The sequence below is a fragment of the Amphiprion ocellaris genome, chromosome 21 (assembly GCF_022539595.1).
Source record: "Amphiprion ocellaris isolate individual 3 ecotype Okinawa chromosome 21, ASM2253959v1, whole genome shotgun sequence".
NCBI classification, from domain to species: Eukaryota; Metazoa; Chordata; class Actinopteri; family Pomacentridae; genus Amphiprion; species Amphiprion ocellaris.
This window is the reverse complement of record NC_072786.1, coordinates 16,482,966-16,771,323: the sequence shown is the minus strand read 5'-3', so window position 1 is coordinate 16,771,323 and position 288,358 is coordinate 16,482,966. Positions and strand designations below refer to the sequence as shown.

Here is a 288,358-nt window from a genome sequence, read left to right as displayed (position 1 = left end):
GCATTTCGACAACAGCTTCAAATGCAGGTTTGTAGTTGTGTGTTTGTGCGTTAAAAGTAGTCATAAACACCTGGTTCTCCTCTGATGTCAGTCAAGGTGCATGACAGTATTGCGCAAGACACTGACGTATTTCGCTTTCTGTTATAGGATCATCTGGAATGCTAACACCCTTGAAGACATGTGTGCCAGATGTGTGTGTGTGTGTGTGTGTGTGTGTGCCAGGAGTGTATGGGTATATAGCACATGCCAGAAGTTGTGTATTCTCAAACACACTACATGCTGCCATGGCTACACCGCAAACACAATACATAAACAGAAATGTCTCTAAACTGCTTTCTGCGAAGTGAAGTTCAGTGTTGAAGAGCAGGAATGGCAGGTATGTTGAGGTGGAGGTACCTCAGCGCTGCACAACAAGGAAACCTCTTTGAGGTGAAACTAGAACACCTCCGATGGGTTTGACTGACAAAAGAACTGTGCAAAGAGCTCCAGTCTATGAACTTCCACTGCAACTTTGCACACCTACAAATGATTTCTACACTGCAAAAAAAAGTAATTTTATGGTATTTTTACTTTTTACAGATCATTTTCAGCATATTGAAACAGAAAAATATAGCAATAAAATTACAAAAACAGACTGCGAACCTACATGGTTAATATAAAATAGCATAAAAACCAATATAGTGAATAGGCATTACATTTCAGTAGTTTTAAACTTTGATTAAAACTGATTTTATTAAAAAAGAAAGACTGTAAAAAGGCAAATTCATCATAATTTCACAATATTAGCATTTATTTAATCAACAAAACAATTCAATTTTAATTTAATGTGTTAAATATATTTCTAAGATTATTTTAAAAGGAAAATATCCATTGGTTCTGTAATTTTACACAGATCAGTTGCACTTTTACACATGTACAAATAACAAAATATATATTTCAAAATATTGAAATATAGAAGAATACCAGCAAAATTATGAAAAAGGCTGTTAGCACACATGATTCATTTAAAATAACATTAAATACCCATAACAGTCATTATTAAGCATTACATTTCAGTTGTTTTTAACAGAAAAAAACTGTAATTTTAAAAATAAAAAGACTGTTGAAAGTCAAATTTATTTTAAGTTCGCAAATATTATAATTTTTCTTTAATCAATGAACTGTTAAGTTTATTGTGTTAAATATATTTCGAAGATTATTTTAAAAGGAAAATATCCATTGGTTCTGTAATTTTAGACATATTTCTTGCACTTTTAGACACGTACAAGTTCTACATTGTAAAAAAAGCATGTAAAAATACATGTAATTGTACATGTAATTTTACTTTTTACAGATTATTTTCAGCATATTACAGAAAAATACCATGAAAATTAAGACAAAAGTCTGTGAACTTACATGGTGAATTTAAAATAACATTAAATGTGTGGGTAACAATCACACAGAAACTCTCCAATATTTTGGACTGCGGGATTCCACATTCCCCGACCGTTTGCCTAATTGGTGATCTAACGCAAACAGCCCTTCCAGACATTCATATCCAACCCACACTTGCAGCTATCGCCATTGCCAAAAAAACTATTTTAGTTAACTGGAAAGATAAGAAAGCCCTCAACATCATCCATTGGCTGAACCTCCTCACAGAACACATTTCACTTGAGAGAATATCTGCTATCAGAAAAAACCAATTGGATTCCTTCAAAGAAAAATGGTCTCCATTTATTAAATCAATAAATATTAACCTATAGCCTCCGCTTGTATGTGGGCGTATGCCACTTCCCTCATAAAATTGTAATTATTATTCTGTCTGTGTGTATGGTCTGACTTCTGTCTGCTTTATTTCAGTTTATTAACCCTCTACCTTTTTAAGTAGGATGGCACCATGGACTTCAAGGCTGTGTGCATGCACTGGTGGTGTCCCTTCCCTATTGCTCTTGGGGTCGCTCTCTGGCTCTGCGGGGCCAGCGTGGCTCGGGCCCCTCTGCCTGGGGGTGGGTGTCCCCGGTGTCTCTCCCTTCGAGCCCTGGGTCTGCTGGGTTTGTGCGCTCTCCCGGGGCCTTGGGGGTGGCGGCGGCTGGTCTCTTCTGGGGCGCCCTGGCTGGCCCTGGGGTTTGGGGTGGGTCGGCCCTCCGGTCGCTCCCCTGTCCCTTCCTGCTCTGCTTCCCTCCTCCTCCCTCCTCTCCTGCCTGGCCGCTCGTCCTCGTCCCTCTCCCTCCCCTGGGGGGGCTGGGGGCCCTCCGCTGCCTGGGGGTCTGGCATGGGGGCCGGGTGGTCTCTCTGGGGGGGTGGCTCTGGCTCATCCGGGCACAGGCCTTGGTACTTGCCTGTGTGCCGCCACTGGAGATAAGTTTCTGCTGGCTGGGGGCTTCTGTCCGGGCCCGGTGCTGTCCTTGGGTGTGGTGGGGTGGGTGGGGTCTCGGTGGTGCTGCGGGGTGGGTGCCCTGCATCCTGGACGTGCCGGCTCCGGGGTGGGCGTGGGGGCTCGTGGCCCTCGCTCCCTGGTGGTGCGGCCTGGTCCTCCCTCCGGGGCAGGGTGCTGCATGCGGCTGGCCCGTGGTGGGGCTACGGCGTCTGCCGGGGCGCTGCTCCAGCGCTGCGACTTCTGGGGGTTTCGGTGCTGGCCGGGCCGGTCGGGTTCGTGTGGGCCCACCTCGGCCTCTTGCCTCCGGGCTCTGGGGGCCCTCTGCATCAGTACCGGTGGTCTTACTACCTGTCTCCCCCGCTGCTCTCTCCTCATGGGCCGGATCCACACCAGACTGCCTCTTACTGTGCACTTCACATACTTCACACATCACTGTATATAGTTACTCTTAGGCACATATAGGGACACAACAGCTAGGGCCCCGAGAGCAGGTGGGGGCAGGAACGATGGGCTCTGTGGTGGGGCGGATGGCAGGGCTCTACGGCCTTGTCTCTTCCCCATCACCCTCTTGCTTGCCTCCCCTGCTCTCTAACTTCTTTTTAATGCACCACACACACTCACACCTTGGGGGTAGGTCTGGGACGGCTCGGGGAACTTGGGCCAGGGTAGGCTGCAGAGTAGCCATCCTCTGTGGTCCTCTGGCCTGCCCCCTGGACGCCTCGCCCAGCCTCCCCACTTTTAATGCACCACATGACACTCAGGGTTACACTATCACGGTGCAGGGATAATGTCTCCAGTCTGGGATCGGGAGACATATTAATAGGGAGTAATTGGGGGATTTCACTAATATGGCCTCGCTGGTGGGACCCGGCCCCCTTATGGCTATGGGGTGGCGGGGGTGGACCATCATCCATGTTGCTGTGGCTGGGGGGTCCCCGGGACCTGGGGGCTGTGGTCGGGGGGGGTTCTCCTGCGTGCCCGACGGGTCCGGGCAGGTGCGATGGCTCTTGGTGGGCTGCGGGGGCTGGATTGGCCGTCTTGGTGGGCGCTGTGGCTGTGCTGCGGGCTGGTGGCGTGTGGTGGCTCTGTCCCGGTGGGTTGTCAGGGCGCATTGCGGGGGGTGGGGGCCCTGGGTGTACTGCGCTCGCCTGGGGCCTGGTGCGGGGGGTATGCGGGGTGCCTCCCTGTCGGCGTCGCCGGGCCCCACCACACTGTCCATTTTTACTCTCTGGACTCGCATCGGGTCCCGGCTCCGATTTCCTCTGGCCGGCTCCCGGTGGTGGCCTGCCTTGTGATGGGCTGGTTGCCGCCCCTTCGGTGGGCCGCTCGGCCCCTGTGTCTGGCTTCCTGGCTGTGTGGGGCCGTTGGCCCCCTCGGGGGAGGGAGAGGGGATGGGGGTGGGCGGGTCGGGTGGTGGGGTGGGGGGTTCGGTGGGGGCTGGGGTGGGCGGGGTTGGGGTTTGGGTGGCGGGTGGGTCCTCGTGCCCCGGGCCGCCTGGGTTGGTCTGGGCGCGCTGGGGGTGTCGGTAGCTGCTCCCTCTTGTTCTCTGGGTCCTCGTCGTTCACGGTGGCCCCGGTGGCTCTCTGGGGGTGCCACCCTGTGGCTCCTACTGCCTGGGGGGGGGGGTGCCCTGTTGGCTTGGCCCTGCCTTGCCGTGATTGCTGTTCTGGGCTTCGGGGTTCTTCACACTTGCATGTTTGATCAGGTCTCGCCAGCTACTGCCGAGTCCCATTTCAGCAAATGATGGGTCCCGCCAGAATGTGCTGAGAATCTCTCCAGTCTCTACCCTAAACTCATTCTCTCTCGCACTAGCATCCTCTTCTGGCCTATTCTATTCTATTCTATTCTATACTATCAAGACACACACAATTATGGTGCTCAGTACCGTTTGTTCATTTATTATTGAATCTCTTTTTCTTTTGTGTTGGTTTGGTTTTCTTTTCTTTTTTCAAATTTTTATTTTTTTTTTTTCTATTGATGGACAGTTAGTAGTTGGGCATAACACACCACCTTACAATCTTTAATTGCAATAGCAACGCCTGTTATTTTCTATCCCTGTTCATCCTGTTCGTCCTGTTCGTCCTGTCCAGTCTTTGTTTCCCCCACACATCACTGAGGTGTAGCACTGCCCTCCCTGGCTTATAATAGGGAATTCTAATAAAGAAGGTCTGCTTAGCTTTCAGGGAGGGCCGGTGATGGTCACACACATGCACTAAATATTAAAATATTTGGTTGCAAGACTAAAATATGCATCAATCTCATATAATGTTGACTCCCCTTTTGTGGAGTTAAACAATGAGAACAAATGCAGACAAAAAAAAAAAAAAAAAAAAAAAAAAAAAAAAAAAAAAAAAAAAAAAAAAATAACATTAAATACCCAAAACAGTGAATAAGCATTAAATTTCAACAGTTTTTAACAAAAACAATTTTTTAAATTTCATATTATATTTTTTATTTAATCAATGAACTGTTAAATTGTAATTTAATGTGTTAAATGTATTTCTGAGATTAGACTAACAAAAAATTGGTTCTGTAATTTTTCATAGATTTATTGCACCTTTACAAACACACACAAACCATTTCTACATTATAAAAACAAGGGGAACACCCCCCCCAAAAAAAAATTTATTTTTACTTTTAGATTATTTTCAGCTCATTGAAATATAGAACAATACCAAATATAATTATCAAAACCAGACTGTGAACTTGGATAATATAAGAGTAAATACCTAAAACAGTGAATAAACCATTGGATTTCAATTGTTTTTAACAGAATTTCTTTCAAATAAAAAGACTGTTGAAACTTTCACAGTGTTAAATTCAAGTTTAATGTATAAAGTATATTTCTAAAATTAGATTAACAAAAAATCTAATTTGCTTGGTAAATTTCACATTTGTTTGTTAAATGAGAGATATTTAGCACAATTAAATATTCTAAATAAGAATGTTGAATAAATGTGGTTTTATCACTATATAACACAGTTATACCATTATATCTATACATTGATATATTGTTTGTATTTTTTATGTCATTAACATGTCTTGGAGGTAATTTTATTGTTTGTTTTTTTTTTACACAAATTAATATCCTTTGTTAAACATTAAAAATAACAAAATGCACATGATCACGTAAAATTAGGAGTAGACAATGCATTTTAAATAAATGAAAGAAATTGCTATATCTTTATGAGATTGCTATTTTCCATTATTTATTATTCAGTTTATTATAGTTGATGTATTAACAGACCAAGCAGCACTAGTTTAACACATGCAATAAAGGTCATATGTGATAAAGTATCACATTCTGTCATGTTCTGCTTCTTTTTTTTATTATTATTATTTTCTCCAAATTTAAAAATGGATTTCAAATTTGATTTAATGAAGAGCAACAGGAGGCACTTTTCTTTCTCTGTGTTGTTTTCAAGAACTGAGTCAAGTCAGAGAGAGTATTTCCTCATTGTTTATTGTTTTTTTTTTTTTTTTATTACCTGAGAGGGAGTCGTGTTTCCACAGCTAAAATCTGATGATTTACATGACGGGGATTTTCTTCTTGTCCCCAAAAGGAATTCAGATCCCCACAATGTAACTGTGTAAACAGAGTTTGGTCCCTGCAACACGAGTAACGCCCCCCCCCCCCCCCCCCCCCCCCCCGAAGGAAATACACACTTTACACAATGGCATGTTAAAAGACCTCTATCTACTCCAACATGATTTGTGGAGCTGTAAAAATATACTGCTCATTGTTGAATGTTTGCTTGAAGTTATTATTAGTCCACAGGGAAGGCATGTTTGAAAAATGGACCATCTGATGTCAAAGAGTCTTTGTGAGAACGAAGACAGCAGCAATCACTGGAATTCCTTGTCTATCTCTGCAGTGTTTAACCTGTCATAAAAGGTACAGAAACTTACGTACACACGCTGTGACCCAGAATGTCACAAATACTGAAAATAACTTCTGTTTTCCTTTAAAAATTGTCATTTTGCAGTGATAAAAGAGATGTAATTATATCAAAATGTTGCTATGGAACTGGTAAATTGTTGTATTACTTCCCAGCACCTTTCAGGCAGTCAGAGGTCAACAAAACCTTCAGAGAGCAGATGTTTGCTCATTTGGTAGCTGGTTTCAGAGCTTCTGTTTGAGGGAATGTTGTCTCTACGCTGTGTCACCCTGCTGCGCAGCACACCGCTCATTTAACAGTGAAATGCTCCATGAAACAATGTTTAGACTGTGTGAAGTTTTCCTGAAAAACATTCAAAGAATCTGCTAAAAACAGCCTTCATTTATTGTGAAACTGAATTTTGACAGATGTTTACACAGCAATGCTGCCGTACTGGATTCTACCGTAATGACAAAGAGGTTACGTGAAAATGCAAAGAACTGTGAGGTCAAAGGTGCAGCAGGTGCATTTTCAAAGAACAGGGTTTGTATTTACCCAGAATTTAAAGAATAAAGGTGCAATTATGTGATGTCTCCTTCCCATTCAGTGCTATTTAAGCTTGTCCTACACACAAAACGTTTGTCTCCTGTTTTGGTGCGATGTCCAGCTGGTTCCAGCAGATTCACAGGTCAAATGCCACCTTTGTTCAATTCTGACATCATATTTCGATTGTGATTGCTCTGGTCAATATTTATTATTTCTGGTCAATATTTATGGCGTCATTTTAACAATTTAAACATGCAATAGTGCTCTGACAAAAACAGCACAAAGACAATACTACCAACTAAAGGATGAGTGTAACAAATCCATAATGGTAATCTGTCTGTTTAATTTAACAATTAATGAACCAAAACTAATGTAATGGAATTTTCCTAAGTATCTACATACACAGCAAAATGAATAAACCTTCCCAACCAGTGCAAGCACTGAAAAATAAAAAGTGATAAAACATTTAGATAAATAAAATCAGTCACAACTAAAATGATGTAGTGGATGTCTAAAAAAATAGCCACAGGTTAAAATTGAACAGGTAAGAAGATAAAAAAAATAAATAAATGCATGTGCTGTACATGAAAAAATATATATAATCTAAAGAAAATAACTAAATCCCTTCATCTAGAAACCTCACTAATTGCCCTCATATTGTGTCCAGCGTTGACTGCCTACTTCCTGTATTTAGCAGCTCTACTTTCAAGATTGCATCTGCTACTCAGGCTTGACCTGGGATGCTTTTCATTATTCTGACCTTAACCTTCCTTCTCCAGCCATCCTTCCATCTAGTTTCTTCTCCTTATTAGGAAACAGGTCATGATGGCAGCAGGCTAAAGCAGGACATTGCAGACAGCACTTTCCCCAACTTCACAGCTCCTCATTCTGGCTCCCAGGCCAGATGAGATACATAATCCCTGCAGTGTGCTCTGGGTCTACCTCAAGGTCTCATCCCAGTTAGATATGTCTGGAAAATTTCCAAAGGAAGACGCCCAGGAGGAATCCTAATTAGATGTCCCAACCACCTCAGCCAACTCCTTTCAACATGAAGAAACAACAATTCTATTCCAACTTCCCTCTGGATGTCAGAGCTCCTCACCCCGTTTTTGAGGCTACAGAGGAAATCCATTTTGATCACTGGTATCCACAAACTCATGCTTGCAACCACCACCCAGAACTCATGATCATAGGTGAGGGCTGGAATGTTGATTGAATGGTAAATCAAGAACCTTGCCTTCAGCTCTTCTTTACCACAACAGTCCAGTAAAACACTTTAATTATCACTGATGCTGCACCAATCTGTGTTCCTAATGCCCCATTTCCACATCATTTGAGAACAAGATCCCAAGATACTTAAGCTTCCTTTCTTTATGTCAGACGAGGTTGCACAATGGTTTAGGTCTATCAATGCCAGGTAAATCTCTGTATTTTGCAGTATAACTGACTCTTAAATCTGGTTTCTGTGGTGACATTTTGGAGCTGGGTAGTGATGCATATGCATATCCAACAATGGCTGGTTTGCTAGAGCAAAACAAGGGAGCAACCGTGGTGGTGGAGAAGGAGTAGGCTACAGCAGCTAGTAGTATAGTGACAGAAAGACCAAGGAAGCATTCAAGAAAAGTATCCGAAAGTTGGTCGTCTGAGGCAGGATTATAGCCTTAAAATGGAAGACACCGATGTCAAGACTTTATCCTAATGTCAACAATGTCTACGTTATTAAAGGGGAGGAAAGAGTTCTGCACTACAGATTTAACTAGAGAGTCCAGTGTCCAAATTTTCATTTTTAAGCACCAACCTGCATAATTTGCAAATAGGGAAGAGGACAAAGAAAGTTCTATAGATGCTGATTCACACAAGACTATAACTACCCCAGGTCCAGGCAAAATATATAGAAGGTAGTTTGACAACTTCACATGGGATTGAAATGACAATTTACTAGAGATTTCCAGGTAACACTAGTCCCATGTGAATAGGGCTAAAGATGTATTTCCTCTCATTTAGCTGCAAAAACTAAATGAGGCCTTACAAAACTAGCAGCAGGAAATCAGATTGCCATTACTTGCATGCATGGAGAAGAAAACATAGCTCCATCCTGCAGTTAACACCTTCAAGGACAGACTGCTCCGGATATTAAATAACTAGTAGAGAATGCAATCGCTTCCCTCCAAAATCCACAGTGCGCTCATGTCTGCGTGTGTGGCATAGTATGGGCACGAGTACAAAAATCATTAAAGTATCAAAAACAGCAACAAACTTGTTAAATAGCTCAAACCTATGAGTCATCCAAGCCTCTGAGAAGAGCAACAAAACTGAGATTACACAACGAGTCTGAGCAGTTTGTGGTTTTTGAGGAATTATAATTCATCAACCCAAAAAAGGCACTTTGCCATCATTTGATCTTGACGTACAGTTAAACTCGAGTGCTTGTATCCAAAACAAACAAGACAAAAAGAGTGTGGGAGGAGCGCACTAATGCAGGACGTGCACATGAGTGTATAAAGTCTGTAAATAGCCGTACAATACTTGTGGATGTGTTTTGGAATTGTGCCTCAGGGGATAAGGTGTGGTGCAACAGGTGTAATGAAAAGAATGGAAAGCTCTGGATGGAAGAGCGACACGGCACAGTATTTTCTTTTCTCATGTCACTCTTTCTAAGAAGCTGTGTTTGAAGTTTAAACTTCCCTCAGGCTGACAAGATTTCAGGCCTCAGCCATGTGTGACATCGCAGGACATTCCTCCCAGCAACTTCCTGACTTTTATGACTCAGACTTCATCACCGTCCACGAAGCTCACTTCCTTCCTCGGTGTTTGTGTATATGTGGGTATTCCCACTTCCTGATTTCCATGAATGCTGCTGTTTTGTACTAAGGCTGCTTCCCAGTACATTTAAAGAGACAGATGTAGACAATGCCTAGAGCTGGAAATATCTATGAAAAATACCCTGAATCCAAAACACAGAACAGACACTCTGCAAATCTGTGCATCTTTAAAGTCCTTTTATAAACCAAGAAGGGACAGTGCAGCAGTAGCCATGAAGAAACTGTGTTTGCAAGGAAAAATACTGTGATCTTATCCTGTTTTCACTTTAGTGAAAGTAGCACTTTGTTAATGTCAATGTAATCATGAGAGCACTAAAATCAGTTGTGTAAAACCTTCTTTGGCTCTAGAGGAGTCACATAAAATTACTCACACTGAGAGAAATCTCAGCTGGGGTTTGGAGGCTAAAAACAGAAAAAAAAACAAAAAAAAAACAGCACCACAAACTGGGAGTGTGAAGAATGATGAGCAGGATGATAAACGAATAAGAATTGAAGACATTATTGAGTCACATTTTCAAGATTAGGATATGTGGAAATGTAAGGATACATTTCTGTTACTGAAAGTCATCATATTTCATACTGACATTTTATTAAAAGACCTGGCGAAGCAGTGGTTAGCATCGTTTGAAGTCGGCTCAGTTTTTCCTGGTGGAGTCTGCATGTTCTCTCTTTGCGTACGTAGGTTTTCTCCTTTTGCAGTTCAAAGACATGCATGGTGGGTTACTTAGAGATTGAACTGACTGTAGGTGTGAGTGGATGTGACTGGTTACCTGTTTCATTTGTGTCAGCCGTGTGATGGATTGATGACCTGAAGACACTTTACCATGTTTCTCAGTGGGCATAGGCTCCTGCACATTGCGACCCTCTAAAGGATGACGTGGGTATAGTTAAAGGATGGATGGTTGTTTCTAACAAGTGCCTTTATAAAAAATGAAATGCTACTTGACTGAAAACTGAGTCTCACTTCCATGTGTACTTTCATTTTCTTTCACTTATCCACAATCAGGTCACAGTGATGGCAGGCTAAGAAGTGAAATTTCCCACTTCCCTGTCAAGCAGCATTTTCCAACTCTTCCTGGTGGATCCCAAAGGGTTCTTAGGCCAGATGAGATATTTAATTCCATCAGCAAGTTATGGGTCTAGACTAGGGTCACCAGCCAGTTGGATGTGTCCAGAGAACCTCCATGGAAGACACTCAGGGGACATCCTAGCCAGGTGTTTGAATCACCGCAGCTCCATCTTGATCTCCTCACCATATCTCTTAGGCCCATGAAGGAAACCCTTTTCGGCTGCTTGGATCCACCATCTCATTTCTTGACACTACCGTAGTTTAGAGGTAGAATGAACACCGATTTGTAACTCGAGACTTTCACCTTTTCTGGGCTCTATTTTCACCACAATAGTCCAGAACTACAATTGGTCATGTCTGTCCATCTCAGGCTTCATTTTCCCGTCACTCATGAACAAGATCCAGAGATACTTAAACTCCTTAGCTTGGGGCGGCAAATCAGCCTCAACATAGAGGTAGCAATTTACCAGTTTCTGGCAGAGAACCAGGGTCTTAGACTTAGAGATGACAATTGTCATCCCATCCATCCATCCATCCATCCATCCATTATCTGCACACTGCCTATCCCAGCTGACTGAATGTGATGGCAGGGGACACTCTGGATAGGTCACCAGTCTATAGCAGGGCTACATATAGAGACAAACAATCACACCTGCATTCACACCTACGGACAATTTTGAATTATCAATTAACCTCGGCATGTTTTTGGACTGTGGGAGGAAACCGTTGTACCTTGAGAAAACCACAGGGAGAACATGCAAACTCTATGCAGAAAGATCACGGGAAGTCGGGGACACGAACCAGGGATCTTCTAGCTGCAAAGTGAAAGTGCTAACCACCAAGCCACTGTGCAGCCCAGTTGTCATCCTGGCTGGTCAAAGTCACAGCTCAGCGAAACCAACAGAAACACATCACCTGCAAACGGCAAAGATGTGACTCTAAAGTTGCCAAACCAGACATCAACCTCCCCCTTCATTTTCTGCCAATGAAAACCACAAACTTGCTGTCATCAATCCTCAGTCAAGTCTCTGTGTTACTGTTGTGTTGAACTTTACCCCTCTAGTCACCCTGTTACTGACCATCATTTAACCTCTCACCTTATTTCCTCTCAGCATTTCATGGTATGACACGGGCAGATTCATTAAAACGTATGCTACATTTGTGCATAGAAAGTCTCAAATGCAGCAGAACTTTCCCTTGAAGTTGGCAGTTTAATTTCCATCCCTGCCAAGATTTTATTTGCTCAAGATGTGACAGGTGGAAATCTACTCAAGCCAAAAGTTTTACAAGTTTTGCCAGCAACCGAACGCCTGCTGAACCAGTCAGACACGATGTACAAAAGGATGTATTAGGCTCGAACGTTTGCACATGCACACATGTAAACACAAGTATACATTGCAAAACACACAAACACATGCACACAGTCAATTTAGATATGATCCTATAACTTAATGACTGACTATTACCTCTTTTTATACACATCAAGTAAAACACTCCTCGGGGAAACACTGAGACGTCGCAATAAAAGCCCTGATTATATTCTTCAGTGTAATAACTTGTAGTGACAGCAGCCAAATCAGAGTAAAGAACTCCCTCCACACATTTTATACATCACTTATCAGCACTTGCAGGCCCAAAGAAACAGAAGCAAAGAGAGGAAATCACAGTCTAGCTCCTTGGTTACAGTTTGCTGTGGGAACATGGATCTAAGAAGTCTGTGATCAAAGCTACTTCAACAAGCCCTCATTTCATACAACCACAAGTCTGTGATGTACCACCGCTGCTGGAAATTAAAGTGTTTAATCATCATGATGGCAATTTTCCACTGAGAGAAACCTCCATGTCCTCTACTTTTACAGTCTTACATGCATATCTTCCACTTATCAGTTTAAACCAACTGACTTAAATCAGTTTCTACTCAATTTTTATGCTTCTTTACTGCAAGGCAGTAAGCACAGCAGGCAAAAAGAAGAATGTGTCAAATACTTGTCTGTCCATCAACGTTTTGTTCCAATATTGGAACGGATTCAGACATCATAGGCTGATATCCATTGCAAACCACAAGTAAAAAGCATTAGATTATCACACATTCTTTCTAGAATTTACATAAATAACTGGCTGTTTTGTTTCAGGTAAGGCCACAATGGGATGAGAAACAGGATTCCATAAGCAGCAATGTGTTTTTTTTCATCAAATATTTTTACATTTGTGTGACTCAAGATCTTTTGTTTAATGCTTCCATCGGTTAAACTATTAGTTAAGCTTTGGTTTATATCTAAAAAAACAATCTACAAAACTAGACTGGCTGGAATCAAACACAGAGACTGAACTACATGTGTCTTTGCATATTGCTATTTATCATAGACACTAGTTGTAGTTGTGTTATTCTTTGTTGATGTATCGTTCAAACTCATTATATTGCTAGAAAACTGCATGGACTTTGGTTGGTAGGGTTGTTATACATCATACAGCAATTGTCCATATACTTTTGAAGTTTTGATCTATTTTAATTTACTGACCACATACTTTTGGCTACAGAATATGTCAATCAGGTGTCAACAACATTTTGCCAACATAGTGTTTTTAATTTAGTGTCCACATACTTTTGGCCAAATTGAGCAATTGGTAATGGTGTTTGCACTTCTGTACAATGGCATGGCCAAAAGTATGTGGACACATGAATAAAGGACAAAACACTGGTTAGATGGATACCATTAGAAGTGTTACAAAATCTGTGAGTGTGTGTGGGTGTGTGTGTGTGTGTGTGTGTGTGTGTGTGTGTGTGTGTGTGTGTGTGTGTGTGTGTGTGTGTGTGTGCGTGCGTGTGTGGCTCAGAGAAGAAGGGGATTTATGATTATTTGTCCAAGAGAAGTTATGGGTGTTTATTTTCCCGAAGAGGTCAAAGTTTCAGCTTTCAGATTTTGAAGGATATTCCTGAATACACACACACACACACACACACACACACACACACACACACACACACACACACACACACACACACACACACACACACACACACACACGATGGTGACTAAACACATATATTTAGGTCCTTGATGGCACATAAACATGATCTATATGTTTGCTTTGCACTTGATCCAGACAGAAAACTGGGTGAAAATCCTGTGAAATCATGTGTTTGGTTATACGGGGGGTTCAAAATACAGCATATGAGAGCAAAGCTACATGCTTGTTAAAGTGGTTTACAGAGAAAGCAGCTGCCTTCGTTGCATACAGTTGTTATGTTGACAGTAAAACTGCTCATTCTAGCCTACATCCTTTTTTTTTTTTTTTTTTTAGCAATTTCACGGGTCAGTATTTTTTAAAGCACATCCAATTATCTCTTCAAAGCTGATACTTTCCCCTTGTCTTATTGCATTTTTAAAAAAACTATGCAAGGTGGAATATTTTAGTTTAAAAGAAATGAAACAAAAGGGTTGTATTTACATTAAATGCATTGTGAGCATTAATTAAATAGAGTTTGTGTCCCCTTAAAACACCATCAATGCTATCATAGGTTTGCACAGAGAACAATTAATAACAGAGAGCCTTTGTTTCTCATTTAATATGATGTCATTGTGTGTAATCAACAATAGTCCCATGAGCACCACAGGCACCGAGGGGGCATCAGCGACCAAGACTGGATGAGGTAAGACTGAGCCTCACCCGCCTCCCACATTTTTCTCTGAATCACTCCTGTCCTGCTCCCACTATTTTCCTTTAAACACACTGAAAACCACACATGATCTCACATCGCTACATCATTCGATTGCACTAATTCAGTGTTTCTCAAATAGTGGGGCGCGCCCCCCTGGGGGGGCGCAGAGGCATGTCAGGGGGGGGGGGGCGCGGGCGACTGGGAGGAAAAGGTCCTTCAACACAGAACTAATTAGCTGAACTATTGTTTTAACGTCGGCCTGTTTTTCGCGGCGTACAACAATACTGAAATTGTGCTGGCCCCATAGACTGTATATGCCATAGATATAAAAAATATTAATAATAATGATCTTCTGTATATATCTATGGTATATACACTGGCCGTTCAGACTCCGAAGTACAGACTCCTGAGAACGGGAGAACGCATCGTTAATGTGCAGTCGGAACACCAGCGTACTCGATCACGTCACATACTCGGCTCATCTCCTCCGATTATTTTTACCAGCAATGTCAAACATACGGCCTGTGGGCCAAAACCGGCCCACCAGACGGTCCATTTCGGCCCGCGGGACGACTTTACAACTGATAAAAATTACAACAACATTAACTGTAAATTTGTAAAGCTGTAAATTTAAAATAATTTCTAGAACTTGACAAGTTGTTCTGATCATGAAGTAAAATACTAGATTGTTCAGTTCCAGATACCTGTGACTGAATGTTTTGTGTTTTTGTAGATAAACTGTTATCTGGCAGTTACAGTGCATGTGTAAATGATGAACTGAGGCATAATAGGCTACTGTTGAAATTGAACTTGTTTTCCTTAAGAAATTTCAGGTTCATAATATTTTGTAAAAAGATAGTTCATTAAATGTGAATATTTTCAGAATGTACTTTTTTGAACTAAAACAAAGGGGAAAAGTTGGAGCTGTGGTTATTTATAGGTTATTATGCTGTGATTTTACTGGTGGGGCCCACTGGAGATCAGATTGGATTTATGTGGTCCCTGGACTAAAATGAGTTTGACACCCCTGATCTTTAATAATTATATATTAATATAATATATTATAATTGATGATTAGAAAACCCTTGTGCAGTTATGTTAGCACATGAATAAAAGTGTGAGTTTTCATGGAAAACATGAAATTGCCTGGGTGACCCCAAACTTTTAGGGCCACTAAAAACATCCACCTGTATCAATGAGCTCACAAATATACAAACCATTTAAATTTAGGATGGTTTAGGCATCTTTTAAGCCCCACTGTTTAAAAAAAAAGAATACAAATCTGTAATTTTGCAATTTTTATTTTTTGTGTAAACAATTTTTCCATTATTCATGTGCTAACATTTTTGCTCAAGGGTTTTCTAATCATCAATTAGCGTTTCAACACCATTAGATAAAACAATGTAGCATTAGAACACAGGAGTGATGGTTGCTGGAAATGTTCCTCTGTACCTCTATGTAGATATTCCATTAAAAATCAGCCGTTTCCAGCTAGAATAGTCATTTACCACATTAACAATGTCTAAACTGTATTTCTGATTCATTTAATGTTATCTTCAATGAAAAAACTGCCTTCGTTTCAAAAATAAGGACATTTCTAAGTGACCCCTAACTTTTGAACAGTAGTGTATGCACTTCATTATTTTTTAATATCAATATATTAACAAGAGCAGCTTTAAAGTTAGATTTTTTCTTCATTTCAATTTACAAAAGTCAATAAACCACCCAAAGAGGATGCTATGATAGCTGCATCTAAGACATTTATCTCAATGCGACTCAGGCACACACACACAGCAGTGACCAGAAAGATTAAGTCTGGCTTCTTTCCCATACACACTTATCCAGTGACCTAAGACTCTTGCTGGAGGGAAGGAAAATACAGATAATGACAGATCTGTATTTACCTTCAGACAAACCCTCAATTAGCATAAACACACACATACACACATGCTGCAGGCTGGTCCAACATGGTCCAACAGGCCATAGCAACATGTTTTATCAACAAACACAAGGCCAGATTCTGTTTGCAGCCTAATTATACATCTTTTTTTTGCTTTCTATCACTTGTCACTCTTTGTGCTGCTCTTAAGGAAATAATTAAGCATTTTGAGGAATATGTTTCTTCACTTTCTCTCAACAGAGTGAGCTGTGAGGGTCGGGATCATTCTCACATCAATCACCACCACACAGCCTCTTAACTCACCATTGTACATGTTTATGTCTATTTTTATGCTTTTCCACAGACGTGTTTCTGCGTCCCTGCATGAGTTTGGCTGTAATCCAATCACAGCATACAGCTTTAAACGAACTGTACGACTCCTCAAACCGCTGCAGTCACATATAGAGCTGGATTATACGTGCAGCTGACAAGTAAATAAATACATCTTTATGAAAAACCATTATGTTTTTTAAAATTTTTTTATGAGAAGGGTGTGAGCACAAGGCTACATGGAATGTCTGTGACAAAATTGACATTGAGAGAAGCTGGATTTATAAGTCTGATGTGTATTTGAGATTTATGTGCATCCTTGTGTGTAGATGTGAGTGAGAGTGTTGTGAGTTATAGAGTCCCAGTGAGCCTTAGAGAGGGGGTTTCCTGCTCTTTCTTGGCAGATCCGAGTGGAACAAGTGGATGAGGAAGAAAAGTGTGACACTAACGGTCTCCGCTGCTGATTTATTACTTTCGAAATAATAAGCTCAAGGTTTTAAGAATGCTCGGTAGTTAATTCGATTGTGTTTTCATCAGATAAATCCAAATAAGTCACAACATCAGGCCAATATTTTAAATCCTGCTCAAGTGAAAGTAAATGAGTAGATCCTGATTAGAATACTTGTGCCTTATATCTGCCTTGTTTCACCGTGACACTATAATTGTGGGTTTATATCAGAGAAAGAACAGGAGACATTGAGGCTGCTCTGTCTGAGCGAGTGATAATTTAATTGTTTATATCTGGTCAGATCTAAAGTTTCATCTGGTATCACTCATCCTGGCTATTTTTCCCCTCTAAACCTCTTGAAAATCTTCTATGAATGTACACACACACACACACACGCACGCACACACGCACACACACACACACACACACACGAGATTTGGACACAACTCTGATGAAGCTGTTTTAGATTCAAACGGAGTCGGCTGTCATTTCCCCCAACAAAATGAAAAGAAAACACAAAATCCCCCCTGCCTGGTCGGAGTAGAGGGGAGGAAGAAGAACAGAAAGCAAGAAAGAAAGAAAGAAAGAAAGAAAGAAAGAAAGAGCAAACTACAAGCTACGACAGAACGATTGCACAGGTTAACTGAACATGCTACTGCTGAGTTAGCATCACAGTAGAGAAGTCAAAACACTAACCTGAGGTAATACATAATTGGTTGTTTTGTAAAATAATTTAAAAAAAACTAAATTAATAAGCTAAAAATTTATTAAGAAAGAACTGAAATATATAGCTAAATAGTGGGTGGTAATGACAACAATGTTTAGCTTCTTAGCTAGCACATTAGAAAGGTATTTTAGTGATTTTAGCTCGCAGATTAAACTGTTAGCTAAAAATAAACAATAAAAAATTTAAATGAAGAAAAATCTGGAGTTATATTAGCTAGAAATGTCAATATAGTTTGCTAAAAAAATATTGGATAACACTTAAAATGTATTGCTAAAAGTATAAACAAACTTCATAATAAATTAAAATTTAAATAAGCCAGAAGTACTGGATAAACAATTGAACTACAAAACTTTATCTCACGCAAATAACATTCCTAGACAGTGGAATTCTTTACATTCTTTAACTTCTCTCTGGTGCCAGGCTCCACCTAATTATCAGCAAATCCAAAGATTAACAAAAGAATGGAACATTAGTGGAGCTGAGGTGAGTAATGTAAACATCTCTGGGTCATGGACCAGAAAGAAAGAAATATCCAACTTAAATATCTATTATAGTCATACCCTTGATCCACAAAAACATGAAAGCTTCCCAATTTATCCTCAATTGTATGTCAAAATCTATCTTTCCAAGATTGGTAGATTGTAAAAATAAATGAAAAAAATCGACTGATATAGCTTGCCAACTTCAGAAACATGGTTGAAGTACTTGATGGTACATAATTCCATGTCAGTGTTACCAAACAATAAATTATTTTGAGAATAAGGGTGTGTTTTTCATAACTTTATCCATTTAACCACATCTCTTTATTTTCATACTTTTTTTTGATGATTGAACTGTCTATGTATGGACAAATATTGAGAAAATGAAGTGAAGTTAATTGGTTTAGACAATAAAGCCCCGTTTTATTGTGCCTCTGTGGCAGCATTATGGTTTTGGGTGGTCCGTTTGTGAATGCAATATCTCTTGAACGCCTAGAGGGAGTTACTTCAGATTTGGCACAAACATTCACTTGGAGTCAAAGATGAACTGATTGTCATAGTGACTTTGCAAAATAAAACACTTTGTTAACATAACGACTGAAAAACAAAGTTTGGCATGGTGGTTCACTTAGACATGAGAGTGAACTACTTAGAATCCAAGTGTCTTAAAGGATAAGTTGTTAAAAAAAAAAAGGCTGACAATTAATAACCAAATGCTGTGTCATCATAAGGTTCTGTAGAAACTAGTGGTGGATGCGATTAGACAAATGAATGAACTTAATTAGAGTCTTTGTAATTAATTAATTTTGATTAATTGCATTTTTGTCAGATAGCAGTATTTGACACAATAAGCAAAGTTTTTCAGTTCAAATAAATTTTGGTTGACAACTAAATCGATGAATAGTTATATATGTGTGCTTAAACAGCAAAAATGTTTGTTTCATCGATATTTTTCTGCATTTTTCATCTGTCCACTACATTCACAGATTACTGCAAACTCAATTACAGCACTTATATTCAACATTTTAAGACCTTTTGTGAATTCAAGCACTTTCAATGTCTTGAAAAGTGGTCGATTATGTCTACACCATTTGTAGCTGTTTTACATCGAGGTGATACCGTCTGCTTGAAGTGCTGCGGTGATCAGAAAACACTTTGTTGCACAATTTGCACACATCCACACTTTTATCCAAGTTGCCATGGGGAAGATTTTTCAAAGAAAACTTTCCGCCTAACAAGCCAAGCAATGTGCTCTCATCTTCCTTCACTGTTCACCAAACTTTCCTGTGCGCTGACATCACTCAGTGCATCCTGTGTATCTTCTTTGTGACTGGTAAAAAGACTTTAGGTTCATTTCTGCCACCTACTGGGCTGGAGTGTGCATCAGTGTTACTGGTGTGCCAAAAATTAGGGAACTGAGAAAGGTAGGATTAAATGCGTATTTTTTTTAATGCGTTATTACTCCGCCAAGGAACGTGGCAGTTATGTGACGATAGGCATATGTTTGTCCGTCTGTTTGTCTGTCTCTCTGTAACATTACTCAAAAACGGACGGACAGATTTGGATGAAATTTTCAGGGAATGTCAGAAATGACACAAGGACCAAGTGATTAGATTTTGGCAGTGATGCGGCTTATAGTCTGGATCCACAGATTTGTTAAAGATTTCTGTATCACTGCAAGATAGCGGCACGGCATCACTGTAACTATGACAACAAGTTAAAACTACGTCAGCTGCCTGCTGACGATCACATGATTGCGATCCTACTACAAATACACCGCTGTGGACTTATCGGGACTTATCTGTCGGAAACGATACAAGGAACAATTGATTAAACTGTGGGGTGTTTCTGAGTCCCATCCATTCCCACCACCTGCTACATATTTAGGTCACATGATTCAGTATCCGTACATAACGTACACATGCATAACACACGCCTGTGCTCAGTGCAAGGTCATTTTTTATCAAACATTCATCTGTCGGAAATGATATAACGGCTGAGCAGCCTTGGCGGAGTACTGCGCTCTCTGAGTGCTTTTCTTGTTTTTTTCTGTTATTAACCAATTGAATTAATGCGTTTAAGTCCCAGCCCGAGTAGGAACCTTTTTCTGGCCCTTATTCCACACCATAACTCAGGAACAGAAGGGGAGATTATGGCCACGTTTCAAATTTAATGTATTTTAAGTGTTCACCTGTTAAATTCCTTTCAAAGTTTTCACAACCTTCAGTATATCATATGTGTCTGGACAGTCATGGACATAAACTGCAACTTCACTGGTTGGTGATTAACTGCCCGACTGTCTGCATGACAGAACATCGCATGGTGCTGTTCATACTACATGACAGAGAAACATGCTGGTGAATAGAAAGGTCAAGGGTCAGATTCTCAGACCAGCAGCATAAATGTGAGCTGGGAAATGAAAGGCCAGCACTTCTCTCTTCCTCACTCCTCGTTTCTGTTTCCCACCAGTGAGACGCCCTAAAGCAAAGGTCCTTCCAGGTGTGTGTGCAGGATGCAGCTATGTTAAAGTGTTAGCCACTAAATTTCTCTTTTTACGTTCTTACACTTTTATTGCACTTAAAGACCTTCCTGGTCAGTTTTGTGGCACAGCACAGGGAGACAAATGTCCCAAACACAGCTGAAAGGTGAATTACGAAGGTTCGTGTGGAATGCGTAGCCTAAAGAGTTTTTAAACGTTGTGAAGGTGGTTTTCTTTTTTAAATCATTTTCTAGATCATGATGTTAACACCTATCTAACATACTCCAGAGGAGCAGAAACTGTTTTAATGTTTTAAATGATTTGCTATTATTGCAGCTAATGAAACACTAATAGAAAATCTCTGAGTCTATTGGTATTTATTGGAGGGAATATTGAATCAGTAACATTAAATTCACTACGATTTGGCCAAAACCTAAAGTAATTTCCGCGTATACTTCCTTATGGGATAGTGTCTGGCCTGAATGCACTTCTTGAGAATCATGTTAATTTTAAGTGCTCTGATGCACTGCTGTCATGTTAAAAAGAAGCAGCAGGTAATAATGAAAACTTAAAAATTAGCACATGCAATTAAAATTTTTCTATGAGCATTACTCTCTTGCATCATTTGCAGTGATAGCGTTGCTTCTCGTAATAATTTGCTTTATGTTCTTTGTAGCTCTTGTTATGGCCACTGGTGATTGTGTGCCGTCTTGTTTCTGTGGTGGATTTTTTTGGGGGGGGCCTTTGTATAGGGAGATGGCCTCTCCAGAACTCCAGCTGCCAGTCATCTCAGCTAATAAGTCTGGAGCTGAAGACCTGTAATCAAGCCTTTGTTCTCCCCGCTTCCCAACCTGTCTGATTGGGCCATCACCCAGTTCCCTCCACCTTCATCCAACCGGCCGCAGCCATCATCACACCTGGAGAGGATAAATCCACAACCAAACTCTCAGTCAGGGTGGCTGGGATTGAACATGACCAGTTTGTCCTGGTCCCTCTTGAGTCGTCGTGTTTTGCGTGGGTTCTGCAGGTTCTGTAGCCACTGAGGGGTGGCTACCCAGAATACAGCTTCTGTTAGCAGCTGCTAATTTGGTGAAGAGTTACCAGTCTTGGTGAAGACTGTAGCTTCTGTTAGCAGCTGCCTAAATTAGTGAGAAGCTACTTGTGTTTTGTGTGTGTCCTGTAGTCACTGAAGGGTGGTGATGTGTGTGTTATATCTTGTTAGGAAATGTGTGTTTTGAGGCACCAGTTTTATTTAGTTAATTATGCGCATTTGGCAGTCATTTGTATTAGTTTCTGTTGTTTGTGGTGGGTGTTGCTATTGTGTTTAGGTTTGGCTAAGACGTTTAGTTGTATAGTTTTTGTTTAGCTAGTTTAAGAAATCTGTTAGTCTTTGGTTTATTTTGTTCTTTGATTTAGCCCTGTTTTCCTTTGTTTGATCATTTTTGTGTCACGTCTGTCACTGAGCAATAAATTGCTTTACCAAACCAGTGGCAACTGGTTGTTTTTGTTACACCCAGCTGACCCTAGCGGTTGGGTCGTAACATAACAACCTGTTCCTCTTGGCTGGAGTAGGAGGCCTGTGATTGGTCCATTTCATGTGCAAAAAAAGTCAAATGATGCGTCAGGGGCATCCAATAATGGGAGGACACACAGATTGTGATAAAATTAATAAATAAAGCTGATAACTATGGTGACACCCATTGGTGCTGATTGGGGTTTCAGGTTTTGTTGAGCCAGCTAACACAAACTTACATTTTATGCTCATAAAATAGTGCTTTTACTGGGTCTTGCAGGGCTTTCAAATGCTCTGTTAAAAGAGCACCCTAAGTTAGATTGGATTGTTTTATGAAATTACTACTTCTAAGATCAAATCAAGTTATAAGGTGTTTGGAAACTTTATTGTTCTTGAAATGCTTGTGGTCAATAAACCCACATGAAGGAGAAGTCCAACAAATTCTAGAGCAGGAAGCTCAGCTTGTACGTCAAAAGCTGTCTGTCTCCATGACAACTGAAGAATGACGGCTGATGTGTGATACGGTTGAAGCAAGTTGCTTTGACAGGCTTGACACCTTCTCTGATGTGAGGTGCAAACTGTGCTCTAATAAAGCCAGACACAAACTCCTCACAACATCCAGTATTAGATATCAAAACACATGAAGACTGGGATTTACACAAAAACACATGTTCTATAGTTGGACATAGAAAGCAGCTGTTCCATTGCACGCCTATTACACAACCGTGCAAGTCATTACACAACAGCGGTTATTTTAATATTCTCTTGTCATTTAAAGATGAGGTCTCAGATGAAAGTTCCCGGAATCACACACACACTTTCTCGTACTTCACACCAACGCTCAGAATGTGGCATTTGCCATTTAGAGGCCAACAGAGGGTTACACACACACAGAGATGCATGCAGACGCACACACACACATGCAATGCAGCAAAGTATTTTGGCAGTGAGAGAAGTAGAAAGGACATGAGAGACGGCAGTCATGGAGAGACACGTAGATCCAGAAAATAAACCAGATCAACAAAGGATAAACAAGAAAAAGATGGGGGGGAAAATACCAGAGAATACACTTAAATACAGTCATTGCCTTTATTATGACATATGTAGACCTCTATTATTATTTTGATCATAGGTTTTAATGTAGCTAGTACTGTTCCTTGTATAATTTGCTTCTGTTTAAGTTATTCGATGACCAGTTCAGGCTTGTTCCTAGTTTAAGAAATGACTTCTCTGAGATGTAACCGTCATGCTTGTAGGGTTGCCATGATTTCAGCTTATATTTTTTTGTTTATCTACAACAGTGTGTATAACAGCACATCAGATGTGCTGCTGCAAACTGTCTTTACTGCTGCTGCTAAGCACTACAGTTTCAGAAAAATATTTAGCCACATTTTTAAAAATACAGAGTAACTGATTGTCCTTATACAGATTTTCCCTGTTCTATTGAATTAAAGCTAATAACTAGTAAAATCACGTCTTTTTAAAAAACACTATTTCTTTTTTTATCATTTAAATCAGCATTAAATATCATTATTCTAAACATATTGATGTCATCTTTAATTCTTTAACTAATTTTTTTATTTTCAATTTCTAACTTTTAACCTTCAGTCTTTTTCTTTCATTTTTAAACTGCCTAACTGCCTTTAAAGCTGCCTAGTTTGTTTGATATGCATACTAATCTAGCTAATTATTCATTTAACTTGTCATTTTTACTATTTGTTTTATTTGATTGCTTTGATTGCCTTGTCTCCTTGTGTATTGCTTGGTTGTCTCTGTGTTTGCATGTTTTGACTGTCAAAGCACCTTGTGAACGGTGCTATATAAATAAAGCATAATTGTTATTATTGTTATTATTATCTGCCATTATTTGAAAGAAAAACTCTGTACATTGAGAATTGAAATTCCATTTTTTTGGAAGTTTCCCTGATTTTTAAGATGTAGATAATATTGAGTAAAATTATAGAAGAAGTACTAATTTGAACGTTGACAGTACAAAAGCCACTAGTCAAAAGCTATACATAATGTCTACATCAAAAATGTGTATTTTTCTAAATGATAATTTATTCCTTTGCAATATTTGACCACATGATTATAATATTTTTTCTGTCCTTAAATCAGACAAAAAATATTTAAGAGTCATTTGCCATTGTTTGAAAGGAAAATTATGTATATTAAGGACTGACAAATGGTAGATTATTTTTCAACTGTTATCTCATCAAAACCTTCCTGTTTGTTTTCTAGATAAGTGTTAATTTGCTGATGGTACAACACAGATATTGTCAGTACAGATTAGAAATATTTTCTGTTATTTTCCCAGTTTTTGAAGATTACACTATTCCACTTTTTATTGAACATATGTTTTGTGTAGAAATAAACAGGCTTTGGTCTGAGAGTTTCACATATAGACATAGCAAAGTTTATTTGATGCATCAACAGTAGATTAGATTGTGTCATATTTTAAGCGGTCCACATTAAACGGTGACCACTGATGCCTGATGATGGTCTATATTGTCTGCTTTCACTTGACTGATTAATTCAACTCTCTCCACTGTGTCGTCTACAAACCTATATTAAGGATAAGGGCTCTTCTTCTATTGTAAAGCAACATTTAGCTTCTAACATTCGTAACCTCCCTCCTTTGAGATGTTCTCTGTCTTTGAAGCATGGCTGTCATGCTTGGAGAGGCCGTGTGATTCTGGTTCTGTATCAGAACTCCACACCCTGCTGCTGTGCTCTATACATAGAGACTGACTCGGAGGTGTAAAGCTTTCGCACCATAGAAATAGATTCATCATAACAGCTTCACACAGACGCTGCATGAATCCAATTCCAGCAAATTACACGCTCCCCCTTGGACTTGATTTGAAGCTTTGCTGATGTCTGGATGTTGAGAAAATGTCATGATCTCAGAGACTGTGAAACTAAATAATGGGTGGAAATCCACAGTCGCCAAACAGTACTTAAAGTCTGGTGTGGCTGATTTACATACAAGAGTTTCACCACACAGTAGCTCATATTAATCCCAGAAGAATCTAAAGGGTAGGTTCAGACTGTTCAGGTCAAGTTCATTTTTAGAAAGATGTGACAAACACGTGTCATGATGCTGATGATTAATAGATTATCTGCCAACTATTAAATTAGCCATCCGTTTTCTTTTGCTTATCTGAAGGCAGCAACAGGCTTAAAAGGGCATCCAAGACATCCTTCTCTCTAGCAGCGTTTTCCAGCTCATCCTAGGGGATCCCAAGAAGTTCCCAGGGCAGATGAGATACATAATCCCTCCAGTGAGTTCTGGGTCTACCTCGGGGTTTCCTCCCAGCTGGACAAGCCCATAAAACCTTCAAAGGATTCACCCAGGAGGCATAATAATCAGATGCCCGAATCACCTCAGCTGCCTTCTTTTCAAAGAGAAGGAGCAGCAACTTTACTCTTAGCTGCTTTCCGATGTATGAGCTCCTCATTTTATCTTGAAAGCTGAGTCCAGTTATCCTACAGAGGAAACTCATTTAGACCATTTGTATAAGATACGTAAACTACTCCATAATGATAACGAGAGGCAAACAAAACATGTTGAATAAATAAAATCAATGTAGCATGGCTCAAAAACAGTACACAGAGGGTCAGATTGTTGGAAGATACATTCATCATGGTGAAACATGTTTCTGTGAAAAATGAGAAGTTTCTAGAGGTTGTAAAAATGTAAATAGTTAAATATATAGAGAACGTAAATCATGACCATGAGGGTTGGGACAAACACTGACTGGTAAATCAAGAATTTCACCTTGTAACTCAGCTCAGCTTAAACATGATGATCCCATACAATTCCAACATTATTGCGTCCATTTCACGCTACATTTTCCTGTTACTTTTTGTGCAAGATTGCAAAAATTCACCATCTTATTGTCGTGGAAGGAGTTGTGTGTCTCAGTAAACTTAAGCACTATGTTGTCAGGGCAATAACACCTGGTAGGATCTCCCAAGTTAAATTTGTGCTTGGGGAAGATGAAACTTTGATACCTTACCAGGAATAGGAAGCTAACCTGAAGAAGCAGCGTGGGGTCACCACTTCCTTGGATACATGTAGAGGTCAAGTGATGCAAACCAATTGACAGGGTCAGGCAAATAGATGCAAACATATTCTAGGAATGTGGAACATTTAAAAACAATTGTCAGCCATTTTCATACTCAATAAATTGCTTTGAGTAACTTATTAAGAAAACTAGAAAAGCACTCAGACAGTGCAGTACTCCACCAAGGCTGGTCATTCCCTCATATGGCATCGTCAGAAATGCAGCATTTTTTTTTCAGAAATGCAGCATTTGTTCATTAGTTACAGATGATCAGAAATTACAGCACTATAAAATATCACCATTTAATATAGATGTACCCATAAACAAAATGACCTAGTGCTGAGCAAAGGTGCGTGTTGTACATGTGTATGTTTTGTACGGATACCAAATCACATGACCTAAATATGTAGCAGGTGGTGGGAATTGATGGGACTTGGTAACACCCCCACGGTTGTTTCTTTGTATCATTTCAAACGCATGAATCCCGATAATTTGGCAGCGGTGGATTTGTTGTAGGATCGCAATCATGTGATCATCAGCAGGCAGCTGACGTAGCGTTCTCTTGTTACAGTGATGCTGTGACGCTATCTCGCAATGATACAGAAATCTTTAACAAATTTGTTGATCCACACTAGAAGCAGCATCACTGCCAAAATCTAATCACTTGGTCTTTGTCTCATTTCTGACCTTCCCTGAAAATTTCATCCAAATCCATTGTTCCATTTTTGAGTCATGTTGCGAATAGACAAATAGACAGACAAACCAACACCAATCGTCACATAACTCCTTTGCGCTCCTTGGCATAGTAAAAAGTCAAAATGATATGGCTCCAGCTTCTTAAATTTGAATATCTTCTGGATTCTTTACTCCTCTATGGCAGTAAACTGAATATATTTGAGATGTGGGCAAAACAAGACATTTGAAGACATCATCTTGGGTTGGAGATCAATATTTTTGTCACCATTTTCTGACATTTTACAGACCAACTGACTAATCAAGAAAATAATCAACAAATTCTTCAACAATGGAAATAATTGTTAGTAGCAGGCCTGCGTGAGAAAAAGCACTGGCTCAGCTACAGTGACAGAGCTATTTTTATCTACTAACATAGTTGTTTCTGTCATTAAAAAAACAATATGATGGCGACATTATGCCAACAAGCCTTAAATCTAGCTTTTGCAATTAAGCTGTTCCATATACATATACGAATGAACCATATACATAAACTGTGGCTATAGTTAGCAATTATTGTGCAATAAAAGCGGCGGTTTAAAACTCTAAGTCCATCTAATTATACAGCTGGGTATAGAATATTCTTCTCATAATTTATTTTACATCGTTACAGGCGCTTACTGTAACAACAGCAGCAACCAGACATCCATCCATCAGGCTGTTTAAACAACATATGAGATACATAATAATGATATGCATCAATCATACAAACCACTGGTGTGAGCTGGCATTCTTTACACACACATACGCCTCCTTAAACACACACACATGCGCACATACAAACTCATTTCTGGCGATCATACGTTTCGTTCTTTGCATCTGTCAACGTATAATTAAGCCACCAGGCTTGAATGAATGTTTGCGGTGAGGACTTGGCATCTGTGGATATAAACATTTACATTCTGAGCCACATGATAGGGTCATTACTGCCATAGCTGGTAGGAGATTGTGGCCAAATGGTGCTATATGTTGTCAGCTTATCTGTGCTTAAGAGTCAGCACTCAGAGCATCATTCACAATCTAAGTCGGTCACTGTAATTCTTTTTAATCGCTGTGAAAATATGCATCAGGCCTCAGCTTCAGCTACTGCAACAGCTAGGGGCTCTCAACAGATATTTTTTTATATTATACTTAATGGTACATATGTACTGTAGACTACATTGCATAATGTTTGAATAAATGGTTTTACTTTTCATAGTTTTCCTGACGTCCAACTGTGACTCATGAAAACATGACGGAGGAATTTAGAGAGCGAAAGTGTGTGCGATCATTTGAGTTAACTGAGTTCAGTTAAATGAATGAACAGAACCAGCATTCATGGCCGGTAAATTTGGAGGTGGTCAGCAGACAGGTTTTTCCTACAACATACAATCATTAGCTTTAACTGCAAGTGGCACACTGCTTACAGGACCTGAAACTACAAATTTCCGTACTATTTTTACTTGATTGAGGCTCTTCATTGCACAGGTAGAATACCGCAATTTCTGTACTGAAAGATTTTCTACTGATGACAGAAAACTGCTGTATCTGTCTTTTTGCATGTACAGCTATGTGAATGTGGAGAAAGTATGAGAAAAAGCACACAAAAGAAAGCAAAATGCACAAATCTCAAATGCAAGACGCAAAGTTTAGGTGAATTTTCCCCTTAGCATTTAAGGTACCACAGTTATAGAAATACAGTAGATATATGTGTATGTAGCGTGGGCATTAACATGTATTTCTTCACATCTACTTCATCTTCTTCCACATCTGTCACTGTCTCACTCAAACACACACACACACACACACACACACACACACAAACACACACACACACACACACACACACACGCACACACACACACACACACAGCTTGTCTTGAGTAATAGCACTTTGTTCACTGGAGACCGTGCAGCTAAATATACCAGTAACTGATAGCCCTGCTGGTTGATGGGCAGGAACACTGTTGCTCCTGACACTGATACAGATGATGAATAGCAACAGTCACTGGTGTGTGTCCATGTGTGTGTGTGTGTGTGTGTGTGTCTGTGCATATCTTTAACTGCAGCGAGTAAGAGTCAGGCTGAGAATTATTTGAGAAGTGTGGAAAAATCATTTAAAATCAAACAAAATCCACCTTCAAAGTGATTATAAGAACACTTCTGCTCATGAAAACTTCCTCCAAGAACTACTACATCAGGTCTCCAACCCTACACTGACCCTTCCTCCTCGGCATTACTGAGTACCTGTTCCTTTGACCCCTAACTACATTAGGAGACTTTATTAGCCTTTGCACCAAGGCCCTAATTGATATTTGATGGATGTCGCGATCGTATCTTGGTCTCAGAATAGAGTACAGACACTTAACCTAACCCAGAGAGCCACACAGCAGCCCTCTGATCCTCAGCTCTCACGTAGGAAGGACATACCACATCTCTGTGGGGAAGCCAAGACAGGAGCAGTGATTCAGGGGAACCGACTGACCAGGACTCATAGAAAAAGGAAGATGAAAGAGGGAAGGGAAAGAGGGGAAAAGTAGGTAGAAAGAGAGGAATCTGTTGTCCTTCAGCATGCAAAACTTTACCATTCCTTCTGTCGCTTGTTTTCTTTCTGCCTGTCCTTATCTGACTCTGTCTGCTGTGGTCTCCCTCTCTTTTTCACACAGTTCTCTCTGTGTTTTTTGGGGTGCACTAACCTGCAGAGGGCCGCTGGCCGGCATGGTGGATCTCAGCGATGTCAGGTCGATGTCTCGGCCCTGCTCTCCTCTCTCAGTCTTGCCCAGTCCCTGCATAATAAGGCCGGTAGTGAGCTGGCGAACAACCACACACACACACTTGAATGTTGCCCTTGCAGCAGTGAAAATGCTAATGCAAGGATGGCAGTGGTGGTTATGAAAGGAAATTACTCTGGATGCCAGGCACCAAGCACCAGGCAAGGACAGGGAGGACAACGGAGGGACAAACAAACGGCTTATTCACACCATCCTGGTCTGCCCCTTTTCCCTCACTTTGCACTCTTTCAGTCCATCTTTTTCTCCCAGTATTCTCTCCCTGTGCTAAATCTAAGTTGCAAAAACCCCGAATCATCACACTCAGTCAAATATTGTCAAATGGTGATTATACGATTATACCCCAAGTTAGTCTTGTGTCTATCTGTGGCTGCATTTGAGTGACTGACCGCTGCTGACCATCACCAGCCAACGCACACCGAGTTGTGTCTATTTGTGCCTGTTTGCTCAACAAAAACATTTGGCTGTATTTCCGTCAAGTTAACTGAGGTCAGCTGTGTTCCCATTAAAGCACTGAGGCTCCACTGTTGGGAGTTTACTGCTCTCTAAACCTGGGGACCCCGAGCTCTGGAACAAGGACCCGGACACTGTGTGCAGGAGACAGTCAAAGTAATATCAGGGATGTTAGAAACACATGAAAACTCAAAACTAAAACTATCTGCTTGGCTACATACCACTATAGGTGAACTAATATTTCATATTTTCATGTGGCACCAATAACACCAACAGCATGACAAAGCGACATGATAAACCTATGGCCAAAATCTGCTCCTTCTTTTGGATTCATGAGTATTACTTCATTGTATAGCTGTCCAGTCCGAATCACTGAATTACTTTTTTCCTTCACTGACACTGCTCTCGAAGCATTTTTTCTCCAGAGGCAGCTGTTTCCAGCAAAAAAAAATAAATTCTAAAACCTTGCAGTACCCTGCCTGCTCAGCACCACGAAGACAGATAGTTAGCAAGGTGAACATTGGAGAACATTCAGCAGGCGAAGAGTCAGATATCTCCCCAAGGAACCAAAAGAGACCAAATAGAGGTAAAGCAGAGCGAATATTGAACTTTGTAAGTATGTTGAAAATGTCTAGTAGAAAATACATATAGATGGCAGTTTAAGACTAGAAGGAAAAATGTTATTAAACAAAAATGAGGGTTTATTAGATTATATGGTTGAATGGCCTTTTGTAAAACTGAGGAAACTCAGGAATGTGGTGCTGTTGACTTTAAGTTTCCCTCCTTAGGAGACACAGACAGGAAAGAAGGAAAATAGAAGTAGTAGAGAGTATTCAGATCTTTTCCTGAAGTGAAACTATCAATGCAAAACTGTCAAAATACTCAATTATAAAGAGAAACCCTGCATTTAATATCTTACTTCAGTAAGATCGCATACATGTCAGTAGCAAATGTAGTTAAAGTAAAGTCAAAGTGTTGGTTTGGTCCCTCTGACTGATGTATTGTGTGTGTCAGCAGCATGTTATTGTTGTAGCTGCTGGAAATGGAATACTTTGAACTTCTTTATATCCAGTTTTATATATAACAACATCAGATAAATCCAAGGGCTTGTCAGATGATTATTGTGAGAAGAAACAAGAAAATAACTAATTTCTGATATACAGAGATCAAGTGAGTAAAATGTTCATCTAAAAAGTAACTACGTGGACTAGAAAGCACAATATTTCTTTCTGCAATGTAGTGGAGTGGAAAGTAGCATACAGCTAAGACAGTTAAATACAAATACCTCAAAAAATGTACTTCACACAGTACTCAAGAAAATGCACTCAGGACGTTCCAGCACTGGAAAACAGACAGAAATTCTTTGAAACCCGGAAGTCACTAACCATTCATCCATTTTCCTCTACTTATCTGGTTATCTGGTTCAAGGTGGCAACAGACTAAGTGTTACATTCCCAATGTCCCATCAACGTTTCCAGTTCCTCCTGGAAGCTCTTAAGGTGTTCCCAGGCCAGATGAGATATGCAATGCCTTGAGCAAGTTTTGGGTCTACCCTGGGGTTTCCTTCCAGTTTGGAGATGCCCAGAATTCTTCCACAGGAAGGTACCCAGGAGACCTCCTAATCAGTTGCCTGAACCCCCTCAGTCGGTTTCTTTTGCCCCGAAGAAGTCCTGATTCCAGTCAAAGTACCAACGGATGTCTAAGACCCTCACTCTGTCTCTGAGACTGAGCCCAGCCACCCTACAAAGAATCTCTGTTAGGCTGCTTGTATCCTAAATCTTATTCCTTCATTCACTTCCTAGAACACATGACCACAATTGAAGACTGGATGGAAGACTAACTAAAATATCTAAATCAAATATCAAATTGTCACCTTCTGGTTGAGCTCCCTCTACAACAAACTTGTGATACACCATGAATCAGAGCACATCCTTTGGTCAGTCCTTTTTTGAAAATGGCAACCACCAGCCCAGTCCGCTAGTCCACAGGCACCATCCCCGACCTAGATCTACGACAATGCAGCAACATATCAGCCATGAAGGCCATAATAGCCCAGCGGTGTCCAATGTCTTCAGAGTTTCAGGGTGAATCTCGTCCACCTCTGACGCCTTCGAGAAGCTTCCTGACAACCTCAAAAATGTCTGCTAAGGATATAGGTGAGGCTTCCCCTGACTCCTCAAACTCTGCCTCCTCCACAGTGGACATGTTGGTTGGATTTAGGGGCTCAAATTTATGATTTCTTTCTCTTTCTTTGTCATACAGCACACATGTAGATATTTTCTTCTGTTCTGTTCAAACGCTCCAACATGTAGAGCGTCTTGTGGGAAAGGTTGTTGTGAAAAGTGACTAAGCACAAATCCTAAAAAATAATCACATTGCTTGAAGAAATTTCTTAGAACACCACACACATAGTGTCGACAGCAAACCTTTGTCCCATCTTATATGGTAGGTAACTTGAGGTATTACTTTTCCTATTCAATCAAATGTAAGCATTTTCAAATGATTATAAAAGTCATGAATGACTAATTATTTTAGGCGTTTGTCATTCTGTAGCTCTCCTTGCCCACATCTATCTCATTTAACAATCCAGGCCTGCAGCTCTCTGCAATCATTAGCTGTTGACAGAATTGAAAAGCGCTGTAATTAATTTCCTGAGATAAGTATCACATAGCTCAATATTCATCAATCCTGAAGTCCCTTTGAAGCCCACCTCACACCAATAAGCTCTAAAATAGTAGAAAAAGCACTGACATATGCTGTTAACACTCTTAGTACAGTCTTATCTATAATAAGCATGAGCGCAATGTACAGAAAAAACAGTAAATGGTAGTCTTACGTAAAGTTAAAAACTAATAACATACTTGGCTAAGTCATGTTTTTTTTTCTTCAATGGAAGCTCTTGTGCGATTTTGGCAGCGTGCTTTGAGTCATTATCATTCTGGAATATTTCTCTTCTGCAAAGTCATCCTGTCAGCCAGGATTCTGGTGTATCCACAGGCATTAATGGTACCGTCTATAAATGTCATCTGCCAACACCTTTTGCACTCATGCAGCCACATATCATCACACTCCCCCCTCTGTGCTTCACTGTTGGGATTGTGCGTTCACTGTGGTAGTCCTGGCCAAGTTCATGTCAAACATGCTCGACCCAGTCGGAGATGAACAAATTTATCTTGGTCTCAAGAGACCAAAGAATGTACTCCCAAAATTCATCTGGCTTCTTTTTGTGTTCTTCTGCAAAGTTAATTACAGTTTTGTATTGAAGAACAAGCAAGCTTTGTTTTTTTTTTCATGGATGCCATCGACATAGTCACATTATAAACTGTCCTTCATTCTAATTGAGTTGTCCCAGTAAAGTACATTTTGTGCTAATTCTGAAGCACATGCTCATCTGTGTTTCAGAGATAGATTTTGCACTGAGCACATTGTAGGTGGCGTCAGTTTTAGAGGACAGCCACTGTAGCACTGATTAGTGGTACTATGACCCTGTCTTTACCTCAGCTGTGCTTCCACTGATTTTTAGTCAGTCACTGATCTTCCTGCATCCTTTTCCATTTTTATGAAGCCTCACAATCAAATTTGTCAGGTTCTGGCAGTTGGTTTCCATGTGGAGTCATGATGCAGACATGCAGATAGACACAGCATATAAGCCCAAGTTCTGGTGTTTACAGGTAATTTTATGATCATTTTCATGTTGGTAGGTTGATTGGAAATTACAGATTTACTCAATTTAATTATGACTTTTGTGTCAGTGATCACAGCTGCATTTGCTTTCATTCCATAGAATTCCTATCTTGGCATCATACATGTTCAATACAGTCTTTCAAAAGCATTTGTGTTTGATTGTTTATAACAGGAAATGCACTACCTTTCAAAAGTTTGGGGTCACTTAGAAATGTCCTTATTTTCTAAAGAAAAGCATTTTTTTCAATGAAGATGATATTAAATGAATCAGAAATCCAGTCTAAACATTGTTAATATGGTAAATGACTATTCTAGCTGGAAACGGCTGATTTTTAATGGAATATCTACATGGGGTACAGAGGAACATTTCCAGCAACCATCACTCCTGTGTTCTAATGCTACATTGTGGTGTTGAAAGACTGATTGATGCTTAGAAAACCCTTGTGCAATTATGTTAGCACATGAATCAAAGTGTGAGTTTTCATGGAAAACATGAAATTGTCTGGGTCACCCCAAACTTTTGAACAGTAGTGTATCTATTTGTCAACTTAGAAATAATTTAGCTATTGAGAGATAATAAACATTTGACATGATTTTACATTTAAGTGATATTGCACAAGGGTGGACTCACTCCTGTTGTATTCTTTAAGTTTGACCGTGGGTAAAAACAGAAGCATCTGCCATTTCACTTCTTTTTAGTTCATGATGAATTTGCATTTACATGCTTCCAGGAAATCTCCGATCTGACCTGACACTGTCAGAGTAATTATTTTGTTTTTGTGGTTTGCCAGAATTACCCTTCGGTCTTCTTTCAGGGCCCTTAGGTTGTATTTTAACTATTCAGCAGCTCATTTTGGACTATTTGCCTTGTGTGTAGTTTATTTGACTATTTGAGCAAGAAATTCCAAGTTAATCCCTAAATGACGGGTTAAAAACAATCTGGCCAGCCTACAGATTGCTTTCATGTAATTGTTCCTAGAAACCAAGAGTTTACATGAGACGCTTCATTATTCAGCCAAACCTCCACATTCTTGGGTTCCTAGAAACAGAAAGTCTCCAGAAATTACACTATACAAACATGCTTTCCAGTTCTTAGAAAGAATAACTGCTGTGTAGATAAAATAGTTGAGTTGGAGGGTAAACATTTTTACTTACTCCCTTGGTTTACAGAGGCTTACAGTGTGAGGCTTTTGACACCAGGCTATACGTGTAATCCTCCTTTAGAAAAGGTCATTTTGGTTTGAACAGTTTTCAGTTAACATGAAAGGTATTTTAGGGTGAAGGTTGCGGTTTCAAAAGAAGTGCCTCGGGGGGATTCTTGACTGTTTCATGCATGTTTCTTTGCAAACGGAAGCTAAAGAGAAGCCCATATGTGTATTTTTATTTAATCCACAGCATTTTTTTTTTGAAATCTTCAGAGGTTTTTGTGTGCGTCAGCTCTTGATGTATCAAGTTTGCTTGACTGTAAACAAACTTGTGAGAAGGTGCTGCTTGTACACACAACTTTTATTGAACGCCTGTCTGTCTTGGAGAACGGAACCGACCTCATTTGCTCTCCCTGAGGTTTCCACACAGACACTGTTGTATGTGATACACAGTGCAAAGCCACTTGAAGCAAATTTATCATTTGTGGTAGTGGGCTACAGGGATAAAACCGACTTGTTGTGAAACACTAACAAAACATGCAGCACCCTGAATGGGAATAAAAACCTGCAACGCCCTGCATGGGAACTGCAATCATTTGTTAAGAAGTTGTTTATTACAAGCTTTCAGTTGTGATTCGCCTGCAGTCATTTGAATCCATTAAAAGAATGATTCATGCTGTTTGTGAAGATGAAAGTGATGCACGCTCCACATCTTGCACAAAGCTGCTGAGGAGGACTAAAGCGAAACAGTGTCCTCACTCTGTGGGTTAAAGTTTCATGTGCAGTTTTACATTTTCTTAAACAACAATTGCAGGCTGCACTGTTAATGAGGTGCTAATTATAAGCTGCCTGCATGAGAGCTTTGCTGGGAAAGACGTGGCATTTTACAGAACACCATAGACATTATTCCTGAACATATAGTGTCTGTAAACAACCACAAAGAAACAGTATGGACGTTTTTAACATTGTCTGGCAGGTAAGAGATGACTTCTTGAATAATTTGCTTTTAAAACTTTGATGCATAAAGGTACCATGTGGAGCTTCTGATCTCTAATAGAGCAGCTTTTCAATGAGTGGTTTCCAGTTTTATTCAGCTTGTGCACATGTATAGCAAATCTGTCTCCCAGAAATTACATCCCAAAACTGGATTCTCACAGGAAGAAACATATTTTCTTCCTGAAGTGTATGTAAATTTGAAAGAGTCACAATATCTGAGTCTAGAGGTTGGATGCAGAAATATGCGGCAGGACTTTCAACCAGGAGACAGGCCTCCCTTCTCATTTCTCAATTTGCACATCCTTGATTCCTCTCGTCGCTTCTTAGTTTCTTAGTTTCTCCCACCTGATGTGAGAAGAGGAGACGAGGAGGAGAAATCAGGAGAAAGGAGTCAAGTCACATTTAACAAAATGAGACATCCTTTTCCTCGGAGGATTTGTTTCAAAGCGACGTCAATTAAAAATGACGTGTAGCACAGCTGCATCATCTGTTCATTGTTTGGTTACCGACTATCGCTGTAGTTTATGAACTGTCAGATGAGTGGAACAGTGTTTTTGATGTTTTTGTTGATGTTTTTTGTTTTTACTTTTAATTTAACTCACCATGCAGCAGAATATGACAAGAACATACGAATGTCACACATTTTTAAAAAAAACTTTAACGCTCAGTCTTAGTTAGTCTCAGTCACAGTATTACAACTGTGTGTTGCCTCGCATAGCTCCTCCGGCAGTTCACTTCTCTCCTCACTTCAATCTCTTCAAGATGCATTTCAGGAACTGAGATATCCGTCAAGATGTTGCCTGAAGATCTCTGTCAGGTTACAGGCAGGAAGACAAAAAACAGAGAAGCCAAGGAAGCTCAAAGTAGAGAAATGAGATGAGCCTCAGGGTTCACATCCTGTGTAGGGCTATTATTAATAGAATTAAGTTTTGTTTTCACTCACAGTTCGGTCAAATGTAGACACTAAAGCTACTTGGTCAGGTTTAAGAAATGATCAAATTTAAATCTATCCCTTTTACAATGTTTTTGAAACTTCTCCTCCTACTTTTCCTGAGTTTCCAGTGTGACGAGTCCTGCCCCATCTAATATGAGTAAATTCAGCCACAATAAATCTTTAAAATATATGTCAAAAGAAGGCAATGTGGTTGTATAGTAATGTAGTTTTTAGGACACATGGCTGTGTACATGCGCATGCAGCTGACTTAATAAGAAGTCCAACCAAAGGTATCACACTATTCTGATTCACAGGTGGTAGTGATGAACCAAGAAATCCTGAAATGTGACATCAGAGGCAAGAAAGAAAAGGAAGAAAATCGGCTTTGTATGTGTTTTAATAGGATAGGAGTGTATTGAGCTAAAACTCAAGAATACACAGACTACAGATAAAAGCTAGGTGTAGTCTCCAGAGGTAATGCCAGTGCAGAAATGCTTTAAACCTACATTCTTACTAACAGCCAACAGGAGGCGACTCCATTGGTTGAAAAAAGAAGCTGGACTGTATAGAAGTATATAAGAAAATGGTCAACTTCTTCCTTGAGCTGTTGCCTCAGTAAACACTTTTTCCAATTAGTTTATGGTCTCAACTGCAATTTTCAAGACGTTTTCAATACACCATAGTGTTTATTTTTTAAATTATGGCCCCATTTAGAGCAAAATTAACGATATAGTTGGGTGTGTATATATATATATATATATATATATATATATATATATATATATATATATATATATATATATATATATAGGGCCATAAAATCTCTTAGCAACAGTTTTCATTTTAGTTGGAAACACCAACAAGTCCCAGCATGAAATGAGAAGCTGCTTTTGTTTGCCTCGTTAATGACCTTTTGTTGCGCAAATTACTGAGAATTTTGGTGGCAAATCAACCACTGTATAATTATAAACTGCATGTGGTGTGTGTGGGAATGAAAATCTTGACAGACATTGCAACAGTAACCAGACAGGCCATTGCTTGAGACTTGATTTTCAAACTCGCCTTGGACTCGTCTCAAATGACTTGAGACTCGGTTTGGAGTCCCGAGGACAGCTGTGGCGACGTGTCCACAGCACGCTCTGTCTTTGTCAGTCTGCTTCGGTTTTTGTATTCATCTTTGTGTCACTCATTTGTTCTCCCATTCTCGCTGGTTATTTCGCTCTGCCTCTCTCTCACACACAGACACACACAAAGATCGGGCTTCAGCGGTTGAGTACCAGGCAGTGCTGACCTCTCGCTTTCTACCTCGCTGTCATGCACACATGCACATGCAAACACACACTAACCAGACAGTGCCAGTCTCTCATCCGAACAATGATAAAAGGGCCTTTATGCTCAAAGAATTTTCATCACTGTGATGCAAACACACTCGCACACACTATTGGGTTACCATCCCTTCAGAGGACATTACATTCATTTACATTCATTTAATCCATTTTCTGTTCCTCCAAAATGCTTTAAACTAATCTTAAACTAAACCCAACCTTATCCTAACATGTTAAAATTTGATAAATTGCATTATCTGGACTTATCTTGTCCCCAAGAGGAAAGCAGGTCTCCCAATGTGACTATGCGTCCCCACAACATGAGTAATTCAAGTACACAAACAGGCTGCACAGGTAAACCACTTCAGAGTTAACAGTGCAAATTTGCACATCTAAACTCCAACTGATAACAGTGCGTGAACGCTATCACACCACACACACGATCACACCCACGTTCACGTGCAAACATAAACATGCGACGCAGCAGGTTACTTTGGGATGAGGGTGCAACAGATCAAAGTGCTGGTTTGTGTCACTGACAGACAAACAGCTGCACATGTGCTTTCATGTTCCACCTGCTCGAAGTGTGTTTAGCTGCTCAGTATTTTTACCTCCCAAAAATGTCTCTAGGAACTGAACATATTGCTCATTAGACTGCCAGGCGCTGGTGTTTAGTTGAGTATTATGCTCCTTTAAGTTCACACAATCAGTAGCCTACATATGCTATTCAGAGACATACACTACCATTCAAAAGTTTGGGGTCACTTAGAAATGTCCTTGATTTTGACATGAAAGCAGTTTCTTTTCAACGAAGATAACATTAAATTCATCAGAAATACAGTCTAGACATTGTTTATGTGGTGAATGACTATTCTAGCTGGAAACAGCTGATTTTAAATGGAATATCTCCATAGGGGTCCAGAGAAACATTTCCAGCAACCATCACTCCTGTGTTCTAATGCTACATTGTGTTAGCTAATGGTGTTGAAAGGCTAATTGATGATTAGAAAACCCCTGTGCAATTATGTCAGCACATAAATTATAAATAAACACATAAACACATAAAGTGTGAGTTTTCATGGAAAACATGAAATTGCCTGGGTAACCTCACACTTACAGATAGCTGGAACATTAAAGGAAAAACCTGACCCTTCTATGATGACCTGTTGTAAATGCTGTGGAGGTATTTTACTGGTATGGTTTGAGTCCATTTGTCCCCTTCAGCAGGAAAGGTCACTGCAAATCAGTACAAAAGTTGTTCTGAATGATCACCTTTATCCTATGATAAACCATTTCTATTCTGGTGGGAGTGATCTCTTCCAAGATGACGATGGAACCATCCATAGAGCATAAGGGGTCACTGAATGGTTTGATGAAAATTATGTGAGTCATATGCTTTGTCCTTCATGATCACCAGACCCAACCCACCTGAACATATATGAGAGATTTTGTACTAAGCAGTGCTCCCAACTACCAACATCAAAGTATCAAATGTGGGAAACAAGGTCAAAGTACGGTGAAGATTGTTTTGGCAGTACATGATGGCCCAACACCTTGCTGCAGTACATAGGTTTTTCCTTTAATTTGTTACCAGTCCATGTGTTAATATTTTGTGTTTGATAGGGCAAAACCTGTTGCAAACCTGCTGTAATGTGACACAGAACTAGTTTATGAACCAGTTGTATAGTATATGTGCAAAAATCTTCCCTTTCTATCCATTTCCTTTCATTTATCTGAGGTCAACCCACAGGGGCAGCAAGCTAAGCGGGGCATTCCTGATGTCCCTTTCCCCAGCAACGCTTTCCAGCTCGTCCGGGCAGATCCCAAGATGTTCCCAGGCCAGATGACACATGTAAACCCTTCAGAGAGTTCTTGTTTTACCTCTCAGGTGGTCATGTCCAGAAAACCCGTAAAGGAAGGCCCGAACCGCTTGAGTTGGCTCAATCTGACAGGAACAGTGACTCTACACCAAACTCCCTCCGGACGTCTGGATGACTAACCTTGAGTCCTGCAACATACAGAGGAAGCCCATTATGGCTGCCTGTATCCATGACATCCTTCTTTCAATCAGTATCCAGCACTCATGACCACAAGAGAGGGTTGGAACATAGATCGACTGGTAAATCCAGAGCTTCGCCTTCTAGCTCAGTTCCCTTTTTCCCACAATGGTCTAGCACAATGCCCATCTGTCCATCTCACACTTCACTTGGGAACAACATCTTGATATATTTAAATTCCTTTGCTTTGAGCAACAACTTATTCCCAACTTAGAGGATGCAGTTTACCAGTTCCCAGCCAAGAACCATGGCCTCAGTCTTGGAGTTGCTGATTTCCTGTCCCAGCTGAAGGTTTCAGTCTGATGAAACGCATAGAACAGCATCATCTGCAAAAAAGCAGAAATACAATTCTGAGCTTTCCAGACTGGACACCCATCTCACTCCGGCTGCACTTTGAAATCCAATCCAGGAAAATCACAAAAAGAATGAGACAAACTAAAATAAATCCAAAGACGATGAGAAATTATCTTTGATAATAAAGATAGCAACAGATCTGGAAAACTTTGACATCTTCCACTTTCATCTATCTGTAATATGAAGGTACCACAAACAGCTAGTTAGCTTAGGTTAAAATAAGGTTTCAAAACCTTAAAAGGCTAGCTTTAATAAATCTTTGAAGCTAACTAATTAGCATGTTACATATTGTTTGTTTGTCAGTACAGCAAATGATACGAATAAATAAAGTTGAGAAACATGGGGCTGTGTGTATTCATTGGAGTATTTTTTACTGTTTGGACAAAGCTTGACCAGATGTTTCCCCTGCTTCCAGTACGCTAGCCTAAGCTAAGCTATGCTAAGCTAAGCTAAGTTGAACTTTTCATTTCCTGAGTACAGCTTCATATTTGACAGGTGTAAAAGTGGGATAAATTTAGTCATCTGGCTCTCATTGAGAAGAGAAAAGAATCAGCATATTCCCAAAAATTTTCAATTTAAAAAAAAAAAAAAAACCTCAATTTGAGGTGTTTGAAGTAGCCTAAAAACTAAAAATGGATAGGTCATTGTTTTAGTTTTTAGTTTTTAACCAACTTTGCAAAGGCCTGGTGTACAACTCAGAAACTTTGTTCATTACTTTTCACATCAAGACTAAAGTGCCTTTTATTAAAGGAAAACATCAAAGCACTAAAAATGTCCTGACACACAGCTTGAGAAACTGGAACTATTATGAGGTAAAATGGGTCAGCAGTTGATTATTACCAATTTAACTGTGTCTCTATCCTGAATGTCTGCTGCATCTTTTCTGCTCTTTTATAGGATGGGGACTGCAGTCGCTCCAATTTATGGAAATTGGATGTTTTCAAAGATGCTGTAAAAAAAGGAATTTGAATTATACAGTTACAGCAGGGGGGCTTTGATAAAACAGGGTGATAAAACACTGCCACTTGAAAGACAGTATTGGAGACTGCAAATGAAATGAATCACATACTTGCTGACACATTTCCCCAAAAATTGTACTGAAAATCACTCCGGCTTTGACATCAAATGAAAACTGACCTACTTTTGCAAACACCGAGTACACATGCATGCATGCACTGAAGCTGAAAGTTAATTTTCCTGTATCACTTTCCCCTGTTTGTAAAAAGGAACTGAAATTGTTAAACAGAACTGCACATAATTAGAAAATGCTGCGTACTGAACTGAATTATACGGTTGCATTTTCCTCTTACTTTGCACTCTGATGATACAGATGTTGTGATGGAGACTTGCGTGTCGGATTGAACCAGTTGTTGGGCCACATTTTATCCGGCATTTGCAGCTAAAAAACTGTTATTGCACATGTATTCTGGCAGAATTTAGCTTCACAGGGTCAATTTAGCTGGAAAAAACTGCTTCAAGCTAAATTTATTACCTTAATAACAACATTTCAAGGCCAAACTTCAGTAGTTACTACAATTGTGATTTTTGCAATCTAACTTTAGTATACATTTTCACTAAAGGCTGACAGTTTTTTGGGTGGATTTTCTCGAGAAAGCCCACTACATTCCAGGACTGAAACCACTTAACCACAATGTATTTGCAAACACTTCTCTTCGACATGAATTATTAGCAGTTTTAACTCCCTCACACCATTTGAGCTGTCATAACTACCTTCCTTCCTACCTTGCTACCTTCTGGGAGGCATGTGAGGCCATCCCAGATGATAAAAACAAGCCATTATAAATATGTACCTTTTGTCCCACAGGCAATCTGTTTTATTAAAACGCTGTAAAAACAAGTCAGAAACACGGTCAAACAAATCCATTTCTAAATTATCTACATCAAAGTGTGTAATTATCTGCTTTGTTTTTTTTCTAATTGCTCTTCATTTTTAATCTCTCTCCGCTCAGGAATTCCCTTTTCTCATACAGTTACAGTTCAGGACAAACCACCGTGTCATATTTAAACCTACCCTTGTGCCTGCAGGGAGAGAGACCTCATTCACGTTAATTGCCTGCAATTTGGACCGTTACCAGGGCAAGTGAGAACATGTGTAGATGGGTTTTGTTTGGCCTCAGCAGAATAGTCGGTTTCTAACAGGCCTGCAGGGAGACGTATGGATCCACAGAATGTGGAGAATGAGCGTTTACAGTAAAGGTCAGGTACATTCTGTCAAACTGGACTTTAATGGAGAATGACAGACTGGACTCTTTAGTGTCACTGTCTGGTAGAAGATTGTACTGCACAATGATTTTAGTGCTGAATTTCATTTATCTGGCAGCACACGCCTCAATCTGCCAGACTTAATTATTAAAATATTGCATAAGTGTACAGTAAACCCAAACACGGAGGCTTAAATCTCCTTAATGCTGGATTTTAAGTGTCTGTGAGGCTTTCTATCTAACTGTATCCAAGAGAAGCATAGAAAGAGAAAGTGAGAGAGCCGCTTGCTGCATCACTGAGAAGGGAAGTGACAGGTTCGCTGTTGCAACATCAGAACTTTTAGCACACTTACCACACGCTTAAATAGTGAACATACTGACTTACTGTCAAGGAAATCAAAACTCAAGTGAGTTTGCACTTCAGTGAAGTTGTAAAATGTAACACAGAAAGACAAAACCACCGTTTAAAAAAAAAAATTGCTGCAAGTGTTTTTGTATTTGCCAAAAAAATTAGTGTCCAGAAATTTGTTAAATATTTGCCTCTAAGCAAGTGCAAAGAAGTTTTTTATTGTGTATCCACAGAAGCAGGTTGATTGAATGATTAATTAACTGCTGCTTTTGCTTTTTAAAAAATGAAAAACATCATCTGGTGTCAATATATTGAATATTTGAGCTTTTATTTCTGTGCCGTTTTTTTTTTTAACTTGTAGCGTTAAGTTCACCTCAGACATAAAACTGATGTATTATGCAAGACTGGCAGAGGAACATAAAAATAGATGACTTCCATGGAAGACAGGAGGTAAACAGGAATGCGTGTTGCAAGATGAGTTATACGCACAACAGTGTGGGTTTTGATTTTCTGGTAGATTACATATCCGACATCTGTAGCGAAAATTCCTCAGACTCAGTGCAAAAAATATCGCACAGGATGTCTCATGATGTCGAAAAATGCTCATTTAAAATCATAAAGTTGAAGGAAGTGCCTCTGTGCAAATGAAAGACACACACTCACACACTCACACACACATTCAGCGAGGTCTAATTTGACTACCTGAGCAAAGCGTTGACAACTTTAAAACCTGTCGTAACTTGTTAGGAAGGACGAATTCTCACAGCCTGCGGTGAACAAGGTCAACACACAGGTCTGTCCCGCAACAAAGGAGACAACCTGTCAATGCATTAACCTACAATAACACACTAATGCACACAGATGCAACTGCAGAAATGCAGGGACAAAGAAGAAACCACACAATGTTTAACAAGCAATGACAAGTTGTAACTTTTTTTGCAGCAGCAGCAGCAGCGAAATTCACCCACCTAGAACTAATTGACAGCAGCTGAAGTGCAGAAGAAGAGTTTGTATAACTGCATGATACAGGAGGCAGAGCAGCACACAGATACACAAACCTACACACATTTACACACACATATGTAGACAGCACATTGCAGTGTCAGCAGCCTTTCTTTGCATATTTCCCTTCCACATATTCAAGCAAACTTCCTCTTTTGCTTCCTCGCTGGTGTGTCTTTGTGTAGGTGAGTTGCAAGATCAGAACCAGACATATGCATGCATTTCCTCAGTGCAACCCAATTTTAGCACATAAGCTGCTGCTGCTATCTTAAAGTGGTGTAAGAAGAGCTTATACATTGTGATACGAAGTGTGCTGCAGCCTCCCTCAAAAATGCAAATGAATAAGTTGTATTTTGAACAGATGTGGGACAGCGTGGCTTCACCAGAAAGATCAAACAGCAGCAGATATTGAAAGAAGATGTCAAACGTCTCACTTCTAGCAGCGATGCGTGAAATTTTGAAAGATGTTGGTCGTTGGCGTGAGCAAATATGCAAACGAGAATTTCTGAAGTTTGCATATTGTGTTTAAAAAACGTTATATAATGTTTCAAAAAAAGAAGCAAGGGTACTTTTGCTACATCCTATTTTGTGTGAGAATGAGTTGTTAATGTAATCATAATTGTTAAGGCTTGACATGCAAAGCTTTGGCATGACTTCAATCATCAATTGCATTGAGCAGCTGATTACGATCTCTTTGAATTCTATTCTGTGTGCACTGGAAGTTCTTTATCTTAAAAGGGAATCTGGGTTTCATGCCAACTCATTTACCTTTAAATCATAAAACTTACAACATAATTGAGCTGAATACAGAAAAACAAGTGGTAGAAGTTTAGATAACAGTGTGTTTAAAGGGGAAAAGATGACACAGGGTTACTGGGGCATAGAGAGAAAAAGAGGAAGAGGTGAAAAGGCGACTTTATGTTAATCATGAAAAGTCAGTGAAAGTGTTTGTTGTTAAAAATCTCTCAACAAATAGATTAGTTTGAGCTGTCAGTCAAGCAACTGCAACCTGTTTGAACGTACACATCCTACTCGATGAACAGCCTTTATGGAATTTCAAAAGACTCAAATTCTTTACATAACGTTTGTATTTCAAGCATAACGCCGACAACCAAAGTGATTTACTGAGATGTCTGAATAAGCCTCAGCTCTTAGACTGTTAGCATAAATCAACGTTAGCACCTGAGTCAGCCAGAGAGAAGAGTTCTTTTAAGCGATGAGTGATTCACACTGATGAGTTCTGTCCTGCTGGGGACATGGACATTTACATATGAACAGAACAGTCAGCATTAGAAAAAAAATTTTCAATGTTTGAAATGCATAAACAACTATTGTGGAACTTATGATAGTCATAAGTCAAAAGAACAGTTTTGGGAAATATTTTCATTTATTTACTAGCTCAAGGTTGAAAGAGAAACTTTAGACCAGATTTTTTTTTTTAAAGCTTTAATTTAATCTATTTTTCTTTTTGATTTTATAGATTTTTTTCCCAGTAATTTTGAAATACATAAAATATTTAAAAAGTACAGAAATCACATCCAATGTAAACTAATATTAAAAAATTAACTTAGAATAACATAAATAAAAAAATACAAAATATTAAAATATATATAAATATAAAAGATTATGACCACTCTGCACTGTTAAAAAAGCTGCAATTTCATGTATTTTTTCTTTATTTTTAAAATGTATTTTTTCAGATATTTAGAACTACATAAAAATATTCATAAAATTACAGAAATACATGCCCAATGTAAACTGATATTTAAAAAATGTAACTCAAAATGGCCATAAATAATAAGTTACATTTATTGATTTATTTTTAAGACTGTTTTGACATTGAAAAAACCTGTTAAAATACACTGGCAAATGTATCCTAATTTCACAAATATCTCCGTTTTATCATGTGGATGAAATCATAACAAAACACATTTTCTCTTCCTGTCATTTGCACAAATTTGACTGCTAGACTGCTCATTTCTACTGACCCTGATCAGCCAGTATTCTGTGCCAACTGTACAGATGTGAGTAAGCTGGTCAGTAAAGGATTCTACTGAGTCTGTAATGGGTGTATGCATTACAGCTCATTCTCTGGCTATTTCAGAATTTAGCAATTGTTTTTGGTAGTTTTTTTTTTTGTTGTCAGTAAAAAAGGAGCTTCTGTAAAATGGTGAATACATTTTTCTGAGCGTTACGAACTTGCAAAATCACTTATGGACTCCTGGGAGCTATGTTATCTGGGCTTTCAGGTAAGGGGCCACATAAAGAGAGGTTCAAGTACCACAAAGAGTCACAAATCAAGTAGTGGCACAACCTTGTTCAGAACGGGGAGCCCGGTGGCCCCTTCTGGACCCAGACGTGGGAGTGGCTGGTGGCCGAGGTTTGACTGATGTGGCTCAGCAGGACTCAACCTGAAGAAGCTACATGTAGGTGTCACCCAGTGGGCCCAGCTCCTGCAGCGAGAGACGCTGGAGTATGGTGTATTGCAAGACAAATGACAAGAAAAACATGTTCAGGCTGGATGTTGGGACAGACAATTGTTGTAGTTCATAAACTCAAAACAGACAGCATGGCTCTGTCCAGAGGAACCAAAATATTCCTACAGATTTTGCACAGATTTCTGCCAATATGCAGATTTTATTACCTTTAGATAGAACCATGTAGGTGTTAACTATCTCTGCCCCGCTTCTGTTTTTTATGCTAAGCTAATAAGTTGCGACTGCCTGCATCCTGCTACAAAGTGGTGTCCATCGTCTTTTCTGACTCTCAAGAAAAACTATTCATTTTGAAATCTTCTCTTTACTTTTTCAATAAAGGGAACTCAGCTGCAAAGCAGATCGAGGTCAGTATCCTTTAACTGAGCTGACAGAAATGTAGATTTATCACTAAACAACTCAGGTTTCTTGTCACATCACTAAAACCTCAAGTTTTGCAGCTACATCAATGCTAGTCGCCCTCGGGTGCACTGTGATATTTCTGCAACTTTTCAGAGGCCAAAGTGTGTTGTTCTAGTATGCAGGCTAATACAGCCCTCCGGTTCAGGTCAGAGAATAGAGAAATAAAGAAAGAGGAGAATAAATCATCCATTCTGACAGAGTAATTTTCCTTGAGGAGCAGTTTTACAGCTCAGCGAGGGAAGAAGCGAAGGTGTGTTGAGGTGTGGATGTGTACTGAAGGAATGCTGAGGCTGAACTCTTGTTGTCAGCTGAAGAGGTCAACATGCTGCGATGTTAACCTTTCACACACTCACTTGCTTCTCTCTAGGATTTTTGCTTTGAGCTGCTCGATCAACAAATTCCAAACAAAACGTTCAGATTCACACAATTTACCGGCAACAAGACAAAGAAAAGAAACTAAATCTCAAATTTAGGAGCCTTGACACAGAACATGCTTCAGAAGTTTGCTTAAAGTTTCTTATTTAGTTCCTGTAGGTCAGCATTGAAGGAGTCAGGAAAAACAAACTTCTTCTGCAAAATGGTATTTACATTGAAGGGTTGAAGTGTTGCAGGAGCTCTGGGGGCAGAGCATCACTGCGCAGACACTTAGATACATTTAAATCAGGTGTTTCTGAAGTTAAAGCTTAATTATTCCAGTTAATATCCAAATAAATGTAACTTTAAAACGCAATTTAACTTAAAGAGATGTATTGTTATCCACAATATTTCCTTGTCTATATGCCAACATAGTGCTACACTGCTGTTCAAAAGTTTGGGGTCACTTAGAAATGTCCTTATTTTTGAAAGAAAAGCAGCTTTATTTCAATGAAGGTAACATTAAATGAATCAGAAATACAGTCTAGACATTGTTAATGTGGTAAATGACTATTCTAGCTGGAAACATCCATCCATCCATCCATCCATCCATCCATCCACCCATCCATCCGTTCATCCACCCATCCATCCATTCATCCATCCATCCATCCATCCACCCATCCATCCATCCATCCCCCCAGCAATGCTTTCCAGCTCTTCCTGGGGGATCTCAAAGTGTTCCCAGGTCAGATGAGATATATAATCCCTCCAGCGAGTTCTGGGTCTCCTCCCAGGCGGACGTGTTCAGAAAACCTCCAAAGGAAGTCTCCCCGGAGGCATCCGAATTAGATGTCCAAACCACCTCAACTGGCTCCTTTCGACGTGAAGGAGCAGCGGCTCTACTCCGAGCTTCCTCCGGATGTCCGAGCTTCTCACCCTATCTCTAAGGCTGAGCCCAACCACCCTACAAAGGAACCTCATTTCGACCGCTTGTATCCGCGATCTTGTTCTTTTGGTCACTACCCAGGGCTCATGACCATAGGTGAGGGTTGGAACATCGATGGACTGGTAAATTGAGGATTTGCCCTCTTCACCACGACGGCTCATTACAACGCCCACATTACTGCTGACGCTGCACCAATCCGCCTGTCCATCTCTCGCTCCATTTTCCCATCACTCATGAACAAGATCCCGAGATACTTGAACTCCTTCACTTGGGGAAGCAGCTCCTCCCCAACCTGGAGGGCGCAATCCACCGACAACCATGGCCTCGAACTTGTAGGTGCTGATCCGCACCTGGAAACTGGAAACATCCGATTTTTAATAGAATATCTACATAGGGATACAGAGGAACATTTCCAGCAACCATCACTCCTGTGTTCTAATGCTACACTGTGTTAGCTAATGGTGTTGAAAGGTTAATTGATGACTAGAAAACCCTTGTACAATTATGTTAGCACATGAATCAAAGCGTGAGTTTTCATGGAAAACATGAAATTGCCTGGGTGACCCCAAACTTTTGAACGAAAGTGTATATTTGGGATATATGCATTGACAATAAGGCCCAAAAGAACACAGATTGCACTAGTTGAACACATTGTTTGCATTTATATGCATTTTGTGTCCATTTCCTGCATTCAGAGGTATATTTGTATACTTTCCAAAACTTTAGATTCACTCCTAACTTGCTGTCTTCTTATTTAGCAGCCTCATATAGTTTCACTGCCTTCAGCAAAGTGCAGGATAAACATGTACAGCATATGCGCACACCGGCCCAACCTGCATCACAGTTTCCAGGTTGCAAAACACAAACTGAATGATTTGTTCTGTACCAACACACACAGGCTCATCGCCGGAATATTAAACTCCCAGCGGTCATGTGAAGAACCAAAAGTTCAGACTGTGCCTTCGCCTCAGCAAACACCGAAGTGGAGTCACAGGTATAAAAACATCCTTTATCAAACCATCAGTGTTATAAACAGTAGAAGCTCAGAGAGCAGCCATACTTGATAAGATATGGTAATGGCTCTATAAAAAGTAGTCAGCACATTTTACAGCCCACAGGCCAGCTCGGATTTTTTCTTTTCTTTCTTCTCTTTTTTTTGTGATGTTTTCAGAGTTTTGTAAAAGAACATTTGCATGATTATCTGGAGGAAGCAGCAAGTGTGAACGTGTGTTTTTAATGAATAAAGATAAGAAGTTATGTTAAATAAATGGAACACAAAGGCACAGAGGCTACTGTGTGAGTTACAGTGGAAAAGATTTTTATTTCAGGGTAGGGGTTTTAGTCATTATGCTAAAATAAAATAAAATAAAATGCTTACATCTTAATTAATAAATCTCAGGTTCTGTGCTAAAATATAATATTTCATATTTTTTCCAATTAGAAAAGCATGTAACTTTCGTTGTTTAGCAATGTTTAAGTTTCAGGCTGATAGTTTTCTGTTTGAGTTAGATTAGATTAGTAAGATAAGAGAACATTATTCATCTTAAAGCAAATTCTTGTGCCAGATATTTCAATAACAGAAAAAATAAATGCACCGCCTAATAGAATTTCAATATAAGTATGATGCATTAGTAGGAATAAATATAGCAATCATAAAAGTATATTTTATGGATTTCAATAATGTATTAATATATTAAAGTTATATTCACATTCTAATCAGGGGATTGTGCACATTTGAGAGACCATGGTGTTCATATTTTACAGTCTTTCATTGAGAACATGTCTAGCTATAGCTATACATAGGTTTTGCAACTTCTGTAGGAACTTTCCCTCCTTCTTCTTTACTGATGAGCAAGTTAAACTCATCCTGTTCTGATTATTATTTCCAGATGTGCAGCAGTTCAATATTAGAGTGTGTAAATGTGACGGACAGAAAAATGTGAGATTCTTAAATCTCACATTTTGAGATTACTAAGTGCATAAAGAAGAAAAACATCATAGCCTACAACACACACACACACACACACACACACACACACACAGAGAGAGAGAGAGACAGAGAGACAGAGAGAGATGAAGGATACATAAAATAACAGCTTGATGAATGCTATGTTGGTTCCAGCTGCAGCAGTTTAGTAGCTCAACACTGGAGTTTGCCTCTGGCTGCTGCTGTTAATACGCTCAACTAAACACTACAACTCCGGTTTGACCTGCCAAAATAAAATCCTCGTTCGTAGATGCCGTTCTTTTTTCAGGAGTCTCATCTCACTTCCTTTAGGCTCCCTGCTAATTTAATGGAAAATCTACCGCGTTTCATTCATTGTGACAGTGATATTTGTTTCAAAGTGCAGTTAGTTAGAATTCATCACAACTACACTCAACTGATTCCTAGTAAATGATTATTCCAATATGTAGTTATTTATATTTATAGAAAATGTTACATATAAATATATTAAAAAATCTACCTAGTTTCCATTTCTTTGCTTATTTTATGAAAGAATTCCTTCTCATAGCTTCCTTTAAACAAATGACAAACAATTTCTATAGTAAAAGTTGTAAAATGTCCTGTTCCTAATGTATTTTTACCTAAGATAGGCCTAATACAATATTATTTTTACTTCACAATATCATTTACTCAACTGCTATGTTGGAAATGTATATCTAAAAAAATTGACCTACCAATATTATTAGGAAGTATGAAGCTGCGATTAAACAGAAGTGCTCATGCACATGACTTTCTCATCACCTTCTGCAACCTATGTATTACCATTTTCAAAATCCCCTTACAAAATCCCCACTGCTGTGGCAATCAACAACAACAACCTACACACTCAAACTTTTGAATGAATGAATTCACCGTTTTAAAGACAGCCCTTGCCTCCCTGCATGCAAATGTTGCACCAAAACAATCCGTCTGTTAACATTTTGTGGGGTCACCATTGCTGCTTCTTGGACTTAGCAACACCTGTGAAATCTGATTGGTTTAAAGAAGTACACACAAGCAATAGCTTTTATTTCCCCCTATAGTAAAATGATAATGAAGTGTGAGCAGATCATTCTGTGCCAGTGCAAGAGAATAGTCTGACTATGCAGACTGGTCTTGGGCAATGTCCATGGCACTGATTGGTTGATTAGTCAAGTAACAGCCAATCAAAGCTGAACGATAAACCTCAAAAAGTTCTCTTTTAATCAAACATTTCTAAAATCCAAATAAAAGTTTGTGACATTCTGAATTTTGACGATAGGATATGAATTTTTACTGCAAATATCTTTCAGTTTTAAATAGTAGTCTAGTCTGTAATTACTAATATGAGGTACTGACCCTGAAAAAAAACAATATTGAGACAGACTACAATTCTCTAATTTCATTTAGCAGACCCCTTTATCCAAAGCGACATACACCTGAGAGTAGAAACAACACAAGTAAGGATCTACTCAGGAGAAAACAGCCTGGATGAGATCCATAGAAAAAGAACATCGACCAGTACCTTTTTTTGGCTTCCTATAGAGGCAGTCAGGTCTTTCTTTCTCTTGACTCCCAACGGAATAAAACCAGCCTTCCATTCAGAATTCCAGTTAGGAAAATCAGGATATCAAGCTAGGAAGATGAGGATGCTTTTCCAAACACTATGTTGTTTGCAACAGATCAACTTACACTGTGGAAAAGGACATGATTTGTGGGTCACAAAGGAGATATACAGTAATTTACAATAATTGGATAATAAACATTATCCAATTATTATATTTATTGGCTACTCCTTATCTCAAATAACTAGAAGAAACCGAAAATGCAAGCCCAACCAAAGCTCGGGTCTTAGGATAGTATTCAAAAGTAGCCCTGCTCACTAGGATAAACGTCTTATCACTCTGCCAAGGAGGCAGAACCTTGGCGGAGTTATGTGACAACTGGTGTATGTTTGTCTGTCTGTGTTTTAGCAATATTACTCAACAACGGAATAATAGATTTGGATGAAATTTTCAAGAAAGGTCAGAAATGACACAAGGACCAAGCGATTAGATTTTGGCAGTGATGCGGCTTATAGTCTGGATTGATGGATTTGTTAAAGATTTCTGTATTATTGTGGCAGGGCGGCACTGTAACTATGACAATAGGTGAACACTAAGTCAGCTGCTTGCTGACGATCACATGATTGCGATCCTACTACAAATCGACTGTTGCGGACTTATTGGGATTTCCTATCCATTGGAAATGATGCAAGGCAAAATTGATGAAATTGTATTTCTGAGTCCCATCAATTCCCACCATCTGCTACATGCTAAGGGCACGCGATTCGGTATCTGTACATAATGTACACATGCATAACACACGACTGTGCTCAGCGCAAGGTCATTTTGTTTGTGGGTACATTTATATTAACTGGTCACATTATATGTTGCCGTGATTTCTGATCATCAATAACTAATAAACAAATGCTGCACGAACAGCCTTAGAGGAGTACTATGCGCACTGAGTGCTTTCTTGTATGAGTCGCATGAGTGACCTTATTTTGAAAGAGCTCCAGTTTCCGGTGTGACCCGGGTTACCGGCGGCTGCTTGACGCGGCTCGGTTGTGTGAAAGCTCCTCCGTCGCCTTGACGAGTCATCGCCAGAGAAGAGACCGGAGCAGACGGAGCCGCTGTGTGATGGCTTGAAAACGGGGAATAACTGCGGACCACAGCGGATTTATTGCATTGAACGAGCCCGGAGCGCCGGCGACAGAGGCGGAGCGGACGGCTTTTGACGGAGCATCTTTGAGTGAAACCGTCTCCGGATCCAGACAACACGGACACAGACAGAAAGTAGCACCGCGACACCAGCGAGCGAACTTGGCATCTTCTGTCCGGTGGGAGGTGTCTGTTTGTCGGCTTCGGCTAGCCGCACGCACCGCTCCGCTCGCTGCTTCTTGTGTTTATTTAAAGAGGGCTGCCGCTAAGTTATGTTTCTTGTAATTTGCTCATTTCTGCGTGTTTTTCGGCAACCAACTGTGGCTTTAACGTGACGCACCAGACTGACATTAGTGCTGTGTGTCGGAGAGGACCCCCACTGCAGAGCGCTCTCAGGCTTCTTCATCAAGTTTCTGCCTTCTCATTTCTACGATACCGACACGAATCACACCGATGTGAGAGGTAAAGCTGCATTTTGGCTGCATTTTTCCCCTTTTATCCGAGTCGTGACTGCTTGTTGCTCCTGTCTAGTTCTTGCCTGTAAGCAAAGTTAGCAGCATAGCCTGGTTTTGTGGAGAGTTCCTCAACAGGCAGCGGTGAACCCCCCAACAAAACTGCACATTTATCATCCACTTTAACTTATTTCAACCAATGCATTATTAATGATCTCACCCGACTTGCAGATATGACAAGTTAACCCGTATTAATAAGGCTCGTATAGACTTTTATGCTATTTCCCTGACTTTTATTTGCTTCTTGGCGCATTTTAACAGGATGAACATCTTGTTTTCATTAGGTTTTAATGAGCCGGCTTTAGCAAATGGAGTTAATTTAATTGCTTTGGTTTCTGATGAATTGATAGCAATTTTTTGCTCTTCTTTTTCTTTCTTTCTAGGTTTTTAATAGTAATTTTGCTTCTCAACCCTACATCTTTACTGCATTTATTTTTTGTAATGTTAGCCAATTAGCCACTAGCAAGAATCAAGTTTAGCCTAAACTTTTCTACTTAAATTATCAACATTTATATATACATACAAAAACCCTACAAAAAAATACACCCAACGCGGAAAAGTATAATTTTTGCTAGTATTTCGTTTGAATGTAAAAAAAAAAAAACTTTAACAATTACATATTTTTGTCCTGATATTTGAAATTAGCTAGTTTATGCCAGCTGAGCTAATTTCAGGCATTTAAATGGACAACTCTATTTGGTCCTAGCTGGACATAAGTGACAAAATAATGTAAACAAAATAATAATAAAAAGCAGGCTGACATTACTCAAAGTTTTTTTTTTAATGATTGTAGCTAATTGTGCTGTACAGCACCCCCTAGCTGCTGTGAAATTGCCTTCTTGTAATGGCTAATTTGATAAGCTTCCTGTCGGAATAACCAGTTTTTCACCAGAAATAATAAAGATTGATGTCATCACAGTATCCATATAAATGTCTGATATTACCCTCAGTTATACAGTAAGATAAATGTATATTCTGTAGACCTTTTCGGACATGTTTCAGATCTAATACACAGATAGATCAGGTACTGGAGCACTGCTGTCCACTCAGATTATTAGACTGGACAGTGTTTTGTGATTTATACAAAAATCTTAGCAATAGACGTCACTGAGAGTAGCTTTCTCATACTTAAGTCATCAGTTTATGTCTGTTCAGTTGATGTCATCTTATTCACAGCCTGATGAATTACTTCATTGATCACCGTTGCCACAGCTGCCAATCACTGCTGCATAAACCTGGAACATCTGGTTGAATAAATCACTTGTCTTAACCTGTAGGGCAGCCATCAAATGCAAAATAGGTAAAAGGTGCCATTATCTGTTTGTTTAAAACCTGTTCATACCATATTAATATACAGATAATGCAAAAGCACACATAGATGCACAGGACTAGATGTGAGGTTTTTTTTTTTTTTTTTTTAAGACAAGCAGTCAGAAAGTAGCTTGTTGAATTCCAAACTGAATGTGAAATGTAAAGGTCTCTTTTGAACAAAAGACTGTTTTGTGTTTTGCTGGCACAGAGAAAATTTGAGTTGTCAACATGAGATGCTTTAGGCTTTCTCGCACTCTTCATAGCTTTCATGTGAAGTGGTTACACACCATCTGGGCTGACTGATGCGAGAGTGGTCCATGCAGGTGTACATTTACTGACAGACTTTGCACACAGATGCCTAGTGTTTGTTTAAATCTCCATTTATGTGAGACTGATTTAACCGAAGGAACTCCATAGATGACTAAATGAAAGTGTGACAGTTACTCTGTGCGTTTCTTTGTGCGTCAGTGTTGATAGAACTTGTGAGAGCTTATGGGTTGCTTTAAACATGAATCATTTTTATGTGAATGATTTCTAGCATCACGCACAAAAGCGGCTGCTGTTGCTCAGTGCCAGTGCTGCTCTTATAACTGAGTAGAAGTTATATGTGGGATGTTATGTAAGACAACTTGCCAATTCAGTGAGTCTATTTCTTACTACTTGCATTTTCAGTATATTAATATGCAGCGTACACTGACTGCTGTACGCTATTGTACACTGTCCTCAGATCTGCTTTTGGTTTCTGTGCAGCAGTTCTATCTGTGTCACTCTGAGCGCCGCCTCCTCTCTCATGTTAAGCTGCTGAATTGCCACAGAGTAGCCTAACCTCGGGGTCAGCCGGGCTGTGGTGACTTTGGGCTAAATTTGGAACGTGGAGCAATTAGGCACACACTCTGCTACATCACTCCACTGCATTAACTACACAGGGGCAACTGGGAAGGGAAGGCAGTGGCGGGATGCAGCTCTCTGTCTTTATAACAAGCTTGAGTTGGAGATTGTACTGAGATCAACTTAAGTGAAATTTTCACTGATAAATCCCAAACCAAAAGTTCAGCACTAAATAAATATTTTAAAAGCCTATTCTGAAATAATGAATTACTTATGATGGCGCTGTAATGAATGTGAATATTCACTTTTTTGGTACAAGACACCCAACTTTTATCGCATCTGATCTCCTTTGACTGTTTTACCAGCCAAATTGTAGATGTAAAGAACATCCAGATAAGAGACCGATCAATGCTGAGTGGTCACAGATTTGTTAACTGTGGCAGCAGCGTATGTCTGGTGTTCATTTCCTCCGCTGCTTGTGTCAATCACACCACTGATCACTGGCCAAATGTCGGTAAAATGTGAGGGAATCTGACAGCTTGTATGTTCTACTAGCCAGTTTGACAGGAAGCAAAGCGTCTTCGAGTTTCCTTGAAGTTCACTGGATCAGTTATAGTATCATCAAGGGAATACAGGTGGTGAATTGTATATGTATGAAGGAGTTTAACAGTTTTCCATTTCTTTTTCTTATTTCTAGTGACAAGGACAGACGCAGACGGTGCCAGGCCAGGCTAGGCCAGGCTCTGCCTACCTAGCCCTCTGTCTGGCCTCACCACACAGGCCAGCAGCCTCTCCAGGGATTCCTAGCAGGCAGGGGAAGCTTCAGTCTGCTCTGGCAGAAACTTCCCAGAACCTGCAAGTCAAGCTGTAACAGATTTGACTCCAGTCATATTTTGTTGTTTCAGCTTTTGGGAGGCAGGACTGGTCTGTTAGATCATTACTCCTTCCATGTTTTGGATGTTCCTCTCTGGATGTTGGCAGCAGGATGGATTCGGGTGTTGATTTGACGGTTATCACCTCATTGCAGTGCTTGCACCCCTCCTCCTTTGACAGCCTTTCGTCCCTTCCCTCCTTAAAGCCCCTTCCTCTCACCTGGGGCTTCCCTGAGCCCTGTGCGGAAGGGCCTTGTAGGAACTGTAGGTTGTCTTGTTAAAACAATTGCTTTTGCAAAGAAGACGCCGAGTTAAGAAGACCTTGCAAAAAAAACAAACTGCAAAACACAAGGATTGCTGCATTCAATTGATTAATTTTTTGTAACCCATCACTTTTGCTTTTGTTTGAGTTTGAGAGAGTTTTATGTTTTTTCTAAAATGAGCTTGCTGGTTTAGATGTGACCACATCCAGAGTTTACACAAAGAGATTGTCTGATTACACACATAAAGAAAAAAATCCTTATTTATACATACAGAATTTCTTATTTTTTGTGGTCTCAGCCTCGTGGAAGAATGTCTGATAGCAAAAGCAGCAGCAAAGCAGTGAAATTCATTGCTCCACTCCCTCCTGTTTCTTCTGCTTCCCCCTGTCCATCACCCCAGACCCCCCACAAGAATGTGAATGGCTCTGCCAGTTCAGACTCGCACGTCGTGGAGAAGCTCGGCGGACAGCCTGAGGTCCAACGTCGGCGCCACACCATGGATAGAGACTCCAAAACAGCCGAGCACCGTTTCTTTCGCCGGAGTGTAATTTGTGACTCAAATGCCACAGCTTTGGACCTGCCCAGTAAAGCAGCTGTGATACTCACCTCACCACCAGACTGTGAAGGGCCTCCCACCTTCTTCTCTCCACAGCTGTCAGAGCCTGGGCCAGGAGATTGTGATTCTGAAGGTGAAGAGTCCTCAAGAGGTTCTTATTTGCAAAGCACCGCTCTTCAGCCTTGTCTTGGCCCTGGAGGGGCAGTTGCAGAGGACGTACAAAATGCTAAGCAAGATTTAAGTGTGAGCATCACCGCCGCTGCTGCTCCCAGCAGTAGCAGCGCTGAACAAAGTGCAGATGGGGCAGTAAAAGGGCCCAGCCCGACAGTATTGGATGTTACCAACAAAACAGTAAGCAAACAGCCTGACGTTGTATTGCGTCCCAGAGGGCTCGAGGAAGCTCAGCCGGTGGTGCAAGTCGGAAAAGTGGATGAGGGAATCGTTAGCAGTCCGACAGAAGAGAAAGACAGAGAGACAGAGGAGGAGAAAGAGTTAGCAAAAGCACGAGCAGAGCAGAGAGAAGCTGAGAAACGAGTGCAGGAGGATATAGAGGAGGCCGAGACAAAAGCTGTGGGAACTTCACCAGATGGACGCTTCCTGAAATTTGACATTGAGATTGGAAGAGGCTCTTTTAAGACTGTGTACAAAGGACTGGATACAGAAACGACAGTGGAGGTGGCGTGGTGTGAGCTTCAGGTAAGTCCAGACTCAGAAATCCGTTTCCTCTCTTCTCTCTATTCTCTGTATGTGGCCCAGCTGCTGGATGTTACCTCTTCTATCTTGCTTGTCCTATTTTTATCCTGACATCGTGAGGTTGCAGATATACTGATACAGTTTGTCAGAACTTCCTGCTCACTCAGATACTTTTCTGAATAAATATTTCTGAAGTGAGATCTGTCTTGTTGAGATTACGATACAGGTGCAGATTACATCTTTGGCAAAGGCTGCATGCATTTAATGTTTTGATTTTGGCAGCATTTCACAGTAAGCATGACAGATCTAGAAGAGCCATAGTCTTACTGACAGTAATTCAGATATCAGGATGATGTTTGTGTGTTATTTAAGGCACCAACATTGAGGTAGGTTAGAACTTCTTTTAGGATGAATTTTGGTTTGGATTAGTCCAGTTTGCAAATGGTGGTTTTTAGTAGGTTTCTCTGTATGTGACTCTTGGATGTGTTGTATTTGTTATCTGTCCAGCAGAAGTTGACTTAAAGATGCTTAAATTGTTGTCTTCTACATGAACAATATGTTCCATGTGCATGTCAGTCATTTAAAAAAAATACTGCTTCTCAGACTGGTTGACACAAGGGACTGCACTGCTTAAAAGTATTTGACTGATTGGTTATTAAGCTTTTAGTAACAGGTTCTGCACATGTAGCAGCTCTTTGGGCCGAATTAGTGTTTCCATAATGTTTCTCGTCATTTATGATGTGCAGAATTTCTCAAAGTTTTTTCACAATCCTTTCTGGTTTTTGAGGAGCTGCATCACTTACAGAAACAACTGACACACTGAGGAGGCAACTTTTTGCTCATTGCTGTAACTCAGGTGCTTCTTTTTCTCTGACTCATGGTTTTGTGTTTTCGTCACGGATGTGTGCTGAGTCTCTGGTATTAACGGTTGAGTTTTAAATGTGTGTGAACGGATGCTGCGGCGCATTATATTACCTCCGCCACACATTGCACAAGTGAGTACTGAATGCGGAAGAGGATGCCAAAGAATGGAGGGCCTAAATGTGAGTGGGTTTGATCTCCTGATGACTGTCGGTTTGATGTGCCGGAAATCAAACCTCATAAAACCGCCTCCTTGATAGCTGTAGAATGTAGGGTGAAGATTTGGAACAGCAGTGTCCTAAAGGTTTGAGAAGCTGGGATTTCCTCAGTGAAATCCCCAGACTGTCTGGAAAATTCAAGGCACTGAAAGTAGATGAGTGACACTGTTGCACTTGTCACCCATTTGTTCGAGTTGTGCTGCCCTTGAGTAAAACGGAAATCATCTGTGCTGCTCTGGTATGGTTTCTCTATGACTAGAAGACGACTGGCTGCTCTCAATCAGCTCTCGTTCTCAGTGTAGAAACATAAAGGTCAACAAAAAGCCAACATCTTGCACACAGTGTGGAACATAAGACAGGATGGCACACCGGTTACCACAGGATGCTGTTGCTTCATTGTGCTGCACTGATGCAACTTCTGCACTGTGTGAGCGAGACGTAAAGTGCGAACAAGAGGAATATGTGTCGGTGGGTAGAGGTGAGACAGACACAAATTGAAGGGAACAGAGAAAGTCTTTCAGCTTTCAGGTCTTGTTGACGAATAGACACAGAGACAAAGGTGCGTTCAGCAGTCAGAGATGTAGAATAACAGTCTCAGCCGGTCATATGACATTCAGGGCACTGACTGAGCTGAGGTTTTAGCGGAGGAAGAAAACAGTGACATGGACTCACGTGGAACTGCTTGCCCTGATGAAAAACTGGTTACTGTGCCAGAGAAACAACTTTAAAAAAAAAAAAAAACAACTGTAGCTTGTATTAGTTATTTTGCAGTTTTTCTGCAGATTGAAAGGCATTCTTTGCAATATAAGATGGAAGTAAAGCATCAGAAATGAGACCAGAAGGTTTTTTTATGAATAGAAAGGCATGTTTAGAATTTCTGGTGTGCTCCATCTTTTCACCATGCTGTACCCCTCTGTGCTCTGACTAACTGTTAAATCAATCAGAAGCAGAAAAAGTCAGAAGAGATCAGACTGTATAATTAAATTTTTTCTCTTGAAATCTGCACATGTTTAGAGAGTATTTCTCAGTGTAGGATTATTTCCCGTGGGAGCGTGCGGTTGTTTTTCCTGTCATCTCCCATCACAAGATGCTCCTCGAGTCTTCCTGAATCCCAGGAGCTAAAATCAGCTTTGCCTGATGCCCTGCGTCAAGGAAACGGCGGTTTGTTTATCAGAAAACAAGCGTCGAGCCTCTGTTGAGCTTTCTCTGTCTGTCACACATCCCTCTTTTTCTTCTCCCGATGCCCACACTACTCATCAAAATGGGGAAATCTGGTGATTCCCGACAGCGTTATGAGTCAAGGAGGTCTCTTGTCTCTTATTTTGATTGGGCTTTCAAATATATAGAACATGTGAGAATCAAAATAATCTTCCTGACACAGTTAATACTAGTATTTTATTTAATACACCCTGGATTATTACACATAAATGCTGGTCAGAGTTATATAACAGTATTGAAATCCTGTGGTGACTCGACTATATGCATGCAGAGACCAGTACTTTTCTATAGACCCTGGCTGTAATCCTCTGAGTGTGTGTGTCAAAGATGACTGAGCAACTGCTGACATGTGGCAGAATGGTGGGAGTAAAGTTACATGCACATATGCACGAACACACACACACACACACTACAACCAATCACATTCACTCACTGGGTGGGCATGGCAACTGGAGATCTGTGGGAGTCGGGATCATCTGGAACTTGTTGGTTTTTCTGTATGTGCAAATGTGCGTTTGTATGACAGTGTGCATGCGCTGACAGTGTGTTTCCATCCCTGAGTCAGGGCAATATGCAAATGTAAATGAGCTTGCAGATGTGTAGGACTCTTAATGTGTGTGTGTGTGTGTTTTAGAGGTAGAGATGGGGGATGGATTGCGTCTTCACATTCCACGACATCTGATCCAAAACAGGTTAACTTCTGCTTCTAGAGAAATCCCAAGATGGATGGAAACAGAGCTGGAGAGGAGGAGGGTGATAGAGCAGATGTTAGTGAAGAGATTGATGAATAGATTGCGGGAGTGGAGAGCAAGAGGAGGAAGGTCACCCAGTAGCTTATCTTCAGGTGTCTCAGACTGGAGAGTAGTTGATTTATAGGAAAGAAAAGGTTGATGCAGATAACGTGGAATGAAAGGAATGCTCAGTATAATCATGAGTTACGAACCTAGAATAGATTTGAATGACATGAGTGGTAATTGTAGTGTTTCCATTTACCTCAATCAGGCAGGAAACTGCAGAGTCTCAACCCTGAGTATTTGACTATGCTCTGGTATCTTGAGGCTCATGACCTAAAAAGTAACAGAGGAGAGAAGTGGGAAGGAGAATGACAGAAAAAAGGCTGAAAGAAGACAGAGATTAAGAGGAGAGGGAGGGTTAAAGGTCAAAGGTCAACCTGTTGTTTCACATGGGATCAGTAGGATTGTTTCCAGCATTCAAACACAAGAGCACACAGGTGGTTTACACTGAATAAAACTGGGCAAAAAGATTCATATGTAGAGTTGTTGGAGACAGATATTGAAAGATTGAGGAAGAAGGGAGGTAAATGTGCAGGGAGAGGACAGAGAAATGGTAAAACATGGGGGAGGAGGGTGGGAGGAACAGTGGGAGAGAAAAGACAAAGGAAATGAAAAGGGAGGATAACGGAGAAGGGGGGAGAGGAGAAACTAAAAGAAAAGGTACCCCATGTCTGTGTGTGTGTGTGTGTGTGTGTGTGACCTTAGGCTCCCAGCTCCATTGGCTCTCAAAGACCTTGAAATTTCTTCAACAGCAACACAAGGCGGATTAGCCCCCTCCCCACACACTCATACACAAGCACACACACATGCTTTGGGGGCTTCCAGGCTGTCCTTCAATGATGGTTATTCAATCAGTGCCATAAGAGGGGAAACTGGCCTCTGAGCCCAGACAGCTTTGTTTACACGTGCGAGCATTGCAGCAGTGCTGAATATTTGTCAGCATTTGTCACGTCACGTGCATTTTGTATCACATACTTTCAAAATTTTATCAGCAGTGGTGTCATGACACTGGCAAAGTGAATCACATGTAAGAAGGCCAACAAATACGGCTCACAGTTTCCAGTTTTAGCCTTGTTGTTAGCGATGACCCATTTCAACCTGGCCTGAAATCTTTCCATTGTGTTTGTAAAAAGACAGAAGGAGGAAGAAGAGATCATATTGGAAGTAAGAAGGCACAAAATGAGGCAGAGCAGGAAGCAGGAGCAGGATATTTGTCAAGATTGTTTATCAGGCTATTAAAAGTATAATATCCCAAAGGCAGTTTCATTGAACAATGAGTTCTTTGTTGCGCTTTATCTTTGTGCAGATTGCAGGGCTTCGCCTTAACAAGCAAGCATCTGTGTAAATATTTATTAAATTTTAAAAAATTAAAAAAACTTCCGAAAATGATACTAGATGTATTTCAGGCTTGAGCCAAACAGCTGCCAGGTCTCAAAGGTCAAATTACACCGTTGGAACTGGTGAAATATTACGTGTAAATATTTGGAACTGTAGATGATAAAAGTGAGTACATGTGTATAAAAGAGAGTAAAAGTATTTTATTGAAAGATAAATATCCTCATATTACTCCAGAGCAACAGAGCTGAGATATAACGGTTAAGTTTTCCACAGGTTCAGATTTCACTGACAAAACAGCAGACTGCAGCAGTGTCAGGCAAAGGTTGGTTCTCCTGCTGATTGATTCTGAAGTTGCTGTAAAGCAGTACTGGCCACCCCCAAAACACACATTCACATTTTAAAGGAATGGAAACTGTATTTAAACGTCTTGTAAATGTTTTAAATGGCAGCTACAAATATTTAACTCAGTTCTTTTTCCTTATTACCAATTAAGATAATGCCTGTGTGCATGTAAAGGTGGGCTTGTGCAGTTCATATGTCTGCATGCAGTGGGGGTGTGGTTGTGTGTGCTTGTACTTCAGCGAGCTTTTGGGGATTGTTAACTTATTCATTTGGCTTGGCTTCGTTGCAGATGAGCTCAACTGTTCAATTATAAAAAAAATTAAAGTGGAAACTTGGTGGATATTTCCTGTGTTTTTACCACGATAGACAGACAGCCGGTTTTGTTGACAAAGTAATTTAAGAACCACACTAAAAACGGATTTATAGCAGGAATGAGAAGTTTCTCAGGGTGGAAAATGACCAGCAGCCACTCCACAGTAGTTGGGTTGTGGATCTGTATAGATCAGCTGCTAATGATCGTGATAACACCACCCATAAAGCTGTTGTTCTTCTCCACTAAATCTGGCTGTAAAACAGGTGAATGTTGTGTTTCAATTTAGGAATCTAACAGCCACAATGGCCAAGCAAGTTTGTTTCCTGCCTCGTAAACTGCGGGAACAAAGGGCAGAATTTTTAGGACTTTGTGCAGTAACTTGTAATAGCGGAGCATTTTATGCAGACCAGGACTTGAAAATAATGATTATTTTCACTGTCGACTAATCTGTTGGATTATTTTCTCAGTTAACTGATGAGTTGTTTGCTACATAAAATGGTGAAAAATGTCTATCAGTGTTTCCCAGAGCCCAAGATGATGTCCTCCATTGTCTTATGTTCACAAAGTATTTTCAATTTATTGTCTTAGAGGAAGAAAGAAATCAGAAAATAATGTGAATTCAACCCTCTGAATCCCAAGTAGTTTCTCTATATGTGTCTCAATGGAAAAGGCTTAACCATGGATAGAATTAGAGACAACTCAAAAATGTCTTCTGTGCAGTATGATGCAGTTATAATGTCATAACTTATAACAAAGCTGAAACAATAGTTGAATTTCTTTGATACTTTATTTTGCAAAGGTGTTAAGAAACCTGGTATCAACATGTACAACATTTTTCTAAGTGACCACAGGTGTTACCAATACTGGAAATAAGGCGACTCTACATGCTTTATTTTACCACTTATATTTTTAATCTGTTTTTCTTTTTGACTTGTTTCTGCTCAGTGTAAGCACAGCCTGCAGTTCAGCTGAAAAATGTTGTCACATCAAAGTTAGCCATGCTTTTTTTGGTTGCGTTAAGGAGTGCATAATTTTGTGTTGTTTACAGAAGCTGGTCAGAACAAATGATCAACTTTCTGTACATTTTTGAATCAGACATGTAGATAAAGTGATTTTGATGAAATAACATTTTAAGTTTAGATTTGATTCATTTTCCTGACAAAACTGAAAGCTGTACATAAAAATTTTATGTAAGAACTAACTAAATTACATGATTTTGACAAAATAACCCTAACCCCCAATGGATTGTCACCAAGAAGTGGTTCGAGGAGTGTTGAAAAGTTGAAAATCTAATTTGTTTTTGCAGTTTTTACATATTATTAAAAAAAACATTACCTACTGGTGGGATTTGGTGTTCAGGGGCTTAAGAAGCAGAAAATTTTACTTATTTTTCTTAAAAACTACTCAAACCACCATTGATTATCAAAATAGCTGGCAATTATATGGTAGTTGACAATACTGAGCACATTCAGATTCCAACAAATCAAAATCTGACGCTCACTTGCGCATTAAAACACTCATTGTAAGATGTTCTGTTGAGATATGCAAAGGCCACAAAGCTCAGCCAGCTGGATTTACTGTGAGTGATAAAGCAGGAAAACGCTGTTGGCTGAGGTCATTGTTCAGCTCTTATGTCGGACTATCTGAAGATGAGAGAGGATAAGAAAAAGACACAAAGGAAATCTCAGTTTCATTAATTTCATTAGTTTATTCTCCATGCGTTGCTGTGTCTTTCTTTTTCTTTGTCCTAACTCACTTCTTACTCTCTGCCTCTAACTCTGTCATATGTCAGCAACCAGCTGTGAGCAACAAAGGAAGGGAGACAGAGAAGCTGACACTTCCTCATATGTAAACCGGCCATGTCCCCGTCCGCACACACATTACTTTCCGTTTAATATGTGTACACCAGAGTTTCCCCCAGTGTTGGACAGTGAGGTCAGGCCATCCTGCCTTTAAGAATTTCATTAGTGTCGATTTCAGTGGGGGATTGAAGTGTCACATGGCCCGAACTTTCAGGTCATGTTGTGTTATTAGCGAGTGTTTGCACCGAGTCACTTGAACACAGTTAAAAATACTGCACATAGCGTAGACCTTCCACCCATGGGAGGGAAGCTTTTTATCTCACACACACACACACACACACACACACACACACACACACACACACACACACACACACACACACACATAAATCTCCCTTGATAGCTTTGAAGCCTTGGATTTGTGTGCTAACAGATCAGTTATGTGTGTGCTCAGAGTGAACAAACGGCTGACCTTTCTCCCTCCCACTCTGTGTTTATTTAGAAAAAAAAGAAACCACAAGAAGCAAGTGTATTCCTGCGCCCAGACATTTCGAGTGTGTGCGTAAATGTGTGTGTTTGTGCAAGTTGGAGCGACGAAGAAGCGTTTTGGCACCCTCCTTCTAAATAAAGTCACCCTGCGAGTGAAAAAGAGCTGAGAAGGAGATGCTTTAGAAAACTGCTGAGGGTGTGTGTCTGAGGTTACATCATGCTGAATTTCACCGTGCATGTGTTGACTGTGCATTATAATGATTGTGACTCGGTTTAATTAGAAACAGGGTGTGTGTATGCGTGTGTTGTTGACTCATGGATAGGCTATGTGCGCTTACAGTTGATGTAAGGGATTGTGTATGTATTATGGGGTTAACTGGGGCCAGTAAATGCAGCAGGCAGATGTTAGATGACTTGCACAGCGAGGGATGGTTTTTCTATTTTGTCTCACACGTTCTCGCCGCTTTCTTCCCGCCCTGGCTTTGCTCTTTATGATCAAATCACTCCTCCCTCCTTTTTTATCTCCATCTATTCCTGCTGTTCTCGTTATTTTCCTTCTCTTGCCATCTCAATCCCTCCCTCGCTGCCTGATATCAATCTACCCCTCCTTGAATTTACACATTAAAAGGGAGGAGTAACTTTTTGTCTGACTCTGCCCTTCTCATCTTCCTTCATCACTGCTGCTTACTCATTCATTCCATCGTAGATCTTTGTGTCGTCTCCACTTTGAAGATTATTTTCAGGCCATTTTTGATGTGGTAGATACATTTCTGAGAGGAAGAGAGCTCCAAAAATGTTGCATATTGTGAGCGTGGAGAAATAAGACCTGCATTTGAACCCAGAACGCCACTGCCTCACTGTCACTTCATTATTTTCTGCATTGTCCTCAAGAAAACCTGAATCTCTATTGTAATTTGGACATTTCAACTGCAGCCCACACTCAGCTCAACACACAAACTCACAGTAGCCAGACTAAATGCAAGTTTGTGCCTGATTAGTGAAAAGAGGGTTATGGATTTCCCCCGTTTTTTTCAAAATATATTTTATTTTGCCAGGAAGCTGCTAAACAATACTGACATTGTAGGAATAATAATTTCCTGAAAATCCAGAGCCGGGATTGGCTGATAGCTGCAGATCAGAGGCACGGGATCTGGTCACGTTGTTTTGAGCCTAAAATGAGAAATCTGGGATCAGATGGGCAGCTTCTGAAACTGCAGAAAGAAAAACTTGTGACCCCACACCACAACCTAAAAATAGACTCAACCTGTTATTGAGCATAATTTACACAAGCACAAGGATGATTAAGATTTTTGCAGTTTATAAATTTCACTGTCAGGCCAATGTACCCAGAAAAAAATGTGAGGGAATTGTCTGTATTCTCTGGAATGAAGGAAAATTACACATTTATACACTAAACTTGTTTCAATTTATCAATAAATCAATTATTTGACAACTGTTAAATTAACTGTCAACTATTTTGATTAATTAATCACTTTGAATGAGTTTTTAAGTCGAAAAAAGTCTAAATTCTCTGTTTCTAGCTTCTTAAATTTGAATATTTATGGTTTCTGTCGTCCTCTGTGAGAGTAAACTGAATATCTTTGGACTGTGGACAAAACAAAATATTTGACGACGTCATCTTGGGCTTTGGGAAACATTAATCAACATTTTTTTGCTATTTTCTGACATATCGTGGAACAAACGGCTCATCAGTTTGTGGATAAAATTATCAAAAGATGAATCAAGAATGGATATGTTTGATACTTGCAGTGCTACATGAGATACAACCTCCATCGCAGCTTCTGTAGTGAAACAGTTTTCATCAAGTCAATAAACCAAATATAGTTGTTCCTGTCATAAAAACAGCATAATGACAACATTGTGCCAACAAGCTTAAAGTCTGGCTTTGTGCCATACAAATATATGAATGAACCATGTGTGTAAAGTACAACTTTATTGCTTGACATTTTATATACCATCAGCTGATTAAAAAATCAAGATAGAAAATCAACAATAAAAATAATTGTTAGCTGCAGCAATGTTGTACACTTAAATTGAATAAAACTGTGCATACACTAAATAGTGAGAGGAAGTAAGGATGTGGTGATGCGTGCAGCGGCATAACCACACAACTGCGAACATCTGGGCAGGGATGATTCATGAGTAAAGAGAACGAGTGCAACCTGTCGATTGTATTTCCAGTTATCATATACAGAAACCATTTTGAGATATGCTGTCATCGGTCGGTCAATATCCCTGAATTATGGAGAATCCTCTGAAAATACGCCTCCATTTCACTCTCAGCTCCCTGCTGTTACATCACTTACTCTCTTTTCACTCCAATGTTTTCTGCCTGCTGAGTACATTCATCATTTATTACAGTTCAGTTCATAGTTGAAGAGGGATCTGCTCCTGCAAGTCCTTTTTCATTTTTTAACCAGTGGTTATTTTGAGGAGGAATTTTCCTGACAGGAATTAACAACCTCAGGTTACAGGATGCTGGTAAATGTAAAGATATACACTACCGTTGAAAAGTTTGGGGTCACCCAGACAATTTCACATTTTCCGTGAACACTCTCACTTTTATTCATGTGCTAACATAATTACACAAAGGTTTTCTAGTCCTCAATTAGCCTTTCAACACCATTAGGTAACACAATGTAGCATTAGAACACAGGAGTGATGGTTGCTGGAAATGTTCCTCTGTACCTCTATGTAGATATTCCATTAAAAATCAGCCGTTTCCAGCTACAATAGTCATTTACCACATTAAAAATGTCTAGACTGTATTTCTGATTCATTTAATGTTATCTTCATTCAAAAAAACTGCTTTCCTTTCAAAAATAAGGACATTTTTAAGTGGCCCCAAACTTTTGATTGGTAGTGTATGTGTGATTTAAGGTATTTGTTTTTGAAAATAAAAGTGACCAGACTGAAATTGAAATAACTACAAGTGCTTTCACATCTAAACACTGAGTTAATGGGGAAAGGTTGGCATTTTACCTGGCTTCACAATACTGGCTATATACAACAGATCTGCTCAATTTGAATAAATATTAATGTTTAACTTATATTCCAAAAAGTGTAAAATCTGCAGCTGCACAGAACTATCTGATAACCAGCGACAGCATGGTAGAGTGCTTGTTAAATCGACCTGTAAGTCTCTTGAGGAAAGTGGTATAGGTGACTATGCAAGTGTGTGTGTGTGAGACCTCGGCCTGAAATAGATCAAGTCTGTAAACTGCCTGTCGTCTGCATCAGCGTAAAGTGACCTGGGCTGCACATCTTTGCTGCCAGCTCTACAACAGTGTGTGTGTGAGCCTGTTTATGTGAATCTTTCCTTGATATTTGTGTTTAGTCTGCTTGTGCTTTTGTCTGTGCTGTGACTCTGCACACACTGTTCTGCTGCCGCAAGTGTGTGTGTTGAGTCTGTCTATAGTGTGTGCGTGTGTGTGTGTGTGTGTGTGTGTGTTGAGTCTGTCTATCGTGTGTGCGTGTGTGTGTGTGTGTGTGTGTGTGTGCGTGTGTGTGTGTGTATGTGTGTGTGTGTGAGCTCCTGTTTCTGTCTTTGTGTTCACTGCTTGTTTTGTGTGTTTGAGGAGGGGGCAGCTCCCTGGTTTCATTGTGTCCCTCCCAGATTCCCCACATTCCGATGATAAGATGTCATTCTTTGGTGAGTTGTGGTGGGGGGTGTTTATTAAAATGTGACCGTCCCCCACCCCATAATAAATGTATGTGTGATGGAGTGTGTGTGTTGGAAGGTCTTACAGTCCAGGTTGTCCCCCTTCATCCAGTGGTGTTACTTAACTTTTGTTGCATTTTCTTCGTTGTACTTTCCAACCAGGAGTCACGTATCAAACAAGCATTAAAATATTGTAAAATATATTTTAATAGTATATTTTTGGGATGTCTTACCAACTATCTGTGCTGTAAAAGATTTTTTTTTTACAGTTTACTGTTTTTAACTGTAGTTATTAAAACAATTTACTGTTATTTTACAAATTGTCCCAGTTTAGTTAAATTATACATAACATCTAGAAAAATCGCCAGCATAAAGGAATAATAACACATTGACTCTACAAAACAAAACAACCCAACCAAAAAACTGATCAAAATGATAAATGTCACATCAAAAATGATATTTTTACAAGTGGTAATTTTCTAAAATGAGTTTGACCTTAAAATTCCGCTTTTTTTTGTACTGTATTGAAATAAGAAAAATAATAGAAAAAATCTAATTATTGTGCATATGTTTTCATATTTTGAGGCATTTTCCTCACTTGAAAACTTAGGCTATTTCTTGCTGTGTTAAAATCAGCAAAAATATAATTATTTGACTGGCTTTTACTCTTATTTAAAAGACATTATATATATTAATAATTTTAAAATGCTAGAATTTTTTTAACTGTTATTTTACAGATTTTTAAAATCTGTATTTTTGCAAATAGTAATTCATGTAACTTTAAAAATAAACTGTGTAACTGTGTTTAAATTAGCTAAAAGTATAATTATTTTACAGTTATTTGCCATTATTCTCACAGTTTTAGACATCACAGATAACTTTTTAATGTTTTTCCATATATTAATGTTTTTTCCACAGTCTAGACTTTTTTTGTTGTTAATTTGTCTGTGATGTGTGATAAGTCTATATTAAGAGAGTTCAAGAAAAACCCCTTGATGCCCAAGATAAATCAGTACACAGAGCAGGATCTGTTTTGGGTTGAACAAGTTCATTTGCTTCTAGAAATAGAACTGAAGACCAGCGAGACGCAAAGAACCAAGTGTCATATCAATGCACACTGTCTGTCTTTCTGTTTTTTCTTTCTCTGCCACTGTCCCTCTCTTTTGTTTGTCTCTGGCATCCTCTTTCTCGGCGTCTCTCTCTTCTCTCCATCCTCCATGACCTTAGCTGAAGCCTGTGGGGACGAGAGGAGAGAGAGTTGGAGACGGAGAGAGGGAGGAGATGGGATTTTTCCCTCTCATTTTTTTCTCTTTCTCTTCTATAAATAGCAGCAGGGCAGCCGAGTGTCATCTGCTGAGCCATAACTAGAGCAGAATGAGTGTGAGGACTGTGTGTAACTACTAGTGTCAGAGTGGATATATGTATGTCAGAGTCTACCTTCTGCACTTTCCTTACAAAAAAAAAAGATATTCGATTTAGAAGTGAAGGTTGTTGAAATGCTGTTCACAAAAACTTCTGGAGGATCACTGACAAAAAGGATATAAGCGCTTTCATCTGCCTGATGAAGTCGTGCATGACTAGTTTTCATAAACTCTGATAGTGTAGCATCATGTATTTACTATCATGTACAATTTGCTTGATTTAGGTATCAAGGAAAAATTAAGTTTTTGTGGCAAAACTTGTCCTGCCTGCTCAATCAGTTAAATAAAAATAGCTTTTTTTTCATTTTTGTGACCACATATTTCAAATTAAAGAGTATTGTATATGTTTAATTTTGTATTATCCAGTGCCCTGACAGCTCAGCTGGCTGAATGGACGACCTATAAAAGGGGGCTATAGTCCAGGTCATTGGTCATGGGTTCGAATCCAGCTCATGGTCATTTACTACTTGTCATTCCACTGTCCTATATAATATTAAAGACAAAACAAATAACTTAAAAAGAAAAAAATAGATATTATTATGACATGCAACCACATATAGTTCAGACAATATCACTAGGTGACTTTCATATCATCATTTTTTTGTTTATCTATGTACAAAGATGTCGCTTTTTGTGACAGCTTCAGTGTTTTCCCCCGTATTTCAACTCACCCATTATAATATTAGTTATCTGCTACTGCAGATTCTGAATCAATAACACTGTGAGAAATACAAGTGATAATTTCACGGTTTTATTTTTAGTAGTTCCTGAAATGTTGTCGTTCAAACACAGCTTCAAATTTCGATGTGTGAAAATACACCCTGAAAATTAAATTCAAATTAATTAAAAAGAATAATTATCTCAGAAAGTATTTGATATATGGCAAATCAGAGATTGTTTTTGTATGAAGTACCGTGTTTGGTATCTGAGCTGTATTTGGAATATTTAGGTGATTGTATGAGAGTATACAAATGAGAGTAATGAATCAGAAGGCTGCAACTCATCTTTATGCTAATTAAAAATCAATTGTGGATTATTTTCTTGATTAATGTTTTGCCTATGAAATATTTGAAAATAATTAAAATGCATGCTATAATGTACAATTCCCTTCTAAATTTGCGTCCGATTGAACGCCTTGCTTTTGCATTACAAAAACCCACTTTAACCATCTTTTCACCTTTATTTGTAGACTCCATCCTTCTTATTATCGGTAAATCCTGGGACCTGCAGTTTATTTTAGACTGCACAGTCTTGCCTACAGCAAAGTTGAAACAGTGATATTATTGAATATTCTGCTCATTTTCTTTTGATAAAACCAATAAGATAATCAACGAACTGTTGCAGCTCTAGTAGACAGTGCAGGTCTAGTGGTTTGAGAGGCTTTTTATCTACACTCGTGTGTTTTGGGTGGATTACTACAACTTTTCTATGATAACAAAAAGGCCGAGTGGTTATGGCACATACCACATATGCACACATGCCCAGAGCAGCAGATTCCTGTGTTGAATCTTGGCCAAGGAACATTTTTTGCATGTTATTCCCCACTATCTCTACTGCATTTCCACTGCTTTTCCTCCAGCAAAAAATCCTGGAAAATAAATCTTTAAAAGCAAAAAACAAAAGCACAGTATTTGTAGTGAAACTTTAATGTCCTGTATAATGTCCCCATGGGGGCAATTTGCTTTATAGACTGTAGTCCAACACAAATACATGCAATACATCATACTGTGCACAAACACAGTGAAAAATCCATCTCTCTCACTGTTTCATGAGGGGAAAAAAAGAGAGACGTGATGACAAAAACCAATAGCAGATGGGACAAAGGACAATCTGTATCTATTAGAGCTACCCACGGGGAGAAACCTGATGTTAACATCTGGAGCTCAACATTTAAAGGATGTTTAAGGCTCCAAACAGAAGTCTGTGCCTCTGAGATGATCTTCACTTCATGCTGAGGCTCACTGAGGGTAGCAGCAGTGAATTCTTTCCGGTTTGTTCATATTTTATTACTTGATATTTTTGAGATTAAGATTGCCAAACCAGCAAATCAGCAAAAGAAATGACAGACTCCACATTTAAACTTTAGAACAACCCATGGTTTGCCGTTTTGCGTTAATATTCAGCCTCTCTTCTAGGACAGCACCCAAATACTTCCATAGCTACTGTTGGCTCACCCTTAATCACATACAGTGCAGGGAGAAGGGGCCTCCATCGAAAAATCAATAAGCTTCTCCTGCTTGCTACTAGTCCAGCACCCTATAATGTGATTTCAACATCGATTTCAGTGCTTTATTGAGATTATTTGGATTTAAAATGTTCCCTGTGAAGGAGAGCTTGTTGTTTCTGCACCACAGTGAGATTTGACTGATATATACCTTTCTAGGGGTATATGTTTGCCTCCTCTGCTCGTGCAAGCATTGGTCAATACGAATTGCAAGTTTCGAATCTTGATTGTCACTTTTATGGTCAGAGAGTCTGCCAATGCTGAGTCAATGGGAGCTGTATAAAAACACACACGCCAAATCGTAGACAGTGTGGTCATTGAGGCAGGAAGTTCTCCCCACCAGATTAGGAGTCAATCCCTCATAAGCCACAGTTGCATGATGTAATCACCACAGAGCAATATCACATGGATGGTATGCGGCGCTCCGTGCTGTTTGAATTGAACGGGAAAACCCCTTCTGTCTTTTTAATGTCATGGTCGGGTGCAAGGGTGAACAGCTGCATGATTTGCAACCGTCATCTGCCACAAATCATTTGAACTGTGATACTGAAAGACTCTGTAGTGCTCCAGAAACACTTCTCTGTGTTACTTTTTGCTTGTCAGTCGCCACATGCTCAGAAAAACAGTGAAAAAGCTTTAGATCTACTTGTCTGTTTGTCAGTGTGAATCCTTATTGCATGTGTAGATAGTTGTAGATAAAATTGCTTTTGATATTTGCCACAGTTGTCTTTAATCCTGAGCTCACTGTCCAGACTTGTGGTCATTAAACCAGATAGTTTAAGGCTGAAATCACCACGTTTACTCAGATGATGAGATTCTGGACATAGGAAATGTTTGGCTGATAGAAGATTTTATATTCTGCCCGCAGTGCTGCTGCGTTTATCTGTGAAATTAGTTTCTGCAGTGAGATAAGACAGGTTGTGAGGCTATTGTCTTGTGGTCTTATCTTAGAATCAACAGGTCAGATGTTGGATCCTGGCAGCAGACTGCGTCCTGTCAGTGTCCTTTTAAGGTAAATTTCTTTCTGAGCAAACTTGGTCTCAAGTAAAATCAAGGCAGAACATCCAAATCCGTCCTTTTAATCAGAATGTAGATCTGCCAAATATGCAGTTAACAGCTGATTGAATAACTTTAATGTTAGCTTTGCTTCTTGTTGCCATATTCGTAGTTTAGATAATATGGTTCAAGTGGGCGCAAGTTACACCCACACGTTTTTTCACTCAGCGTGGCAACGTGACAACAAGCCAAATGTCTTCTTTTACCCTTTGTGTTTGTGCTTTTTGAATATAAAATCTCATTAAAAAGGAACAGCCCAAACCCTCTGTTGTTAATGTACTAAAATCCCAAACTAAACACATTATAAGTCTTTTTAATAGAAGAATTCTGAACATGCTACAGTAGGAAAATCACTGCTGTAAATGATAAAGTTATTCTTTTATTTTATTGTCAAATGACCCCTGTTTAGCTGCTTTGGTTTGAGGGTATTGGCATTGTGCATGCTCACTGTGTATAGAATGGAGCCATTGTTAATGTTATTAGTAACATATGTGTTTTTCCTACCATGACAAGTCAGAATGTGTGCAGTGAAAAAGGCCCGTCACCATTCTTTTCTCCAACAATTATGGACTGATTAGCACCATGTGTGGAGCACCACTTAATATACACATAGAAACCCAACTCTGATGGGCGCAGCTCGATGTATACAACTCCACAAATCAAAAGGAACAAAAGAAAACAAAAGACACCCCCACAAGTAATCGTACATAAACCAGACGTCACAAGTGACATTTTATTTGACACAAGCTAAACCGTTCGTCCTCACAAACATACACAGAAATTATAGGAAAGTTATTTGCCGTTAGTTTAGCTGATTGTGTTTGGACTGTATGGACGTGTACAGACCTGCTGAGTGCTTTTCCAAAAGGGCTAAGTAAATAAAGGTAATATTATTACTGATTGATGTGACATGAGAATTTTATTATGAAATGATTAGTTTCCTTATGGCTGAGAAATGTTGCTAGTTGTTTCGTTTCAGGTTTGGGCTAATACTTGAATGAACTGGCCAGTTTAGGCACCAGGCGGCACCAGTAGTGGGATGTGGATAAGTACATTTACATTCACAAGGACATACTTGAGGTACTTGCACTCAACTCGGGTATTTCCATCTCATGCATCTTCATACTTTTTACTCAGCCAGATATTTCGCTTTTTGCTCCACTACATTTGTCTAAGAACTTTAGTGACTAGTTAACTTTCAGATTGCAGTTTTTCATCGTCTTTCTTTCCAGAATAAAACATATACCTCTAAATGTGATTGTTTAATGTTTGTGATTTGTGATGTTTAAAGATGAATCAGTTCTTCAAATGTCCTGGAAAAAAAATCTCCTTTAGCTAGATAAACTATTTAAAAATGGTCTTGGATTATATTTGTTTTTAAATGCACTTTTCCATTGCTATTTTTCTAAACGAATGAAAAGCTGCCTTTTCACAGATACATAAATCCCACAGGAGAGCAATGCTATAAACGATGATTATCCTGTTGAATGTCACCTGGTTCCTATAATGTATTTTTTTTGTGTGGATATTAAAGTAGCACAGACATGAGAAAAATGTTTATGAAAATAGGAGTATTTTCAAAAAAGCATCCTTAATTTTGTAAAAAAAATCTTCTGAAATGGTTTTAGATTTTTTTCAAGAAATCATTAATGTGCAAAAATGTTGATGGAAATACTGTTTTACTTCCTGATTAGACGAAGCATCCAAGTTTGTTCACTCCAGAGCACTTACTGGAAACAAGCCTACTTTGCATTTTCTCTTTGTTTCATTTTTTAAAAGACATTTCAAAAGCCCCCATTATTATTGTTTGACCGTGAAACATAGAAACATGGCTTCAGATGCATTATTGCGGATTAAGCTACCTAAAAGTGTATAGAATAGCTAAAATTAACTCAGCCTTGAACATCTAAAGCAATAAAATGCAACGTACATATTAATACAGCAGTAATATTTATTTTTAAAAAAATAAATAAAACTTGTGCTTAAGTTTTTTTGGATGCAGGGCTTGTTGTGTAGTATTTTATTAAGGTGGTATTGTACTTTTACTTAAGGAAGGGTCAGAATACGTGTTCCACTACTGGGCAGCACCCACTGGCAGTACTGTTTGTTAAAACCGAGACACAGAATAAGATTTTATTAAGAGATCTTGTTCCTGAGGGTTCTACAGCTGAGCGTTATATAAACATTTTAACTGTCAAAGCTCTAATGGTCATAAAAACACACCGTCCCACCCGTCTTTCCTGCACGTGTTGAAACACACACACGTGCTTAAGTTCTAACAAAGCAGGGTTGACGCAGAGGTCAGGTCTGGTCAGGTCTGTTTATTTACTGTTGTCCTCCCTTTGTGTTTGTGAATGCGTGTGGGTTGCGTTACGTTGTCTATTCATTGTGTTTTGGGTGATGAACAGCTCACCTCTGTCACCCTGTTGTTGACTGGGGCTCGGTTAAGCTGCGAAGAGGGCGGCGTTGAGCAAGCTGGAGGAACAGAGATGCAGCAAATAGAGAGATGGAGAAAATGCAAAAGAGAGAGGAACATGCAGACAGAAAAGAAGAGAGCGGCGAAGAGTTGTGTTGCTCCTTGTGCGATGTGAATGGGCGGGACTGGGTTTTTTTAATAGGGTTACATCTGTTTTAGGGGTGTCTTGTGCCTGTACTGTGTCTCCCTGGGCTCATCTGAAAGCCTCTATCCATTCTCACTGCATCAATATTTGATTTAAAATATCTCTTCCTCTAGTGCTGAGTGCGCATGTCTCTTCGCTTTTGTGGTTGCATGTGTGCAGCCTAATGTCGTTAGCTAATGTAGTTACATGTAGTAAAGATGCAGTCATGCAGTAAAACATGCATGTGTGCCTGTGTGGGTACAAGGATCTGTTAAGACTGCTGTTTTGTTTTTTCTGTCTCTTGACAATTTTTTTTAAGGGACGTAACAAAGACAGAGGGGCCAAATATAGACACAAAGGCAAAATGTAGCAAAATATTAATGACCATAGTGAGAAGCAAATATTAAAATAGTCAGAGAGAAATGTCACGAGCAAAAACAACACATGAGAGAGCTGAAGGCAGAACAGAGCCAGACAATTCAGAGAGACAGTAAGGGCTGATGACAAACAAACCGGAATGAGAGTGTGATATTTGCAGAGATAAATGGAAACAGACAGAGAGAGGGAGATGAAAAATAAAAAGGGGAGATGCAGTCAAAGTCAGAGAGAGAGACAAATGCGGCTGCAGATAGAGAAAGCGAGGTGAGCGAGAGTGACACAGACGGGGGAGAGTGAGACAGAAAGTTAATGGGCAGCTTTGGAAGGTAATGGACTGTAGATCCCCTGTGGTCTGAGGGCAGTCCCATTCAACCTGTGTACTTTAGGCATTGTCTGCTCCATTGTATATTCAATACCCAGATGCTCCCTTGCCCTGGGGCTTCTGCACAAGAGCACAGAGCAGCTTTCACAACCGTCCGTGGCAGAGCTGCAGTTTAGTTTCTACTTGGAGGGGAATTATTCGGCATGTTGGTCTGAATTATTTGGGAAAAATTGGACATGTCAAGCAATATATGAGAATTACTCTACTATAAACTCACGCAGTCATGTGTATTATACCTGTGCTACATGTCGCGATGCTTCACTGAGCATGTGTTTGATGTGTGGGAGGCCATGCGAACATGCGTAGCCATCTGGCTTTGTTTGCAAATGAACAGGTTTGGGTGTTTATGTAAGTTCAGATGCTAATCAAGAACAGCTTCTGCTTCCTAATATAATTTCCTGATCATTAAAGCCGCACAAGGTGTAATGAATTATCTGCAGCAATCTCTAAAAGGACAGTGTTCTAGAGTGTTTGCAGTTGAAGGAGGAGAGAAGAGGTGACAAAAAGAGAATTACACTGTGCAGAAGAAGAGAAAAAAACATTTAGAGGCGTCCAGATATTGTAAGTTGCAGGTAGCACTTAAACCACACCACAGTCTGCAACGCATCCGCACTCTGTGGTTACTGCTTGTGCACACAGACACTTTGCAAAATGCTATTTCTGGGTACGTAAACAAACATATTTCTGACATTGTGGTCAGCCATCAGCTGTCTGTTACCTGTGATTACCCATTACATAGATTTGATAAACTGTATTTCCCTCTGATAGATTGAATAATGCAAAAGTGTGATAATTTTTTATTTACTTTCTCTGCCATGTATTTCCTTTGTCAAAATGATTTTAATTGAATTTTACAGTACTTTGACAATGTATAACCAAGTGGAAAATTTGTCATATGTGATCAATTTTCAGCCTGGAAGCCTTTTTCAGCAGAAGAAAAAGACTGTTTGCTTTCTAGAGTTCAGCATGAACTTAAATAACGACAAGTAAAGACCATTGGGTGTTTAGTTTCATTATACTTGCAACAGAGCAAGGCTTTGTTATGTGGGTGGGATTTGAGCTGGCATTTGTAGTGTCTTCCAGCACATTGTAGGGAAGATTTACCTCTTAACTCTTCAGAAAGCTTCCTTTTTTTTGAAACAGCAAATCTGCACTTACTGCAGTGGTGGGGAATGTCCTTAATTAGCCCAAACATTAGCTCGGTTTCAGCTCACTAGCTTGAAGTGGGCAAAATTGATAAAGGGGGGTGAAGAAAGGGGCGGCAGGGGGAAAGTAGAGAGAGGGGAAGATGAAAGGCTACGATGAACTTGATTTTTATGCACCATACTGATATTATAACATGAGTGTGTATATATATATATATACATCCCATGTGATTAGCACCTGCTAATATGTCTTCAACACATTTTTCCCTGTTAAAAGGGTGTTTTCCTTGCCACTGTCGCCTTTTGGCTTGCTCTGGGGGTCAGGCATATGGGTTCTGTAAAGCGTCTCGAGACAATTTGACTGTAATTGGCGCTATATAAACAAAAATTGAATTTAATTGAACATCTGAAGGACTGGTTTTTCTGTGGAACAAGTGTGTGGACACTTGCACGTCATCAACAAGGTTCATCTTTCTTTCTTCGTGAATTACTGAGAAATTCATCTGCGTGTTTTGGTTTAATATTAAGCAATAGCCAAATGCGTCCATCTGTTAGCGAGTGGGAATGAGCACGTATCAGTTCAGCATGGGAATGGCCATCACCCAACACAAACAGTATGACAGTAAATTCTGTTGTCACACCACCTTGTCTCAACATGTGTGTCATTATCTGAATTTTTCGTCTACCAGAGTCACTTTTGGTTTGAGGTTTGCTTGATGTCCATCTTTGGCTCATAAAACTATTTGTGGCCTGTGTTCCTTTTTGTCCTGATCAGAAATATGTCTTTTGTTATTTAGGGATTTATTTTCATTAACCTAAACAGGTCGTGCCAGTTTGTTTGCCATCAGGGAGCCAACTGTGAAGTGTGCGCTACTTTTAAAAGACAGGTGCAGCATTTTTGTGATGCATGAATGGGTGTGTGAATTGTCATTCAGGGTGCGGGTTCATGAATGTAAACTGAACATATGAGCTGCATGGCTTATTGTATTGGGCTTATTTTTGTCAGCTATCGAATGATTTAATGTACTGCCCCACCAGTGCTGGGTTGTGTAATATATTTATTTGATAGTTGAGTCATTTTTCAAGTGAAATGCCAAAACCACCGGCTCCAGCTCCTTAAATGTGACTTTTCTGCCACATGTGATAGTGAATTCACTGTTTCAATGCTATTTCAATATGTCAATTTAACTATAAGGAGTTGTGTTGGATGTATTTTTTTTTCAAAGTTTATTTTTTTTTTGCCTTTTGTTGGCTTTAATAGACAAGTTAGTACAGAGGCAGACAGGACAGTAAGGAGAAGAATGGGGGTAAGACCTGCAGCAAAAGGCCATGAGCTGGAATCTAACCCAGGCCGCTGTCTCGGGGACTATTGCCACTGTTCATGGGTCCCCCACTCAACCAGTTGAGCTATCTAGGGGTCCCATGGTGGATATTAATGTTAATAGTATTTGACCTTCACAGACTAAACTGGATCATATGAAAAAATAACCTGAATATTAACCGGTAACAGGGGATACTACTCTAAAGTAGGGATACCTTGATCCTGGATCCTTTGGGTGATGTTGAGCTTGTCTTAAACACATGAGCTGTTTCTGGAGGTCATTAAGTGTCACAGAAGTCTTTGTCATGGTGGCCTTTTGGTAGCTAAACCTGCACAACACTCTCTGCTTGCCAACGCAGAACTGCCTGTAGTCAGTGATGAACTCCTCTGGTCTCTACGCCATTAAACAATAAAAGGCTCTACTTCAAGTAATCTGCAGACATTCTCTGTAGAGCCAACACGGTGCCCGCGGGCGCCTGGTTGCCCGCAGAGACCATGTGAGTTGCCCGCCACACATGTTCTAAAACTAACAATAGTCACCATGAAATTCCTTATAAAAAATTATAGTTGCTGTTCTTTTTAAATCAAAAATACTTACATTAATGCCGATTTTAAATTACAATATTTATTATAATTTATTTAAAAAACAAAAATGTCTTCAGTGTAAATGAACTTTGACGTTGTCCGAGTCAGAGTTCACTGCGCATGTCAAACCACCAGGTCACTCTGCTGAAGCGTCCGGGCGCAGACTCTTTGGGAAGCTAGATGTGGTTTTTACCCCCGAAACATGACAGAGAAGTGAAAGAGAAAACACTATTTTCACGATGACTGGGAGGAAGGGTTCTTTTTCACTACAGTGAAAGATAAATGTATGTGTCCTATTTGCGGGGCAACTATTACGTCGGCAAAGCGGCACAATGTGGAGAGAGACTACTTTAGCCGCCACAAAGCTTCCATGCTAACTACCCACTTGGTAGCGAACATAGACTGTATGCGCACTACGGACAGGAAAAGCCCGGGACTTAAAGGCAGCTTTGGCATCTACTACGCGGCGAAAAGTTTCTTTGTGGAGAAAAATGCACCATTAGAAAAGCTTGTTTCAGTGACGACAGATGGGGCTCCTCCATGACGGGTCGCCATGCAGGCTTCATTGTATGATGCAGAGGTGATCCAGACTTCCCAAAATTCCTACATTACCACTGCAGCATTCACCAGCAGGACATATGTATGTACAAAAGTGGCCGGATCTGATCATGTGATGACTCCTGTCGTGAAGATCATAAATGGCTCCAAAGCCAAACAACCAGGACATTGAAGGTGCTGCTGGAGGAGCTGTCAGCTGAACATGGTGACCTGTTACTACACACAGAAACCCCATGGATCAGCAGGGGAACAGTTTTACAGCGTTTTTTGTCACTGTTGGCCGAAATCAAAGAGTTGATGCAATCCAAAGGGGAAGACACATTGCTGCTTGAGGAGACTGAGTGGATTCTTGCCCTTGCATTTTTAACGGACATCACTGGGAAACTGAACCATCTGAACTGTGAGCTGCAAGGTAAAGGTAAGACATGATAAGCTCTGCAATGCCAGGCTTCCCACTAACACACATTTACAGACAAAGAAAGAGTTAACATGTTGTCATTCAAAACACCGTGCCATTACACAAAAATGTGAAAAATAATTTGTTGAAAACATGTAGTGATTTGTTGATATGATATGTTAAAAATGTTGCAATGCTGGTGAAAAATGCTGGTGATTAGTACTAATGTGATAGGATTCATTTCAAAATGTGAAAGAGTATATTTTTTTTCTTACATAACTGATAATTTGTACAAATATGTGACAGAGTTCATGAATTGTTCAAAAGTGTTACAAAGGTAGTGGTTTGCACAAATGAAGCATGATTTGATGACAGTTAATGATTTCCTAAAAATGTTAGAAGTGACAATTTGCACAGAAATGTAACTGGTGTGATTTTGAACAAAATGCTGCAAATATGCTGATTCATACAAAACTGCCAAGAAAGATATTTACCAAAGTTTCAGAGATGGGATACCTCTGACTTTTAAATATTGGAACAGATTCCCATATATGTGTGTGTGTGTGTGTGTGTGTGTGTGTGTGTGTGTGTGTGTGTGTGTGTGTGTGTGTGTGTGTGTGTGTGTGTGTGTGTGTGTGTGTGTGTGTGTGTGTGTGTTTCCTACCGTCATTGTTGTGGAAATCGTTGTTAACAATTATTGTAAGGAATAATTAACATAAATGTGATCAGACAGTGTTTTTACATATTATTTTCAATATTATTATTATTGTTTAAAGATGATGTCACAAGTTTGCTATTGAGGACGTTTGTATCAAACAAGGTGCCCTTCGTACTACTCAGTACCCTTGAAGTTGCTCTCAGGTTCAAAAAGGTTGGTGACCCCTGCTGTAGAGAATACTGGTTTTCACCATCTTTCAGAGCTTGTGGAGTCTCGTTAGACCTTACCCTCTCCACATTGCATCTCAGGCAGTTGCCTACCAAAGCTTTACAATATTCATGACCACCTATGTAATGCTAAGGGAAAACTTTAAGTTTTTTCTTAATACAGTGCAGAGTTATCCATTTGCGAAGTTTATAAATTGAATGGATTTTAATAATCTTAATGTGCTTGCAGCATGGATCTAGGAAAATGGCTTTGGATTGAAATATGAAACAACTTGGACTGGGGGCAAAAAACTTGATAAGAACATCTCTACTCTAAAGCAGAAATATTCAAAGTAGAAGGGACAGGTTGAATCTTGACTGATCCAAACACACCGCTCTATGTTGGCAGATTTTCTTTTCCCACACACTCGACCCTGAGTACATTCACCTGTCTGAAGAGAAAATTACTTGCAGTTTCTCAGAAACAGCAAAGCGTTAAGATGTTTTCCATCATGCCTTGTGCCTCTTTTGCTCTCTCCATAATTCTTCTGTTTTTTATTTTTGGTTTGTCATTCCATCCATCCTCCACACGACCACAGTTTGACCCTGGCATTTTCTCAGTCTGGTGCACAATCATTCATCCATCTCGCCTCTCTTTCTGTCCAGCTCTTCTCACTCTGTCTGCCTTTCTCCACTTTAACTCGTTCTCTCTCACTCCACACCCCTTGCTTTCTCTTTGTACTTTTTTTAACAGCTCACAGCTTTCCTTTTTTGTCTCTGTTTTGCCCTCACTCTTTCACTCTTCCTCCAGCTGTCTACCTTCAGTGTTATGCTGTTTGTCTCTGAACTTGTCTTCCTCGTTGCTATCTTTTTGCTCTCCCTTTCTCTCTCTCACTCTTTCTTTCCGACTCTGACTATAAATAGCAGTCTCGTGGGCTGGAGGTGTTAGCAGCAGCAACAGCAGCGCATGATTCATATTTTCAGCTGTGTCTTTTTATTTACCTTCACTAGTGTCCTCTCTTACCTCCTCTCTTCTATTCCTCACTTTGCTTTTCTACACATCAAGGCATTTAGATCATTTTCTAATTACTTTCACACCAGTAAACTGTGCGTTTAAGTGTCCTCACTGAATAGAGAGAGGCCATGAACAATCAGGGCCTCTATTTAACAAGCAATCTCCCCTTTAAACTCCAACATAACCTCCACCTGTTCTTGAGCACCTGCCAAAGCCCCAAACCTGCTGTTAATTTTGTCATATGTTCTAATTCTGATGAGTTTTTTGTGAATATAGATATCGTATTAAAACTGTTCATCACACAGTTTCACTGCTCAACACATTTTCTCAGTAAGAGACAGTTAAAGCATATTCAATATAGGTTCTATATACTATGAAATACTGTGAACTGTGCTTATCTTTGACCTGTTAAACTCTATTATTGCTTGCACTATATGTCCACCATATAAAACCTGATGGCAGAAGTGTCGTCCCAGATCCATAAGAGAAGTATTATTATACATTCAGAATTACAGTTATCAGTTTTGAAGCATGTAAAGAGGAGATCTTGAATTAAAATCCGACCACAGTTGTTTTAACAGTTTGTTTCTACAGTTTTGAAAGAATTGGAAAAAAATATATATTCAAAAATTTCGACATTATTGGCAGATATGGCGATTGTAAATTGATTTGCGATGTACTTTTTGAAGTACAGCTTCAGTTCAGTATTTACTGTAGAAGATATAACAAAACACGGGATGGGGCATTATCACATAAGATAGCACCAAAAACAAGTTTGCCACACAAAAAGGACATATTGTGCATTTTAGGTTGCAGTCACTACAATTTTCTAATTGCATTATTTTATTATTTTTATTTTAAGTTCTTTAATCGAGGGACTGTATGAAATGCAAGCATACCGACTGTGCATGTGCCAGAAAAACAAAATGAAGGCTTGTTTAGAGGAGAGGTGGTGTGAGGAAATTCATCGTCATCAACACCTTTATAATTCATCATTGAAAGAGTTGTATTGGAAATAGTGGCTGCAGGACTTTGGAGGTACTTCACTTTATACATGCTTTCCATCTGTGGTGCCCAAACTCAGTGGGAAGTTCTGAATTCTCCAGAAGTCCTGTGCTGTGTCTCCCAGCACTGTTAGTGGGACAAGAAGGCTGCAGGCTGTTCTGTAGTGCCTGGCACACTTCAGAAATAATTACTGGCACAATGCTGCAGCATAAGTTATTATATTCTTTCAAAAGTCACAGCCATCCTTTCAGAAACATTGACAGGAATCCTGTGTGCTTCACTGTGTTAGATGTGAAGAGCAATGTTGCATCTATGCAGCAGATCAATTAATTCCTGTTGTAGTATGAACAGAACTACATACATGTTCTCTGTGTACGAAGTGTGCACAGCTCAGCCCACATGGTTGTGCTAACCATGAATTGGCTTCAGTGGTCAAATAGTGTATGTAGGTAACTGGCTCTGTATGCATATTTTGTAGGGAGACAAAGAAGCTTTTGTCAGCTCTGAGTAAAGTTTATTTTTCTCAACCTATTGACTAGGAACACAAATAGAGGGATATAGCAGAGCAGTATGTCACACAAAACTGGTTCAAAAGAGGAAGATCTCTGTTACAGAGTTATGGTCAGGTTCATTGGTATCAGCTGTAGCAACAGGAAGGTTCAGTGGTAAACCACAGGAACCTGTATGCCATATTGCTGAGAAGATGGCTACCTCAGAAACATCAACTCTATGAAAGTCTCAAATAATTCTGATAATAATAATAGTAATAATAATAATACATTTTATTTATAATTGCCTTTCGAAACACCCAACGACACTGTACAAAGTAAATAAAGTTAAAACACATTCCCATTAACAACGTAGAACTTGAGGATGTAAAAAGTTTAAAAGAAGGGCATTTAAGAGTTTTAAAAACAGAAGAATAATTTGCAGAGGAATGGAAGTGGGAGTGAATATCCTTGTTTGAACAGATGAGTTCCGCGGCCGGGATTGAAAATGTCCAATGTGTCGATGTTTGGGATGTCAGGTGGGAGGGAGTTCCAGAGGCGGGGGGCAGAGCGGCTGAAGGCTCTGGAGCCCATGGTGGTCGTACGGGCAGGAGGGATGGTGAGGTTGAGGGAGGAAGATGATCTGAGAGTCCAGCTGGGTGTGTTTATGTGGAGGAGTTCAGTGAGGTTATGAAGGGCCTTGAAGGTTAGCAGCATGGTTTTATAGATCATGCGGTGTGTGATTGGGAGCCAGTGAAGTTGTTGGAGAACAGGGGTGATGTGGTGGAGAGAAGGTGTTCTAGTGATGATCCGGGCTGCAGCTTTCTGAACTAGTTGGAGTGTATGGAAGGACTTGAGGGGGAGACCAGAGAGAAGGGAGTTGCAGTAATCCAGGTGGGAGGTGACCAGAGAGTGGACCAGGATGGTGGTGCTGACAGGGGTGAGGGAGGGACGGAGGCGGTTGATGTTACGAAGATGGAAGTATGGAGACTGAAGGATGTTATTGATGTGGATTTGGAATGACAGAGTGCCATCAAGACTCTTGACCTGTGGGAAGGGGGAGAAAGAGGAGTTGTAGATAGTAATGGTGAAACTGTTAGTTCTTGTGAGAGTGGATTTAGAGCCAAAGAGGAGAACCTATATATCAATATAGGTATAAATCTAAAAAAAAAAAATAAATAAATTCTACACAGCTTTACTGTAGCATTAGTTTTAAATATGCACTTTATTGTTTTATGTTTAATGGCTTGAATATATTAAGTTAAATGATCAAAGAGTAAGGAAGGTTAACGGTAACAATGCTGGATTGACTGAGCAGTAAGTCGTTTTTTTCATTAAAATGCGCATTTAAATATGTAAACCAAAGAGCATCTATGACAAACTGCAAAAAAATTGCTTTTTTAGTTGACAATTGAGGGCTACAACCAACAATTATCTCACAATTAATACAGCTTTTATGACATCAATTAAGTACTTTGAGTACCTAATTAGTCATGTTGTCAATGAATGTCAAATTAAAAGTCAAAATACCATCACAGGAAAACAAGCATTTGTTGAACTGTAGGTGTGTGGTAGAAAGGTTTCGGTTTTTAAATTATGATAAAGATTTTTGTAGTTTTATTTTAATTTACATATTTTAAGATTTTTTGGGGTATTTTGACTACAGACTGTCGACTTTATCAGTGAGCCTTAGTAAATATTCATTATAGAAGACAAATGCGGCTTTCAAACTAGCTGCGGATACTAAGGAATAAACACACACATGTTCCCAGCAAGCCTTGTGCATACGTTTTGTGTAAACATATATATATATATATATATATATATATATATATATATATATATATATATATATATATATATATATATATATATATATATATATATATATATATATATGCTGTTAAATACATGTGCAAACAGGAAGCATAATAACTCGCATTCACACTGCCATCAACATGAGCATTCACATGCTGACATGTTTGGAAACACACACATACACCTACTCAGGGAGGGGGATTGAGGGTTCCATTGAGTGTAGGGGTCTGAGGTCAGATTTGGGGTCAGCACTGGGGTCATTTAGGGGGTCCGTTGGTGGAGACCTTCAGGATGATGATAGATTAGTCGAGACAGATAGATGAAGAGGAAGAAAACGAGAAGAAGGAAAAAAGCGAACTCACACAGCACATGAATCATATCTGATGTTCTGCGCTGACTTCAGAAGAATCTTGTAGTGATTTCTGGTGTGTGTGTGTGTGTGTGTGCATGCCGATCCCTCATCACTCTTCTTTATCATTATCTGACCCCAGGGTCAACTGATGAGCCAAATGGATTTTAGGAACAGAACATAAAAGCATTGGTTAGTTTAGGTTTTGCCCTGAAACAATCCTTGCTAGCTTCCATCACGACTGTTAAATCAACTATTGTTTAGATTTAGTGTAAAAATAGGGAGTTCTGTCTTTTAATATGCCCTTTTATGCTTAGCTTTTTTTTGAAAATCTTATTTTATATCTGATCTATTTTGCAATGTCTCCTCTGTCTTTGGAGAGATTACACACAAAGAACAAACTAAAACCTGTTTGCATAGCAGATACTGTACATTGTAAACTTTCATTTGTGAAGGTGTTTATTTCTATTATCTAACTCTTGTTGTCATAGTGAGATCAACACTTCAAAGACTCCTGGTTTAAAAACAGACACGGGGAATCAAACCGGAAATTCTGGCATTCTGCAACGTTTGAAGAAGTGTTTTTATGATGGTGCTGTCAATTGATATAAATCTAGATAATAACAGTGTACCATACAATTGCAATGGCACCTGTCACTGAGCTATGTAAATATTCAGTAGCAGCAATTTGGCTGGTACATCGTAAAAGATTTATGAAGTATAGTACCACGCCTCTGCATTGTCCGTCTATCAAGTGTGAATCAACAAGTCACGGTATTGCAGCACGATATCATCCAACTGGGGTTTTATAGATCAGGAAGTTGAACTTGGCACCAACACCTTGGTTTAGGAGCTTGATTCCCTCATGCAGTTACATAAATAGGACTCAGGAAGTAAAAACAGCATAGAAACGGGCTTAAATCTTGTACATTTTCTATGCGTGTAACATTTGTCACTCCTCATCTGTGGGACAGCGTAGCTAGAAATGGAAAGGACATGCTACTGGGTCAGGTTTTGCATTCCCTGCTCAGTGGGGGAACCATGTTAGTAATGGTTTCAGAGGTTTTCAGAGGGTGGGGGTTCAGACAGCAAAGCAGGCCTAGCTTGAAGTTGAGCTTGATACAGTAAGTGCCTTTTGAAGAAAGCCTCACTTGTATGTGAGCTGCAATAACAGCTCCTGCTTTGACACAGTATTTTCATAACTGTCAGTAAAGTGTTTCATACAGTAACCCATGTTTCTATCAGAGAAATTAATGATTTACCACAGACTTCCAACCACAACATTCATAAATTCTGATGCTGCTGTATGTGCTGGCACGGCTCTTCTTTTGGGCAGGTGTGGGAATCTTTAGAAGTTATGATTCTGATGGATCATATCATAGAACACACACTTCTCTCCTGGGATTAGCACCTAAATGAGTCTGAACCACTGCCGGTCGTCACATAAAGTCACATGTGCCCCCCAGAGGCTGTTTGGACAGACATCTAGTCATTGTGAAGCTGTCTTATCAAAAAAACAAATGTGTTCATCAATACAAACATTGAACAACAGGTCCTTCGTGATCCCAAACATGTGACGCTGTAACTTGAACTGTACGGGGCTTGTTGACCACTCGCTGTTTGTGCCCGACTCTGGAACTTTCTTACCCACTTTTTTCTCCTTCCCTCTGGCTTCAGCCCTGTTTTTCTGACCTCGATTAAACCTCCAGCAGCTGATGGAACGTGCGTTTGTGTATGTGTACTCGTGCTTTTGTGTGTTTTTATCTCAGCCAGAAAGTCTAGTAGAGGCATTTCTGTTGACATTGCCCCCTCTTTTTTTCTGTTCCTGCCCCCCTCACACCACAGTGGGCAGGCTTTCCAGACTTTTCTTTATGTACTTTTTGCCATCGATGTTTGAGTGTGCGCTTTGTGTATATATCTGTGTATCTGAACCATTTTGACCTCTTGTATGTGATGTAATTTACATATGTTAATGTTTTACTTATATATCTTTTACAGGGAAAGTTGTCATAGTAACATTTTGCACACACATTTGCTTAGGAAATCAGATTTTAGTGATATATTTCTTAAATTCTAAAGTCTGTTCTGCAGTTTAGAGGCACTTTTATTGGTTTAAAGTTCATATTGCAGTTGTGTAACTTAATAACAGCCTGTTTTTACATTTCAGACCTCTTAGAGTTGTTGAAAGGAGCAGGAAATGTTACACCCATGCATGCTGCTAGCAGCTGAGGTTATGGATGGCCTTCGTGAAGCTCCACTGTAACAGTTGATCACTTACATCATCTCATCTACTAGAAATTCATACCAGCCATTCTTTTTCAAATTCCTACCAGCATAGTTTTCTCAGTTTACCTTCAGGCGATTGTTGAATCTGAAGCATGAGGAGGATAGAGAAGAGCAGCATCAGTAGCCGTGTTTCCATACAAGTGTCAAATGAATTTGAAGTGAACTTTTGAAATGTCTGGGGAAAAAAAACTGCATTTGGCTTGTTTTGGAGGAAAAATGGTAGGCTGTGTTGTGTCATCAGAAGGTGGAACTATATTAGAAATGTTACAACATGACTGATAAACAGAGTAGAAGAGATCAGAAAAAACTGTTGTCCTAAGTGCTGAAAAACTCAACACAAGACTGGCAATTTACAAGAGACAAATGGATAGAAGTCTTTAGAAATTCTTGTCAGTTCGACAAGTTGTATTTATTCTTTTAGGTTTGCTGGTACTTGCCATGTTCCATGATGTTGGGAGGCAAAGACAATGAAAGAAGTAGAAATAGCTTAGAAATTATAATCAGAGAATGTGTTTTCATCAAATGCATGTCAACTGTATTTTAAAGTGCAAGTTAGAAGTTCATTTCCATGAACTTTTTCTAAGGCACTGCATAAAAATGTGCATAGAAATAGATTTAGAAGATTTAGAATTCTAAAATTCTAAATCTTCTAAATTTTGCTAAGGCAGCTAGGGTCTAATTAGTGTCTCTTTCTTACTTGCCCTTACCCTGACGTCATTTTTTTATGGATATTTTAGCAAAAATTAATTCAGGCTCCAAAATCATATTGTCATACCTTATTGTTTAGAAAGAAAGGAGGTTGGATATCTATGACACTGCACAATATTCAGGTGTTAAGTAGCTAATAGGCACATTAAAAATTTGCTACAGTTACAGGACTTGCCTTCAGCACTGATAAGAGCTCCGCTATTGTAGGTCTTTGTAGAGTTAATTGTAGCCAGATGCACTTTGTGATTAATTGTAGAGTTTCCTTTCAGAGGCAGCAGAGCTGTACATTATTGTAATTATCCAGCTTCTCTTCACATAACAGTCTGTCAACCATTACATGAAAAAAGAGGCAGCTGAAATAACAAGCTCACTTGTTCCTGAAGCTTTGGGTTGGGACCCAAAATGATTCACAGGTTGAACTCTACTGGGACCTGGAGTAATAAAAGTAGTGTTTGCTGTGGTAAATTTAAAGCATGTAGTCCTAAAGTGTAATGTTTCATGCATGGTTAGTGATACCTCCAGGTTACATGTCCACTATTGGTTGTAGTTCTCAGAAAAACATGGAAAGAACAAATTTTATGACATTTTTTTCACTTTCTTAAATAGAATTTAACAGTAGGTCGGTTAGTTTTCTGAGTTGTGCTGGTGAGAGAAATAAGAACAAACCTTATCAACTTTAAGAACAGAAGCTATTTTGTGCCTCATTACATTACACAATGTTAGCTAGGCTTAAACGGAACAGAGCTAAGAACAACTGACTTTAGCTGTCACTTCGAATAAACCTTTTACATTTCTCCTTTATAAAAGTGCCTTTGTGAAAAGTTTTAATCGGCGTTATCTTGGTGCAATAGTTGGCTTGGGAAAAGTTTTTGTCATTGTATTTGAATTGGTGTAGTAGTCTCATTAGGGAGGCCTCGTTGCCATTATTACACTTATCTTCTCTGAGAATGAGACTCGTTATGAAGTAATACAATTCGGCTTTTGTCTCAATTGACATCTCATTATCTACGCTGACTCCCCTCCCCCCTTTCAGCCCCTCTATATACTCCTCAAATCCCATCTTCCAACGTGCACTCTCCCACCTCTATTTTTAATCTTTCCTTCCCCCCAACTTGTGCTCTTGTTCCTCTCCTGGTCAGCTATTAGCGTTTGTCACTCGCCTACTTTACTCCCATCGTCCTTTCCTCACCTCTTCTTCGTCTCAGCCTTCTTCTCCTAATCTCCTCTATGTTTACATTTCTCATAAATTTCTCTCACTAGCATGCTTTTTTAATGCTGCCTTTAAATGCAACTTTTCACCTATATCTTTACAGTTTTAAATTCCGTCCTGCTACTTTCTTCTCTCATCTACTCTTAAATGCAGCACAAGGAAACTTAAACTAGGATAACTGGGTTTTCATCATTCAGCAGCTTGGTGCTGATTTTCTTTGACAAAGACAGTGTGTGTTTCTAGTTGATGTAAGTGTTAGACTCAGTCCTTGTGACATTGACATCTCTGTCTCTCAGTGAGGGTTTGCTGAGACAGACAGGCACCTCTGCAGTAACCCAACACCCTCAGCGTATGTGTGTGTCGGTGTGTGCATGATGTTCTCACAGTTATTGCATCATAGTGTCATACAATCCACCCTCCATTTCTGCCTCTCTCATCTATTCTCTTCTCATCTATTCTCCTCTTCTCTTCTCTTTCCTCTGCTCTGCTGTAATTGGCCAGACTTTAGCTGTCAAGGAAACTGTTGCTGTTATTAAAACCAGGCTTTTTGGGGCTGCACAGTCTTGTCTAGTTTCCATATAATTGTCTGTTGAAGGTTTGCAAGGTATTTCTTACTTTTGCAGCTGGCACCGTATGGAAACATTTCTGCATTGTGTGTCATCCCAACAGGAAAGACTTGAGAGGAGAAATGTGCCCATTTCCTCTTCCTGCAACCTCATTTCTGTCCTCACTTCTGCTCTCACGCCTCCTCCTCTTGCTTTTTGTTTGGTCAGCGTCAGCATGCATGCATCGATTAAAAACTACACAATGATTTCGACAAATATCCCATCTTTGTAAAAGTAAAGCAAGAAAAAAGTGCACTTAAAAATGATAACCAAATCAATGTAGACAACTTCTGAAATATTGACCTATAATTTTATTTAGATATTTCGAATTTCTGTATGTAAGAGAGAAAAACCGCACAAAAAAGTAGGCTAATGTCAGTTTGGCAGTAACAGACCCTCATCTGGAGCAAATTAACCCTAAAACCTACATGTAACAAAACCACAGTCACTCATTAGACAGACCCACACATGCATGCACGTAGAATCACACAGCATCTCATGCACATCAACACACATGCTTGGCTGCTGGTTCGACTGGAGCCTGTCCAGTTGTCAGTCACAGATTACTTCAGTTTCTATTGCGCAGCTCTATCAGTAGCCTGTATCTGTTTAACTTCTCTGGTTACTCTGTCAGAGCTGGAGCCTAAATCAGTTCCTCTCCCTCGTTTCAACTAACCAGCTGCAGAAGGAAGTATAGGCCGCTGCGAGGGGAGGAAAAGACCAGACAGAAACGACAGACGGGAGCATATAGATGGTTAAATTCTCCCTCTTTGTCACATTCACCTCCTTTTCCAATCATTTTATTCCCTCTTGTCTCATTTCCTCTCATCTCTTTTCCCACTCTCTTTCTGTGTTGACATGAGCTAATCCCCCTTTTATGTTAATTGTATAGATGGGAGTTGTGGAGCTGTGTGTGTGTGTGTGTGTGTGTGTGTGTGTGTGTGTGTGTGCGTGCGTGCGTGCGTGTGCGTGCATGCGGTCTGTACAGTTTATGTATTCGCTTTTTCTACATTTGTGTTTATATCCCTCCAGTGTTTTTGTTAATCTGTTGACAGCCTTGTGGGCTTGTGGAGGAGGTACCATAGAAACGGCACCAGCACACAAATGCATCATTGACATAGTGTGTAGTATTCTTAGATTCAGTGTGCCGAAGCCACACTTCACAGTTGCTTACTCTCGCTAAAGTGGTTGTTGGACTGAGAGAGCATAAATATTGAGAGCTTTAAATATTAAACATACAGTTTTAATTGCTTGCTGATGCTCCCCACTCTCTCTTAGGGGCTTTCGACCAAAGAGCACCAGGTGCTAGGTTGGTTCAAAGTTGAGAGCCAGTGCTTTTTTGGTTCAAATCTCGTGCAGCCCCAGAACGGGTTTGTGTTTCCATTCAGAAGGAGCAAAGTTGGAGCTGCGTCATTGCGCCACCACAAAACGTGTGTACGTCACTGCGTACGTAGCCGTTCAACAGCGTTCGCGCCGTACGGAAACCCACACAACAACAATGGAGGACTTCATTGGAGTGGTGTTCATGGCTTTGCTAGTGTGTCTCGCCATTGCTGAACAGCAAAACCTTCTGTTAGGGGTTACCCATCTGCGTCGCCGTTCCAATGCCCGGCGATCACGTTTGAGAAGAAAGGTAATTATCAAAGACGTTTGGATAATTAACAGTAAACGTGCTAGCGTTAGCTTAGCTACTTAGCTTCGACTACGCTTGCATTGATTACTTAGCGGTTAAACACGCGCAATAAGTTGATGATCATATCTACGTTTATCTTTTTAGATGTTTTTAGATGTCACCCCGCCCTCTGCCCGTGACGTGCTCGGCTCTCAACTCTGGCCAACTCTGGCCCAGCAACGAGTTGGTGCCCGAAACGGCCCCAGTTTCTGGAGCCCGGAGCCGCAGCTCCGGTGGTCGAAACACAAAAAACCGGCGCCAAGTCGGGCGCCGGCTCCAACTCCGAACGGGCTCCACCCTGGTCGAAAAGAGGGTTCTGTGACCTAAAACTCTGTGTTGTATGTAAAATCTGGTTTGTGTTTAAAAAATATCCAGAAAGTAAAAAGAAGAAAAGTTTTGGGACATCCTTGTGGTCTAGTAATGCATGGGACATACCATATAGTAATGATTTCTGGCTAGAAAAGTTAAAAACTTCCAAACAGTGCTTTTCTTTAAAGCATTTACAAAGCTACTTGTGTTAAAGTCCTTGTCTTCTCCACCCTTCCTGATGTTTTGCTACATTTCTTGGCACATTAGGACCACCAGTTGTCAATTAGCTGAACAGCATGAAGCTGAACGGCAGAAATGTGATTTGTGTCACCTGGTCACTCACATGGACACATGAAACTGGTGATCCATGCCTCAAAACATCATTTCATAGAGACACTCGAGGTCAAAGACTCCACAGGGTGCCTCTAAAATATGTTTCATTTTTAGTACGTATGCAGCTGTCCTTTACAAAGTACATACTGTTGCATATGATTGGGACATACTACGTCGTCATTGTGCCTTGAACTTTGACACACTTTCTCATATCCGTTGCAGTCTGTAGCATGAAAATAGAAAGTAAAAGAGAAAACTCTCGTTATTTCTTTATGAGAGCGGTAAACCCGAGTTTTCTCACGCCAAAACTGAAACTAATTAATCAACATAAGCCAGCTCAGGGCACTTCACATAGTTAAGACCTTAGAATATTATCGACAGAAACCCAATGATTCCATTTTAGCAAACACTTGTGACCTGTGACAGTTGGGAGAAATAACTTTGTTTTAATATGAAGAAACCTTCAGCAGAACCCGGTTCAGGTTGGACAGCTATCAGCCTTAACTGGTTAAGGTGAGTGGAGAACAGAGAGACAAAAATGATAGAAAATAGAACAAAAAGATAGAGAAACAACAGTAATATCAACACTAAACAGGTGGGTGAAGCAGATGACCATAATCATACAGCTCAGGAAGCGAGGATACCTGCAGAAAATTACAGGTAGAGGCAGCACAGAGAGGAAGAACTACAAAGAAATGGCACGAAGTTAATGATAAGCAGCAGTTGTATAAATCCATGTAGAGAGGATGAGATCTGAGTGTATAAGAGGTGCTCCATGCATCATGGCCAACCCAGTCTCCATACAATAACATTCCTATACAGCTAACATTTTAAGGGAACTATATTTTCTGCTAGATTTAGTTTGTTTGTGATGTCACATTTATCTTTCTAATCTACTTATCTTTGCCATTGATTTTACAGCTTCAGTGCTGATCTTTTGCAGCTAATCAATCATGTATTAAATGTGGCGAGATTCTGTCAACTGTCTGACCCTGTTAACCCAGAAAATGGAAGAAACACTTCAAGCATATAGTGATGAAGTTGTATTTTAACACAAACCAGAGAATTTTGTTTCCTGTTGTTAATCAAGCTTCCAGCATGTAAAAGTGTCAAACAAAGTGTGATATTTTCCTTAAACCTAACCGTGTAGTTTTAGTGCCTAAACGTAACTAGGGAGCAACTGAAAATTGAAAGTAAACAATGACAGAAAATGAAAGTTTATTCTAAAATTGATATCTAACATCCTTCCTAGAATGCAATCCCTGGTCTTCTGGGTGAAGGTTGTGTTGCTGCTTTATGTTGTCTCACTAGGATTTTCTCAGGCTTGGAAACTGGCTGGTTTTCCCCACATGTCACAGCTAACAAACTACATTTCTATCAAAGCAAAAACCTTCAAAATGTATTTGAGAATACAGTTTAGTTGACTAAGAATGTAATTTTGTGGAGACAGGGTTGTCATGTTGCATCCTTGGCCTATAGTAGGGTAGCAATGGTTCAGGGTCGCTTAAATATATACTTTCTAAAAAATTAAAGGTTTAAGCCTAATCTTAAAATTAGAGAGGGTGTCTGTCTCCCAAAGCCAAACTGGGAGTTGGTTCCAGTTACATCTGAGCTAGAATCTTTAGAGCTGTCTTCCCATAGACATTCATTAGGTTCGATAAAACCCCACTGCCTGTTTAATACTTCCTCTCTTTCCAAGTAAAGGACAACAAACACCAAAGCTGACTGGACTGCTTAATATCTAAGCTGTTTTTCCTGCACTTGGTGTCCTCCAGCTTCTGCCTCATTAGAGCATCCTTATTGTTTACTGCAACAGAAAGTGCTGATTGGACGCCACTGGCTGGTAATGCTCTTTAAAGGGAAACCTGAGGAGCGCAGAAGTTCGGCTTGGGTGTTAATAGTGGAGGCCTAGATTTAATGGAGTGTAAAGGGATAGTCCTCCCAGATTATGTAATAGTTTTATCTGGGACAGCCCCTGTCCTTTCTGTAACACTGGGCCTAGCCCTCTGTTAGATCATCAGCTACTGTAACAGTGTGAGCACCTCAGTGTAAGACGTCATTTACACCCTGTGGAATCCAGCCGTGCACACAAACACACAAAAACACACACATGGATATATGGTTTCTTTGTAATGAACTCCAGCCGTGAGCATCTGTTGGTATTTTAGTAGGCTTTAGTAGGGATTTCATCCGTGCTCCTCCTACAGTCTATGGGTTGTTTCTTCTTGCTCAACAGTTGGACATAGAACTCATTCAGCCGAATTGATAGTGAAAAAAGAATTAAAGGTCTGAGCAGTAGACTCTTTTGGAATGGATCATGTCCATCAACATATCTGGATCTGGTCTGTTTGTTTATGATGTGTTAACAGCGAGGCAGGTGGATGTGAGCTATATTAAGACCACAGCCTTTCGCACACAAAAATACTCAACAGACAAATACGGTGCGCACACACACACACACACACACACACACACACACACACACACACACACACACACACACATATAGTAACAAAAAAACATAAAAACATGTACACTACCGTTCAAAAGTTTAGGTTCGCTTAGAAATGCCCTTATAAATGCCCTTTAAAGAAAAGCATTTTTTTTCAGTGAAGATAACATTAAATTAATCAGAAATATAGTCTAGACATTGTTAATGTGGTAAATGACTATTCTAGCTGGAAACGATGAATATCTCCATAGGGGTACAGAGGAACATTTCCAGCAACCATCACTCCTGTGTTCTAATGCTACATTGTGTTAGCTAATGGTGTTGAAAGGCTAATTGATGATTAGAAAACCCTTATGCAGTTATGTTAGCACATGAATCAAAGTGTGAGTTTTCATGGAAAACATGAAATTATCTGGGTGACCCCAAACTTTTGAACAGTAGTGTGTGCCCTCAAAAAAGTCCGAAGCTCACATATCCTGTTGCAGACGGGAACACAACTGCTTTACGTGGAACTCCACACACATGCTGCAGCAGCACAGTGTGGCCTCCTTCTTTGCAAAAGGGGTCAAATCCTTGAAAGTTCAAAGACTTCTGGGTGCCTTTCGAGGCAAACAAGTGTGTTGATATAAGACAACTCTTATGTTCGAGTGTCTGAGGTTTCAAATTAATCTTTGTTACAGTTCAAAGAACGTTTTATTGCCTAATCAATAAAATAAGACCTCAAAAAATAAATACCAAGCAGTTTAACTAAGTGGCACTTGTTTTTTTTATAGAGGCTTTTTTTATAGAGGCTATAGGGCTTGTCTCTAGTGCAGTTTATGATGAAAATGACTATGTAGTTTCTTTCTCATATAGAAAATTACATTTTGTCTCCCTTTCTGTCTCAGTATAGTGTATATTCTTACAAGCATTCAGCATGTAGTTTTTCCACTTTTGTTTCTTCCTAAATTCCTCTATTAATCCTGATAATCTTTCTGTTGCACTAATGTGATAATGAAGCTCACACAAATAATAAAAAAAGCCGTCTAATGTGGCCTCCCTTTCACTGTTAAAGTTTTCTCCACGTGCCCTCACTGGATCTGTGTTTCTTGCAAGTGACAAAGGAGGCCTTTGTTGATCTCTAATTTCTTTTCAATCAAACCTATAATCAATGAATAGAGCTTTATTAGAGTCCTGGATATTGGAATAGGTCGGCTCAGCTGATTTAGGATTTGGGAATTAGTTTGGTATTAGACTGTTGGCTTCAGAATGAGGGATGTTTGCACTAAGGTGCTAAATTATTACCTCCTCTGTGTTTTTAGGGTGATTTAAATGTAAAATTTCACCATTTGAAGCCTGTTAGAAAGCTGGCATGTCACCATTTTACTCATTAGCTCCTGGGAGAGGGATCATTCCAGGTATAATGCGATTCTTTGTGCACGGCATGCTGTTAAGGATTAACACTTTAGAGGGAAGAACTTAACACCAGAAGTTCCACTCATTATCCTCAGATTTCCCCTTCTCACCCTTGGATCTAGACGACTGGATCAAGAGGCCGAATCATAGAGGCTAATGTGGTAGAAAGAGAGGTTGTATTTGAAATCCATCCTGCTGGTGTTGTGGAAGAATGTCATGAATGCAGAGGGATGGAAATAAAAAGATATTAAGGTAAAAGGAAGATGAGAGAATAGGAGTGAAGAGATGGGAGTGGAGATGAAGCGTGACCAGCAGAGCAGAGGGCAATGACTGTACTGGCTCACAGTGTCTGTTTGTGTGTGTGTGTGTGTGTGTGTGTGTGTGTGTGTGTGTGTGTGTGTGTGTGTGTGTGTGTGTGTGTGTGTGTGTGTGTGTGTGTGTGTGTGTGTGTGTGTGTGTGTGTGTGTGTGTGTGTGTGTGTGTGTGTGTGTGTGTGTGTGTGTTGTGCAGCAGAGAGTTTAGACAATAGAGTGCACAGTGAGTGGCAGGCTGAGATGGCACCTATTGTTAACGCACATGAGTATACAACATGTGCGCCCACGCTCGTAGCGCTTGTTATTGAATCCGTCCTGATGAATGGGTTTGTTTGTGGTGCCTGCTGCAAATGAGACAAAGGGTAAAAAAAACATCAATATGTTGCTCTCCGTATTGGAAAAAAAAAATCAACAAAACATCACAAATTGTATCAGAATAGGTCCAAAAAGCAAACATAGCTCATTTTGCTGCAGAAACAACTGCATCCAGGTCAGATTACAGTACACACACACATATGCACACTGACACATGGCGCTGGTTACTGCAATATGTAGAGCGGTGATTGATGGGAAACCAAAAACCACCTAAATAGGAGGAAAGAGAGAGGGAAGGAGGAAAGGGGGTGACAGAAACAAAGGGTGAGTGAGTCAGTCGGAAAGACAAGCAAGAAAGCAAAGATGGTATAAAGCAAACACATGGGGGACTATAGGAGGGACAAGTGCTCTTAGTGTTTCCTTCCTCTTTTGGCGTGATGAGATCAGCCTTTATCACTTTCTCTGCCTGCCGCCTGACGTTTACTGGAACCTCTTCCTCGTCTTTTCGGTCATTGTTGTTCACAGCAGACGCTCTCTCTCTCCATCTCTAACCATAACAAGCTGCGGTAAAGGGTCTTGGAGAGGTTTTTGGTTTGCAAGTGAAGCAGCTACATATGTGGGCCTTTCTGCATGCATGTTTGTTAGGTGTGTAGGTACGGTGCACTGTAGGGTTTGTGGTTCTTTGCAGGAGAGCGTTTCCAGAGTGGGGGGGGGTCTGAGGGGCTACATACTAGTGGAGCACACTTTTTCATACACACACATGTACACATATCACCCCACCATGAGGCCTATACAGTATATAGAAACAAACCAGCTCATTCACTCAGCCAAAATGTAATTAAGATTTACGGGTCCTGATTTTTCTCTCCAGTTACAGACCAGCATTCTTCAAAATTTGGGTCAGGACTCTAAGGTTGATCAAACTGGGTCAACGCATTCTGGAGGAACTGGGATAACAATTTCTAGTTCAGTTAGACTGCCCAAAAGGGTGCTAAGATGATGGCAATAAAAGGATGTTACCAGTGGTCTTGCTGCAGTAAGTGTTTACATTCTAATACTCCTAATTGCATTCCTCATCTAAGAAGTTTATTTTAGGTTGCAGCTGCACACTTTGGACAGTCTTTTTTTCACCATCTGGTTTCAAACCAAATAATCTCTAAATACTTTCAGCAGTAGGAGTTTTTCATAAACAGGCTCTAGGAAATGATTTTTCCCTCTTTTACCCAGACAGACAGTAATTAGCCACTTTTGCTCCTCACTGGGATTTTTTTGAGGATGAGCTACACAAAGTTTTCTTAACCCTGTGCACCACAAAAACCCACCGGGAGGTTTGAAAGGCATGTTATCTTTAAAATATGCCAAAATTGCACAATTTATCAGAGTCACAACTATGAAAACAGGAAGACAAGTCATATTTTCCTTGAACTTTGTATGTGTGACTTTAGGTTTTGTTGGGAAATAAACCAAATCAAAGCTTAAACTTGTGATATTTCATCAAAATCGCTTTATTCTACATACCTGATTTTAATATTCACCATGAACAAAGTGTTTCTTTTAACCAGCTTCTTTGAAAAAGAGAAAATTCTGCACTCGTCAGTGTAACCAGAAGTCAATGACTGAGTCAGCTGCATCCAGCAGTGACGTGACAAATAATTCGGGGACTTTCCAGCTAAACTGGGCTGAACTGCAGCCTGTGTTTACACAGAACAGATAGGAGATAAAGATAGAAACGATAAAATCATGTAAGTAGTAAAATATCTATACTGTATAGAGCCATGTTTTTTTTTCCAGTAATGTTAACGCCTGCGGATCAAATATGCAAACAAACATTTTAAACTTTCTTGTTTTCTTTTAATATGATTTGTGGCATTATAGCTATACTGCACAAAATACATTTTTGAGTTTCCTCTACTTCTAGTCACAGTTGTTCTGTTTCCATAGAGGTGCAGGACTTTATACTGCTTTAAAAATGAACCCCACAGTGGGTAAAAGTGTGACACGGGCAAAAATGCTTAGGGTTTAGAAGATTAACTTAGTTTTCATTTTAGTCGCATTTTGCACATTTATATAGATATAATGTTTGATATTTACTCTGAGACATTCAGAATAGACTGACCCATCAGTATAACTCATCACAATGTACAATATTATCCTGTCGCTTTCATTTTGGACCTCCATTGTCGTAATTGTATTCTGAAACACTATTGTTTTCCTGTGATTTTAGAATGATTGCTTCTCAGGATCAAATCCGTCATTGGTGAGATTCCCCTTATTTCTTGCCTAACATTAAGTTTAAAATGTAAAAACAGAACCTAAGGAAATGTAACATACAGCAGTTATTTTGTATTTGTTTGTTAGTATTAGATTTGTTAGATTAGCAGAATGTTTGATGTAGAAAGCCCCCCAAAAAAGAAGAATATTTAAATCATTTCATTTATTATCTTTTAAATCGGTGTTTGGAGCGTCACTATTTTTATAGAGCTGACCAGAGCTTCGTACCACCACATTATCATTCAAGGAAAATCATTTCATGCATGAGTGCCTTTTTGGTGGTTTAAAGACCCTTAGTATTGTTCAGAAAAGATAAAGTTGCAGACTTCTGTTGTATTTATTGAATACAGCAATTCCAGTAGTACTCTAATTTAATGGAGGTCTGTATATCTGGACTGGTTTAATCCTTTACATAATTTGTTTGTGGAGTTTTGTCTCCACACTCATCCATTTAATTGAAGAAATAATTTGCCACTCAGCTGAACTGTCAACTGCAATTTTAGTACTTGAAGAGTACCAGGAACAAACTGCCGCATGCATCAGGTCGATGCAATCGTATCAATCTTCAGTTTAAGGTTGACTTCTTGGTTAACAGTTCTGTGGAAGTTTCAGTGATGCTTTTTGAATCTCATTTTCAGACACACAAGCAAACGCATGCTAAAAATTCTGAGAACCAGCAGTTTTTCCAAGGAACCAGGAACAGAATTTGGTTTCTGAAGAATGGCAATTCGACCAGTTCATTCCTGGTATTGAGTCATAACTCTAACAGATAGGTAGCAGGTCTTTCCCTATTCCAAAACATAGTTTACTGGTAAAAGAGTAGAAATTTCTGCCAACTTGGAGTTTTTTCAAAAGTTAAACTGACAACAGTTTCTTTCCCTTCCTTCTGTTGAGTTTTTCTCTTTTTTGCTGCTTATATAAACTAAACAGAATCACTGTTATGTAACACAAACCCTGAGAAACAGACAATTATTTGGTCACAGGCAACCAAATGCAATTAGTTGTACTATATTTGGGCTTCTGTTGTCCCCAGGAGAGATTTGGCACTTTGGGCAAATATCTTGTGGGTTTGGTACCCTTTAGGGGTCAACTAATTATTGGAAAATTGCATATTATTCTATTTTTTTTAACCAGTCCCAGATGAATTAATTTAAGAATGAGCTACTTTGGATGTAATACAGCTGTCTGTAGTCACCACTTGTCCCGCCCACAGCACAGTCTGATTGGTTACACATTACATATAACAGCCTATGAACATAGAAGGATGGATTAGTTGACGTTTATACGCAAAAACACCACAATGTTAATTTTTACTTCAAAAATTGATCAGTTATTGCTCTTCTATTAATTGCATCAGCCCTGATAAAACACGTCTGTCGACTCATAGTGCCTATAAACCTTAAAGAAGACACCTACATGGGCAGCTTCATCCTAGTTGTAGCCTGGTTAAGTACTAGTTCACCATGTCAGTGCTTCTCTCGAGTTGAGAAGCAGCAGACCAGAGGACACCACAGAGTGCAGATGATACCAGAGTGTTAAAGCACAGTGGGATGTCCAGACTCAATGAGTTGATCAGAGGGTGTCAGCTTTCAGCCTTCCTGCAGGAAACTGCATAATACTGTAACAGTGCAGATAGTGTTTCCAGCAGCCTGTCTGGATGCTTCGCTGTATGTCGGTGTATGTATGCATGCATGCTGGCTGTGTGTACTATCCTTAGGTGGTTGTTACGGGGCAGAAATAGGGCAGACAAACTTAGAACTGTCACCGATAAAGGAATGTATAGGTGGCTTCCTTCAAGTCCTCAGATAGGCTGCGAGAGGACGGTGAGAATGTGATGCTGGGATTAGAGAGTGAGAAGTCCTTATGTCGAAAAGAAGTGTGTGTGAGTGTCAGATAAGAAGCTAGTGTTGTGTGTATGTGTGTGTGTGAGAGAGAATGAGAGAGTGAGGTGGGCTCGGATGGTGGAAGGATATTTTGAGTCTGACAAACTCAAGTCTCATGATGTTTTGAAGCTTGGAGGAAAAGAGGGGATGTAGAGAGTGAGGGGAAGAGAGGAAGAAAGCATCCACTGCTCAACAAGAGGACTTACCTGCCATGGATCAAATTAATTCTTAAATACCCACATCCTGACAACAGTTTAGTTTTTTTATGTGCTCTCCTTTTAGACGTGCATCCTCTGTCTCTGTTGACCTCTGCTGTATGTGTTAGAGATGTGTGCTAAAACGAAGGAGGAAACATTAATAATGGATTCGAAAGCCTCCCCAGACTTGCTGTCTGCTTTCTCTGCTCATGTCTGTAGACACACAGTTTGTGTTACCATCACTTAACAGAACATCACATTGGCTTATTTTAATTTCCCTGGAGACCTGCTTCACTGCCTTATAACCCTAACCAAATCTTCACTCTGAAAATTTTATGTTTAGGCGAAAAGCAATTCGAATCCCCATATTATGACTGCTGAGCTACACATGGTTACACTGTAAAAAAAATAAATATATTTTAGAGATTTTTTCTGTTTTGTTAAAGTACAGATAATAACTAATAAAATCATAAAACATTGTAAAACAACAACAACAAAGAAAAAAACAGGCTAAAACTGTAAATAATGCCCCTGTGTTTTTAGAAATGGTAATTTGTTCTTTTACATTTCACTGTAAAATGACTCTCTTTTTACTGTATTTAAATCAGATTGCCATTTTTTGAAAGACATATTACATGTTAGGAACTAAAAAAAATTATGAATACATTTTTAAACTTTATTTTACAATTTTCACCTGATTTGTTAAATTAAAGGTAATATCTACTAAAACCAGAGAAAAAAATACCCATTTAAATGTTGACTGTGAAACAGCCAAAACTGTATAATGTCCAGATCAAATATCTATATTTTTTACATAGTATTTGCTCTTATACAATGTGTAAATGTAAAAGTACAGTTTTTGAAAAAGCTAAAACAGATATTTGCTATAATTTTAGAGAAGAATTATTTCTGTTAAAGATTGAACAAAAAAGTCCTTTTTTTAACTTTAACTTTAGATGTTTTCCTTAATTTAGGAAAGTATCTACTAAAATAACAGAAAAAAATGCAAATTTACATGTTAAAAAAGAGAATAGATAATGTCCGCATCATAAATCTGTATTTTAAAAACAGTAATTTCTTTAAAAATTTATGTGACAATTATAAGCCAGTTGTTTGATGGAGGAACATTAAAATCTTTTACACAACTACAAGATAAATATGGCCTAACGTCAAAAGATTTTTACAGATACTTACAATTAAGAAATTATTTAATCACACATAAGGAATGGAACGCGCTGAAACAGCCACCAACACCAATAGAGGATCTTTTGATTAGGAATATGAAAGAAAAAAACACAAGAAAAATAGTCTCAGAACTATATAAATGCCTGCAAACACATTGGTCTGGGGACTCTCTTCATATCAAAGAAAGGTGGGAACTAGAAATGAATGTTATTATTGAAGATGAGGAGTGGCAGGAGGCATGTGATTCAGGACACAAAATAACTAATAGCCCAATGTGGAAAGAATTTCACTGGAAAATAAAAATGAGATATTTTAAAACACCCTCCATAATTTCAACCTTTGACAAAAGAAACAACAATTTATGCTGGAGAAACTGTGGTAAAATTGGAGACCACACTCACATATTCTGGGACTGTCCAAAACTGAAATTATTTTGGGAGGGGATTCAGGCAGAAATCAGATCCATTTTGGGTGTTGATTTGGCACTTGAGCCACTGTTCTATATAATCGGTTCCATCCCAAAGGAAGCAATGGATAAAAAACAGGCATATTTATTACATATCCTGCTACTGGTGGCAAAGAAAATGATAACGGTGTCCTGGCTCAGCCCACTGCCTCCCACCCTCCACCAATGGAGAGAAAGATTAAAGAAAGTGTATTTAATGGAAAAAATAACAGCAAAACTCCATTTGAAATTAGGTTTCTTTATGAATTTATGGGCCCCAGTTATTGCTTACTTTAATTTGATTTAACAGGCCGGGGGGGGTGTTTTTGTATGAATTGCAGATGGAGTTGTAACTGCACTTGTGTCTGGAGTGTGTATTTTGACATGTTTCATGACCCTCTGCTGCTCTCTAATTCTTCCTTGAACGTAATTCTTATCTTTAGGTGGATTGAGACGACGCCATGAGCTTGTCGTGTTGCCGAACTGTATGTTTGTTTGTGTTTATCATGTGTTCTTGTTTGTCCATTTTGAGTTGCATATAAATATGTATAAGGATATGTAATTTCAATAAAAATTTGACAATTAAATTACACAGATTTGCTGTATATTGATCAGCTAAAAATGTTATTATTTTGTGGATATTCTCAGTTATTCTCCCCATTATTACGGTTTTTGGCTTTGAAAATACCACCAATTTTAAAAAAAATAAAAAATTCTCGCACCCTTGCAGCCAGAATTTCCCTCTTTTTGTAGGGATTCTTTTGTTTTGTTTTTTTACAGTGTAACAGACGTGCACACACATAGTGAGAGAGAATGGAGAGTGAAAAATGGAGAAGTAATCTTCTAATGCCCAGGGGGAGGAGTCTTAAGAGTTCTATGGGTGGTCAGGGTCTTTTCTAAGTGCTGCTGGGAAATGGAATGTCTGCTTCCAGTCAGTCAGGTGACCTGCAGCTATTGTCATGTGACCACAGGGTCATGTGATCATAATGGGAAAGAGACCAGAGAATGAAAGAATGAGGGGTAGGCACTGGTGAGCACACACATGGGGGTTTTGTGTGTCGGTTGCTTAATGGGCTATCATCAGGAAAATGGTTTCTACAGGATGAGGGGGATAAGCTGTTATAGGCCAGCACACACACACACACACACACACACACACACACACACACACACACATTAATGCACTTCAGAAACACACTGAAGCTTTCAGACATCTACCCTCTCACTGGTGTGTGTGTGTGTGTGTGTGTGTGTGTGTGTGTGTGTGTGTGTGTGTGTGTGTGTGTGTGTGTGTGTGTGTGTGTGTGTGTGTGTGTGTGTGTGTGTGTGTGTGTGTGTGTGTGTGTGTGTGTGTAAGTCATATGATATAGATGAGGCTCCGGGTTATACAATATGAGATCATCATCTCAGAGATTGTTCTAATCTCTGAAGCTGCTCACAAGGTTTTCTAAAAGCTTCGTAGCATTTCAAAAGACTCACACATTGTGATCAAGCAGTGCTGAATGTGTTATTTATCAATGCTAGTATACTACCTGTTAATTTGAATGTTGCAAACACTGCCAGCTGTCCCATCATACCACAGGAGTTTTGGATTTTGTGGCTTTACGTTGAAATCCTGCAGGTTTCAACCATGTCAGTGATTGATGGCAATTATTGTCATTGTTTCAAACTATCTGTACTAATACCGGATGCTTTTAATTCATTTTTTAAATTCATATTCCAACTACTGCCACACATTTTATGAGAGATATCAGAATAGTGTTCATGTTTTTCAGTGAAACAAACAAAACAGTTGAACTGGAATCAGGTTGCCCTCATCGGACCTCTTTTAAAAACCGGTTGCCATGGAGATAATCCGCATAATGTAGCTGAGAGTAGATGTCTAACCTCCAACGTCTGATCTGGCGTCACCCTAAAAATACTGCCGGCTTTTTAAATGGATCTTCAATATAAAACATTGCTGTTTCTTATTTCTTCTCGCTGTTTATCGCGTCTTTTATGCTTCTGAACAACTGAACCGACCTTTGTCAGCCCTGTTGCTCTTTCTGGTATCATCCGTCTGCTCACTTTCCTGTAATTTCATCCTCTAAAAGGGTCACAGACATTATGAAACACTCGGAATGCATGTCATGATTTCTGTTTGTACCAGGTTAATTGGAACCTCTCTTTTTTTTGTATTTTTTTTGTTCTGGTGCAATCTACTTGTAGCTGCAAGTTAGCTATGAGGACTTTTTAAAAAAAATTTGGGATGAGCAACTTGATATTTTGTCGTTATAGTGGATGTTGCAACCATATTTGGGCTTAAATCCTCTGGTGGTGGAGGTTTCATCACCTTTTTTATCGTTGTCAGGCAGCACTGATTTTGTTTCTTTTTGGGGGCAGCGATGTGCTGAATGTGTCATCTACGGTTAGACACAGAGCTGGTTGAAGAAACTGTTCAAACACACTCAGACAAAACCAAACAAACATATACAGACACTCTCCTTAACACTGATACGTAAGCCTGGCTCAGGTTGTCATAAATTACTATAAAATATACGTCCTTAATGTTGCACCAGAGCTAATTCTTTAAAAAAAATTTAATTGATTATTTGGCAGGGGTGTCAAACACATTTTAACTCAGTCGGGGGCCACATTCAGCCCAGTTTGATCTCAAGTGGGTCAGACCAGTAAAATCACAGCATAATAACCGAGAAGTACCACAACTCCAAATCTTTCATTTGTTGTAGTGCAAAAATGTACATTCTGAAAATGTCCACATTTAAGAAATTATCTTTTTACAAAATATTATAAACAGTTTATGATCACAGGGGATCTACAAAGGTACAAAACATTTAGTCACAGTTTATCTGGAACTGGATGATATGGTATTTTACTTTATGATCAAAATGTCGAAAGTCAGACAAAAAAAAAAAACAAACAACAAAAACAAAATATTACAAAAATGAGACACAAAATGACAAAAGTGAGAAACAACATGACAAAAAATGAGACAAACGACACGGAACAAAACAAGAGAAAAAAAATTGACAAAAAAGTTACAAAGCAACACAAAAATGGACAAAAATGAGACAAAAAATGACAAAAGCTAGAAACAAAACCACCAAAAAATAGACAAACAACACAAGTGAGACAAAAAACACAATGCGACGAAAAACAATACACGAAACAATCAATAAAGAAAAACACAAAATGACAAAAATAAGACAAAAAACACAAGTGACACAAAAAGGAAACACAAAAATGAGAAACAAAATGACAAAAACAAGACAAACAACAAAAGTCAGACAAAAAAAACCAAAAACAAGACAAAATATTACAAAAAAGAGACACAAAATGACAAAGAACAATGAGCAATATAGTATTTTACTTTAAGCTCAAAACAACTTGTCATTGTCTGCAAATGATTTTAAATTTATAGTTTTACAAATTTAAAAATTTGCAGTTAATGTCTTCTCTGTAATTTTTGCACTTCACAAAGTCGTCCACATGTTTGACGCCCCTGGTGTAGGCTTTTCTTTTCCTAACATGGAAGCTGACATGTAAACAAACGCTGTCAACACAGGCTGGACACATGCATGCATGGAGGCATTTGCTCACGTGTTCATGTCCAAATCCACACACTTACACATGCACACTGAAAGTTCTTTACAAGAACTGACCTTGCCCTTTGCGTCAGTGTTTATTGAGGTATCGGTGGTGGAGCTGGAATGCCCATTAAAACCAGTGTACGAGTGTGTATGTGTGCAGGATATTTCTAAGAAGCTAGTCGTCCACAGGATGAAAGAATGTAGACTGTAACTTTCTTTTCTTAGCTTGTTTTGGTCGAGCTCTGCATGGTTGGCTTTGACCATTATAGATAACAACTCAGGTCGAGCTTGGTGCGAATGTTACAGACTACGATTCACTTCCAGACAGCGAAAACATGGATAGAAGATGTAGGAGAAGGAAGCTGAGGATTTGGTGTATATTTCAGGAAACAGTCGAGTGTTTATTAGTGGGAAGCAGTCATTAATCACGGAGATGACAGCAGAAAGCATATTACGTCCTGTTTCTGTCCCTACAGTTAATCAACCTCTTCATTAACATAAAATTCGCCTGCAAAAACTTTAGTGCAAAACAAAAGCAACGCAAATGTTTTGGTTTTAACTTCTCAAAGCTTTGTTTTCTCAGTCTTCTCTGAAAAACCATGATTGATTAGACTGTTGATTGTCAAAATAAGCAGGCTAAAGATGTCACGTGGGTTTCGAAAGGAGATTGTGCCAGACTTTTTGCATTTTATAGACCCAATCATGGTTTATTGGTGAATTAGTACTGAACGTACTCATTAGCTGCAGCATGTAGTGTATTTTGTGAATGTTAGATTGTTAACGAAAAGTAGTGAACATGCCATGTAAAGAGCTTTTTTCATCTTAATGTACTGTATAGTTAACCCTCTGAAACCAAAGCAGTTTCTGAGCATCTTGTCAAATTTTTGTATTTACTATGGGCTCATTTTTCACTGTAATATAAAGTCCTGCACCTCTATGGAAACAACACAGCCATGGCTAGAAGTAGAGAGAAGTCAAAAATGTTGTCCGTGCATTATAACACATTTATAATGCCGTAAATCACAAAGAAAGTTGAATTTCTTTAATAGCTTATTTGACAACAAAAAAAAAAAAAACCTGGAATCAACAGGTGTAACTTTTTTCCAAGCGCCTACATGTCCTACCAATACCAGTAACTGGACATACTACAGATCTTTTACAGCTTAAATTATTCATGTATTTCCATACTTGTCTCCTAAACTGCTCTGTGTAAACACATCCTGTACTTCAGGGCAGAGTGTCCCTGAGTAATAGTTATGTGACTGTTAGTCAGACTTGAGTCACTAATGGCCTCACAGTTGTGCCAAAGAACACATAGTTTTCTGTTTATTACAGAATCTGGTTAGAGCAAGTGATTTATCGTTAAATGACACATGCAGAATGAATGATAATCGTATTATAACGAAACATCACGATTTTATGCTCATATTAAGTTAACTTTTGTGACAGAATGAAACTTGATAGATGAGTAGTTGAAGAACCTGTTGGGTAAACTCGAAATCTGATTATTCTCTTTGTTTTTACAGTTTGTGGCTCTGATAAATGGTGTCATTTAGTCGATTTCTATTTAAAGATAACCTGCCTTTCAAACCTGTGCCATGTTTTGGGGGGCTAATAAATAATGATTTCAGATAACGCACTTTTGTACGAGTGGATAAACTGTTTACAGTGAGAGAAAATTATGGAAATTCTAAACAGTAAACCAGAGGTATAAACCAATTTTGCTTCACTTGTGAGTTTGAATTTGCTTTTTCATAAATCACTTTTATGGACCAGTTTGTCAGAAGGTGCCCCACAAATAAATGCAGCGTGTACTGTACAGATCAAAAGATGACAGAGCAAAATACAGCATCACACCCACTCTAATGGACGTTTGTAGCTTCTTTGAGGGAAGATGAAAGGACACTCCTGTTTTATCCACACCCACAACCATTTCTAGAGCAACACAGCAATGATTTTTGATAGGATGAGGCTTCACATTTCATCTGCATTTGTATTTTAATGCCATGCTTGGATGCTGCATTAATGTTCGACATAAAAGTTGTTTTTATCAGCTTGTCAGACAGTAGATGTTTTGTAAGCATCTGTTATCTGTACTCTCTGTCCATCTGCTTTTTAAGTAGCTCTTGCTTTATTGTCTCAAAAGCTCTTCTCACTTGATTTGATTGTAACTGCATTTGCTATAACCACATTATTATATCGATACAGCACGGCTTTCCTTCCAAATTTCACATGTACGTTGTTTTGTCTGTGTTTTGTGAATGCATGACTAACTTCCCTCTTTCTTTCCTGTGTGTAGGATCGTAAGCTGTCCAAGTCGGAGCGTCAGCGGTTCAAAGAGGAGGCCGGGATGTTAAAGGGTCTCCAGCATCCTAACATTGTCCGATTCTACGACTCCTGGGAGGGTCCCTGCAAAGGAAAGAAATGCATTGTTCTCGTCACCGAGCTCATGACATCTGGCACATTAAAAACGTAAGTATATAAGAAATACAGTGACTCTTCCAGTATGCTAATTGATTAGAAACTGCATTCGGAATTAGCTCTCCAAAAGAGTTTTTTCTGTGTTCAACACCTCCACAACTTGAGCTTTTCTGCATAATTTGGACAGAAACGACAAACATTTCTAACAATTGATAAAACACGAAAAAAAATAATATCCGGAAAGTAAAATATGTTTTCAGATGATCGAAAGAAAAAAGCTGCAACACCTGCAGTGGCTCCTATTTTCCCTTTTTCTCTTGAAGAGCACAGCCAATATAGATGATGACTCACCTCCAGTTTCCTTTTTCCTCTTTCCTATCAGACAAATATGCAATTTTTCTCTGTTATCAAATGTTGAAATAGGGTTCTGCAGTGTTGTCGTAAACTGCTCATGTCTCAGCAGGGTTTCAGTGCTAATTTCAGGCATTAGTGGGTCAACTAGGGTGTCTGACTCGTTTTATGTAGAGCATGTTTTGTATGTCTGTGTTATGTACAGTATTTATGCCATACACTGCTTGAGTGTGTGCAGCTTACACAACCTTCTGGAGTGAAACAAAGCAAAATCAGACTGTACTGTAACTCTGTCGAACTGCTTTAAACAATTTCTCATCCAATTTGAAACTTTTAATTTCACTTTAAGTTTTTAATTAAATAAGCTCAGGAATAATGGGGGGACTTTATCTGTGTGTGTGATAATCTGGGGTTTTGGATGCCAGCTCCACAGGCGTCTGTCAGTCTCTGGCCTTCCACCCCCTCCCCAGATTTCACTGTAGAGAATTGACGCGTCTGTAACTGTCATTGTACATGCCGTGACCGAAAGCCAGCCCTCGCCGCTGTTTAGAATAGATGCGTGTCTGTGGACGTGAATGTGATTGTTGAGCTCCCCGATACAATAAAAGGCTAAACGTGGTTTTGAGTGGCACACAGCCTGTGCCATACAGTGCGTCGTGGGACATCGGCCCACCTGCCAGCTGCTGCTTCTGCTGCAGATTCCTCTCATTCCTGACATCATTCCTGTGCGATGGGGGTAGACGGAGACAGACGGATGACCAGACTGATAGTTGAATCTAGTTAGAGTCCAAGAGAAAGAAAAGGAGACAGAAAACCACAATCTGAGACACGGGTAGTCGCATGAATAGACAAATGGATTACAGTTTAAAAGCAGCGAGGTAGAGTGACAAACTGCTGACCCACCTGTGACCACAGAGTGAATTCATTCAGTGGCACAGTGCTAACAAGGACAGTAGCGCCCTCCACTGGAAGACTGAAAAAGCTTCTGATTGAATGCAGAAGCTGTGCAGACGGTCTCAATTTTGCACCTGTGCTGCATTTTGTGTTTGTCACAATAACAGTTTAACAAAAATAATCTTCTGTCTGACAACACCTTCTGTAATTCTCCACTACCTACAGTGTGCAGAGACTTAGAATTTAGTCCAGTCAGGTCAGCATCATTTATGTAGCACATTTAAAGCAACAGATGTTGAGCCAAAGTGCTTTTCCATACAGGAATAAGATTGAAGTTCAGACCTCACAGTATTATTTCTTAAACAAATTTATCCGACTAATTTAACAGCTAAGATTAAGACTCTGCAATATTATAGAGTATACCAAATTATCTGACGTTTAAATTAAGGTTAATACTGCACAAAATTCTATATGGAAAACACAACATAGTCAAAGATTCTCTCTGAATAAGCATATTTGCGACAGTAGAGAGGAAGAACTCCCTTTAGGAGTTTAGAAAAGTTTTTCCTTTTTAGGAATTAAACATGAGTTAATAATAATAAAACATTCCAAAAAGACCTTGGCCAACACAAAATGCAAAAAGTAATGGTAAACAGAAGAGGTTTGGCTGGGCATCAGATATGATAATAAGGTAATAATTAGATTGTCCAATAATTTAAACAAAAGTGTAGTTCTTGCAGTAAACTACACATTAGCAGAATTCTGGACGAGTTTGGATTATCTCAATGTGTTGTACATCACTACAAGAAACGGTCAGTTCCATTATCACTTGATCTACTCATTATTTGGTCTGAAAATTGCAGGAAATAATCCGTCAAAAACCTGAAAACATTCCAACTGGAAAAGCTGGAATAGTGATTTTTTTTGGTTTAATTTCTGCTTAAAACAGATTTTAATAATTAATTTAGCAAAATTATTACTGATAAATTTTCAGTTTGACATAATACATGCAGAAAATAGGTTCTTCATACACGCATGCAGGTTTTTGCAAGTACATACAGTGCATGAATGTGTGCTTATGAAGGATCAAGGCTGCTCGGGGGATTTGGCTGACGTCCAGATGAAGACTCAGAAAGGAGAAGGACTGTTGCACGCTGAAGCTGTGGAAAAAGAAAGAGAGAGATGACAAGAGGGGAGGACTGATAGTGAAGGAGAAAGATTGTGAGGATGGAAATACTGACCGGCATGAGTTCAGTGTATTAGAGGCCCCTTATCTTTGTGTGTTTCTGTATGTGTGTGTGAGAAAGAGACAGTCATACATGTTTGTACTGCTGCTATTGCTGTGTAAACGTATATTTCTATGCGTATGCTTATCTGTCCATGCATGTATGAAGTGTATTTACTGTCCAAATACAGTATATATATACATAACTGCGTGTTTCTCAAAGTGCAAAGACACATCTGTGTACTCGTGTCCTGTGTGTGTGTGTTGAAATGAGAGCATGGCTGACTGAATGTGAGATGCTTTGTGCAGTGTCACTCCAGGGCTGCATGCCACAGGGTTTAGCTTGTCTGTCAACACTGTTCTGACTTCAGAATGGGCGAGAAAGAAAGCAGAGGAGACAGGAGGGCGGTTAGGTAAGAGGAAGAGGGAGGAAGAGGATACGAGTTGCGCTGCTTCTGAAGAGATTTGCAAGAAATAGAAATAAGTGAGAGATAAAGTTTGATAAAGCAGATGTGTATTTGGGGTATTTTCACTTTAAAACGTCCCTGAAGGATTATTTTCCACCTGTTAACATGCTCTGTGTCTTGAAAGCAACTCTCTATTTTTGGGCTTTTAATGACATACTGTCGAGAAGCGGTTGAAAGATGAGACTTTCATCATTTGATGTGCACTTTTAGGAACTCCAATAGTAAAAACTAATGAGTTACTGTCAGCTTGTGATGCTGACGATGTTTTTGTCCTGGACACGTGTAGTTCACCGTTCAAATTATTAATTGCTCGGTCTATCATGGAGAAAATGAGTCATTAGCGGTTATTATAATCATCTTATTATTCAGCAAAACTACCAGCAATTCTGCTATTCTATTTTCTTGATTGCTGCCTTGTCTTTGTCTTAAGTGGCGGAAAATTTAATCGCTTTAGGTTTTGCACGGTTGGTCAAACAAAACAAGCAATTTAAAGAGAGACCATCTCGGCCACGAGGAAGTTATTTTTTTCAGATCGTGTATCATCAGAAAAGTCAAAATCGGTCAAACAAAAGAAAACTTTAATGGTTTTCATTTTCTACGACATATTTGCGAAAGAAGTCTGTTTAATGGAATATGACTTGCTCCAATTTAAGGGTTCTTTGAGACACTGAATGTTGAATTATATCATAAAGAGTTGGGCTGCACAGTGGCTTGGTGGTTAGCACTGTTGCCTCACAGCTCCCTGGTTCGTGTCCCAGCCTGGGCATGAGATCTTTCTTTGTGGAGTTTGCATGTTCTCCTTGCATCCGGCTTCCTCCCACAGTCCAAAAACATGCTGAGGTTAATTCTAAAGTGTGAGTGTGATTGTTTGTCTCTATATGTAGCCATGTGATAGACTAGTGACTTGTCCAGGGTGTCCCCTGCCTTCACCCTAAATCAGCTGGGATGGACTCCAGCCCCACCGTGATCCTAATGAGGATTAAGTGGTATATAGATTATGGATGCATGACACAGAGTTTGTTGACTCCACTCCACTTACGCACAGCAAAATGAGTGTAGAAATCAGGGAGATATTCACTTTAAAGGAAGATTTGGCGTATCAGTTTTAGCGCTGCACATTTATTGTAATCACGGCTTCTCACAACTAAATAAACATGATTGATTGTGATGCATGATATGTTCCAAGCTTAGAAAACAGTCAATGTAAGCATAACCTCATGGTTTCAGCTTGGTTAACTCTGACACTGGAACACCTTATTTCACTCTTTTCAAAATCATTTTTGGTCTCATGCCTGTCTGACCTCCTGCACTGCAGTGACTATGTGGAGAGCTTCTGCCACAGCCTATGTGGCTTTTAGGGAACATTGGTAAGTTGTGATGTTCAGCAGATGCTCAGGAGTGAGAAATGTTCGATAGAGTTTCATTTGGAATTTCCCCACAGGAGATGCACTGAAGAAGAACCTCATTTTAAGTCTTATTTGAAGGCACATTTATACATTAGTAGGAATGTAGCACAGCTTCGAACTGAAAGCAGTGCCCAATTTGTGCAAACATGAGAGTACATTGAAAATTTTCAATGGTGATGAATAGGCTAATTGTGATCTCAGTGCTGATCAAAATAATGGTCATTATCATTTTGGCCATAATCGTGCAGCCCTAGTCAGTCATATGGAAATATTTGGGCGACAGAAAGGATGATGTTGAGCAGTGCCTTGCAATTATTTCCACTACACAGGAAGCACAGCTCATTTGTTTGACCTTTTAAATCAGCACCGCAAAACACTGCATTATGAGTGCAAACCTACATTTGAATACCAACCATAGTAAGAAACTGACACCTTTGGCAATGTTTGACCATCAGAGAAAAGTTTCAAACAATTTGTACTTTAAAGGAAACGATTCACACTAAAAAATTATTTTTCAGCTTTTTCAAAAAATGTTATTTTCTCTGCAGATTCACTTCCCTACAAAATCCACATAATCATTTTTGAATAATTAATTCTTTCCAAATAGAGTTCTTCATGTCTGATAAAAAAAATGTGTGTTTTCATATTGTAATGTACATAGCAGAAAAACTAAATATCCCATTCAAAGAGTCAGCTCTTTTTCCAACTACAGCTGTCAAATAAGTGGTTTCCCACTGTGGAGGAGGAACTGGTGATGGTGGGAAACCCAGAGCAACAAGAGGATAATCTGGATGACCAGTACCAGGAGAAAAATGAGGCCTAGGAGGACATAACTGGTGGACAGAAGAGGGAGGAGGTAGAAGAGGAAGGAGAAGACCCGTATAACGAAGAGAACATAGAACAGGATGAAGTAAAACACCAGGAAGGACCAAGAAAGCTGTAAAATCACAGAAATTGCATGAACAATAATGAGGAAGAGAATTATGAAGAGGAGGTAGAGGAGGATACAGCCGGTCGAGACACTGGAACCAATCGGAGGGCAGAAATGTAGGACGGGCGTGAACATTGACCAGTTGCAGTGCCTTTTTTGGCAGCCTTTGGAGCCAGTCAGGTCTTTCTTTCTCTTGATTCCTAAAGGAATTAAACCAGCCATCCATTCAGAATTCCAGTCAGGAAAGTCAGGATATCATGCTTGGAAGATGGGGATGCTATTCCAAACACTGTATGGTTGGAATGGTTCAGTGTACACTGTGGAAAAGGGCTCGGCTTGTGTGGCGCAAAGGGGATATATTCTGTATTTTTTTCTTATTATTATCATCGTTTCTTTCTGAAAGAAGTGGAGTTGAAGAATAGATCGGCATCAAATACAAAGTAAATTACAGCACTTCAGTGCTTCTACTTGTGCTGCTGCACTCGACAGTCTGGATGAGGGTTGGAGCAGACTGGTCTGTGATGCTCAGTGCTTCTGAATATTTAGGCCAACTTTGCAGTCGCTGTGTTTTTACAGCAGCTAGTGACACTCTGGAGCTGAAAGTGAAGCTGGAGACAGACTCATCGATGCTGCTGTGCATCAAGTCAGCTGTCTGGACTCAGTAGGACACCCAAGAGGGAACCAGCATTCGAGACAACAGTATTTTTTGGAGGGTCAGTCAGCCGCCTGTTTTTCACCGACTGTGCACGCATTTAGTCTGAGCTAAATGTGTACATTGAATTAAATGCGATATATAGGTCAAAAACAAGATTGTACCTTAAGAAGTAACAACATCTAGCTAAATCAAATTATTCTGCCCGCTGTGAAGCAGGAAAATGAGCACATTCCAGTAAAGCCTAAAGATGCTGAGAGGTGAAACGGTTGAACTCCTTTGAATCGTCTGGATGATTAGCGGATGACTCAGGAGTACAGCCTGCTTCCCATGTGTCACTGTTACTGTTTGGCAACCTTCTTGAATTTCACTGAATTGCTGAGGAGGGGAAGTCGTGCAAGTCTCCAGCTGATAAGAGAAAATGGGAAATGGTAGAATTCAAATATTGATTTTAAATTAGCTTATCAAGACTGGCCAAGGAAGGAATTTGACAGAAGCGCCGTCATCAAATAACTGAATCTGACTTAACCAATAAAAAAAGAAAACTGAATGCTTTAGCCACAGTATTTGACTGAGAGTAAGAGAAGTGTTCAATCTGGAAGTGTTTCTGCTAACTGTTTCCTCCTGCATTCCTATGACATACAAACCAGATGGATTTATTCCTGATCGCCCACAGGTGTAGATCTGTGTTTGCTCTGTAATATCTGGCAGCCTATCAAAGGGTGTTTCCCTACTTTTCTCACGGTGAACACTGGGAGAGTTTCCAGACTCTCGTAACTCTGAACAGGAATGAGTGGGCAGAGACAGCAGTGAACTGAAACTAAAATTGCTTCAGGATTCAAAAGTAAACAATCTAGACAATTAGACGTCTAGATTGTCTAATTGTCTAGATTGTGGCATGGGGATGACCAAACTGCAAGATGTAATTAATTTGATTAATTAATTAATGAAATGAAATGAATTCATTGAAAAATGTGTGATGTGCATTAATATGGCTGCAACTGATTTTTTTTTTAGTAGTTACAGAAGCATTTGACGTGTGTCTGAGATTGTGTTTGGATTTTTTAAACTTAGTGGTGGGAAAATTGCTAAAATTAATGAATTAAATAGTTAAACGGCTGTTTTAATGGAACTCTCTTCTACAATGTTCAGCTGAATGAAGACAAAACTTCTGAGTGTTGGCTATTCATTGCCTTTGCAGCTGCCACTTTTTAAATTAAGCCGATTCATACAGTTTTATCCAGATTAAAAAAGTCTTTTTGAAGATAAAAAGCAAGTTTTAAGTCTTGTTTGTGTCTTTAGTCCAGTGTTTATTTGGCATGCAGTGTTGGTCTCATGTCAGCACCAGAATGTCTGTCAATAACTGCCTGTGTTTATTTGTGTGTGTTTGTGTGCACACTTAGGTCTCTATGAGTATTTATGATGATCTCTATGGTGGAGTTTTCTAACAGTTGTCCATTTTTGTTATGTAAGCTTTATACTTGAAATGAAGCATTATCTGCATTTTTGCTGCCCTTCTATCTTATTTGACTATCATCTCCCTCTTCATGCTTTGATTTGAAATAATTAATTATCTTGTTTTCAGTGTCCTGGAGAAATATGTGGAATATTATACTTTGAAAAGAGTTCAAAGGGTTCATCTGAGTTTTCCTCAACATCATAGAAGTTGATTTTATGGTAGTGCAGCAGCTTTGGTTTTAGATTTTGGCATTCAGAGAGGCCTCTTGTTGGCAGCTGCTGTGTTTGGACGCTTGAATAGGAACATAGCTGCGGATGCAGGATTGAATCCGCTTCTCTCTACATATTTTTGTCCACTTTGTCTTGCTTTGTTCAATGACACTGTCTTATTACTGTGTAATTTCTGTGTCTTGCAGCTACCTGAAGCGCTTCAAGGTGATGAAAATCAAGGTCCTTCGTTCGTGGTGCAGACAAATCCTCAAAGGCCTTCACTTCCTGCACACCAGAGCTCCACCCATCATTCACAGAGACCTGAAATGCGACAACATCTTTATCACGGGGCCCACGGGCTCGGTGAAGATCGGAGACTTGGGGTTAGCGACATTAAAGAGGGCCTCGTTTGCCAAGAGTGTCATCGGTAGGAAAATGCATGAAGACGCAGAGTTCTTTTGCATGCAGACACACCTGTCTGTTCTCAGACACAACGCTGTATAACAGAATAAAATATTGACGTTTATGAAGCTATAGCGATTTTACACGAACACGTCGATGCATGCAATCTCGTAAAAAGCAATGAAAAAAACAGATACATTCTGTACCATGCATGCCTACTGTTGATTAATTTTATTGCTTCCAAACTGTCTGGCTTTTAAAGCAAACCTCAAGTATTTCAAAAGTGAAACACACCAGTCAGTCTGTTAGTAAGCTAGGATTAAGCTGTCTGGAGGTGTAATGGCTGCATGTACACGCCAGAGATACACTGCAACATGCACCCTACTCACAATACACACTTGAACACACAAGTCCACTAAAGGCTGTGCTGTGCTCCGTATAATAACTCGGCTGCCTCTCAGTAGTCTGCTTGTACAGCAGACCACAGGCATTCTGGTATTCTCGCGTTTTCTCACACACCAAGTGCATGAAAGCACATATTATCATGCACTAGAGGCAAGAATGATATGGTTAGTAAATCTCTCAGCCTCTTTGTTGTAATTAGGCAGACCTCAAGCATTTGGACACATGCAGAAATCCACACACACAAAACAAATACGTGGTACCAAAGTGAGTTTTAGATTTCCAGCTGTGTTTAGGGATTTTATTAGTTTTTGGTCTCTCGCTGAATAAAACATTTTAGTATTTGTAGTGTGTGCTTTTATGACATTTAAAGCACCTGACTCTCATAGTGTGTGAGATTAGAGTGTGTCTTGTTTTGTATGGTTTGCCTGAAAGAAAATACATCTAGAGATGTCACAAAATGATCAGTGTATTGATAAATAGAGATACATTTGAAGGGTAACAAAACTTTCACGTGGTGTTACTGTTAGTACCACAAAGACACAAAGACCAGATCAATTTCCGTTTTCCTCAATACGAAGCAACTTGATTGTATTAATACATAGGCGTGTCTTATTAATATTATATACAATGTAGTAGAAGTGATGCCAGCTGAATATTGGTTTTGAACCATCGCAAGTCCCAGAGTTCTCTCCATCAAGTAAATGCCCATCTGAAGTTTACTGTTGTTTTATTAGGTTTCGATCACTCCGCTTCTTCACTGCCTTTGCCTCCTTTAACAGCGAGGTTTATTTTCTGTTGCTGAGTAGACTTTCCTCAGTTACTCCACCATCCATGTGCATATGAAGCTTTCATTTTCCCAGAAGATTTTAGACCATGTGGTAGATAGAACTGCACAGTGGAAGCAAGGCTTATAGGTAACCAATCAAAACACTGATTATGCTAGTATTTTTTAGCCATCACAATGTGCAGTCAACATTTAGTTTAAAGCAAAAAATCGTGTCTATTGACAGTTGTAAAAATGTGATGGATTTTTATTCTTATTTTTATCATGTCCATCTTCCAGCAGTCTCTGGGAAATAGGGATGTTAATGGTTGATAATTGATTGATTAATTACTGTTAAGGATTTAACTGATATGGCAGTTACAGTTAAGGCAGGAGACATCCATCCATCCATCCATTATCTATACACCGCTTAATCCTCACTAGGGTCGCGGGGGGGGGCTGGAGCCTATCCCAGCTGACTCGGGCGAAGGCAGGGGACACCCTGGACAGGTCGCCAGTCTGTCGCAGGGCTAGGCAGGAGACATGCATATCAGAAAATGTATTGTAGATTAGCTGTAGTACCCAGTTATTCCACCAGGTGGCATCTCTTACTATATCACGTGATGTATGTCGTGTGACTGGAATTAGGCTATACGTTGTCTTCTAGTTTTGTATCTAATGGTTAATTGATTATTCATTGATAAGGCTGCCAAGTCTCGGTTACAGGAATTTTTCTAAATTTACATCCCTGGTATGAGCATTTTTGTTTTTATGAAAGACTGAAAGATGAACTACAGTATGCATTTCTCACAGGGATATAGGAGGGAAAACAAGCACAGAGCCTTCAAAATGTTTTGAGGGAGCCATCTAAACTCCAAGCACGATGTAGAAATACATTTTTTCCTCTTTTCTTCGCCAGGTACCCCAGAGTTTATGGCTCCAGAGATGTATGAAGAGAAGTATGATGAATCTGTGGATGTCTACGCCTTCGGGATGTGCATGCTGGAGATGGCTACCTCAGAGTACCCGTACTCTGAATGTCAAAACGCTGCCCAGATTTACAGAAGAGTTACTAGTGTAAGTCTGCATTCCCTGTTCAGTATGTGTGCAACAGAGTGTGAAACTATTCCTTTTCAGTGCCTCAGCTGAGGGTGGTAATAGAGCGTGGAGACACCAAGTCGTGGCATTCATGTGTTGTATCTGACAGCCTTGTTTGTATTTTCATCCATTCCTCCTCCACCCGGCTCTCTGCCACTCCCCCCCTACACTTGTTTACTGACTGTATTAATAAGTTTGGCATGAGCAGCAGGACATCCAGTCATATGACGATGTTTTTGCACAGATTATTCTCTCTTGCGGATGCTCCCTCCTTTTCAGACTCTGTCTCGGACTGGCTTGCAAAAAGATGAGAACAGTAAAACTGTAACGCTGTGGATAAACCTTATTCTTGGCTGCCTTTTTTTCTCCACCAGTAGAGAGTAGTGCTGAGCCTGCCTGGCCATTACAGGTCAAAATCAGTCAATCAAAGAATATTGTTTTGAGGCACTTCTGAGTGTTTTCTCTGATTTGTTTTCAGAGAGGGTTGAAACTAAATTGAGAACAAAGTAAAAAACATTAGGGGTTTGTGCTGAAAATGTGTTGAACCACAGACAGAATCTAATATATTAAGTATAATAGGACTTTGACAGTGTTTTGAAATAAAGAAAAATTGCATTCTTTGCTCCGTTTTGGCATTTAAGAGTTTCTTAGAAGTGTTTTTTGATGTTCTGAAAGGTGGCAAAGGGTGTGTCAACCGCAACCCTTGAAACTCGTATCGGTGCGAATCCATATTTTACTTGGAGCTGTCTGTTGACAATCAAGTAGACGCTGGCATCAACCCATCCAGCCAGAATCGATACGCCTAATTCCTTTTTAGAGTTTGTAACGGTTCCATTTTTATGAAATTTATATGACGTGTCTGAGAACGCTATGAGAAAAAAAAAGAAAAAACGAGACAGACTCAAAAACACAGGGAGAGAGGAAACGATGCAATCAGAGACAGTTTTAAGTCAAGTGCTGCTGACAGCACACTCAGAGGCAGATGAGAACTGTCTGCCTCCTTTATTCACAGAGCTGAGTCAAACTCTGTGGAGGCTGACAGTGATGGTTAATGGACCAGAGGTATTTACTAGAAATCTCCCTTTTTCTTGTCTTTTTCTCTCTGCCCTCCATTATCACTTGTCTCTCCCTGCATTTCTGTCTTATTACATATTTTAGGTCAATTCTATATTTTTCCTGGCTGGAAACATGAAATAATTTGCATTTTTGCTGAAGCATCAATGCAAATAAACAGGATGCTCGGAACACTTGGTAATTATATTTTACTTGATAATTAGGTTCAAGCTAATGATGGAAGAACTACCAGTATTCCAGTAATTCAGAGACTGTGTCTATAAAGAGCAGAAACAATATGTTATTTAAATGTAGTTGTTGTCTCCTATGAAATAGTCTTTTTGTGTAGCGATACACAGCTCTGAGTGCTCTTGTTGTGTTTGGAAGGCTCTTTCGAAGTCACACTCGGGAAGCACCATCTGTGGCATATGTTAGATTTTCATCATTGTGTCAGTCCAGTAACTCTTCAGCTTGAATTTCTTTTTGACGAGGAGGAAGAAATTGCAGGGAGCCAAATTCTAGTCAGGCGGATAGAGCATGAAATTTGTATTGGTGTGGCCAAAAACATAGGCATTGTCATGGTGGATCACCTACTTTCCACAGGTCATGTTGTTCCTGTTGCTTGTACCAAATGTTCTACATCAGACGCCTCAGAATGTTACACTAGAAATCTGCTCCAACAGTCTGACACCTGGGGGAGCAAATTCAAGGTGCGTATCCTTGTAAATGTCAAAGAAAATGACATCCGTGCTCTTGGGATGCTCTAGACTTGATGCATCTTCTTTGTTCTTTTAGACTGTGGGCTGGTTGGTCTCTTGATCAGAACTATATATATTCGCACAACATCATGTGGAATCCTGATTTATGAGAGTCATGGTACGTGTTCACAGAAATGTTTTTGGGAGCCAGAGATTGTGCCGTCATGTGGGACTATGCAGTGTCATGATAGGTGACTGAGAGGTGCTCTCCATCATGAAACCAGTACTACCAAGCAAACATGGGCTGTGCCTGATTGGACGAATATTTCACTTTAGGTCCGTCTGCTCCAACATTGCGGCTAGTTTGGAAACTTATGACTATATTGCAAAAATAGCTCACCAAAATGTGTTTCTGAAAACGTATAACATGAGAAATAAGCCACACGGTTGCTGAATCTGTCTTAATTTTAGGTCAGTATTTAGTTCATTTGCATAAAGTAGCATAGACCTAAACTTTTTATGCACCTAGGGAGCAGGGGTGTGTCTTGAAATGCATCGCTATGGTACCAGAATGGATTGCACAGCTGCTTCCATAGACAGTGACGGATCATGTGGACTATACCATGCACTGTTTGTGTGCAGGAACAGGAACAGACGTAACTTTTTGATTGGACCTCTTACTTGACCGCTGGTTCTACTCATAATATTACAAGAAGCTTATCATCGCTTGTGGATGGGTACATCGTCCTCCACAGCTTAAACAAGTGCTTCTATTACCTCAGGTGGAGTCTTAACATTAAAATTTAATAACTTCAGACTCAGCAGTGGAAGTTTTTTTTCTTTGATGTGTATATCAAAAGTAAAAATGGAATTCATTCTGAGCGTGCATTCATTTTCTATTTCTTATCCCTTTAATTTGAATGTGCTGGTTGTATAGATGTTAATGTTACTTTTGTAATAGTTTTCATTCTATGTATTTATTATTTACATATTTGTGGTTGCTGTCATATGCTTTCATGCGTATTCCGTTTCATTTCAGTGAAGGAGCTGATGAAATCCTTCAATCCATACTATCTGACCGGCACATTCAAATTGTAAGGATTTGGATAAAGATTTCCTCTAACCTAGAAACACACAGAACCAGTCCGGTGTGTTTCTTCTTCTGTCATCTCTCCATCTTTTAATGTCTGAATTTAACTTAAAAGCTTCATAGACACCATCAATTCAGACAATATAAATCAATCCACGTGTTCATCTGGCCTTCTGTCTCTCTTGCTGTTCTGTCCTTTCCCCCTCTCTCAATCACACAAAACTGAAATCACATCCTCAATTCGATTAAACCATATTTGATTATTCAAGTGACCTCAGCCTTTTGGTTCACAGTTCTGTTTGTGTGCATGTGTTTGAATTATGTCTGACAGCTGTGATCCAATACACTGGAAGAAACAGAGCATTTTTCAAAAACAATTAGTTAAGCAGCCAAATTGAGTCATCTGTCTTTATTATTGTCACACACAACCTTGTGACAACCCCAGGGTACCTCAGTCACCTGCTTCCTTTCATTTCAGTGCTTAATCCATCCGACCAGCTCTCTATCCTCCATTCCTTCATCTTTCTGTCGTCAAAAAGTTAGTTAACTCCTGATTTGCTTCCAAATAATAGAACGGTAGATTTCAAATGTATGACAGACAACCAAACAGAAAATCCTGAGTTATAGTGCAGATGGATTATTACTCCGCCAAGGAACGTGGCGGAGTTATGTGGCCATCAGCTTTGATTTGTCTGTCTGTCTGTTAGCAACATCACTCAAAAACAGACTAACGGATTTGGATGAAATTTTCAGGGAAGGTCAGAATTGACACAAGGACCAAGTCATTAGATTTTGGCAGTGATGCAGCTTATAGTTTGGATCCAGGGACTTGTTAAAGATTTCTGTATCATTGTGAGATAGCAGCACAACATCACTGTAACTATGACAACAAGTGAACGCAACGTCAGCTGCCTGCTGATGATCGCATGATTGCAGTCCTACTACAAATCCACAGCTGTGGACTTATCAGGACTTATCATCGGAAAAGATACAAGGAACAATTGATTAAATTGTGGGAATGTTTCTGAGTCCCATCAAATCCCGCCACATTGCATATTTAGGTCACTCAATTCGGTATCTGTATATAACGTACACATGCATAACACACACCTGTGCTCGTCGCAAGGTCATTTTGTTTGTGGGTGCATCTATATTAAATGGCCACATTCTATGTTGCCATGATTTCTGATCATCAATAACTAATAAACAAATGCTGCATTTCTGACAATGCCATATGGTGGAATGAACAGCCTTGGTGGAGTACTGCCCTCTCTGAGTGCTTTTTTAGTATAACTTAAGATAGTCTCCATTTGCTCGAATAGCTCCCTTAAAAAATGTGACTTCATGCCACTTCTGCTGTTAGCGGTCTCTCAAATAAAACACTATTAAAAGGCTTGGTTTTATGACATTGTGAAGTAGTGTGGAATGATGGGAGTGGTTGTCTTCACAACCATTGCTGATGAGAATTTAGCTTAGACTCAGATCGAAATCACTATTGCCGACAAAGAAATTTATTGGTTTAATTCAATTTTAGTCACTTAAAATCACCTTAAGTTATATGATATCATTCTAATGAAATAGCTGTAAGTAAAGTTAGCAAACGTACGATTGGATGAGCCCCTTACCAATGCAGCAGCTGTAGCAGACATTATGTCGTCAATTCAGCACAAAAAGTCAGAGAAGTCGTACTAAAATAACTGTGATCCATCACATGTAAGGCAAACAAACAATAGTCAAGCTGCAAGATTGCTACTTGCTACTGCTGACATCATTGTCAATATATTTGACAATAAAATTCACAGATAGATTCATGAAATAAGAGATTTCTCTGAGTTTCACCATTGTTGGACACATTTGTAATAATGTCAGTCCACAAGCCAACAAAATATTTAACATTGGCCTAGTGATTTTTTTAGCATAGACTGTATATAATTGATGGAGGTCCTCCAGGTGTAAAAACTGAAACCAATCTACGTGTCTTAAACCTGCATTCTTTCTATCATCCACCAGGGGCCAGCTTTTCTGGATGTAAAAAGAAGTTTGATTGTATCTATGAGAAAATGGCCCTACTTCTCATTTTCTTTGTTATGTCAGTAAGCATTATTCGGATAAGTTTATGGTCTCAATTGGCAGTTTCACATCAACCTCAATGAAGCTTGATGTTCATTTTGTAAACGATGGTCCCATTTACAGTAAAACAGACTATAAAGCAGGGTAGGTTTTAAGGTGGGGCTACAGTGTAATTGACAAGAAACTACTGTGTGAATGTTCGTTGTGTCTTTACTGGTTGAAAAGAGCAAGATGGCCCCAGCCAAATTTCAAACTTGGTTTCAGAGCTTGGTGACGTTATGGTTGCTATAACCATCTTTTATGCACAGTCTATGTTTTTGTATATTTTATTGTGGAAATGTTGCATATAGCACCTGTAGTTGCTTGTTCTTTAAGGATATTTGCAGTAAACTAAAACTAAACTAAAAGTTTTTTTGACCATGGTACCATTCCTGGAAGTTGCTCTGTTAATTCCTTTTCATCTTGGCCTTCACTCGAATTATATTACGCTGTATCACCAGGCTGTATGATCCAAGTCTGCAGCCTGATCTGCAATTGGACTCAAACTGATGCTTAGTGTGGTGGTAGGCTGGTAGTGGATTGCTTTAAGGGATTGTTATTGTAAGAATCTGACGGACTGCAAGACAATTCACATGATAGAAAAAAAGTTATTTATTATTTCAGACGTCCTTATGATCTTCCTATCTTGTGAATTCCTGGATGTATGTACTCTCAGGGTTTAAGAATCATTTTTGAAATATTAAAATTGAATGCTTTATAGCTTATCTTCTTGTACTTTGATGCCCAGTGTTGTTGACATGCTTCATGGTCCGTCTCCTTCTGGAACATTCCTTGCCTCCAATCAGCCTTATTAAACTAAAATCTAGCTTTCTTTCCCTCTTTCTCTCTCTAACCCTCCCTTCTTCTGTCAGACTTAATACCATTACTTCCTCCATCAGTCCTAACTTTGTTTGGCCCTGGAATCTCAGGATGTGTGTGAGTGCAGAAGTCAGTGTTTGTGTGTGAAACAGAGTGAAAGGCAGAAAGAGATGGGGGTTGTTATGTAATGGTGAACTGGTCGGGCAGCAGGAGAGAAACGGGCCAAGAAAGAAAAGAAAGGAAGGCGAGGAAGACCAGGCTGGAGGGGAAGAGCAGAAGTAAGTGGGCATTTGCTGGTGTTCAGGGTGAGATAGACGGTCTGTCTGCCTGACGAGCAGTCAGTCAAACACTTTAGGCTAAAACTTTCTTCAGAGGCATCTGTCAGTCAAATAGCTCGCCTGTCCACTTCTCTGAATACTTTCTGGGTAAGTAGCTCTGACAAATCTTAAAATGATCGGTCTCCCACTTCTTTTCTTATTCCACTTGGCTTTCTCATCATCTTCCTGCCTTTTTTTTTTTAAATGGTTCCATTTTTAGCGCTTCCAATCTAGATTCAACTTTGTGAGCCAGTGTGTGAATTTGATATATCATATATGATATTTGGAAACGGATATCTGTTAGAGATCTGTGTGAATTAGTTGAATGCTTTATTGATCATTTCATCTGTCTGATATATGTTTTTAATAACTACGTTTCAGGTGGGCTCTGCTGAGCTTGCAGATTTGACACATAACTAGTCATTGACAGACAAATGGAGAGAAACTTTCATTTTATTTTGCACTTCATTTTCTTTCTGCTTGATTGTCTTTGCGCCAGTCTATTTTGTCCCCTATCAACTCTGATGTAAGGAATGTTTGAACGAATGTAGTGGTCATTAAGAAGCCCACAGCTGAAACTGGATGGATCCTTACATGCTCCTTGTTCTTAGTTACTCAGAAGTATCTAGAATTTGTTACTGTGGTCTTTTCCCACCATTGTCATTAAACAGTAAAACATTACATTGCATGGTGCCCCATCATGCTAATGTGTCTTGTCTGCCTTCTACTTTAAATATGTTTTGTCTTTTATTTTCCCTCCCTTTTCTACAGGGATGCATTTCTTGTCTTTACTAGTATTATATGCCTTAGATGTTCCCTCTTTTGGTGCCAAATTTCTGAATGGGTTCCTGCTGACTTTCTCCATTAGTGTTTCACCTCAAAATGTGCTCTAGAGCTCTTAATTGGATCTGAAAAGCTTTTATTCATTATTTATTCTTGGGAGGACCACTGGGTTAATGTGGGATTCAACCCTGGGCCAAACTTTTAACTGGACAATCTCTTGCACTTCAGGACCTTAAACATGATTTAATTCATCCATTATCCATCCATTATCTATACACCGCTTAATCCTCACTAGGGTCGCGGGGGGGCTGGAGCCTATCCTAGCTGACTCAGGTGAAGGCAGGGGACACCCTAGACAGGTCGCCAGTCTGTCGCAGGGCTACATACAAAGACAAACAATCACTCTCACATTCACACCTATGGGCAATTTAGAATAATCAATTAACCTCAGCATATTTTTGGACTGTGGGAGGAAGCCGGAGTACCCGGAGAAAACCCACGCATGCACAGGGAGAACATGCAAACTCTATGCAGAAAGATCCCGGGAAAGCCGGGACGCGAACCAGGGATCTTCTCGCTGCAAGGCGAAAGTGCTAACCACTACGCCACTGTGCAGCCCTGATTTAATTCATTTTAATCTAATTAATGTCAGCGACAGAATATGAGTTTCTCTTTTAACATCAACTCTTGTTTCTATTTTAATGTTTTACATGTTATGTCTGTTTGCCTAAACTAAAGAAAACAATTATTTAAGTCATTAGGTGCAGAGACAAATTGAATAACTGAACATAAATGTGTTTTCTGCAATTAATTAGGTGGTTAATGGGGTTATTGTTGAGTAAATGGTGGTGGTCAGTCTCACTCATACAGTCTGTATAAAGAACAAGGTTGTGTTTTTGTGTTCTTTTTTTGACCTTGTGTGTGTCTGTGTGTGTGTGATTCTTTGCATGTTGGACTTCTCAGAGCCTTCCTTCCCTTAAACCATTCTTCTGTTTTGTTTGTGCAGGGAGTGAAGCCTGCCAGTTTTGACAAGGTAGCCATTCCTGAGGTGAAGGAAATTATAGAGGGCTGCATCAGGACAAACAAGGACGAGCGGTGAGTCGCACAAACAAAGACAGTCAGCGCTAAATATGGATCTGTTGACAGGTCGTGATTTCTTGAAATTTGCGTTTTCCAATGGACTGAAGTCACGTCCTCCAGAGTTTGGCCAGATTTATAGACAGAACACTTGCTTTCAGTCGTCTGTGTCAATAAAAACAATGGATTGTGCCATCACCACAACACACAATAACACTTGATGGTAACATTTAAGTGGTTTTGTCACACTCCTCTGTTATTTTTACTCCATGTGTGCTCATTTTTCACTGCAATATGAAGTCCTGCACTGCTACTGAAACAGGACAGCCAAGACTAGAGGTGTATTTTGTATTGTATGACACAGTTATAATGCCATAAATCAGAAAAAAAGTTTAATTTCTTTGACTATTTAAAAATATATATCCATTTTGATTCCATGTTCTTTCTTTTTTTTAAGTGTTCAGGGGTGTTGCCTGTACTGAAAACAAACTAGATATTTTAGTTCTTTACTGTTTCTTCTTTTCATACGTTTCTCCTGTCTGTTTTGTGTAACAACAGCCTGCAGTTCAGCCAAGAAGTCGTTGAATTTTTGTCATGTGACTACCTGTTGCAGCTGAGCCAGTAATAGTTTCATGGTTGCATTGAACAATGCAGTTTTTTTTTCTTTTTCTTTTACAGATTCTATTACGACAAATGATTTATACTGAGAGATTTTTTATTGAGACATGCATAATAATGGAATTTTAATGAAATACCACAATTTTAAGCTTAGATTTGATTGAAAATCCGAGCAGAATAGCATGCAACAGATGAGTAGTTCAAGGACTGTTAGGAAAGTTCTGAACTATGCAATTCTTTCTGCTTTTTGTATAGACAATATGCCTTTTAAACCATCTAGCATGTTTTGAGGTTCAGAGTTTTAAAGTTTCTTCTACATGGGAGAGATTGAACTGTAAAATCCCTGTTTCTCTAAATCCTGCTTTCACAGCCTCTTGATTAGAGATAAAAAGTGCTCTGTTCTCCCTCCTCATGTTGTGAGTCTGCCAGCGCAGCCACCATAGCTTCTTCTTCTCTGCTGCTTTAGAAACTCAATCAAAACAACTTTATCCCTCTCCTACACTCACCCTCCTTTTTCTTTTTATTCTCTTGTTATCAACCAAATTCAGTTACCTTCAGTTTCTTTCAGGACCATTACTGATGCTTTTCCTACATTTTTTAGAACAATCAGAAGGTCAGAGCCTATAAAAGTAATGTTACATTTTAAAACTTGTTTTGGATTGCTTGTTTTCCAGCAGATAAATAACCTACCTTGATTCTCCTGTTAGCTTTAAAGTTTAAGATGATGCTGGTTTTGAACAAATTGTCATCTTGTAGCACAAAGAAGTAGATTAAGTTCTGTCTAATCACCAGAATTTTCCTTTTTTATTGTTTTTAAATCTTTCTGGTTACAGCCAAACATCCAGATTGGAGATAAATGTAAATCTGTGTTGTGGGCTATCGTTCTTCTAGGTATGCCATAAAGATCCTGCTGAACCATGCGTTCTTCCAGGAGGAAACTGGAGTCAGGGTTGAACTAGCAGAAGAGGATGATGGGGAAATGATTGCTATCAAACTGTGGCTCAGGATAGAAGACGTCAAGAAGCTCAAAGGCAAGGAGTCATTTCAGTTTTACTTTGGATTTTACAGCACACTTCAACCACATGTAATTTGTTGACCACCAATTTATGATGTGTTTAGGCAAATACAAAGACAACGAAGCCATCGAATTCTCCTTTGACCTGAATAAAGACGTACCTGAAGATGTGGCCCAGGAAATGGTGTGTACAGATGGATGGTGGCAGGAGGAAGCAAGGTTAAAAAATGGGGCCTGTTTGTTTCTCACTGTGTCTGTGTGACTCCTCAGGTTGAGTCTGGCTATGTGGCCGAGGGTGACCATAAGACCATGGCCAAGGCTATCAAAGACCGAGTGTCTCTAATCCGAAGGAAGAGAGAACAGAGGCAGCTGGTACGAGAGGAGCAGGAGAAGAGAAAACTGGAGGCAGAACAACAGCAGCTGCAGCAGCAACAGCAACAACAGCAAGAGACACTCAAAGCTTCACACACACAGGTTTGTTGATTGTTAATGTTGCATATATTGCACCGACAAAAAAAGAGATGTTTTTCATCACATTAACTATTTTCATGCTTGAAGTCCCATCCTGTTCTTGATGTACAAGGTCCATTTCCATCTGGTAGTCAGGTGCCACAGGAGCCTTATTCCAGTTGTGGAAGTTTGTACTTGGACAGTGGAAGCACTGACCTTGTCAAACCTATAAATATGAGCTTTGTGTTCATTTTACTTAAGTTTAACCTTAGCTTGTGTTTGATATTTCTGCAGGCAGAAACAGAGGAGACGGAAGTGGAGCAAAAGCAACTTCACTATCAGCAGACTGGCATCTCACACACATGTAAGTGTTTGTATTTTAGATTTTTTTAGCTCTTATTTCTGTTTATTAAGGCTCTTAAATACTTAAATAAATAAAAATGATTGCACTCTCACATAAGTGTTACTAAAAAATGTACTTAATTAAGAAAAACAATTTAAGTTTAACTCTCAGAACCCTAAAAAACAGTCAAACAATTTAAAAGGCATAGTATAAATACACCATTTATCAGCCAGAAACTGTAAAAAAAACGAAAGAATAATATAATAGAATGGACTTTCCGCTTTTCGACAGTCCTTGAACTACTCATCTGTGATGCACTTTTCTGTCAGAAAACTTAAAATCATATTTAGTCAAAATTGCTTTATTCTTCTTGTCTAATTTAAAATATGTGCAAAAATATATAATTTAACTAGATTCTGTAGAAAGAAAACAAAAAATTCTAACCTATTAAAAACCATGGAGCCATTGTAGACTCAGCTGCATCAAACAGCGTTGAGCTGAACTGAAGGCAGTGTTTACACAGAGCAGATAGGAGACAATCCTGGAAACATTTTCAAAATGTAAGTAGTAAAATATCTATAGTATGTAAAGGCATATCTTTACAGTAATAGTAAAACCTGTGGGCTCTTTGTTTATGATTTAGGGAATTATAACAGTGTCATACTGCTCATTTCTGAGTTCTCTCTACTTGTTGCTATGGTTTTGTTGTATTTTACTTTATATTGCAGTGAAACATTAGCAGACAGTATATAAAAATATGACAGAATCAGAAAGCGCCCAGAAACTGCATGGAGTTCTGATGGTTAACACACACATATATTAAACATCTAGATGATTAGACTGAGACATTATGGTCAAAACTTTTTCAGCTCTTAAAGCATGTGAAAAATGACAAAATATGTGCTGGGCCGACGCCAGTCATCATCATGAGCCAAGAAGGTTATTCCAGGATCAAACTGCCAGTAATTTCTTGTAACCTAGTGCCAGGCATTGTCACTTTACTTTTTGAGTCTGGCCCACAACTTACAGTCATCCTTTTGTAATCAGAAAACCCCCTGGAACAGACTCCTAAGTTTTGCTTCCTTTAACTGTATGTCATTGAAGTTTGTGACCTTCGGTTTAGGCCGTTTCTTTAAGGTTAGACTGAAGAGATGTAGTAGAATAAGTAGAAACTCTCTTACTGTCTTAACTTTTTCTGTATCTGTCTCTCAGCTGAAGGAGGTGCGGACAGTGGACAGGGCTCCTCAGTTTTCTCCTCAGACTCCCCCCACCTGGGTCAGCTGACCATGTCGTACAGCTGCCCTCCTTCTACCCAGCCCCCCTCCCAGCCCCAGACCCCCTACCCTCCTACCCCCTCTGCTGCCCCGCAGCAACACCCGGGCTATCAGCCGCAGCAGCCAATGGTAAGTGACGACTTCATTTAAATCAAACATCACATCAGTGGGTACAGTTTTCTCTGCTCACAGATGTGATAAAAGTAGTTGGTGGGTTTGAAGTGGAGTGGAGTGGGAGTGATGTGGAATGGAGTTTGCAGTGTTTGGAGATGGGTAATTGCTGACATTTGGTGACCTAAATACACAAGGGAATGCAGTTTTGCTATGAGAGCATGCAACCTACAACATTTAACCTAATTTGACAGACATGACACAGTTTATCTATCAGTCAACATTTCAGCCGTCTGAGGCAAAAACATGGTTGAATGTTTCTTCTGTTGGTCATTTAGACAGTGAGCTTAAAGTTTGGTCCGTTTCTCAGCCAGGAAGCCAGTACAGAGTGCCATCTACAGTATTCATTCACTTTATGTTGTATTTCATCTTAGGTGTCAGTCACTCGTTTTTCATCTTTCAGGATGCCATATGCTATTCTTCCCTACAATCCCACTATTTTATCAAACTGTTCTTTCTTTCTCTGTCCCTCTTCTGTAATATCCATATAATTTTGTAATGCTTCCTCACATCAGTTGTTCTTTTCAGTTACAATTACTTTCATAAAGGGTGTTATATTGTTTATTTCTTTGTTCTTGTATTTTAAAATTTATTTTATACGTCCATAGTTCAGTGCATTGGTTTGGAAACATGTTCATGTTACAGGAGAATCACATTCAGGAAAGGTTGCTGATCAAGTGGGGAAAAAAGGGAACATAGGTTTCCTTTTTAAAAAAATGTATTTGAGATATCATTGAGCTAGAGACTTACAGTACATTGCATTTACACTACTGTTCCATAGTTGGGGTCACTTAGAAATGTCCTTATTTTTTGGAAAAAAAAAACTATTTTTTTTCAATGAAGATAGCACTGAATTAATCAAAAGCATTCTAGATATTGTTAATGTGGTAAATGACTATTGTAACTGGAAGCAGTTTATTTTAATGGAATATTTCCATAGGGGTACAGAGGAACATTTCCAGCAACCATCACTCCTGTGTTCTAATGCTACATTGTGTTAGCTAATGGTGTTGAAAGGCTAATTGATGATTAGAAAACCCTTGTGCAATTATGTTAGCACATGAATAAAAGTGTGAGTTTTCATGGAAAACATGAAATTGCCTGTGTGACCCCAAACCTTTGAACAGTAGTGTATGTCTTCACAGTGACTGTACATGGTTTCTACTTTTCTCTTAGACCCCAAGATTTTCATTTTGCTTTTTAGCTCCATTCAGTCAGGGAATTTTTCTTTTCCTCTGTATACTTTGTTTTTGAGTAACATTACTGGAACATATTAGTCAAATTCTTAACTCAACAGCAGCTTATAAGTGGTTGCTGAGCGTTTCTTATTTAATCTGCCACATATACACTTTGGCATCCGATGATGTCGCAGATGCTCCTGTTTGCACCCACTGAACAGACTGCAGACTGACTGACGTTCATTTAGTTTGCAGGCGGCTCAGTAAATAACTCAATAAAGGTTTTGGCTTTTTAGGACTGTTGTCCTCATCAGAGGTCATTTCTTTGAGCCAGTGAAGACAAAGTGACTCTGTTTATCACATTAAATAGCTTGTAAATTATTTTTGCATAATCATTTCCCCTTTTATATAATGCTGTTTTTATTTTTTTGTTTTTGACTTCAATTTTTTTTTTCAGTTTCTTTTGTTATTGTTCCTTTTCAGTCTGTCTTATTTGTCTTTGCTACATTTGGTCACTGTTAATTAATTTATGTGCCTTTGTTAATTTTTGTAATTCTTTTCATTTTTACAGGATGAAACACAACATGTCTCACCCTATCTAGAAATTTTCTGAAATGCTTACGGGTGTGATAACCTGAATTTCTTTTCTCTAAAAAAGTTTAGAAGCTGTTTTGTTGCTTGTTTTTTTCTCATTGTACTTATGAATGTAACATCAAGTATTTTAAATGTAAAACTATTTTATTTCTCATATTATTGATTTTTTTTATTGTGTTTTCCTCTGAATTTTCCACTGTCTGTCCTCTTATGTTCTCTGTTTAAGTACATTTTTTGTGTGTTTTCATTTGTTTCTGTTTGTTTTTCATGTCCGTCCTCTTCCATCACTCCCTACAGCCTGTGTCGCGCCGCCGTCGAAGTCGTAGCATGTCTGTTTGTGTCCCCCCTTCCTCCTACTCCTTTTCTCACATCCCTTCGCCCTTGGCCGCTCGTCCAAAACAGCCCACCACACCTCCTCCAGACCTGTCCTCCTCATCCTCCCACACCACCACCACCTCCTGCTCACCTCTCGCAGCTGAGAGGGACTCATTTGCAGGGCGTCTCTCCAAGGCCCTGGAGACAGTCCTGCCCCTTCACTCGGCCTCCTCTCTGCCCAGGGCCAGGCAGCGGAGAGCCAGCCTGCCTGCCCTGTTCTCCACCCCTGTAGGTTCATAATGTAATCCCCATGAGCCATAGTGGTGGTGAGAACCAAGGAGGAAGAGAGAGAGAAAAAGATGAGGAACAGTGGCCACATTGGAGTCTGAAATTAAAGATAATAAATTACAGAAGAATGCTCAAATTACAAATCAACTAGACTAGTAATTGAATGATTGCTGATGATACAGCTGGTGTTACTCAACTTGCGGCACAGCTGTGTAGAACCATGCATACAACCAAATGGAATCAGAAAATTGCATTTTGTTGCTAGTTACAATTGAAAGAGCTTGATAGGATGCACTAGAGAAAAATAGAGCTGGTTTAGTACCAATACAGCCTCCTTTACTGTATGTTAATATTTTTACAGTATCTGCCCTCCTTATAGCTTACATATTGATGTGATATCTTTTACCCAAAAAGGTTAAAATTGTGTGGGCTGAGCAAATGCAGCAGCTGGAAAGCTAACTGTGAGTATATGTGTATCAAATTCAACTCTATGAACTCCAACAAGTTTTGAAGCAGCGGCAGCCATTTGCCCATATTTACATTCAGCACAAGATGTTATGTAAGAACTTGTACTCTGAACCTTTATACTTTTATTAATATCTTATTTTGAAACTTTATGGAGGCTCACTTTTGTTTAACCATCTCAACTGAAAGCAGTTTCTGGGAGTTTATTTGCTCTTGTTCCATTTTTGTTCACAGTAAGATCTTTTTTTCCCTGACTTCCCTATGAAGTCACCTGAATCACCTGAAGAGCGAAGTCAAAAATGTGCAGTCTGACACAGTTGTCATTCTAGAAATGTTAAAAGAAAAGAAAAATGAAACCTGAATTTTTTTGATGATCGATTTTACAAAACTTAAAAAAAAAGAAATCATCACATACAACATTTTTCCAATTGACCATGAATGTTACCAACACTGAAATTTTTATTGCTTACTTTTTAAATTTATTTTCATACTTGACTCCTGTGTGAACTGTGTAAACACTGCCTGCAGTTCAGCCGGGAAAGCACGGAAAAGCGCAGATGTAGCAAATGCTTAATTTATGGCAAATTTTTATATGAGACATGTAAAATACAACCATTTCCATCTGATATCGTGGTTTGAAGCTTAAATTGGCTTAACTTTGCCAATGGAACAACGTGTCACAAATGAGCACTTCAGTGACAGTTGGAAAGTTGAAAACTTCCTTCCTTCCTTCCTGTTTTCACAGTTTCTGGCTCTGATAAATGATGTAATGTTATTGATTTGTTAAAAACAACATGGGATTCAGGTGGCAACTTTATCCTGATGACTAAATATGACATCTACAGTGCGTTTTATTTTTTCCATCTTCAAGTTTTTCAGACACTTCTGTGAGCCAATCTACACGTCGATATCTCTTTAGTTCTCTCTCTCCTTCTTTTAGACCACCATGGGCTCATAGTAAACACATACTGACCGGCCTTCACCAAGCTCTATGGTACATATGTGCATCTGCTATTGGGAAGACTGCTAATTTCATAGCCAAAATTAAACAAACATTCAGTCAAAAGTGCAGATGATTTCTAAAATTATCTCAAATTTACAGGGACAAATGAGAATCATGTGTGGGTTTATCATATTTATTGACGGAACACATCACTCCACACTGGATTAAATTAGTAGAAGAGATAATAGCAAATCTGTACGACAACATTTTCCCTTTATGGAAAGCATTGCAATGCATAAATGATTATATGTTTTTGTTTTCATAAATCTCTGGCATGTAAAATTAAAGTTTCAGGTTGTAAATACCTTGTTAGAACATCAACATTTTGCATATATAGATCTCTAATGACAAACAGTTTTGCTGATTTCAGATGCATCGGGATATTGTCAGACATAGAGCCAGCATTTAGCCTTTTCACTCTTTGCATTTAAAACTTCACTTTCTAGCCACCTATGGGCTTGTGTATCTTCTTTATCTGTCTTGTGGTCTGCCTGTTGTTGTGCTGTACAGTTGTGTCACTGGATCTGTCTGCTGTAACTGGCTTCATATCTCTGCCTTACCTGTTTGTCTCATCTTATCACTTCATTCTACAGCTTTTAATACGTTCTTTTTTAACCTCATAATTTTGCTTTTATTGTGAAAGGCGAGCGTGTCCCTTTTTCTGTTGGTGTTTTTTCAAAATAATGTTCTTGTTGATACACTGGTTTCTCCATTTCATGTGGGCCTTTGCTGTGGTTGTCTCTGTCAATCTCTGAGTCTCATTCTTAAATCCATTATATCTCATTGTCACAGCAGCATTCAATGCCACATCCCTTCAGTGGAGGAGCAAGCACAGGAGGAGGAGCAGGAGGGAACATTCCTCTCCCAGAACCTCCAACTATTTTCTTCCCCTCCATCCCTGAGCGCCCAATTTCCTTTTCACCTCCCCCTACTGGGCCTCCAAAGGCCTACAACACCCAGAGACGCAAGAGCACTTCCATTCTCGAGGCTCATACCCGACACTTTCAGCCTGCCTACACTCGCTATGGGAGCAGCCTCCACCCCTTTTCTGGGATGGAGGGTGTCGAGACTCCCTCTCTCTTTATGGTCAATCCTGGTTTTGCGGCAGCCGCTCAAAGACTCGGCGTTGGGGAACCCCTGCATCTCCCAGGACAGTCGGACCCTAGTTTGTATGGCTACAAGGACATGAGAGCAGAGCATGAGGAAGCAGTGAGGAGATTAAGTCTAAATCAAGCTGCCTTATTGGACCATTATGAAGCAATGGCGTATGGAGGATACCCAATGACTGCACACCAACTTGGTCATTTGAGTTTCCATCAGCAGAGACAAGCAGCAGCTGCAGCTGCTAGTTTGGGTTTTGATCCTGGTCCTCCATCTCAACCAGGGTTCTTGCACCCCCACATCATGCAGAGAATGAGTGCACACAGCCCAGTACCTCCACCTTTACCTCCTATGAGTGCATCGACCGGTGGCTGCGTTTCCTCTACATCTTCTGACGGATGCTATCCTCCACAGCATGCCTCCTCGTCCTCCTTCCCTATTTCTGCACCTCCAGTAATGGCTGATGCCCCACCATCTACTGGAAGTGTTTTTGAATTTCATTTAGCTGCAGCTGCTGCAGCCGCAGCGGCCGCTGGAGACCCAAGCCTCCTGGCATCCAGACTGTACCGGGCCCGAAGGAGCTCCATGGATCTCCCCCTAGAGGACAACACTGGGACTGGATCTGGTGGATCAGGCACATACAGCCGTCTGCAACCGGTGACAGAAGAGCTGTACACCTACATCAGTCCAGAGCTCCCTTTACCTCCAGGAAGTCTTCTCCTTCACCACACAGGTGTAAAGGACAGAAGCCCAGAACCTTCTAGTGACTCACTGGCCTCCTCTGATGCAGGAGAGTTTCAGTCGCCGCCTCCCCCACCACTCAATCCTTCCTTTGACTCCTCTGCCGCTCAGTCCATCCCTCGCTCCTCCTCGTCTGTGCTCTACGATTCCTCAGGGGGAGCTCTTCATATAGATCCACAGGGACATCCACCCTCTGTGCAGAACTTTCTGCCACCGACGCCGTCCTCTGAGCTCCAGCTTGGGGGAGGATCATCAGCTCAGCTGGAGTCGCTGATCCAGAGTGCCTGGGCCAGGCATGGAGGGGTGGTACCAGCCCAACCCGATATGACATACCATGAGTCACTGCTAGCCATGCAGGCCGCTAACTCCACCCTGGTACAGAGTTTAGACCTTAAAACCACCTATAGAGCTCTGGGTCAGTTACTAGTTCAAATTATTTGAGTTGTTTTTTTTAAGCAAAACTCCACAAACAGCTGCTGATTGATGGATGTATTATAATTACAATTTTCTTCAATGTTTCATGACAAATTGTCAAAATCTCATAGATCAAAAATTTGATACATATTTCTAAAGATTTCTAACAATGTGAGAACAGTTAATACATTCCTGTGCGATCATTAGCCACTGGTTTTAATGAATACCTTGAGAACAATGTCATCCATCAAGTAACACAAATCATTCTAGCAAAAGCAGCTGAATTAAATTACATTAGTAATCTGACCCAGAGGCTGTTATTCCAGTCCCTGTTGTTTTTCTACCCTCCTGACCCAGGTGACCCAGCTGATGCTTATTTGTCATCATGTAGTCTTTGGTTGTGATTTTAACCCCCTCCAGTCATATCGACACCACAGAGAGAGTCTCACGGTCTGCCGTCATAACATCCCACATTATTCACTCTTCAACAGTGTTTCCAGTGTTTCATTCACACAAAAATGTTAGTAAAGAGCACGACTTTTTCGTTGTAAGCAGAGATTTATAGACGATGGCCCAAACCAGAGCACATCTGGAAAAGACCAAGACCAGAACCATTTAATTTCAAGTCCAGCAAGAGTCATTATTCTTCGTCAAGCGATAATGAAGACAGCCTTTGAGGCGCTCTCTGGTGTACAAGCTTTGTAAGCAAAGAGTCTGAGCCCCTTCCTTTCTGTGTTTATGTTGTGAGTTTGATTTAGTTTGTCAATATGAGTAAGTAGTATTTTGTCTGTATGTTCATATATAAATGTATATGAGAAATGTGTGTTTGTGCAGGTATACTGTGTCTATGGTATACTTGAATTATTGCTCATACAAATCCAAAGTAGCTACTTAAAGTCTGAATTATCTGGTTAGACACTTAAATAGAATTATGAATATTATTCTGAATAATGTTCTGAATATAAGTCTTTTCACGAAAAACAGTTAAAGTATAGTAAAGCTGCAAGACTTTGCTGATTTGTGTGGACAAACACACAGAAACATACAACAAAACTGAGGGGGCTTAGACAGACCCAGCGATGTACCCATGCAGACATTCATTTGTATATTTTAGATTCTTTCTGTTGTTTTGTGTTGTAAATGTTAAAGAACGTGGCTTCAAGCCCGTTCTTTATTTTAGCATACTATGTTGTCATTTCCTCCCCAGACTGAAAATCAACTTCCTATACAGGGTTCAAAGGTCACAGCTGAAACTCTTTAAACCCTTAGAACGCTGATGTTATCAGCGTCATCTTTGCTTTCTTCATTGTTTACTTTGATCCGCATATAATTACTGGCCTTTATTTTATTTCCTTTACTCTCTGTTTTCTGTCATTAACTCTGTTTTTGTTTCATTTATCTTAAGTTCTTGATCTTTCTATACATTTTATTAATTAAATTTCTGTTCTATGAGGTTCTTCATTGTATTTTACTGTCTCTAATGTTAGTAAAAAAAGGTAGGTAGCAGTGTGTCTGGTGCAACGTAACGTACTTGTGTAAGCTTTCTTCACAGTTTGTGAGGGTGGGCTTTGGGACAAGTATAAAGTTGCACACAGCCTTCTAAGGGTTCAGTTGTTAGCATATTGATCGTAATTGTCTGTATGACTATAGATTACTTGAAGAGTTTAGGAAGGAACACATCACCCTGTAAGGCTTGATAATCGTCGATAGAAAATGAAATTTATTCCAAACTTTGTCAGTGACATTGCAAGCCAGTTCTTTAAGAAGGCAGGATAAGTCATATTACATCAGGATGAAACCTCAAAAAGCAGGGAGAGCCTTGAAAACGTCAACTTTAGTTGAATATTTTAGTGTTTGGTGTCAGTATTCCAGCTTTTACTGTGCTTCATTGACTGTATAACTTATTTTCACTGCCGATCACTTAGGGTCTGACCTGCATGTAAACAAATCCTACTTACACCCTGCCTAACCCCAGCACTGTGCCTGTACTGTTACACTACACGCTGTGTATATGCATACAGGTGTTGCATATATCTGTTGCTGGACGTATAAGTGTGTATTTGTGTTGTCTGTGTGCATGTGTGCATACACAAGAAGAAAATGTAGATGAAACTGATCAGTAGAGAACAGCAGGAGTGCCTTGTGTTTGCACCCATGTTTGGTTATATTCCTGAAGCTACAAACATGTTCTAATTGTTTCCTTTTTCTCTCCTCCTTGTCCCCAATCTCTCTTGACTTCTTCACCTTCATTCTCCATCGTTTTATATCCTACAACGTCACAACTTTCTCCTCTGTCCATTTTTCTGTCTATCTTTCCCTAAATCTGTTTCGAAACAGCAGGTCCAGACCCCGACCCCTCAGCCAACTCCAGGACCTCCTCTGGTTCCTGCCACCGCTCAGCCAGCTCCTCCTGGAACCTCCCAACAGGTAAACAAGCAAAGAAACCAGTAAACTCAAAACACTCTTTATATATGTAGGGCTTTTTCCTTTCTCTTCTCTCACTTTTTAGCAACTTCCTTACCAGCTGCCACATCCTCCTTAATGTCCAGCCCCCACAACGATAAAATCCATAAACAGCTCCACCCTAATTTTGTGCTGATTGAGTAATAACTTGTGCATCACCTTGCTCTTTGAAGTTGTTACCTTTGCTTCAAGGTAAACACTCCCACAGAGCTGGCATTTTGCCTCCTGTATTACTGCAGTCCTTTTGAAGAAACATTTGCTCCTAGCACAAACCACATCTATGAACCAGTTGCGGTCCTAAACTGATTTGATTGAGCAAGAAATTGAACGCTAATAAGAGATCAAATGTTTCTTGTCAGAATAGGCTGAGTCGTATTAACTTTCTTTTTTGAACTATCAAGACAGGTTTTTCCCCATAATTTACCACAAGAGCGTACATAAGAGTTGTAATCTAAAATAGATAAATAATATCTGATTTTTCTGAAGGTTGTTATTTTTGTCACATTTGTTTAACCCTGTGAATCTTCCTGTTTTCATTTTTCCTCACTGTGGGCTCGTTTTTCTTGCGATATGAAGTCCTGCACCTCAGTGGAAACAGCACAACCATGACTAGAAGTAAAGAGAACTCAAAAAAGGTCTTTTGTGGTGTATGACACAGCTATGTTGCCATAAATCATTTAAAAAAGGAAATTCTGAATGCTGGGTTTCTTTCATTATTTATTTTATAAAAATTGTAAAAATCCTACAACCAACATGCACAAAAAACTGATGACTCGATATACTATTTATGATTTGCTATTTACATTTTTAATTTGTTTTCGTACTTGTCTCCCATCTGCTCTGTGTAAACAACCTACAGTTCAACCCAGTTCAGCTAAAAAAATCCCTGATTTTTTTGTCATATGACTGTTGGTTGCAGCTGATTTATGAATGGCTTCTCAGTTGTGCTAAGGAACGTAGAATTTTTGTAGGTTTTTTACAGAATTTTGTTACTGTAAACAGTTTAATTTGGGGAAGTTTGAAATGTAGAACCAAGTGATTTTGATCAGGCTTTTAACTTAGAGCTGGTTGTTTTTCACAGAAGAACTTCAAAGTCTCACGTGATTAATTCAAGGCCCGTTGAAAAGTTGAAAATTATTTATGTTTTTCCAGTTCCTGGCTCTGATGAATGGTTTAAATTTAGTTTTTTGAAGACAGGATACCTTTCAAACCTGCTGCCAGATTTTGGGGTTCAATGTGTTAAAACACCAAACAAGTAAAAGATATTTGTTTGCATTTCCTGTCTTTTCTTTCTAACCATCTTCCCTCTCACACGCTCTTCTTTTTATGTGTGTGTCCCTGTCCAGGTTGTGTCATCGAGCCAGAGTAATGCATCACTTCAGAGCCCCACACACACAACCCTGCCACCGGCGTCTGCACAGGTACAAGACTTTTAATTTAAATATATTTGGAGCTCTATACATAATAAATGGGCCCAAGTTAGCACTGGTTCTCCGCAGAGAGCTTCTGGATTGAATTAAGTAGTTGGGCATACACTCACGGAGCACATTATTAGGGACTTCTGTATAATTTAATGCAACAGCTCAGCTGTAGATTAGATTTTTACTAAGCTTATGTATTTCACATTTTCTGGACTTTGTCAGAAAAGATGATGTCGAATTTTATTTTTATTATTAAAGTCATACAGTAGTGGGTGGTTGGCTGCCACATTAACATCCATGAGGGTGGCAAAATCTGGTAAGCTGTTGTATTTGATTGCACAGGTGTTTCTAAAGGTGCTTGCTCAGTGTAAATTAAGTACGGCTACAATCATCTAAATCAACACACATCTCTTCCTGAATGCTAATGCAAATAATAATTATAATCACTTGTACTTTTGCACACACATTTGTATGTGAATTTCAAGCTGAAGTTGCACATCTACTAACACAAACACTGACTCGTTACAGCTTTCATGAATTCACCTCAAGGTTAGAGTAACTTTGTGTTAGCTTACAGTTTCATACTTAAAATACAGACACACAGAGACAAATATGATCATACACAGAATCAGCTATTAAACTCTTCCTTTTCCTGAAAATGTAGCAAAGCCCCTTTTTTGAAATATGCGATCACATGTACACATGGTTCTTAGAAAGTGTTGATATCAAGTAGCTTGACTCTACTGTACACGTTTAGAAGAAAAGCTAATTAATAAACATATTCACAAAATACAAACTGGGACATTTACAGAGGCATGAATACACAAAAATAGAGGCGGAAGTTCAGACTGACAGCAATAAAAATGAATGTTTTTGCGTTTTTCTTTTTTCTTTGTTCTATGTCTTATTATAGCATGTTCTACTTATTTCGCTTTAAGCTTCATCAGCTCAGTCTGTTTCTTCTGTTTTTCTTTCCATTCTCTGGCTTGCTCATGGGCATGCTGCCTGTGTTTACCGCTGGGTTTGTTTCTATGTGTTTTTTTCACACACACACACACACTTGTCGGTTAATATGCATGAATGTGTGTTTGTATGGTTCTGTGATATGTTTGTGCTTTTAACATGAATGGATATGTATGTGTGTGTGTGTGTGTGTAGCTATGTGATTTAAGTCCATCTCCCAGTATAGAACACCTTTATCTTCTGTACCAGGCTGCTCAGCTAGCTCTGGTTCAGGTATCATTGTGTTTGAATTTACTGTAAGTCTGTGACTTTGTGTGCACCCGCTCTTAGGTAGAAGTGTGTATTTGCTTGTGTGCATCTTAGTAAGTAATTGCATATCAGTGTGATTTGGTTGGTAACTCTGTTTGATGTCAGATAGAATATAAGTAGAATAATCCCCCTCACCTGTTTTGTACCTTTTGAATGTAGCTCTGTCTTTTGTTGTTGATGCCCATGGTAGCACTTTCCCTTTGTTCACCCCAGACACTCCCACTAACCACCTGATAAAAAGCATGGATCACAAATACATGAGCAAATTTTATGGAAATGAAGATGGGTAATATTTCCGGGGTTGATATTGGAAGCACTGGGCAAAGGAGAATCTAGTGATTCCTCTTTTAATTGAAGTGTCATAGCATAGATATGTGCATCAACAATGTACATTAAAATGTTTCAGTCTATTGGTGTACAGTAAGAAACTGATTATAACACTTTAAACTGTCAGTCTTGAAGATTTCATTTAAACAAATGCCTGTGAAGTCACTGTGTGTTGTCACAATGGTGATTGAGCCCATGACCGATTGAAATTATTTAAACGTCTTTGCATTGGCAGTATTTAACATTTAGTGACGCATGTCCCAATGCCCAGTTACATTTGCGTTACAGACGCTATATGATGGCAGTGCAACAGACTATGAACTTCCTTTTCAACTCACCTGTGTGTAAGGCGACGTACTGTTTTTGTTTCATCTCATAAGATGTTAATACATTTTCATTTGTTGTGCTGTGACCTTGAACTGTAATGTGAGGAAGTGAGGTTGGAAAAACACAAATGTTGTTACAACTTTTAGCCACGTATCACCAAAAGGAATGAAACAGAAATCCTCGACATTGCAATTTTACATGTAACGTTTTTTAAAGTTTATTTTCCAGCAATACTATGTGTAGAGCTGTAGGAGTTGTTCCACGTTCCATATGTTCAAAGCATTAGCTTCAAGAAGCAGAACTGCTTTCCTGGCTTTTTGGTGATACATGTCATGCATTAATAGGTTATCTAAAATAACGTGGTTACGCTATTTAAGTTAGTGTGGCATTCTCAAATTTAGTTAAAAGACAATGGATTCCAACACATTAGTTTTTTTTCTGTAATGTAATATTTATTTCAGTCCCAACAACACTGGATCTAAAAAATTTCTCTTGCTGCTATATATGTAGTGAAAGTTATCGAACTACTTTTCAAACATTGTTTCTGAGTCTTGACATTCAGGAATCAATTCACAGGCTCCATAACAATCTGCACTCCAAAACCTGTGGGCAGTTTATCTTCTAAAAAATCACCAAAATAACACAGTTTATCAGAATCAGAAACAGCAAAACATAAAGAATCATTGGATTTTCTACTTTCTGACAGTCATTGAACTACTCATCTCAAAAGACATAACCATGAAGCCATTATTGATTTAACTGCAACCAACAGTCACGTGGCGAAAATTCTAGCACTTCTTGACTGAACTAAGCTGAACTGCAGACTGTGTTTACACAGAGCAGATAAGAAACAAGCATAAAAACAAACTAAAAGTCTAAGTGGTAAAATATTTGTATATATAGAGTCACCATTTTCCCCCAGTATTTTAACACCTCTGGACACTTGGAAAAAGTTGCACATGGAAATTCCAGGTTTTTTTCAATTTTTGTAAAATGAATAATAAAACAAATTGAAGTTTCGTTTTTTTTAATGATTCATGGCATTGTCTTCGTGTCACACTGCAGAGATAAAATGTTTAATTTCTCTCTACTTCTAGTCATGATTGCACTGTTTCTATAGAGATGCAGGACTTTAAGTTGCAGTGAAGAATGATCCTCCTCCAGTGAGGAAACAGGAGCAAAACAACTCCTTGAAACTATCTGAGAGCTCAGGGGACTAAATTACATTGTGAAGTCTCAGTAGGAGGTCTGAAGAACGTTTTAGTCTTATATAACCACATTGAAATGTGGCATTAGAGACTGTTGCCCATCTACATTCTGAACAGAATTTGCTTGTTCCACCACCTTGAAAGTTGTACTGCACATCGTCTGTAGAGTTTTGTTTTGTGGTTGCATGATCTTGGACTTGTGTGTGTTCTACATAGTTGTTCTGTCCCAAAGTTTGAGTTCAGAGTTTTAGATGTTGTCACTAATAGTCTTAATGTGTGTTCCAGGAAGTTTGTTGTTGAGAGTCTCTGAGTCAAACGTGTCAGTAGTGAGTCAGTGAACTATGAATGGCTCTTTCTTCTGGTGTCTTTGTTCTAACATGATTTATCATGGACACCAGTAAAGACCCAGATTCACAAGCTAACGGGGTGATTCTTTGTTCCATGTACATTTGTGATGTTAAGACCAGCTTTAGCTCACTGTCCCATTACCAAGGCGCTTAAATAGGCCTGGTCTGTCCATTCTTGTCATATCGGATCACTTGCTGGGTTCGTCTACTTCCTCGTTCTTCCTGTGATGTTGCTCCTGTCCTTTCCTTACCTCCCCCTACTCATCCTGTGCCTTATCTACCTTCTCCTTTCTTTTCCCTTCCCTCCTTTTCCTTTTTCTCGGACCTTCCTCTTCTCAGCCCAGTGTAACTCCATCTACCTCTACCGTTCCCTTGGTGACCCTCACCTCTCCGTCGCCGTCTATCCCCGTTACCATGCCGACGACAATCGTGGCTTCCCCTCCCTCTCCTCTGCCAATCCCTGTTGGGGTGGTGCCTACTATTGTTTCCCCTCCTGCTCCTCCTCCTTCTCCTGTGCCTCAGCCTTTGGCCACCGTGGTGCCAATCATCAGTGTAGCCACCGCCCCGCCTGATACACCCATGGAAGCCCTTCCCCAGGTACTGGCTAAAGAACGGTCCAACCCACCAAATGGATCTCATGTCCCTGTTCAAATCAATTTCACGAGCAGTGGTTCCTCAGATTTTTGAAAACAGGATATCCCTTTATTAACATTGTTAACATTCCCCCTTTGACCTAAAGGTAACTCTCTAGGTGTTGATGCAGTGGGTTGTCAGTTTGACTATGTGTCCTGAAGTTAAGCAGCCTGTAGTATACATATCAGAAGAACTGTTATGTGGTAATCTTATTTAGGCTGCTACTTTTGTTAGGGATGTCTTGAGCCCCATCCAAAAATTGAAATTGTGATTGATCAAGACAATTTTTAACTAGTCGGTATCGGCACAAGCACAAGCCTGATGCTTTGTTTTCATCCGCTGTTGCACGTTGTGTTAATTTAAATAATTTACTTTACACATGGAGCATCAATCAATAATTGATTAATTGCTGTTTAAATTCTGCACACTTTTTATGTGGCTATGTGCTGATGTTGTTGGTAAAGCCACTAACACATGATGCAGGCCGCTAAAATTACTTTACATATTCCACTGGGATATAGAAACAAGGTCTTAAGATAAGACAAGATAAGACCTTATTAATCCCAAAGGATATTCTTGTGCCATATATTGCTCAGAAAAAAAAATACATAACAAAAGAAATGCCTAAAAAAAAAAGCAAAAACATATGTGTGATACATTAGTAAATCAAAACAGGTATGCTAAAAATAAGGCTAGATTAAAACAGTAAAAAGCAATGCTGACAATTATATACACATATCTACAAATACTGAGTTAACAAATAATTGTTTCTAACTTGATTCAATATATATAGGCTGGCTGTATCTCTATTGATGATGTAGTATTAAACAGTAAGAGGCTGCACCTGGTGGCACAACCAGGTACTGCAGTTAATCTATAATGCTACAAGTGCGTATAATCCAGAAAAACTGTATTACTGGGTATCGACAGATACTGTATGACTCAGATTAGGGCAACAAGAAAATATATTTGATCAGGACATCCCTAACAATAGAAGCAGCAACCATGTTATCTACCCTAATTGCACTCTAACTGCATGTTTAGTTTTTAGTCTGTTTCTTGCTTGTTTCTTTCATTCTGTCTTTGAAATTTAAAGTATAAAATCTAGATTTTGTAGACATTGTCCTATTGTTTTATGTGGAGAAACCCACTTTAGCAGATCTATGTAAGCTATGATTTTTACCATTATTTCTCTGAGATGAGTGAGATGTGGTTTTCTTTTTTTTTGTTGTTGTTGAATAGCTTGTATGTCTTGGTTTGAGCGTAGCAATACACAATCAAGCAATAATTACTGGGGACGTTTCCTGGGTTGTTGGTGGAGCCAGTAACAAATTTAAAACATCTGTGAAAACTGCTAGACTGAGCTTTAATTGGTTTGCGGATAAATGATGATCTAATAGAATCGATCAATAACTGCAGATTTGTTTATACAAGAATGCCTCGGTTGAACTGTTCTAATTCAGACCATTCGTTTGTTATTTCAAAGTCATCATTTGTAGATGGTAATTATAAGACGGGGCTGCATGCATTGTTGGAGATGTGCTTCCAGTAAATACAATTTCTTTTCCTCCTTATGTTCTCGTAATTGTTTGGCGAGTATTCTCTTTATTTTATTCAGTTGAGCTGTTACTGTGAAATCATGAAGACACTGCTTTTAATCCAGCTAGTTTTTGCTTCTACTTTTGCTCCTCTTTGCTTATATTTCATGCCTCCCTGCTGTGTTTTCCTTTCTTATAATGTCCCTGGTGTTTGTGGTAATAGCCTCCACACTGGTTGTAGGTTTTGTGTATTTTCATGTGCCTGTGTGTGTGTTTCAGTCGGCCTCACAATCTTCAGAGCTGTCGCAGTCCCAGCTGCAGCCACCTCAGGTTCTGTCATCCATAGAGAGGTAATGCATGCATACACAAGCAAACTCAAGCACAGAAGCATTGATCTGATACCACATTTCCAGAGTAAAATCAAATTTCACTGATAATACTCAATCTTTGTGTTGCTTTCTCTCACTTAATGCCAGTTCTCTTCTTACACTCTTTCTACATTTCCTCTCCTTAGTGGTCACTCTGAGACTTCAGGTCTGAGTGACGGTAATGAAGGAGGAGGAGGTCGTCATGAGGGTCGCTCCACCAAGAGACATCAGAGGCGTTCTGTACGAAGTCGATCGCGCCATGAGAAGATTTCCAAAGCAAAACTCAATGTTCTCAATGTGAGAGCACGTCCTCTAAATCTCAGAATGCTGTAATTAAACAGTAAGTCCTGTTTTGTTCTGTAACCATAGTCTGTATTTTAATTTCTTTGTGTTTTTGTCGCATGTAGATCTCCAACCGTGGTGACAGGGTGGCAGAGTGTCAGCTGGAGACCCACAACAGGAAGATGGTGACTTTTAGGTTCGACTTAGATGGAGACAACCCCGAGGAGATCGCTCAGATCATGGTACAAAGACTCTCACACTCCACCTCTTTTCAACCATATTAATGCCTTCAGGGCTGGTTTATCATCTCTCACAACTAGATCTGCTTGAACATGTCAGAAGTCCAAAGTGTTTATAGTCCTTCCAGATGGCCACACTGAAGGACCACCTGTCAGAAACACGCAACATCATTTGAAAAGGGTGCACAACTTTAGACAATGTCTGGAGGGAAACATAGTGTTGCGCTGACGTGTTCACAGGGGAAGTGCCACAAATATTTAAATAATTTTTAAAAGACGAGAACGGGAATGAAGATTTGTATTATTGTGTTTGCTATTTTTTAATACTCTCTCAACATTTTACAGTATACAGGTGTTACTGATTTGAAATGATGCCACAAAAGCAGCAATTTAGGGCGAAATAATGTCAATAATGTATCGAGGAATAACTGCGGTGCAGACCAACAACCACTAGATGGCACATGTGAGCACTAAAGATTTCGACAATGCTCACTAAAATGGTTAAGATTAGCAGAAAAATGGAGCGAAAGTCTTTGGGAATGACTCACAACATTCTGTTGCCAATATGGTATAGTTTAACATTACAACGCCTTAACTTTATGAGAGCCATTTGTCCACCCCACGTATGTAAAAAACCTAAAAAACATTAATGCCATTTATGTACACTACCGTTCAAAAGTTTGGGATCACTTAGAAATGTCCTTATTTTTGAAAGAAAAGCATTTTTTTCAATGAAGCTAACATTAAATAAATCAGAAATACAGTCTAGACATCGTTAATGTGGTAAATGACTATTCTAGCTGAAAACGGCTGATTTTTAATGGACTGTCTACAAAGTGTATAGAGAAACATTTCCAGCAACCATCACTCCTGTGTTCTAATGGTACATTGTGTTAGCTAATGGTGTTGGCAGGCTAATTAATGATTAGAAAACCCTTGTACAATTATGTTAGCACATGAATAAAAGTGAGTTTTATTGGAAAACATGAAATTGTCTGGATGACCTCAAACTTTTGAACCGTAGTGTATATGTCCATGTGTGATTGTACTGCTCTTTGGTCTTTTTGCTCAATAGGTTCGGAGGCACTCTTAGGAATGTTAGCGTGAATGGCACTATCCTCAGTTGACCATCTTTTCTTCCTTGTCATTTCTTAGATTTTATGAGGTATTTAAAAATTCATTCTCACGAAGACTTCGCCTAAAACCTTAAGACAAGATCAGCTATGGACGAAAATAATCATTTTGTTTTTTTAAATTAGTTTATTTCAAGAATGAGATGTGAATGAGTTTGACTAGTCTGCTGCTTATGTTTAACGTGTTGACTCATGTAGCGGTTGACTATCATCGGCTACAGACAGAAGTCACAAAAGACTGTAGAGTGAAATGGTCTTTGAGTCAAAACATATGTAGGTATTAATGTTGTCTTCATTGAAAAACTGCTTTTCTTTAAAAAAAAAAAAAGGACATTTCTAAGTGACTAAACTTTTGAACAGTAGTGTATATGACTAATAATTTTGAAAAATGATTGTTGTGACATTGTAGTAGCCTGCAGCACTTTCTACTACATATTTTCTATCTATATCATGTTATTGCACTGTGAATGAAAAAATTAAATGCCTCAACAGCATAATACTGCCAGACTGACCTTTATTTACTCTTAACTCTGTTTTGGCTGAACAGAATGGACAAACAATACTATGCAAATAGGAAATGGCACAAGTACTAAACCTCATTAAATCCTCAGTCTACAAGCACAAGCCAGATTTCTAAATGCCACGTTCTACCTGGATACTGTCAAACACACAGGCCTGCTCGAGTGACAGTGCTTGAATCCTCTTTCAGCTCCACACAGCTGGCCAATCACAGCGTGACGTTTCGCCGGTTTCAGAGATTCATGCAGATATCCTCTATGCGACATCAAAAAACTGCCTGACCATCCGACAAGCAGTTCAGACAGACCATTAATCCTGCTTAATGCCTCTGTATTAAGGCTGGACTGTGTTCTACATGCCAGTGCACATGCTATCTGCACTTTGTCATTCAAGCCCACTGAAGTGCATGTAATTGCTGTACTCTAGTCCTTGCACTTTTACAGACAGAGTCCTCGTCAGGCTCCCACACAAGGACAAATGTGCTACTGCCACATGCAGACATATGAATAATACTGTAAACCGTGCAATACTTTTGTTTCTGGCTCATGCTGTGTTATACACAAATAAACACGTGTCTGAATCTGACTTTTTCAATTGTGTGTGATTGTCCAGGTCCAGAGTGAGTTTATCCTGGAGAGTGAGAGGGAGTCATTTATCGAGCAGGTCAGAGAGGTCATAGAGAACGCTGATGAGAAAGGTCTGGAAAGAGACACAAACAGCCAGGTAAAAATACAGTCTTTATTTCATTCTCTCTTTCTTTACAAAGTTGGTGCATTGTTGCTGGTGTTGCTACAAGAGCAAAATTCGAAAATAGCAGCTGTTTTGAATAAATCTTTTATACTTTGTGTATGACGTGTGGAAACATACCTCATATAAACTGTAAAATAACAGGTTCTTTCCTCAAATTATGGTTTCTCTTCACCTTTATCGTTCACAGTTGATCTATCCGTGTTTATATCATGTTGTTTTGTTGATGTGCAGATGGCAGGGGACACAGCACAGCAGATTCCTGCAATATCTACCCCCATGCCAGGTAAAATACACAAAATGACATTTCTTAATATATCAGACACCAAGTTTAGGGGAAAATAATATGGCATAGAAAGCTAAAACCTGACTGTAAATGTGAACACTACAGGATTGTCATTGTATGCAATTCTGAATTCCTAATAAATGTATGTAAGACTGAAATTCTGCATAAAAAATAATATGTAAACTTTTTAAGCTTTTGCTTTGTGTCTACATATCTTTCTGTTGCTGGTTCAGCAGACACGCTGCAGCAGAGAGTAATTATTTGCCTATAAAGTAAATAACAAGGTTGCTTCTCTTCCTTCCTTTTTCTTTAGACATCCCATCCAGTGCAACAGCACAAGTGGTCCATTCAGCGGGTCGGAGATTCATTGTCAGCCCTGTACCTGAAGCTAGGCTGAAGGAGCAAATGTTTCCCACCTCTCCTTCTCCTTCTCCTGCACCTATTGTTGAAACAGGTAAGGATGCAACTGGATACTGAAATAATGTGCCCGAGTAAACTTCTGACTTAGCTTTGACATAAAAATACAGTGACAAATTACACTCTGAGCCTCAAGCAGTTTTTATGCATTTCTTGCTCCCATCACATTTTTACTCACTGTATTCTCATTTTTTACTGCAATCTAAAGTCTTGCACCTCTATGGAACCAGCGCAACCATGACTGGATGCAGAGAGAATGTCTGTTGTGCAGTAATGACAGTTAAAATGCCATAAATCACGACAAAAGAAAAAATTAAGGTTACATTTCTTTGATTATTCATTTTACAAAAACAAACAACTTGAAACTGAATTTTTGTACAGAATTTGTGTCGTGCCAACGTGTGTTTAAAAATACTGTAAAAAAACAAACAAACAAACAAACAAAACAAGCCGTGACACTGTCTATTATTCATTTATGTAATTTCACAGTATCCGATTACTGCAATCAGTTTATTTCTGGCAGTTTTTTAAATGAGACATGTAGAGTGATTTTGATAAAATATCCAGATTTTAAGGTTAGATTTGATTGATTTCCTAACAAAACCTTAAATTACAATTACATGATCAGTTTCATCTAATGATTCTTTCTGTTTTTATCATTTCACACTGGGATGAATGGTGTCATTTTGGTGATAAAATAAAATTATAACTTGTTTTTGAGTTTGGAGGGTGAAATACTCTGCTTATCCACACAGGTCTTTTCATTGCTCTGGCTGAGTCGACCTCCAAACAGGCGTATTTTGGGTGGAACTATGCTGGGGAAAATGATTTCACCAAAATACTTGCATAAAACAAACTCACACTGTGGCTTAAAATAGTGTTCTGTTCTCTTCCAGCTCCATCACAGACTCCAGGCCAAGGTTTGGCGTTATCCCAGTCTGCAGGAGCAATCAGCTTACAGCAAGCCTTCTCTGAACTGAGACAGAACCAAAATCAGTTCGATGCGGGACCCAGCACCGCCCCAGCCTCCATCCACTCCAGCCATCCTCCTCTGCAGCCTGCAGCAGCTTCTGTCCCTCCGCAGAGCAGCACAGTCCCTCCTGCTGTGGAAGCCACCGCTGGGCTTGTCCCTTCTAATTTAAACCAGACACAGGAGCAGGTCTTGGACGCCTCTCTTCCTCCTCTTTCCTCCTCCTCCACCCTCTCCTCTGTGCCCTCCGTCTGTCTCAGTCCTCCTTGTTCTTCTTCCCCTCCTCCCACTTTGGTGAATCAGTCCATCCTTCAGTCACAGGTGCTGTCACAGTCCCAACCTCAGATGCAGGTGCAGGTTCAGGGTCAAGCACAAAGTCAGCCCCAGGCCTTCACCCAGTCTCAGCCTGCAACAGTCCCTGCTGTCACTGCGACTTCAGTATCTTCCACTTTGCCACCAGCCAGTGTCTCCAGCATCCCCCCATCAATGCTCACCTCCCCTCCTCCCTCCCAGGCTGTTCCCTTTGTATCCTCCCCTCCCTCCTCCACCCTTGTAGCCGGCGAGCTCTCCCCCGATCATCCATCAGTCTGTCCCACATCCTCCTCCACTCCTTCCCTCTCCTCCTCCGTCATCCCCACCACTGCCATCCCAGGTCCCCAGCTCGCTCCTTCTGCCGCCTCCCACCCCGCTCCCGCTCCCTCCTCCTCCCCCGCCGTGGGACTCCTGCCAGTGACCACAAATGTTCCCTCAGTCCAGCCAACTTTGGTCCACTCGCAGCCACAGACGGCAGCCCTGCCCGGGCAGACGCACACACACTGTGGGGAATGTGATGCAAGGTGAGAGCCGGTCAATGTGTCTGTTATACCGATTATAGTGAGACTTTTTAAGAAGTCCCAGCGATTCAGGTGCCACTTATTAGTTTGCAAATTACATCAGACTTGGTTAATGAAGCACTAATATGGCTTCTGTGTACCAATCAAGATTTTGTAAAACCTGAATCAAAATGAGTTGTGACAGTGTTTATTTGTACTGTACTGTTAAGCTGCTCTTAATCAAACAGACACAACATGAGTTTAGAAGATACAAATTACAGTACTTGGATTTTGCCTGACTATATGTCAAGGCATTTTTAACTAGATTTAACCTTTGGTTGTGTTGTGTTTAATCCTGAATGTTTCTGTGAAAAACTTAATATCTGAAGATGACTTTAATGTGATATAACCCTCTGAATTTTTGTTCCTGTCACATTTTCACTCACTGTGGGCTCATTTTTCACTGCAATATAAAGTCCTGCAACTCTCCGGAAAGCACACAACCACGACTAAAAATGTCTAATATCTGCTCTGTGTAAGCATAGCCAGCAGTTCAACCCAGTTCAGCTAAAAACTCCCTGAAATTAGCTGAGTTAGTATTGACTTCTCTGTTGCACCCATGAGTACCGAATTTTTAACTATTTGTACAAAATCTGGTATAAGTAAGTGTTTATTTTGGGCACATTTTTAAATGAGACATGTAGAGTAAAGCGATGATTTTTGATGAAATACCGCAATTTTCATGTTAGATTTGGTCAATTTTCCCAAAAGTAAAGTCTCGCATGATGACAGCTGAAAATCAGTTGCTACATTCTGTTGTTTTTTTTTTTTTGTTTTTTTTTACAGTTTCTTGCTCTGATAAATAGTACAATTTTAGTAATTTGGCCTGTTTAGTATTGATTGTTTTTAAGAAATAGCATCTGAAAATGACTTTCACTGTAATTAAGTCATTGATCTGGTCTTTCACAGGTGTGAGGCTTCCTCTGAGTCCCAGGGTAAACCGGACGACATTCAAGCTCTGGACAAGAAGCTGCGTTCTCTCTTCATGGACCTCGGTGGAGGGGTGCCATCCACCCAGGGAGACATCTTGGCTGGCGACCCAGCCTCTGGACCCTCTGTGCCGGGTACCTCGTCCCCGATAGGCCCCTGCTCGACCACCATCACATCTGTCACAGCAGCTGGCTCTAGCCAGGCAGCTAATTCTCCTCAGCCCCCCTCCAGCCTGGCGCTGGGGTCCCTGGGGTCACCCGTACCAATGCAGGGCCCTGGGACGCCTATCTCCACCCCTGCACAGACTGGTAAGTTGAAGGATATGTTTTAGATGTGTTTCTGCATGTATGCTAGTGTTAATTTCTATTTTTATGAAAATGTCTTTGCCTTTGTAATGTTCTGCAGTCATCCCTGCCGCATCCTTAGGCCAGACCACTCCATCCAAAACCCCCTTATCCAGGGTACCGGTGAGTTAGGCAGTCTTTCAGTACATTAAAATATACATTTTGCTTTCTTACATCTAGTTAATAGTCATTTTATATGTGTTTGCAGTCAACCAGCATGTGCATGTTTTAGGTGATACTGCCAAGCTAATTTTCACTGCTACACTTTGAAAGATTAAGAAGTCACACATAATCTAGTTTAGGAGCTACACCATGTTTCTATCCACTTTTCTTACAACTCATCTGGCATGGAAAATCTTTTTAACATTCTCCACAATAATTCTTGTAATCTCCTCTACAAATCTTTTCTGTTGTCTTTCTCCCACTCTGTCTTTTCAACACATCCTCTCTGGGATTAGGCCAGTTCTCCTCCTTCAGAACTCCTGCCATCCTTCCCTGGACCTTGTCTGATACAGGTGTTTTTTTGTTCATTTTTGAGACTGCAGTGCAGTTGTGTGTTAACAGAGCGCTCGTTATGTTTATTAGCTTTTTGTTGTGTCTGTATCTGACCTAATTTGGGTATGTGCTGCGTATAAATGGTGCTTCCGCTTAATTCCCTCCCTCTAAATCTTGAATAATTTAATACTAAGCAGCAGTAATGCTTAATCTTATGTGACAAACCAGTGAAGGAAGACACAAAAACGTCCAAATAAAAAAAAGCAGCTGAGACATTACATTTGTTCTCCATCATAAACTCAACTCATAACAAGAGGATTTTCTCCATACACAGCCAGATTTCAGACAACTGAGCTAAAAAGGAGAAACATAAGAACGCATTAAAAAAGAAATGCTTATATCCAATTCTTATACAAAATATTACTAGTATTTTAAATAAGAGCTTCAAAGCACAGAAACATATTATGAAAAAGTGATTTCAATAGAAAACAGCAAAACGAGTGGACAGGAAACGACCGAGGCGGCAGTCAGACAGACAGACCGAGGACAGGCAGACACTTGATGTTAATTTCCAGACTGTTTTGTTGTGGCTGGCTATGAATGCTGCTGTCTAAAAATAATCTTTCATTTCAACCAGAAGAGCACAACTGAATAGTGAGATACGAGTTGTAGCTCTGTTGTGAAAAATCTGACCTGCCGAGCTACACAACGTTCACCTCTCGTCTCTTACGTAACTCTCTGGGGCCAGACTTGTCCTGTTTGATTAAGATAATCCTGCTGTAGTTAAAGTTCACAAGGGATTCGATTTTAATGATTTATTTTTTAATTGCTGTTAAATTGCTCAAGAGAATAAAAGGCTTTGCACGCCCTCTGCATCACCTTGCCTCTGTTTGTGTGTGTATTGACGCAGGAGAGGAGCCGGATTTGGTAAAATCTTGGTAAATTCATTTTTTTCAGCTTTGACTGAAAGAAAAAAATACACACCTTTACACTGGGGTGTATGACAAAAAAAGAAATCTGAATTTTAGACTTTCAAATGTCTTAATTTGTGTGCCTTCGCCCAGTTTTGATCATGGCTTAAATTATACATCGCGTTACTAATTGGACCAAGAGATTTGGAAATAATATCTGTTTGCATGAGTTTATTACAGACGACCTGCTTGAAATCATTCATTTAGACAACTGCAATATGTAAAATATTAATAATAATCTATATATAACATTAAAGCCATGTTACAGAATCCTTTACAGAGGAAAGGAGCAATTTAAAACTCATCCACACCATCATTAAGTATTAAATAGCACTCTGGCAGATAAAAGTACAGTGAATAAGAAAAACAGTAAGATACAGTAAAATATAAATAGAAAATAATCACATAAAACATGAAGAAATGGTGTGACATTAATAAAAGGCCTTTTTTCTCAAATCCAAAGTGTGGAACTTGTACATGTAAATGAGCATAATCGCATATTGGCATTGTTTATGTAATTAGTCTTTCTGCACTACAGGTTTAACTAATGATTCAAAAGATTTTCCTTCCTCTGCCAGCCTCACTTCTTCAAGGAGGGAGTTGCAAAGTCAAGGTGCCAAGAGCAAAACCTCTACAGATCTTCAAGTCAGTTCCCTGACTGAAGATCTGAGGCTGCTTAGCATTTCATCAATCTAACACGGAGCTAAATCATGGAGGGCTTTACAAGTACTCTTGAAATCTGCCCTAAAACTGAAAACCAGTGGAGAGGCTAAAACAGGAGTGTAGAGATCCTTCCTTTTTTAATACACGTGTGTTTGTGGCTGATCTGTGCTCATGTTTTAAATCTATTTTGGCCAAGCTTGTGTATGTTCTCGTTTATTTTTTCATTCACGCTGGTCTAACAGTACATCTGTCAATATTTTTAGTCCCAGCAGCCTCTGGAGGATCTGGACGCTCAGCTGAGGAGAGCACTGAGTCCAGAGACTGTTCCTGTGAGCTCTCACACACAGGTAAACACACATGTTGACACTTTAGTCCAGTCACTTGGACTAACAGAGTGTATCAGTTCAGTGGGGTGGCTCAATTTTAACCCATTTTCTCCTCTTTCTGTGCTGAACACAGGCCTCTCATGGTGGTGTGCCTTCAGTGGGACAAACAAGTATGTCCATTAGATTTAAATAGTCGATTAATCTACTGTATGTACTGTGTCTTTTGTCTAAAATATGTATATATATCATCTGTCTTCCAGTTCCCTTCTCTCTTGAGGAAGAAGCTGCGTCCTCCAAAGCTCCTCCTCCTACAGGTGGAATTAAATTGGGAAGATTTCAGGTAAAAGCTTCATAAATAAGGGTGACATGATAAATATACACTGGATTACTGGATTCCAGAGCATAGAAGTCAAATTATGATATCTGCTTTTGATTTTAAAAGTACAAGGTGTATATATGACATTGTGCAGAAATTTGTGGACTCGATCTGGAATTTTAACAAGTACAGTGAAGGAAAATCTTGTCTTTCCTGCCTGCTCAGGTCTCTCTGGCTCCTGAAGGACCGGCTGTCCAGCGTCCGGCTTGCACTGAATCTTCCTCCACCACCTCCTCCACCTCATCTTCCTCCTCGTCATCCTCTAGTCTCTCCAGCCCGGAGAACACATTGCACAAAGATTCCTCGACTCCTCTGAGAGGCGGAGGAGAAGGACAAAGAGGAGACGTTGTGGATGGACCCCCTCAAAGGACTCCCGGAGGATCCCACCAGCCCTCACCTTTTACCTCCCCATGTCCATCCCCCAAACCCACCACCACCATCGGACGCTTCCAGGTATTCCCTCTTTCTAACCTGTTAGTTTCGTCTGCCTTCTTTGGACCTTTCCTACATTCTTCCTTCCCTCGTCTTGCCATCTTTGTTCATCCCACCTTCCATTTATTGATTACTTCATTCAGTATTCACTCTTTCGTTTCAGGTCACCACCAGCGCTGAAGCCCGTGTAGGTCGCTTCTCGGTCAGTCGCGCCCAGGAGCAGAGCCTCGAGTCCAGGCAGAGTCCACCTCCACCTGCTGCCCAGGCTGCCAACGGACCCAGCGATCCCGGCCACATTCTGACCCCAGACTCCACGCACAAAGCCTCCCTGCCCAGTCTGAACAACAACTCCTTCAATAACTGCTACATGAGCAGCGACAACGACTCAGAGTTTGAGGATGAAGACTTCAAACGGGAAGTCAACCGCCTCAGAGAAAAGTAAGTTATCCCCTCTTCGTATAAATGTCACACAAAAGACGATTCAGTTTTCCTCTTCGCTGCTCTGTCCATCTTCCTCTTCTTTAATAACTGTTTTGAAGAGCTAATTTTTGCTGCCTTCTTTAGTCTATTTTTTCCTTTTCCCCTCCAGAATGAGGTTAACCACCCACTTTGCTTCATTACTTTTATTTCTCTTTCATCTTTTCTTGAAATAAGATGCTCAGTGCTTCCTAGGAAACTAGGTCCTCCTCCTCCTGTTCTCTCTCCCTTCTTGTTATTCTTTCTTGCTTTAGCCTGTCAGTACTTTATTCCTTAAATATTTTATCGCCCCTCTGCACCATCAGGCACATGCGTGAAATTCAGGCCCTCCATTCACGCCAGAAGGAGGAAATAGACAGTCTGTTCACCAGGCTGGGAAAGGTAACACATCAACATTACATTATATGCTACATTATGTTATAAACAGCATCACATACAGCAGAAAACAGCCATTCATCTTTGGTTCAGGTTCCTCCAGCTGCAGTGATCCCTCCAGTTATAGCCTTGACTGGCAGGAGGAGACGACCGGCCAAAAGCAAGTCATCAAAATCGTCCAGAACCAGCTCCACGCATGGCAGCAAGAGTCCATTACAGCCAGGTAGGCTCACGTTTAAACATTTATAATAAAGGCTCAGTTCATCAAAATTTTAAAAAACACACGCTTTCTCGCTTGGCTTAGTAGTACAAAGTCATGCAGATACTTTAGGATTCATCCCTCCACTTACAGTACAACAGAGGTGAATGGAATCTCTTATTTGGTGGCATTGATGACATTAAAAATGACATTTTAAATATACAACACTATCCTGGAAGCATATAAACAGAAGTGAGTAACTGAAGGTGTTTGTAGTTTTCAGATTGTGCCACAATCAAATTAAAAATCATTTTTCTCCAATACTTTATTGTCAACAACTGGGGATAACCTGGTACTGCAAAGATGCTGTTTAACAAATAATTATCACAAATTTAATTCCATTCACTTCACTAAAACCTAGACAAACTAAACCAAAAATATCAAGTGGAAAAGCACTATCAGAGAAAGAAAAATGTGTTTTTTTTCTGTAATTTGGTTGAACTGACTCTTTAAACCTGCATCAACAGACAGTCAACAGTAATACTCACCATAGCCCTGAACCCTCAGTCCACTACAGCCTGAATGGTCAATGACATTTACTCTAACGTCACACCCTCTCTGTGTTTATGCATCTGTGTGCACATATATGTGTGTGTGTGTGTGTGTGTGTTTATCTGCTTGGTTACACGTACCTGTGGGTGAACGCTGAATCAGGCTCGGAGCTGGAAAATTTCTGACAGCTTTCCCCGTCTGTGTTTTTCTCTGTGTGTGTCTTGGGGTGTCTGTGTAAATGTCTGGGGGGTCGATGGGTCTCTTTATCTGTCCATCATCTTTATGTGTGTTTACGTTGTGCTTTCTGTGTTGGTTCCCGCCCTGTCCTCTCCTGCCCATGCCTTGTGCTATCTCCAGGCAGCACTTTATCCGCCCAGAGCGTCCCGACTATGTACCCCGGCCAGCTGGCTCTGTTAGCCCCAGGAGGACTAGCCGATTCAGCCAGCAGCACTCTGCTCCAGCCTCTCAAACCCTCCCCCTCCAGCGACAACCTGTGTTCGGCCTATACCAGCGAGGCGGCGCTCTCTGTGCCCAGCCTGTGTGCTCCCACCCCAGGTAGGAACGACACCGAGAGCTCCAGGCTGCAGCAGGCCTCATCACAACCCCATGACTTCAAAAATTCTGAATTTACACTAACAGGTCATTGTTTGTCTGCATGCACAGGAAGACACAAGCATGCAGTCGGTTTGTCTTCACTCCCTCACGTCTTTCTTCTCTCTTTGTAGAACAGTGTGATGCTAACTCACTGTTAACATCTTTTCTGTGGATTCTTGAATTGTGTCTCTTTTCTCCCCTCTCATCTATTCCTCCTCTGCCTTCCTCCTGTCATGTCTTCATTTTCTTTCCTTTCATGCTCATCACCTGTGTCTAAATCTCTCTGTACTCTCCTTCTCTGTTTCCTCACCTTCTTCTCTCCTCCTTCTCCTCCCTTCCTCCCTCTCTTCAGGCTGTGTAAAGTTCAGCTGGGGTTCGGAGCGTTTGGCCTTCAAGCCTGGCGGCAGGAGGACGCGCTTTCTGAGTACGCCCTGCTTGGCTCTTTGTGTGTAACGCTTTATTTCTTTGCTCTTCTCTTTTACTTACTTTGGTTCTATTTGTTTTACTCCTATATCCGTCAAGTCATGGTCATCCTGTCTTCCTGTGGGGTTTTTCTTCTTTGGTGGAGGAAGACCCTCTGCTTGAGATATCAACAGTGTCCTGCAGAAATCTGCTGAACACGCTCCTATTTAAAGACACTTTACACAAGTATTTTAGTACTTTGCTTAAAATGACGAGCCAAGCCACATTTTTATCCTAAATCAAATCCATTCTCAATCTGCTTATTGCTGTTTAATTTACTGTGGTACAAACATCATTATAGTGTATGTTTGGAAATGTAAGAAAACAATGGTTTGTAGAAAAGTAGAAAATCAGAGATATGAGCTTGCTGCAGGACACAAAATGTTAAGACAATGATAGTGATAGTTTAGATTCTTACATAAGTTTCTTTCTTTCTTTCTTTCAACATAGTCTTCCAAGTCATCTCTTAACATCACATTTATCGCTGACCTTGCGTATTTTTGACTGCAGGGAATAATCTAATCACTGTTTAATCATAGGAAGCACACAGAAAATTCTTCACTGTCTGTAGGTACACTGCAAAAAGCTGTGGAAACAAAGCACAGAGACTCAAAGTTGAAAAATGAAAGAGCCGTTCTGGTCATAACCTAGGAGATTTACTGTTGCTTAGTAATCTGATGCTAGAAAAATATTGCAGTATCCTTCTGTTAGAAATAATACTATTCCCCATTTCATTAATGCTGGTACTTTAAGCATGCCAGTGTTTAAGTAGAAGCTGTATTTCCTGTGAATTTCCTCGATGTGCAACAGCACGACTGCTTCCACTCTCTACAGTCATAGTTTGCAAAAACAAAAGGAATGGGTGCAAAAATAAGTGCTTTTGCCAACTGTCCACAGATTGTCCACAAAATCAACTTATTTCACTTACAGCCGACACATAGCTGATAGCCTATCTGCAGAAGTGCTTTCCGTATGCAGACCAAGGAAGCAAAGCATTTCCCCAACAGACATCCCAGCTTGTTCTAAGGAATCAAAGAGTGACAGGTTAGCTAATGTAACAGATACATAAAGAAAATGATCCTGCGTCCTCAGATAAAGTCAAACGGGTGTGATTAATTTTGTGTAAAATAAAGCTGTTGCACCATCAGAGTTTGATGAGGCAATTATGGGTGATGATAACTGTTTTCGTTGAGTTACCTTTCTAGATTATGTACCAATGTGGCCAACATGTCTGTATGCAAATGCAGCATTCATATCAGTTAACTCACGTTACTGCTAGCTGTTGAAATCAGTCATACACACGTGTGCAGATTAACAGCACCAGTTATAATAATCAAAGTAATTCCCACAGAAAAAGCTCAAATGTAAAGGTACTGTTGGGTCTTATCTCTCCAAAGTTTTAAGCTTTTATTAAGCTGCAGTGTGACATGTGAAGGTGGAGAGACGTGAACATGGAAAGAGCTAAACTTCATAAAGAATTCTTCTAGTTCTGGTGGAATAATAAAACGTATGAAACACAATGGTGCAGTAATTCCTCCCTGCTGTGTTCTGACTCCTTATCACATCCTCCACTGCCTTGCATTGACACTGTCCAAAGATTTCCTGTTTTTCTTTTTTTAATCAATGGAAAAATTATATCATCTGTTATACTATTACTTTAGGTTTTTGCTGTGGTATTGCTTCATATTGATATACACTACCGTTCAAAAGTTTGGGTCACAAAGAAATGTCCTTATTTTTGAAAAAAAAAGCAATTTTTTTCAATGAAGATAACATTAAATTAATCACAAATCCAGTCTAGACATTGTTAATGTGGTAAATGACTATTCTAGCTGGAAATGGCTGATTTTTAATAGAATCTCTCCATAGGGGTACAGAGGAACATTACCAGCAACCATCACTCCTGTGTTCTAATGCTACATTGTGTTAGCTAATGGTGTTGAAAGGCTAATTGATGATTAGAAAACCCTTGTGCAGTTATGTTAGCACATGAATAAAAGTGTGAGTTTTATTGGAAAACATGAAATTGTCTGGATGACCCCAAACTTTTGAACGGTAGTTTATGTGAGCACAGAGAGCGGGAGAGAAGCACACAGATAAAACACTTCAGAGCTTAGCTTACACTGAAGCACAACACGTGGCAGTGAAACAAATAAAACCCAATCAGCACTTGTTTATTGTGTTGGCTAATGGTGTTGAAAGGCTAATTGATGATTAGAAAACCCTTGTGCAGTTACGTTAGCACATGAATAAAAGTGTTTTCATGGAAAACATGAAATTGTCTGGGTGACCCCAAACTTTTGAACGGTAGTGTATTTAGGCAGATATTGTATCAAAGTCTTAACTTGGGTTTTCTTACAGAACTACATGTGCCTTTTACAAATCAGCAGCTGTTGTTTTGACATAAAAACTCAATGTATCAACGCAACAACAGTGTCTGGGCCTCTTATCTTAGTTATAACCCTCATGATTTGTGTTCTGGCAACAAACACGGTTACTGGTGGTAACAGCAAATGCAGTTTAATACTGCAGAAAGCAGCTGCTGTTAGAAATAAAACAGATGATCAGCTGGTGTATCTGTTGACAGCGCAACCAAACAAACTCATGCCGCTGTAGTAAAATCAGGCTTTTTCCCCTTAATGCCACGAGCAACCATGGTCTGATTTAACACCGCAAATGGCACAAGTGCAGCTTTCCACATGACAGCGGGGCACAGTGAGAGGTTGATTATCCTGCTGAGGACTTGGAGTTGTGCATCAATGTCCCCTGCAGCTCTTCATCCTACACCTCACTGTCGCTGCTCTTTCCAGTTGCACAAATTCCATCACCGCCTGCTGTATTTAAAGCAGACCCAGTGACAAAAACAAAATGTAGAAAATGATCAGTGTTTTATTTTATGAAAATCTTAAGGATTACACATTTATTTATAAAAATGAAAATATGAGGAAATCGAGTCCTTCAGAAAGCCGGTGAATGGTGGGAAAAATGCTTCATCACAGCAGCTAAAATGCACACTGTGCTGTACATTTACATTGTAACCATTTAACTAATCCGTGGTGAACTGTTAACTAGCATTGTTCGACTTGGTCCATACAGTACATTTCCACTAATACGTTAGAGATAGATGATACAGTTTTTAATTCCTGACCACTTCCAGTTTTAACGTTTGTCTTCGTTAAATAAAGCAGACTAACAAGGAAGGACAAGTTGTGACCTGATGACTTGAGCTTTCTGTCACACAGTTTTGTTTTGTAATAGGAAATGTATTATTTTTTAATTAAACTTAATTAATTGATTAGACAATTTCAGTTCTGTTCCTTTATAATTTCCCCATAATGAAGAAAGTGTTGAAATGTTTTGTGCTTGATGAAGGGAAGTTTATGAATGCCTGATTGAACCCTCTGCAGCTCAAACCTTTTCTCTCCCCTCCTTTATTCCCCTTCCTCACTGGTTGTCCTCACCTCCTGTCTCCCCCACCTGTCCCCCCCCCCGCCACCACACCACCAGGAGGGGAGAGAGACAGACCTGGGTCTTAGTGGTCGTAACCTCCTCTTGTTCTTTAACAAATTGGTATAAAACTGGTGGTAATGGTTGATAGAAGCTGCTTTGCTTCCCTTCACTCTGTTTAATTCAAACCTGAGATGTGGGCAGCAATTCATACATCGCTTTGATTTGTATGTATCTTATGTTGGACCCAGTTCTGGCACCTGTGAGCTGTAGAGAGGACTCAGAAGCAGATGTTGGCTACCCAAAAGCATCTTAAAGCTACAGCGCACAGAAAAGACGAATCTGGTGGCATCGCATTGTTGTTGAAAGCATGAAAGCGAAGCGGCGTTAAGAGCTTCTAACTGCTCTGTTTCTTCTCCACTAACTGTCAACCAAGCGGGCTTCAGTTCGGCGTCTGTGCTTCCTCAAAAGGCTGCTAATGTATCTTGGCCTTGTCAAAAAACCCCATCTTTGCTCAGTTGTTTGTTTGGATAAAGGTGGAAACCTTGTGACTTGGCATAAGCCTTTCTGGAACATGACAGCACTCCTTGCACTCTATTACAGGGTTTTAAGATGTTTCTGGGCAGCTCAACCCCAAAGTCTTGCCTATTGACTCCTCCAAGTTGAACTAATCACACTCGGATGCATTGTGTTGTGGTTGTCGGGTGTTTTGTGGGCGGGGTCTAACTCTGACTCTCTCCCAATCCTCCCAATTGTTGTCTTCCGGCCGCACAGGGAAGATGGTGAAAAAAGTCTGCCCCTGCAACCAGCTCTGTAGTAACTATCTCTCTTTTTGGTCTTTCCTCCCTCCATCCCTCCTTCCATCCTCCTCCTCCATCCTTGCACTCGCTCTCCAACGCTTCCTCTCCCCCTCTGATGCCCCGTAGAAGTTCACCTCCTGCCTCAGATTTGAGATCAGTTCAGTTATTTCAGCTGCTGAAGATGAACTGTGCAGATTCAGTTTTTGGGCGAAGGACTGAAATGACTGAAATGACCAGCATGCGACTGCAAGCTCTCCCACACAAACACATCTGAAGACACACTAACTCGCCCGTACAGATGTTTGCCACTCTGCCCTCCCCTCTTTTCCTCTCCTCCTTCATCACAGCTTGCAGTTCAGACTACATTTACCAGAATTCCATGCTGCTGCAGTCAGTCATGACTCAGCAGCTCCTCATTATTATTTTCCTCCATTTTGTTTAGCATGACATGACAGTTTTTGTCAGACCAACTGTCTGATTCATTTATTTCCCTGCATATTATGTCTTTTCTCATATAATTAATGATCTAAACAAATCATGTAGATGTTACTGCCGGCAGGGCTTTGGGTTCATTGTCTCTCCACAGGAAATCCATGTTTTTATTATGTGGATTTGACGTACTGTGCATCAAGAGAATAATGATAAAGCAAGAAAACAAGTTGGGACAATTACAAATTTAAGATAAATTGCAATTATTCACTGTTGATCTATATACTTTCTCTGTTATTGGTCTAAATTATTGGATAAAACTATATATTTATGTCTCATTTATTCCCAGGGGTCAGGTTTTGAATGCAACAAAACCTTTTATTCTAGATATTTTAAGTATTTTATTCTTTGCTTAAATCAGAACTAATAGAGGGTTTTTAGTGTCCCAAAACAAACAGCTCAGGTAATAATCTAAGGCACTAAGATGAAAAACTACATTCATAGAACACAGTTAAGGTCTCATATGATATTTAACATGTATTTAGTCTTTAACAGTCCCTATATATTCATGCAGGAGGCCTGGCCAGTTTGCAGTGTGTGATTTTCTTTTTCCTGCCATGGATAAGTTTGATGCTGTGCGAATAAAAACAATAGCATACAAGCTGCTGCTACAGAGCTTTAGTGCCACCTAGCGGTCAAGAAATGAATTAATGGGCAGCTGCAGGACTCTGGCTTCTGTCATTTTTAAGGAGAATGCTGCTTTATAGATTGCTTGGTGTGTCACTGATCTCCATTTTATCATATGAGAAACACAAGCAGGCTTCATATCATAATTTGACTCTTTTGTCATCATTATTTCCATCAATAAAACTAAACAAATCAAATCTATAACCATAACATGCCCTAAAACTCTGACCTGTCTGACCTTTACAAGGGTCTACATTCACATTCATTCAGATAACATCACTTCTGTGTCATCTTTTAGCCAATATCTCACATTTTTTGCCTTTTTCTGTCTCGTCTCTCCTCACAGGGACTAACAGCACCAACGCAGTGAGCGGTTCAGGTGGTTTGGGTCAGAGCCAGGGGGGTTCTCAGTGTCTGCCACCCAACATGTCGGCCCCCCACCAGAGGAAAGGAACCTTCACCGACGACCTCCACAAGCTGGTGGACAACTGGGCCCGAGACGCCATGAACCTCTCACAGGTTTCCCAGCGTTTTATGATTCATCTCACCATATCAGAAGTTGTTATGACACAGAACAGGTTCTTTCAACAATGACTCACCGGCTCCCTGTAATTTGTTTAAAAAGACGGCTAGAGGAAAGAATCTAAAACCTAATGTGTTGTAAGCAAAAGTGGTCGGCGGCATAAACAAACCTCAGCCGAGGCCTTCTGGCATGTGGTTGCTTTCAAAACATCTATTAGGTTCTGTGTCCATTTGGCACATCAAGTGTTTAGATTTTCAGTAACTCTGCAATCCTGTTTTTTCTTTCATACAACAAGCAGAACATTAGCTGATGTTGACCACAGCAGATCTTTGTTGTTGTCTGGTGATCAGCAGCAGCAGTTGACTGCGGCTCAGGTTTTTGTTGCTAAGTTAAGTCATCAATAAGTCTGTTAACTGGTAAACATTTCTCACTTTTGTTTAACTCTCTGAAACCCAAGGCAAGTCTGAGAATTTCTTCACTCCTGTCATGTTTTTACTCACTATGGGCTCATTTTTCTCTGCAATATAAAGTCCTGCATCTCTATCGAAACAGCACCACTATGACTAGACATAGGGAGAGCTCAAAAATGTTTTCTGTGCAGCGTGAAACAGTTAAAATGCCACAAATCATACAAAAGAAGGGCATTTTTTCAGCTGCCTACAAAGTGTTACTAACACTGGACCAAAATGTTGATCCTACATGTTACATACTTAACATTTTTAATTAGTTTCCATTCTATTCTGTGTGAACACAGCCTGCAGTTCATCCTAGCTTAGCTGAAAAGTTCCTGAATTTTTGTCATTTCACTGTTTATCAAAGCTGACTCACCAGTGACATCGCTGTTGCAATGAGGAGCAGGAGATTTTCAGTTTGTTACAAAATCTGATTACTTAAAACTGTATGTTTTACCAACTTTTTAAAATGATTCATGTAGAATAAAATGGTTTTAATGGAATTTAAGCTTTAACCTTAGATTTAGTCATCTTTTTAATAGCGCTGGGCAACAGTTAGAATTTTTTAATCGCGATTAATTGCATGATTTTCTGCAATTAATCCATTAATCGTGAAGTGGTCAAACACAAAAAGTACACAGCTGGGACTGACTGTGCAGAAGACTTTTTAGTCTGAAGTCCATGTCTGTACTTCTTTTTTTTTTGGGCTTTAATATATACGGCAGTGGACAGTGACAGGAAACGTGGAGAGAAGAGCAAATGGCCGTGGGACGCACTTGAATCCATGACCGCTGCATTAATAATGCGTTAACTTTCCCAGCCCTACTTTTTAGAAGATATGGCAGATCACAAATCAAGAAAAATCTAAAAAGTTGAAATCCACAGATTATTTCTGTGCTTGTGATAAATGTTGTAATTGAAACTATTTTTTAAAGAAACAGTCTTTTCAAAGCCACCTGCGGGGTTTCAGAGAGTTAAATACATTTACACTACCATTCAAAAGTTTGGGGTCACTTAGAAATGTCCTTATTTTTGAAACAAAAGCAGTTATTTTCAATGAAGATGACATTAAATTAATCAGTCTAGACGTAGTTAATGTGGTAAATGACTATTCTACCTGGAATCAGCTGATTTTTAATGGAATATCTCCATAGGGGTACAGAGGAACATTTCCAGCAACCATCACTCCTGTGTTCTAATGCTACATTGTGTTAGCTAATGGTGTTGAAAGGCTCATTGATGATTTAGAAAACCCTTGTGAAATTAAGTTATGTTATGAACAAAAGTGTGATTTTTCATGGAAAACATGAAATTGTCTGGGTGACCCCAAACTTTTGAACAGTAGTGTATATGACCAAATGTCCGTATTTAATGATGCTGAACTGATCCAACACAACAACATATTACACGGACTTCACGGCAGGCTCTCGTATATAATTGAAAACAACCAGTAGATTAATTCAGGTATTAGTTGCAGTCTTACTTCATTAATTAGAATACAGGTTTTTTTTACTATGTTTCCTGCTTGACTGCAACACTAATGAATGTTGTTCCACACTACTGCTAAAAATTGTTCACCTTTCTTTCTGTGAAGTGAAAAGTGATAATTGTTAACCATATCCCACTACTAAAGTTTTTTCTTTACAAGCAGATAATTTCAAAAATGATGATTTGTCATGGTTATTGTTCTGTTCTCTTTTTTAGGGTAAGAGGAGTGCCAAACAGCTGCAGCAGGCCCCAGCACAGGGACACAGCTACGAGGTTAGCATAAAGCACACTTCCTCACATCGTTTCTGGACCCTCCATTGCTTCTATCCTGTAATAACATCAAATGATTCCAGTGTTCTGTTACTTATTCAATCATTTGATTAAACACAACTTTATTTGGATCATGTGCCCTGTAAGTACAGTATGAATTTAAAAAGATAAAATCTGATTATAATGGAGGTCCTCTCCCTGTAGATAGACCTACAGGTTAAGTTATTACTTTACAAGCTGCCTAATTTGATTAGATATTACAAAATCTTGAACAAATTGACCAGTTATTTAATAAGTGAAAGCAGCTGACATGAGGAAAACCTGGGACTTTGCATGTCTGAGACTCCAGGTTTAGTGTCTGCTCTGCTGGGTTGCTAATGTAGCCTCACATCACATATCAATGGTTTTCAGCTTTTTATTCGCATTGAATTTTAAGAAGCATGAATTTCTGCAGGTTGCACAGTGGCTTGGTGGTTAGCACTTTTGCCTTGCAGCTAGAAGATCCCTGGTTTGCGTCCCAGCCTTCCCGGGATCTTTCTGCATAGAGTTTACATGTTCTCCCTGTGCATGTGGGGGTTTTCTCCTCCCACAGTCCAAAACATACTGAGGTTAATTGGTGACTCTAAATTGTCTGTAGGTGTGATTGTGATTGTTTGTCTCTATATGTAGCCCTGCGATGGATGTCTCCTGCCTTCACCCTAAGTCAGCTCTCATAGGCTCCAGCCCCCCACAACCCTAATGAGGATTAAGTGGTGTATAGATAATAGATGAATGGATGAATTTCTGCCTTTAATCAATAATCAACAGTCACTCCTTCCTGTACATGAGAGCTACCTACCAGATAGAAATGGAAACAAATATCAGTTTAGAAAGATATTTACTTGTAATAAATGCATTTATTATTACCTCTAAGTATTTACATTTTAATAAAAGGTCCTCTCTCTTCCCTCCTGCAGGTGATCCAGTCAGCCAGTCTGGGCAGGAAATACTCGGCTCCCAGTCAGCTATGTCCCAGCAGCATAGGTGGTTCAGCCCACCTCCCTACGAACCCCACCACCGCTACCTCTCTGGCCACCCGCAAGGGCTCCTTATGCCACCCTCCTGCCTCCTCCACTCCACAACAGCCCCCCCAGTTCATCCACTACACCCCCACCGCTGCTTATAGCGCGCAGTGGTCCGGTCCAGCTCATAGCCTGTCAACCCCCCACCAGGCTCCAACGCAGCCTCTGCTGGTCAGTACCTCCCAGCCCCTGGGCCCCTACCCCACCCCACAGGGCCAGATTCCCGGGCAGGGGCCGCTGCAGGCTTTCCATCTGACCAACACTCTGCAGAAGTCAGTCAGCAACCCAGGAGGACCCAACCTGAGGACCACGTAGTGTTTGGAGCGAGGGCTGGTGTGAATCACCGCCCGACTGGACTGGTGTGGAGCGGGTCGACTGGAGAGAACAGAGGAACTGAAGGAGACTTTGAAACGTTGGAAGCCGTTCGAGAGGAGAGAAGAAATCAGGAAATGCAACCTCAGCTCTGCTTCCATCACTGTGTGAGAAGCCGTCACAGACACACGATCTCCCTCTCTGCTGTGGGCTCGTGACAGCTCGCCAAACCATCAAGGATAAAGGAAAAGACTCGTTAGTGCAATGTTAAAACGGCCAAAGAGGTTCTGACAGGGTGCAGGATTGTTGTCAGCGCCTGTTTTTGCGTGTGCGGTGTTGTTTGTGGGCACTTTCGGCTGGGTCGCACTTGTTGCATTTCATGCTCTACACTGAGTGCGTGCATGACGGGGCAGCAGTTATTAGCTGAATGGTGGTGGGAAGACATTACATCAGGCTGAGGAGGAGGAAGAGGAGGAGTGTGGTGGCCAGCTTTTACAAAACCTTTGCCCTTCTGTCCACACAGTTCCTCTTACTAACTTCTTACTGGTACAGATTTTAGTGGGAAGAGCTGGTTGTTGCCTCTGTGTTGCTATCTGTGTGTATCGGTCTTTGCAGCACAGCAGCCTTCTTTGATTGACATTACAGCATATTGCAGACTTAGAATGAGTTTAAAAAAAAAAACCTCTCAAAGATGACAGAAACATGCAAAAATGCAGCATTTCCATTAAATTAAAGGAGGAAACTGGTGGACAGTGAGCTGAGCGTGGCCTTGCTGGATCAAACAGAGGAAAGATGCACATAAAAGCTTTGATATCAGGTAAAAGCAGAAAAGATGAGGGTTTATTATCCATTAAAAGCACAAAGAACAAATCATACTGAGAATAGGTGTAGCCCAGCACTTGGTGGGGTTGTGACTCGACAGCTTCTCCTCTGTTACCTTCTGTGTCTTGTTTTTTTTTTTCCCCCTCGATCTGACAAACTATTCAAACAGACAGAGAGAGATGGAGGAAGGAAAGCGGTTGAAGAGGAGTGTGAGTATTAAATAACAGACGCCTCATCTGTTTCCTGTTACACTGCTTACTTTAGGAAGGTCCGTTGACGCAGCGCTGACTGATGCTCCCAACGCCTCCTCGCGAATCACGACTCCACCTCTTCCTCCATCGCTCTCTTCGCCTCTCTGTTGCCATTTGAAGCAATAACAGCAGAAAACCTTTCAGAGGACGGAAAAAAAAACAACAACAAACGCCCGAACATGAGAGAACTCAGCATGAAAAAGTGGCCTTGTTATCAGAGTAGTATCAGAGTCCTTGTACAGTTTGTCTGTTTATTTTCTAGAATGTCAGCGATGATGATTCCATTTTGTTGTTCATTTTGGTTTGGTTTGTTTTTTTTTTTTTTTTGCTTGCTGCCCCCAGCTAACAATCTGACACACACACACACACACACACACACACACACACACACACACACACACACACACACACACACACACATACACACACAATGCATTAGACATTCATATAAATACACACACTTGCAGACACACACAGTCATGTAAATACACTCACATAGCAGCTGTTTAACCGTCTTAGACTAATAGATTATGCCTCAGTTTTCTTAGTGTCATGATTGGGTTGGATTTCAACATTTGGGGGTTGAAATGACGGCAATGTACATTTATTATCATAATTATTGTTGTTGATGATTATTATTCTATTTAAAAAGAAACAAAAACAAAAATGTGTTCTGTCAATGGACCTGTTCTACGTGCACATCGGCGTCTGATGTGGAGACACTGTGATTATTGTTGTTTGTTCTTAGCAAATGTTGTTGGACGACATTAGTTTTAGGGGTTGAAATGTCACAAATTTAAAGAGAAAAAAAATGAAAAACACAAAAAGCATACAGAGAACAGTTTGGGGTCCTTTCGCTTTCAATTCAGTCTCCTTTTTTGCATCAAAATGTGAAAATTGAACACCCCTCTTTTTCAATACACGTCCTTCCATCCATTTATTAAGGACATACTTCAGAACCAATGCCTTACCTACAACTAAACGACTGCAGTTTCAGCTCAACTTTACAACTGATTGAATTGAAAGTCGAAACTGACCTCCAAGTATAAAGACAAAAACCGGAGTGAACGGCAGGATAGTTGATATTTAGATAATAAAGTAAAGCTAGCTATTTTTTTCTTAATACAGTACTTATATATCAGACACTTTAAATAGCCCTCCTCTTCCCTTTCTCCCCTGGTTTTGTTAGATGAATGTGAATGTATAAACCAATGGTGTCCATTTAAATGTACTTGAAAAACAAAAAAACTTGTCTTTTATTTTTCGCTGTCTTCGCTTCTCCTGACCCCTCTGCCGCCCTTAGAGCCTCCGCTGAACGCTGGAGGTATTTACTAGTGCCTTGCATCCTTCCTGTTGCTTCTCCGTTGGGGGTCTTGGGTTAAAGTAGGCACATTTGATCAGAAGTGTGCAGAATATCGAGGTGTCACTTTGGAGTTAGATTGTAATGACGGCATGTGTGTGCTGAGGTTGGTTTGAGGTTCATTCTCTTGAGTGTTTTTTCTGCAAAGTGCAAAAAAAAATCTGAACTCACTCCTTCCGTTGGATATAAATTTATCTCTAAAAAACCTGAACTGACCTGATAGGAAGGTGAATTGACTCCTCAAGCCGAGAAGATTGACCTCTGAAGATTAGAAAAGGCTACAGTTTGACATCAGTGTTGTTTCTGTTGCTGTATTTTCTCAGTTTTAAGGAGGGAGTTATTGACAATTGTATCTGAAGCTTGGACCACTCTATACTTAAGAGGCGCTGACCTGAGTGCAGCATACAGTCAGGAGAGGATGGCATACAGATTGTGTAATAAAGCAAGATCCATTTTTGAGTTTTCTGTGAAATTAGCTCAAATCAAATGTAGAGCCCAACAAATTCATTCTTACAATATTGGCCTGTCTTTGATAAATCTGATATAAAAACTTTCCTTTCCAGAAGATAAGAATGAAAACTTTTCTGTAGATGATTTAGAATCAGTGTCATTACATGGTTTGTCCAGCAGACCAGCTAAGACTCCGTTATTTTCAGTATTCTCTGCGTTGTCTGCAGCACATGTAGCAGAGCAGGTGGTGGTGCGGAGTCAAGTGTTGTAAGTTGCTAACTAGTTTTTGAAATGCATTGCTGGGAGTTAGTAAAAATGGCACCATAATTTCGCCTTTTTGGTATAACTCCAGCATACTGCATGTATGTATTTAAACAATATATGAATTTCTTGCTCCCAAAAATCAGTGTCGGCAACAAAAATCCAATATCTGTTGAGTTCTACTCCTGTAGTTAGCACTAAAATCTCACGTGAGCCATGATTTCCAACTCTGCTGTCAGCTGAAGGGTGTTTTGGTGGGAATGTTCTGATCAAAAAGTCCATTTAGGTTGTGAAATAGTATCAGAGGCCAACTTTAATATCTGTATAAAACCCCGGTTTTATACCCAATTTTTTTTTCAATCAACAAACAATAAATTCACCGTAGAAACGGCAAATAAACAGCAGTCAGTGTTTGAAAGAAACAATGATTGTATGGGTGTGGTTTGACAGCAGATTTAGATTTAATGTCACTACATCCTTCAACATTATCCTGATTGGTTTACTTAAAAACCGTACAAACCAGTGAGATAAAACCACAGAAAGAAAGCAAATACAGAAATGTGTCATGTAAAATGACCAAAGCTGGCTTTAAATAGAGTTTTTACGTAATAACCCACCACTAATGGTTAGAAAAAGTGTTGGCAGCGGCATAAACGTGTTTAGGCTTCAGTGATGCACAACCTTTCTATCAGCCAGTATTGTCGTTGGACTTTTATACCACTTGAAATAATGGTATCGAAGCGGCATGCTTGAGAATTAAACAGGATTTATTCCTAGAAACGACTTTGTAGACCAAAAATTGAAGCTTTAACATACATTTGAATGTGAAGGCATCGCGGCGTTGGTGGTTGAAAAGACGGAGTTGATTGTGATAATGGATCCAAGGCCTTTGACACCCTCTTCTGTTTTCTTCTTTTCATCTGCAAATGAATCACATCTGGTACAAACTTCACTCAAACAAATCTTTTTTTTTTTTTTTGCTTTTGCCGGTTTATTTGTGATATTTCTTCATTTCTCTTGGATGATGATGCAACATTTTTACTACTAGGCGAGTTTGGTTGAAGCTGTGAATAATCATTGAGCCACTTTGCTTTAGTTCTGGTTCTGTCAAACCTCTGACTCAGTGCCATTTACATCAGCGCTAACAAGAAAACAATATATTTATCTGCTTTTACTCACTGGAGCTGTTTGGGATTTTCACTTTGCAACTTGCACAAGCCTCAAAAGATTTCCATGTTTGAAGCTTGATAACATTTTATTGTCTCTATACCACATAATTATCTTCTGTGCGATCGCTTGCAATGCAATATTAATACAGTGACAGTATACTGTCATGCTCTGAGGGTTTAGTTGTGAAGTTTTAGTGGAGGAATCATTGTGAAAGAGTTTCCAGTACAACAAATTTCCTGAAAAGTGGGAAAGTCAGATTCTGTTTCTGGTGACACGAACACAGTGTAGCATTTTAACTCACCTTCATTTGAAATTCAGTTTCTGTTTTCCACTTTTTGCCTGTTCAGGACTCGTTGACCCTTTATGCTTCCTCCTGTTGAAGTGCCCACATTTAGAAAAAAAAAAAGCCTTTCAGTGCACCAACAAACACAGATTCACTGCATCTCTCGCTGTTTTACGTCGCCTGCTCCTGTGAAATGATGTCTTTACTGTGGCAACAGTTTGTCAGACTGTTACTGATTTATTTTTTTCCAACTGGCTGATTTTGTTTTCTGGTCTGTCTGATGCTCTCACACATTTTACTTCACACTCGTTTTATGTGCCGTTATAATGTTTCTAACAGCACCTAATTTAATTCAGTGATTTCCTTTTTTCTGTATCGTGGTTGACATTGTACAAAAGTGGTTGGATTTAAATAAATAAAGTGGATGAATGAATGAAAGAAAAAAAATACATGTACGGGAGTCATCGGCAGCCTTTAACGGTATGTTTTGCACTAAGTATAGAGTGTTCAAGCTTCATATTAAAAACAAAACTTTGCGCTTTGCGCTACAATACATTGAAATTTGTTACTTTATTTGTAAAAACTTAATAAATAAAAGTTGTTTAAATGAATAACAGTGGCTGGACTTTTCTGCAGCATTTGATTTCCTCTGCTGCTTGTTCTGTTTTCATGTCTGTCTTTGTAACAGGCTGCAGATCATCATGGAGCAGAACAGTTTACACACCTAAAGGTAACAAATAATTGAGGTGTAGGGGTGCGCAGACAATATTTCATGACCTAGTGATCATTTTGTAATATTTTAAGTTTCTGAGATGTGTTTTTAGACTCCTGATGTCTGCATGTTCATCCTTTTATACACTACTGTTCAAAAGTTTGGGGTCACTCAGACAATTTCATGTTTTCCATGAAAACTCACACTTTTATTCATGTGCTAACATAATTGCACAAGTTTTCTAATCATCAATTAGCCTTATCAACACCCCTATGTAGATATTCCATTAAAAATCAACTTTACCAGAGTAACAATGTCTAGACTATATTTCTGATTCATTTAATGTGATTTTCATTGAAAAAAAAGTTTCTTTCAAAAATAAGGACATTTCTAAGTGACCCCAAACTTTTGAATGGTAGTGTAAATACAACACCATCACTGAGGTGTTTTTATTTGAAATGATCACTCTTATTTTACATTTGAGCTACATTCAAACCCATAGCCAGCTACAGTTAAGCCCAAAATTCTTCATATCTTTGTCAATTTTTGATTTATGGAGAATTTTTATATAACCGATAGTCTTCTTCTGGCTGGAAATGAGACAAACAAAAGGCAGAAGACACTGTTTGAGATGGTAATAATTCATTTTGATCAGTGGACAGCATTTATTTTACACAACAGCAATCAAAGAGTTCTTCTAATTGCTTTTTGTAGGCTTCCACTGGGATTTTGTTCTGCTCCACTTTTGTGATTTAAGGGTTGAAGGCTTCCTAACCATCACTCTGCTCTTCAGTTCCCTCCACAGATTCTCGATGGGATTCAAAGTTTGGACTTTGTTAACCAATTCTGGACCACTTTGGCTGAAAGTTTCAGATCTTGTTGGAAGGTCTGATGCTGCAGGAAGCCAAGTTTCTCTGCAGACTGGTGACGTGTTTATGTCATTTTCAGAAAAAAAAAACCTCAAAACAAAACATTGGTCAGAAAAAAGTGCAATATTTCTAGTGCAATACATAGGTTTGCTTTCAGTTCACTTTCTGCTTATGTGTTTCTTGTTATCTACAGTTTATATTTTGTACTTGTGTTATTTTATTTATTTATTTGACATCTTTTAGACACTATTCCTTGCCATCCACTTCGACACTTCACACACTTAGACACTTTGCATTTTCTACTTTGTATTCTTTTTTAATTTATATTTTACTAACCTCCGTGTAATTGTGTATATTCCACTAACCTATGTGTTTATTGTATTGTACTCTGGCAAAGCAATTTCCTCCAGGATGAATACAGTGATCCTATCTTTATCTTATCTTATCTTATCTTAAATACAATAAGGCAATGGATCTCACTATTTTTCAAACCATAAAATATTGAAGACAGAATTCTGAAAAAAAAAACAAGGCAATATAGAAAGACACAAGTAGGACTTTAAATTTAAAAAAAAAAAAAAAAAAGTTAATGGAAGAACGGAAAAAATACCATAAAGTACAAGACAAAACCCTATTAAAAGACAAAAAAATAGAAAAAACAGGGTGCATAAAATTAAAGAAAAAAGTTCAAAGTGCAATTAAAGGGCTCACACACCCACATAGATATTTCCTTTTGATAAATGACTATTTGTATGATCTTTAATCATAAATTCAGGGGATTTTATGTTGGAAAAGGGACTTTGTAAGGTTTTTACTGAGGCAAATCTGAGGGCACCTTTCTTTACAAGGCTCACCTGCCGCTAATGAGCTGATTGATTCTCACTGTGAGTGAAAAGTCTGGACCAAACCATGAAACTGAGGGAGTATTACACCGAGGAAGGCAGGGCCAAAAGTTGAGTACAATTTTTTTTTTTTTTTCCAAGGATTTCAGCTATTTGGGTCACAGGTTGCTTTTCAGCCACTTGAGTCTTCTTTTTTTTTTAGGCCTAATTATAGAAATCAAGCATCAGAATGACTTCTTTTGTCACTGCAGTACTGTTCCTCTCCACATGGCTACAGCACCTAACTTTATATAAGCTGCTTCCTGTTATCCAAATTGAACAGTGTCTCACTTCGAAGCCAATCAGGAAACGGCTCGTTGGTGAGGTGTGAATTTGTGCTTGGTATCTGTCACCATGGATACAGTGAAAATAGGGGGCCAGAGGAAGGAAGGGAGGAAGGAAAGTGAGACTTACCGGTACATTAAAACAATAAATTTCCATCGTGCAGTTTTCCTGCTTTGATAGACGAACTATACTGCAAGAAATGTGACACACACACACTGAATTCAGCTAGTTCAAACTTGATGAAAGATATTCCGTCAAGTTATCTTAATGCTCCTAAATATACTTTTATTGGTTCCTTTGTTGTTAACTTGAAGGAATTAGACTTTCATTTGTCCTGCCAGTACAAACTGTAGTCAGACGTAATATTAACAAGTTTGATTAACCTGCAGAAAACTGAATATTTTCCCAATTTTTGTTATTTTTTTGCAGAGCCTATCTTGATTCCCAGCCAAATGCAGAGTTTACATTAGGTGAGTGCACACATGAACAGTAGATCTGCGATTTCTCAAGTTTATTCAACAATTGTTGCTATTCTGATTGTGATAGAAGAAAAGACTAATCATTCCAGAATTTGAGGACATTTTGGCTTCAAAATTTTTCAAAACTTAACTTTCTCTTTTACAATTTTCTGCTCCATATTCATCAATAATAGATAATAAATTATCAAATGCTTAATTGGCTCAGCTCACACATCAATGGTACCATTTTTATTCCATGTTTTATTTGTTGTTTGCTAACCCTACTCTAATCACAGTAACAGGGTTGCTAATCCATGCTAATGTTAGCTTTTTCTCAGCAGTAGAAGCTAGATATTTAGCTAGCTGTTACTGCTGACCAAGAGGACAAACTTACTGATGGAACTGATCAAAAACAAAGTAAAAAGAATTTGTCTTATCCTGGTAACATGAGGTAAAGTGAGACATTCAGTGAAGGCTGACGATGTTATGAAAAATAAAAGAACATAGCTTTGCTCTAATCTACCCATTCTGTTGGAAAATTCTTTGATGATGTTAATTCCAGTGTTTCTAGCTACCAGCTAAAAAAGGTTATGCTAACAGGGTTGTTGTGGGACACGCGTTCCATGCATAATAATTAATATTTAAAATATCATGTTGATTAAGAAAATGTTCCCACAATTACAAGAGAGGTGAATGAAAAAATAATACCAAAAAAAGGAGGCTTAGGATTCATTTTAACTGTTTTATTTGACAATCAATTTCCTCATCAGGGGGGTGGGACAAGAGAAAAATGGCATTTTACGGGGAACTCCAGACTTGGTAATTTAAAAAATATTTTCAAGCATTCTTTTCTCCTAGTTTTTTTTAGATTTGGTCTCAGGACAAGTAAATTTACACAACAACTGCATGTTTTAATATTTTTTCTTTTTTTTTTTATTTGATGAGTGGGATGTAAAATGTCCTCCAATTCTGGAATGACCCATATATGTACATAAAACACATGTTTTTATTGATTGTGAAGGCTTAACAACCATGAAACAAAACTTTCATACTGTTTAAACCATAAATTACTAAATCTCCCCGTTCTAATGCAAATCTTCCACATATATTTGGCTCTTATAAGCTTGTGTGTGAGTTTAGAATGGCTTTTGCATCTAGAAAAGGCTTTTTTTTTCCCAAGAGGCAGACACACAGCACTACAGATTCTCACCCACCGCCTGCTGATACATTTAACACTTTGCTCTTACTTATGTGTGGAAATTCCTTTGGTGCTTCTAAATCTGTCAGGAAACCACTGACATTTGGAGAATGACGTCTGAGGACAAGAATGACCCGGCTTCCACCTGCATGAGAGGTAAATAATTAGTTAAGTCAAGTATTCACTGAGTGCTTAATGGAGCATTAAAGATGAAGCAGCTCAAAGAGGTCTAATATTTAATGGGGAAAATACACTTAGAGACTTTTTACTGAAAATTAATGACTTCCTCTGGTGAAATCAAGTTTGTTTGTTTGTTTTTTTACCTTGTTAACGTGTCCATGTGGTGTTTTTTTTCTCCACCTTATGGTTCAGGATTTTCACCTTGAAATGGCAGTGGACCAATGACAGTCTCAAAAACATTTCACTAACAATCCTCTCAACTTGCAAGGAGGGACTTTCTGTGTAAATATTATAATAGAGTAGTTTTACAGTGACAGAGCAGGTGAGCTGGTGTGCTCAGGCTGCAGCGAGTAACAGAAAGGTGGGTGCAGACTTAGTCAGGGACTTCATAGATCTGCACATTTTAGAGGAAGTACCAGTGCAGTCCCATCTACGCCATATTCAGGTAGGAAGGGACTATTTTATTGTAATTAAAAAAAAAAAAAAAAAAAAAAAAAAAAATATATATATATATATATATATATATATATATAAATAAAAAAACTTTGATACACTGAGATGAGTTTTTATATATATATATATATATATATATATATATATATATATATATATATATATATATATATATATATATATATATATATATATAAAAACTTTGATACACTGAGATGAGTTTTTATGGGTTTAATCAGTGACTGGAGAGGGACTTTCAAGTCCAGTTCAAGAAAAAAAGAAAAAAAAAGGTTTACGCTTCCAAAAACAAAGAAACAAAACTGCAACAGTGTTGGGATGAACCTTTACAAACTTTCAAAAGCTACTTCTGCTAACTCTAAAATGTCTCAGCTACAAGTAGAGCACAACAAATGTTCTGCTGTTGGCTGCAAGAGTGAACACGAGTTTTCATGCACTCCCAGCATCTGAGGAACTGAAGACTAAGCAGATTACTTAGATTTTTGATGGCAATGTCACCAGAACAGTAGAAAAAACCCCAGTGTGAGTGCATTTTGCAGCTAACGTGCTTTGATTGTGTGTTCACAAGTCAGAGTGCTGTGGAAATTGTAAAGCTGAAGGACATTCAGGGAGGGCTGAATGTTAAAGACTGATTTAAAACCAATGAAGAAGAAGTGGGTGGGTTACTGAGTTTTCATATTACCATCAGTGCAAACTAAACTCAGCCATGTCAGTCCTTTACATCTGTTTGCTTCTCTCCTGCTCTCTGTGCTTTCATATACTGCATTTTATTACAGCCTAATTCCAAATTTATTCAACTCAATTCAGTTTTTTTACATAGAGTGCCAATTACAGGTCAAATTGTCTCAAGATGCTTTACAGAACCCAAATGGCCTGAACCCCCAGAGCAAGCCCTAAGGTGACAGTGGCAGGAAAAAAAAGTCCCTTTTAACGGGAAGAAACCAGAACCCGGCTCTTTATATGGGGGGGACCCATCTGCTGCTGGCCAGTGGGTTGAGAGGGACAGAAGGGGTAGAGGGGGTGAGGGAGGAGGCTGGGGGACAAGGAAACATATAACACATGTTGGCATACATGCATGATAACAGTAACATAGATGATACATACAAGTACAAGCCAACATTGAAAATGATTCATAGTTTACTGTTATGATGTAAGACTCTGGCATAAATATACTACATATAGCTGGTAGTAAAATTCAGACAGTATGTAGATGAGCATATCAAGTATAGTGAGGGTCACCTGAGTCAGCCCTAATTATAAGCTTTGTCAAAAAGTAAGGTTTTAAGCCTGGTCTTAAAAATAGAGATAGAAATTAAGCAGCATTTAAACTGAAACATCCTGTTTAGAACAGACCTAAAGCCAAGAGTTATAGTGTCATGCTGGAATGAACCATCTTTATGGTATTTTGAAGCTGAAAAAATGAAAGACATAATCTCAGGACATGGAAGACTGAAATTAATTTCACAAAATTTTAATATTCATTTCTTGTATGCTTTCATTTCACAGTCCACTGAGGCATTCCAGTCGGCAAATTTCAGTAAGAAATCAGAAAAATTGGGGTTTGATAAAACTTGTGAGCGGCATATGTAAAATTACTAAAGATACAGATATATGAAACAATGTAAAAACAAGCAGGTGAGCATCAAAAACATTTGTACCAATATTCCAAAAATAGGTTCAGAAATTGTGTAACTATTGCATAATTTTTCTGCCAGTGAACACAATAAAATTAGTGTTATTTCAACTGCTGTCGCACTTTTTCAAATGTCAGCATGAGAACCTAAGGAATAAGAAGCAGATGAAAGTAAGTCTTTGATCACAGGTGGCACCACGAGGGGAAGGAGGTTCAGATTTACGAAACATCCTCCTGAATGTTTGCTCACACTGTAATTCTTAGGAAATATCAGCAATGGTGTAATAGTACAGAAAATTAAAGATATACTATTGCCTAAGCTAAGTTATATGTAACAGATCACTCTTGATACATAATTACATGTAATTACAAGAAGTAATCCCTTTCCCTATAGTCCCAAAAAGCACTGACCTACACGAATGTATGAAAAAAGTAAGTGTGTTCAGTTAAACATAGGTTCTGTTTTTTTTTTGTTTTTTTTTAAATTAAAGAGTAGATCAGAGACAAATTAAGAAAATCAATTTAAATGGGGCTTTTAGTGTGCACGGTGTGTATTGCCCCTCGTCTATTCATCCTGTTGTCGTGACCAATTAGCCGATGAACATCAGAATGGCCTTTATTTTCCGCAGCAGGATGAAATGAGAGGAGGCTCTGAGAGTTGGAGGGGGAGGAGATAGAGCTGGTGGTGAGGCGATAGAGAGAGAGAGAGAGAGGCGGGAGGGTTTGGGGGTTGGGTGGTCTTCAGATGTCATGTGTGTGGGTGAAGACACTAATGCACAGACTGCAGACCAAGAGAACAGCCAGTTCTATGATTCAGTTTATGTAAATGTTACAAAAATAAACCGTGAAGACCATCTTCCTGTGTGAATCTAAAGCATGGAAACTTGCTTTATTTCTTCTGTAAAAAAAAAACAAAAAGTTGTATCAGTTATGTCAGTTTGAGTAGATGTTTGCTGTGTTATTTTTGGAGCCCTTTCACAGTCAACATAGACATTAAAGACAATAAACTACTTGTAATCGTCAGTTATCGTCCAGCTAACATGGTGACACTGTCAAGTCTGAAAACCCTGCAGCCCACTCACTGAGATACTGTGTGAATGTACCGAACAAAAATAGAAACACAGTGTGTAATATTTTATTAAATTGTTTCTTTTTTTTTTTTTTTTTACCGTAGAGGAATAAATATTTGTTGTTCAACACATGGCATCTCCATAACAGAGTGGACATTATGACACAAGTACACACTAGAATGGAAATGATAATGTGCAGATGGAGAGTGGAGTCATAGACCAGTGAGTCCATTTGGATCATGTATAGTCACATATTTGTGACACATAGAGTTAATAAGGTTGTCAATGCTGCTTGTGGATTGTTGTTCCACTCTACCTGAAGGCCTCGGTGAGGTCGGTGGACATTATTGGGGGACTGGATCATGTTGTCGGACAATGGGAGTTTGGAGAGTCTGCAGGCTGGAGGAGGTGTGGAGTTTTTTGAGCTGCTGCAATTGAAGGACAGTGTGTATCCTGCCAACATTAGGATGTGTTGTTTTGTTGAAATACAGGGGATGGTAGCGAATCAGTGGGATAACACTGGGTGTGGGAGTTTTGTATTGTTAGCACTGAGATTGCCATTAGTCAAATGCAGATGTCATAGAGAATCCAAAGGCAACTCTGGATTGTTGGGTTCTCTGTTCTTTGTTTTAAAATTTGTAAGGACTTCACATTACTATGTGAAGCGCGATGAGGTGACATACACTTCAAAACTTCAAAAGTTTGGGGTTTTCCATGAAAACTCACACTTTTATTTATGTGCTAACGTAACTACACAAGGGTTTTCTAATCATCAATGAGCCTTTCAACACCATTAGCTAACACAATGTAGCATTAGAACACAGGAGTGATGGTTGCTGGAAATGTTCCTCTGTACCCCTATGTAGATATTCCATTAAAATTCAGCTATTTCCCTGCTAGAATAGTCATTTATCACATTAACAATGTCTAGTCTGTATTTCTGATTAATTTAATGTTATCTTCATCGGGGAAAAAAAATGCTTCCAAAAAGAAAGGCATTTCTAAGTGACCTCAGACTTTTGAACGGTAGTGTATGTTGTGAATTGGCGCTATATAAATCAAATTGAATAGATGTGTGTTCTTTGTCTATGGTGTATCTCTGTCCATACCTTCATACGTCCTACCTCTGCATGATGCCAAACGTGATGTCTACCATCTGCTCTGTATAGCTGAAAACAAGATCCATGAGTGAAAAGGACCATCCTCCATCTTGTTAGTGTCCAGTGAACTTGAGTCGTTGCCTACCAGAGCTGATTATGACACCATTCTGCCTTTAGATCAGGGCCTCGGTGTGGGTGGTGAGATCACAAACCAGCTTCCCTCAGAGTTTGAGCAGATATTCTCTGGGTGTGAACACCAACAGCTTCATCAGGACTCTCTATAGCAGACTGCAAATGATTTCACAGACAGAAGAGCCTGATGTGATGATCTCGGGCTCTGGTTGGTGACACATGGTCTACAGTCATGTGGCAGATTGTTGTATCAGGATGTTGAAAGTGACTTCTTAGACAACAAATGGTGGAGTTGTGGACATTGAAGTTCCTGGCTATAAGCCTAACTGACATATCAGCATCCAGCATGCTGACATTTCTTTTTTCTGTGGGTGCCATTTGAATAAAGCTGCATTTTAAAGTGAACTCTTATCATCACTGGTCAAAGAAATGTCTACCATATAAACAAAAATGAGATTTTTAACCTTCTAAGTCAGAAAAGAAGACCATTTGCATGCTGCTTAGTGCATATTTTCAAACTAATAATCTTGAAGAAATTGAACAGTTACTATCAGCTTTACACCGTAGCCTTAGACTTTGCCGCCATGCTAGCAGCTGTGTGAAGTTTAGCTAGTGTTATAATAGGTAAGTCTTGCCACTTGTCATCCATGTTTTTAACGCCTCCAAACAGTTATTTAGGGATAACAAGACTAGTTCCCTACCTAAATGAATGGGAAGAGAGTCATAACTACAATTTCAATGGTTATGTACAAAATCACCATTCAAAACTAAAAAGTGTTTTTCTCTGCATTTTTATTTCTATAAGGCATGTACACAGCTTCACAACACTGCATTAGTACAAAGACTCGATTGGCTGGAAATTTCTCATTTTGGCTGATGATTGGCTATTTGGATGAAGAGGTGGAACATGTGTCATACAACCTCCCACAGATTTCTATTCAAGGTTTCTTGAAGTGGCTTTAAGTCTCTGGTTTCCAGTGTTTTGAGCTCAGTGCTAACAGGTTCATGTTACATTAATATCTGCACCAAATTTCATGGTGATCCATCCAGTAATTATTATTATCTAAACTGAAGAAAGACTGACATTTCCATCTGTAGAGCTACTGCTAGTGTGGCTGATAGAAATAACACTTCAGCCAGCATGAAGAATCTTGTGATTCTAGAAGATCATTTTTCCTCATGAGACAATGACAAGCAAGCACTTTTTAAAATAATCTCATATAACATGACCTATTTGAACCACAAGGGAACCACAGGCCCCTCAGTTAGCCTGAGAAACATTTCACTTTTGCCTTTGTATACACAGTGCAGCTGGGTCAAAGTTTAGACAACTTGCTTGGTTGGTTTGCAGCACAAAACAGGAAGTGGTCACTGCTCCTCCATCTTTAACCTGAGTTAAAGTTGTCAGACTCTCACAGATAAGAGTCTGATGAAAGAGCAAATGAAAGTGATATGAGAAACATATGAGGACTTTCAAACATCTTCACTGTAAGCTCCATGATCAGCTAAACACAAAACTGCATGACACCAGATAATATTGTCATAACATGGAGGCAATCATTACATTGGTATCATTTACCTCACTGCTTGTTTTTGCTGTGGAAGTAGCAACCATTGATTAAGATAAATACAAATTACATGACATTTTTTTAAGCTTGCTGAGAGTTTCCATATGGGCTTAGTGAAGAAATCTTTGTGTGTGTGTAAACAGTGGTCACCCTCACATTTCTTATCCCTGCTAAACAAACCCTCATGTGGAATCAAGGTCTGTGTGTGTAGGGCTGCAAAAAACCCAAAGTGAGATCAAAGTATAGGGATTTAGAGTCATTTCTATAAATCTCACCAACAATTCATGTCATCCTTCTTGTTTTCCTACTCATTTTTCCTTCTTCCTTTCCACATTTACTCAATCATTAATCTATCAGTTGCTTCTCATTTACCTTCAGCTGCCCTTGAATGAAGCATTTAACCTCAGCTACAGCTCCAATGTGTCAAGTGTGGATTAGGACGCCACTGAAGTGGAACATCCATGCTGGCTTATGATCTGGGTAAATACAGGTTAGTGCTGACTCTTACCCTGAGGTGGTGAATGCATGTGAAAGTATTCTTATTAAAACCTTCACATGAAACGAGGACAAGCAGGTGAATCATAGGAAGGAATTCTGAAGCTCTTAAACAACTTTGATGCAGACTGTTGTAGGAACTGCAGCTAAATATCAAGACAATGTTCGCATATTTCAGATTAGGTATTTTTATTGGAAAACTAGTGGAACTACAGAAGAAAGCATGTAAGATCGCTTGATTTTGGTTCTGACATTGACAAAAAATGGATAAAATGAAAGACAACCTTTTCAGCTTTTTCTTCTTTGCAACATTAATCATTTTCAGTTTGTCTTTTTTTGACAACTATTTAAAATTGCTGAAAAACACATCTTCTCACAAGTTGCAGTTCTCTTCCAGACTGCAGCAGGTTGCTCTCCAGGATTTCCCTACAGTTTGTTGCCTTCATTTTACCTTCTATGTTTACAAGCCCTCCAGGATCTGCGGCTGAGAAGCATCCCTACATTATGATGCTGCCACCTCCATGCTTCACAGTGAGGATGGTGTGACTGTGATAATGCTGTGTTTGGTGTCCATCAAATATAGTCTTTAGTCTGATGACCAAAAAGCTCAATTTTTGGCCTTATCAGACCAAAGAACTGTCTTCCAGTTGACTTCAGAGTCTCAGAGTCCTTCTGGTAAACTCTTTAAACAGCGACTTTCTCTTTGCCACTCTCCCATAATGCTTTGACTAAAAAGCCCTGGTAACAGTCTCTTCTGTTTCAGTCACTGAAGCTTGTAACTTCTTTAGAGGAGTCATAGGTGTCTTGGTGGCCTCCCTTAGTAGTGTCTTCCCTTGCGTTTCCCAATGATGGATTCAACTTAACTCCAAGAGAAGTTCTGTTACTTGAAATTTTCTTGTATTCATCCCTCAAGTTCTGCTTTTCAACTATCTTTTCACAAAGTTGCTTGGAGTGTCCTTATGCCTTCATGGTGTAGTTATAGCCAGGAATAGTGACTCACCACTGACTGGACATTCCAGCTACAGATGTTTTTCTACTACAGTTACTTTAGACGCATTCACTGCACTCAGATGACCTGAATTTTATGAATTGTGTGACTTCTAACTGGCTGCACCTGTATTGAATTAGGTGAGTCATTTTAAAAGGGTGATTATATATCTATATTTATATCGACCATGATTTAATGTCATAAAGCAATTAAAAGAAAAAACTTCCAAGGGTGGGAATACGTTTTATAGCTGCCATATTTAGTGTTTAGTGCAAGCTTTCTGTATTTAGTGTAATGGTGTAAGCAGCGGCTGAAGGTCTGCACTGGGAGATGTGGGATCATAAGTGGAGTCATTACAAGTTCCTGCTGCTGTTTCCTTTAGCCTCTGAGAACGGCTCCTCTCCCCTCATCTGTTTACACAGTACAGATTAACATGGCACCGAGTTTTAAACGGTGCAGCGGTCGGTCTGCAGACAGTGAGCGAGTCTGTGTATTCCAGTACAGTCAGTCCACCTGTGCTTTTAAGAGCTTTTCCTGTCTGCATGCGGTCTCGAACCAGTCAATCCTGTGTGTGTTTGTTTGTGTCAGCCTTAGTTGAGTTAGTGTGTGTTTAAATAGACTGGAGCTGGACACAAACAAACACTGTCTACCTCTATATAGACCAACTCCAGGGCCAGAATTTTATATATGTGCTGGTTTTTTAAGCTCTTTTATAGGATTTGTAGGGATGTAGTTTAAAAAAAAGATTAAATCAGACCAAGTTGAGCTGTAGCCTCTGTAACATCACAGAATAGTTACCCAAAATTACAAGTAAGCAATGCTATGAAGAGGTTAAACAACGTAGATTTTGTTTTTAAAAATGTCTACATGCTTTATTTCCCCTTAAAAAAAATCAAGCTTTGTATAATTTCTCGGTCTACTTGCCATAGTAGCACCCAGGAAGGGGAAGCTGTCACTGTTCTCAATGTATGAAATCACCTCAAACTATGTTTTGTAGAGTGACAGGTATATATGTGTGAGAGAGAGGAAATGAAATGCACAACCAGACAAAGCATGAGAGCAACCCACCCTGAAGCTTAGAGGTTTCACGCTTATAACAAAATGGCAAGAAAGATTTAGGTTCTCCATATGAAAGTAAACTGAGTGCATTTCATGCGAACCTGCAAGGGGGTTGCACACTCTCCTAGTGTGCTTTGTGGCTTTTTTAACCTGCAGCTTCCTTTTTAAAATCAACCTCTGTGTGCTGTAAAAGTGTGAAATGACAGCGATAGACCATATTAGACAGAGAAATAGAAAACCTGTTTAACTGCAACTATAGTGGAGGAATAAATAAACATTAGAATGCAAATAAAGTGTCTTTTTCACCTTTAGTGGATGACCTTTAACCTTACGCCTTGCTACATATATCCAAACAGTTCAATCAAAAAAGCAAATCTAATAAATATCACTTTTATTTCATTTGAAAATAGAGAATGACAAATTCCAGCTTTTGTTGATGCCAAACACAATGGAGTTTTCAGTGACAGAAATGATGCAGCTTAATCCTGTATTTTCTGCTGTCAGAATACACACTTGTATACACATCATCCAAACACATGTTCACACTAGTCTGCAGGTTTCTCTTAAAGTCGTGAGACTGGCAGACTCACAAAACAACCTCCATCACTCATCTGCTGCAGGTTTTAGTGGTCACACTTGGTTGCTCAGACTCTCAGAAACTGATTGATATGTGATGTGGCAGCATTAAAAGTATGTCTGTGCCTAAATATGGTGTGTAAGCCTGATGTGTTTAAATGTTTAGATTATGTTAGGTGATTAGTGAATCCTGAACAAGCTGTGTTTTTCCAGGTGCTGCAGTGTGTGTGGCTGTTTTATGCTCCTTTAAAGAAGCAATCTGGCCTTGACCAGTCGACTTTGCTGTTATAAACCTGTTCCTTATTACAGGGGGAGGGACGGGTGAGGTCGAGAGCGAAAGGTTTGTGTGTTGTGTGTTCAGTAACCAAAGAGCAGAGCTGGACACGTGTTCAGTCTGTCCAGACAGGTTTCAGTCTGTGACACACTGAGCTCTGTGGTTAATGCAGAGATCTGTACATTAGATACCGTGTGGTGCTCAGCTAATGGGCCCAGATGGGCTAATCAGTTGTGCACTGCAAGGTGGCTCTGAAGTCACAACACACATACACTCATGTGTACACACAAACACACACAGGAGCCGGTGTGGCTGCTGAGTAGCCTTCTTTATTGGCAGTAAAAGCACTCAGTGTAATGTTCAATGTTTTTAGTGGGCTGCAGTTGTATTGGTTTGGCCGTGAGTTATTTCGTCATGAATTAAACATGATGGGAGTCCAGTGTTTTAAGCTGCTGACAAAGCGGCCTCTAATCTGCAATAAAAAAGAAACATTCACCACCTTTCTTTCTTTCTTGCTTTCTTTCTTCCTGCATTCATTATCTGTAGAGGATGAATTTTCCTGAGGGATCTCTTGACTTTTACTTGGGTGTCACAGCAGGTTAACATTTATGGCTTAAAGTAAAATGTCTCAACAACTATTGCATAGATTGCCATAATATTTGATAGTTCCATCTCCAGTCTTTGCAGTAAAGTTCTATTGCAAACTAGATCTTCAAAACAGCAATGTCAGTGTCAGTATGTGTGTATAAGGCTGTATCCTTCACTGTCTGGTGATATTTTAGCCAAAATCTGAATATCGCTATGTCTACTGATTTGGTTGTTTAATTGTAGAATAATGTTTTAACTGCATGTCCTTTTCTAGGGTTTTAATTCACTCAGAATGTGCTTTTGGGGTGGCTACACACAACAGTCGGTGTCATAGGTCTGCAGACAGTAAAAGCAATGAGTCTAAACATAAATCTGTGCATTTTCTTATTATTTCTGCCAGTTTCATAAACAAAGATGTATATTATGCATTAGCAAATGGAATTCCAGTTAATAAAAGTGGTTTAAAGAAAATGTTATTCTTAAAATTCTCAATTCTTATCATTCTGATGCTGTTGAGTTTCCCTTGGTGCTTGCTAAAACTGTCTTGGGTAGTGCCTAAGACCTTTTTAAAGGGCACTTAAGACTTTAAGATACCGAAAATTCCTTCATGCATGAAAAACCTTACATTCTAAATAAAACAATGATCTTAACAAGGACATTACTGCACCTTGGCTAAGGATAGCTCGATTGGTCTTGGTTAGAAAATTAACACTAAATATGTTAATTCTTTCCAAAGAAATCCAAATCCAGTTGGACTTTGTGGTATGTTTGCTTTGTTTATAAAAATTCCTGGACAGTAAACGACCATTTTACTGATTAAAATAATAGCAGAGACTTTTTAAAGGAGACACTAAACTGTGGGTGAATTTCATAACATCGGGCATAGCAGTTATATGAGCCAATCATCTCTTGGAAAACATTTATCCAATCATGTCATGGTCAAGTCTGGTGTCATGAACCTGTGCAGATTCCTAATGTTCAGGGAAAAATACTTTTCAAACCTATTTTTTTCTGTAAAGTCACTGAACTTTTTCAGTGATTTTATCATACACTGCACAAAAATAAAAACGTCATGCAACTGGTCTTCTTCTTTGACAAGAAGAAACTGTTAAAAATATAATTTCTATTATAGTATAAAAACGGTGCACTAAAAGTTTTTGAGCTGTTCAACTAGTGACAAATGATCAACCACTGAGTTAATCCACACCTCAGTCAGGTGTGGCTTAGAAGGACAAAGATCAGATAGTGTGACCAGCATGGCGACATTCCTTTGACCAGTGACTATAAAAGCCCACCTTAAAATGCAACTTTATTCAAATGACAAGATGCAACAAATGACAAGAGAAAGATGAGGTCAGTTCGGGTTGCAGGCAGACATTTAATACCTGCATGTCCTACTACAAGCGGTCACATTTTGAAGTGTGCAAGCCAGCATGCTTGTCTGGCAATTCTGACCCACAATCCAGCTCCAATGCAGCTACATCACATACGTCAGTGTCGTGATCGAGTAAAAACACATGACAGTTCATTTCACACTACAGACAGCAACAGTCAAAGCTTCAGGTGTGTTGTTATGATGAAGTGGTATATTCCGCTTGTATGCAGTGTGCGGCATGAACAGCACGTGTTCTGCCTTTCAGGCACGTTTCAATGCATTTTAATAGAAGGACTTTTATTTTGAAACTACCACTCTTATTTTGACGGGCCTCGCAGCAACCGGATGTGCTGAGGAGAGAGTTTCCTCTGAGATGCAGACGGCAGACGCAGGCAGAGAGGAGACTACAAAGCACAGACTGTTTGACACGCAAATAACTAAGCACAAATCAGTTCCACTCCGGGCAGAAGCAACGCCTGTAGGTATTTTCATAAAGTTAGAGGGTTGGTCAAGTTTTGTGATGGTAATTCATGGTTTATTAGCTGCTAAAAGCGAACTTGGAAACTTTGTAAAAAGACATTGTGAATGCTGTGTTGAGAGATACGTTGTCAGAATATTTGTGCTAGGAGCAATAAGTTAAATACTAAAGGCCTACTGTTAAAATAATAAGTTAATTCATGCTAGGTTAAAAAGATAAGCTAAATAAGCCTCTTTTGGGCATTTTCTTTGGTTTGCCTGCAGTTGTGCAGCAGCCATTTCTAGTTTGTTTCAGGCACTGTGATTAACAAGGAAAAATAGCTAATTCTGTCTTTTGTGTTTGTGTTTTGCAGTTTCACTATTATTTGTGCTCAAGATGGCAAGCGTGTAATTAAAGCCACAACTACAACGAGGACACGTCTTGTCTTTTGAGTCAAAGTTTAGCTAGCTGTCTAGTTGAAACACACACGTCTCAGCGAGGACAGTACAGTGAAAAGGCGAGAATTTCCGGAGTCCAGCTGAAAAGAAGATGGACGCCAAGCCAGAAGCAAGCAAGTCAGACAAAGGCTCCAAAACTGCAAAAAGCTCTCGCTCCTCCGCATCTAGCACAGCAATTCAAGCACGAGCCCAGGCCGAAGCAGCCAAAGCACGAGCTTCATACGCCGACACGGAAGCAAAGCTTAAAGTAGAAAGTGCAGCAAAGGAAGCAGAGTTGCAGTTAAGCAAAGCAAAGTTGGACGCAGAGTTAAAAGCACTGGAATACAAGAGAGAGGCAGCTGCAGCCATAGCACAAGCTGAAGCATTAGAAGCGGCTGAAGAACTGGAGTCAGACAAATCAGATTCGATTGCTCGAGAAAATTTAGAAAAGGACATTAAGACAAGAACACAGGAATATGTTGAAAAACAGGCACATCTTCAGTCACAGCCAAACCAAGCCACTGCAGCTTCACAATTCGCAGGACCTGATTCAGATGGAAGTTTTGTAACGTGGCATGCCCCATCACCAAAGGACGTGCATGTGCAGACCAGTGACAATAATACTCAAGAAAATGCAGCTTTCAGCGACAATGATCTCAAACGTTGCAGCCATGCAAACAACTATGACGGGCAGAATGGACCCCAAGCGAAACCCAAGTCAACTCAATACTCTCACGGGTTTTCATTAAACGCTACAGCACCATCGTATGTCCCACGAGGTATGGGCCCACCCATCAGCACAACACCGGATACAGAACACTTAGCTTGTTACTTGGCCCGCCGCGACTTAATAAGTACAAGTCTTTACCCGTTCGATGACAAACCTGAAAGTTACAGAGCATGGCAGTCATCATTCGTCAACACTACTGAAGGTGTAGGACTCACAGCCACTGAAACGTTGGATCTGCTAGTTAAGTGGCTCGGGACTGAGTCCGCCAAACATGTCAAAAGGATTCGATCAGTGCACGCAGGGAACCCAAATGTAGCTCTGGAGAAGGCCTGGGCACGCCTCCAAGAGTGCTACGCTGCACCTGAAGTGACAGAAAAGGCTCTGTTTAAAAGACTTGACAATTTCCCCAAAATATCTGCCAAAGATTACAGCAAGCTGAGAGACTTGGGTGACTTGCTTATGGAAATTCAAGGTGCAAAAGAAGAGGGGTACTTAAAAGGACTCTCGTACTTGGATACTGCCAGAGGCATTGGCCCCATAATAGAAAAGCTTCCCTACGGGATTCAAGACAAGTGGCTCACAGTCGGCTCAAGGTATAAGGAAGAATACAAAGGTCAGTTTCCACCATTTGACTACTTCACCAGTTTCATCTGTAATGAAGCACGCAGGAGGAACGATCCAAGCTTTCTGTTTTCTCGCAGTCATGAAAGACAGCATGAAGCGCTTTCAAGGAGCTTTGGAAACAAAATATCAGTTCATAAAACTGAGGTTTCTACAGGGGCAAACCAGCCAACAAATCCACAAGTGATGCATCTCAGAGGACTAGAGAAAAACTGCCCTATCCACAACAAAGCACACCCACTGAGAAAGTGTAGAGCATTCAGAGCGAAAAGTATCGAGGAGAGGAAAACTATTCTCAAACAAAGTGGGATCTGTTTCAAATGCTGCGCGGCAACTAGTCATCTTGCAAAGGACTGCAAAGCCCAGGTAAAGTGTTCCGAGTGCAACAGCGACCGCCACGACACAGCAATGCACATCAGCGTGTCACCTCAAGGTTCCACCAGGCCTGCTCCCCCAGCAAGAGACGGCGGGGAGGAGGAACAAACTGACGTCGACACAGCAGTAAGTTCACAGTGTACTCAAGTTTGTGGTCCTGGGCTAACAAGTAGATCCTGCTCTAAGATCTGTCTGGTTCGAGTGTATCATCAAGGGCAACGTGGAAAAGCAGCCAACATGTACGCGATCCTCGATGACCAAAGTAATCGCTCCCTGGTCCGCTCAGACTTCTTTGAACTGTTCAGTGTCAAAAGCCCTCTGTTCCCGTATAAACTAAAAACTTGTGCTGGGCCGCTTGAAACATCCGGACGCAAAGCAGAAGGTTTCCAGATCGAATCTCTTGATGGAAAAAGAGTTCTCTCACTGCCGCCACTAATCGAATGCAACGAAATACCTAACGACCGTTCTGAAATCCCCACGCCAGATGCTGCTCGTTGTCACTCTCACCTCGAGAAAATTGCACAGTACATTCCGGAGCTTGACCCCAATGCGGAAATCCTGATCTTACTAGGGAGAGACATTCTGAGAGTTCACAAGGTTCGCCAACAAGTAAATGGTCCCCACAACGCTCCTTTCGCGCAGAAACTGGACCTGGGATGGGTCCTGATTGGAGACGTGTGTCTGGGAAATGCACACAAGCCTACAGTAAGCTCGTACAGAACCAACGTGTTAGAAAACGGCCGCCCTTCTATCTGCACGCCCTGCAACAGCTCTATCAAGGTGATCGAGAACACCTGCCAAGGCGGGGACCAAATAAGCAAATTCCGCAACAAATCACTGGAGACCTTAGGACAGAATGTGTTCAATGAAACAGCTTCTGACAATAAACTTGGCCCGTCCATTGAAGACACAATTTTTCTGCAGCTAATGGACACAGAAATGTTTAGGGACGACTCAAAGCACTGGGTGGCACCCCTTCCCTTCAGACCTCAGCGTCAGCGGCTCCCCAACAACCGTGAGTATGCTCTGTCTCGTCTCTACTCCCTTCAAAAGACTTTGCGAAGAAAGCCAGAGGTCAAAGACCAATTTCTTGAGTTCATGAAAAAGATCTTTCAGAACAACCACGCTGAGGTTGCTCCGCCATTGCTAGAAAATGAGGAATGCTGGTATCTGCCGACTTTCGGAGTCTTTCATCCACAGAAGCCACACAACATACGCGTGGTGTTTGACTCAAGCGCAAAGCACTCAGGGATGTCTTTGAACGACACTCTCCTCAAAGGCCCGGACCTAAACAACTCCCTTGTAGGGGTTTTGATTCGTTTTCGAAAGGAACAAGTGGCTATACTTGCAGATATTCAGCAAATGTTCCACTGCTTCCTCGTTTGCAGCGACCACCGGAACTACCTGAGATTTTTATGGCACAGAGACAACGACATGTCCAAAGAGATCATCAACTACAGGATGCGGGTGCATGTTTTCGGGAACAGCCCGTCTCCCTCTGTGGCCATCTATGGACTCAGGAGAGCTATCCAGGAAGGGGCACACAAACATGGAGCAGACACAGTCAAGTTCGTTGAGCGCCATTTTTATGTCGATGATGGCCTCATCAGTGTGCCAACAGACAACGAAGCCATAAGCCTCCTCCAGAGAACTCAAGCCTCGCTCAGTGAATCAAATTTGAGGCTGCACAAGTTCGCTTCGAACAGCAGCGCTGTCCTGCAAGCGTTCGCCCCAGAAGATCGAGCAGTTCTCAAAGACTTGGACCTCAGTGCTGAAGCTACTCCAGTGCAACGTAGCTTAGGCTTGCTATGGGTAACCACTGCGGACACCTTCGCATTCAAAGCATCTGAAGACAAAAAGCTTTTCACGCGCAGAGGTGTTCTGTCTACGGTGAACAGTATATTTGATCCCCTAGGCATGCTCGCCCCTGTAACCATTGAGGGCAAACATCTGCTGAGAGAGTTCTGTGCTGACAAGTGTGATTGGGATGCTCCCCTTCCTGAAGAAAAGCTAAAACAGTGGGAGTTATGGAGGGACTCTCTACAAGATTTGAACAAGCTGCACATCCCAAGAGCATATACTCCTACGTCTCTCTCTAAAGCTGAACACAAAGAGCTGTGTGTGTTTTCCGATGCGTCTGTCAAAGCCATTGGAGCCGTGGCGTACCTCAGGACAATTCAAGCTGAAGGACGAGTCAATGTTGGATTCATTCTTGGAAAGGCTAAACTAGCTCCACTCTCCCAACCAACGATCCCACGTTTGGAACTGTGCGCTGCGGTACTGGCTGTGGAGGTTGCTGATCTCATCCAAGATGAACTGGACTTGAAGCTGGACTCTGTCAAGTTTTTCTGTGACAGCAAAGTTGTCCTCGGATATATTCACAATCAGACTAAACGCTTCCATGTCTACGTTCACAACCGAGTCCAACGCATCTATCAGTCTACGAAACCAAACCAGTGGTTCTACGTTCGCACCGATGACAATCCTGCGGACCACGCATCCAGGTCGGTTCCAGCAGCATACCTTACACAGACCACATGGTTCACTGGACCAGCTTTTCTGCACAAACCAAAACTTGGTCTTGAAAACACATCAGAAACCTTTGAACTTGTAAATCCTGAAACAGATACAGAGATACGAGCTGAAGTGAGCAGTTATTTGACACAAACTCAAGAGAAGTGTTTTGCCACACGTTTCCAACGCTTTTCATCTATGCATTCACTCACCAGAGCAATAGCAACTCTCATCCATGCGATCAAGACTTACAAACAAAACAAGTCTGACACACACAAGGTAGTCCAGCAGTGCAAGCTTCCATGTACTTCTGATGAGTTGGCTCAAGCTAGACATGTCATTATCAAAGCGGCTCAAGAAGAGTTTTTCTCACAAGAAATGGCGGCTCTGGCAAGCAATCAACCTGTGCCCAGAAACAGTGCACTTCAAAAGCTAAATCCAGTTCTAAAAGAGGACTTGATTTGGGTCGGTGGCAGACTTAAACATGCTCAGATAAATGCAACAGAACGGAACCCGATCATCTTGCCAAAGAACAGTCACATTTCGCTGCTTCTAGTGAGACAATACCACGAACAAGTCAAACATCAAGGTCGTCACTTTACTGAAGGCGCCCTCCGAGCAGCAGGCTACTGGATCATTGGAGGAAAACGACTCATCGCCTCAGTTTTGCACAAGTGCGTGACATGTCGACGGCTGCGTCGTAAAGTAGAACAACAGCTCATGGCAGATCTGCCGCCAGAACGCTTGCAAGTGTCCCCTCCCTTCACGTACGTTGGAGTGGACGTGTTTGGGCCCTGGCCAGTCATTTCCAGGCGCACTAGAGCTAGCCACGCTGAGAACAAACGGTGGGCTATGCTCTTCTGCTGCATGAGTTCACGGGCTGTCCACATCGAGGTCATCGCTTCCTTGGACGCCTCCAGCTGCATAAATGCACTCAGGAGGTTCTTCGCAATACGTGGACCTGTCAAGCAGATCCGATCAGACTGTGGAACAAACTTTGTGGCAGCAGCCAAAGAGCTGGGGCTGAGCCAGAAAAATCCAAATGTGTCAATGCAGAAGTTTTTAAGTGAGCAAAACTGTGAGTGGGTGTTCAATCCACCCCATGCTTCCCACACGGGGGGGTCCTGGGAAAGGCTTATCGGACTTTCAAGACGCATCCTGGACGCTATCTTGCTCAAAGACAACATTCAGCTCACTCATGATGTTTTGTGCACTCTAATGATGGAAGTATCCGCAATCATCAATGCCAGACCCCTGGTTCCAGTCCCAAACAATCCAGACTCACCTTCCATTCTCTGCCCTGCCATGATTCTCACACAGAAAGTGGGAGTCCCACCACCCCAAGGAGAATTCACAAACAAAGATCTCTACAGCAAACAATGGAGACAAGTCCAAGCTTTCGCGGACGAGTTCTGGCGTCGCTGGCGTCAGGAATATCTTCCAACTCTACAGACTCGAAGGAAATGGACTGAAACGAGAAGGAATGTCAAAGAAGGAGACATTGTGCTCATGAAAGACTGTCAAAATGCACGCAACAACTGGCCAATGGCTAAGATTACTGCTGTTTTTCCTGGAAGTGACGGAAGAGTTAGGGAAGTTCAACTCCAAACATCAGAGCAGGGAACTTTAAAGACTTTTAAGAGACCTATTTCGGAAATAGTTGTTCTTTTGCCAATAGATTAATGTTTAAAGTTTGCTAATGTTAAATAGTGACCTTATCAGGCCAGGCGGGGAGTGTTCTGCCTTTCAGGCACGTTTCAATGCATTTTAATAGAAGGACTTTTATTTTGAAACTACCACTCTTATTTTGACGGGCCTCGCAGCAACCGGATGTGCTGAGGAGAGAGTTTCCTCTGAGATGCAGACGGCAGACGCAGGCAGAGAGGAGACTACAAAGCACAGACTGTTTGACACGCAAATAACTAAGCACAAATCAGTTCCACTCCGGGCAGAAGCAACGCCTGTAGGTATTTTCATAAAGTTAGAGGGTTGGTCAAGTTTTGTGATGGTAATTCATGGTTTATTAGCTGCTAAAAGCGAACTTGGAAACTTTGTAAAAAGACATTGTGAATGCTGTGTTGAGAGATACGTTGTCAGAATATTTGTGCTAGGAGCAATAAGTTAAATACTAAAGGCCTACTGTTAAAATAATAAGTTAATTCATGCTAGGTTAAAAAGATAAGCTAAATAAGCCTCTTTTGGGCATTTTCTTTGGTTTGCCTGCAGTTGTGCAGCAGCCATTTCTAGTTTGTTTCAGGCACTGTGATTAACAAGGAAAAATAGCTAATTCTGTCTTTTGTGTTTGTGTTTTGCAGTTTCACTATTATTTGTGCTCAAGATGGCAAGCGTGTAATTAAAGCCACAACTACAACGAGGACACGTCTTGTCTTTTGAGTCAAAGTTTAGCTAGCTGTCTAGTTGAAACACACACGTCTCAGCGAGGACAGTACAGCACGTTTTGCAAGGGCAGCTGCAATAGTACTTATGAGGATATGTTCTCTGTCTCACCAAAACGTCACAAGATAAAGAACATGAACTTTGATGCACGTGGTCCACCTATGTTCTACCTTCAACCCCTTCAAGATTCAAAACTACATTTGTCTGTCTGTGCCACCGGTACTGTGATTGACAGAAGCATTGTCCTGGAATGACAACCTTTTTCTTTTATTGCCTTAACCTTTGAGTTTTTGTGGACAGTGATATAAATCTGTATATAGTTATGCCCCAAAATGGTTTCCAGGTGAGGCTGAGACCTTTTTAAAGTACCCACGTAAAGGAAAAAGGAAAAGAATGTGATTTGGAATGCAAAGAGAGTTTTTTCCCCCTGAAAATAGGAGATAGGAAGTCCTGATCTCACTCACTCATTCACGTTCGTGTCATCTGCCATGGTTATCAGTTTTGCTCCATGCTGTCAATCACAGATGCAGAGAGTTTTCTTCCTGAATGGGGCGTGGACAGCAGTAGCTCAGCTTTATTTAAAGCTACAGACACTGAAACAGCCTGTGCAAAAACAGAAGTTATATAAACATGGTGATATGAACCATCTTTTAGCTGAAAATTGAAAGACACACTCTGGGAACACATGAGACTTGGAATAATTTGCTGAAAAGAAGGCCACCAGCCTCTCACAGGGCTACACACAGAGACAGACAACTAAGCACGCTCACATTCACACCTACAGACGATTTTGGATCACCAGTTAACCTCATCATATTTTAGGACGAAGCACCCTCTTCAAGTAGAAAGAAAAACAACATGATTTGGAGCAGAGAGTCTTCTTTCTGAAGACAGAGAATAAAAAAAGAATAAAAAATCCTGCTCACTCATGCCTCTCTACTAACCTGTCCAATAAAGCCAACAAAAAGGCCAAAAACAATAACTTTAAAAAAAAAAATAGGCACAATATGGGTCCTTTAAATTAATGTCAGAAATGTAGTGAGTTACTTTCCACTAGTGACATCACCTGTCACATGTACTTGAAAATCGTGTACCTTTTACAGTAGTATGTGTACTTTCACACTCCACGCAAACACACAGACTCTCTCTCTCTCTCTCTCTCTCTCTCTCTCTCTCTCTCTCTCTCTCTCTCTCTCTCTCTCTCTCTCTCTCTCTCTCTCTCTGTGTGTGTGTGTGTGTGTGTGTGTGTGTGTGTGTGTGTCTCGCGCAGACAGCTCACGCGCCGCTTCTCGGATCCGTTGAGGAGAACGTGCGCAGCCTTCACGCGCTGTTACCGCCTCCGAGGAGCCGGTGAGGAGGTGGAGGAGGACAGGAGGATACACCACCTGAAACACCGGAACGCCGCACTTATTTCTGGATTTATTAACTCGCACAACACTTGTTTCGAAAGGGGAGACGAAGAAGACGCCTGGAAGGTGAGTATAGAGATGAATTTACTCTTCTAAACTTGAGAACGAGGCACTGTCATGTTTTTAAGTTAGCAAAACGAAGCAATTATTGTGGAATATTCTCCCATTATTTACTTAAATGCCTTAAAAGTAGCTGAATAGTTCCTCGGTTTTAACTCCATATAGAATTATAAAGTCTCCTACACTAACATTTCCTTCTATTAAGAGTTATAAATGTGTCTCTTCATGCCCTTGCATAAATTAAGCATTGCACACTAGCTGTCCATAGTGTTTGACAGAGCTACACAGCTATTAAAAAACAACCACCACTGGTTAGTTTTTTTCTGAAAAGGACCTCCAACCTGTGGTTTGGTTTTCTGCCAGAAAGGCTGTTATAGCAGACAAGCCTACTGCAAGACATTTATTTTAGCACTTGTCTGGTGCAGGGTGGTAATTTCCCTGTTGTGCTGCCAGTCTGCAGAATACTGTGTGTGTGTGTGTGTTTGTGTTTGTGTGTTGAAGCAGATTATGGGTGTTAATTTTCAGCAGTGGAGTCCCAGATATCTGCTTACAATGTAAACTGTCTGCTGCTAAGGGAGAGAGTTAGCAAGAGGAGGGTTCTCACAGAGAGAAGTCCAGTTTTGAAATGAGTGGGAGATCACTGCTTTCATTCCCTGGACTGCGCTGGAGAAATGTGGCCACAAGCTGCCAGAGAAACGCTCCTCAAGCTCCCATGACCACAGTGTATGTAACCACAGTCCAGGTGCCCTTAAGCGAGCCATTAAACTAACTGTGCAGTGTGGCGCGAGAAAGAGGCAGCAGAATTTGCAGCACCAGAATTAAGCCACGGTGCGTATGTGTCATTCAGTGCGGATACATTTCCCTCTGCAGAGCCAAGTGTAATTTACAAGAGCCACAGTGAGCCATCCATCTAGACAAAGTTGTGGCTGTATTACTCACTTTTTTAACCAGACACAAACGCTAAGAGTTGTGACCTTGAAAGTGAAGCTTCAAATCAGCTTCTTTAGCTGTGTTGTTGTGGACTTCAACTCTGCACAGCTTCAAACAGAAGGTTAAAGTTACTTTTATGGTGGCAGCTCAAGTAAATTTATATCAAGAATAGGAAAAGCTTCTTAATAGAATTGAAAATAAATAGATAGCCTAGCATATAGAAGGCAGCAGGATGTCTTGCTGTATGTTGCATAGCGACAAATACAATTTCCAGGAAGTAAAGTGAACCCCTGGAGAGTCATTGCTGCCCCAGCAGACAAACACATAACATCTTTTATTTAACCAGACTATGATTATCCTCATTGTGACCTCAACTCCACCAGAGCCCTCACACCCCATCCCCACCCACTGTACAGTTGAAAATAACTTGTAAATCTTTGAGTCATGCAACTTTGCCTGTCTGCCTGCTTGCTTTGAAGCCCATAAGTGAAGCTGTGAAGTAATTTACAGACACTTAAATGCAGCACGTTTTGGTAGAAAGCTGTAGAGCCCTGAGGGGAAAAAAAATTTAAAGTGTTGTTTTGGCAACGACGGTGATATAGGTCATGACAAAGCCACTGCTTTACCTTGTTTGACTCGCCTGATACCGTATATGTGTCATTCTATCTATCTGTGTGAGAGTGAGTGAACGGACGAGTCGGGGGCATTTGAGTTTGTAGTCGGATCAAATGTCCATCTCAACCACTTTGCTGTAATTTGATTAGAATTCTGTGTCTTGATAGACGGTGAGTAGAGACACCTGTCTGTCTATCTATTGGTGAGTGTGACTGAGTTAACTTTGTCTGACACTATTTTAACAGTTACAGCATAGAGACTAAATGATATATATACGCTGAGGAAATTAGAGTTATATTGAAAAAGTAAAATTATTTGTCTCACAAACTAGTTATCAACTTAGCATGAAGACACCACTTGACTCCGCACCACTGTCTGCTCAGCTGTGTACTCTGCTGCATGTACTGCAGAGAGCGCTGTGAGTTTTGTAAACAATGGAGCTGAGGTGCACTCTGCTGGACAAACTACAATATCTGTTGACATAGTTTCTAAAGTACCCCTTCCATCTTTGTCTGCATTATGTTTGTTACATGTATAAAGTTTTCATACTGTGCATACTGGACCACATATATGGTGATATCAATGATAGACCACTATCAGTCAATACCAGTGGGCTTTATTACAGAGTACCTTGTATCTTTTCATGCATTTTAGTTTATTGGTTAAATAACTATTACTGGATACTACTAAAGAATCCCACAGCTGAAAATAAAGTTTTTTATGTTGTTGACATGTCGATATGATGATTTTTTATATGCTAGAAAGCATATCATGAGAAAAAGCAGCAGTCAACACCGTACCTGAGCACTGTGTTCTAATGACAGTTTACAGTCGGAGTTCCATGTAACACAGCTAAAGAACTAGTCCTGTTAGCGTGCACATTGAGGCTTTCTGTATCATTATTCTTCTACAGAATCAGTTTCCGTCTCCGACATGTGTGGCTGAATTACTCCATTACTGCTCCACCAAAGAACGCAGCGGAGTTATGTGACGATCAGCGTTGGTTTGTCTGTCTGTTTACTAGTTACTCAACATTTCTCAAAAACAGACTAACAGATTTGGATGAAATTTTCAGGGAAGGTCAGAAATGACACAAGGACCAAGTGATTAGATTTTGGCAGTGATGCGGCTTTTAGTCTGGATCCACGGATTTCTCAAAAATTTCTGTATTATTGAGAGACAGCGGCACGACGTCACTGTACCTATGACAACAAGTGAACACGATGTCAGCTGTCTGCTGATGATCACATGATTGCGATCCTACTACAAATTAAACGCTGCAGACTTATCTGGACTTATCCATTGGAAATGATACAAGGAACAATTGATTAAATTGTGGGGGTGTTTCTGCCCGCTACATTTTTAGGTCATGCAATTCGGTATCCGTACATAACGTACACATGCATAACACATGCCTGTGCTCAGTACAAGGTTATTTTGATTGTGGGTACATCTATATTAAATGGACACATTCTAGGTTGCCGTGATTTCTGATCATCAATAGCTAATTAACAAATACTGTATTTATAAAAAGAAAAATACTACGTTTCTGACAATGCCATATGGGTCGTAGGTGAGCTGGTGTGCTCGAGTTGCAGCAAGTGGGGTGGGAAGCCAGGACATTATAGATCCTTAATTTCTAGAGGAAGCAACAGTCTGAAGCTGCATTTAAACCATTTTAAGCCAGATAGTGTATATTTTCATGGAAAACTACGTCTAAATGTATAACTTAGATACACAAAGATTACTTTTAGGGGTTTAATCAGTGAGCAGAGGGACTTTAACTAGATTATATTTGAACAACTCAATTGTCTTTGCACAATGCAAAAATCTTTCACATTGTAGTGAGATAATACAGCCTTGTTTGTAGAAAACGTAGACAACCTTTTAGCCTTTTTGTCCCTCATAAAATGTGTGGGGATATCGGTTTGCATTTATCTCTGCCAGAGTCTTTTTTTGTCACCCTCCCTGGAAGTTGCATGAAGTTGTCAGTGTTATAAAGCCACACAGCTCCAAGTCTGTAAGATAAAACTTTTTAGAGGGTCAAAATCAAATCAACGATATCCAGAAACTATTATTGTTTACATCTGTTTTTTTCTGAGCATGTTAAAATGTGCTCTATGATGAAGGTCTTTCTTCTGAGGTTTTAAACCTTGTTCAGTCAGAGGAAAAGAAGGCTGCAGTTTGAATTTTGTCTGGTTACAGGAGTCAAACTGCTTACTAGTCACTAATATTAGTTGACAAGAAAATAATCCTACTTGTGTCTGTTTTCAGATGTGGATTCATCCGAGGCAGTCACAGGACGGTTGCTAGCCATCTGTCAGGTCTAACATGGAACGAGAGGGTTCATTTAGGAGGTGAGAACACACACGCACACACACACACACACACACACACACACACACACACACACACACACACACACACACACACACACACACACACACACACACACATTTTAGCCAGCACGTCCCACCATTCAGCGTGCAGAGCTTCACTGCAGCTCCGGTACTTTTTCTTTTTCTTTTTCTCTCATTATGGCCGTTCTTTGGTCGACACAAAGGTGGATCAAAGTGAAAAAAACACTCACATCCACTCTCACACATTCCTGAATAACCTTCTTCATTCTTTCACTCATGCAAACACCCTCCTTTGTTTCATAATTAGACTCCAGCCTTTTCACTTTAAACTCTTCCTGTTGATTCACGGCCAACAACAAAACTTCCGCGTTCCATTCTTTAATTGAGACAATGAACAAAAAGATACTTCTCTAGACATTGCTTGCAACACATTGTGTCTTTATATCCTATGAGTCTGTTTTACTTTCTGCATCATTCATTCTTTAGGAGAAAACTTTTGACTGAAGTGTCGATCCAGCAGCACAGTGTACAGCTCTGAACCCTCTTTTCTGAGAGAATTTGGAAGCTCATCCTCACTCTGACATGAACTCTGTGTGTTTGTGTGTCCTTGTGTGAGTGTGTCTGAGCTCAGGGCTCCTGTTTCCCACACTGACCTATTTATGTGGACTTGAACTCAGATCCAGGCTGACAGACGGACCAACAACATACACACACCTTCTCTCCTCTTACTTCTTTTATATGCTTTTGAGTTTCCATCCACTCCTTTTTCTCTCTATTTTTCCTCTTTGTCAGTTCTTTTACTTCTCTTTCTAGTGTCCATACTCATTAAATTCACTTCAGCTCAATTCTTTTCACATCATTTGTTTATCAAAAGTGTAAAACAAAGAAGAAAAACAATATTTCCCCAGCACAGTGCATGACAAAGCAGACAAAGTCGCCATTATAAACAAAGAAGTATTGAACAGTGGTCAGTAAATTGGGTCATCGTGTGATAACAGCTTGAGTACAGATTCTGTCTGTTCTGGGCCCCACACAGCGAGACAAGAGAGGAAGATGAAATGAAATGTGTGCCACCTTTAAAGCCTTCCCTTTCCTCTTGGCTGCTCTTGAACCTCAAAGGGTTCCTTTGTTTGCCGGGCACAAAAGCTCGCAGGGTCACATGGTGGCCGACTGGCACAGACTGGCAAAGGGGGAGAAAGAGAGGTAGAGTGGGAGAGAGAAAAGTGGAAAGAGTAAAGGTGGGAGAATTTAAAAAGTGGAAGTCAGAAAACCAAAAGAAGAAGAAAGAAAATGGGCATGTGGAAGAGTGAGACGGCATTCAGATCAGTGTGATTCAGAATCATGGAGTGGGGATATGTGGTACCTTTTCAGTTAATAGAGTAAGTACCTAATGTGTTAGTGTTTGTGTGAAGAGATGATATGTTGTATATTTTAAACTGTTGCAGAATTTGCTGGTTTAAAGACAGGTATATTTACACTTACCTGCATGTGTGTAGTACATACTCATAAATCAAACACATTTACCGAGGACTGCAAATTTTGATTGATGTGCAAATTCGTGATTCATTGACTGATTGTTTGGTCTATGAGGTATCAAGATATAGTAAAAATGTTTATCTCCATTTCCCAAAATGCACATAAGCATTGAATTTACTGTCATTTAATTTACTACTGTGACCATATGTATTAAATCCAAAACAGTTCTTTCATTTCTTTGGACTGACTTGCTGTCTGAAAGAAATCTGAACATTAATAGCGTTTTTTCCTCTTCTGATACCTCTTTTCTTTTTCATGTCATGTCACTGCACGTTTAATCTCTTTTATTCACTGTTTTCCTTTTTTCTGTACATCTTTGTCATTACTTTGTCATATCATTACTCTCTTCTTTTGCTTCTTTTCCCCATTCACTTGCTGTCTAGTTTTCTCTTCTTTCTGTATGATAAATGCATTTTTTTCTCCTTCAGTTTGACAGGTTTCTTGATTTCAGCCCCAGTAAAAATCTCTCTACCGTATGTTTCAAAAGCAGTATACCGCATAAGCTTGTGTAAACAGTAACAGATGGCTAATAAAAAGTAATCACCCATTAATAAATGCTAATGCTGTCAGCCATTAAAATGAGGAAAAATTACGCCGGTGTTTTTGCACAGCCGTTGATACTTTATTGTCTTTTTATATGAATTGTATGCAGATCTGTTTTAAGCTTCAATTTGTGCATTTATTTGTTCAGCTTCAGCTTGGTACCTTTTTAAACTTGCACGGATCAGCATGATAAAGATTATAGTCTGTATAAAGTTCATTTTTTTAGTTGTTTGAAAAATAAAGAAGAAAAATTCCTACTCTTTTAAAAATAAAGTGCTGTCAAAAAGCCCTACTGTGTCACTTGAAGTTATCTGAATAAACACTGGTGCTTATTATTGTTTTATCTTTCCGCCTTTTGGATTTCAAGGAGCCTCCACAGCAAACTGAGGTTGGGCACCGGCTCATCCTCCAGTCTGACTGACCTCTCGCAGGCAAAGAGCCCAACAGGAGGTGGGGAGAAGGGAGGATCAGCAGGGGGGCTGGCGGAGGACTGCAGCTGGGACAAAGGGACCCAGCAGAGGAGGGCTGGAGCCAACGCCACCTGGAACAGGTTAGTGTGGGAGAAACTTATATGTGGGTTAATCCATCTCAAATCATCAGCTGCTCGACCGTCTCTGCTTTACTGGAAGCTTTTCTTTTTATCATAGCCTATGGATATTTGAAATGGTATCTGTTAATTTTACATATAATTCATATATGAATTTAAATATTGCCCATCAACCCACTTTCAACACATTTTTTGCACATTTAAAGTTGACGCTATGTTATCTGTGTAGAAAGTTGAAGTGTGAATACATATATATTTGTGTGCTCATGCATCAGTTACATTCGTTATGTTAACATAACGATAATATAATAATAATATAACAGTTTTTGTTAATCATATTTGATTAACCATTTTGAAACTCAGCTTCACTTGGATTAGGCTATGAAGCAAGATTATTGTTTTTGTGGTACAACTTGTCATACCTGCCCAATCGGCTCTGAAAGTTAAGTGAAAATGACTTTTTCATTTTTGTGACTTAGGATTTCATATATACAAAAATATTGTGTATGTTTTGTTTTATATTATTTTGGCATGTAGCTATCTGTGGTTCAGAAAATATGACTAGTTGACTTATGCACTGCCATTCTTTATTTTTTTGTTAAAATGTGTTCAAAGATGGAACTTTTCATGATGGTTTCATTTTTTTCTTTTTCATATTTCAACTCACCCATGGTCGGAGACTATTTAATCTACTTGTCCAATATTGGCGACTACAAATCAATGGCATGATGAGATATAATAGTAAAAAACCTCTTTCTCTTTAAAGCTTTCGTCTTTAATAGCTGATAAGATATTTTCATTCAAACACAGCTTGAAATTTTAGTACGTAAAAAATCTGCTGAAAGTGGGTCAACAGGCAATTTTTAAAAGAATTTTATCTCGAAAAGTATTTGATATATCAAGCTAAAATATTTTTATATTGGGCTATATTTTATTCTATTAAAAAAATCTGACAAAAAAGAGAAGGTCAAGCAGAAATTGTTCTAAAACTTTCATCATTAGAGATCGAATGACCATGTTATGTTCTTCATCACTCTTTATTATATACAATAGTAGATCATATTGCGATTTTTACTGAATGTGAAAATATACAACGTTTTACTCACATGAAACAAGTGTATGTGTGCATTATTTTCCTTTTCTGGTGGTATAAACATGACCAGCAGAAAGCTCTGTTGCTGCTATTATTCACTTTATGAATAGGAACCTCACACACACACATATGTACATCAGCATCATCTCATTCTGTCTGTCCTCCCTCCAGGTCCATCACTGAGCCTCTTTATCCCTCACTTCTCTTTTCATCTCTTTCTGCCTCATAGATTCCTTTCTGCTTTGGTCCTCTCTCTCTTTTTTTCTGGTTGTTTTTGTGGTGTTTCAGCTTTATTTCACACTGGATAGCACGAGATTAATGGAAATGGTTGGGGGACTGTATGAACAACATAAGCTGGAGTCAAACCTACAGTATGCCCCTTCTGAGCTTTAATGTTTTACTCTCCCTTACTACAGGGAATCTTTTAACTGTTGACCGTTACGTCAGGATTAGGGTAAAGCCACTTGTGGCTTTTTAAATGTTGACCGGTCCAAGTGGCTGCAAGAGACAACCAGCATTTACCTGCTAATCTGCTGACATGACATCAAATGACACTTAAGTTGATCAGCCTTTCCTGTCATACTCTGAAGACTGCATGTGGTGCAAATCTATTTTTATTGTGTTTTGTGGTTGTTCTTTAGTTGAAAGTGTAAACCAAAGCTGTGAAGATTTGGTTTATGATGTTTACTTATGCCATTCGTCTGTGTAGTTTCTCATTCATCCAGGTCATGGTTATCCAAAGTTGTTTAAATCAATCCAACTGGACTTTAAGAAGGTTCCTTGAAGACGTTTCACCTCTCATCCAAGAGGCTTCTTCAGTTCTGGTGGTGGTTGATGTTGCCTCAGCTTCTAACCTCTGTGAGGTGTGGTCAGTGCTATTTATGCCCCACTTCTGCTATATGCCAGTTGAGCCATTCTGAATAACCAGCTGCTTCACACTCCACCAGTGTAGAGCTGCTTCTGGTTAACTCTGAAACGTCTCAACATCTAACAAAACACACCAAATGTTCTGCTGTTGGCTGCAGCAGTGAACACAAAAGTCTTCATGCATCTCCAGCATCTGAGCAACTGAACACTGAAGTGGATATCTATTATTTCTGATGATAATGTCACCACAGCAATAACAAAAGAATAGAATGGAATAGAACAGCCTTATTGTCAACCAGAACATACACGAGTTGGTGCACATTATGACTGAAATTCTGGTGCAACAAGCTCGCCATTGGACTGATAAATACAAAAACAAACAAAATTTTTTCTAAAAAACTATTCCAATATATACATGTAAATAACTATATAAATATATATATAAATATGTATATATAAATATACACACACATAAATGTATATATATATATATATACACACACACACACACACACATGTAAATACACACACACAACCTGTACCTTCTACCTGAGGGCGGCAGGTGAAACAGGTGATGTGCCGGGTGTTGCTGATCATGCATGATGTTGTGCGCTCTCTGGAAGACTAGACTGAGCTTCTCAAAAACAAAAACTGTACTGGATTTAAACTTTCCTTTGCATCAATACGCTGCTCTCAGTGCTGTTGTTGCGGTTTTAACACTCCCTGGAGGTCCTGTTACGTAAATATGTCCAGCACCAGCTGCGATTTGATCTCTTCCGCTGACATAAAATGTTGACCTTTCAGCTTGAAATTCATTTTGGGGAAGAGGAAGAAGTCCAAGCGAGCCAAGTCTTGTGAGTTGGGTGGTTGGGGAGCAATGTTTGTGTTGTTGTGACCAACAAAAACATGTGTCATTGCTGCATATTACTAGGAGCAAATAAAACACCTGCATGCCGTCATGCTACAGTTCAGGTCATTTGCGCCAAATGTCCTCACTGAAATGTCTCAGGTTATTACAATAGAACTCTGCCATAATGAAATTGCGAATGTGTACCTGACCTTGGTCACAAAAACGTGCGTAACACAGGTCCTGATGTTGATAGCATGATGTCATGCAGCATCCTGACTAGTGACAGTTACTGCTCACACATGTTGAATGCACGTGACCATCAATCGCTCATGCAACAGGAACACAACTTTTTGATCACACCTCGTACAGGTATAGTTAGTCTGTTGGAAGTGTTCAGTCTCAGACAATTTGCATGTCTCTCTTTCTGAATGCTTTCTTGTGTTTTTATTTGCAGCATCCACAACGCAGTGATCTCAGTTTTCCAGAGGAAGGATCTGGGAGAAAACGAACTCTACACTCTGAATGAAGGTGTCAGGTTAGCTCCCAGTCAGTTGTCTTTGGATTTTTATAACTCTTGCTGAGTTTTTGACAGACATGCTGATTTTTTTTTTTTTTAGCCTGAGCTGACATGTATTTTTGGATATTTGACTAAAATATAGTGTCTGCAGTGCAGTTTCCCCTCTTTCCTTGCTGTTGTGACAGACAAACTCTCACACCCAGTTTCAGCAAGCTAAATTTAATCTTTACTCAAGTCCAAACATTAACACATGCCCGGTAACAGTTATTGTTGTTGCTTCACTCTCAGCTGCATCATGGGTAATGCTTTTCCCCTGCTGCTCTTAACTGTTCATTGTCCACTGAATCAAAAACCCCTGTAAATTGTTTAAAGGGGAAATGACAGGTTGAGGTTACAGAGGGGTCACTGCTGTGTGTTTTGTGTTTAATTACACTGTAGCTGAGGGCAGTGTTCTCAAAACTGACTCACTGTATGGTGTAAACACTACACCACCATACTGTACAGACATGCACACTGTAGACATCATACACAGACATGTATTTGGTGCAACAGTGATGGTGGTTATTCATGAAGGTTGCCGGTCTAGCATGGCCTGAGGGTGTGAATGGGCTCAAGCTGCTGGATCTACAAGAATAAAAGCTTCAAATCACATAGAAATGCAGCAGTACTTATGACTCTGTTGTGTACACAGAGTGAGACCAGCAAACTTTGTAAATTTAGATTTGTAATGTCTTCAAGAATACATTGTTTGCTAAGAAATACCAGAAAGAGTAAAAGTTACAGTGTTTTCTCTTTCTAGTAATATAAAACTCATGCTAATCTCAGTTTATCAGTGGAAAATCTGATTGTTCAACTTTTGTTTTTATGGCAAACAACACATTTTCTCATTTCCTGAGCCCGCTGCTGTTTAAACACTGCAGTTTGCATAATAATCTCATCACACCTGTTCGTTTTTCACAAGCTATCACTGATGATGTATGACAGTGTGTGTATAAACGCTACCGTTCAAAAGTTTGGGGTCACTTAGAAATGTCCTTATTTATGAAAGAAAAACATTTTTTCAATGAAGATAACATTAAATTAATCAGAAATACAGTCTAGACATTGTTAATGTGGTAAATGACTATTCTAGCTGGACACGCTTGATTTTTAATGGAATATCTCCATAGGGGTACAGAGGAACATTTCCAGCAACCATCACTCCTGTGTTCTAATGCTACATTGTGTTAGCTAATGGTGTTGAAAGGCTAATTGATGATTAGAAAACCCTTGTGCAGTTATGTTAACACAGGAATGAAACTGTGAGTTTTCATGAAAAACATGAAATTGCCTGAGTGACCCCAAACTTTTGACTGGTAGTGTATGTGATCATGTACATGTATCTTACAGGCAGCTGCTGAAGACAGAGCTGGGCTCCTTCTTTACTGAGTACCTTCAGAACCAGCTGCTCACTAAAGGCATGGTTATACTGAGAGACAAGATCCGCTACTATGAAGGTAAAAAATTATCTATATGCATACACAGGCATTCAGTGATGGGGTGTGAATACAGGCTATCAATACTGAACCCTGTTTTTTTTAAAATAGTCTATGGTTATGTTACAGGTGTATTTAAAACATGAAAAGAAATTCGCAATGATTTCCATGTTTTCCTCACTGTCTCTCAAACTTCACCCATATTTCGAACATCATCATCAAAATTATTTTAACTACCGGCTTAAAATAGAGAGAAATAAAGGAAGAAGAACAAAAACAGAACAAAAAGAACTTCTCCATTTACTTATAATTCCAGTGTCATTTGGCGGAATTTACAGAGTAAATCTACAAATAAGTAGACATTTATTATTATATATTATATATCTTGTCTTTTAGCAAGGAAACATGGAAGTTACAATCTCCGATCTATGGATAATCTGCAATTTGTCCTCCCCAAAGTACGATCAGAACTGGGCAAGAAAGCATTTAGGTTTTCTCCACCTAATGCTTGAAATAAACGATAATCTCAACTTCAATTTCAAGCTCTTGTTACACTGAAAGAGTTTAAAGTTGAGGTGAAATTATTACTGTCTACCTTTTCTGTGTGCAAGTGTTATATGTGAGCTAGTTTTTATCTGCTGTTTATTGTTTTTAATGTGACTATGCTGCCTCTTGGCCAGGTCTCCCTTGTAAAAGAGATCTCTGATCTCAGTGAGACTAACCTGGTTGCATAAATGCTCAATAAAATTAAAGACTGACACAAATATGTATTAACTGGAAGGAAGAGTTTGTAGGTTGTTACAAGAGGTTGAGTCAACTGTTGAAGCTCCACAAGGAAGTTGTATATTCTCTAGTTTAATGGAATAAATTAAGGTTTCTTCTGTATTTCCAGAGAAGCACATGAAATAAGTCCTTTGATGAGCCCAGACTTTAATCTGTTATTAACTAACGGTACCTTCTAGGGTTGAATGAAGAGTGCCAGTGATTCATTTCAGGGGAACTCCGAGATCTTAATGTGGCACAAGTCAAGTCTCAGATGCTGTCTAACACTGAAACCTAATGTCTGGCTGGTACTGCAGAAGCAGAGTTAACCTTGTTAGTTAGCTATTAGTTCGAACTGTGAGAACTTGTCCTTATCTGTTCACTGTCACTTCCAGCAAAGGACGTCTTTCTGCAACACACACACACACACACACACACACACACACACACACACACACACACACAAACACACAGAGAGAGAGAGAGAGAGAGAGGAGAGGTAAGAGCAAGTGATAACGAAATTATTTTGTTCTCTCTGTTGTGGTACATGTGTGACCTTTATTTGAAATGATAAAACACAAACACACACACATGCAGACCCACAGATGTTTAGCACTGTCGTCACAAAACCAGACAGGAAGCGATCCTTTACGTCAGTCACACATCCAGTTAGTGCGACATTTGAGATAAGATAAACCACAGTGGCTCAAAGACTCATTGTTCTGGTTTAATCAATAGTAGGGGGTGCATGATTCCGTTTGTGTGTATCAAATATGCCTGCACAGAGGTTAATAAAAGTAAGTGTCAGAAATATATGATCATTTGAGATCTTATACCAATAAGTCTGTTTTTTGTGTGTTACAAAGACAGATTAACCCTTTGAACCTCAAACAGTTTGCTGACATTTCTTGCTGCTGTTACATTTTTATTCACTGTGGACTCAGTTTTCATAAACAAAGCCTGCAGTTCAGCTGAATAATGCCAAATTTTTTCTCCTGCAACTGTTGGTTGCAGCTCAGTCACTAATGACTTCACTGTTGCGCCAAGGAGTGGAGCATTTTTTTTTATTTTTTACAGAATCTGGTCAATACAAGCAATTTATTTTGAGGAGTTTTTGAAATGACACATGTACAGGTAAAATATAGTGATTTAGATGAAAATTTAAATTTTTTATGCTGAGGTTTGGTAATTTGTTTTTTAAGAAACATCACATCACAGATGAGTAGTTCAGTGACTGCTGGAAAGTTGAAAAATCCAATTATACTCTCTGTTATTAAATATGCCTTTCGAACCTGCTGGTGCGTTTTTGGGTTCAGAGGTTTAATGACTAAAAGTAGTATTGATAAGATCACTGAGAATACTTTAAAGGTGTCACATAGTAACAAACGCAACAAGAGTTCTTAACTGATGAACTGTGCAATTTTTCTTGAATATAAATTGGTTTTTAGTCTTTCTTAGATCACTGCATTTGTTTGAGGGCCCATAAGTTCTGCTCTTGTAGTCATTCATCAAGAGGTAAAACCAAAGAATGGAGTGAAACGTTAACTTTAAGAAAGGTCTGATCTTATAATTCAGCTTGCTATAAAGTTGCCTTATCCCCAAGTGGGCAAAAATCAATTAATAGAGCTGCAAGAAGTTTGTATTGAGCCTGTTGAACAGTTTAGTCCTTATGATCAAATGTTAATGCAGATGATGACTTTTGCTCTTTAGATGGATTTGAGCTTTCTGAATTTGCACCCAAAATACCACAGAAGCTGTTTTCTAGATTTCCACTGCAGGAAACACAGAAAATTGTACTGTATCCCAAAAAGTGGTGTGAATAACCAACATTCCAATTTACATAGGAACAACTTTTGGTTAAATGTGTTCGCGAATTGACATCAGTGTGTTTACTTTCTAAATCACAGTGTCTAACATGCCCCTCTTTACAGACATGGTAGACTTTCATGGAATTCTAACAAAGCATTTCTTCCACAAGTACAGTATAATCTCTTGTTGGCTGCAAAAACCCGACAGTCATGTTATTGTAATCTCTCTGACCTTCCTGATTAGCTGATTATCTTCCTGCTTGTATCACAGGTCAGAAGTTGTTGGACTCTCTGGCAGACACGTGGGACTTCTTCTTCTGTGATGTTCTGTCCATGCTGCAGGCCATCTTCTACCCTGTACAGGTAAACATACAGACCAGCTAATATTCCAAGTACACAGATGCATTTTGTTGACATATTTGTGTTTGTGTCTTAAGGGAAAGGAGCCCTCAGTACGCCAGTTGGCTCTCCTCCACTTCAGAAACATCATCACCCTCAACTTGAAACTGGATGAAGCTTTGTCTCGGCCCCGAGCCAGAGTTCCTCCCTCCATCATACAGATGCTGCTAATACTACAGGTACAAATACGCTTTCTTTCCAGATTCTCTCACACTACCCTCATGCACCCTTTAACACACGGCATGCACAAACATCCATGACTGATGCGGGGTTAGGGAAGAGGGTAAACGACAACAGATGGGGAAAAGAGGAGCGCAGGGTGGAGGAAGATGTTGAGACTTTTCTTGCAAAGGGATTCTCACAGGAAGTAATCTCAGTGTGAACACAGAGAACAGTTGTCTTCCCATGACCACTCTGCACCCTCTTTGTTTGTCTATGTGAATTATCCATGTTTACTCTGTCATTTAGGGCCATGACATCCTCACAAGGCCAGAAAAAGTTAGCAAGTCTCTTATAATTAAGAATTTTTTTACTGGCTAAATATTTAAATTTCAAGTTGAGGGTGAAGTTTTCTTTTGCAAAGCCTGGTTTATTTTTGCACTTTATAAAGTGTTATGAAGACAGTTTTAATAGAAATCATGATTATGTTTAAATAATTATTATGTTTAATGTTTCAACCATAGTATCTTATATATATTCTGCTGTAACTAAACAGTCACTTGCTTGTGATCTTGAATTGTGGTCGCGTGCTATTTTTAATTGTTTTCCCATTGAGCTGAAGATCCATTAGCTTTTGGAAGTTGTAGCAATTCTTTCCTTTGTTCCAGCTACAACTGCAGAAGTTTTTCTGTAAAGTGCATGTAAGATCTTCTGGTTTCCCAAGTTTGCCTGGGAAATAACTTACAGCAGCAAAGATCAAGGCAGCTGGAGAAACTATATGAGTCCTAAGTTCTTTTGAAGCCGCTACTAGATGGGATGTTTTATCTAATCTCTACTTTTTCTGCATAGTTTAATACCAGTGTAGTTTTACCACCCTGTAAAAGACATTCAAAGGAAAAAATGTAGAAGGGGGAAATCCCTCTTTGTTGAACTGCTTATTAACATGCAGACGTACAACTGGTGTGATAAGTTAAAAGGTTTGGAACAACCACATCTAGTTCTCAGAGGCAGAAAGTCTTGTTTCTGAGTAGAAAATGAGAATGCCATGAAGCCGTGGTTTTCTTAGTATGAATTGTTGATCAAGGTGTAGTGCAGATATTTAGGTCTGGTGAAAGAAGTGAAAGCTCCAATACTAAGTGTTTAAATTCTTTGGACATCTTAAAAAAGATGCACTGAAAACGGATAATAATGTAATAATGTGTAATAATTTATGCAATTTCTGAATAGCTAATAAACTGTTGTTTTTCAGGCATTTAGAAACCAGACCTTATGTGAGCTCTTTTATTATCATTTAGAACCAAACCCGTGAACACTAGCTTCTAGGGAACAACCGATATGGGTTTTGTTTTTTTAAATAGAGATGATAATGATGACGATTATTGATGATCAAATGAGACCAGTAACCGATATTTGGAGCTGCTGTACATCAAATGTAATGTTTTAACAGGATCTAATAGCAGGGAACCTTTCATTCATAACTAGGTTTCTACATTAAGAAGGGCAACTGTAATTCAGTATGTCAAATAGAAATAGCAATGATTAAATTAGGACGCTCTCCCCTGTTTATGTGGGATAAACTGAAATTGATCAGTTTGTCCACTGCTGTTCTTCTCTATTTTCTTTATATTTCACTGTTTTATTGCTATATTAAATCATTATTAATTATTGAGTATTGACTCTGTTTCAGGGTCATCTGTAGCTGCCGTCTAGCTTAGCCACGAGCTCGTAGCGTAGCCTTAGCCTCTGTGAGATTAGCTAGTTTCTTGGTTTGTGACAATAACTTATGTTTCTCATAGAGATTTTGCAGTCACTGCTTGAGAGACATTTCTGAGACCACAGAGTAATGACAGACAGAGAGAGGTGAAGTATTTAATTTATCAATCGTCTGTCATTAAAGATACCAATACTGATAATCAGATAAATGCCAGATATCTGCCACAATGATAAGCCAGGTAAATAATTGATCTATCCCTACTAACTTCCTTTAGATACCCCAGCTGATGAAATGTCTTTTCTATGAGTCTCTGAGATGTTTTAACAGGAGAGTAACCATCCAAATATTTTAGGATTTCTTGACATAATCTGCTCAGGTTTATGGGTGACCTGAGAGGAAATCAGGGTATGTTTAAATTTTTCAGCACTGACTCTACTTTCCAAGTGAGCATTCATTTTCTGCTCAGCATTTTACTGACCTTCATCTCCAGATCAGACTCTGTAGACTAATCAAAGTTCGTCCATCTTGCTCATCTGCCAGGTGAAACACTATCCTGGAAAGAAGCGGCGCTCTGACCTCATATCACATGACAGAACGTATCACCGGGTCCAGCAGTAAATGGGAGAAAATTAAATGTGCTCTCAAGTGTGCCTGGGTTCATGCACTGTGAGTCTCTGAGAGTGTGTCTGGTTCTCTTTGTGTTTGGACGTCGTTGTGGCGACTCATTGACCCAAATCTGCTCAGATTCAGACATAGAGGGTGACACAGAAACAGAGGGAGGTATGGCTGAAAGGACACAAACTTAGAATGTGTAATATATTTATTCCCTGGTGCATCCATTGTGTCAGATGCATTGCAAAGTAATTTTTATTGATCTGTCTGTTTGCCTGCAATTGATAGGAACCGAAAGTAGAGGAGGACAAAAACAAAAAACAGGTAGAATCAAAGGTATGAAAGGAAGCAGGAAAGTAGGGCAGCTAAAACAAAGATTGAGCGCATTCAGCACTGAATATGTGCTCTGTTTCTGCTACTTCTCATTTCATCTGTTAGTAATTTCCCTTTCGTTCTGTTAAAATGCTGTGACGCTAGTTCACTGAAGTCTGTTCTATTTATGTGGTTAGGTTCTCTGCGGTGGTTTTCATGCATGGGAGCCATGATTCAGAGTACTGAAACTTCATTGGTCTCTTCTTTATTTCAAGATGTTGGACTGAGGTGAGGGTCCATATGTGTTTCACCCTTGAAAATTTGCTTGACAAAATTGTGGAAACGATTCTGAACTAAGTCCAGCTACTGAAAGTATTTTGTTTTTACTAATGCTGAACAGAAAGACAGAGCCTGGACCTTTAAAACAGCAAAGTACTCATTGTTAAAGAGGCTCTAATCAGTGTTTTTATATTAACAATGTGGTCAAATGACTGTGTTATTTGAAATTCGTCACTCACAGCGAATCTACAGAGAACTACAGCTTAATTCTACAGCTTTCTTCCACTCTATGCATCTTTAAGCTCTTTGTTTTGGCTCACTCTTATTAAGATCATATCCAGCAGAAGTAAGCAGCTGTTTTCAGACACAAAGGCGCTTAAAGACTTTGTTACACTACCTGCACAGCACCAAATGGCAGCCAGACACAGTTAATGACTAGCTGGTGCGGCTAGTGGAACAATTAGCTGCTGAAGAGCCAGATGTTTCTTTCAAAATCTGGTAGAGGCACAATGCTAATGTTGCTTAGTGTTTCCTGGATGGATAAGCAGCTGCTTTTGACCATATTAGGTTTATACGATTAAAATGTGACTTGTAATTTGTAACGCTGCGGACAAATTGGAAAAAAATGAATTGATGCAGGTTTAAAGAAAAGTTATCTACCTTGTTAATATGTCTATAGAGTGTTGCCATGGCTGAGTATTTCCATCTTGAAACAGATAGCAGGCTCGAAAACACAAATTCACACTTTCAAGGTTTCATATCTAACAAACATAAGAAACCAATCCAACTTGTGGTGTGGGGATTTCCCTATATATATATATATATATATATATATATATATATATATATATATATATATATATATATATATATATATATATATATATATATATATATATATATATATATATATATATATATTTGCTTCAGAACTGGTTCACAGCTTGAACATGGCAAAATTACTCCAATATTACAAGTTGCAATTGTGTAATACAGAGTAGTTTTATTGTGTTTGAGCAGAGTTGCAGGTGAGCTGGTGTGCTAGAGGTACATCTAAGCCAATTTAAGTTAGGACAATATTGTTTTTATTGGGTGAAAAACTTCGAAATATGTAACTTTGATTCACAGAGATGAGTTTTCGGGGTTAAAATCAATAACAAGAGACAGACTTTAACATCCAATCAGAAACCCTTCTACTCAGGTAGCAGAATTCATTTTTTTGTGCGCTGTGTAGCTCCTTCCACTTTTTATACCAGGAAATGAAGTTCCAGTTAGTGTGAGGATGTGCTTCGTTTTCACAGAATTTTCACTTCTCTGACAATGGCCTTGTTTTCACTCTTTACACAGTGGAGCACATTGTAAAGTTTAATCCAAGGATGACATAATGCTGGCATTTATATCCTTTACAGTGGATTACAGCATTACATCTGTATCCTTTGTTGTCTTTCTGTCTGTGTATGTACATTAAACCAGTCAAATGGATTTGTTTTGTCTGTCTGTCGAAACTAAGCAATGCTGTCGATGTTTCCCGTGTCTCTTACGTGTTTATACAAGTCTAGGATTGATACCAAACTCACTCAACACTTTGTTGCTGTCTTCTGGCTGAGTCTATACAAACATAGCATCTCCTGTTGTGATAGTGAAACGCCGCTCTGTTTTAAACAAAATTCTTATCAGAGAAGCTTCCTTCTACTAACAGTCACTGGCAGTGCATTTGATAAGATCACAAAAAGCCAGATTGAGCTCTTTCTGCCTTTCTTTTTCATGGCTTTTCAAGTTTCCATTATTATGGGCCAATGAGCAGCAATTACCAGTGTTTGTGTGCGTGTTTGTGTCTTTGATCCAGGGCGTCCATGAATCTAAAGGCGTAACAGATGACTACCTTCGTCTGGAGTCTCTCATCCAGAAGGTGGTCTCTCCCTACCTCGGGACTCACGGCTTGTATTCCAGAGACGGATCCTCCAACCTGCACTGCTCTTCCTGCCTGTTAGGTGTTTGTTCGTGTAAATATGTGCAGAAATACCTAATCACAGTGCTTCTATATGATACAAGTTTCATGTCCTGCTGGTTTTCCATGTTCTGTGACACCAAAATTTTCCCTCGCTCTCTGTAGAAAAGCGGTTGCAGCGTTCATTGTCTGCCAAACCAGGCAACTCTCCCACCACCAAGAATCCAGTGGTCCGTTCTAAGAGCTACAACGTTCCCATGCTGACCCCGGTAGTGGAGTACGACATAGACTCGTCCACAGGAGGCGGCACAGGCATCAGACGACACTCCGTCTCTGAGATGACGTCTTGTGTGGAGGAAAGTGGCCCTATGGCCAAATCCACTACCAGTGCCACAGATAACACCAGTACCACCAGTAACACCAGCGCGTCCAGCCTCGCCAACCACTCCCCAGCCTCCACTGCCTCTGCTGCACTTTCAGGTAGGACTACATGAGTGACATGAAATATAGCAAACCACCTGCAACTTTCAAGACTGTAATATGTAGTCCTTTAGAGACAAACAGATGCTTTGGATGACTTTTTAAATGTTTTGCGTCTTATTGAACTTCACATTTTTAAATTTTATTTTTTATGCCTTTAAAGCTCTAAAAAGGCTGTGTGGGTTTTGATGTAGAAGTGGAACATGTTATAGTTGTAAATCTATTGTTCATTGTTATAAAAAATAAAATTAGAGCATAAACAGACAGTAAGGTGCCATTTTCTTTAAAAAGTAATGCACATCCAGTTGACCTAAGTTACTCGGGGCCTTGATGAGTGAATCAACAGTCTTTTAAATTACATAAAGATCAAACTATTGCATGTTGCTAAATCCGTCATAACGCACAAACTTGCTTTCTAAGATAAATCACTGTGTGTTGTTTAGCAAGTACTTCTGTTTAATGAAATTAAACTGACAGAGATGAGAAGCTTCATATTGGCATTTGTGTAAATCCTCCAATGGCACATCTAATTAAACTAACAAGTCCAAATTAATTTTAATTGGTGAGGTTATCCAAAGAAATTTTCACTGTCTGTGGTTGATGTTTTTTCATTAAATGCTTCTTCTCTAAAGTTGAAGCTATCGTTTAACTCTCTGTACCCCAAGCAGCTCCTGGGTGTTTTTCTGCTCCTGTAACATTTTTACTGTGTGAGCTCATTTTCCTGCAACATACACCTCTATGCAAACAGAAGTACAGAGAATCCGGATTTGCTTAACTTTTTTTGATTACTTATTTTATAAAATTTGGAAAAACCTGGAATCAACATGTACAACATATTTCCAAGTGAGAAAAATGCGATTACACATGCTAAAGATATTTGCTGCTTACATTTTGAATTTGTTTTCACACTGCCTGCAGTTCAGCTGAAAAGTTTCTGATTTTTTGCCAGTTGATCATCATTTTGATCATTCAAGAGTCATATTTGTTAATGAGTTCCCAGTTGGGTAGAGAAGTGAAGAATTTTTTCTCTTTTGTTAAACAGAATCTGGTTAGAGCAAACACTTGAAGTGAAAATCAAGACAAAAAGTTAAAATCTAACAGTTATTTTGGTTTTTAAGGTTCTGATTCTAATTAATGTACTTTTATTGCTTTTTAAAGACGACATTTCCTTCAAACCCAACAGTGGATTTTCAGAAGGTTAAGACAATAGCCACCATCGGTTTTCTATAATTATTTTATTGAAAATGAGGAACTTTAATATATTATGACTAGTGGTGGACGCGATTAAAAAATTTAATCTAATTAATTACAGTCTTTGTAATTAATTAATCGCAATTAATTGCAGTTTTGTCAAATAGCAATATTTGACACAATAAGTGAAGTTTTTCAATTCAAATAAAATTGTGGTTGACAGTTGAATCAATGAATAGACATATACGTGTTTATAATTTAAAATTTATTTAAAAAAAGGAAAATGGGACATATAGAAAAAAGTGATTTTGATGACTTAAAGCCTGAATTTAGTTGTTTTTTCCACTGTATGGCACATAAAATCAACATAAGTAGTTCAAGGAGCTTCAGAAAGTTGAAAATCCATAGATTCATTCTGTTTTCATCTTTTCTGGGTCTGATAAATGGTGTCATTTTGATGGTTCTTTTTATAGGAATATCAATTTTTATTTATGTAATTTTTTATAAACAAAAAGTTTATAGTTAAGTTATTAAAAGAGATATTTTTGTTGTTTAGGTTCTTCCTCCTCCAAGGAGGCGGAGCCTCAACGGAGTAAAAACTTAAACCACAAAAATGTTTCATTTCTATTTATCTGCATTTTTCATCTGTCTGCTACATTCACAGATTACTGCAAATCTAAGTGCAATTATAGCGATTTTATTCAACATTTTAAGACTTTCTGTAAACTCAAGCACTCTCTAGAAAAGTGGTCTATTATGGGATGGCTACACCGTTAGCCGTTAGCATGACTCGTAGCTAACGTTAGCTCTGGTGCTAACAGCAACATGTTTTGCATTGAGGTGATGCCGTCAGCTTGAAGTGACGCAGTGATCAGAAAACTCTTTGTTGTACAATTTGCACACAACCAGGCTTTTATCCAAGCTGCCATCGGGAAGATTTTTAAAAGGAAAATTTCTGTCCAACAAGCTCAATCTCATCTTCCTTCACTGTTCACCAGTGCCGGACTTCACTCAGTACTTCCTGTGCTTCTTCTTCATGGCTACAAACAGACTTTAGGTTCATTACCGCCACCTACTGGGCTGGAGTGTTCATCAGAGTTACAGGTGTGCCAGAAATGAGGGAACTGAGGAGGGTGCAATTAATTGCATTATTATTCTTAACGCGTTATTTTCGCGGTAATTATTTAATCGAAATTAGCGCGTTAAAGTCCCAGCTCTAATTATGACCTATCACCTGTTTAGCATGTCCTGCTCTACTGGCAGCTTTGATGTTTGCAGATTAGACTGACTAAGCACTGACAAATAACCACAACATGACCTAGATACTATTACCCAACAAGACTTTTGAAAAATGATGACTTGACAGGTTGAGAACTTTCAGTCGGCCTACTTTACAGGAAGGCAGAGCGTTTGTGTCTCCTGGTGCCTGACTAAATATTTATTACTTTAACCTCTTGACACTGATTGTCGCGAATTTGCATCATACCACTTTCATTCAGACTGCAGCTGAGATAGCATATCCATTCCCCCAATGCTGGTTTGTGCATATTCAGTATGTACCTTTCTTGCAGAACTGGTTGGAGTGGGACTTAAATTATTATATATCTGTTATTATTGTTGTTATATAGCTGTAATAGAGAAATTAGCAATCTCCGCTTAATTTAGCATCAGCTGGAAAGCAAAAACACAACTATTTTTCTTTTATATATATATAATTGTAAATAAATTCAGGCGTCAAGGGGGTAATCCAAAATACACTGCCCGTCAAAAAAAAAAGTTGCACACTCTAGTATTTCATTGGACTGCCTTTAGCTCTGAGAATGACACTCATTCGCTGTGGCATTGTTTCGATAAGCTTCTGCAATGTCACAGCATTTATGTCTCTCCATAGTTGCATAAATTTTCTACCAAGATCTTGTACTGATGATGGGAGAGTCTTTTAGTTTCAGAAATCTGCTTATTTGTTTTCTTTGCTTGATGCTGGCCAATAATTTGACCCTTCGGAGACAAATTAACATCCTCTCCATGACCACAGGATATGTCTTCCAACATGGTTGTTTAAGAAATGAGAAGCTCCTCACTGCATCAGCTAGGGTTGTTGCCAGCTGAAACATATTCATCACTGCAGTGATTATCCAGTGGAAAGCTCTCACCTATTTGCTTAGTTAAGTCTAAGTGGCAACTTTTTTTTTTTGGACAGGCAGTGTATCTGTTAGCTGTTTAACCTCCAATGCATTAATTCACAGGCAAGTCGATGAAAAAGTGTGACAAAAACTTCTGATCAAACAAATTAATTCGAACTGTAAACTGTCCTCTTCACAGACACTGTAAACTCCAGTCAGGACCCCGAACCCAGAGACACTGACAGTCCTGCCCCTCCTCACGCTCACCAGCCACAGCATCACTCCCCCTGCATCCTCCCTGAGCCGTCCCCAGGTGAGGACACACACTGCACGGGCTCACTGGTGTCTGACTCCCCCTCGTCGTCCAAGGTGCTGACTCAGGACACAAGCTCTGGTCCCAGTCCGTCGTCCAGTCCAGAGATCGCGATTGGCCACGTCACAGAGTCTCTGGACTCTGAGCCTGAGCACGACGGCATCTTTCTGGACTTCTCACGCCGTTGTTCTGGAAGCTCAACGCACAGCAGAGACAGCAGCAGGCAGAGTGTGGCGTGACGCTCACATTCGTGAAAGGAACTTTACTCGTATGATACAGGATGCAGGGACGTGTGCAAACAATGCTGAGCCGTGACTGACATTTGCACCCGATGGCGCCTCCGGTTGTCTTCTGGAGACTCTAGATCAACAGGGATTCTTTCAAACTGAATTATTTTTCTACATAACGTAATCTTTCTATCACTAAAAACAGGTCTAATTTCAGTGTAGATCCCCAGCTGGACAAAGATATAAACACATCAGTCACTTGACTCTCAAACTGAACTAGCACTAATAGAATTAGTCGATGGAAGTAGACAAGAGTACTTGTCTTGTCGACTTTTCTCTCTCAAAGCTGATTTTACACTGTTATTTCATATTAATGAACACTGGAAAAACACATAAAACAGGAGACAGGAGCACAAGGTGTTTTTCCATGGTCAGATATTACTTTAGGACCAGGGCTGTTGAAAAGCTTGGGCTGTCAAATTCAAACTTTTAACTTTTCATATGTAAAAGAAAACTATTCATTGATGCACCTCAACATGTTTTATTAATTGTTAATTAAAATATTAATTTAAATTTTTAAATTTGTCTCCAATTGAATTGAAATCTTAATCTGGTTCCTGCATCTTGTTTGTCTTTATCGTTATATGTCCAAGTTTCGTACGTTGAGCGCCAGTTGCTGTATTTATAGAGCAGGTCATTGGATCTCAATTATCTTCTTTTATTCTTTTAAAAAAATATATTTTAGGCCTCTTCTGCATAGAATTGGTGACTAATTTTCTGTCCAGTTGTTTTCTGCTGTTTTGATACTTGAACAAATCCGTTTTGCCAGCAACTGTCACCAGTAAGACTTCAGTTTTCAGTCAAAGTTACTGTTGTCCCCTCCATCAAAGAGGTTATGTTTTCAGCACCATTTGTCTGTTGGTCTTTTAGCAGGATTCTGCAAAAACTGTCTGGCAGATATTCATGAAGGTTGAGTACGGGTGGCGTATGACCACAGGAAGAGCCCATTAAATTGTGGTGTTTTCGCGTGTCGAAGAGCGTTCACATATGCAAAAATTCACCTGTGTGCCCAGTTTTCACAAATTGTGTACCACTGGATCCATTGGATGAAGCTGAGTTCACCTTACCATGTGATGTCAGTTTCCACCTCATTGGATTTTTTTTGTTATTTTACATTTTTTCGATCCGTCCATTTTTTTTCTTCTTATCTGGAGTGGGGTTGTGATGGCAGCAGGCTAAACAGGACATTCTAGATGTCTAGAATCGCTCCTGCAGGGTTTTCCAGTTCCTCCTAGGGGATGAGATCTAGTTCTACCCTAGAGTCTTCTGTGCTGAGAATCTCCAAAAGAAGATACCCAGGAGGTATCCTAATAAGATCTTGAAGCACTTCTGCTGGCTTTTTTCAGCATGAAGGAGCAGCGATTCTACTTCAAACTCCCTCCAGTTGTCTGAGCTCCTCATCTGATCTCCGAAGGGTGAGTCCTGCCACTCTACAGAGGAAAGTTATGTCAGTTGTTTGTATCTGCGTTGTCATTGTTTCACTCACTACCCAGAGCTGATGATCACAGACAGGAATGTAGATCGACACGTAAATCGAGAGCTTTGCCTTTCAGCTCGGTTTCCTCTTCACCACAACGGTCCAGTACAACACTAGCACCACTGCTGATGCTGCACCGATCCATCTCTCCATCTCACATTGGATTTTATCTTTTACAAACGTGGCAGACATGATCTCCAACCCAAGAAACTTATATTGATCCCTGCTGTTTTGATCTTTTGTCAGAACCAGTCGTAATGCTAATTAAATGTAACTGAAATCTTATTAAGATCTGTCAAAATCAAGCTTGGTAATTACACTCAGGACCGAAGCACAAACCATTCTGTTGCATTTGACCATTGGGAGGGTGGTGCAAAAAGCAAAAATGTGTTTTGCCCCTAATTTGGCACACTTGTGGACTATTAGCCTTGGTGGACGTCAGCATTGCCCAAATGTTCCCCAAGTTCTTATAGTTTTTAACTTTAGCTTCTAACTCAAGATTTGTGTAAAAAAAAAACATCACAGTATCAGTTGTAGCTACTTTCCTAAAGGTGGGTCTGTTCTGAAAATGGAAGTCTTTAAACAAAAGCTATTGAACTCTTTCACAGTCTGCTAAGCCACCCTCCTCCTTCCAGTCATTGCTTTGGTATCATTCTTTTTTTCATTTTCAAACTTATTCCTTCCACTTTCTGTAAAATTAAAATTGTCACTGAAACTCATCTCTTTTCCACCACAGAGGATGTGAGACTCAGTGATTCAGTCAGAAACAGGGAACTTTTTCTTGAGAATATGTGTTTACTCAAAATCTGAGTTGCTTGTGCCGACAAAGTCCCCTTTGAAACCCAGAGGAAATATTTAATATTAGTCAAAGACAACAGTTTCTCTGTAACATGCAGAACTTCTCCCACTGCTGATTCTCAGACTTGTGTTAAACCAAAGAGTAACATGTATCCTGGTGTGTTTGTATCCACTTGAAATAGCAGAAAGCCACGTGTGAAGAGTCTGTCATGCGGCTACAGTCGTCTAAACAAGACAAACAAACTGAGTTTTCCTTGTCTACACTTCTGGGAGAAAGTCAGACAGCAACACACGTCATGTTTCTGCACGAATGTAGACTTTAAACAGTCTGATGTGCTGGTGAGTGATGGACACAGTTTAAAGTTTCTAAATTATTAGATCAACATGGTTTAACAAATAATCAAATGTGGTGTTCCAATGTTTGAACAACATCCTCTGTTCACTGATTATTGGGGACATTATTGGCTGTCAATCATTCATATTAGTAATATTTGTGGTGATGTTGATAAACACAAAGAGATCTACTACTACTACTAGTACTGCTACTACTATAAGATCAACTGTTGAAACGGTTGTAACTTCTTCTATTTACAGCTGTGCTTTGCAAAAGTATCCCCAAGCCTTTACATAAAAAAATGCACTCATACTGGTCTATAGTCCTGAAAGCCTAGTAAGAACCTTTGCAGATGCTGCCACCTTGTGTTTGTCTTCTCACTGTGCAAAGAGAATCTGTCGTGAGACCTGGAAGTGAAGAGCTCAACTAGATCCACCTGAGAGAGGAGGAGGACAAACAAAAGCACTATGGAGTGTGCAGAAGAAATAAGATATTGAAACACTTTCTACGTCAAGTTTCTAGACGTTCACTGTCTTAAAACAAAAAGTCAAGTGAATGACAAAGAATTGTGGCATTTTTTTCTTTCCAATAACCTTCTGGATTTGCTGGACTTTACTGTGCAACCATGAGCTGCTGGAGGAGCGTCGATCCCTTGAACAGGTCGGAGGTAACATTTTATTTTCTACTCTTGCACTGGACAAATATCTTTAAGATTCCTTGCCTTTGTCCAAAATACAGAAAGCAATTGTTTTTAAAGAATGCCGGTTATTGCCCACTTTATTTATTTCTGGACTTTCACTAATATGATTGAATTTCTTTAGGAGATCAAACTGCTTTTATTCAGTCGATAGTTTTGTGTAGAAAGCTCTGCAGTTTTCAATTTCCATATTTCATGCTCTAAAATAACAACTTTATGATGATTATGCTCCTGTGGCGCTCAGCCTTTAACCTTAAACAGCAGTGTGTGATGTTTAACTGTGTTAAATCTGAAAATACTCAAAACAAGACAAAAAAGTTCAGATTGAGACCAGGCAAAAAGCTGTTGTAAATAATATTCATGCAAAAAACACTGAAAAACGTGATGAGGCCATATTGTTTATCAGGTGTAGATAATAGTAGTGTAGTTTGTACAATAATTAGAAAAGCCAGTGAGGCAGTGTGTACAAGACTGTAATTTGTCCACCATGTTAGATACTTTTTTTATTTTTTAACATTTTGAATGAGGGGCTTTTTCATTATACTACTGTGACCAAAACTGATGAAGCATTTGTCATTTCAGTTTCGACTCGAAGCTGTTTTTGACTAAATTTGAAGATATTTTGTTATGGTGGAAATTAGAAAACAAAAAAGAATAAAATAGCTGGGGGCTTAAGGGTGCTTTCATTAACTTATGTTTGGTCCCGGAAGGGAAGAACCCTTAAATCTGGCTGTGTTAATACATCACACTGATAAAAGATGTACACTGATAGAAAAGCTATTCAGATCCTTTAAGTAAAACTACCAATGAAGTAATTAAAAGTAAAGTCTAGCATGAAAAATCCTTAAATAAAAAATACATCAGTATGAACAGCAACATTTAGCATTAAAGTATTTTAAAAAGTCTTGGTTTGGTCCCTCTGACTGATACACTACCGTTCAAAAGTTTGGGGTCATCCAGACAATTTCATGTTTTCCATGAAAACACACTTTTATTCATGTGCTAACATAACTGCACAAGGGTTTTCTAATCATCAATGAGCCTTTCAACACCATTAGCTAACACAATGTAGCATTAGAACACAGGAGTGATGGTTGCTGGAAATGTTCCTCTGTACCTCTATGGAGATATTCCATTAAAAATCAGCTGTTTCCAGCTAGAATAGTCATTTACCACATAAACAATGTCTAGACTGTATTTCTGATTCATTTATTGTTATCTTAATTGAAAAAAAAAAAACAGTTCTTCTTTGAAAAATAGACATTTCTCAGTGACCCCAAACTTTTGAAAGGTAGTTTATATTATTACATCTGACAAGGTTTGCTCATTGATAGTGAGCAGCATTTTACTGTTGCAGCTGCTGTAGGTTGAACTGGTTCGAAATACTTTATATCTAGTTTTAAGGACATCAGATGAATTGAGGGCTCTACAGATGAGTTCTGTTACAAAAATCTGTTTCGTTTTTAGACATTTTGTCTAATACTGAGTTTTAGAGAGATATTGGTTCATTTTTAACACTTACTGAAAAAAGAGATATTTAAGTGCCGTTGGAAACATCTCATAAATTCACAATATTAGCCTGTAAGACAAAACCAGCCCACCAGACTTTGCAAAGTGGAAAAATTACAGAGAAGACAAGTTATCTTGATTAGTTAGCCACCTCAGGTTACACGCAAATATCCAAAAGCCAGAACTTCCTTTCATTGCCCCATTGTCTTCTATATAAACATCTGTTTGTTGCTGATTAAGTCAATACCACTTAGGGGCGACATAGAGGGAAACACCAAAATTCTACACATGGTTTCTTTAATGTGCCTGATTTAAAGTAACTTTGACGTTGAACAAAGTGGTACTGAGCATTTTAAGGGAATAGATCGGAGTGTCAGTAATGTAAAATTATCTGCATTGTTTGACAGAAGTAATTTGTCGCAGCGCCGCGAGGATAAAATACAGATCTAGAGGAAACATGTAGTTCTTTACAAGAGTATGTGAATAGAAATGCATCTTTTTTAGCACATAATAAAGTGGAAGACCTGCTCTTAGTTGCAACTGACAAAGACACACAGTTTAAATGCAACGTACATTTAATGGGCAGTTCAGTGACACAGGTCAAGTGTAAACCACAGTTAGCTGTTTAGCTTTACAGTCCATGAGCTCAACATTGTGCTGTTATCTGTTTTACATTCTGGCATTAAAAATAAAAATCACCCCAACAGCCTCATTTCTCTCCAAAGCAAACCCATCAGGAGCTCACTTCTAAGGAGTGAAAATGTGAACAATCACACTGACAAAGCTGAGAGAAGGTGTTTGTGCTGTGGTTTTAGAGCAGCAAAATCCTAAAGCTACACAATGAAGTTGAACCCAGCTCAACTCCTGCAGCTCTGCATCAGCAAACTGTAGCTGGGAGTTTATATCAGACAGCAAAAATAGATTAAACACTTTTCTGTCTGAGTTTTGGGCTGGCTAAAGTACATTCAGAAAAAAAGGATACCGGTGGCATTACCCAGCATATCTCTACTGTAAGTATCTCTAATAGTTTCTTCTCTTATTTTTTACAGCCTGAGAGAACTGAAGTCCAGCGGAGTGTGAACATAAAGCTGCATCACACTGTCTGCAGTCTCCTGTCCAGCTTCAGAGTGAAGGTCTGTTCCTGAAACACTACATTAATACCTCAAGAAGAGCATTAAAACATGGGACCAGTACAGTGTTACTAATTTTACTCTGATTGGTTGATATTCAGAAAGTCTGGAACTGAATTCTGGTCACATTTTGATCAATAATCAGATTGACTTCCATTGTTTTGTTTTTGACGTTTGGTCTGTAAAAATCTATCTACTTGGATTTTTATTCTTCCTGTGCAGACCACAAGATTCCACATGACATAAATGCAAACCAAAATACAGTTTATAGAGGCACTCAGCTGCACAAAATGTTCTAAATATGACTAATTCTTCTCGGAATTACAGAAACAAAAGTCTATTTTCCAAAGTGGTAATAGTGATGAAGTCACTTCCACTTTTCTAAATCCTATGATTTTTGTTTTGTACATGGCACACTGACAGATCCAGATATTAACATCAAAAACCTTTCAGCCTCAAAGAATCACTTTCTTTTCACAAAGTAGATCTAATTTTCTGGTTGAGTCGCAGCTCCTGTATGTATTTTTGCTCACCAGTGACCATGTGATGGCAGGACAGACGTTTAACATGTAAACAGAACATTTTTAATCTTCACTTCGGATAAGCTCCATTCATACTGTATATGCATTACAAACTAGGATCAACATGATAAAATCTTCTGCATCATTCGAAGACGTCTCCGTGTTGTGTGGCGATAAGGCGGGACTCCCCGTGATGCAGAGTGAAGAAACATTCTGGTTTCAGTCCTTTCTTTTCCAGAGCCTCTCTGAGACGAACCGGCGGCTCCAGGTAGTACTGGATGAAGGAGGGGCAGCAGAGAGTGAGTTTTAAAGATTCTACCTGAGCATCAACATACAGGGTTATTCAAAAAGAATGAACCGATTTCATTACGCAATATTTTAATAAGGAAAAGCAATAGAAAACTCCAGCAAAGTCACAAGTATTCTACTCACAATCAACTTTTATTTGATGTGTAAGGTCACTGAATGACATTGAATAACAAAATATTGTGTAATGAAATCTGTTAATACCTTTTGAATAACCCTGTACTTTGACTTGAAACATGTTAGTATCAGCTTGATTCTTTTCAAATGTGGCAGTGAATAAATGGTCTGTATAAGTCTGCAGGAATAATAATGATAGAGCTTAATAAACAAGGACACCTGGTAAACTGTCATATAATACAATCATGAAGTAGAATCAGAACACGTCAATGTCTTTAAGCACTAACTGTTTACTGTAATCTCTAATCTTAAATAACAAATTCTAGTAATGTGACGCGTATTATGCAATGTTTAAAATATAGTCCAAACATTTCCCATGATTCCTTCCAACAGTTCTGCAGCAAATCCCATGTTCAGAGAGCTGTCTGCCTATTAGCCTTTCTTAATGGAGTGGACAGAAACATACAGAATCCAATTTAAGCCTCAAAAATGACCATACAGCTGAATAGATATCGGAGTATTTTAACATCTATTTGAGTGATGAAGAATAACTGCGATTTAACTTTGGTAAAAACACAACTCCTTATGGCATGTGTCACACAATCATGAAGTGATTATCTGTGTACTTCTACCTCATAGGCGAGTGCAAACGTCCCCCAGTGTATGGCTACAGACTGTTTGGCCTGAATGTCCTGGTGGATCTGAACAGCTTCCACTGGATCCACATGTTGGCCCTGCATCACATCCCTGAAAAAACGAAGAATGTTCAAGTCATCGTCATGCAGGTTTGTATTTCTATAATGTTACTTACAATAATATTTTAGAACTGAGCAGTATTTGTCATAGAGACTTGTTTAAGTTTCGATGCGTCTGTGTTCAGCCACACCTGTACTATATCCTGCATTCCTTACAAAAGTCACTAATGAATATCCTTATTTTTGAAAGAAAAGCATTTTTTTCAATGAAGATAACATTGTTAGATTTTTAATGGAATATCTCCATAGGGGTACAGAGGAACATTTCCAGCAACCATCACTCCTGTGTTCTAATGCTACATTGTGTTAGCTAATGGTGTTGAAAGGCTAATTGATGATTAGAAAACCCTTGTGCAGTTATGTTCGTACATGAATGAAAGCGTGAGTTTTCATGGAAAACATGGAATTGTCTGGGTGACCCCAAACTTTTGAACGGACATGTATTTAAAAGGAAAATTTCAATTTCTTTAAAGAAACTGTGTGTAACTGACAGCAGATGAGTCAATTTAGAGACACAGACAGGAGTACTGTATAGGAAGCGTCAACGACAAAACATTTTATTTGCCTCTAAAAGGCCCAACTGAAGCGTACACCATATCTAGAATAATTTCACCACTTTACCTCGTTGTCAGACGCCTTTTGCTAACAGCGGAAACTGACACTTCTATGCTTTCTTTTCTAACCACCAGAAAAACAGTAATTTGACCGGCATAAAACAGGAGTTACTCGTCTAACATGTTTAAACACCACAATCACACAAGAACGGACCCACAACTCCTGTGTTCTGCAACATAAAATTACACTTTTTGCAAACAGAGTCTGGTGGCTCTGAAGAAAGCAAAACAACTACTTCAATCACCTGTTGGAAAGGGCTGACTGAAGGCAGGGAAAATGTTTTAAATATAGCACAGATGTTCCCTTATCTTGATTTTTAGCCGGGCCTTTGGGGTTAATGTTTTGTTGCTGACCTTGTATTAAGTGTTAATTTATGCTTTAGCAGATTACATTGTAGTGAAGTGTCTGTAACCCTTTTTAATGAAAACAAAGACAGGCAAAACTTTGGAATCCCTTCATATAATGTATGTAAGTAATGTCCAGTCCAGCACCACATTTCTTTGACGTGGGGCTGCATGAGGTATTTATACAGTAAATCACAGCTGGCAGCAGACAGGAGGAGCAGCACAGAAGCTAAGCAATGAACTGCTTTGGTCACGGTGAGCTACTATAAGCCTATGCTATATTTAGACTATTTTACCTTGAAACCAAAGCTTCCATATTGTTCTATGCTTTCTTTCTTTCGCCAACAGACTCCACTGACAACAACTCTGATTTTGTCTTGCAGAATAATGGGACATTTACCACAAGTCACACAATAGCAGTACTCCCATGTTCTGCAAGGTCAAGTGGGGAAAATATAGCATTATTTTTGCTTGGCTTTACCGGACACAGAATATACTATTTGTTGTTCACAGCAGCAATGCATTACGTGGCTTTCATGCGGGTCCTCCTCCCTCTTCCTCTGAACTGCTGACATACAACTTTAAGTTAAAGAAACCCGACTAGACCTTCTAATTTTGTTCATGTGCATGTACAATACCTGGGCAGGTACGCTCCGATAGGGATTGCTGCGAGGTCAAACGGTCCAAAGCGTCGTCCTATCTCCTGGAAGGAAGCGCAGTAGCCGGTATCGCCAGCGAAAAAGAATCTATGATCTGGACCCAAAACAGACCAGCTGCTCCATAAAGACTGAAAGAAAGGAAATGATGAGAAATACAATAAAAACTTTGAAACCAGGTCTGTTATTGTTCACTTAACACGTGTACCATCACTGGAATTTACCAAATAAATGCCATAAACTGTGAACACTGTGGTGCTTTCTAATCTACTACCTTGTTATCATCCATCGCTGTACGTTTGCTCCAGTGCTGAGCAGGTGTGCAGACAAACGTGACATCATCGTGACCCGGGACACAGTTCTCCTCCCACCAGTCCAGCTCCATCACATTCTCACAGCCCATCTTCACCAGCCAGTCCATCAGACCGAGGGGCACGAACCTGTAAGAACACACATTCTTCAAGATTTAAGGCTGGAGTAATTACTAATAAAAAGACCTACTGGTTGACAGCACAACAAATGATACATATAATAAGCATGTTGTCCACCACACGTACCAGCGTAGCTCCCCTCCAAAGCGTGCGTTGAGGCTGGCCACAGATCCAACATCCAGATGATCGTAATGAGAATGACTGATGACGACTACATCAATCCTGGGCAGCTGTTGGCAAGCAGAAAAAAATGTGAGAGAAGCAGCCAAAGAAACAAAGATGATGCATTGTAGAATAAAAGCTACTAAACCTGTTCCACGGTGCAGGGAGGCCCTCTGAACCTTTTGGGCCCGATGAACTGGAACGGTGAAGCCCGCTGGCTGAAGATTGGGTCCGTCAGAATATTCACTCCATCCATCTCAACCAGAACTGTGGCATGGCCGAGCCAGGTGACTCTCAGACCCGGACCAGACTCAGACAGGTCTGGGTTCTGGACAAAGTACGGCTCCATCACTGGGAGCTCATTGTCCAGAACCTGAAGGAACAGATGCAGTGAGAAAGGAAAAGACGATACAGATAGATACGTTATTCATCCTGAAGGACATTGAAATATTCAGCAGCTTAGTAACCAAATTAACATTAAAGGTTAGTACTTGCTCTACAATACTATAAACAAAACACTTCTAATTTTTAAATCTATAGTATATGGAAGCAAATCAGACCTAGGCATGAAAAAAATTCAAAGTATGAAATTCAGCAGCTTTTAAAATTCAGAATCTGATGAGTCTGATTTGCTTCCATAATAGTAACACTAAATGTATTAAAAGTCAATATACAGTATTTACACATTTCAAGGCACAGTGATGTCAAGTGATTTAATAGGTAGAAAGAAAACAGTTGTAGTAAACTATATAAGGTGCATAGACATTTTACTATCAGTTGGGAAAACAGTAAAAATGAAATCGATATCGAGAATCGATATCATTGATTATGCAGAATAGGATGTTTAAGGCTCATGATTTTGTTACTAGGATGCAGAAGTGGTTAGAGAAGGTGACTTTTTACAGCCTGCTGCATCGTTTGCTCCTCTGAAAACAGCACATGACATGTTTTTAATCCTGACTGCAACATTGACACTCATTTTTTTTTTTTAACAACAACAGACCGAGTCTTTGAAAATGTTTTTGTATGACTTAAAGTTCCCTCTTTGCTCGGTATTTATTCATGTAGTTTACTACTTATTGCATGTTGCAAGCTGTCTTTCCACCACTGCACTTCATACAAAGGATGTTGGTGACTGTGAACCACTTAACTGCCATTAATAAATAATTTGATCAATTAGGAGTATATGAACAGATAAGGCAAAAAAAAAAAAGAAAAAACAAGGAACGTGCATGTCAGAATATATTGTAGATTAGCTGTAGTACCTGGTTGGACCACCAGGTGGAGCCTCTTATTGTTCAACGAGGGGGAGTTGAAGGGGTGTTTGCTGGCAGCTAAAACAAGCACACCTTTCTGATAGCTAACTCAACTGTGCCAATTTTGCTGATTTACTCTGCAGCAAAAAGTTGAGAAATATGTGTTTCAGTGATGCGTTGCTCTACATTTAGATACATTTTAGGAATGGCAGCAAATAATGGCAGATTTCCTGCACTGATAAAGCTGCTGTGTTAGTATTTGTGTAAATTTGACCCTAATGTTGCCTACAGTGAGTTTGACAGATTTTAGTTTACTGCATTAATCTTGGATTTTGTCGGACTAATTGCTCATTTTAAATGAAAATGGCATAATTTTTTTACTATTTACTTTAGAATAAAAGTAACCTGATGTTTAGTGTCAAGTGCTGAAAACTGGTTTAATCAGCAAATGGAAAAGCATCTAACTGCATCTCATTCATTTCAACTGCAAATTGCATCCTTACTTTTTACAGTTTCGTTAGTAGTTGATCGGTAAACATATTTTTCAAGGTTGTATACCTAAAATGCCCACTCCAATCTGTGCAAATAAGGGGTTAAAGATTTTTCCTGTTCTGTGTGAAAGCCGTCTTTGATGCCTGTTAAACCCTCACTGAACTCAGCAGGTTTCCAATAGGAGCCATAAATACCCAGAGTGAGAGTTCACAAAGGTCGACTTTCTACTAACACAGATAAGCTTCTAATACTCCTCAGTTTAGTTTTTAACTCAGCTGACAGTGTGAAAGTCAACATTTACAATTATACTGCCTTCCTCAGAGCTACACCAGCTCTAATTTAACAAGTTTAAGGAATTCAAAAATTCATCCTCTGAGAAATGTTTAGGACACTGAATTTTCTGTGAAGTTGTCTCCTATATTCTTTACTATATGTTAAATTGGGAAAGTTGTGTTTATAAAATCTTATTTGCAACTGATATGTTACCAATCATTTAGTGAAACTCTTTAGGGACTTTGACTATAAAGTGAAAAATGTAGCTGATGGAGAACTGTAGATTTTTCATCATAATTACCTCTTTACTTGTTGGTACATTGCTATTATTTTTATCCCACAGCAGGAATCTGAGGCGCAGCGAGTAGGAAGGGAAACACCATGTTGGCCAGGGGTTCGTCCAGCGGCCATGTTTGTCCCGACAGGACTTTGTCACATCCTCCTGGAGTTGAAGGGAAAAAAATTACAAGTTCAATGCTTTTTCAGGGTAAATTAACAGCAAAATTCTGGTTAAACAAAGTAATATTTTAATCTAGAATAATATGCAAAACACAACAGACGGAAGGGGAGAAATCTCGTTCTGAGGGAAGGAGTGTACAGAAATGAAGAGATTTAAAGTGAAGGCAGAGGAGCAGGTATGTTTGGACAGGAGGATGATTGGAAGTGAGGTTTTCACCTCCAGTCGGTAGTCCAGACGGAAGCTCTTGCGGGAGGAGCTCTTCCTCGGGGTCACCTCTCCACCCTCAGCACCTCTCAGCGCTCCACCATCCTGGTGACAAAAAACAGTGAGGGAGTCAATTTTTACTCTCCAAAGCATTTAAAGTTTGAAAATAAGCAGCATTAACTGCAAAACCAGCTATAGTTAGGACAAATCTAAAATGTTAGCTGTAGCTGGTGATTTGCTTGAAATGAATCCTCAGCACCAGGATTGTGCCAGGCAAACATCCAACTACTCACTGAAATCCAAACAGCTACTTTATTAGACTGACTGCTGATTCTAATAACATAGTTGTGATTAACAAATTGCAATCCGCTATGCTTGTACATTTCACAGCCACTAGGCCACAACTTCAAAACAATGTGAGCATTATGGCATTATCAGTCGTGGCCTCACATGCTCTTTGTGTGATCAGTTGAGAAGTTACCTCAGAGGGGAGTTAATAGTTAACAACAAAGCTCGCTAACAACTGCACTGATTGCACAGACAACAGACACCCTCATTACAAGGACTACTTCAGATCTGCTGCTTTCTCCATATCTACCACAGAGATGGTTGACAGCTTCAAATCAGAAAGCTTTTCACATACAAGGAATTGGACTTGATGTTTTAGTGCATAACAGTAAAGAGTAACATATGGTTTTAAAAGTGTTACAAGACAAGAAGTAGAGTTACAAGACAAATTGGCAGCAAGTATAATAAAGGAATTATGAGTTACAAAATGTTAGGAAAATATTACAAAGTTGTGATTCAGGAGATTCAATTGTTGTCATTTTAGTCATATTTGTTTTACTGATAATTCAATTTTAAACTGAAAGGTAGATCAGATTGAATTGAAATGAATGTTTTTATTTTCACTAAACCAGAGTGCATTTTTGTTTCCTGTAAACCAGTACGTTAACCATCATCGTGGTATTTCCTGATAAACCTTATAATAAAAAGAGGTGTCATGATTCTTAAATGGTTTAAATATTAATAAGTCAGACTCTTCAGACTGTGTGCACCAAAACACACGAGAAGTCTAATTTCCCTTATAACAATATTTTACGACATGTTTACAAATGGGCGGTCAAACTCATTAAAATATGCAATAATTAAGTTTTCATGATGGTATAGTGTCATTAAATTTTGCAGGAGGCCACCAGAGGAAAATTTTTATGAGTTGTGCATCACCCCAGAGTCTTCTAACTAGCTACTTTTATTTAAAATTTGCTTCCTATAACATGGTTGAACCAATGATAATATTTTAAAATCAAAATAAATGCAGTAGAATCAAAAATATCACCTTTTGTATTTCATATTCAAGTTGAAATGTGGATAATATAGACTCAAGTTGAGATCAAGAGCAGCCTGTAAAGCATTGGTATGCACACTTTTTCTACCACCACAAATCCTGAGTTTTCACATTTTCCAATTTTCAGTCATGAGCTGTGACTGACAAAAGTGACACTGCTTGAGGCAATTTATCAGATTACGCTCAGGTCTCTTTGGACAAACCATATTTCTTTTTAATGTATTCCATAGTACTGACCAAGTTTTGGCTCACCCACACAATTTCATGTTTTCCATGAAAACTCACACTTTTATTCATGTGCTAACATAACTGCACAAGGGTTTTCTAACCATCAATTAGCCTTTCAACACCATTAGCTAACACAATGTAGCATTAGAACACAGGAGTGATGGTTGCTGGAAATGTTCCTCTGTACCCCTATGGAGATATTCCATTAAAAATCAGCTGTTTCCTTTTAGAATAGCCATTTACCACATTAACAATGTCTAGATTGTATTTCTGATTCATTTATTGTTATCTTCATTGAAAAAAAAAAAGCTTTCCTTTCAAAATAAGGACATTTCTAAGTGACCCCAAATTTTTGAACGGTAGTGTATAAAAGACTGATCTGATCATTCTTCTTTAATGGATATCATGAGTCAATAAACTCAACCACAGCAACTGTAAATAAACCTTTTTCACAGCTGACATGCTGACATGTCACAAAGACAAACACACATGTAATAGTAACACAATTACAACCCAACTTGGCAGGAAATTTGCAACCGCATTTGGCCAAGTAATAAAATACAACTTTTAAAACTGACTTCAAACATCTGCCTTTCCTTTCATCCAATATTTTTTCTCTCAAACAAGTTATAATTGAATCTACTACATCTCAGTACTATCTAGTTTAAATGGATGAGCTGAGTGCATTACCTCCACCAGTTCTTTTCTCTCCTCAAGCGTCGCTCTGTCTGAAGACGATGGCTTCTCCATGGGCTCACTGCCACACCTAGCATGGACACACACACAGTTAGCTTCTATAGCACAACTGCAAACTGCTGCACTGTCTGCTTGACTGTTAGAGGTCACAGTCTTCCTTCTGGAGCAACCAGGGATGGCATGCTTTGCTTAAGAGTTGCAGCTGCTGAGTATAAGGAAGTCATAACCTGCTCATTTCATTCACTGTGACACTACAGCATTGACAGCAGAACAGCTGGCAGTTGAACCACAGTTTGCATGTCAAAGATGACAATCAGACACTAAACAGGATCAACTTCCATGTGTAACATGAAACTGCTATCATAGGTGACATTTGAATGCTTCAACACTGCACTTATTTCAGTGGTTAAACCTTTTTTCAAACCTTACCTAGACCAACCGATGTGACACATAGTTTGATCTCTTACCAACCTGTTAACAGGAAAGATTGAACCACCAGTAATGTAGTAGGTGTAACTGTTGTTACTGTTAAGTAACACTGATTGAGAAACTACTGTGCTGACGCATACATGATACAAGAGTATAGAAGAAATTCCATATCGAAAGACACCATAATAACCATTAATCCAAAAATGATTGACCCTGTAAAACCCACTGTTGCAAAAACACAACATCAGTTTTTTATTATTTCAATATATGTATACATACACTACTGTTTAAAAGTTTGGGGTCACCCAGACAATTTCATGTTTTCCATGAAAATTCACACTTTTATTCATGTGCTAACATAATTGCACAAGGGTTTTCTAATCATCAATTAGCCTTTCAACACCATTAGCTAACACAATGTAGCATTAGAACACAGGAGTGATGGTTGCTGGAAATGTTCCTCTGTACCTCTATGGAGATATTCCATTAAAATTCAGCTGTTTCCAGATAGAATAGTCATTTACCATATCAATAACATCTACACTGGATTTCTGATTCATTTAATGTTATATTCATCGAAAAAAATAAGGATATTTCTAAGTGACCCCAAACTTTTAAACGGTAGTGTATGTATATTAGTTTTGCTAATTTTTTTCTATATTTGGGTTCTATAGGGTTAAGCCATTCCATAATCATACTTTTGTTTATCAATTCCAAACCTAACAGAAATTCACAGCTCATGGTGATGCAATAATACACCTTAAACTACAGACTTTTTTTACAGCTAAAAACACCCTCATTTTATCAATATGGACTGAGATTAAGGCAATAACACCTTCAGTAAGCTGACTCTTTTTCTTTTCCAAACCCTAAATTAAAGCGTTGAGGTGTAGGAGAATAAACGCCTACACTTAAATTGGCACATGCACAATACAAAGCCAGCAAACCTAATCATAGCCCTTCCTCATCCTGCTATTATCCACAGCAATCACAGTGCAGCATACACCCTCACCAACTACCATCCACCCATCAATGTCTGCTTCAGGCCCTTCATAAGAAAAATGCACTTCATTGATTTCTGTCCTGTATTGATTGAAACAGTTTCCTTCATGGCCTGACTTTGATGACAGGGAGCAGATGGATCCTCTGTTCTGCTAAGAGACATACAGCACTAATGCAGTAATGCAACAGAAGCCGAACAGTGCACTTGTCCTCTCTGGGGGACTCCATACATTGAAGCTATGGCCTGCTGATGATGCACTCAGCCTCATGAATGGACTTTACACACAGACAGTGAGCTAACAATGGAGCTCTGTGGATGACGACCAAAACAAAGATCCATGTAGCCAGAGAGCCTGATGTGGTCACATAAACAGCAAACACAACCTCAACGCCACGTTCTCTCTTTCCATGGAGTTCTAAATTAAATTGCTCCATTAAGACACCAGACTTGTAAGTTTTAAAGTAGAGTGACATAAGACACTGTGTACTCCCAATTTGTGAAGGAAAAACAATTAGAGAGTCATTTAGCCTCGTGAAAAGAGTCAAGCACTTACAGAGTGAACCAACAAATGAATGATATTATCGCTGTTCTCAGAGGGGAGGCCATGGACACCTGACACAACCAGCTGTGAAGTCTGTTAGAGAGCTTCATTCATTATGCTGGAGTTGCATCCCATAACTACCGTTTTTCTGGTAGAACATAGTTGCAGAATCCTTTCTCTACAGCAATAGTTCACATATAGATAATTTATCCTCAGCACATTGATTCTGAAACCATTCAATAACCGAATTAAAATGTCTATAGACAGTATGAAAGCGCATCTGTTGGTTTAAAGGCAAATAAAGAATCCGTTTGTACATGTTTTTATTAGTTATTATTAGTTATTAAAAGCCCTTCTGAGACATGCACTCCTTTCTGTTAATCTGACATCAACTCAATCTGTTTACATCAGCAACTTGCTCACTTTTCCGTAATATTTGCAGCTACAATCTTACTAAGTTGAACCTAACATTTTCGTATCACTTTCACCTTGGCACAAGTCTGAACTGCACGGCGTCAGATTAACAGATAGACATGCACAGGTGACGTACTTCCAAGTAGCATTAAGCTATTTAGGGAAAGTTTTCTCCACATGCCAGCACCAATACTGGTATAAAAAACATCACAGGGAGTAAAAGAAACAGTTTGTGTGCCAAAATCACAACAACACATCTTTCCCACTCAGTTTGATCTACAATTTCACATCTATTGGGCTACAAAATGAACTTTATTGCCATGAAAGAGAAAAAACATTAACAGGAGCTGAAGTTTAGTTTGTTGTTTCCAGCTGTTTGCAGGAGTCTTTCCTCTGGGTTTAATAAATATCAGCACCAGGTTCTTTAACCCTATAGAGACAACTATGATTGCATATTCATTTTTAGAATAATAAAAATCAGAACTTTATTTGTATAGCACCTTTCAGAAGAACATTCACAAGGTGCTTTGACAGGTAGAACATAGTGACAAAAGATAAATAAAAGATAACTTTACAGGAAGGCGAGTCTATAAAAGTGGGTTTTAAGAAGGGATTAAAAAGAATTTATTGATTGGGCGAGCCTTATCTCCTCAGGCAGGTCATTCGAAAGCTGAGGGGCTCTGATGGAGAAGGCCCAGTCACCCTTGGATTTAAGCCTCAACTTTGGAATGACTAGGAGGGACTCCCCAAGGATCTAAGGCTGCGCAAGGGGACGTATGAGGTTAGCATGTCTAAAATATAGCCAGAAGCAAGCTGGCAAGCTTTAACAGTAAAATCTTAAAATCAATTCTAAAACAGACGGGGAGCCTGTAGAGGGAAGCCAGAACAGGGGAGATATGATGTCGTCTATTAAAACCAGTAAGAAGCCTAGCTGCTGCGTTCTGGACCAGTAGGAGGTGGGAGACGGATTTCTGAGGAATGCCAGATAAATGGGAGTTGCAGTAATCAAGATGGGAAAAAATGAGGGCATGGATGATTTTTTTCAAGGTCTGACCAAGGGAGAATTGATTTGATTTTGGCAATGGTTCATATCTGTAGGAAGCAGGATTTGTTGATGTGGGGCATGAAACTGAGGTCAGAATCAAAGAGGATGCCTAGATTTCTGGCAACGGGCTTCACATTTTTGATTGGCGGCAGATAAGACAGATCAATCATTCTTCTTGCATATAAAATTATAGGAGTTACACTAACATTTCACACATTCACCATGTCTCAGAGTGCTTTTTTGTTGCAGTGATGGGTTTACAAAAACACACAATAGCAAAAATCTTTATAAACGAGACCATGAGATATTGAGCAATTTTTTTCTTTTCACAAATTTGAGGGAGACAGCTTTGCCATTTCTGTATTTTGAAATATATGTAAAAAAACAAAAATGTCATTTTTTAAAGGTTTATTGCATTTTTAAGCAAGTTATTGTAGTAGTTAAGACATAAGTCAAAACATGTTATTAAAAGTTGGGATATAAGGGTTATATTGATGTAAAGCAAATAAAAATATTCAAAAAAAATGCACTACAGTATGGAAAAATGTAAGAATAGGCCCTGGTGGACTCGCACAATGGTAGGTCTTAAAGGGTTAAAGCAAGAGAGCTGTACACATGAGGAACACTGGAATAACAGCACTACTATATACATTAATTATTTATAACCAATTCAATATGTCCTAAAAAATATCCACAACATGCAGAATAGATAGATAAATGCATGTAGAATAGAATAGAATAGAATAGAATAGAATAGAATAGAATAGAATAGAATAGAATAGAATAGAATAGAGGATTTTTATTGTCAATTTCTCTCTATATCCAGGACATACAGAGGAACCGAAAAGATGTTTTTCTACCTTTTACACCTTTGTATTAGCGCCATTCATTTAATAACAGGAACAAAATACAATATAAATAAAGTTAAATATATTAAACATATAAAAATCAACCTATGAACTAGCGCTAGTGCAATATAGGACAGCTTATTGAGGCCATAGTAGCGCAAATACTGTACCAATTAGATCTAACTGTAAGTCATGGTGTCAATTTTCACAGTAAAGTAGTAGTTAGATCATCATCCCACATTGGCAAACCATAAATAATCCCAGCTCTATTTGGACGGTTTGATAAGGCTGCGGTTAGCTTAGATTCTGTCTTTTTAATTAGTGCATTATTATGTTTTATGCATCACTTAATGCACATGTGTATGATACATATCGCATGCACACTGTGTCTCTTTCCATTAGTTTGGTAGGTTTGTCTGAATGAAGCTGCGATTGACATTAAAGTGATATATGTCTAAATGTCTAAATGACTAAATGGCCGACGAAGCCAGCAATGTTACATATCCCACGTCTGTCTGAAAAGGGAGGCTTACGACTTCAGTACAGCTGTGGATTTAGCTGAAGCTCTTGCACAAACTCTTTAAAGACTGCAGGAATGAAACCTTAGTTGGAAGTTGGACTGCAAACAACCAGTACAAACTGCAGCCAAAATGAAAGAAAATGCAAAACAAAAGGATGCACAGAGATCCGAGTTATGCAACCAGAGCAGAACAGCATGCATGTGTACTTAAAAATGTCTTATGAGCTTTAACAGCAACTACAGAAGCATGACTTTGAGAAGCAGTGAAGGTTGCATAACAGTGCATGGGAGTTCTCGGCTGTGTAAACAAATGATAAGCCCACAAAATGAGTATTTAGCAGCAATTTGCAGGAAAAAATACATTTAACAGACACAAAATCAATGCATGTAGCACTAACTGACAAATGATAAACAGCATTAACAGCGCAGGAGACAAAATTCAACTATTTCCTGGATAGAAACCAACATTGTTAACAAGCTAAAAACACAATCTGACTCATTAAGCTCCCACCCCATAGCAGAAGGAGACACATTATCACTGCACCACATGTAAACAAACATTAGCCACATTAGCAAAGGTGTCTCTTAGCATAAACACAGGTTAAACTGCCACTAGGTAAAGGCCACACACACACACACACACACACCGTCGAGCACCACAGGCGTCGTTAGAGGCTGTAAAACCTCCCAGTTATTCATTCCTACCTGTAAACTTGACCGCAACACAGAAGCACCGCTAGTTTTCTCACAGAGGAGACATGTTTGTTGCATTAGCCGCAAATTCGGTTTTAATACGAGCCGGGAGACGTTAATAGGAGCTGAGCGGTTCTCTCGGAGCGCTTTAACATCACTACGGCGAGTCCCGGAGAAACTAGAGCAGCTGCAAACTTATAGGTAGAAGTAAAACCCCCGGTAGGTGGGCTCCGAACGGTAAAAACGTGCAGCTTCGGTCCCCGAGCAGCAGTGGGACGGTGAGGATCATTAGTCGGTACCAGCTCCGTCTGACGTCGGTGCAAAAAAAAAGCCTCCGACCACGTGACCCGCCGTTGGTCTGTTTTAGAACCAACTACAAACAGTTAGAGGGAAAACTGCTCTATGGTCGGAAATAATAACATATTTAATAACTACAAAATATATAAACATTAAAGATATAATCGGACAAAATTGGAGTAGGAAATTATTTTCAAAAATAATTTTAAAATCTAAAATCCATGAAAAAAAATCCAAAATTACATTTCTTAAAAGCTGCTACATAAACAAAAACATAAAAGAAAGACACAAAAAATTAAATGGAGCAACTTCATCCTTTAAATTACCTACAAATAATTAGAGGGAAAACTGGCTTATGCATGGAAATAATAACATATTCAATGATAATTTTAAAAGGTCAATAAAAAAAATTATGTGACAAAATTAGAGTCAGAAATAATAATATATTCAATAATAATAATAAAAAATATAAAAACATTAAAAATGTAATCTGACATAAATTAGAGTTGCAAATAATATATTTTAAAAAAATAATATTAAAAAATCTAAAATCTCAGGAAAAAAATAAATCAATAATTAAATTTCTTAAAAGCTGCTATATAAACAAAAACATAAAAGAGACAGATAAAAAATGCAAAATTTTTTTGGGAAAACTTCATGTTACATTAACTACAGTAAGAGGGAAAACTGGTTTATGGTTGGAAATAATCATATATTCAATACTTATTCAAAAATATAAACAATTATAAATATAATTTTAAAAAATATACTTGGAAATAATAGCATATTCAACAATAATTTAAAAAAAAAATCTAAAATCTATGAAAAAAATACACAATTAAACTTCTTAAAAGCTGCTATGTAAACAAAAACATAAGAGACAAATAAAAACATGCAAAATTGAATTGAGGCAACTTCATTATTATTCAGAAATAATGACATATTAAAAAATAATAGAAAAATCTAAAATCTGTGAAAAAAATAAATAATTAAATTTCTTAAAAGCTGCTACATAAACAAAAACGTCTCCCAACTTATTAGTATTATTATTATATATTATATAACTTATTATTTTGCTTTATTAACTACAAGCGGCCAGAGAGAAAACAATATTTAGAGTCATAAATAATAACATTTAAAAATAACAATTTTTAAAAATCTGCAAAATTAATCAAAATCGCAAAATTTGTTGTTAAATTAGTCCTTTTTTTACAACACTAAAATCAAAACAAGAAAAAGGTAAAAACTATTAAAGAAAATATATATTAAACATTTAAATTGTAATGTAATTAAAATTTAAATAAAATGCACTACTTTACAACACAGCAATCACCACTATTTCCTGAAACTGGATGATTTAAATTCCATCATGTCTGTATGTGCTATTGGTGTTAAAGGGTAAAAGCTTATTGCTTTGTTATGAAAACAGCAAATTGATTTTAGCTGCTGTTAGTCTGGTTTAGTTGGTTTACCAGGACAGATACACTGGTCTTACTGGTTTGTCAGCTTAGTTGGACAGCTTGGTTTAGCTGGTACCTGATAGTCAAACTGACTGACCAGTAAAGCCTGAATGGGAAACTGGTCAACTGGTAAATTAGCCACTTAGACTGACCAGACTGATCAGAAATGCCAAGAAAGGCTGATTATTTCTTGTTTTTATTATCATGAGTTAAGTCAATTGTTAATACTTACTACCGCACATAATTGCCAACATTTTACTGTTCTATTCTCGCCTTATATTAGCTCACAGATTCCAGGATTGTGTCCTACTTGTATCTTATTGCCTTTTAGGCTCAGAATTTCTCGCGTTATGTCATTTGATTTTTCTGAGCAATATCTGGCACAAGAATTTCCTTCGGGATTAAGAAAGTTTTATTTTATCTTATTATAATAGGAGAAGAAAAATTTAAAAAGAAAGAAAGACACGAGTTAAGAAAATGGATCAGTGAAATAAACCTTATTTTTTAGAGGATTTATATTTACTGCCCCAATGTTTTTGTTTTGAATTAGAAAAACGATGCCTATCTTTTAAAAGTAATAATAATAAAATGTATGAATAATACCAAAAACTTGGATAAAACTAAAAATGCATACAGTAGACTACTCAAATATTCAACTGAGACCTGTGGGCCAATAATAAAATAATTATAATTATTATTATTACAGTGCCTTCTGTTAGAGCTATAGACTCTGGGACAATAAAATAAGTTAAGTTTTACTTTAGTTTCAACCTTAAATATCGATCCTCTTAAGAAAGTGCCAACATTTTTAGTCAGGAAAGACGTCTGACATGATTTAGAACACTTTAAGAGATGGTACAAAAACGAAAGCGATGTAAAATAACACCTGAATATAACATGAATCAGTGTGAGGTCAGTTTTCTTCTGAGGACTTGTGACCTGAATGGGTTTATTTGTAGAACTTGTCCTGGATTGAACTCACCTTGAGCTGCTCCACCTGATGAATGACACCTGGAGAGAGTTGAAGCCGAGCAGAGCCGCCAAGTTCACTCGATTAAACTGAATTCTACGAGTAAACAGCAGCTGCACGGGTTTACACAGCGCTGTTTCCATCCTAGTTCTTTAATTCTGACCATATTTGTTGAGCACTTTTTAAAAAAAAAAAAAAAAAAACAGTCTCTAAGTTGCACATTTACCGTTGTTTCTGTTCCGGACAGCAAAAGTTGTCTCCACTTCCTGTCTGAGGCTTTCAGGGTCTGCAGGAAATCTGAGCATTCATATTTCAAATTTCGTTTTGTGAAAAGTTTTAGATCAGTTCATCTTTTCTCATGCAAAGGCTCATGAAAGCACATATACTCAGTCCAGAAGTTAAACAAAATTAAACTAATTAATCAGTACATTTGTTAAAAAACAAACAAAAAGACAACCAGTGAGCTGCTAAATAGAAAAGGCACCCATAGGCCGTTCACATAAGTCAGGGTGTCAAGCTTATTTTAGTTCAGGGGCCACAAACAGACCAAACTGATTTCAAATGGGCCAGACCAGTAAAATCAGAGCATAATAATCTATAAATAACAACAGCTCTAATTTTCCCCTTTGTTTTAGTGCAAAAAAGTCCAAGTACATTCTGAAAATGTTCACATGTAGTGGACTATCTTCTTACAAAACATTATGAACAACCTGAAATTTTTTAAGAAAAATCTGTGCAGTTTCAACATTATCCCAGTTTATCATTTACGCATTACAAGTTACAGATCAGTGTGTCTGCAAAGGCACAAAACGTTTAATCACAGGTATCTGAAATTCAGCAATGTAGTATTTTACTTCATGATCAAAACAATTTGTCAAGATCTAGACTTACAGTTTAACAGATTTACAGTTTGCAGTTAATGTCTTCTCTGTAATTTTTACCCTTTATAAAGTCGTCCCATGGGCCGGATTGTATGTTCTGGATAGCCGGTTTTGGCCCACGGGCCATATGTTTGCCATCCCTGACTTAAGTGGTGATTTAGTAGTTTAGTAGAAAAGATTTGTTTGTTGTTCCTACGCTAATTTCAATACATTTTGCTATTTTTTCCCCTAATGTGACCTAAGTTGGTCAATCAGAGCAGGAACATTTGTACTTTCAGGAAATGCAAACACTGACGACATTACACTGGTAACAAAACGTTGCTTGCCTGAACTTTTACTGTAAATAATCATCTTTGTTTCTTAATTTTTGAACATAATTATCTGTCTTCAGTGTGGCTAAGGATCCGCCAAATCTGAGAAAGATTTTATTTCTTTGCTTTCTGTCAGAAAGATCAGAACGTGTGTCTTGGAAGCAGCTGTTTGGGTTTGCAGCCTGTTGAGATGTCAGAAAAGGATGAGCCTGGTTGGGTCTTTCTCCTTTGTTCCACTCTTTAAACAGAGCAGATTCAGACAGGTGTGTCTGCAGCCCTGTTTCTGAAAGGTTTATGGCCAGCAGCACTTCAGGTGGATTTAAAGTTACAGGAAGTGAAAGAGCCAGGGCTAAAAGATGGCAGGATGAACAATCTGTGCAGCATTTTGAGCTCAAATTTGAAAGTTATTCTTTTCAGACTTTCATTAGCCTGTTAAAAGGGGCTATAATAAGGAACTTTTAAATCATAAAACATGCAGTGAGACACCCAGTAAAGGCACAAGTGAACAGAGAAGTAGGTGAAATCCTTCTCCATTCTGTGAGAACAAGATCATTCCAAATCTGAAAGTGTACAACATCAAAAACTTGCACAAGCAATACTCCAAACACATTTACTTTATATAAAAAAAACTGTATCATCAGTATTTAAAAAAAAAAAAAAAAACAGACAAGCAATTCACCCTGAACACTGTCTAAGTAATTAGTGATGCTGCATCAGGTGGGTGGAGATACATTTCCATGGAGAAATGTTCTTTCCAGTGCAGACAGAAAAGAAAAACTTTTATTTAAACTAGGCTTATATCGAAATGACTGATGAATAAAGGCGACATTAACAAATCAGGAAATGATGGCACATTTCTCTCTGTTTTTCTATCGTTCCACCTCACAGCCAGCTGATCCAGCTACGGGTTGATCAATACCAGTGACTTACACTTAAAGGCCCAACAGCACAATTATTGATTCAGCTACAAGCAAGAAAAGTTCAGATTTTCTTTTCTTTTATGCTGCAGTAAAGCATCTGTATGTTTGACAGGTTTGTTGTGACCCACTACATTTCTAAACCTGGTTTATAAATGTTCTTTTTGAAAGGTACTATAGTAAATATTAAATTTAATCCCACTCTGGACTATGCAACACAAATAAAAATTAATATCACAGAACAAAACACAACAATGCATTGTTTGAATCAGGGTTGAGAAGAGGAGCACAGAAAAAGCTAACTGTGCCTCTCTGGATGATCGATGTGTGCGTTCATGTTTCTATCAGTGCTCTTTGTGGTCTCCATCCTCCTCCAGTTTCCTGATCTCGGCCTTCAGGTGGTTGATGTTTTCTCTGCTGGCTTTTAGCTTGTCTTTCAGCTCTGTGATCTCCTGGCTGGTTCTCTTCTTCGCTGCTTCCATCTTCTCCTTGGTCCTTTGCTCCAGCTCACTGACTGCAGACACAAGCAGGAAAACACACATTAGCACGTACACAGACACAAACTGGGTTTCTACTCACTTTACAAAGCTAAAACAACAATAAAATGACAAATCTAGTCATTTTCTGGTCTTTCTATGTTCATTATTTGAGCACATACACTCTGTCTCGTGCTTGTACGCTCCCAGTGTTAGTTGTCGTGATGTGGTCAGGAGCTGCTGCATCATGGCTGTAGGATCCTGAAAGATCTGGAAAACAGACAGAAAACACATCAGTCAAACCTCCCTGAACTATTTTCATCTACTACATCAAAATTCTGATGCCATCCATAGGTTAAAAACAATATGATCACTGTATTGTACTATTTTTGGCAAGGGGTCTCTTCTTTTACCATGCGATGTTCCTGCTTACGGTATTCATGGCTTCTTGACGTCACTGGGATGTAATGTCTCTATTTCTCTTCTTAACCCCTTGACACCTATTGTCGCAAATTCGCATCATACCACTTTCATTCAGACTGAGATAGCGTATCCATTCCCCAAATGCCAGTCTGTGCATATTCAATACGTACCTCGGAACCTTTTGCAAGCACTGGTTTCTCATAGTATATCTGTTATTATTGTTATATATCTGTTCGATGTGTAATAGACAAATTAACAATCTCCACTTATTTTAGCATCAGTTGGAAAGCAAAAACAGACGGAAAAATGTTTTTTGTTTAATTGTAAATAAATTCCGGCATCAAGGGGTTCATTTGTTTGGTCTCATACTGTCCTCTGTGAGACTTTTCTGACATAAAACACACAGGAGTCTCTCACCACCTCCTACCACATTCGCTGTGAAGCCAAGAGCAAGATAAGCCTCCTCATATTTTCTTGACTTTTTCAGGAGGTTGTGTCTTCCTTGTCTCGGTCAAATATTTCCCCATTCTCTGCAACTACTGACAGCTAATCACCGTGGGCGGAGCAGAATGAATTGGGGACGGTTACCTTGACAGCGCAGTTTGAGTATTGTTGTGCGCCGTGAAAAACAGGCCGATGTTAAAACACTAGTTCAGCTAATTAGTTCCACCTTGTCCTCCCAGTGGCTCACACCCCCTACACTTTGAGAAACACTGATTTACGCTGATCTAAACAAATTACAAAAATTGAAGCAGTTACAAGTGATAAACTGTACCATTTCATCATAGAATTCAGAGACGACTGTCTTCTTGGGCATGGCGCTGGAATCTGACTGGAACAGCTTCAACAGATGATACAGAGTCACCTAAGACACACAAAAGCACAAATCAGTACACACAAACAGAGCAGTATAGTTGGAACAGTTTACATCTTGTCATGTGCTGAGTATTACACAAAGCTGCTCAAATAAACATTAGTCAGATGACCTCCTTTTTTTCATAAAAAAAAACAAAACAACCATGACGATTAGCACAAATCATGTGTTTGTAGTTCTTAGTTTGGAGCTGTCCACATTCTCTGAAAAGCTACTGCTGGTGCTCTTACAGGTCTCTCATTGGGATCGATGAAGAAGATCTTGATGATGATCTCAAACTCCCCCCATCCAGTTTCTGTGATCTCATATGGAGGCTTAGTGACGACTGGAAGGAAAATATTAGACAACAGTGACTTAGACATACCGGTGAATGCTTGTTGTTGTATTTGCTACATGTTTTTTTTTTTAACAAGATCTGATGGACATTCTGTACATTTCAGGATTTACCTTCTGTTACTGACATGTTATTCTCTCACATATATCATATATTAACCATGTGGTCTTTCATGTGATGCTTTGTCTTTATGAGGTCAGCTTGATCGAGTGCACAGCAGGCCTCATTTAGTCTCTTGAAGGGCCACACAAATAATTCTGTGGCTGCTTTGAAGTGTCTTTTTAGTGAAAATGTTACACAAAACCATAAGAGGCTGACCCACACCTTTGTTCCCTCAGCTGGGAGGGGTATAAGAGACAAACTTCCCTGTAAGGTTGACTTTATACCTTAAGCTCTTGTCTTAAAAAGCATATGTCACTTTTGCATATGTTTGGTTTAAATAGCTCTAGATGGACACTTGTGCTTTGTGGATTTGCTTTTTGTAGAATTCCCACAATACGATGCAAAAATTCAAGAGAAAAATACTCTCACAAGATCGTACTCTTTCTGATCTCCCACTTGTAATGTAAACTCACCTCTCAGAGGGTTGCCGTAGCTCTCGTGTAGTTTGAACTGGATCTTCTTCACATAAGCAGACATATCCTGGAGGAAGTCAAGTGACGTCATCATTTTGTATAGGACACGTTTAAAGCAGCAACTGTTGTGCCAGAATGCATTTCAGTAAAAACAGATTAGGTTTGATGTTAAAAAAAAAAAAAAAATGTACAGAATGTAGAATGGTTTAGGCCATATACTGATATTTTTGTTGTGATTATAATTGAAAAATGCACATATTAGGGATCAAACCCCCATAAAGGACTTTATACAATATTATGTTCCTGACTATAATCTATATTAACTCTCATATGTACGTCTCTTTGGATAAACGCACCTACTAAATGTAATTGTAGAATTGTAAACTATATTAAAACCGAGATCCTACAATGTTATTAATTGAAGAGTATAACCTAACAATATATAATATTCGACCTGATACAAATATTAAGGCTAGCACTCTACAGCACTGTCAATTATGGAGATTAACCTGATGAATTTAAAGGTAAAGTTTTGAATCTACAAAAACATTCATGAAAATCCAACAATTCAAAGGATTTCCTGAATGAACGGAAACTACTTAGAATTGCTGGAAGTATATCAGGTTAAGTCAGTCTTAATAATGTGTGTGTTTTACCTCGTTTCTGTAAGGCTTCACGTAGACAGACCACTGATGTGTGTGTCCATCCTCCTCTCTCTTCTTCCCAAAGTAGCGGGCAACATTTCCAAACACAATAGGCTTCACAATAGTCACTCCCTGCAGGTAACAGAGACAGAAAAACACAAAACATTAAACACAGAGAACATTTATGTTGCTATAAGAACACTTCAGACACAAAGGGAAAATTATGTGATGCCAGATAAATTTAGGACACCTTATGTGAATACATGTTACTAAAACGCTTTATTTGACTATCTAAACGAAAGGAAAGTCATACAGTACAATTCCATTTTAAATTCACGGTGCTGTAATGGGACGTTACCTTAACGCGCCCCCCGGAATCTGGACCAAATTCAGTCATCTTCTTGAACATAGTCCAGAACAGAGAGCTGAAATAAATCCTGTAGCGTCTAGAAGATTCCTCTTGATCCGCCGTGTGATTCTACACTTAATAAACCCGCCATTTAAGCGTTAAAACCAAACCTTACACACTGATTGGAACCACCCACACACTGACTGGAACCATTTCGAACTGCCAGCCAAACAAGCGCCGGAAGTTCTAAGTACAGCGGGTACATTTGTCCGGTAAGAAACGGGTGCAGGGACATAAAGGGTCCGGCTTATGGCCACAGTAACACGAAGCACCACAAATTTGACAATATTAGTTATTCACGCCATTAATTCCCTAATTTTGATATCTCGACTTACTTTTGTAACCAAGTTCGGTCCGACTTGATTGAAAATGGGAAAACGGCATAAACTCTTTAATTTCTTTTAGTATGAATATTCATCTGCTTGTATCTGTTGAATTTGCGGTTATTGATCTTTTTTTTAAATTCACGTTTGCAATAAAAACCTAATTTTTGAGATCAGATAACTTTTCATATGTTGCTATGCTGCCTGTGGTTGTAATTAAACCAGCAGCATTACTACTAGGTTAGGATTGTTTCAGGAAAATACATAAAACCCTACATACGACTCCATTTCTAAATCTTCACCTTTGCAATTTCTTTCCATTTTTTCCCATTCAAAAGCTGTCTTTCATTCCTTTATATTACTGCACCTAAAACCTTACAATTTAGGAGAACACAAAGAGGAAAAAGTTGTACTTCACCTCCAGGTAACAATTTGTGAACAAAATGTTAAAAAGCAAATCAATTAAACATTAAAATCTTATTATAGCTGACTAGCTTCTTCCCTGGGTACCAATTGGATGCACTAGTTAAAGAAAACAAAACCACAAAACCAAAATGAATTAAAAGATTTTATTTGCAACCACTGACAGTTTGCCTATTATGCACTTATCCCAGGCACAAATATATAATTGCATGAAAAATATTACCAGCAGTCCCCAATGTAAACATACGAGGACTGAATTCATCATGCATCTTTGTAAAATACTTTTTAAAGCCACATGGCCAAGAAAAGCCCTGCTTTTCAACAGGCCAAGTCTGAACAGCTATGCCAATATAAAATATCTTAAAACAGAAAAACCTAAAAACATTCTCCACAGTACACGAAGTTTTTTGTAGGCAGAGCATTTAAAGTAATCTACCAGAGAATGAAAAAGTAGCTTGGGCAGTGATTACTAATCTTAACATTACAGAATTTTATTCAAATACTGTAAAAACATAAAAATGGATACTTTCCACCTGCTTGTGGGGGTAAAGTGTCTTGCTTGATGCGGTGGTCAGCCAGACTTCTTGCGTCTTCATCTGCTGAGTGTGACGTGGACCTGAGAACACTTACCTTCAACGTTGTGGAGAGAATCTAACACAAAGCAAGTGACATGCAACTACACAAAACCAAAATCCTACAAACACACCATCCTAGAAAGGCTGACTTGACTTCTGAATGTAAAGCATCATGTCTCTACAGGATCAACCAAACAGAGAAAAAGAAGCCAATCTAACTGGGCCTGTACACACATTCAGCCACAACCATTAAAATCCATGATTGGGAGTTTAAACATGTTTTTAAGAAACTGCTTCAGACACTGAGTATGGGCATTTTCTACCTCGTTATGCTTGCAAGGTTCCACTTTCTGTCTGTTTTGTATTAAAACCCAATTCACAATTTTCTTCACAAGTCTCATTATTTTTTCTACAGAGTTTACAGGATTACTGTAGCAAAAGGATTAACATTCATGAATACAAAACACTTTTTAAAAGTATACTGCACAAGAATACATTTTAAGAGTCTCAAAAATATAGAGATGTTGTTACAGTCTGATAAATAGCTTTTCAACGGAACTCATGCCCTACAAGTGGGAGCTCACAACTTTTACATTCATCAGATAACTTCGGCAGTACTTCAGGAGCTGACACACTAAAATCAAAAACATCAGCGGCACAAGGAAACCAAGAGATGCTTAAACAACAGAGGTCAAATTAAAGAGGCACTGCATTTGATAACCAGTTAATATCAATTTGTTGGTAATTTGGCTTTGCTAAAAATATTAGTTTTAATTGCAGTTTATCCATATTAACTTTGAGTATAAACAGCAATCACACACCAGATGAAACACTGCTGCAGCATTAAACGTCAGCATACCGATACTAGCATTCAATAGTTTGGGGTCACTTTGAAACATCCTTATTTTTGAAAATAAAGCAGTTTTTCAATGAGCATTAATCAGAAATACAGCCCAGACATTGTTGAGATAAATGACTAATCTAGCTGGACACGCTTGATTTTTAATGGAATATCTCCATAGAGGTACAGAGGAACATTTCCAGCAACCATCACTCCTGTGTTCTAATGCTACATTGTGTTAGCTAATGGTGTTGAAAGGCTAATTGATGATTAGAAAACTCTTGTGCAGTTATGTTAGCACATGGATAAAAGGGAGAGTTTTCATGGAAAACATGAAATTGTGTGGGTAACCCCAAATATTTGAACGGTAGTGGATATTTTAAAAATTGCTCCGTTTATCTAAAAAAACTGCTCTGACACTGTAAATATCTTCATTAGGGCAGCTGGGCCAGAAATATTTGTACCTAAAGATTTAGATCTGAAAAAGTAAGAAAAAAACATGAAGGTCAGTGCTCTTTTTCAAGCCAGTGCTTTAAAGGCGACAAACTAAATTTCTGTGTAAAAAAAAAATCACTGCCGGTGTATTTCAACAAACATGCAAGACATTAACATGATGGCTGGCAGAAAACAAGTGTTGCATGGAATATGAATCCTATGCTGATGTAGTGATTTTTTACATATTTAACATATTACAAGTTAATGGGCTCTTCATGTAAATGCTTTTTCTATTTTTAAAAAAAAAAAACATCTGAGGTGAAACGGGCAAAGCCTGAAAAATTTCAACACATAAAACATGTTGGGTGTAAAACCAAAGAGAAATATTGTGGTTTGTTTCATATCAGTTTAAACTGCAATGGCTGCATGAATCAACATGGGGTACTGAGTTAGACATGAATGTTACTCACAATAACAAAACACACCACAAAGACGATTCAATTCTGCATTTTTGGTGACAATAACACACGATTTAAACATTAAAAACCACTCTGTCCAACAGCAGTGTTCTCTTTTTGGTTTGCACCAAAGCTGCCTGAAGTGTTGAGTTAATAATTAGACATTTCAACTTGTCTGTCCACCGATTAGTGCACATTGCAAAATGGTACATTCATCTGACTTGTCTTACCTCATAAAGGTTTTATCCATTTGTAGAAAGAAAATAACAAAAGTGACTACATCCACTTGCTACTACAGCTAAAAAAAAGTAGCATCTAAAAGTAGACAAATTCAAAAACATTGTGCAGTCCAAAATATACATTTAATATAAATGAACCAAATATGTAGAGGAATTCACCAAATGCAGAGTGTACCTCAGTAAACATTTTTTATTACAACACCATCTAGTTTTTAATCAAAAAGCAGACATTTACAAACATACTAACTATGAAAAGAAGAAATGAGAATGAGAGGGAGGGTAGGGGAGAAAACATCAAACATGTACCCTATAAAAACCAATCTCTAAACTTAATGTACACAGTACAGCGAGCCAAAGAAGAAAAAAAAACAAATAGGATGTAATGTTTGTGTCTTCTATCAGGGGATCGTGCGGGCCATTTTATTGTTTCTTTGCAAAAAAGCGTCACACTTACTTGTGAAATAAAACATCATAAAAATAAAACAGCTGTTTGGAAAGTTTCTTTTCTTTCATCTTTAGTTACCATGAGTATAGATGTTTTGGATAACATAGCCTTACACAGGTCAGGGTCTTCCATCCACTGCTCTTAGACAACAGACAGAGAGAAGGATGGGTGGAGAAGGAGAGGAGAGGAGAAATGAAGGGGGTGGAGGAAGAGATGGTGGTGGCGGTAATCCTGTCCGGTCATGCAAAGGCGGGCAGGGAGTGGTGCACTGAAAGCGTTCCTCCTTTTCCTTCCTTCCATCCATCCATCCTTGATCCACGTAAGCTGAAAGGTGTCAAAATGAAGGGTGGAGTTTGGTTTCGAGCCAGCCCAACAGTGAACACTCCCCCCACTCATCAGTAAACCTCTAGACTAGACATACAGCGTGGACGCCAGGGCTGGGTTCAATTCATCGTCACCTTGAGTCATAATGGTGGAATTAGTCCACATTGAAACATTTTTTTTCTGACAGAAAAACTCACAATCTCTGAAAATTAAGCATAGAAACCAGAGAATTGAACGCTCAGTTGACTGCATATTGCTCCCAACCCTAGCACAGACACAGAGGAATACGTCGTGCAAAGTTCAACAGGGAATACTGAAGACACGATCAAATTGACCAGCATGTATACACACACAAGAAAATATATCAGCGTTCAGTCAAGTCTGTCTTAGACGCAATTCACTTCACTGTCGTGAAAACATGGATTTGAAATTGCAGATATGCATATGAAGTACAGTACTGTACAGATGTTTGCAAGTAGCTCTGTTTGACATAAACAAATTCATATCCACATGTAAAATGCATATCCAAAGACTTGAGACAGCAATGTTTACTTTGGTTGAACGAGACATCTTCTCTGAACTACATCTGCACTGTGTAACATTACGTCTGATTTGCAAAAATATATATTTACTCAAAAATTAGACAAACATTTTTGGAACAAATGCCATATCTGCATTAACATTACTCAACAGAAGAAGGAACTCATAACATGCCCACTGTAAATTATTAGATTATAATTGACTAAAAGACATAAAAGACTTCATTTTGATTGGGTCTATGAGGTCTACAAAACATATGCTTAAATTTTCAAAATCCAGCAGCTTCATAATGTTCAACCTATCATTCATTTAGCTTGGTCTTGTCTCAGAATCATAAGGGAATTTTTGCTAAATTTGCCTTTCAGAAACACATTAAAACCTTCCATTAACACCAACAGGTTATGGTCGACATGAGGCACAGAGCTAAACACTGAAAACTTTTACCACTGTACCATAGAAACAATGTCAAAATGTTTATGACAACTATATTTTCAGGAAACTGGGGTCTACAGAAGTAAGACACAAAAGGACAAAACAGCTGTAGATCAAAAAACAAAGCTACGAAGATAAAGGCATGTAATGGACTTAGACAGCAGGTGATACTTGGCCATAAAACTACCCAACGTGTGTCAAATCGTCTCGCGATTTTTTTTTTTTTTTTAAAACATAAAACAAACAAAAAAAAATAATTGTACGTGATTTGGTGTAGCAAACATGATGCCAGTCAACAGGCTGCAATATTTTGGGCTGATCATTGAAAAAGACAAAGTCCAGCATGCAAAATACATGAAACTGGAAAGGCTGTCTGCTAAAATAACAAATGGCTGCAGAAATGGACAGTCACTGTCAACAAAGCTCCACTGACCCGATTACATCTCTACACAATTTAAAGCACCTCTTCACAGAAATGTTACATTTGTCAGAGGAAATGACAAAAATTCTAATACACAAAGTCATTTCAAAAATGTTTACCTTCAAATTAAAATGATTAAGCTTTGTTGAAAAGAGCTTTTGGTTTACATGGTGCAAAGATGCCAAATAGAACTGGATCTACATCCAAACATATCAAATGAGTACATATGATTTTACATGCTTCAAAGACTAAAGTCATCCTGAAACCTGGCAGGTTTGTGCTATAGGAAATGCTTGTTTTGTATCGTGCATGGCTGCAGAAAAAAACATTTACCTGACAACCATATCTTACATAACACAATATTCAAATTCAGTGGTTCGTGGTTCTCCTTTTCAAACTATTAACTCTATGGAATACAACAGAAATGTATTGAGAATTGGTTTCACTAAAATTTAATCAATGGTCAAATCACATTTAAAATATCAAGAATTTAAAATCAATTTCCATATTGAGAGGCTCACAATAGGTGACTAAAGTTCATAGAAAACATCAAAATGTCTAGGACTGTGTCAGTTGATACAGACTGTAAACAAAACAGTCAGAGCCAAACCAGGGTCAAACAGTCTATGAATTACTCTTAGAACTCTAAAGCACCTGACGTGTGATACTTACCATGTTCCAGTTTATGGATCCGATTTGTAAACTAATTTTTGCTTCCACTGTTGCTAACTGTCATATCTTTGGAACAGCTTTATTACATTTCAGAAAGCCACTTGTTGATGGTATTAAATGTGTGGAAGTAGCTAGCAGCTCATTTATCGAATACAATAACTGAAACCATAACTAAAGCTTTACAACTGTGTGCTGCTGCTTAACGTAAAAGTTAAAATTCCAACTCTTGCTATATTTTTGACATTAAGTCTTGTCCCTGACTCACATACATTAACTGTAAATTTTATTTTCACCCTGTAACTTAAATGGCCACGACTGCTTGTGGCTAACCTGAAACAGTAAACGTTTGACCCTGGTTTGACACAAGCGATTAGCTTCTTTTTATAAAAGGACATTGAGAGCGTGATCCCCAGTACACATACACGTACGAACAGGCGAAAGATATAGCATTGAAGTATTTTGAGCCTGGTACAAACACTGTGCATTCCCGCATAGCAATATGAACAGATAAAACAATGTTGAGCATGTCTAGACAACAAATAGCCACATAACTACAGGAATAAGAGCAACAAACTTGGCACTTAATTCTCAGATTTCCAGATTAACAATCTCTGACATATTAGATTAAATGCAAAGGCATGGAGCAGTAGAAAATGGACATGTTTGGACATGAATATTTTTGCCCATTTCCTTTGATTTGTACTCATATATCATTTAAACTGCAAGGAGCACTTTTGCAAAAATGTACTCAACATTTGCATTTTAGATCTACAACTACCAAAAAGTTTTAGGCCTTGTGCCCACTGGGGATCTCTTGCCTAACAAAGATAATGAGATACCCGTTTGAGGAGCAGTGGTTGCTGCTGGTACTTGAGAAAAAGAATCTTTTAGATTTATCTGTTGCCATTGTGAAATTGTACAAATGCTATGCTACATATGATCTGTTACCAAAATTTGAACTGTAAATAAGAGGTTCCCAGTGGACACAAAGTCTTACTTTGTAGGAAAAACTTGTGTAGGTAAATTGGGTGGAACAGAAATGAGATAATCTCAGCTAGCACTGACAGCTAAAAATCAACACAACTCTTCACTACTCATATCACATGACAGATTAGTGAAACAGTTACTAAGATACATTCTTTTGGCATGAATAGTGTTTAAACTGATTTCAGAGTTCAGCAACTCTACAAGTTAAACCACTCCAGTTAGTATTTACCAGTATAAAATAAAAAGGGAGAAACTGCAGATATACCTCATGTTTTCCTGCACTTTGAGTACAAGAACATTAAAATGTCAAATGAAACTTCGGATTGGAATCATTTTAAATTGTGAGAAATATCATTTGGAGTTTGGCACAACTGTGCAGAGATGCTGAAGGGTTCCTGAACCTATTAGTTTCTGCAAAACTCATTTACACACAACACCACAGACTTCTCAGTTCTTTGGCAGTAAAAAACATCAGAACGACACAAAAATCGTTCAAACACTACTTCATCTGCAGCTCCAAAAATATACACAACTTAGCATGTTATTCAACATGCAAATGACACAATGGAAGAGAGCATCTTCCCACAAATATTACAAAATTATTTGTGAAACCCTGACGCTAAAAACCACAAACTAACACCAGCAAGTCTCAAAAAACTAGCCTAAAAATATTTACCTCAAAGAATTTGAAAGCAGCAAACCATGAACAATGCAGCATCAGGTTTAGTTGTGAACAAACCGGCAACAAGCAGTTTCAGATAAATTAATCTGGAACTGATGCATAACATGACTTCACGTTGAAATAGCCAGCAAAAACACATAAAGATATGAGACGAAGTCTCATGTCATTCCAACTTGGGATGACAAATCTTTTCAAAAATAAATACTGCAGCCTAAGTCACATAAAATGTAGATATTACATGGAAGTTATAATTTTGTCTATTACAAATGAATTGCAAATAATGTGTACATATTCACAAATGTGGTGGACTGACACTAAAATTTGTTAACAGTTGAAATTTACTGTATATCTGCAATATTCTTTTCAAGTTCTAGTATGCAAAAAAGTATTTTCTTCAGTTTAAACGGATCATGCAGAGCCACCTAAAAATAACGGTGAGGATTACCTTGCAGTACATTTTGCGTTCTCTCCCAATAATGTTTGCATTTCCATTAGTCCACAAAGAAGGAGTATTATGATACAGTATTATATTGGAGAAGGCTGTTGTCACCATCATGTAAGCTGGTGCAAGCTCAGCTGTAGTCGCTCAGGCACATTACTGCATTTGAAAACTAGCTTGTTTTTTTTAGACAGACTGTAGCTGTGACTGACTGTAATCATGGACTGTCTGTGATAGTGGGTGCAACACATTAGAGCTAGTTTATAAAGGGTGTAACACTGACCACAAACAGTGGGTTGTGTGTGCAGCTGCATGGTGTAACTGGGTAAGTGTTGCATTGAATCTAAGTATAAGCAGTAACTTGTCACAGGTTTGCCCATTAGCAAGTGTTTACATACAAATGAGGATCATTTTAAGATGAGTCATTCAACATTATTGTGAGTCAACACAAAAGAATCAGAGAGAAAAGTCTCTACCATGATGCTCAGGGGGCTCTGCAGGTTCAGGATAAAAAAAGTAACTGTAAAGACGGATTTTTTTTAATCCTAGAATTTAATATTACCCACTTATGTTCACATGTAATTTACCCATGCTGATAATGTGTTTGTATGACACTACTGCTCTAATCTAAACAAACTCTGAACACATAAGTCACTTAATTTCAAAGCCAATGATTAATCTGGGCTAAAACCCAAAATATTTTTTCCCTTAACCTTGCCTGAAAAAAATCTTGAAAATGGCACTGCGTGCACTACACCAGCATTCGGACATCATGCTAACATCTATTCTGTCAAGACATTTTATCAAAAGGACATACACTTGAATATTTTCCATGTTTTCAGGTCACGTCTGTGTCTTATACTGAGGTGCAATAGTTTATAACTAGCCAACGATATTCTATAAAAACATTCAATTGGCCCAAAATGTCAGGTAATATTACTAACATGCAAATATGGCACAATCACATTGTAATTCTTTTTGTGTCCAAAAATCTTAAGATATTAACATTGTTTGATAAAGGTTCACCTTCTCTTAGTTATGACATGACAGTATACTCAACTAATAAACTGAAATGATAATATGTATACATTACCATTAATAGAACATTTACAAAGTGTAGATTGATCTAGTTTTTGACAGGTTGAACATTACACTTCTTTTTGTGCTAAAAACACAGCCCAATCTAAACAAACAGACCACACAAAATGCTAAAATTCTATCAAATACTGTAAAAATTACTGGGTAGGACTTAAACATCTAAATCCTGCCAATCAGTGTAGAAACTATCAGGACAGGCACACTGACAAACCAACTCAACAGTCACAGTAAGATGCAAATTCACATGTAATGAAATGTCAAAATAGAACTGAATTCAAATATTCAAACCAGAAATATGCTCAACATTTGGTCAATTGACTATAGCTGCTGGTAAAATCCAAAATTCGAGTATTTTTCATGTTATGAGGCCAAAAGATTTTTTAAATTAATAAAAAATGTTGTCTAACAGATTACTGGGCTGCCAAATAGAAACATATTGTACATGTGTTAGCATCAGGCTTGTGCTAGTTTGTTGCCATGGTTGGTGCCATTAAAAGAATTCATTATTTTATTCCGAAACGTATGTAGTTGAATACACCAGTGACCAATGAATTTTGTAATTTACCAGCTTCTGAAGCCTGTAGACCAAAATGCAACAAATGCATCCCCAAAGTAAATGTCCAGTGACATTTTTGAGATATTTGATTTTTAGAAAACTACAGTGTAGATACAACTCTTACAAATCCCACAGAGCAACACAATCAGTACATTAAGTGTGTATTACATTTTGTGAGACAATTTACACAACTGTGATGACCAATTATGAAATATGAAGGAATGTTGACTTACCTTGTACTTACCTGAAACCAAAGATTTGAAAGCCTTTTCCTTGCTAACCTCCTCCTCTAATCATCCAATAATTAATTCTACTTATAAAAATATATCATATAATATTAGAAAGTGAAATGTGTCAGGCTATAGGAGAGATTTACCCTGAAGCTTAACTGAAACCATGCTTATTAAAGAAGAGAGGTGGTGAGCAATCACAGAAAACTTTTCAAATCTCAACATCAGTCTGTTCTTCTGCAACGATATTTAGCCTTGCTGGGCCCAAACTAATCCAGCTCAGTCCAGGCCTAAGACAAATGTAGACTTGAAGGCAAAACATAAAAGTTGTACCCACCTCCGTTCCCCACTAGCGGTGTCTATACTCCCTCTCCCTCTCTCTTTCACGGTCTCGGTCTCGGTCCCTCTCACGATGGCGATCTCTCTCCCGACTCCGTTCTCTGTAATAGTCCTCATGCCTGTCGCGGCTGCGAGACTTGTGTCGCCGGCTCTTTTCCCTAGAACGGCTGTGGTCACGTTCTCTGGAACGTTCTCGCCTGGCAGGGACAATAGCATCAGTAAGAGGTTTAAACTCCTATTTGGCCAATTCCTATGTAAAATAAACAATATACGCTACAGGCAAATAGTTAGCAGCACCAAATCTGGCTGGCTCATCTTTCTTTCCTTTGTGTTACATCCAAAATATTGCCTACACATACTCATGTTTAATGGCCTTACCTGGAGGCAGAGCCGTAACTTTTTGATTCAATGCCATGGAGACAGTCCTGCAGGGAACTGATGAGAACTTTACAGCGGTCGTCTGCCGACACTTTGGACTGTTTAATCAGACTGATGGCTGTCACCAAAGTCTCTATAGCACTGCCATAATCAGCTAAAGAGAAAACATAATAATGCATTAAACTTAATTTTTTTTTTGTCTTTTTTGATAATGTGTCAGCACTCTTGCATTGTTGCACTGTAAATCTTACTGCTGGTGGTACCTGCACTGGCATCAGATACAGCCCTAGATATGGCGCTGGAGGAGATAGCTCTGTTCCTGTTCATGATCTCCTCAAACTCTGCTTCGCTCAAAGGGGTACGTGATGCCTCCATCTCTCTACAATGTCAACGACAAGGACCACAGCACACATTAGGTTTCAGAGTTGTTATCTATGCAACCAATGCAAACTAGCTACCATGAAAAGGCCATAATTTGGGCACTTATCATACTAACATATACACTACAAGTTGTTAAATACTGAATGTAATGCAACAGAAACTCCCTCATTTTTTGAGCCCATTTTAACTAGTTCTTCTTACCGTCCTCCAGGACCATAGTCTCTGTCATATGGTGGCGGGCGTCCGTATGGGTCGTTTGGTCCTGGGGGGCCTCGGCTGTCGTTGGGGGGCATGTTGTTGTTGCCAGGTGGGGGGAAGAAGGCAGGGTTCACATGGGGAGCTGGTGGTGGGCCACCTGGTGGAGGACCTGGCATGTGTGGAGGTGGTGCCAAAGCCATTGGTGGGCCAATGGGGCCTGGAGGACGAGGAGGGAAGGGTCCTGGAGGTGGGGGGCCCTGTTGAGGTGGTGGGGGACCGGGAGGAGGGCCGTAACCTGGAGGAGGTGGGCCTGGTGGCAGAGGTCCCATTGGTGGCTGACCAAATTGACTGGGGAAAAGAACAGGGGGAGGAGGTCTGTCCCCACGATTTGGAGGACCAGCTAAGGGAGGGGGGAGACCTTGGCCAGGAGGCGGAGGTCCTGGAGGACCAGGGGGACCAGGTGGACCGGGAGGTGGACGTGGAGGACCCTGCATGCCACCTGAAAACATGAACACAAGGGACAAAAAATGAGCAAATGAAACATTCGGTAACTATGTTTGCCTTTGTTATAGCCAACAGAGCTCTCCGCTGCTCCTTAAGATGGAGAAATATGTGCCAGTACAAATCATGAATACCTGACCTACTTGAAAATTGGCAGATTAAAACATAAAACACATACTGGTGTGACTGGTTTGTAGGCCAAGCTTTCATTAAAAAGCCTTGTTGTTGCCTGTATTTTCAATGTATCTTTCATACGGATACCTTCAGGTACTGACTTTGGCAGTTCAAAGCAGGGACAATGACACAGACAGATAAGAGCAAGCCATAGCTACAGGGAACGACAAATGAAAAAAAAAGGCCACAAAAATGTTGAAAATTAAATCAGAAGGCAACAGAACAGATGAGGACGTACACTCAGAGCAAACTGTTTCAAACAGGCTTTTGTAAAACTAGAGGGCTTGTATTCTATCCTTGGTTATTTTTCCTCAACACTTATGAGTTTCCAAGACCCTTCAAAGAGCCTATAAATCATTGTATATACTGCAACGGACAAATAGACTATTCTATGTACTAAAGAGATACAATTGAAGGGTCCAGTCTGTAGGATTTTGTGGTATCTAGTGGAGAGTTTGCATACTTGCAACAAATAGAATATCTCTCAATCCCCCTTCCTAAGCATGAAGGAGAACCTACAGTAGTCAGTAAAAACCTGAAAGATGTCCCATGTAGCACCAGTGTTTTGTCTGTTCTGTGTTACTGTAAAAACATGGTGGCGCCCCATGGAACATATAAAAGGTTTGTTCGAAGGTAATGAAAAACACAGTGATTAGTATTTTCAGGTGATTATACACCAACAAATACATAACTTTGATTATTGTATTCTATTCCCGCCAATAGATGCCCAAAATCCTACACACTGGACCTTTAAGAAAAACAGGAACTAATGGATTTTATCATTAGACAGATATGGTTTAAAATCTCTAATGCATCTGTATGAATGAACTTTCCAAAAACAATTAAAAAGGGAAGCATTTTCTTCATGTTGAGCCATTGTACAACCAAACAGGACTGTGGCCCAAAGAGGTAAACAAGTGCACTCTCTTCAGATTTTGCTGTAAACTGATCTTAAAAGCATAAAGTACATCTCTTGATGACATGCGTCCCTACAATGAAGTATTAATCAGGCATCATGTAGGGCTGACAATATTTGACAGAAACTGTTCCTGCTAGGGGAGCTGAACAATAAATTCAGCGTATTGTTCAGTAAATCTGTCAGGTTCAATGGCACAACTCCTATCAATGAACAGCTGAGGCTTAGGATAAAAAGGGCGATCGATCAGATCAATCAGATCAATCGAGGTGTTTCACCTCTGTCGCGCCAGCTCCCGTTCCTGCCCCCCGGCGGGAAGGGACTGAAACTCATATCCATCAGAGGGCCATCTTGGTGCCTAACCAGATCTGGTCTCATCCCCGAGCCTAATGGGGAAGAAAGCAAACCAATCACAACTCTTCCCTTCATAAACTTCCACTTGCTAACTGAAGGCCTGTTGTAGCCCAGCAGTATGGGGCACCAGCCACTAAGCAAAAGAAGAGATGTGAAAAGGGTGGGATGGAGGTCTGTAAACGCAAAATGGAGGAAAAAAATAAAGAGAAAAGCTGGCAACTCCATTGTCTCCTACTACTTGTGTAAGGCAGCCAATCCAAGATTTGTAAGGAGTTCAAGTTGGTAGCTCGCCAAGGAAAAGCTTTTCAGCAAACTGCTTGTCTAGGAATGGTGTGGGAAATTGTCAGTGAGCAGAAAATTGCAGCCAGGGAAGGATCACTTGTTCAACTGGAGGTGAAGTGGGACAAACAAAGAACAAACCAGATGGAGAGGGAAACATGCAAAGACACAGGGCTGCCAAGAGAGGTTTAAATGCTGAGAGATCCTCAACAGAAACGCATACTACAACAGACTAGCCTTGGTTCCATGCAGGTGAGTAGGAGCAATGCCTGGATTGTGCTAACCGAGTAGCACTGCCAAATAGAAAGCAGAATTGTAACTCATTTTACTTAAAGAGGAAGACACTTTTCACAAAATGATGATTATTTCAATCTGTTGCACTGCTAAGTAAATATAAAAAAAGAACAAAACAACAAAAAACCCTGCACATGGACAACAAGCTTGATAACGACAAGACAAACATCAATTGACCCATTAGCCTAAAAGAGCATGACCACTGCTAGCAGTGACAGATCTGTACAAATTACAGGAAGCTTTCAATATATATGATGATGTATATGTATTCACAAGACATCTACTTATAAATTTGCTTTATCTGCAGAAACTTGAAAATAATGTATCCTACTCAGTAAATATAGGAGCATATTTCAGCAGACTTTTCAGACATAATCAGAAAAACATTTTCAGTCATGAACTCACTGGTCTGGGACAACAAGGCTATTGCAATAATTAACAGCCCACTTTAATCCAGTACAAATAATTAAAATATCAAAATTAGTTTAGTAAGCACTTGGCAATATCGGTGGCTAAAGTGGCCTGACAATGTTTTAAAACCTTAATGGATATTTATTAGATATGTATTTCATTATAATCCACCTCTTGGCAATTTCAGTACTTTATAAAATATTATCTGAGCGATATTAACTGAGTGTTGTTCCCTCCCTACTGGCAACAACTACCAATACTTGTTACCAAACTAACCAGGGAAGTGTGGTGGTGGGCCTCCAGGTCCGACAGGACCAGGAAAGCGATCTCCTCCAGGGCCAGGTGGTCCAGGGAACCTGCTTCTGCCTCGGCCACCCATGGGGAAACCACCACGGGGGCCAGAACCAGGAGGACCAGCTTTACCTTCCCCAGACATCTGGCCCGACTGGGTACCTGTGAAAAGAATAAAAGAACCACAAACTCACTTTTTCATTCAATATGTAATTAATAATAAATGTGTGTACAGTTGTACATGTACAGCCACATGGCATAGACCAATAACTTTACAAATGCATATTTATACAGACTGTAAGTAGAGTTCATGCTTGTAATGTAGTCTTTTGTGGTACAGTGTTTTTTTCCTTTTTAGCACATTAACTGTCATGTCCCAGCATGTGCAAATTCTTAACATTAAAAAATACAGGTGCTCAGTGTGCACTTGCCCGGCTTACTTTTGCGCGACTGCATCTCAAACTGGCTGAGGGACTGTTTATTGCATGGTGTGACGATGGGATTCTGACCATGGAGCTCCCTTTTTGAAAGCAGCTCCATTAACTTCCTAGATGATGCCTCTGAGCCAACACACACCAGAGCAAACCTGAAAACGCATAGAGAACATACACAATCAGATCTGTGCAAGAACATTTCAAAGTCAATACTACGGGAATTTTTCAGTATAAAGACTTTCCTAAGGTCACGTGACTGAGTCCTGACTACCAAAACATCACCAACTACCACTCAGTGAAGAACTGAATCAACTTTAAAGATTCTGTATCAAAAGTGTCTGTTTCTGAAGCAAATCACCAGCACTAAAAGCTTAAAAACGACATCTGATATTCTTAACAGTAGCAGCCTTCTAGGAATGAGGGATTTCACTCCATATAATAACCAACAAGAATTAACCAACATAATCTATGACTTAACACCATGATGTCATACATATACAAAAAACAAAAAAGCTTTACCCTTTCGACTGGCCATTGGCTCTGTTTTCAAAGAATTTGATCTCCAGAACATCTGTAATGCCTATTGACCGGATGGCTTCTGTCAAGTCTTCATCTGTTGTCCACTACAAAAGAGAGGACAACATTCAATGCATCAGGTTGGTAGATACATTCAGAAGCACAAATATTGTTTGAACGGTTTACAGGAATCTGATACTCACCCATGTAAGGTTCCCTATGTACAAGGCAATCCTTTTGCCTGTGTAGGTGTACACCACATTTGGTGGGGCACTCTTCCCTCCCTCTGTGCCACCTGGCGCAGGCAGTGCATCCAGGTAATCACGATCCTCTGGAGCATCACCATTGTTGGCTGATGGAGATATTACATCATCATACAGGTCGATCTGCTCGTGAACTGGATAGTCAGCTTCCTGTTGTAAGATGATAACAACAGTTCAGTCAAAAACGCACTGTGAGCAGTTTAACAAACGTGATCTCATCTGTAGATTTAAGAAAGGGGCACAACATTCAATATCCAAATGTACAGAATGACACAGTAATGTTGTGATTTTTCACTGCATCCAGGACACACTGCATGGGTATATTTTTACTATGAAATTGCATCATGCTGACAAGGGACAGTGAACTTTCAGTGAACTACTGACCAAGGGAAACCTTTTAATGATAAACTGAGCTGGTAGGACTCTTGTATACCACCAAATTGTTTTAAAGACTTTATTCAGATTATTAAAACCCCAGCAAATTAATATTAGGAACAGCACTGAACTAGAACTGTAAGTGCCTCAGGCAGGTGAAGACGTCATATTTTCTGTGCAGGTGAACAATCACAACTCCCCTAAAGATATTGTGCAGCTCATGAAATTCAATGCCTGCTAAACGGGTTATTGGAGAAACTGCAGTCACTGTGTACACGTATTCCTAGTATTACTGTGGGAGTAGGCATATATAGTAAATGAAGAGAGGAGACAGCAAATTTAATGAACCTTCTATTTGTCTCAAAATGACCCTTCTGTCAGTAAACTAAATACAATATTTGAACTAAAACTACGTAAATTTAATAAATATACACACGTAGATAAACGTATGGACTAATATATGTCACTCTAATGGTGTGATGTTAGGTTCCTCTGTGAGCAACTGTATTACTCAGGTTTAATTATTTTGAAAAAAAAGCTCATGAAGGACAAGCTCTGCAACTTCTGGATAGATATTAAGAGTGAGCGCACAGAATAATGTTTTCAAAAATATGTTTCGCTAAGACACTGATGACAACGATGTCTCTACACAACTCAAACAACAGCAAATGATTTGCTTGGATAAGGCTGAAAGACTTGCACAGAAAGGGGCGTGTGTGTAGGAAGACATTAAAATGCTAAATCAAGCTAACTGCCTAAAGCTAACAATGAACACACAATTGAAACGCGTCTCTAATTCATGCATTGGTATTTCAAACCTCATTCATTTAAGTTTGGTTCAAGCTATTGTTTGTTGGTGTAAGCTGATAAAACGAAGGACTCACTGAACACGACTACTTCAAATGCTGCGAGTGAGTTAGCTAACGCCAGCTAGCTAGAGAAACTGCGTTTGTTTGCTTCGCTAGCCCGCCACGGGCGGCCATGCCGAGGCCTGGGACTTGCGCTCAGAGAACAAAGCGTTTTGTTTTAACATGTAAATGAATAAACAAACGCAAAGACATGTGTGCACAACATTTATCAATTACAACACAAAGAATACGTCGTGTTAAATGTCGACAACATCACGAATGCAACGCTGCAGCCGATGTGTGGTTGAGGCTGCAGGCTTGGTGTGGCATGGTGAAAGAGGCCTGTATGCGAGATGAGCAGCTCGTTTGAGAACCACGGCACGCCATTTTCCGAGAATAACAGCCACAAAAGACCGCACAGGTATATAAAATTAGCACCGCTGGAAGACGTGTGGTGGATAGGGATTTAATACCTGGTTGAATTCCTCCTCTACGTCGGCGTAGATGTCGATGTGATCCACACCGTCCGCCATTTTCCTCTGACCCGTCTCTCTCCGTCCGGCGGTGCAGCAGCACAACACAAACAATGAAACAGAGCGAGGCGAGTAGCGCCCCTGCAGGCCGCCTTTAGTCACTACAACACCCAGGTCGTAACCATATATACGGTCTATGGTTGTAACAGGCACAACAGTCCAGTACAGACTACAGAGCGGGTTTGGGACGTACAGAGCCAGTATGCCAAGAGGAAAACTACCCCGCAAGTCGTTTAACCCTCGTGTTGTCCTGTGGGTCAAATTGACCCGTTTTAAAGTTTGAAAATGTGGAGAGAACAAAAACTATTCTCACAGTGAAACTTTTGATGTCCACATTTTCAAAATTTTTGGGAAGTTTTTGATTTTTCTTTTTTTTGGTGAAAAAAAGAAACGTTAAAAAATGTTTAAGAACATTCTTAAAGAAAATATTAGAAGTTTTACTGATATGTATGTAATGATTTTAGATATTTTAGGGATTTTTTGGAAGATTTTTACTCATTTTTTGAAAATATTTACAAGAATTTTCTTGCCAAATTTGGGGGATTTTTTAAAAATATTTTTTTTCAGGGAAACTTGAAAGGAATTATTTAATTTTTCTTCCTGAAGGTTTTGCAAATTTTCAGAAATTTGGGGAATTTTATGCTGAATTTTTTTTGGTGCCCATAAATGAAGATAACAGGAAGGTTAAATCACTACCAAAAGAGAACCAAACAAACTACTTCTTCCTTATAGCACCTTTATTTTCAAATTTAGATGTTCTTACTTTAGCTGTTAGCTAATATGCTCAGAAATTTATTTTTAAAACAATATTATTGCCAAATAATTTTTAAATGATGGTCCTATCACTTTACTAAAACTTTATTCTCACTGATATTGAAATTCCTGAGATTAAAATAATGTCAAATTACAAATCACAACGAATGCTGAGCTTACAATGATGTCTTCAAGCTAGCTAGCTAGCTAGCTAGTGTCACAGCAAGCTAACATAATGTTATTGGTGTAACATAGATACTTGGGTCATTGCAGGCACCACAGTCCAGTACAGAGGCCCAATATGTCAAGAGGAATCTTATCTCAAAAGTAATCTTAGAACTGGAAGACTTGTTAGTTATGTGCAAGATTAACTTTATTTTCAAATGTTGGCATTTTCACTTTAACTGCATCATAAATGTTAGCTAACACTTTCAGAAATTATTTTGTATTTCTTTTTAATACAGTGTTAGTATTGCCAATTAATTCTGAATTAATGGATCTTTCACTTTACTAAAACTTTATTCTCACTGATATTGAAATTCCTGTGATAAAAATAATGTCAAATTACAAATCACAACGGATGCTGAGCTTACAATGATGACTTCAAGCTAGTTAGTTAGCTGGTGTTACAGCAAGCGAACATAATGTTATTGATGTAACATAGACACTTGGGTCATTGCAGGCACCACAGTCCAGTTATATATAGTATATAGTATATAGTTTGGCAAATTTGTTACTTATGTATAAGATTAACTTAATTTTCAAATATTGTACTCAATTTAACTGCAACATGAATCTTAACTAATTCATTCAGAAATATTTTTAAATTTCATTTTGACACGTTATTATTGCCAATTAGTTTCAAAATGATGAACCTATAAATTAACTAAAACGTTATCATTTATACTGAAATTCTTGATATAAAAATGTCAAATTGGAAGTCAAATTCAAGCTAGCTAGCTGGTGTTAGAGAATTCTGTGATGTCAAGAGAAGAATCAGGAGGCAGACTCAGAGACACTCTGAAGATTCAGATGGCTTAGGTTGAGAATAGTGTTTACTGACATCAGGAGACGTGATGCAACGAGCAACACAGTGATGTGAGCACTGGCAGCATCAATTCTCTTCAATCTTGGGTGTAGAAGGAGTTGGGAGGAAAGCCATATTCAGATTACGGCCCAGTATGGAGACAGCTTGTCTGCTCAAGAGCGTCATCTAGACAATATCTAATCATAACCAAGTCATGTCTAAGTACAGCATGTGTCTTCACAGCATCTGCCTGTCTCAGGGCCATATCAAGTACAGAAAGAGCCTAACATGCTTACAGCCTCAGTTTGGGATAAGCAGAATAGTAACAAGGGTCAACCTATAGAATGATTTGAGGTGACCTATAGGATCTACAACTTGATTTAAGGTGACTGTAGTTGACAGATGCAACCTGCATGATATTCTGGGTTCTCTTCAGCTAACAGTTGTGAGGAAATACCTCAATAAGGGGAAAGAGAGTAATTTTTCCTTCACAGCTAGCTGCTGCTACAGAAAGCTTACATTAACATAGCATAAAGTCAGTAATCTTGCACATATCCATATGTAAATACATTATGTCTCATCTCCAAAAGTCAAAAGTGTAAATCGTCTTTACTATATCTTTATTTTTAGCCTAATTTTACCTTTGAATGTCTTTTCGTGCTTCTTCCATGCCTCATTTGTGTTACATTTTAGATGACAGTGTACATAATTTATCAGAAATCTGACATTTGTCTATTACTAAAACTGTATTAGCACTGATATTAAAATTCCTGAGGAAAAAATAATGTCAAATTGCAAATCACAACAGATGTTTAGCTTACAATGATAATTCAAGCTAGCTAGCTAGTGGTGCTGCAAGCTAACAGCATTATTAGATTAACAAAGCCAGTTATTTATCCCCTTAGAACATTAATAATACATTTTTATTGCTGGTTATCTCTATTAGATGATGTTACATATAATTATCAAAAATCTAACATTAGCTGGGCCCTTCAAAAGTCCTCCTCTTACAATTTTATATATTGCAGAAAATGAATTTGTTGTTTTTTGTTCAAACTACTTGATAAGCCTCCATATGACTATAATGTTAACAGTAAAAAACATTTCAAAATCACAGGTGTATTGTCCTGTCAAAATATTATATTCAAATTCCTCAAAACCTCTTCTCTTGATTTTCTCAGACTAGAAAATGATTTTAGTGCTATTGAAAGATTAACAAGGGTGCTATCATCCAAGAAAAAAACCTAAAATGAAGATTGTGGGCATCTTACATCGGTTTAGTTGACTTTGTTATGTTTATAGTTTTTGTTTTATCTAGAAAGTCTTCTTGTGACTTAACCGTTGAGCTTATTTTTTATGGTGTCTCTTCTCTGTCCTCATTTGACTTCTACATATAATTCAGTACAATATTATAATTACACACCAAAATATTCCACAAGCAAATCATTTTGTTTCAAAATTGCAAGCACTACACGTACATTTTTCCTGAGCAAATAAAAGCTCAACTATTGATAGGTCTGCTTGAATATCAGCCCAATTCCTTTGGGGGATTTCTTTTTTAAGCTGGTATTATATTATATGTGCATTGATAATAGTCACCAACAAACAAAACAGAACAAAACTAATCTGACAGCAAATTGAGTACAAAATAAAACATGTGGATACTTTAATTGACCTTGTACAAATCATGGCTTCAGTTAATGCGGTCATGTCAACCATACAATATACAGAATATTGTACAGAGGAAAGAACAAATAAAAATGGGACAGATGAATAAATTACTTTCATAACTTCACCACCACAGAGCGTACTGTTATGATGCACATCCACACACACATGATATGTGACTGAATCAACAACATAAAGAGGAAAAATCTCAGGCAATTTTGTCATCAGTGTAAGTTCAACTTAAGGACATGCTTTGTAAGGTGATTAAAAAATACCATAGAAAAAGGTACATTGATGGTCACAGGCCAAAATGCAATGAAATGCTGAACGTGTACAAAAATACCATATGCAGTTAGATTTACAATGAGATTACATTTGTATTAACATGATATTTTCAGCAATTAAGCTATTACCAAGTTTCTTCGTTGTTTCTCAAAGCTAGTATCCGCTTTGTTTTGCTTTATTGATGAAATTTTGAATTCAGAGTTTTATTCATGGAAAGTAAAGCAGCAGATTCAGGAACTTCAGCCTAAGTTTCCAGCAAAAAACATGTAAAATTTGTTTTGATTCTCAAAAGATTTTAATGTTTCTGTGAAAGCGCAAATTATCCTTTGTGGCAAGCACATGCAAAGTCAAATCTAAACCACCTATATGCAGTTTTAAATGCAAAATAATCTATACTGTTTGTAGAATTACACCCTGTGAGAATCTACACACTTCTGGTTTACACATGTCGAGCCTAATAGACAGACAGAATTACATCCAGTATGTACACACACACGCACACGCACACGCACACACACACACACACACACACACACACACACACACACACACACACACACACACAAACACACACACACACACATATATACACACACACACACACACACACACAGAAAGACAAAAAGGCAGACAGACATTTGTTTTAAAAACCATCACAGAAACAAAGATTTTTTTGGATTTAATCCAAGTAAAAACTAAAAAAGTAGATCCTGAAGCGGCTGACACCCTAATTCTGTTGAACTTTACTACATATTCATGTTACCTTTGCCTATAAAGCCCAAATGTGACTACTTTCCAGGCACTGAGCCATTATCCACCAAATCCGTCCTCAATAATCCATTAATACTGTAAACAACCATGTAAAACATGACTCTCGCCAGCAACACAACAGTGTTTCCTCCCATACCGCTATAGCCCTCTTCTCAGTTGCAATTATTCAACAATATGACAAAATCTGTGGATAAAGCATTGTGGATGTGTTTGGAAGTGTGCATGCTTTCATCCGCATATATAATATGCATGTGTTTCTGCAATATTCAGCTCAGTAGATTACGGGAAATGAGTAACAGGCTTTTTCTCCCTTGGACTTTGTCATGTTGCACCCTGTGACTCATAATCCCCTTTTATAAATGCACATCATGGCCACCACCTGAATCTCTTCAGTCTCTTTTCATTCTGAGATGCCAAGCGGTGCATGATAAGTAATGGAAAAGTATCCATGGCAACAACGGTCCATTAACTTGCTTTTTTGTCTTCAGTTTTCAGTTCACTTCAGACTGTAAACCACATCAAAGGTCCTTGAAGAGAGCAGAGGTTTATGAGCAAAGTATCTGTTTTGCCTTTAAAAAATAAAAAATCCAGTGTTGGTGCACAGTGTTCCAACTGTTGTCTCGATTTTTTCCAACCTTCTGCTTTTGAGAGAAGGCCAAACAGCAAAGTTGTCCATCATCAGGAAACAAGTGCAGCGAAGGTGAGACAGGTGAAGAAGAGGGAAGTTGAGAGTGATATAAAAGAAGCGCCTCCACAGTCATCTGCGTTCTCCTGCAGGGATAAAATGGAAAATTAGTTCACTTTGACTTTCTACATAATTTCAATCTGATATCTGTACGATGTGATCAAACAGTGCAGTCCTGAGTTTAAAAAAAAAAAACCAATAAAGTAAAGCAATGAGAAGCTGACCTGTGGGTGAAAAGAGTGGCAGGACTCAGGGCGTCGGCGAATCTTCTGAGATCTCATCCTGTCACACTTCACTGATGCGTTATGTACAGTGCAGTAAAGAAGAAACAACCAGAACAGGAGAGGGCTCTCTACAAGTTTTGCATTTTAAAGTATTATTTTAAAAAATATAGCATAGTAGGCACATGACTAGTAATATTTTCACCTAAATTAAAGGTCTGATATGATGAAAAGCCATTTATATTGTGTTTTGTGCCTGTTCTAAACTTGGAAGTAAAGAGTAAGATCTGTTAAGAAATGACATTTACTTCTGTCATCCCTCAAGTTAGCCTTTCAGCTTTACAAGTAAGACTTTTACTCCACTGGTATATTTCACATGAAGAACCAATAGTTGTGCAGTTTAAACTTTCCATAATCCACTTCACTGTTTCCAGGTGAACCATTTAGACCAAGCAGCAACCTCACAGTCCACCAGGTTTACTTGTTTTCTAGAGCTGCTTTTGCTAATTCTAAACTATCTCAGCCACGAGCAAAGCACAACAATTGTTCTGCTGTTGGCTGCGAGAACACAAGAGTCTTCATGCACTCCCAGCATCTGAGGAATTGAAGATCCAGTGGGTTATATTTTATTTTTGACAGCAATGTCCTGCAACAATGGGAAAACCCTTAGTGTTAGCACATTGTGTGGGTAATGTGGGTAATTTCCACAGGCCAAAGCTTTGTGGAAATTGTAATGTTAAGGGGCATTCAGACATGGTGGAAACTTTAACACTGATTCAAAACCAATAAACAAGGACTAAGTAAGTTACTGTGTTTGCTTCTCCCCTTCTCTTTGTGCTCATCTATAATGCATTTTACTACAGCCAAATTCCCAATAAAGCTGCTCTTACTAACCTATTTTTGTTTTTGTTGTCAGACAACACAACGAACAGAAACAGTGACTGAAACTCAGCCCATTAAGACTACATGTTAACCAGCAGTCAAACTAATCCCCAAGCTGCCCCTCTGCTCCACTAAAGTATTAACACTCCCAAATTTACGATGACTCAATGACTGAGGCGAGCAAACCTAATCAATGCACAATTATAGTGTTCATAGGTGGGAAGCCCGTCATTGTTTCAGGTTTGGTGACTTCTGATTGTCAGTCAATACCCTCTCCAGAGCAAGACTGTGAGTTCACTGTAACAGGAGCTGCAGTGCAGAGGGATTTCATTTGGGAGAAGGACAAAAAGGGCAACAAACAGATTATGCCTTTGGGTATATTTTGGTCACTTGAGGTACGTGATTGTACTGTGCATTGAAAGTTACAAACGGTAATCACATGATCGGTTCTATAACTTTCTTCCAACTGTGCTGCCATCATGGAAGGGAGTTCCATCCATCCATCCATCCATCCATCCATCCATCCATCCATCATCTATACACCGCTTAATCCTTATTAGGGTCGCGGGGGGGTGGAGTCTATCCCAGCTGACTTGGGGCGAAGACAGGAGACACCCTGGACAGGTCACCAGTCTGTCGCAGGGCCACATATACAGACAAACAATCACTCTCACATTCACACCTCAGACAATTTAGAATAACCAATTAACCTCAGCATATATTTGGACTGTGGGAGGAAGCCGGAATACCTGGAGAAAACCCACACATGCACAGGGAGAACACGCAAAAAGATCCCAGGAAGGCCGGGACGCGAACCAGGAATCTTCTAGCTGCAAGGTGAAAGTACTAACCACCACGCCACTGTGCATCCTAAAAGGGAGTTATGTACTGAAATATCAACTGTTGCCAACTAAAACTAGATTTGTGTCCACCAACAAGTGAGGCTGCAGATTACATCTATGTCCATCCAGAGTCGTATAATATACTGAATGCAGTGAAAACTTTAAAGGAATTTAATAGGTTAGGCACCAAAGTATAATGTGAGAAAATCAGCATCTGACCAAATGTGAAATTGGGTCACAATCTAACTTTCTGTTCTTTCGAGTAATTGCGTTGAATAAAGGCCAGAAAGAAGTTTTTTTTTCCCTGAACATTACGATGTCACAGTGAAGCTGACCTTTGACTATTTGCATATAAACTCTCATCATGTCATTTTCTTATCCTGTCAAGGATTTATCAGAAATGTTGTCATTATTACTGTATTAATTCTTCAGTTAGGGCCAAAAATGTGTTTTATGAGATCACAGTGACCTTTGGCCAGCAAAATCTATTCAGTTCATTCTTGAATCAAAATCAGGGTTGGTGCTAAACTTCAAGAAACTAGTTCCAGGAGGTCACAAGACTGGGATGGACATTAGGTCATGAGCCAGACCATTCTCTAGTGATAGCACAGTACTGTCTAGAATGTTGTGAATGCATTTCATTATCATTCTGCTATAGGGGAAAAAAACTCTGGCATGTTTGCATTTCTTTAAACTAATCATAATCGTCTTGGGTGGGGCTAAAAACAGAACGCACCAAAGTGTTCACTCAGAATAGTGGCTGAGGAACACTTGGTTTTGGTGGAACACTTGGGCGCATGGTGGTGAGCTCTGTCATTCAAACAGATAATTCACCAAGAAAATTATCAGGGGTGATTTATTGCATGATCCAAACCTTCAGCAAAGCTTGTAAAGTGTAGATTGCTGCTTTTGAGGATGATGCTTCCGATGGTAAAGTGGAAAAGGTAACACATAGTACTACATGAAACTACTGAATCTGAAGAGTGTGCTTGTGCTCAAGAGCTTCCAGTGTGAATATCAGACTTGAAGAAAGTTAGAGTGGTGGCGCAATTAAATTTAAATAAGCACACTTAGAGAAGATCTAATTCAGTATGAGTGTTAGATAATTTCTTGAGATGAACCCACTTACTGCATGAATATAAACATCAAAGGATATATTTGACTTCTTTGGGCTCCATGGTGATCCGTGAGTACTGTCTGGAGCAGTCACAATCTGCCTGCACCACCAGCATCAGCAGGTTGCTGTCTGGTATCTGCTGCACTACAAACATCCTGACATGAACAGAAATGAAAAGTGTGACAATGGGCAACCAAACAAAAACACAGAAAACGAGAACCTCTCAAGGAATGTTCTGACATTTTCCAGCAGGGCAGTCAGGTAAGGTAGAATGTACTGCATATGAATTCTAATAAAACATAATCATATATAATAAAAAACTATTTCAGACATCACAGTCACAAGATTGGAATAGACATAGGGTCAGGAGGTTCTTAGTCTCACATAAACAGACCATTCTCTAGAGCTGATACAACACTGTGTAGAATGGTCTGACTGCATCCTCATCATCAGGCTGCCACAAGGGGGGAATGAAGTTCTGGCATGTTCATATTTCTTTAAACCAGTCACAAATGTCTTGGGTAGGGTTAAGAACAGGATGCAGACTGTATATGACTTTTAATATAAAACGCATAATCATACATAATAACAAACAATTTCAGACACCTACAGGAATATAAATATGTAAGATCTTGCCCAGAAGGGACTGTAAGTGATGGCTGTGCTGTTATACCACGTTTAGCCTCATGAGGGTGTTCACACACAGCTTATGAACACAAACCTCTTTGAAGCTTCCCTCTCTTTCTCCTTTCCCCCCTCCATTTGCCTCCCACTGTTTTTCCATCTTTGTTTCTGTCACTTATTCTCCTCACTGGATCTTTTTTCATTTACCTCTCCTAATACTTTCCGTCAGTTTTCCACTCACTCTCCATACGCTTCTCGGTCTTTCCATAAACCTGATTTAATTCCTTTCCTTTCGACTTATTTCCCTCTTCCTGATACCCTTGTATAAACACACACTGCTCTCAGTATGCAGAGCAGAGCAAAGCCATAGAAAATGGATTTTGGAAGGACAATTTAATATGACTGGTCTAGAGCTTAGAGAGGCCTGCACTGATACTTGTGTGTGCATAAGTGTGCATGAGTGTGTGCTTACTTCTGGCATCGTCCACACTTTATAATGCTGTTGGTCTCTTTGACTGATGGCTCGTAAACGAAGCTGGGGTACTCGGTGTCACATGGCTGCAGGATGTCCCCTTTTTTCTTGTGAGCCGAGGCTAATAAGAGAGTAAGGGTCATGTGTTGAGGTTGTCAATTTAAATGAATTGGTATGAAAGTTGACTGTAAATGTGACATTTTGTTGGTGACTGACAGGCTAAGAGTTTGTGACAGGAGAATGAAGGCTAATATCTAAATGCTTCACACTTCAGCTGGTGATTGCTGTTTCTGGCAGAGCCAGAGGCACTTTAGCTCGCTGTGTACTCCAAACAAAATTGAATATGGTGTCTGTGCACAGGTAAAATGATGGGTTTGAAACCAGAGAGAGGAGCCTTAATGGCTTGTCAGAATTTCACATGTCTAGTTGAGAGCTGCGTTTTTTGCTTGGCTTCTTTCGAGCTACATTAGCTTCAATAAGACTCTAGGGTTGGGTCTTATTTTGAAGCCAGCTGTCGCTGTTCCCACTAAAAGCTACTTATGCAATCAGACACACAACATTTTATTTTTGTTTGAAGCATACTATAAACACTACGACACACATGAAACACTAGTGATTTTACAGAACACTGATCTTCCTTAGGAACACTCCAAGACAGATACTCACAAGCGCTGAAAGGTGGTTTGGCTGAATGGAGGATGACGACGTTAATGGAGCGGATGATCGACAGGCACAGTAATGAGGGGAATGAACATATGATTGATGACAGACAGAGGCAGATGAGAGGTGATAACATCAAAGGATTGACAGTGTTGTCGTTCCATAATGACTTCTAGACTGATGATCAATATCAGGCTCAGTTTAAACACTCCACACTATACACGCTTGTCAACGCTGCAGTACGGATGTGATATGAGTAAAGATGAAATGGGTATTTTTTTGTGTAAAATGTTGATGGTGAGTCGAGACTCACTACATTTATGGAAACATTCTAAAATATGTTGGGATCCCTTAATGGCCTACTAAAACATGCAGCTCATGTACAGTTAATCCCTAAATTACTCATACCTATGCCAAATTTTGATTGATAGTGATTTTTTATTTGACCAGTAGGTTTCTGTTGGCTGGAAATGACATCAAGAGCTGACAGTAAGAATTGTGTTAGATGTGATAATATCTTTAATGGACTTTAAATGCCAAAATTGTTCTCAGTAATCAATGACAAAGCCTTCATTTGCCACCACATCAATCAAACATCAAAAGAGCCTTTGCATCCTTCCACTGAGCTTTTGGACTGATGCTCTTTTGTGACGTCTTTGAGGTTGGAACATTTCACTGCCATCAATCTGGTTTTCAGTTCTCTTCACAGATTCTCAATGGGGTTTTGGTTGGGACTCCAAAAGGTTGATATTGTTTTCTTTTAAATGTTTTAAAACCGCTTTGGCTGTATGATCCAGGCTTGTCTTGCTGAAAGGTCTAATGCTGCCCAAGGCCAAGCTTTTCTGCAGACTGCCTGATGTTTTCCACCAGAATCTAATGTCGTCCTAATTTAGCACGGAGTCTTTTACATTGACAAGGTTGATTGAGGACCCCAGAACTGATGACCAAAAGATCATTTCTTTGTTCAGGTGAGCTTACGTGTGCCTATCCTTGAGAGGTGGAGTCCTATGTAGTCACCATCCAGCCTTCCTCAGTGTCTGCTGGAGTGAGTGTCTTGAGATGTTGGTACCAGAGATGTTCAGGTTCATCAAAATGGATCGGGCTGTGATCCTTGGATTCTTCTTGGCCTCTCACATTACCATTCTTACCAGTGCAGGCATCACTTTTAGCTTTCTACTGTGCCCTTTGAGATTTTTCACAGTGTGGAACTCTGTGTACTATTTGATTATGCATTGCACTGTGGTCACTGGCACTCAAAACACTTGGATCTAGCTTTGTAGTCTTTCATCTGTTGTGTGAGCAGCTACAGTGTGTGACTCTTTCAGTGATGGGTCCTAATAACAAGCTCACTAAGCTCTTTGGTTTTAGACATGACTTGCAATTGACTAGTAACTGACCAGGAGCTACTGCATCCAGTTTGCTCAGTTTATAAGGTACGAGAATGCTTTAGAACATGGTAGAAATTGCCAGGACCATTTGGAATGTATAGAGGCTTGTACTTTCTTAGATATTTGTGCTAATGTGGCAAACAGGGCATGGCGTATTTAGTAAAAATGCAAAAAAACAAACATAGCAACTGTTAAAACATATCCTTAATATCTCTAACACATTGTGTTTTGTCACTTGTTTCTGTCATTTCCAACCAGAAGAAACATACTGATCAAATACAAATTCACTATAAATCAAAATTTGGTGCAACTATGAGTAATTCTGGGCTTAACCCTTATTAAGAATTGGTTAACAGAACATAGATTGCAGTCATCCACGGTTTTCTGAGGCTTGTGTTTATGTACAAAACATACATGACTTCCACAGTCAGCCAGAACTAGCCACATCTTTTCTTTCCGTGTGAGCTCACCTTCAGCGAAATGCTCCATGTGCCAGAAGCCACAAATATTGAACTCCAGGAGAAACCTTGTGAAGGGGAAGGAAGAGGAGAGTGGACATGGAGAAGGAGTCAATTAGGCGGCCATAATTATAGACCAAAGCAGATTGCAAGCAGATTGCATGCAGCTTTCAAAAACTGGGCCAGGACCCAAAGTTGTGTCATGGGAATAAGAAAATGGGTCCTCAAGTTATTCAGCAATAATTGGGAGATTTGGTAGCTGTATTTTCCTAACTGTATAACCAGACTGTTCTTTTTAATGAAGCTGCTGTATATATTAAGTGACTTCATCCTTAACAAAACATGAGAATAAAAAAATATGGGAGATTTTCTCTCTAAACTTAATTTGTTACAGTTCTAGTCTGTTTTATAACATGTCAGCATTAAGTTATTTTCTTGCTGAGCTTTAACTGAGAAGATCAACACCACTGTGATGTCTGTATAGTAAATATGAATATATTGTCATCAGCTTAGTTAATGAAGGCTGAAAACAGGTGGAAACAGCTAATCTGGGTTTGTTCAAATGTATAAAAATCAACCTACTCACATTTCCAAAGCTCACTAATTAACATTAAAATTACTTAATTAATCATTCACATTTTTATGTATTTCACCTAAAATAACACCTTGTGTTTTCCTGTGTGTATACTATCAGTATTGCCATCCAAGAAACAAATTTCCCTTAAAATAAACAGAATTTACAGCTGCAAATTTTAACTATTTTATTTTGGACACACTGCTACAAAAAGGTATACCAGCCAACTCTGGTTGCCCCTAGCAACACTTACAGTAGGAAGTTGGAGAGGAACCACTTGAGGGTTGAAGCCAAACCATAGAAGGGCTGAAGAGATAGATGGAGAGGTTATATTTATTTCAGATTTTACCGGACCTTTACGGGAATATATCTGTATGCAGTGTGAGTTTATTGTACATACGCTGAGAAGTGGCCGGGCGCTGCTGACAGAATGCGAGTTGATCTTACACATGGCCTGGTAGTCGAACAAGGATACCCTGAGGAGACAAGCACACACACACAAAGCAAATAGTGCTGCTCTTCTGTCAGGATTTCACTGACTTACATTGATTCCTTGACCCCCTCCAGACTACCACACACAGTGTCGCATGACTGAGCTTAACCTTTACAGAGACCCTGATAGCCATCGCAACTCAGAAAGCAAGAAACATGAGTGAAAACGGTCCAGGGTAGCTTTTTAGACATGAGATTAACCAAGAGATGTATTCATGTTTTTCTAATCTGTGAATATTTGGTGCTTTAGCAGGTATATGAACACAAATAACAGATGTGTCCATATGCAGACTGCAAACATACACAGATTGCTACTGGAGTCCATGCATGCTCAAAACCAGTTATGTAACATCCTGTGTCAAATGAAGCATGACGAAATCTTTTAGCTGTTTAAAAATAGCACATCACTCAAGAGATTTCAAACATAAAAGACGGGCAAAAACTAAGAGGGGGGGAGAAAAAAAATCTAGAGCTGTCAAATAAGCTCAAAGTGGAGGAAAAAAGGGAAGTAGCTATATGACAAACACCAAGATGGGTGAATGAGCTACTCTAATAAACAACACAGAGAGGATACTATTATCATATGGTTTGCATATGCATCATTACAGATACTAATGCTCGACTTAAGTGGTTAGGAACCGAGAAGAAAATAGGAAACATTTACATGCGGACCTCCTGATTAAGACAATACCCCGCTGTTAGAGACACAGCATGAGGTGACACAAATGCATTCATGAGCCAGATTCAAGTGCAGTTTTCTGAGCCTGAGACACATAAAACCGCTCTTCACATTGCAGAGTGAACACTGCAGATCCTGTCAGAACCAGGTAACCTCTTGCCCTTTCACAACAGGCAAACAAAGAAGAAAACAAAAACACAACTATCTCGTCAGCCAGGCATTACCTCTTGAACATGCCCATTCGGATCAGCGTGGTCATCACTGAGCCGTCAACCTCTCCATAGAACCTTCCCGCCTATCACAAAAGATAGAGGAAAGACAAACACTGTCAGACAATCAGTGTGTCTGAGCGTATCAATGTGAGGTCCCTTCTGTGATATTCATTGTTTAACCTCAGAGTGAACTGTGTGATCAATTATTCATCGATGTTACATTGTGTGTTGGTTTTGCAGTGACATACCTTAGCGTACACTGTAAGAAGCAATTTATATTCTATTGAAACAACTTAATAACATGCATGTTTGCAATGACAAAATTCTAATTTATAGAAGAAGATAAACCTTTTAAGTTGCAAACATGATTCTGATGAATGATTGCAAAGATGGTAATTGCATCAACTTAATATTTTGAGTAAATTAAACTCAGATTTACTGAACTCAGCTTGTAATAACTTTATGAAACTGGCTTGACGAGTGAATTTTTCTTTACCATGAATTCAATATTTCAAGTCACTTCTAACCATTTAATATGCCAAGATACAATCACAGTTTCGCCTGTGAGTTGGAAGACTTGTGGGCTGAACAAATATAACAAAAAGGACATTTCAAGGTGAGTATCTTTTCTGTCACACATAAATTCTACTAAAGCAATTTGTAAGAATTTGTGAGTATTCTCAATTGCAACATTACCAATCGTGGACTTGTGTATAGATTTTAGAAAACATTTGCTAATATACTTGATCGAATATGTATAACATCATATTGAGCAGTGAACTTTGGTTATTTACGCTTCAGTTTAGCATAGTAGTGGATGATAAAGCTACAAATGGCTTTCATATGTTCATGAGGAGAAAAAGCATGATCTAGTTTTGTTTTTTGTGTACCTGTCAACCATGAAAATTTTTGTGAAGTGTGACATTTGCTTTAAACGTCTTTAACCAGGTACTTGACCCATCTCATTGACTTGTTTTTGGTTCCAATTGATCTCTACTGAAAATGAATTCACTTGAAACAAAACAACCAAATAGTGGGTCCTTTCAGTGATTTTTTAAAAATCACTGTATGTCAGTGTCCAAACAGTGTAGGAGGTTGTTCCTCTTCAATTAAAGTGACATATAGGTAATTTTCTGCAATATTTAATTCTCCCATTTCAGTGCTATATTGATGTACCCTTTATTCTATCCAAACTTGACCAATGCACCACAAAACTGTCTTATTAAGGTGAAGAGCTACAGTACTGAGAATCTAATTTTAGGAACATAAATTTTTAAATGGTTGTCAAACTAAAAACTTCCTACTGTTCAGAAGTATGGCAACTAAGTCCATGACATTTAAATAATCTTGTTAAATAATGTGGAAAAAACAGGTGGAGCAATTTATTTTTTATTATTAATGAACTTAAAATCTTGTGTTTATTACTTTAGTTTATTACTAATTATTAAGTAAGTAGTAATTACAAACACCTGTAACTGTACAGGGAAAGCTAATTATCCTAACTGAATGTGGTTCACTGGATAACCATAATTTCATTAGAAGTTGCCATAGTTGAAAAAAATATTTATTTAAACTGTTTAAATTTATCTGCTGAGCCCAAACATTTGTTTTTAAAATGCACATGTCTCTTTTAATTGCACTCAGTCTAGGAGGGCTCCAACAACATATTGCAGAGAGTTTGAAGAGAAGATCAATACCAGTTTCACATCTGTGCAATGAATGTTAAAGGCTAGGAGCTAGTTAGTGTAGCTTAGCATAAAGATTGAAAACAGTCAGATGGATTTGCCCAAAACTTTCCCGCTAACATCTTTAAATCTCACTTATTTACATGCTATACTGTATGTTTTCAGTTTAATCAGCACACACTAGCCAGCAAAGCAGTCAAGACTTGCAGAAGTCTTGTAAAAACTGTGTTTACTAAAATCTTGTGCTCTTTATTTAAAACTATTTTCCTCGAGGAGTAGCAGTTTGCGCTTAATTAAAATGTCTACTATGTCAGCTATGAAAAAGAGACATCTGTTGAGAATATATTTGTTTTTGAGCTTTTCCTCGCTCAGATTAATCAAATTAAAACCTGCGTTACACGTAAAGATGTTTATCAGACTTATGTGGTTTTGCTTCCAGCTCCAGAACTTAATGTTGATTTTTAAAAAAGCAAAATAAGATGGAACAAAAGGACAACAACTCTCACTGCAACACAAAATGTAGAGAGCACATCGCTGTGCTGCTTATGTTTTGTTGTGTTGCATAACTGTCAACTGGGAGCTTTCGTCCCTTTTACCTCCATGTTGTTGTACTACTTACACAGTGGTGATTCATTACCACTGACTCATTGTGCTGTTTACACTTATTATTGATAGTAACTGTGGGAAAAAGGATGACCTTTGAAAATGCAAATATGTAAATGTAATAATTGCTACATTGCTCTAGAAATGTCACTGCTGTTGGGAGAAAAGGAAAGATCTTAAATATGTTTTTTAAACTTTAAAAAGATGGGCCCTGAAGGCATGAAAGTCCTTCTGAACTTTTGAGTGACCTCATATATAAGTGAATGGAGAAGTAGAAATAGGATTCAGGAGGTTTTGAGTCTAATTCAAAGTTAAGTTAGACACAGTGGCCTGGCTGCAGGCTGGAGAGCTGCTGGTCAACATGCCTTCGCAGAATAAGAAGGAGAAACTTGAAGGATCACAAGGAAATTTTAAGTTGATGAGATACATGTAGTAGTAATGTATTTCTAAATATTACACAAATTCTGGTTTGGACCTGTTCCTCTGAGTGTGTTTCTTTCCTAATGAAAATTGACATGTGGAAGTGCTCTTAAACAATCAAATCCAAGGCTAAAAAGTACTCCAGCTGTATTCTCAGTGTGTTTGCGTGTGATTGGGTATGAGCTCACGTCATTGCGCTGTTTAGAAATTAGGACAAAGCCATTATTATCAATCACGTAGCAGTCGATGTCCTGATATGAGAGAAAGAGACACAGACAAAGAAACCAATTACTTATGTAAAGCAAAGATCTGTGTCAGACCACACTGACAAAGATAACACAGATAGTTCAATAATTTACATAATTCAAAGCAAGTATTATGAAGCAACAGTCAGTTTCTTGCTTCAGTGGTTTCACACAGTAGCAAAAAGATCATCTATGAGTTTGAATAATAAGACAATTTATAGCAAATGCATGCCAGTTTGATTAATATGAAGCACAGAGAAAGATATACTCACGACACTGTCACAGCGAAGAGGACAGATTCCCTCCACGCCCGAGCACTGGAGAAATAACATCATTGTTAGCAAAGTGACGAAGATTTTTCACTGACAACAGACAGGTGAAAGTGCTGATGGTGGATGTGTTAAGTGTTGTTATTCACTGACTGTATGAGTTTAGAGAAGGACGTGTTTGTGTATGTGAGGAGATAATTTGAACACATGCTCTGTCTGCGTTTGGCTGTGAAGGTGTGAACCTGAAACGTGCGTTAGCGTTGACTGTGTGAGATTGTGCGAGATGTGTTATTTCTACCTGCAGCGTGTCTTGTTTGCAAGTTTGCACGAGTTTGATTTGTGCCTGTCTTTGCCTACGTGGGTGTGTTTTAACTGAGGTGTGAAGCTGAATTCACAGAGCTCAGCAGGTGCTGAAGATGGTAAACTCGGTTTGTTGAGAGTGACTGTTTGAAAAACGAAGAGAGGGAAAATCATGCATACTCACATCTGTGTCATTTGGCTGGGAAGACACAAAGACAGCAACAGAGACAAAAAAGAAGAGCATAAAGAAAAGAAAAGCATTACTTCAGTTAATGATGTGTAGGTCGATGCATTGACTAAGACTGTCTTTGTTGCTGTTAGTTTACTGTTGAAAAACCCACAAATCTTCTGCTCAAAGTAGAAAACAGATTGTATTTTTCTCATGAGCAGATTTTCAATCACGCTGAACAATTTCAACAAAGTAAAAACCATTTACAGTTTCTTCTTCCACCAAAAACAAATATTCCCCACATATCAGCGTTTGCAGGTGAACACAAACTCAAAAATGCCCTGTCTCTGCAATCTGATGCGCAAATGTGACAATATTTGTCATAATATTAAACTTTTCGTCCATCAGCACAGTCTGTCCCTCAGCTCCTTCTGCTCCACCATCTGTGAACTGGTCATAAGTCAAAACGTCGATAATTTTTCAGGTGACTCTATGGTCCTATTTTA

General features: G+C 39.2%; 8 protein-coding genes across 40 annotated transcripts in view; 3 read left to right on the top strand and 5 right to left on the bottom strand.

The window, feature by feature from the left end:
- The window catches only part of LOC129347275 (ninjurin-2-like), a 50,906-nt gene extending 20,909 nt beyond the window's left edge, over positions 1-29,997 (bottom strand). For 2 of the 5 annotated variants that reach the window (XM_055006785.1, XM_055006784.1), the window contains exon 1: positions 29,668-29,997. In XM_055006785.1, coding sequence (XP_054862760.1) covers positions 29,668-29,763 — 96 coding nt within the window. In that variant the 5' untranslated portion in view covers positions 29,764-29,997. The remainder of the gene's footprint in view (positions 1-29,667) is intronic. The other 3 variants (XM_055006788.1, XM_055006787.1, XM_055006786.1) reach the window with 3 other exon arrangements.
- A 23,081-nt stretch (positions 29,998-53,078) lies between these two features.
- Positions 53,079-175,855, top strand: wnk1b (WNK lysine deficient protein kinase 1b). 18 transcript variants are annotated; one of them, XM_035950134.2, is made up of 39 exons: positions 53,079-53,605; positions 56,492-58,181; positions 110,311-110,483; positions 118,233-118,453; positions 120,516-120,673; positions 128,570-128,658; positions 130,150-130,289; positions 130,378-130,457; positions 130,544-130,747; positions 131,018-131,087; positions 132,279-132,469; positions 134,581-134,886; positions 137,150-138,571; positions 140,948-141,037; positions 142,420-142,494; positions 146,315-146,572; positions 148,426-148,496; positions 148,661-148,811; positions 148,922-149,038; positions 151,300-151,410; positions 151,669-151,720; positions 152,034-152,174; positions 153,034-153,943; positions 154,889-155,217; positions 155,315-155,376; positions 155,712-155,768; positions 157,646-157,729; positions 157,842-157,878; positions 157,969-158,048; positions 158,250-158,537; positions 158,680-158,954; positions 159,299-159,374; positions 159,462-159,591; positions 160,477-160,674; positions 161,066-161,158; positions 165,397-165,438; positions 166,885-167,057; positions 169,218-169,274; positions 170,228-175,855. In XM_035950134.2, exons 2-39 carry the CDS (start codon positions 57,240-57,242, stop codon positions 170,645-170,647), a joined length of 8,373 nt encoding a protein of 2,790 aa, XP_035806027.2. In that variant the 5' UTR covers positions 53,079-53,605; positions 56,492-57,239; the 3' UTR covers positions 170,648-175,855. The 18 variants fall into 18 exon arrangements, with proteins under 18 accessions (XP_035806027.2, XP_035806028.2, XP_035806029.2 ...); XM_035950135.2 differs by having other exon boundaries at positions 137,147-138,571; positions 140,951-141,037; XM_035950136.2 differs by having other exon boundaries at positions 137,147-138,571; positions 161,066-161,137.
- Positions 175,856-191,412: 15,557 nt separating this feature from the next.
- Positions 191,413-198,662, top strand: LOC118471196 (uncharacterized). 2 transcript variants are annotated; one of them, XR_008600238.1, is made up of 2 exons: positions 191,413-198,250; positions 198,603-198,662. XR_008600238.1 is itself a non-coding variant. In XM_055006665.1 (2 exons), exon 2 carries the CDS (start codon positions 192,160-192,162, stop codon positions 197,968-197,970), a length of 5,811 nt encoding a protein of 1,936 aa, XP_054862640.1. In that variant the 5' UTR covers positions 191,413-191,631; positions 191,984-192,159; the 3' UTR covers positions 197,971-198,662. The 2 variants fall into 2 exon arrangements, 1 of the variants encoding a protein (XP_054862640.1); XM_055006665.1 differs by having other exon boundaries at positions 191,413-191,631; positions 191,984-198,662.
- A 1,271-nt stretch (positions 198,663-199,933) lies between these two features.
- Positions 199,934-224,394, top strand: LOC111571452 (proline-rich protein 5-like). Of its 2 annotated transcripts, none has more exons than XM_055006666.1 (10): positions 199,934-200,159; positions 203,973-204,056; positions 206,497-206,687; positions 209,949-210,029; positions 211,401-211,507; positions 214,328-214,419; positions 214,494-214,634; positions 219,378-219,522; positions 219,645-219,959; positions 223,473-224,394. In XM_055006666.1, the coding sequence occupies exons 2-10, from the start codon at positions 204,030-204,032 to the stop codon at positions 223,823-223,825; spliced, it is 1,452 nt and encodes a 483-aa protein (XP_054862641.1). In that variant the 5' UTR covers positions 199,934-200,159; positions 203,973-204,029; the 3' UTR covers positions 223,826-224,394. The 2 variants fall into 2 exon arrangements, with proteins under 2 accessions (XP_054862641.1, XP_035806043.1); XM_035950150.2 differs by having other exon boundaries at positions 199,935-200,159; positions 203,973-204,055; positions 206,505-206,687.
- Positions 224,395-229,245: 4,851 nt separating this feature from the next.
- On the bottom strand, positions 229,246-247,080 carry napepld (N-acyl phosphatidylethanolamine phospholipase D). Of its 2 annotated transcripts, none has more exons than XM_023274630.3 (10): positions 246,915-247,080; positions 238,677-238,752; positions 236,423-236,515; positions 236,048-236,188; positions 233,874-234,098; positions 233,690-233,793; positions 233,407-233,572; positions 233,115-233,263; positions 231,395-231,509; positions 229,246-230,613 (listed from the first exon to the last, which is right to left on the bottom strand). In XM_023274630.3, the coding sequence occupies exons 1-10, from the start codon at positions 247,043-247,045 to the stop codon at positions 230,482-230,484; spliced, it is 1,332 nt and encodes a 443-aa protein (XP_023130398.1). In that variant the 5' UTR covers positions 247,046-247,080; the 3' UTR covers positions 229,246-230,481. The 2 variants fall into 2 exon arrangements, with proteins under 2 accessions (XP_023130398.1, XP_023130399.1); XM_023274631.3 differs by lacking the exon at positions 246,915-247,080 and adding an exon at positions 244,188-244,490.
- A 1,613-nt stretch (positions 247,081-248,693) lies between these two features.
- On the bottom strand, positions 248,694-252,927 carry yeats4 (YEATS domain containing 4). Its single transcript, XM_023274604.3, has 7 exons — positions 252,696-252,927; positions 252,350-252,469; positions 251,694-251,760; positions 251,015-251,109; positions 250,686-250,775; positions 249,670-249,757; positions 248,694-249,525 (listed from the first exon to the last, which is right to left on the bottom strand). Exons 1-7 carry the CDS (start codon positions 252,744-252,746, stop codon positions 249,356-249,358), a joined length of 681 nt encoding a protein of 226 aa, XP_023130372.1. The 5' UTR covers positions 252,747-252,927; the 3' UTR covers positions 248,694-249,355.
- A 3,285-nt stretch (positions 252,928-256,212) lies between these two features.
- Positions 256,213-270,441, bottom strand: cpsf6 (cleavage and polyadenylation specific factor 6). 4 transcript variants are annotated; one of them, XM_023274586.3, is made up of 11 exons: positions 270,292-270,441; positions 268,536-268,745; positions 268,336-268,439; positions 267,814-267,968; positions 267,368-267,544; positions 266,032-266,139; positions 264,166-264,661; positions 263,847-263,962; positions 263,584-263,737; positions 263,204-263,402; positions 256,213-256,809 (listed from the first exon to the last, which is right to left on the bottom strand). In XM_023274586.3, the coding sequence occupies exons 1-10, from the start codon at positions 270,349-270,351 to the stop codon at positions 263,216-263,218; spliced, it is 1,767 nt and encodes a 588-aa protein (XP_023130354.2). In that variant the 5' UTR covers positions 270,352-270,441; the 3' UTR covers positions 256,213-256,809; positions 263,204-263,215. The 4 variants fall into 4 exon arrangements, with proteins under 4 accessions (XP_023130354.2, XP_023130355.2, XP_023130356.2 ...); XM_023274587.3 differs by having other exon boundaries at positions 267,823-267,968; XM_023274588.3 differs by lacking the exon at positions 266,032-266,139.
- A 3,327-nt stretch (positions 270,442-273,768) lies between these two features.
- The window catches only part of cacna2d4a (calcium channel, voltage-dependent, alpha 2/delta subunit 4a), a 111,028-nt gene continuing 96,438 nt past the window's right edge, over positions 273,769-288,358 (bottom strand). For 5 of the 6 annotated variants that reach the window (XM_055006515.1, XM_055006512.1, XM_055006516.1 and 2 more), the window contains 12 exons: positions 287,868-287,882; positions 287,387-287,431; positions 287,058-287,120; positions 284,174-284,244; positions 283,179-283,254; positions 283,032-283,084; positions 282,217-282,272; positions 280,365-280,385; positions 279,699-279,819; positions 278,637-278,757; positions 275,765-275,842; positions 273,769-275,626 (listed from right to left, as the gene is read on the bottom strand). In XM_055006515.1, coding sequence (XP_054862490.1) covers positions 275,534-275,626; positions 275,765-275,842; positions 278,637-278,757; positions 279,699-279,819; positions 280,365-280,385; positions 282,217-282,272; positions 283,032-283,084; positions 283,179-283,254; positions 284,174-284,244; positions 287,058-287,120; positions 287,387-287,431; positions 287,868-287,882 — 813 coding nt within the window. In that variant the 3' untranslated portion in view covers positions 273,769-275,533. The remainder of the gene's footprint in view (positions 275,627-275,764; positions 275,843-278,636; positions 278,758-279,698; positions 279,820-280,364; positions 280,386-282,216; positions 282,273-283,031; positions 283,085-283,178; positions 283,255-284,173; positions 284,245-287,057; positions 287,121-287,386; positions 287,432-287,867; positions 287,883-288,358) is intronic. The other variant, XM_055006517.1, reaches the window with a different exon arrangement.

What these genes read in the sequence shown, in the direction of transcription:
- wnk1b (XM_035950132.2), top strand. Translation starts at nt 57,240, where the DNA reads ATGTCTGATAGCAAAAGCAGCAGCAAAGCAGTGAAATTCATTGCTCCA. An exon ending in ACATCTGGCACATTAAAAAC is followed by an intron (nt 110,484 to 118,232) that starts GTAAGTATATAA and finishes TGTGTCTTGCAG; the next exon opens with CTACCTGAAGCGCTTCAAGG. An exon ending in CTGCCCTGTTCTCCACCCCT is followed by an intron (nt 134,887 to 137,146) that starts GTAGGTTCATAA and finishes TCATTGTCACAG; the next exon opens with CAGCATTCAATGCCACATCC.
- LOC118471196 (XM_055006665.1), top strand. Translation starts at nt 192,160, where the DNA reads ATGGACGCCAAGCCAGAAGCAAGCAAGTCAGACAAAGGCTCCAAAACT.
- LOC111571452 (XM_055006666.1), top strand. Translation starts at nt 204,030, where the DNA reads ATGGAACGAGAGGGTTCATTTAGGAGG. An exon ending in GAGAGGGTTCATTTAGGAGG is followed by an intron (nt 204,057 to 206,496) that starts TGAGAACACACA and finishes TCCGCCTTTTGG; the next exon opens with ATTTCAAGGAGCCTCCACAG. An exon ending in CCATCTTCTACCCTGTACAG is followed by an intron (nt 214,420 to 214,493) that starts GTAAACATACAG and finishes TTGTGTCTTAAG; the next exon opens with GGAAAGGAGCCCTCAGTACG.
- napepld (XM_023274630.3), bottom strand. Translation starts at nt 247,045, where the DNA reads ATGGAAACAGCGCTGTGTAAACCCGTGCAGCTGCTGTTTACTCGTAGA. An exon ending in ATCAGGTGGAGCAGCTCAAG is followed by an intron (nt 238,753 to 246,914) that starts GTGAGTTCAATC and finishes TGTCCATGCTAG; the next exon opens with GTGTGGCAGTGAGCCCATGG. An exon ending in CTCCCTGCACCGTGGAACAG is followed by an intron (nt 233,794 to 233,873) that starts GTTTAGTAGCTT and finishes GCTTGCCAACAG; the next exon opens with CTGCCCAGGATTGATGTAGT.
- yeats4 (XM_023274604.3), bottom strand. Translation starts at nt 252,746, where the DNA reads ATGTTCAAGAAGATGACTGAATTTGGTCCAGATTCCGGGGGGCGCGTT. An exon ending in TCGATCCCAATGAGAGACCT is followed by an intron (nt 250,776 to 251,014) that starts GTAAGAGCACCA and finishes TGTGTGTCTTAG; the next exon opens with GTGACTCTGTATCATCTGTT. An exon ending in GTACAAGCACGAGACAGAGT is followed by an intron (nt 249,526 to 249,669) that starts GTATGTGCTCAA and finishes TTGTGTCTGCAG; the next exon opens with TCAGTGAGCTGGAGCAAAGG.
- cpsf6 (XM_023274586.3), bottom strand. Translation starts at nt 270,351, where the DNA reads ATGGCGGACGGTGTGGATCACATCGACATCTACGCCGACGTAGAGGAG. An exon ending in GCCAATGGCCAGTCGAAAGG is followed by an intron (nt 267,969 to 268,335) that starts GTAAAGCTTTTT and finishes ATGCGTTTTCAG; the next exon opens with GTTTGCTCTGGTGTGTGTTG. An exon ending in CCCACCACCACACTTCCCTG is followed by an intron (nt 266,140 to 267,367) that starts GTTAGTTTGGTA and finishes CTTCCCCATTAG; the next exon opens with GCTCGGGGATGAGACCAGAT.